Consider the following 288,358-nt stretch of genomic DNA (forward strand, 5'->3'; position numbering starts at 1 on the left):
GGTTTAGTCGCCCTCTTAATTTATCTCAAATCAATAAAAAAAAAAAATAAAACAATAAGTTATTTTTAAGCAATTTTTTTGTACATTTGTCAAATCAGTTTGTCGGTAGGGAAACAATATAATATGAAAAGTTCTACGCAAAGTTGCTGATTTTCAGTGACTGTGCGAATTTTATTCGCGCAATATTTTTTTAAAGGTGAGCCAGCGAATAACGGCGAGGCTTTTCCGCTCAGCTGAGTAGATAAGCGATTTCAAATTTTTATTATGAAATTTCACAGGCCATGAAAACAGCATGTTTCGTTATGAATGTGCTTTTTATAACCGCAGCCCGCAGTGTCACCGAAGTACTTAGTCATGTTGCATTCGCTAGTTTTGATAGTAAAGTAAGAATAAAAATATGCTTTTTGCAAGCGATTGTATCTTCACGCCCATACCGCTGAAAAATTTTTGCCAAAATTTGGGGATACTTTGAGTTCCTTGACATAGGATAATTTTATCCTAGAAAAATTTATGGTTCCCGCGCGATGAATGAATTTTGGGACAAAATATTATTTTCATTAAAATAATATTTTGTTAGTGTCATTGATCCATAAAATATTATAGTAAACTAGCTGTCTCGGCAAACGTTGTTTTAAACATGTAAGCTTTATGTTTAGTTTATATAATACTTTACGTTAAACCTTATTGATATATTTAATTATCATCGGTATCAATAAATATTTCTTGATTACAAAATGTAAAATGTAATGGTAAACGTTTTGATTTCCGGGAGATTGATTCTAGTGAAACAATTGTATAGAATACATCCGGTCGGGAAAAATGAAGGCAGATGCCGTTGACGTACGGGAAAAGATGGCAGGCTGAATCAATCTTCAAGAAACACAAAAGTCTTAAATGCATGATTATGAAATATTAAGAGCATTTTGTACGTAATATAGAATAACAAAGAGTTTGAAACATAAGTATTGAATTCATTGTTAATAAACATAACATAAAGTATTTCGCCCAGAAGTGGCTAAATAAGTATGGCACCATGGCAACGTCCATCGCTATCCCGTCACACAAATGATGGTCGCCGTCAGTCTCGAGTTGTAATAATTTACTATTATTTATTCAACAAATGCACTTATCAATATATATATCAAAAGTAGCCAGTAGCCGATTCTCAGACCTACTTCGTGTCACTTCAAAACCTTCCCTGGACTTCTACGAATATTTTAAGACTAAATTTAGCCCAATCCGTTCAGCCGTTTTCGAGTTTTACCGTTACTAACACAATTGCAAATCCATTTTTATATATATAGATATACTGCAGATATATTGGTACAAAAACTGGACCTTGCATGGACTCAACTTATTATTATGGTCAAACAAACTTCCTATATTGTAAGCTTATCTACTATACAGAGTGTTTGGAAGTCGTAAACTACGTGACCATGTACAAAGCGGCGCCCCCGGCTACACCCTGTATTATTGCAACTCTACCTTTTATTTGTAATGTTTTCCCCTTACAAATAAAAAAGTAACATTGGTTCAAAATGTTTTGTCAAGCAGATTCGAGAGTTATCCAATATTCGAAACTGATGGACTGATTTTTATGTAATTTTTTCTTGTGTGTTGTGGGTTCAAGTGTATTTCAGATAAAAAATTCAGGAAACTGTGAGTAGATACGTTTTTCTATTTTTTTTTTATTTTTATTTATTTATTTAAATTATTAAAAGTACATAATTGTTTATAGTTACTCTCCATAAACCACTAAGGTTTGTCCGGAGTGTACTGTTGTTTTATAATACTACAATACTTGGGAAACTTAGTTAAATATTCTTTTACATAAAATTAAACATGTAACACTTAATCATAACATAAGAAAGCAAAATATTTAAAAAAATATTGTATACTTATTTATTATAATATGGCCCAGATTGTTATTTGTAACAGCTTATTTCGATAATATAATATCTAATTAATATTACTAGATGATGCCGGCAACTCCGTTGCGCCAAAATTCGTTTATTGCGCGGGGACCATACATTTTTCCGGGATAAAAAGTATCATATTATGATGTCCTTTCCTGGGACTCAAAGTATCTCCATACCAAATTTCAGCAAAATCGGTTCAGCGGTTCGGGCGTGAAGAGGTAACAGACAGACAGACAGACAGACATACGGACAGACAGACAGACGAACAGACAAACAGACACACTTTCGCATATTAGTATGGAAGTATGGATTATTACCGATAAATCGATAAAACTACAATGACAGATGTGCAGCCTATATTTCGGCTTAATTCGCGGTTACACCGCGAGATCTATCTATAATTGGACGAACGTATATAAGTCTAGCCTTGGAAAAAGAATGTACAAACGCTGTATTTTTGAGTAAGTTCTTAATATAATATAGACGTGGTTCACCTGTGCCAGTTATTATATTGGAAATATATTGACGTAACATTGAGAGAATGTATTATTGGGAAAACCTTTTTAATGTACGTAATTTATACATTATTATTGTATTTCCGCAAAATAAACATCTGAGGCAATTAATCCCTTTAAAATATGGCCTTCACATTCTCCTGTAGGTATTCGTATAATTGGAATGATTACCTTTTATGTTTAAATTATCTCTTTTATCTTTTAACCGGGTTTTTTGCTTATTGGCCTGAGGCTTTTTGAATATTCCAATCCCTTAATACGTATTATGATACCTCCCACACCGGTTTCGGTGACGGTGGCCAGTTTCATTGAAACGGGGCCAGCTACGCAGGACTAATTTTATAGTGCCCATAGTACAACAGATCTAGTAGATAAGTGGCAAGCGATTATCGTAAACGCTAATAAAATGTATGCTATTTGACATAAGTCATCGCTTCGCTAGCAAATACTAATGTCAAATCCCATACGTTTTGTGGCGTTGGCGTTCGGGTTTACGATAATCGCTTGCCGCTTGTCTAGGCCCTAAGGACACTCACTATTCCTTCACTCTCATAACCCAGTGGAACGGATGACGGACACGACGGCCAAAGAAAAAATCGATACATATATTAAGATTTAAGGCTAATTTTTAATCTCACGCTGACCAAAATGTATGAAATATCAGCGCAGAGTGCAGACCGCTACGCGTTCAAAAAAGCTTCCTAAACTTTTATGCATCTCGGGCATTCTCGGGTCATCAGCGCCGACGGTGCGCGTATGGTCAGCATGGAACTAATATCAGTCTTTAAATAAATTACATAAGGCTTCGTCCACATTTGTATCATTTGCGCGATCAGATCTCCGATCAGACATCCGTCGCGTATCATCGAAGCGTATCAAAATGATGATACGCGTATCATGATACGCCCCAATCGCTATTAACCGCGTATCTGATACGTGTCATATCACATACGCGCATGATCGGCAGAATGATCTAATAGGCGTCCACACTATGATATGCATACTTGATACGGCGCGATGATCGCGACGGAAATCTGATCGCGCAAATGATACAAATGTGGACGCACCTTTACGTCGTAAAAGACAAGCAGAAAAAATACGAAAATGTTTTTCTGAGAATTATCACTGGACTAAAAGCAAAGAGCGCTAGCAAAGCCTGAGTACCGTAACAAGTATTTAATAACATTACCTACGCACTTTTTACCTTTCCTTTATGCAAATGTAAGGCTAAAGGGCTTATTCCACCTTACTAAATTTAGATAACTAAATCGATTCAGTAACTAAATTTAGTCAAGTGAAATGACATTTAGAAAGTTACGATCCTAATTAGCGTACTAAATCGGAAGAAGTGTGGCTTATGATTAGTGGAATCAGAGCTTCTAATTTTAGTCTTCTTTTTAGGATCCTTTATAGTTCTTTAGGCCCACTTACACAGATCTAAGCTATAGTTAGCACTAGATTTAATATTACCATCTCTTTCCTTCTTCGTACTTATAAAAGAGATACATTATATTCCGCCCGAGGATTAGTTTAACATAGATCGGTATAAGTAAGCCTAAGAGAAGATACATGCTCAGCATCTTAGCACTTAGTAAATAAAAATAAAATATTGTGATATATTTTACTTAAGTGCTCTGTTATTCTTCGGCTATTTTTGTAACTCAAGAAGCAATACAGAAATAACTTTTATATCTAAAGACAATTAGTATTAAGATTCGTAAAGATTATATTCACGTTGCAAAAGCAAGCACTAGCGTAGTCGATCCAGGCACGGTCGCAGCCTGACATTTGGGGGGGGGGGGTCACTCACTAGTCACTACACTAATATTTTTTTATCTGCGCCCTCGGACGGTTCTGGGTTGACAGCTTTCTAAGGTCAGACGCAGTGGTGGTTAGGGGATAGCTAGAAATTTCCTTTTATTATTTGGCAAGATTTTGAGATTTTTTAATTTGACCTTAGATTTTGGGGGGGTCATGTCCCTTGCGACCCCCCCCCCCCCCCCCTTCGGACCATTTTGGGGAGGTCATGTCCCCTGTGACATCCCCCCCCCCCCTTTCGGACCGCGCCTGAGTCCCTACGATATTCCTCTCTACGAGTACAGTACGTTAGTTTTAGTTAACTATATTCGTCCATCAATGGCCAACATGGATTTAGGTGCAGAGCCTATCTACGCGAGAATTTAACAATCCCGAGCTGATATTAATGACCTCGCCTTTTCACTTAATCGTCCACTTTGCACGTTTCCGCCTGCGCTTAGCGGGAGCGATTGTTTAGAGTGCCGTGACACGACACGGTATATCGATCTGACACACGCATGCACCTCGCTTCATGCCGTACCTTTTGAGTAAGTTCTTTATTTAAAAAAAATATATTATGTGTTACTACAAAAAACCTAAATAACAATGTTTTAAAAATATTTTTTATGATAAAGAAAAATATACACGTGGGAGAGCCATGCTTCGGCACGAATGGGCCGGCTCGGCCGGAAAAATACCTCGTTCTGACAGAGAACCGGCGTGAAACAGCGCTTGCGCTGTGTTTCGCCGAGTGAGTGAGTTTACCGGAGGCCCAATCCCCTACCATATTCCCTTCCCTACCCTCCCCTATTACCCTATTCCCTCTTAAAAGGCCGGCAACGCACCTGCAGCTCTTCTGATGCTGCGAGTGTCCATGGGCGACGGAAGTTGCTTTCCATCAGGTGATCCGTTTGCTCGTTTGCCCCCTTATTTCATTAAAAAAATAATAATAATAGCAAATGCATGGTTACCTGCTTTCATGTAAGACGGCATAAGTAGACAGTGGTTTTCCTAGAAACACATCCGTTACCGAGAAATAATTTATAAATATGCATTTCTCACGTTTGTAGAGGACAAATACTAAAACATACTAATAATATTAAGAGTTACAAGCTTCGTAACAAGCTTAGTACAATTTGCATCATGTATTTCCATCTTGGAAATGTTTCTACTGACATACAACTGACATACTCTATTTAAACGAATCCTCGTTCCAATAATATTCAGTTTTCACATTGCAGAGGGAAAATCTTTGTAGCCTCTCCCATATTGACGAGCGTGCGTCTAGCTGCCTTTTTACCTCCATTCACTAAAACTAGTGAAATATGCATTTAGAGCTCTCCAGTCTCATCCTTTTGATTCATCGCTGATTGATTGTGAATTTGTATGCAATCGTTTTAATATTAGTGTAGAGTTGTTATCATGTTCTTGTGCTTGAAGCTCGTTTGTCTTCTGTAACAAAAGTTTTAAATCCCACATGAATATCACTAGGATTACAAACATTACTGTACTAGGTATACTAACGACTCAATTTATATATTAATATATTTTTATTAAATAAGTAAAGGGGCAAACGAGCAAACGGGTCACCTGATGTAAAGCAACTTCAATCGCCTATGGACACTCGCAGCATCAGAAGAGCTGCAGGTGCGTTGCCGGCCTTTTAAGAGGGAATAACGTAATAGGAGAGGGTAAGGAAGGGAATAGGGTAGGGTAGGGAAGGAAATAGGAGAGGGTAGGAAAGGGAAAAGGTTAAGGGATTGGGCTTCCGGTAAGCTCACTCACTCGGCAAAGCACAGCACAAGAGCTGTTTCACGCCGGTTTTCTATGAGCCCGTGGTATTTCTCCGGTCGAGCCGGACTATTCGTGCCGAAGCTGGCTCTCCTACGTCAAAACGCTGTTTTGCCGTTGCACCACGATATTATAAGCACTAAGCAATAATTGTATGTAAATTAGCGACATAGACGCGCCGCTAATTAAATATATCGTTTTTTACTTCTAAAATCTGTGGTTTTATACTATTGATTGCGGGCTCCTGGTGTAGCAGCCAAACCGCTCGTTCGCGCGGACGCGTGAACAAATCCAGTCTTAATTACCGTTCAATAGGAAACTGAATGATACCCCCCACACCGGCTTCGGTGACGGTGGCCGGTTTCATTGAAACCAGGCCAGGTACGCAGGAGTAATTTTATAGTGCCCAAGTGTGTGCGCAGTACACAAGAGCACTCTCTACTCCTTTACTCTCATAACCCAGTGAGACGGAAGACCGACACGACTGACGAGAGATCAGGAGCAGGACCGACTTTTTACATGCCCATGCGACGCATGGATCATCTTACTTGTCAGACAATCAGGTGATCAGCCTGCATTGTCCTAACCAAACTTGGAAATAACATTTTTTTTAATGAAATAAGGGGGCAAACGAGCAAAGGGGTCGCCTGATGGAAAGCAACTACCGTCGCCCATGGACACTCGCAACATCAGAAGAGCTGCAGGTGCGTTGCCGGCCTTTTAAGAGGGAATACGCTCTTTTCTTGAAGGTTTGCAGGTTTCCAACGCGGAAATCGAACCCACGACGTCCGAGTCAAGAGCCACGCTCTTAACCACTGGACCACGGAGGCAGGAGGAGGAGGAAGCTGAATAAACTGAACAAGGAACGTATCTGCATTAATGTTCAACCAAAATAATAGAATCGAGGTGCTGGCTGATATTCCTGAACTTAGCCATTAGTGTAACTTATCAGCGCTAGTCGCCAGAAGAACATTAGCCCTCTAACCTTTTCTGATGGACCCCGTACTTTACCCGTCCGCTATGGGACAGTATTTTTAGCCCTCGTTACACGGGTGAAGAAACATAACAGCCCAAATAATCCCCTATTTTAGTTTATTTCAAGGGCGAACCTAATGGTTCTCCCTCGTACATCGTACGTATGAGTAGCATATCTTATTATAATTAATAAGATATGCTACTCATACGTACGATGTGCTTTAATGCTTTAAAACTACTTTAAAATTCATATAAATCTTTTGCATTCACAGTCAATTAATGTCACGTATTTAATTTTAATTTTATGAAGACTTTACCTGAATTTTCTGACAAACTCTTCGTTACAATATGTCTGTGACTACAGCCGTAAAGAGTTAAGAAGACAGAAATCTCTGTATACAGTATATGATTACTCAATTCAAACAAGTTACTTTAAAATGCCGCTTCTAAGTCCCATTTTCAAATGTAAATAATGTATGATAGTTACGCGGTATTTACGTCGTATACAAAGGCAATATTTGCAGTTTCGACTCGATGTAATGCGGTAACTCCAAAATTCCAGTTTCATCCCAAAATCTGCATTAGGCTCCATTCACGTGTTGATTCGGGATATTCGTAATTCATTTATGCGGTTATTAACCGGTTTAAATTACCAATGACAACCTAATTCCTAGGGTTGAAAATATTTAAGCAACAACAACGCGTTGCAGGTTTTAAAATGAATCACTTTTGCCCAGTTTCTGATTTCTTTTAACCGGAGTTTATCTTGTTATCTTGCTTTTGATTGGCGAGTGTCAAAAAATTAACCAATCAACATCGCTAGTGAATAGATAAGCTCCTGTCAAAAGAACTTGAGAGGTGTCAAGGGACACCCGAATGGAACTAAGTTATTTCTTATTGAAACCATCAAATGAGCCCGTCAAAATCAACAACTTTTTCTATGAGAACAATGCTGGGAACTCAAAAAAATCCGTCTTCATACCGTCTCTGGGTAAATAGATGGCATTTTTTTGAGTTCACAGCATTGTTCTCATAGAAAAAGTTGTTCATTTTGACGGGTTCATTTGATGGTTTCAAAGATAACGGTGTTTACACTAACACACTGTACATATACTCAAAAAATTTATTTAAAAAACCCCATCTTGACGCCCAGGAATACTAACAACGCCCTCTGACCCTACCATGCAGGTACTAATAAAAAAGTGTCGAGGTCAAATATCGTTCTGTCAACTGTCTAGCCTTCTTTACACCGAACGCGCGATAAGGAACTTCGTTCCATAACCTCAGAAACCGGGCATTTATGAGCGAATCGTATTGATCTGAATTTCATTCTTTAGACTTGAAGCTAATGATAATTTAAATATTCCTTATTATCATTTTGTTTTTCTAATGTGAAATAACATACTTTTTCATATTCGAGCAGTGCATGCTTGCGTACGTACGAGCATTCTATTCTTAGTATTTTATTCAGAAATTTAAAAATATAATGAAAATATTGTATATCTCACAGAATAAATAATTGTCTGAATGTCTTTTTGCTGAAAAAAAAGAATCAATTAAAAAAACAATAAATTTAGGTCATTTGCCTCTGCTCAACAGGGTTTTTAATTGTATTAAAACAATATCATTATTATCAAACAGTAGAGTGATCCGCTTCCGTAAATAAATAGCTTAACTCGTAGACAAGTTTTAAGTGCGCGACATGATATTATAATATTTTGAAATTTGTTATTTCTGTGGACGTTAAGCGTGCGCCGAATGCCGATTCGGGCAGTGTACTGTGCAGTCACTTACATAGCACGATCCAGGATCGTGCGCCGTTTGGTTTGCTACAGTCTTTTCTACATTATTATACAGTATTGCTGCTAATGCTGAGCTGGGTCCATCTTTGGCATCACACAATATAATGTTAATTTAATTATACTTTGTCCTTGTTCTTGCGTCTGTTTGTAAATATTGTGTTGTGTGATGTGCAAAATAAATCTTTCTTATTATTATTATTATCCCAATACTCCACTAAAATTATCTATATACCATTATTTACATCACAGTAGGAAGATAAGCATTTGACAAGTCGGATGGCCGCTTATTTCCCGGGGGCCTGGTCCGTTATAAATCACGAGTCAAGCCGACACGTCTGACAGAGGCCGTAATAACGTGCATGTCTTCCGACGACTTCATTAGCTGACCATGTCTTTGTACGCTGAGGTCGAGTGGATTATGGAAAAATAATAGCAGAAATTAACTTCCGTCACTGATTATTAATAAAATCAGCAAAGTGCTAGTCGGATTCACTCACGAAGTGTACCGGAATAAAACAAGTCATAGCGGCAACAGAAATACATAATCTGTCACATATAGCTATTTCAGACAGCTTGAAATACAGATTGGAGATAGGTAGATAAACAGACAGACGGACAGACAGAAAGACATCGAAGTTTTAGTAATAGGGTTCCGTTTTTACCCGTTGGATACGAAACTCTAAAAATGCATACCGTTTGATTTTGTTTTAAATATAGTCTACATAATATAAGGTGTCGGTATGTGGTGTTATTGTTTACTGGATGTAAAGGTTATGCGTAATACAAACAGACAGAAAAACAAAGCTATTTCATTTCTAACATGCCTCGGATTTTAGAGCATTTTCCCATGTAAAAACTTTTAACATACATACGTACAGTTTAATTATAATAATAATAATAATAATAATAGCTCCCACACCGGTTTCGGTGACGGTGGCCGGTTTCATTGAAACCAGGCCAGCTACGCAGGAGTAATTTTATAGTGCACAAGTGTGTGCGCAGTACACGAGGGCACTCTCTATTCCTTTACTCTCATAACCCAGTGGGACGGAAGACCGACACGACCGGCGAGAGATCAGGCGCAGGACCGACTTTTTACATGCCCATCCGACGCATGGATCATCTTACTTGTCAGACAATCAGGTGATCAGCCTGCATTGTCCTAACCAAACTTGGAAATAACATGTTTCCAACGCGGGAATCGAACCCACGACCTCCGAGTCAAGAGCCGCGCTCTATACCACTAGACCACGGAGGCGTTTTTTATTTTAATAATATATTATTATTAAGTATAGATCAATATCTACACATTATACCTAGTAAAATATAGAGTTGTAATTTTAATACGTATCATAGGAAAGATGACAAAAGTTAATTTATTGATGGAAAACTGTCTGGCGATATAAATCTTTATGTCTCCGTATGCCCGTAAAACAAAACGTAAAACAAAGGGAAATTACGCCATGGGTCCCATACATAATGGCTATGACCTTCCTTAAAAACAACTTTGAGGGTCAAAGTTTTCGAGGACTTTTTGTTTCCCGACCTTGAGGTAAACTAAGGTACGAGTTGGAAGCCGGCTACATGAAGCGGCTGCAGACGACGTGTCGTCGCGACACTACTGGTTTCTATGTATTTCTAATGCCGCGGCCGCACATGCGTCCATCGTATGAAGCTTCTATGAGACGATACTATTGGACGACACACGCAGATCGTCCAATGGTATCGCTTTAAGGCGAGGATAAACCCCAATTTGTTATTCCGTGACTCCCGGTTTACCTAGTTCCAATATAATAACGAAGTGTTAAATAATATGAGATATAAAGCACAATATTCAAAATACCTTAAACCATAAACATTTTAATAAAACGTAATACTTTGGCTGTAATTAATTTACAAACTTACCTCCGAAAAAACTCTATTTCATCGAAATATAAGTATTAACTAGGATAATTGTACATTTTATTTGAATAAATTGTTACTAAATCTATATTAAAAATTCTTTAACCGAACAATTTTGTTTCTTAATATTTATTTCCAAAGATATTTAAAAAAAACATGAAAAATAGAGAAGATCCGCCCGAGAACCTGTAGTTTTATGCTAAGCTAAAATGAATCTTATTGCGATGCGTATACGCTTGGTCTTTGGTTGTGTGCAAGGTTATCGTTTTTGATTGAGATTAATCCCCGCCTTAAGCACGAAGCTCTACGCAGGTGCGGCCCGGACATATGAATAAGTGTCGCTAGCTTCGTGTCGCTAGCTGCGGAGGGTATTTCATATAACCTCCTCGTTTTTTGGAAGTCGGTTAAAAATACATACAAACCAGTAGTGTCGCTGCGACACGTCGTCTGCGGTTACTTCATGTCGCCCGCTGCCAACGGGCACCTTTATACGCCTGATGTCCCCTTTGCAAAAAGGTGAAAAGTTACTGCTCTGAATGAGCAGCAGACAGCAAACCAAGTTTATTAAGATCGCGATCAGATAGATAAAATTGGTATTTGGTATTGTGATACTGCAACACCGTTAAGAACAAAGTATATTTTTTATAGAAAGAGGTTGAAAGAAGAATTATGTATGAATGAAGTTACGGCAATATACGAGTTATCTAGTTAGTAATGGAACTTGTAGTCTAAACAAAACTATCAAGATTCAAGACGTCTGCAACTCCGTTGCGCCAAAATGTAGATTTTTCCGGGACTCAAGGTATCTCCATACCAAATTTCAGCAAAATAAATTCAGCTGTTTGGACGTAAAGAGGTTATAGGCAGACACAATTTAGCATTATATATCTATATATTATTAATACGCGAGCGAAAAACTTGGACCCCATTTTACGAAAAATGCGGAAATGTAGGAGCTCATGCCCCTACGTTTCCGCATTTTTGACCATACATTTGCCAAGGGAAATTTCGTACAGTTGTAGTTTATACGGAGAAGGAGTGCATCGAGCCAATATTATTTTAAAATTATGCTTTTATCATATTATATTATAATTTTAATAAATAAAACATTACACACACTACAACGCGCACACTACCATGTATTGACTTACAAGCTTATACATACGAATTATACTGCTTTTTTATGGTTGAAGTCTGTTGTCAAATAAAAAATGAATTGTTATTTTTTATTAAATCTGAAATAGTCAATTCAAAGGCAAGAAATTGGCTCCCCGTTTAAAGAAACGGGGAGCCAAAAGAAGAAGATAATTAAATTTAAGGTCAAATTTCGATCATTGGGCGATCTCTAGTAATATTAAATATGCATAATATAATATCACATACTTTGATGCCGTCTTACGTAAACAGAAAATTTGTCAGTAAATATATTCGTTAAGTACATAAATGTTGATATAAAATTTTATGTGTAATGAATTTCTCCCTCGAATATTAAACAAACATGTGTGCTTTGAATAATAAAATTTCTATTATCTATGGTAGGGTTGCGGTCTGCGAGAGTTGGGTACGTTTTATCAATCCTCATTCAGTGGCTCTACCATGAGTTTAGCTGTAGTATTTATCGATACTCGATACCGACTACGTAAATATTTAGTATGGCGATTTTAGTTCCGCAAGTAACCGCTGGAGGCGCTGTAAAATTTGCTATACTTACTAAAAATTTACTCGGTATCGAGTATCGAAAAATACTATAGCTTTAAACTTATGGTAGAGCTAGTAGATTGTAGAGGTAGAAGTGTTATTTAATAATAACTATAATTGACGCTCATAACTCCGTTGCTCCAAAATTCCAGAACCGTACATTTTTCCGGAAAAAAATTACCCGCCTTTCCCGGTACTTACTCAAAGTATCTCCATGCTAAATTTCAGCGTGAAGAGGTAACAGGCAGACAGACAGACAGATAGACACATTTATAGTATGGATAATGGATAGTCAAAATATTATTATTGCCAATTACGTCAAGTTTTGTTTCAGTCAAGACGTTTTCTTTATCGCTTTTTTATGCAATCGCCGATCAAAATGTATGAAATAGACATAATATAAGTCGACTTTATTTTATCGAACACTTGTACCGTATTTTTGAACGTCGCGTGGTTCTATTTAAAAGAAGCGCTATAGTAAAGATAACGTCTTCGATAGAGGTATCCAAACTGCTAAATATTGTGTTTTCAAAAATTAATGGTTCGCATAATACATGTTGCTTGGAGTGTATCCAAAATGTTTGTTGTCTTGCGGCGCTCGGCGGAGGTAAACAGCTTATTATAATATTAAACGAAGCCTGCACCGGACTATATACGGAAGTTCTTTACCAGAAATTTCATGAACAAGCTCTGCTGTGTTGTATTTTATCATAATTAACATGTTTACGAGTAAGTTATTTGATTTTTTTAAGCAATTTTACTTGCAGCACTTTAACTTGTGACGAAAAATAACTATTCAAATTATTTAGTTTAAAAAATAAATATTACGTTTATTTATTTAAATTATTCCTATCCCAATGCCGATGGAATTGAAATAAGCTAAATAAATAAAATAGGTAATAAAAACCTGGACACTATTTTGTCAGATTAACTCTTGCTAGGACACGAAATAAGAACTAAAATTATAGGTTTGTATAAAAATAGGTATCTTGAATTGTGTGTAAATAAGTAGGTATGTAAAGTATGTCTGTAAGAGATATTGATAACCTACTAAATATGACATCGTGAATAAACTGTTACGTATGCAGTTCCTTTGTACATCAGCAAAGAATATGACATTGCATTGTTTAAGTCGGCTGAGTTTTTATTACAAAACTTTATACACACGACACAACTTCTTGTTGTTGTTCTTGTTGAAAAATTACAGTCTTTTATGATAAATATAAGTAACACAAAATAAAGGGGTTACAGTAATATTGGTTTATGTCGTATTTTTTTACATATCGAAATAACGTTATAAATGCAAACTTTTTTATAATAAATGAATTGCAATAAGTACTTTGAGTCGGGAGTCGTCCCGAGAAAGGACCAAGGTTAGTTTTTTAATTATCGACATCTCAATCGACGTCGGCCATGGGCAATTTAATACGAAATTGTCCTTCTTAACGTTCGTGATAACTGATAACTTGCATTTGATCATCTTGGGCCAACGTGTAGGGGCCGCATAGTATTAATAGAACTAAGATGTAAACACCAATACAAACAATTCTTTTGAACTTTGGAAGTTTGGACATTCTCCAGATACGCGAAATTTACTATAACAGCTCCGGTACAAATAATTTATTTAACTTTATTCGTTCTCAAACCTAGACTTGGCAGTCGAAAAATCCTAAGCTGTAAAAGCCACATATTTTAAGACACACTCATACATTTAAGAAATATTTCGTTGCTCATATTTAATTTATAATTACTTATATGAAATTTTTTCGAACCTTTATTATCGCGTGTAGGGTGCCCCTTCTTTGGTGAAAAACTACGCTGTGGTACCCCTTTCCTGGGATATTTAAGGCCCAGTGCCGTAAATAGGGCGGTGCTACCGGTGCCCAGGCACAGGGCGTACACTCTGGCGCAAGAATGGCCAGGTAGACTCTTATTTTTTCCCGCTGCGCCCCAGAGACGTTTTTCAATGCAATGTAGTAAAAAAATATATCCACAGCCGTACATATTATAATTTATAACCTTCTCCTTTTTGGAAGTCAGTTAAAAAACAAAGGTGTAGTTATATAAGCTCGCACAGGGCGCAAAAAAGGCTATTTACGGCACTGTTAAGGCCGTCTTCCGAGCAAACGACCTTGGCCATACATTTGTCGCGTTAAGGAGATCTCACCAAAACCCCCTTTTTTACTTATCTTACTTCAAAATAGACCCAAAAAAATTTAAAACGGGGAATATGTAGTTTATGATATTGTCGATCTATTGACGTGTGTTTCAAATAAAAGTAATTTGTAAATACTAATGAGATGCTGAATGTATGCTTGAATTTTAATAAATTTTTTACTTTGGAAGCTGATATCATGAGTATAATTAAACGAAAATAGAAAATTTAAAACGTGGAAAGGAATTTTAAGATACTGAAGATTATTGCTGTATTTTTATTATAACTCTGTATCTTTCAAATTATGAGTTTATAAGGCTCTAAATACGGTAAAATACGGATTCTCCGTAGGGAACGCCCTTAAAGTGTCTTCTCAAAAAACTTCATCTGAATCGATTCATGGAAGGTATAAAAAGGTAATAGACATAATATTTTCTTATGTATAAAATTTAATTTTATTCTTAATATTAATTAGACTTTTTTATAACCAGAATATAAATAGATCTTTAAATGTTAATTATAAAATTATACTTTGAAAGATCAGATACATTTTCCGTGAAATATACACAACTGTGTTCTGAATCCTCTGTTGACCAAAGTTGTAAGAAATTAACAGAGTAAATAGTAGGAACTGCAAAGTTTATAAACTTATCAAATGAGTTCAAACACATCACGAGGGAGGCTTTTCAGTCAAATTTTTATTAAATTTTAATACACTGAAGTCGACAAGTATTTTATGAAAGGCTTAATAATAATAAGAAATTATTTTTCTTAACAACATTTTAACCTGCAAAATACCCAGTGTCACTTCAGGACTTACACGAATCTAATGCTGCGTTTCCATGATTGCCAAGGCTTGACCAGCGTCCACAAGCACAAGCGTGTAAAGAGAATATCTGGCTTGGCTTGTGTGAGCTTGTGGACGCTTGTATCCGATCCGGTGTAGTGTCGGTTTTTGATCTCAGATCAAAGGGCACTTGCTTGGATGTACGTAATACACTGACGCATTCACAAGCGTGTAAACGACTTCCAAATGCCAAGCGAGATTTGTTGACGCTTGTGCCTTGTGGATATTTGCCAAGCCTTGGCAAGCATGGAAACGCAGCATTAGGGTTAGTTCACATAGTAAATTCCCCTCAATGTGGCGGTGCATGCTTTATAAAATCTGAGGCATTAAAAACATATCTTTACTAACTAACTACACAAGAAGATGCATATTGCACATGCTTTCAAAGTTGGGCTGCTAATTTTAATATTGAATGGCCCAGTTGAATGCACCGTTTTGGAAATTTGACTTTGAAAATCGTTAATTTTGCATTCTACACCCTCTTAAGCAGAACCACGTAAAAAAGCTAGTAATTAATAATTAATAATATAACAAAGTACGTATTTTTTAGCTAACCGGGCGGTTTCGAAACACGGCAAAATAAAAAAATCGTCGCAAACAGAACCGATACAATATAATTTAAAATTCTATTACGACAGCAATGCTGCGGAAATATGCTCTGGGACACTTTTTAATTTTGTTTGGTTTCGTTTTCATTTATTTGTAGAACGTAGGATAAGCGACACATTTTTATGATTTTAATTGAAAAATCTTAGTAGAGTTGTTAAGCGTATGAAGTTGTTTCATAGTTGCGAAGAATATTAATATAGTCTAGACTTACATTTTATACAAAACTTGATCTTTTACGCTAAGTTCTATACATTATCTTGCTGTTTGGACTATAGTACCTATAACATAAAATCTAATCTGATTATACATATAACTTTAAATATGAAAAAAATTACCTCTTCACACTAAAACCGTGTAAACCAATTTCAAAGGAAAGGGATACTTTAAGTCCTGTAAAAGGACATAGGATTCCTATTGAGGAAAATATTCCCAAAAGATAAACGAAGTTGCGGGCACCTGATTATTGTAAAGTTAAAACGACGCGTCACCCATAACCTCTTGGTTGTTTTAACTTCCCCAAAAGTTCCCGCCACACTTCAAACTCACGACATAACTCATTTACGTTTTGTTCGCAGTAGATAATATTTTCACAAAACAAATGTTTTCAACTTTTATTTGACGTGTAAAACTTCTTTTAAAACTCGTTAGCAATTTTACGGTTTCATTGCAAAAGTTAAAAGGTTCCAAAGTCAATAAAGAAAATAATTTTCAAGAACAACCTGTTTCAATAATGAGTTCATAGGCTACGTCGATTTAATACATAATACAAATAACAATACAATTTAGAAATGAACTTTAAAATTAAATATTTTTTTTTTGTCTCGTTAAAATTTGAGAACGGGTTCAACTTTGCTAATTTTAGTCTTGAAATATTGGTGGAAGTTCAGGGAAAGGGTTATCTATTGTTAAAATAAAACCTCTCTTGACTTCTTAAATAATTCTGGCAGTTACTACCAAAATATGATGTCCTGGAACGTATTGAAACTAAACCCATTGTTTTTGCCAAGCCAATTTAAAAAGTATGAAATATTTGCTTTCACACCCAAAACTAGTTCTGCTTGGTACAAAACAAGAGTGTGATGAAGCGCGTGATAAAAGGAAATAAAGTTTATTGGAGTACGGGCAACTATTGTGTTGCCAGAGAACAAATAAAATAGTAGAATATATTTTTAATATTTTTGAATGGTGATGAAATAATTTCGCACGAATCGCTTTATTATAAGGGAGATAATAAATAATAATATAATTTATGTGGATAAATACAATATTTATTGTATTCGTTATCTTACACAAACGTGACCATTTACATAAAAAGAGAGGACCTTCCGTCTTACAAATTTTCGATCAGATGTAGGTCTTGACGCGTGTAAGAGCGGGCTTTAAAATAATGCTGTTTTTTCTAATATACTCTAGTTAACAAGTGCCATTTTCCTCAAAACCTGATCTCATGCACCGAAAATTATGATTTTGGTCTTATTCGATTTGGAATACCATTTAGAACATTCTATCAAAATTCCAACAGGGGCTGAAAAAAATTGCAAAAGTTATAAACAATAAAGTAAACAAAAAAGAAGGGTTTGGTTTTTTTTTAATATTTCATTAACTATGAGATAGTCAAAATATATCCTTAAAGAGCAGGAAATTTCCTAAAACAAATCCTAAGTTTTGGAACTTTATCAATAATCTTTATAACTTTAATTGAGCGGCGAAAGTAACGACAAAACCGCATAGTTCGCGTTTCGCGTGATTTGCTGCAATCTGCCACGTGAACTAAAACATATTTTATCTGATTAAATATTAATATTAAGGAATAAAAAAAAATGGTACTAACTAGACATATCAATAAACCAGAATCCGTCAACAAAAATAAATTATCACCATTTGTTAATTGTTATGCTTTTCTTAATTTGTTAATAGTCACCATTTCAATGTTAACATAAAAACGCAGATTTTTTTCAAAACAAGAAATGTATTTTTTTTTATTCTTTCGAGCTAATCTTAAAAGGGCTTAGAAGGGATCCTCGTTGGAAAAATTGAAAAACTTTGATTTTTTATTTTTTTATGAACAATCAAAGGCATTCAAGAATTTTTCATGTAAATAAAGTAATAAGAGTTTTTTCATCAATAAAAATTATTATTTAAATTTTATTAGTTATAAATAAAAATATAAATATTGTTATCTGGCTTCTAATAATAACAAAACAAAATAGAAACAATATGAATACCGCTTTATTTACATGAATAATTTTTGAATGCCTTTGAATGTTAATAAAAAAGTGAAAACTTAAAATTCTTGAATTTTTTCGGCGGAGATCTCTTCTCAGCCCTTTTGAGATTAGCTCAAAAGAATAAAAAGAAACTTAGATTTCTGGTTTTGAAAAAAATCTGCGTTTTTATGTTAACATTAAAATGGTGACTATTAACAAACTAAGAAAAGCATAACAATTAAACAAATGGTGATAATTTATTTTTGTTTACGGATTCTTGTTTATTGATATGTCTACTTAGTACCAATTTTTTTTATTCCTTAATATTAATATGTAATCAGTTAAGATATGTTTTTAGTTCACGTGGCAGATTGCGGCAAATCACGCGAAACGCGAACTATGCGTTTTTACCGTTACTTTCGCCGCTCAATTAAAGTTATAAGGAATATTGATAAAGTTCCAAAAGTTAGGATTTGTTTTAGGAAATTTCCTGCTCTTTAAGGATCTATTTTCAAATTTTGACTATCTCAAATAGTCTATGAAATATTAAAAAAAAACCAAACCTTTATTTTTTTGTTCACTTTATTGTTTAAATAACTTTTGCATTTTTTTCAGCCCCTCTTGGAATTTTGATAGAATGTTCTAAATGGTATTCCGAATCGAATGAGACCAAAATCATAATTTTCGGTGCATGAGATCAGGTTTCGAGGAAAATAGCACTTGTTTACTAGTGTAATAGGTAATAACTAATAAGTGTTACGATCCCGGAAGACTTAAATGAAATTGAGATATTTTATTTAATCATTGTATATTTATCTGAAATTTGCCTAACGGAAAACACGATTCACTTACTTTGACTCGATAGTTTTATTTTTGGAAATTATGAATCTTTTTGGGATTTTCAACAAATATCTGTAACTGATTGAGTTACTATCATTAAATAATTTGCACTACTAAAATCACACACTTTATAAAATAATGGCAAAAGGAAATATTAGTATTGTATTTAATTTTTAAGTAATCATCAAAAACATTTTCGGGACTCACGACCATTACTTTCGTGCTATAATGCGGGAACCTTTGTTACGCGATATTGTTCACTATTAGCTGCAGCGCAAAGTACAATTCATGCAGGCACGATTCATGGAAATTGGAATCATTATAGCACGATTGGAGGATAGCGGGGTGTGTAGACGGGGCTAGCGTGGTTTGAAATTTTTTCCAGTCCGGTCTTAATATTTTTTACTTCTCCCCAAAAAGTGCACGAAAGAAGAGAGGAAGTGCACAACGCCGCTAAAGAAGTTTTCAGTTCAAAAACTCCAAACTTCCTGTCGCATAGAAGCTTACTATTGGTTTTCAACGCGTTACCGAATAGTTGTGCTATTTGCATACATTTTCACCCACGAGCGCGTACTTTCCAGTTTATATTTTGTAGTTTGGTTAACATTAAATTTTAACCACTTTTTTTCTAAGGGTGGGTTGCACCAGAGGCGTTGTTATAGTTAAGGTTAAGATCTTCGTCAAATATGGCGACTTTTACTAGAGATTTGACAGTTCATTTGAAATTTTGTTATAATTAAAGTTATGGTTAAAGTACAGTATTCATTTGGGAGTACCAAATTAATAATGCGCATGGAAATCTTCGCTAATTGTCGTAATCACAAAAACACTCGAATCTATGAAACTTGCATTTTGCACCTAGTTCAAAGGAAATAGAAGTAAATATCATATAGCCGGTGGCTGTCCGCTGTCGCCGGTCCGTCAATAAGTGCTATAACTCATAGGGAAGCCATCGCGGCGTTACCATGGTAACGTCCAAGCAACGTCAGGCGCCTCTACGCAGGCGCGGTCGCAGCCTGAAGTTTTGGAGGGGGTCACTCAGTAGTCACTAGTCACTACCTACACAAAAAATTTATCGCTGTTATAGGATGACTAGAAAATATGTTCTTTTATTATTTGGCAAGATTTTGAGATTTTTCAATTTGACCTTAGATTTTGGGGGGGTCATGTCTCCTGTGACCGGGGCACCTGCCTGACAGCGCAGCAGCATTCGGACAGCGCCTGCCTTACGTCGCTGCAAAGCGCTGTTTTTCTTAGAGTTAAGTTTAAAATAGCGCTTGCAGCGACGTCTTTCGATGCTCGGGAAATACGACCGTTGCCGAAAAATTACAAAAATTCCTATGCGCATTATCACTTTGGGAGCACTGTAAGTTGGTGCAACCCACCCTAAGGTGTATACATTTTTGCTAAATAGCAGAGTTTTACCTACCAATAAAACTCTTATTATGTCCGGAACCTTATTCAAGGCCTTTAAACAAAATTGAGATGGTAGTCTTCCGTTTCCTGCCGTAATATTGATCGTTGTAGTTCCTTTCCGGTCTTTTTGGCGCCAAGATGGCGCTACGATGGCGGTAAGATGGCGGTTTCCGGTGTTCACCAGGGCAGGCGCGCGCGCTTTCTTCCTCATTGCAGTCTCAATTTTTTAGCACCAGGCAGACCTTACTGTAAGGCCTTGAATAAGGTTCCGGACATAATAAGAGTTTTATTGGTAGGTAAAACTCTGCTATTATGTCCTATCACCGTTATTCAAGGCCTTTAAACAAAATTGAGATATTGTTTGTTGTCGCCTGGTGAACATATATTCATATTCATATTTCTTTATTTGCTTCAAAAGTGGTACATTTTGGTGTTACAGTTAATAGTCTTTCTTAGATCACACTTTTCACTAATAATATAGCATGCAAATTCTTAGGTACTTAATACTTATTCTTATACATCAATTTTCGTTTAAATACATTTTCTATTATAAATAATTCGATATAATAAACAATTCAATACAAAACAACATTCAAAATATTAATAAACCCTTCCTACAATATGTCCTAATCTTACGAGCTAATATTACAATTTAATTGATTCAAAACAATAATTTAATGTCAATAGTATAATAATTATAATAGAATGTTTTTATAGTAATTCAATGTCAACAGTTTAATAAGAAAATGTTATTTCTCATTTAGGAACTCTGTGACGGAATAATAATTTTTTAGTTTTAGCCATTTAATCATTTCTTTCTTAAATTTATTATAAGGTAGGGATTTTATGGTTGTTGGGGTAGCATTATACGCCTTTATACACATGGCATAATAATGTTTTTGATATATATTCGTTCTGGGAATGATATCTAATACTAGACGTTTGGGTTTTCTTTTAGTTCTCGGGTAAATCTCACTTGCCTCTGTAAAATAATTATAGTGAATTTTTACGAAGTTTACTAGTTCGTATATATAAAGGCTAGGAAGCGTCATAATACTTAATTTTTTAAAAAGAGGCTTACAAGACTCATATGAGGGCTTACCACATATGGCCCGTACACATTTTTTCTGCGCTATAAATGCTTTGTTAATGTCAGTTGAGTTCCCCCATAGTAATAGTCCGTATCTGAGTACTGAGGCCACATATCCATGGTATGCCGAAAGTATAGTTGGTAAGGTTGATATTTGCCTCAGTCTATGTAGAACATATACGTAACTATTTAATTTCTTACATATATACTCTATGTGAGCCTTCCAGTTAAGATTTTCGTCAATATAAATACCTAAGAACTTAGTGCTGTGCACCTTTTGAATGCATTCATCTTTGTAATTAATATTCAGATCATTTAGTCTAGTGCCATAGTTATGAAATTGTATATAATTTGTCTTGGTCAAGTTTATATTTAAGTTATTTTTATCAAGCCATTCTACTACTTTATTAATTGTATTATTAGTTTCAATGTCAATATTTTCCTTACTATTTATTATTATCGATATGTCATCTACAAATAGAGTATTTTCATAATTTGTAATGTCAGGTAGATCATTTATGTATAATAAAAATAACAGTGGACCAAGTACACTGCCTTGTGGAACTCCTGTATCGTTGACTTTATATTGTGATTTAGATGATTTTAGTACATTTTTCTCATTTATAGATTTTATTTCCACATACTGTCTTCTATTAGAGAGGTAGGATTTTATCCAGTTTAGAGCTGGGCCTCGTATACCTAAATCTTCTAATTTATTTAATAGGATTTTGTGAGATACAAAATCGAATGCCCTGCTCATATCAAAGAAGATACCTACGACCGATTTATTTTTATTTAGATCAGAAACTACGGTATGCACCAGAGTTGACGCTGCTAATACCGTTCCCTTGTCATTCTGAAATCCAAACTGGTTGTGTTTAATTATATTCATCTTTTTTATGAAAGTCATTAGTCGCTTATACATAACTTTTTCAAAAATTTTTGCAAATATTGGTATAAGAGTTATTGGACGATAATTCTCAACTTTTGATTTATCTCCTTTTTTGTGCAACGGTTTTACAATAGATATTTTTAATAATTCTGGAAAACTGCCAGTTTCAAATGATAAGTTGATAAGATGTAAAATAATTGGGACTAACTCTTTTTTACAATACTTAATGATTTTCGTGGATACACCATCATAACCTTCAGCATTAGTATTTTTTAATGAACGAATTACATTATCAATTTCAGTTAAACTACATGGGAATAAAAAAATTGAGCTGAATATACGTTCACTATTTGTGTTTGATAATGTCACGTTATTATTATTATTATTAGTCAGATTAGTCAGATAGTTATTAAATTCGTTAGCTATGTCAGTTGGATTAGTCAGTATAGTACCATTTAATTCATTTTTTATGTACTTTATAATATCATAATTATTTTTGTCATTTTTTTCATTATTTATTAATTTCCAAGAGGCTTTACATTTATTTTTAGCAGTACGTAGATAATTGTCATTAAATATTCTTTGTGAGACATACAGGCATTTGCGTAATATTTTCGAATATTTTATGTATTTATTTTTATTCTTATTAGTTTTGTGTTTATAAAACATGTAGCGAAGTGATCTTTTAGTTCTACAGCTCGTTTTTATTCCTTTCGTTATCCATTTTATTTTTTTATATTTATTCGTCATTTTGATTCTTTTTAACGGAAAACACAATTTGTAAAAAAGTAGGAAATCACCGTAAAAGACATCCATTGCATTATTTATGTCCGTTTTAGCAAAAACATCGCTAAACGACAGCTGACTGAGATAATAACGAAACTTCTCTATGTTTTCTTGACTGTAGTCATTTTTATAAATAAAGTATGTTGTTGGAATGTAAGGCACATTCTTTACAGGTATATGTAACATTTGAGATGTATTATGATCCGAAAGAGCAAGTTCTAACAATGAACTTGAAGCGTCATTAACGTTGCTTATTATGTGATCAATGCACGATTGATGCCTCGTTGGTTTATTAATGTGAAGCGAGAGGTTGTAGTTTAGTAAAAGAGATTTCAAATCGTATGTAGCTCTACTTTGTTTTAATGTGTCGATATTTAAGTCTCCAGCTAATATTATTCTTTTTTTTGTACATTTTAGCAGTTCAAATAACATAGAATCTAATTTGCTTAGGAATAAGTTCACATCAGAGTTAGGAGTTCTGTATAAACAAATGACAATTATACCACATGGAATAAGCTCAATCCCACAGCACTCAAAATGTTTGTCCTCAGCATATTTGTTTTTAATAAAAGGTAAGTCTTTATATGTCATACCATTTTTTATAAAGATGCAGACACCACCTCTTTTACTATTATTTGTTCTACAAAATTTTGATACCAATCTATATCCATGTAATCTTACATTTGCATTTTCATTATTTAAAAAACTTTCTGAGAAACAACATATATGAGGAATTAAATTTTGAGACAATAACTCTGTAATTGTAACATTTAGAATATCTTGTTTTGAGTTTAGTCCAGCAATGTTCTGGTGTAGTAACCTATAGTTTATCGTATTGTCTACTGTATTTGAATTTACCTTATTTTTAGGACTGAAAAAACAACTGATCATTACTCTTTTTTTCTTTTATCTTTGTAGGAAAGTAATATGGTATTGTACCCCTTTTTGGTTTATCTAAGATATTTACAGTTGAGACATTCAAATGGCCTAAGCTAGAAGTTTTAGAGGTATGATATTTTTTCCACTTATAGATTAAAGATTTATCACACAAATATTTTTCATTATAGTCTAATTTATCAATGGCAAAATTAAGTTTCAAGCAATAATCATCAGTAGCATTGTAATGTAAAAATAAAGCATTTGGGAAATATTTACAAGTTAGTTTCAACATATTGTTAAGCTTAAATTCATTAAGTGAAATATTGTTACTAATCCCTAATACAAGTACTGGACAAGGTAAGATTTTAAGAGTCGTACTTAACTCTACCATAACCTCAGTAGGATTTTTATCATGCTGTCCCAGTGATACAATAATGCGGTCCTCTTTCGAGTATTGATATAGTTCACATGATTTAATAATTTGGCTTGATGTTGCTCCCGGCTTTATAAACGATGTTATCTCGTATTTCTCATAATTAGAATTTTCTCTTGATTTTTTCATTTTCAATGCTAAGTTTCTACATTGTTCTCCTCCAAAAATATACAAAGTTTTTTGTTTAAGTTGTCTTGTGTTAACCAATTCCTCCGTTGATTCTTTTTGGAAGGGTTCTGCCGATAAAGTTGACTGCGGAATAGGGAAATCATCATCAGATTGGTTTTGATTGTTGGGTAATATGGTGTTAAATATATTGTGAGACGCTTGGACTTGGGTATTTTGAGTCGATGAGTTTTGATCCATTTGTTTTGAGGTGTTCACGCCTTGTCTTGAGTGCTCATTCTGAATAGTATCCGTTAAAAGGTTACGATTACTGTCTTGTATCGAGGACCGTCTCTTCTTTTTAGCCGATTGTAGTTGCTTTTTGTGTAATTTCTTGGGACTATTACATATTTCTCTGAGCGTATTAATTTGTTGGCTTTGTTGAGAAATTATCCGTTTTAATTCATTGTTTTCAAGAATGATATTGTCCAATTCGTCCCGTGTACTGCTCAATTGATTCTTTAGTTCATTAATTTCATTTTTCATTTCATCCATTATATTGTAATAGTTATGTATACCTGTAGATAAGTCTAGGCTTCTTGTATCAAACTCATTGTCGGTAGTGTTTAACGATGAATTAGAGATTTCTGACTCCATTGATTTTGATTTAGGAACTGTTTTTTTCCTAAAGGTAATGTTAGTGGAAAGATCCTCAAGAGACATGTTAACAATGATATTCTATGTTACTAACGTAACTAGATTGGAAGTTTACGGTAGCAACGCGTTGCCACTTCGAAGATGCCTGCAGGCATATCTCACATACATAATGACATAACGAATATATGACTTGACATTGTCTTTTGAACAAAAAAGTGGTTACGCATTTCTGAGAATCTTTTGTAAGACATTGCTACTCTAGTATTTTAGAAACTCATTGCATGTTAATATCAGTTTAACTCTTTTTACCGACACACAACGCCCTCTCTTGTGCTCTTTAATTAATATTAATATTAGATTAAGTCACTAGTCAACTCAACTAGCGCCCTCTATTTGTAAGGATCTAATTTTATGCGGCATCCTTTATATTTTGGACAAGTGTTATTGGCCGCTCTCGTTATGACTTTAGCCTACAACGTTTTGTCTTGTTGGTACAAAAAGTTTTTGGTGCTAGGATTCGAACCATGTATCTCTAGAGTTCAGTCTTGCTTCATTGCAATATGCCACGAGTGTTGTGACGTCTTCAGTTGAAATTTATGTTCGGATGTAGAGTAGAGTTGCAGATTGTTCGTTGCTATAGTCCAATATTGCACCTTTGAATTTATTAAATTACTGACGGTACCCACTTTTTTTTGTTTACTTACAATTAATTTATTATTATCGTTTTTATGCACTTTTTTTCAACAAGAGCCAATGTGAAGAATCAAAATGATTATGAGACAGGAGTTTGTTATATTATATTTTTAAATGATTTACTTAGTATTTTAAGTTGTGCATGGTTTTAATAATTACAATTTGTTCAAAATTACATTAAAGTACATATTTTAAATTTTATCAAAACTAGTAACGGGTTCAAAAAGATTAGTTAAGAATTACTGGTAAAAGAAATCGGCTTATAAGCTTCTTCTTTTGTATAGTATTTTTAAAAGGCAACGGAGACCGTACGCTTCCCGGAGTTGCCTCGATACCGGCTTCTTTTAAAATCAACTTAACCCATCCAGAAATTGCTGTTCTAGAAGCAGTTTTTGGTACTCCCCGATCTGATACAAATAAATGTTTGATGCCGGCTTCTTTCCGTCTATCGCTACCTAGAACAACTAATTTTATACGGGATCAGTATTTGGATTTTCACTGTTCGAAAAGAATTTCCAACCTAATAGATTGTGGGATTCTGAATCGGTTTTAAAACCGTACATTGGTCAGAAAGTCACAGTATCAATTTTATTATCATCTACAACACTGCCCTGTGACAGGCACACGATTAATAAAGTCAAGTCGTGCACTCTACGATCCGAATGTAAATATTATAATCTTATATATATATATAATATATATATATATATATATATATATATATATATATATATATATATATAGAATCTCGGAATCGGCTCCAACGATTTTCATGAAATTTAGTATAGAGGGGGTTTCGGGGGCGATAAATCGATCTAGCTAGGAATCATTTCTATAAAATGTCATTTTCATCGGATACCGAGCAAAGCTCGGTCAAACAGCTAGTAATATTAAAATGGCGCATCGCCTGAAATCTGTAAATAAATTTGCACAATTTACGCTACTCGTAGATACATTAATGGCACAAACTGTACTCGGCTTATTACATTTTTGAACATTATTTGTTGAAAATATGGTGTTCAAATTTTTCTTTTCCAAAACATGAGAGGCAAGACTTATATTATATTATGATATGATATATTATATTTTGTACTGCAAAGTGTAGAAACAATTGACTTGTGAACTAGGATTGTTTTGCTAGATTAGGTTTTAAATGTAAATCAGCTAAAAAGTACACTAATTGGGACCCCGAGGAGTTAGTAGGCTGGACCCCCAAAACTTTGCACCAATTTAACCATCTTATCCAAATCTCCATCGTCAGGTTTTGTACTCGTGGAGGAGAAAAGGCCGTTGATAGATAAGTACAGAAAATTCGACTCCACGTCCCGAACCGTGAACGGCGGTGACTCGAGACTTTAGATCCACTTTCCATAAAGCCTGGGGTCACGAGAACACGCCTTTCGCACGATTGAGATGCATCAATACTCTGGGCATCAAATTCGGAGGTGGGAATACCCAAGCCAGACTGAAGGTCTATTCCCATGAAAACGCGTTGTGTCTACGTCCTTTGAACCCTCTGGTCTAAGGTGACATACTTTGCTCGGGTTGATGCAAATAAGTCGATCTCGGGCATGCCCCACTTCCGAAAAGATGATGTCGGTCACCGCAGGGGCTAGATGCCATTCGGGGAGAAAAGATTTTCTCGACAATCGATCTGCTGTATTGTTGTACCGGCCTGGAATGTGACGCGGTATAATATATCGAATGGATCTAAAAAATAATAATTATTATAAGTTAGATTCATTAGAGAATTTGATTTGTTCCCCCCCTTTATTTCTTAAGTATGCCACTACAGATTTGTTATCGCACTGCAGAAGCAGACAAGACTTACTTAGCGTAGGACCGTATTCGCGTAAACATTTTAAAATTGTTAACATTTCTTTTTTATTTATTTAATAATTTGAATGAAGATTTTCTTCATCATTAGGCCAATCTCACGTTAAACATACATCATTTAAATCCGGTCCCCAACCAGAGTCGGAAGCGTCCGTAGTTAGATTTGGGGAGGTGAAGTCGAGAAGACTTTTTACAATTAGCTAAACACCATTCTAATTCAATAGCGTGAAAAGGTAGAGACCGCTTTTCATAGGGGCTACATCCAAGTACACTGTTGCAATGGGTTGCAAAAAATTTTGATAATTTAAGCGACCTTGTGGAAATGCTAGTCGAGCGAAATTTAGACGACCGACAATGCTCTATATTTCTCTGAGAGTTGCTTTTCTAGAACTTAACTTCTGAACTTTTGAATCTGGAATGGATTTTCGATTGTTCCATGTGTCCCAAAAAATACCTAAATATTCTAAAGCCTTTTGTGGCTGAAGTATGGGATTTAATCTTATTAATTACAACCTTACCTAGCTTGAGCATCGTATCAAGCTCGTGTGATACAAGTCTGTTCTAATATTTTCGTTTTATCCTGGCATGCAATTACGAAATTGTGTAAGAAAGCGACTATACGCATACCTTGTTCTAGTAGTAATTCTGCTGTCCAATTTGTCAGGGACGCGAAAACTTTGGGGGCAGTGGCCAGCCCAAATGGCAAACAGGTCATTTGTAAGAGTTGACCTCTGTACATTAACCTCAAACAACGATGGTGTAGAGACACCGGTGTGTGATAATAATACGCCTGCGTTAGGTCTATCTTTACTAACCATTAGCCAATCGTTGGGCTGCAGAAATTCTGGTATTCGATGCGTAGCTATCAGTTGAAATTTGCTTATCTTTAGAAACTCGTTCAATTTCTTTTTTTTTTTTTTTGAAATAGAAAATAGGGCGCATAGTTACTTCGCTTTTTGGGGTTAAAACATTTTTGATAAAAAACTCTTGAGTTTCGCGGGCATATTCTAAAAGGCTGTGCTTATTCCTTAAGCAACGTTTGAATAATCTGATCCATTTCTGGGGACGAAGTCCGTGAATTAACGTGACTATAAGAGTCGAGGACGGTTTTCGTAAAAATTGAATTTTATAACCGGTTATTATTTTTTAAAAGGGAAGAAGGAACACCCCACATTTTCCCAAACATAGTTAATAGCCTCCCCTCTCGAAACTCCTGTTGAAAGTCAAAATTTTCTGTCACCTCTTCCTCTCGGGGCATTGGATTGATTAAAAGACTTATTCGTATTTCGTACCCAGGGCCTGTTGTCTTGGAGTAAGAGACGTTGTTGGCTTATATGAGGACCGAAAAAAAAAAAACCCTCATTACATTGGCATGGGAGCCAAAATTATAATTAAAAACATAGGGGTGGAAAGGTCGCACCGCCTGTGCTTCAGAATATGCATAACTTTGATTATTACGTATAGCCAAACGGTGCTTGGAAGCGACCGGTTTGTTTGTAATAACTGGGGCCTGGTTGCGCAGCCAGAGCACCCGAAGCAGGCCGCCTCTCTTGCGCAGAGAAGGCTGGCTTTTTATTCTTTATATTAGTATCAAACAAATGAAAATTTTATTTAAGTACACCTCCATTATTTTTAATAAAATCGGACAACAGCTGGGCTAAAATGGTCGCTTTGGAGAGTCATATTATGAATCTTATGGTCACTCTGCTTGCAATTTATGTCTAGTAATACGTATTTCATATTCGTCAGTTTCACAAATGAAATGAAATGAAATGTGACCATTTTAGCCCGGCTGGTCTTTATTAAATAGAATATATTCGTATGTTGGAGGAATTTTTAAATTTCAAAAACGATTCCTTTACTTATTTTTTATGATTTATGAAAGTTCCTGACGTTCAATAATATCAGCATGCCTAACGCAAACTAATTGTAAACAGTCCAAAGATCAAATATCTTTAATTTTTGTTCAAAGATTTGTTGTTTTGTTCAAAGATCTTTAATTTTGGATAATAACGATATTTTACTATCTTAAATCCATTGTAATAAATCAGAAACACCCTTTTTTAACGCATTATTTTGCATTATTAATGAACTCGTAATAGCACCAAAAGACTTATCACTCGTATTCAAATTAAAATTATTTGCTTTCTCAAATTGCCCAGGGCCTTTCAATTCTTCGTTAATCGTTAACCTCCAATTATTATTCGACAAAACCATATATGGTTTTGTCGAATTTAAGGCCGGGCGTATATTTTTTGAATATCCGATTAACGGATATTTGACCAATTGTCAGAGTTAGATAAAGTGTTGCAAGCTACGTTGCAAGTAAATAATTGAGTGTCTGTAAATGCTCCGCAGAGGCATTCTGAATAGACGGTTCTTTGAGGTTGGTCGTCAAATCAAAATTAAAAATAGTTCGACGTATTAGAAACAGCGTCATGATCAATATTTTCGTACTAGCACAATTTTCCTTCGCAATCGTATCCAAAGGTGGATAGACAAGCTAAGAAATTTTGGATCTGACTGACCTGCTTGACAAGGTTTTGCAATACCTCGTCATCCCATTTTCGCTTCCGTTGTACGACTGGTTCTTCATCTGACGATGACGATGTAGAAGAAACACACTCGCAAACACTTTTATCAACATTATATTTCAACCAATGTAATTTAAAACTTTAATTAAAAAATTTTGAAACCACAAACGATCTAGAATAAATTATTAACTATTTAAGAAAAAGAATATTATAGTTATTAGCAAAGAAACAAAATTTCTTATAATTTTAATAACTTTAACGAACGCTAACAGCGTTATACGTCTTTACGGCACAAAACTCAAGACGCCAATGAGGAAGAAAGCGCGCGCGCCTGCCCTGGTGAACACCGGAAACCGCCATCTTACCGCCATCGTAGCGCCATCTTGGCGCCAAAAAGACCGGAAAGGAACTACAACGATCAATATTACGGCAGGAAACGGAAGACTACCATCTCAATTTTGTTTAAAGGCCTTGAATAACGGTGATAGGACATAATTCAGCATTATGGCACAGATTAGTTAGTAGTAGTGGTGAAATTGTTATAAAAATAATTTTTTAAATAAATCCTGACTTTTTTTACGCCTTGGCTTCTGAACTGATTTTGCTGAAATTTGGTATTTAAAGTACTTTTGGATTTTATTTCCAACACTAAAAAGTCTTAGCATCCTTCTTCGTCCTTTTGGGCGTTGGATAATTTTTATCACGGCAATAGATTTTTTAGTTCATAATAAAAAAATATTATTTAATAAATAATTTTCTAATTCTAATCAGAATATGGGCCGTAGCAAAATGTGGCAATAATGATATAATATTCTGTAATAGTTTTAGCTTAGGGTAACGAGTCCAATAGCCGAAATAGCGACGTCGACCACAAATACCTAGGCGATGGAAAATAGGACTTGCATGTTCAGGCCTCTCTACTCTCATGATTAACAACCATGATCGTCACCATGATATCGAAGGTGTTTATGCACAATTAACGTTGATTCTTGGCAATCATAGACGAATATGCCCGTCTACACTTTTGTGTTTTGTCTATAGTTGCTTGGAGAATGAAGATCATACAGAAAAAAAAAAACATTTTTAATGACACAACAAAAAGTACCACTTAGTTAACGCATACTTCTCATGAGTAAAGTTGAAGGCAACATCAAGTCATTAATAACATGCATAAATTCAAGAATTATGTAGTTATTCTTTAATATCTGGGACAGAGATCGTAAAAAGTTATGTTTTTAAGTCTTTATTTTGATTCTGCCATTCAACCCAAACATACAAATGCTAGATAGCGCCCCGGGTAACTCCGTTGCGTCAAGATTCATTTATCGCACGAGAACCGTACATTTTTCCGGGATAAAAGTGTTTGTTCTTCTACCAAACAGCAAAATCGGTGCCGCAGTTAAGGCGTGAAGAGGTAACAGACAGACACACTTTCGCATATTTTACATTATTAGTAGATATCTTAACACATACAAACATACCCGTATAACATTAACGATAAGGCGTGTCTTCGTGGGTAATATTAATGTGCGATCCACACTGTGAGGAACGGCTAACACTTATCATTAATCAGCGACTGGATTTCTCACCCTAATTGTCAGCTGGTGCCCGACGTTTGAATGCTTTATATGAAACTAGATGTATGAAGCCCTGCTATAATATACGTCTCTTATCTATCGAATCGAAAGTACAGTAAATAAACGGACTGTCGAAGATGTTGATTGACAGGTAGATAGCGGACCTATTTAATTTGGTCGCGGTATGTCAAACCCATAAAGTGAATATACCTAGCGGAATAGAGCAATAATCTCGAGCAACAGATAAAAACCAATTTTGGTTACGTGTCAAACGTAACCAAAATTGGTTTCTGTGTGAAAAATATGTGTACGTATACACTTACACAAGCATGATTGAACGAGAATTCTATGAGATTAAATTGTCAACGTGCGGCACGTGCCGACTGGACGTCAAAAAAAGAGTGCTGCTGTCATGTATCACACGTCTCTTTTTACCACGCAGTGTTAAAAAGAGACGTGAGAGATAGAGACATCTCTCTAGCTCAGGCCTTTGTCTCTCTATTCCGCTAGGTATATTAACTTTATGGTCAAACCTTGCCGACAGATCACAATTTACACTGAATTGACATAACCCGACAAAATGACATAGGTTTGCCTTCTGCCTATGAATCCATTTCTTCGATGGTACAAAACTTAACTTTGTTAACATGTACTACTGTACTATTACTCTTATAATAATTAGGAATGGCGTATGATATCTTTTTAAAATATTAAATACCTGCATTCAGAGCCAGGGACCACGAAAGTTTTCTATTCTGGATAAGTTTTTCCTCGCTTTTTCATTACAATGTCGACTATTGGGGACAAAAGTCATAACTCGAACCAACTTTCTACCTTTTAATAAAACTTGCTGCGTTGGTGAGGGTGTCACAGCTAAGTTTCTTATTTTGTTGTTATTTTAGGAACCGAGTCTATTTCTGTGCAGAAGTAATTCATTTAATTGTGCGATGGGAAAGTTACGAACGCCAACGAGTCATTGAGAAATGAGATATTATGTGAAGTATTCACTACTTTTGGTGCTTGGGTCTGCCTTGTGTTAAGGTGACGCCGCGTTAAAGTAAAAAACCATGTTGGATAAGTTTTAGATTTTTTGTTTTCTATGAGAGGAGAAATGGAACAGTAAAAAATGAAAAGGGCGTTTTTAAATTACGCGACAAAATCGTTTTTGTCGCGTAATTTAAAAACCATAAATACATTTCATATAAGCTATGGGAAAATTAAAGTGTATGCTTGAACCAATTTATGTACAAATTTTGGAAGCTTAAATCACTCTCCTCTGTTGGCAAAATAGGAATCTCTTTTTTTTCAGAGGTCTTTTTGATTAATTATTCTGTGTTATAAAAGTTAACAAATCGAGCTATACTATGGGTAATTCAAAGACAAAGAAATGATGAATACTGACAATGAACTTTAATTTCTTAGCTTTAGTCATTGCTGAGAAAAATCGATATCGCTACAGCCAAACTATCAAGGCGTCGCCTTAAAGCGAATAACATCAAAACCGATATAGTTGAATTTTTCTGCTTTCTGAAATGTTTGCTCAGGCACTATAATTCTTATGTTTATAGTTATCATTTTCTATTTTTAAATATCGAAATCTAGTTTAAAACAAAGGACAATTGAGCCTGAGAGAGACCATTGAAGCTCTAATAAGACCATCGTTATGCACTATTTCTACAATGGCAAAGGCTTTTCTTCAAAGGATGCAATAGCCTGTATCATAGAGATTTGAATGACAATCTTTTAAATGAAGGAACTAAGAAGCCGGTAGGAATTGAGTTTTAAGCCCTCGTAGCTGTATTTCTAGCTTTGTGTTGTTTTTATTTTCGTGGTATCTTATAATGGTTTTATTTTTCCATATAAAGATATATTTTGTAATCGAGAAATAATTTCTATAAAATACTAGCTGTCCCGGTAAACGTTGTTGCCATAAAATGATTTTCCCGGTTTTCCTGCTTTTCTCTTGAAGTTTTTTCTGATTTTTTTTCTATAGACCTCACGGAGCCCGATACCTTTCCAACGAATGCAAAACCGTGAAAATCGGTTCGTGCGTTCTGGAGTTATAGCGTCAGGAAGGAAAACCCGACTTGTTTTTATATATTAGACATATTTTAATAAGCAAGTCGAGAGACAACGAATAGTATATTATTCTGTCAGATACAGGCCCCACACAGCAAATCCTTTGATTCATTAGCGTCTATATTAGTGGTGGGCATAATTAGTGGCGCCTTATTGATGAACCAACACGACTATTAACTACGCCACTGTCAAAGGTACCCACTTAGTTTAATCTCGTATTAATTAATTAGTGTCTACGTTTACTCCTTATTAATAGTATAATAATAATAGCTCCCACACCGGTTTTCGGTGACGGTGGCCGGTTTCATTGAAACCAGGCCAGCTACGCAGGAGTAATTTTATAGTGCCCAAGTGTGTGCGCAGTACACAAGAGCACTCTATTCCTTTACTCTCATAACCCAGTGGGACGGAAGACCGACACGACTGGCGAGAGATCAGGCGCAGGACCGACTTTTTTACATGCCCATCCGACGCATGGATCATCTTACTTGTCAGACAATCAGGTGATCAGCCTGCATTGTCCTAACCAAACTTGGAAATAACATGTTTCCAACGCGGGAATCGAACCCACGACCTCCGAGTCAAGAGCCGCGCTTTATACCACTAGACCACGGAGGCGTTATTAATAGTATTAGTAGTACTTCCAATTAAACATTTTTAAATCAAGTCTGCAGTAATTTAAATATTATAATATAATATTATATGTACTGTATATACTTACGTGTATATACTTGTATATACTTACGTTTAACTGAAAGTCGAAACAAAAGTTATTAGGACAAATTAGGAATTATTTTTGAGAGTTATTATATTTCACAGTGATATATTTATTTTAAGAGCTCAATTAAAGTATAGTCTGTGCGGCAAGCTTTCGTCTAATAGGTAATACAGTAATTTCCAAAGCGATCTTGGTGGACCCCAGGGTTCCACGAGGTACTCGACGGGGGTCTACATTGGGTGTGATGAAAAGGTGAGACCACAATCGTAAGCGGGGGGTGCATGTACAAGTAAAGGCCTAAAAATTGGCCTGACTTCTGCTATCAATGTCATCAAATATTTTAAAAAGCTTAGCAATTATACAGAATGTAACCAAACTAAGTGACAATACTTTAGTATTTCAGCGCTGCTACTTTCACAGTAAACTCTCTACAAGGAACACATACACACCCTAAAGTATTATCGCTTAGTTTTGTTACACCTTGTATATTATGTATCTACAGGCGTGGCATGGTCACCATCGAAACGGTTTCTTTCTACGAAAGAATAGACAAAGTGACAGACAAGACAAAGTGGCAGTTAGACAATGGAAATCCCATGTCTACTGTTGTTACTTGTTGGTGTTACTGTTGTTACGGCTGCAGGGGATCTACCGGATCCAGCAAAATTTTGAAAGTGGTACTAAAACGTTTGGGAACCTCTGGTCTAATAACTCACATAATACGTGTATTATAACTTGTATTATGTTCGTAAAGTATGTAAATGAAGTTATTTCGAGAGCTCCGAGATTTACATCTTGTACATTACAAATTACGTTTGTTTCGGAATAAACTTTTGTCAAGTTATGTAATATGTATATGGCTGCGAGCACGTAGATAATAATGATCAATAATAGTTTTTATAAGATGTTACAATACATATAATAACAACCCTCACACCGGTTTCGATGACGGTGGCCAATTTCATTAAAACCTACTACTACGCAGGAGTAATTTTATAGTGCCCAAATGTGTGCACAGTACATAAGAGCACTCTCTATTCCTTTACTGTTGTAAGTTGTAACCCAGTGGGTCGGAAGACCGACACGACTTTTGAGAGATCAAGCACAGGACCGACTTTTTACATGCCCATCCGACGCCTGGATCATCTTACTTGTCAGACTATCAGGTGATCAGTCTTCATCACGGACGTGGTCTGCATTGTCCTAACAAACTTGAAAAAAAACATGTTTTGGTATTATTATCGCTTTGTTTTGTTAAGTATACCCTGTATAGTACTAAGCAGAAAAAATATTCAAAATTCGCCTAATAATTTAAATATATTTTCTATAAAATCTTTAAAATATACTTTTTATTTGGAATGGAGCCTAAGTTAAAGTCTTTATTTAGTCAACAGGTCATCAATAAATATGTGTCTAAGTACGGCCGTCAAAGAAACAAAATCATCTAACAAGACGTAACAATGAACGAAAACGTTTTAGCCCAGTGGCCCAAAGGCCAAAGCCTATACTAATTAGAATTCCTTTTCTAGTCCTTTTCCTTCAAATAACGCACTAGTAACATGAAAAATCGTGTGACCACTAACAGCGTTTTAGCTTTGGGCCTGTACCTAAGCTGAATTTCTTCAAGTCACGCACAATAGTCACATGCAAAATCGTGTAACGTTTTAGCTTCGCGCCCATATCCAGACATATCTAAGCATTCCCTGAAATCACGCACTATGGCTTGTCGGCTTTTCACCTGGTTTCAGTATTGAGGGCGAGTGATCCGCGAGGGAAATGAGGACGATCCCCGCTCCCGTCGCATTGTCTCCACAACGATTGTTGATCGACAAAACTGGGAATGAAATTATCCGAAGCACGTATTGTGATTAAACCTCTAAGTATAGGGGTTTTACCTAAAGGTGCTCTAGCAGCTTTTAAATTTTATAGTATTCTTTTTTATATAAGGTGTAACAAAACTAAGTGATAATACTTAAGGGTGTGTATGTGTTCCTTGTAGGAGAGTTCACTGTGAAAGTAGCAGCGCTGAAAGACCAAAAATTTTTTTCACTTTTGTATGCAACTAAAGCAAGCGCCCCAGTGCAGCGTCACGAGTTTCCCACTCGTGACGCTGGGGCGCTTGCTTTAGTTTTGTTACACCTTGTATATAAGTAAGATATTTTTTTTGCTTGTCGGCTTGTAGGCTTTATACGTGGGAGAGCCATACTTCGGCACGAATGGGCCGGCTCGACCGGAGAAATACCACGTTCTCACAGAAAACCGGCGTGAAACAGCGCTTGCGCTGGGTTTCGCCGAGTGAGTGAGTTTACCGGAGGCCCAATCCCCTAGGTACCCTATTCCCTTCCCTGTCCTCCCCTATTCCCTTCCATTCCCATCAGGGTAGGCTCTCCTATTACCCTATTCCCTCTTAAAAGGCCGGCAACGCACTTGCAGCTCTTCTGATGCTGCGAGTGTCCATGGGCGACGGAAGTTGCTTTCCATCAGGTGACCTGTTTGCTCGTTTGCCCCCTTATTTAATTAAAAAAAGGCTCTGAAATTATTAGGATAATTTTGAATATATTTATAGTGAAGGACTCATGTGGACTATTGTATAAAATCAATATTATCTAATCCAAACCAAGGTTACTGATATTATTATGATCAGTGATAAGGTAAAATCAATTTCCATATTCATCGTCTTAATATGGCCCTTGAATTGGGGTTTTACAGGGCGTAGTCATGCACTGGAATCCAGCGATGTCATTTGCATTCTAAAATGGCGACCCGGTGACACCGTTCTGTTAACTTTAAATATAGGTTATGGCTGCTATAGAGATCATACCGTGATCTATAAGATGATCTATAGGAAAAAGTGTATACGAATATCTAATAGCTTCCACGCAGAATGCGTTGTCAGTTGCTAATTTCACTGAAACCAAGCCAGATATGCAGTAGTAATTTTTAGAGTGCCCAAGAGTGTACGCATTCAGGGACACTATCTGTTCCTTTAGTCTTAGGCTGGCCTCACACAGCCGGAATTTCAGAATGGGAAATTATTTTTTTTATTTCTTTCAGATTATAAATTTCATAGATCGATCTGTAAGAATATGAATTTCCGATTATGAAATTCCGGCTGTGTGAGGCCAGCCTTAAAAAGCTCATAATTTCTGTAGCATAATATTAAAGAGACGAAATATAATAATATGACATAATATAAAATTATATTGTTTTTTTCCAAAATAATATACATACTATACAGTCTATGGTAATAGTTTATGTTTTAGGTGACTTTTTATTCCGAAAAAGTGATGTTTCCAATGTTTACTGTTACATAACGGACAGAGCCAATGTAAAGCTAGTAAATTAATAAAACCATATTGTCCATTGCGCTTTATAAAAGCAGTATTCAGCTCCACGCAACATTTAAAATAAAAGCAGTACATTGTTTTAATATAAAAATCTAGTAAATTAATAAAACTATACGGCCATTAGGCCAAAGCAGTATTCAGCTCCACGCAAAATTTTTAAACAAAAGCACATTGTTTTAAATAAAATGTCGAAATGTATTTGAAACAAGCAGCCCGTGCGTTTTTTTGTTATTACATGTTATTAGGAACCTGGAGCTCATTTAATATTTTCAAAGTAATAACCCACCGTGTTCTTTGATCAAGAGGTCTCTTATTGACGTTACATTATTATTAATATTATAATTTTATGACAAAGAAAATTTTACGAAAATATCGAATGCGTGTGCTTTATCTTTTTCTCAAATTAATGTTTTGTGCCTTCTATAATTAAAATTTAATGGTAAAAGGCACAATACTAGGCCTAGAATTTAGGTATGTAATACCAGAGACCAGCCATAGTAATACTTACAAAATTATTTTGATATTAACTATGAACTTTTACTTCCCGCCCAGTGGTATGACTAAAGACAAATCTAAAAACACCAACGCGGTATTGAACTCCATATTATCCTAGTAACTGCAATTATATTATCTATCTTACTTATTTACTATCTCATATTCTGACATTTAATGATTACTAGCTATTTGACCGAGCTTTGCTCGGTATTCGATAAAACACGAATAAAATGACATTTTCTTAAAAATTATTCCTAGTTAGATCGATTTATCACCCCCGAAACGCCCTATATACTAAATATCATGAAAATCGTTGGAGCCGATTCCGAGATTCCAATTATATATATATACAAGAATTGCTCATTTAAAGATATAAGATTAACTTTAATTTAAAGTTGGCAACGAATATTTGGAGCTTATGTGAAATTTTAATTAAATTAAAGTGTTAATAATTAAATCTCGCTATGAATGGACTATGTTTCCTATAACTTTCCATTAAAAAAGAACCAACTTTCTTTACTACTTACACAAAACCATTATAAAATGAATTTCATTCTCCAGATCTTTCGTCACAGTTTAGAAAACATGTTAACAAAAGAATAATTGTGGAATTTTCAAAGTATATTTTGCATGGCGGGAAGTAACCGACATTGACAGGCGAGTTATGCCCGAGTTGGATCTCAAGCCGGAAATCTTGTGCCTTAGGAATAATGTTCACAAAAGAATCATCCTTTGAAAATATGCCAGATAATATGATTTGCGTTATTTCAATCTTTGTTTAGTTCATAATTATTAGTATGTAGCCTTTAATTTAGCCTTTGTAGTTTAAATGACGTTAAACAAGATTTGAGTGTGCTATCTAATATCTATAATTATCACAAAAATGAAGGTTTTGTGTGCATGGAATAGACTAAGGACTAAGCTGATTTTGGAAAAAAAAAACAAATAAAATTTCATAACTGTGGAGCGCAAAATTATTGCAACTATTGCTTCCATTACCAGCTAACGGGAATACCAATGTCGAATTACAAATAACTCTCTATATTTATATAAGGACTCTGTATTTAGATAATATTATTGTAATTTAATTATTTATGAAATTTCATCAAATCCGATAATTCGGAAAAGCTACACCAAATTACATTGACATTACACTTGAACTATTGTAGCACGCGGATCTTAAGACGAGCACTTACCTCAATTTAAAAACGATAACCTTGCATACAACCGAAGTCGTATACGCATCGCAATAAGATTAATTTTAGCTTAGCATAAAATTGTAGTTTCGAGGGGCGGATCTTCTCTATGCTAATTTTTATGTGTTTTTTAAATATCTTTGGAAATAAATATTGAGAAACAAAATTGTTCGGTTTAGATCTTTTTAATATAGATTCACTAACAATTTATTTAAATAAAATGTATGTTATCCTAGTTAATACTTATATTTCGATGATAAAAATTTTTGTCGGAATTGAGTTTGTAAATTAATTACAGCCAAAGTATTACGTTTTATTAAAATGTGTGAGGTAGTCAATAAATAACAAAATGGGGTTTGTCCTCGCCTTAATTGTTAATTGAATTAACAAAATTGATGGTCCTTTGAATCTACAAAATTGTTGAAATACAGTTAATAACAGACAAGTTCACTCTAAAATTTGTTATTTGTTCAATCAGTGCGGCTGTTCGAAAGAGTTCATCTCTGTTTGCAGTGTCACATGTATTGGGTTGTATTTTTTTTGTATATGACACTGTTAAAATATTATGTGTTTTTGGAACACAACCAATTTTTGCCAGTATTACAACGACATAGACAAGACAGACGTCTTGTCTATGTCGTTGTCATTATTGTCTGTCATACTTTATGGTCTCTTCCTCTGTGTTCTCTGTAATGGCTCGTTACTTGCAATAATTTTTTTATGTAAAATTTTCAAATCTTGCTTTTTATTTCTACATCCACGCAAAATTCTTCAGACACCATTCCTTTTATTTCTATTTCCAGTTACTAATATTTCATCATAATTGACATAGCAACTCGCAAAAAGCGCTCAGAAGCTTAGGATATATAAGAAAAGAAGCTATTTGTTAAAGATAATTAAAAAAAGTTGTGACTTACCTAAATCCCTCTCATAAATTACTGTCGCCGAAAATTTGTTTGCATATTTCGTAAATACAAAGTTTTTTAATATTTTTTATTAGATTCCGACCGTATTGTTTTCCTTATTTCTTACAGGGAAATTTTATGTTCGTTTTACGACCACAAGCACTAAGAGTTTCAGCTATAAAACCAAATTCCTATTTGTGTTTTAGGAGCTGGCTAGAATTTCCTAGTGATAGTATCTGGTAGCCATGCATTAATGCACATCTATTATTAAGTCAATGGCTAATACGTTTAGCTCGTGCACTAAACTCTGGGTAGTAGAGCTAGAGCATTAATAGACTTATTAATAACCTGTTTGCCCGCAACTCCGTTGTGCCAAAATTTGTGTTTTACGCGAGAACTTTACACTTTTTCGGAATAAAAAGTATCCTATGTCCTTTTCCGGGACTCAAAGTATGCAAGTAAAATATTATGTATGTACTATATGAGACACGTAATGCTGTTTGAGTTCTGACCACAGAAATGGATATAGTTAGAACTGCCATGTGTATGTACTTCGCGTGCCATCGCGTTCCCAAACGTTGTACAATGTCAAAATTTCGAAAGTCTGTTCTTTAGTCTGCGCTCCACCGTTATCGGAATCGGACGTCAATCGGAATTCTAAAAATGTCTAATTGTGCGTATTGGGCTGTGGAAATTCGACTAGAAACGTTGGTCTAAATAGTGGATACATTTGTTTTCATCGGTAAGTAATTTTATTATTAAATCATGTGTCCTTTATTTTAAAATCAATTATTTAATGTTAATCGTGGGTGGTTGTAGTTTTTACCATGAAATTTACGTAACTGCGTGTGTACCGCATGATTCATAATACATTGCCGCTTTAGTTAGAAAATTATAGAGTCCGTTCTGTTTGTCCGCTATTGAGCGCTCAATGGAAATAAAACAATAGATACTTTCACTCATCGCTTAGTTTCGAGGTACAGTCAATATTCTCAGTATTCTGTCAAATGAAGCAAATAGTGTTGTACATATTCTCGATTCTAATTAATCGATTTTCGAAACAGACATGAAACAGAGGAATGATAATGTTCGCTTTGGGATATTTTGTGACTCGATAATTATATTTTATGTAACACTAGCTGTTGCCCGCCACTTCATCCGCGTCAGCAAAATGCGATAAAAAAAGAAAATGAAATATCTACCTTAAAATTGACTTCCAAAATTCCACTGTAACATACATACTTACATATATACAGAGCAAGTTAAATAAAAGCTTTTAAAAAGAGACAAATTTTCCCTTCCTTACCCAAATAGTAAAAACCGGTTAAGTGCGAGTTGGACTCGCCCATGAAGGGTTTCGCAGCAGCTATAAGGTTTATTTCTATGAAATTAAAAGGTTTTTGAAATATTTTTATATTTCAGTTGATTTAATGAAAGAAAAGTTAAGGTTTACCATTTACCATTTATATTGACGTATAACAAACTACCTGCTAGATCTCGTTCAAACCAATTTTCGTTGGTAGTTTTTATATATTTTTTTTAGAATTATCATGCCCTACTTTAGAAGTTAGAGGGGGGGGGGGGGGACACATTTTACCACTTTGGAAGAATCTCCCTCGCAAACTATTCAGGTTAGAAAAAAATGATACTAAAAACCTCAATATTATGATTTTTTAAAACCTATCCATAGACACACGCATAGATTAGATGAAAAAAAAGTTTTTTTTTCAGTTGTACCAATGGGGACCCCTAACATTTTTATTAATTTTTGCATTTTTGTATCAAAATCTTAATGCAGTTCACACATTACATCTACTTACCAAGTTTCAATAGTATAGCTCTTATAGTTTCGGAGAAAAGTGGCTGTGACATACGGACGGACAGACAGACAGACAGACAGACATGACGAATCTATAAGGGTTCCGACTTCCATTTAAGCAATGATAGGCAAAAATGTGTGCTTTCAGCTATGTGCAAAAAAAATCCCGTCAAAATCGCTCCAGCCATTTCAGAGATTAGCCGGAACAAACAGACAGACAGACAGACAGACAGACAGACAGACAGACAGACATACAGACAAAAATTGTAAAAAATGTTGTTTTGGTGTATATACATTCGTATACATTCGTATATAGGGTATATACACCAAAACAACATTTTTTACAATTTTTGTCTGTCTGTCTGTTCCGGCTAATCTCTGAAATGGCTGATATGCATCTAGTAAAAAACGGTTATTTCAATATTACAAACAGACACTTCAATTTTATTTACATGTATAGATTACTAGCTGTCCTGGCAAACACGTATCTTTAGATTTATCATTCCTCTGTATATTAACTCAAATAATAATCGATAAAAAAATCGATATACCTATTAAAGTGGCAAAAGAGACGGGGCGCGGCGATGCCTTCGAATCGATTCCGCGCGTACGGGTATTTCCATCACTAAAGCGCTCTTGTGACGTCACAGTAGGTATGAAAAAAGTGACACGCTCGTGTTCATACAAATTGGAGCGACATGGCGGTTCTAACTAGATCCATTTTCTGTGGTTCTGACTGTATTCAAACTATACTTTTGTTGAATATTTTAATACACAATAAGTATCTTAAATATTTAATTGAACGTGGTTTTGAACGCCGCGGCCGTGGCAGTACGTTATGCGAGGTACGTTTTATTTAGATATTTTTTTTTTAAATACGGTCAAGACAGAATACATAGTATTTACTGTACGTAGTTACCTAAGGGTACCCGCATAGCCGTGAACAAGGTTTATAAAGATTAATCTTAGTCCGTAATCGAATAAGCGTTTGGCTTTCTGATTTATCCCTACTGAACAACTTACTTTCTTGATCGACACTTTGAATGAGCAAAATATATTTAATTTATTCTGGTTATAGAAAAACGGAGTTGCAGATAACGTAGGTCCCTATATTTTCTCACCCAGTACGTTTATATTATACGAGCTTTTGCCCGCGGCTTCGCTCGCGTTAAGAAGTATTATTATATACAAACTTTCATCCCCTATTTTAATCCCTTGGGGTTGGAATTTATCAAAATCCTTTCTTAGCGGATGCCTACGTCATAACATCTATCTGCATGCCAAATTTCAGCCCGATCCGTCCAGTGGTATGGGCTGCGCGTTGATAGATCACCATGTCAGTCAGTCACCTTTGAGTTTTATATATAAGTATAACACTAGAATTTACTAGATGACGCCCGCAACTCCGTTGCGCCAAAATTCGTTTATTTCGCTGGAAATGTACATTTTTCTGGGTTACAAAGTATCCTATGTCCTTTCCTGGGACTCAAAGTACCTATCTTCATACCAAATTTCAGAAAAATCGGTTAAGCGGTTTAGGCGTGAAGAGGTAACAGACATACATACAGACAAATAGACAGACAGTCAGACACTTTCGCATTTATAATATTAGTATCTTAGTAGCTATAAAGGTTGATATATTCCACACTACCATGTTATGGTTAAGTACTAATATTCCACTGGTATAAATTATTTTATGGTTAATCGAAATCACTGATAGCAATCACCGAATGTGAATGGACGAAAGCTGAAGCAAATTGAAAAATCATTTGAAAACAAAATGGAAAACAAATAACCGACGGTTTAATAGTGGGAGATAATCGCGGTCCAGTCGCAGTCCCTATTCTCATGGCTCGAATGTCATTTCGATCGTTGTCACACTCAAGCGTGAGGTCCCTACCTCACGCTTGAGTGTGACAACGTTTACGTTGTCACACTCAACGGGGTAAGTTCCGAAATTTAATCCAGTTTAATGGCCAGTACTTATGACCTCTAAACTCTAAAATCGGCGCCATACTGATGATTCCCAGAGAAGAACATTTAGGGCGTGTTTCACTACTTCCTGATAAGGTGCCGGATAGGCTTATTTGACAGATTTTCCATACTCCATCTGTCAAGTTAAGTGGTGGATAGCCTTATCAGGAAGTGGTGAAACAGGCCCTAATTAATTTAAAATTTTGACATATTAAGCCTCATATACATTACCTATCTGTCAAACTCTTCATTCAATTGAAGGATAATCATAATATTTTTTTTCTGTGAGCGGTAGTTAGTTTTTCGGAACCCAGGCCTAATGTGCGTGCGAGCGAGACAGCCTGAAACGTCATTCGTGGCAAAAGAATAAGCCCCTGAGCCGAACATCAAACAAACTCCGAAGTCGGGCTTCGGACTCTCTCCGGTATCAGATCGCAATGGCTTCAATAAGCATTGATATTATTACGAGCCGCTGTGTATTTCGTTTTAATTTGTGTTTATTCGTTTCCGACCTCGATTTTTGTGTACAAAGTAAATTAAAATCGAGTTGGCTTCGAAAATTAAAAGTTCAATTTCGAATTGTGTATTTTCATGTTTTCATGTCACCAGTATTTGCGAGATGATTGGGAATTTTCTGTGGAAATTAGAAGCTGTAACTGTAACAGCATTTTCGTTTACTTTTTAGAGTCTCTCTATCTCTAGTCTGTAGAGACTAGAGATAGAGAGACTAGATTTATTAACATAGCGTAGTAGTAGTAGTACGCTATGTTAATAAATTCAGCATTCAATATAGTACGTAAAAATACAAAAATTTAAATAAAAAGTACAGCAGCTTTTTTTGCGTCAACATTACTATTCTTTTGACATCTCATTTGTTTAAAACGTAACGGACTGATGTTACGAGGGCACATACATAGTACATAGATTACTGAATTCTAATATACTTTACCCTTCCTTTTAACTTCGCCGTAGTCGAATAAAAATGTTGCCCTCCCTTCATCTTAAGAATTTTTGATTACGATCCTGACTCGATTTTAACATTTTTTACCCATACCAATAAAATGTGCACCCTAAAGGTAGCTTTGGCCTTTGGCCGCAGCAAAGATCCGAATGCCATCTTAAGTGTCAACTGTCACCTTAAGTAGACATGCATTTCTAAATTTGTATGGATTTGACAGATTAGCAAGACGCAATTGAAAACTTTCAATTCAGCACTGTAGAAAAGCATCTGCTCGTCACTTTGCAGTCTGAATTGACCCTTAAGAGTAAAAACTCTTAAAAATCAAATGATCACTATCCTGACTCGATTTTAATTTTTTTTACTCATCCCAAAAAAGTGCACTAGTTTTCACGGCAAAAACATGATGCCCATGCAGTCTGAATGGTTCTTAATTCGTGAGTAACAAATTGGCGCGCTGATCGATGTTGGAGCGACAATGGGCGGTGACCGGTGGAGTGCTCAGCTCGAGCACTCTGTACTTAAGCACTTTAAGCCTTCGAGTTGCTACCGATTAAGTGTTTCGCTAGCTTTGAATAAACTATGGAATTCCCTTTAAAATTCTCTTGTAATAGGTAGGCACATATTATAAGACTTTTAGGGAGGTGACTATCATCAAATTACTTACAAAATAACGACTTCACTTAGATATTACTTATCTTTAATTTGATGATGAGTTTGACAGATAATTATATGTAGAAAATGTACAAGTGCAAGTTGGAGATGGAACACTATACGCCAATGATGCGTAAAGTGAAAATTTTAAAGGAATAATATATGTGAAAGTGTGACTGTCTATCTGTTACCTCTTCACGCACAAACTGCCGAATAGATTTTGCTGAAATTTGGTATGGAGATAAAAAGTATCCTATGTCCTTTACGGGACTCAAAGGTTCCGGTAAAATATAAAGGATACTTTTAATCCTGGAAAAATTTACGGTTTTCGCGCAATAAACTAATTTTATACTATTTATACGTGGGAGAGCCATGCTTCGGCACGAATGGGCCAGCTCGACCGGAGAAATACCACGTTCTCACAGAAAAACGGCGTGAAACAGCGCTTGCGCTGTGTTTCGCCGAATGAGTAAGTTTACCGGAGGCCCAATCCCCTACCCTATTCCCTTTCCTACCCTCCCCTATTCCCTTCCCTACCCTCCCCTATTACCCTATTCCCTCTTAAAAGGCCGGCAACGCACATGCAGCTCTTCTGATGCTGCGAGTGTCCATGGGCGACGGAAGTTGCTTTCCATCAGGTGACCCGTTTGCTCGTTTGCCCCCTTATTTCATAAAAAAAATTGACGCAACGGAGTTGCGGGCGTCATCTAGTATGATTAATAATATTATTATATTTAAAAGTTTGTACGTATCCCTCGATTTTTACGATGCTCTCATTTTCGACACGCATTTTGCGAAGTCGTAAATTTTATCGCCGAGAAAAACCGACATTAAATTCTAAATTATCAACCAATTTTTCCTTAAATAAATACGAGGAAAGCTTTACATAATTTTCTTCAGATATTCCAGCAATAAACGGTGGCGTAGCTAGGTAACCGAGAACCCCGGGGGGGAAATAAAATAGGACACTAAACCAGCGACGATTGAGACATATTTTGATGGACCTTGCCAATTGACTTTTGTTAAAATCTTTTACATATTTTCGCTAGTCTCTATTGATAAGAAACTGCATGATGACTTTCAAATACATTTATTCTACAATATTATACAGTGGTACACTTTCGGGCAGAGATTCCTCTTACAATTGTTCTTCCGTCAAAATTCGCATCATACTGCGCTCTTGGGGTATTTATACACAATTTTTACCCGTCAACCCCCACTCCAAGTGAAGCGAACGTAGCCTTGGGATTGCACGTTGTCAGTGTGGCCAGATTTAAATATTAAAACTACCATCTAATTTAGTCTAAAATAGTTAAGTGACAATAATTTAGTATTCTAAAAACAATAAACTAAGTACTGAATTACGTAAATCATAACACGCCCCTTAGTACCTATATCGTTTATCGGCTGATACACTTTTCGCTGACACATCGTAGGGGACACGAGATTGGGGGCGATACCGGTTCCTCCTAGTTGGTGTCCCTGGGCCCCTGGATACGCCACTCCGCCCCTTACACGGAGCGAGGTACCCAGGGTGGCTGATCGCCGGTCTGTCTCTATCTTTCACTCTTTTTGGTAGTTTACACTTCTTTTGTCATTTTATTATTCGTTATTCTATCTTTTCCCCACCTTTCTTCTCTATCTTTCCTGTTAATTTAACTCTTCTATACAATAGTGTGTGTTTGTGTGTGCAAATCAGTGAGTGTTTGTGAGACGGATGGGCCTGTGGGCCCCCAACCCTAAACTGGTGACGTCCGGTGACGGGGTGCATGGCGGGTGGGTGACCACGCAATGAGGATGTGGGGCAGAATCACCCCTTAACTGATCTAATATGGAAGGCAATACGGAGAAAAATATTCCCCGGGTGGGTCTCCGAAAGGGGGAATCCCACACTCCGGCTTCGGCCGGGGGTCGCTCCACGTATACGGGGGGAGCACCTATTGCTGTGGAGGAGGAGGAGAGGAGAAAGGAGAGGATAAACGACGACTTTGGCTTGATTACGGAAAAGGATTTGCAAAACGACTTGATTGCTTTGACGACGTCGCGCGTTACTCCGGAGCCGGTGCCCCTTACCGCACCGGTAGCGGAGCGAACGGCGACATGGAATGAAGATTCTCTTCGCGCACTGCAAACACCGGTGGTGCAGCTCGAGAGAATAGATTTGACAGACGGCTCTCGGGCAGCAACGCCCGCGCCGCTACAAAGTAAGTTCTTCAATCTTGGAGGAAGAACTTCGGATGACTTCGAGAGTGGAAACGAGACCGCCGTCTCTCGAAGTCACGACGAGGACAAAGAGCGGACAAAAAGGCATTTCCGCAAAAGGCGCGGCAGTAATGTGGATGAGTCCGACTCTGAGAGCAGAAAGGGCACGACCTCCTCGAAGAGCGCAAAGCGCGGAAGTAAGCGTGGTAGGGGCAGGCCCCCAACCACCGGCCATTACGTAGGTTTGGCCAAAGCCCGACAGGATCAGATCACCCTTGAGCGGGAGATAGTGAAGGTGGAGGCCAAAGGCGCCGTTCCTAAAGAGACTGTAAGGACTCAACAAACGCGCTCGTTCCGTTTGTCTGAGTCCTCCATCTTATCGGATACGACAATGGCAGAGGAGGATGCGGTCACGAGGGCTAAACTGGGCTCCAAAATAACACAGAGCCTGGAAGTCATCACCAAAGTGGCCAAGACCTCTAAAAACTTGAGTGGGATTAAGACTCTGAAGATGGCGGTGTCCGACATCCAAGAGTCCTGCGCGGCACTCCTAAGACACTCAACGTCGGAGGAAACAAGAGCTCTGGAGGCGGCTAATACGCGCCTCTCCAGGGAACTTTCAGAGATGAAGACCGAGCTTGCGACTGTAAAACGCGAGCTCCAGAATATGAGACCTCAGGCTGCCCCTGCAGCCCCCCCAGACATCGAAGAGATGTTAAAGAGGGCGGTTCAAGAGGCAGTCTCTTTATCAAGCGCAAGGCTTAATGCACGACTGGAGGGGTTGGAAGCCCGGCTACTGCCGGAGCCTCGCCTGCGCCCCCCACTCGCCGCTGATAAGAGAAAGGAGCGTGAGGCCCCTGCTACAACACCTGCAGGCCCCTCACAAAAAGAAAAGAGGACGCCGCCGCCGGAGCCATCGGTCTCGACTCTGATGCCTCCGACGAACCCCGGCCCGGCGCCGAAGAAGGCGAAGAAGAAAAAGAAGTCTGCCGCTGCCATCGAAGCGGCAGCCTCGAGGCACGACACGGCAACAACAGCAGCGGTGTCGCAGCCCGCCACCACCTCAGAGTGGGCGCAGGTGGTAAAGAAAGGAAAGGCGGACAAGAAAGCTGAGCGAAAAGCGCCGCCTAAAAAGAAGAAAAAGAAGAGCGGAAATAAGCTACGCGTTCCTAAAACAGCAGCCGTAGTCCTAACGCTGCTACCGGACGCGGCGGAACGAGGTGTCTCCTATGGGGACATCCTCGAAAAGGCCAAACAAGAGCTGGACCTGACGGCACTGGACATTCCACCAGTGAGATTTAAGCGGGCCGTGACCGGGGCCCGTATGTACGAAGTTTCTGGTCCAGCCTGTAAGGAAAAGGCCGATGCCCTTGCAGGAAAATTGAAGGAGATCATCGGGGAGGACGTCGTTCGTGTTTCTCGGCCACAAAAGTGCGCCGAGCTACGCATAGTTGGCCTCGATGATTCTGCCTCTGCGCAGGAGATTGCCGCCGCCATCGCGAGATCTGGAGGATGCGCAACGGATGACGTCAGGGTCGGCGAGATCCGAATTGATAGAAGCGGCCGCGGCACTACCTGGGTCAAGTGCCCGATCGAGGCGGCGAAGCAGGTGACGACACCGAACACCAAGATGTACATCGGGTGGACCTCAGTGCGTGTGACGCTCTTGTCCTCACGACCTATGAGGTGCTACTTCTGCCACGAGATTGGACACACACGGGCCACTTGCCCCAAAGGTGACGACCGCAGCGTGTTATGCTTCCGCTGCGGCCGAATTGGCCACATGAATGCGCAGTGCAGTAATGCACCCCACTGTGCGTTGTGCGACGGCCACGGCAAACCAGCGGACCACGTTGTGGGGACAAAGGGCAAACCCTGTAGTGAACCCGAGACCAAGAAGAGGAACGGCCCCAAGAAGAGCCAAGCGACCAGGAGGAACGCCAAAACATCTAAGGCGGCCTCCGGCGCCAGAGAGGTACCTATGGAAGCCCAATAACGGACAACCTCAGGTTCCTGCAGGGAAACCTGAATCACTGTGCCCGGGCACAGGACTTGTGGATTCAGGAGATACTTGAGTCGAAGATCGATGTCGCCGTCGCCGCTGAACCGTACCGCGTCCTAAACAGAGACGACTGGCTGGGGGATGCGGACTCACGGGTCGCGCTCGTTTTTGGTCCCAAGGTTGCGCCACTGACCTCCCGTGGCATAACAAGAGGCAATGGGTTCGTGTCTGCCAAACTAAGGGCACTCACTGTGGTGGGGGTATATTTCTCCCCCAACAGGGCCCTTGCCGATTTTGAGTCGTTCCTGTTGAGGCTGACCACGTTCGTCGAAGGGACATCCGGTCCGGTGATCATCGCCGGGGACTTCAATGCGAAGTCGACGCTATGGGGTTCCCCGGCGACGGATGCCAGAGGCCGCGTCGTCGCTGACTGGCTGGCGTCCAAAGGCTTTGTGTTGGCAAATCGCGGTACCACTAGCACCTGCGTTCGGTGGCAGGGCGAGTCGATAGTGGACCTGACGTTGTCCAGCCCAACTGTCGCTCGCCGGATCACCAATTGGAGAGTACTGAGCGACAAAGAGACCCTATCGGACCACCGATATATACGCTTTGACGTTTCTGCTTGCACGTCAGAGCTGGGTCGCCGAACTCCTTCTCATGGTGGTCCAAGGTGGTCCTTGAGGAGGCTCGACCGAGAAATGCTCAAGGAAGCAGCGATAGTCGCAGCATGGAACCCCCTCCCTCCCGAAGGAGGAGTTGAGGAATTGGCCGATTGGCTAAATGACGCGGCGCATAATATTTGCGATGCATCAATGCCCCGATTAGGTCCTGCCAAGCCTCGTGGCCAGACATATTGGTGGTCCCTGGATCTCAAGCGTCTCAGACAAGTGTGCGTGGCTGCTCGGCGCCGATACACGAGATACCGTAGAAGACGCAACCGGACTGAGGAAGAGGAGGCGGTCATTTATGACGCATACCGTACGGCGCGCCACAACCTACGCGATGCCATACGTGCAGCAAAGAAAGAGGCCTGGGATGAGTGGCTTGAGTCGTTGGAGCAGGATCCTTGGGGCAAGCCTTACAAGTTGGTGAGGCAGAAGCTCCGACCTGCTGCCCCACCGCTCACACAGACCCTACAACCGGAGTTCCGCAGCACCATAATCTCGGCCCTGTTTCCATCTAGGGCCGAGTGGTCCCCGCCCCCAATGGCATCACCCACTACGGAACCCGAAGAGGAAGTAGAAGTGCCCCCGGTGACAGCAGCAGAGCTGGCAGCTGCGATCCATAAAATGGGCAAGAACAAAGCCCCCGGTCTTGACGGAGTCCCCGGAAAAGTCTGGGAGCTTTCGATGGAACAGCTGGAGTCCCACGTACTCTCGGTATTGACCAGTTGCGTGGTCCAGGGACAAGTGCCGAGGCGCTGGAAAACCGGCAAGCTAGTTCTGTTGAGGAAGAATGGAAAGCCCGAAGACCAGCCGTCGGCCTACCGCCCTATCGTCCTGATAGACGAAATCGGCAAGATCTTGGAAAGAATAATCGTGGCGCGTCTCAACCAACATCTCGAGAACGTCGGCCCGAACCTTAGTGAGGCTCAACACGGTTTCCGATCTTGCCGATCGACAATAGACGCGGTGGCCCGGCTGAAGGCCATCACGGAGGAGGAAGTCGCCCGGGGCGGGGTGGTTCTAGCTGTGTCCCTAGACATTAGCAACGCTTTCAACTCCCTACCCTGGGCAACCATCGAAGAGGCCCTGAAGTACCACCGCGTTCCGAGGTATATGCGGAAGCTCATCCGCAATTACTTATCGGAACGATCGGTGCAGTACCCCACAGAGGACGGCTGGGAGGAGTACGAGGTCGATTGCGGAGTTCCACAGGGTTCTGCACTCGGTCCGACCCTGTGGAACATAGGCTTTGACTACGTTCTGCGTTGTAGGATGCTTTCTGGAGCTGAGGAAATAGCCTACGCAGACGACACACTTGCCGTTTGTCGCGGCAAGACGATACGAGAGGCCAAGATTCTGGCGACGGCGACGGTCGCTCAGATTGTCCGGCGAATACAGTCGCTGGGTCTGACGGTGGCTCTCAACAAGTCCGAAGCCTTGTTATTTCACGGGCCAAGGAAATCGCCTCCGCCGGGCCTAGCTGTAACAGTAAGCGGCATTAATATTGAGGTGAAGTCATCAATGACATATCTTGGCCTGGTCCTCGACAGCCGATGGACTTTTAAGGACCATTTCCGTCGCTTATCCGAGAGGGTCAGTAGGTCAGCGGGGGCCCTGGCATCCCTCCTGCCCAACCTCGGAGGGCCGAGCTTAACGTGCCGACGACTATATATGGGAGTCATTCGCTCCATGATAATGTATGGGGCGCCGATATGGGCCAAAGATCTGTCGCCTTCAAATCGGCTTGTCCTCGGGAGAGTACAAAGGACCATGGCGACGCGAGTAGTTCGTGGGTATCGCACCATCTCAAAAGATGCTGCGTGCCTGCTCGCCGGTAGTGTCCCATGGGACCTTGAAGCTAGAGCCCTCGCCGACGTCTACTGGCGTGGCGCAGCGACTCGCGCGGGGGGCAGCAACCCCCTACCGGATGCCGTACGTCGGTGGAGGGACCAAGCCAGAGAACGGACCATCGAGCTGTGGGAGGAAAGGCTGCAAGAGCCTCAAGTCAGCGTAAATCTGGTGCAGGCCATTCGACCAGTGCTGAAACAGTGGTTGACGAGGAAGACCGGCGCGCTCTCCTTCCGACTCACACAGGTGCTGACCGGGCATGGCTGCTTCGGTCGGTACCTGTGCGAGATCGTAAGTCGAGAAGAAACCACGCGATGTCACCACTGTGACTGTGACAGGGACACGACCGAACATACCGTCACGGCGTGTCCCTCCTGGATAGTTCAACGTGCGGCACTCAGTGCTACTATCGGACCGGACCTTTCGCTGCCGGCACTATTTCGTGCAATGCTGAGTAGTGAACAAGAGTGGAAAGCGGTGGAGGATTTCGCTCACGACGTCATCTCCGCAAAAGAGGAGGCCGAGCGCATAAGGGAGAGGGAGGCGCTCGACCCTCGTCGCAGAAGTAGGCCAAGGCGAAGACGGGTCAATCTGAATGACCAAAGCGTCCCACCTTAGCCAGGGAGCTCGGGGCGGCGGTATGGGGATGCCGTCGCCCATTGCACCGAGTCCCCGAGAGGGTCGCGATGCGCTGCGTACTCTTCGCGCATCGCGACACCAAAGTGGAAGGGCCTCTGTTCGGCCACGGAGCCTGTATGGGCTCGAGGAGGGCCTGCTGATGATAAGCAGGCACACGCACGCAGAACTGCGGAAAGAAAGCTCGCGCGTTCTCGCAATCCTGCGTGCGAAAAGTGGAAGAGTATAGACGGGTTTTAGTGGGTAGGGCTGCGGTCAATTCACCATCTTTACGGCCGCAGCGAGTCCTACATACCCGGAGGAGTTGTCTCCAAACCCTCCGGCATGCGTAACAGCCATTCCCCGTCTCAAAAAAAAAAAAAAAAAAAAAAAAAAAAAAAAAAAAAAAAAAAAAAAAAAAAAAAGGGGACACGAGATTAATCGGTAGGAAACAATCAACAGTACTATGGATCTAGTAGTTACTATGGATCTTTGTTTTTCTAATAGCGAATATTGGAAAAATTAAGACCACCGATAATCACCATGAAGTGAGAACATACTTTGAAACTCATTTATATCAATACATAAAATGCCCGACAATAATTAATGTATTGCAATTCGCATTGTATTGCATCGACGCGTCACAAAGCAATCTAAGCTGACCCTATTTTTACATAGGGAAATGCTTTACGCATCCCCGGTGAAAGGAATATCGGCCGGGGCACAGAAATAAATCAAGATAGAACGGCGACGCGCGTGCGTTGCTAAGGAATCGCTCGTGTCAATTTTTGCTGCGTGCGCGCTGACTGAATGAACGTTCAACGAATCTTGCACGACAGAGCAAGATTGAAACACGCGTACTCCACCCGCTTAGCCGTTCTATCTTGATTTATTTCTGTAAGCCATGGTATGTGGGACTCCCTTAGGCCTTAGGCTGGTTTTATCGTTAAGCGTTTCGCGCGCCGTTGGAGCACGCGCGTTCGAAGCTGTAACAAACGTATGGATGAACGGCGCTGCTCCAGCGCGCGACTTTAAAACGCTACTACTACCCCCATACATCTTCAAACGCGCGGCGCTCCAAACGGCGCTGCCGAAACGCGATAAAACCAGCCTAAGTATTACCCACTCAAATCCCATGGTGCTCCACTCCTCGCTTAAGGCAGAGTTGCGGATACGATGTAGGTAACCTACCGAAACTACCAGAATCTGCGGGGTTAAAATGGTCACATTTAGCAATTCCTCTCAATCAATTCAGCAAATGAATTGTCAAAACTGTCAAACTGACAAATGTCAAATCAGTACAAAAATAAAGAAATGAATTGCAAGCAGAGTTGCATTTTGCGATTTTAGAAAAATGAATCATATTATTGTGATTCATATCATGATTCTTCAAAGCGACCATTTTAGCCCCGCTGAACTGACCCGACGATGTAAATAATAGAGTTTTTGCGACCCGACGACGATGTAAGAAATAGCGAACCCGACGATGTAAGAAATAGCGAACGACTATATAGAAGTAATTGTACAATGTACTAATCGTCTTTCACGTGGACAATATTCGGAGAATGTCGAGGATAGATGGCCTTCAGTAGCTCGCTGCGAGTGACAATGTAAGATATTAATAAAATGAACCGGCCATATTGTCCTCGCTTCTCTTAATCGTCAACGATTTATAATTGAGAAAATGTAGCTTTGTCTCAGCGGCGCAGCTAGGAGCAAGAGGCGGTGCCCTGGGGGTGCCACGGCCTTCGTCTCTGACTTACAAAGTATACAAACTGTTGTTTTGCCGGTTCTTAATTTTTTTCTAAAATAAATTTTATTGAAGAGAACATAGTGTTATGATTTACGTAATTCAGTACTTAGTTTATTGTTTTTAGAATACTAAATTATTGTAACTTAACTATTTTAGACTAAATTAGATGGTAGTTTTAATATTTAAATCTGGCCACACTGACAACATGCAATCCCAAGGCTACGTTCGCTTCACTTGGAGTGGGGGTTGACGGGTAAAAATTGTGTATAAATACCCCAAGAGCGCAGTATGATGCGAATTTTGACGGAAGAACAATTGTAAGAGGAATCTCTGCCCGAAAGTGTACCACTGTATAATATTGTAGAATAAATGTATTTGAAAGTCATCATGCAGTTTCTTATCATCTCAGAAGAGGGAGAAAAATCCAGGTACGCTCACTTTATATTCACTTATTATTAAATTTCATAACTGGGATTAAATATCTTTATTTCTCATAAGTGTAACGATGCTCCCAGATAAGAAATCTGAAAAGTAATAGTAGTAAAAGAGTTATCTAATGATAGCATACAATGATTTGAAATATTCACATACAATTAATATGAAAAGAATGTAGGGTACTTTTAAAATATTTTTCAAAAGTATGTTAACAGCTGAAAGTATCATGAAGGTGCAATCGCCATACAAATATATATTATTAGCTGTGTTCTGAAAGTCGATGTAGATGTTGCGTACATTGAGGTAAATCGTTTTAAAGTGCAGCATCTTCGTATAACAAACTTCTTTAACAATAGTAATTAGTACGCGGTGAGTATAATTGGTATGTCCTATCTATTTTTCTTTTGTGTAGTTGATGTTTCTTTGTAAAGTGTGTTTATTTAAATTGAGCCGACAGTTATTATGAAATGATTTTTACTGTAACGAAATAATTTTGTTTTCGATAATTTTAGATTATCAAATGTGAAATTTTTATATGAAAAATTAATTTGTGCATTCGAGAGTTATATCTTATAATGAAGATGAGATGTTTTAATTTACTTGAGTATTAGAGTATCTGAGATTTTTACAAGTAATATAAAATTATTTAATTCAGTCATTATTACTTTGCAACAAGAGGTATTTGAAAAATACGTTTGCAACAAGAGGTAGTAGAAAGAACTCTATACACGTAACAATCACGCACCACACACATAATACCTTCCACTTGGTCGAGGCTACTCTTCGACAGTGAATTTAACATTACACATTTCACTTGGTCGAGGCAACTCTTCGACAGTGAATTTAACATAACATTTTGACATCATTACACATTTCACTTGGTCGAGGCAACTCTTCGACAGTGAGTTAAGATTACATTTTAACATGCATCATTACACATTTCACTTGGTCGAGGCAACTCTTCGACAGTGAATTTAACATAACATTTTGACATCATTACACATTTCACTTGGTCGAGGCAACTCTTCGACAGTGAGTTAAGATTACATTTTAACATGCATCATTACACATTTCACTTGGTCGAGGCAACTCTTCGACAGTGAATTTAACATTACATTTTAACATCACTATAAATTTCACTTGGTCGAGGCAACTCTTCGACAGTGAGTTAAGATTACATTTTAACATGCATCATTCATTATACATGTCACTTGGTCGAGGCTACTCTTCGACAGTGCACACCACATGTAGTTCACATTTGGACTGCTTATAGCTGCAATTATACACAATTCGCATTACACTACTCCAATATAACTTTTATTTTTATGAATAGCAAAGAGCCTACATAATATGGAAGTTGATAAAATATCCTTTTTATTACAAGATTTCAAAACGCCAAAAAGAATATTCATAACTAGTATTTTTTTTAGTGATGTGCAAGATTTTAGCTAATAGATTTTATCTATGATGTATTATGTAAATGTTTGGTATAGAATTACTTAACTAATTGTTTGTTCAATAAAACCCAAAGGTATGTGCACTGAAAATTTTAAACCCAATTTCAACAGTATCATTTTCTTATTAAGAACTGTGGAGTGAACCACTGATTAAAGTAATAAAGTTTCTATTAAAAGTTTTGAATTAAATGGATTTTGGATTAAATGAAATTTGGATTAAATGAAATTTGGATTAAATGAAATTTATTTTAAATGAAATTTGGATTAAATGAAATTTGGATTAAATGAAATTTGGATTAAATGAAATTTGGATTAAATGAAATTTGGATTAAATGAAATTTGGATTAAATGAAATTTGGATTAAATGAAATTTGGATTATTTGAAATTTGGATTAAATGAAATTTGGATTAAATGAAATTTGGATTAAATGAAATTTGGATTAAATGAAATTTGGATTAAATGAAATTTGGATTAAATGAAATTTGGATTAAATGAAATTTGGATTAAATGAAATTTGGATTAAATGAAATTTGGATTAAATGAAATTTGGATTAAATGAAATTTGGATTAAATGAAATTTGGATTAAATGAAATATGGATTAAATGAAATATGGATTAAATGAAATATGGATTAAATGAAATTTGAATCAAATGAAATTTGGAATAAATGAAATTTGGAATAAATGAAATTTGGAATAAATGAAATTTGGAATAAATGAAATTGGAATAAATGAAATTTGGATGAAATGAAATTTGGATGAAATGAAATTTGGATTAAATAAAATTTGGATTAAATAAAATTTGGATAAAATGAAATTTAAATTAAACGAAATTTGAATTAAATGAAATTTGAATTAAATGAAATTTGAATTAAACGAAATTTGAATTAAACGAAATTTGAATTAAACGAAATTTGAATTAAACGAAATTTGAATTAAACGAAATTTGAATTAAACGAAATTTTAATTAAACGAAATTTGAATTAAACGAAATTTGAATAAAACGAAATTTGAATTAAACGAAATTTGAATTAAACGAAATTTGAATTAAATGAAATTTGAATTAAATGAAATTTGAATTAAATGAAATTTGAAATAAATGAAATTTGAATTAAATGAAATTTGAATTAAATGAAATTTGAATTAAATGAAATTTGAATTAAATGAAATTTGAATTAAATGAAATTTGAATTAAATGAAATTTGAATTAAATGAAATTTGAATTAAATGAAATTTGAATTAAATGAAATTTGAATTAAATGAAATTTGAATTAAATGAAATTTGAATTAAATGAAATTTGAATTAAATGAAATTTGAATTAAATGAAATTTGAATTAAATGAAATTTGAATTAAATGAAATTTGAATTAAAATAATATAAATTTGGAATGAATAAAATTTGGATTTAGATGGGTTAAACAAAATTTAGTGAATTAGATTAAATGAAATTTATTGAATTATTAATGAAATTTATTGAATTAATGAAATTTATTGAATTATTATTGAAATTTATTGAATTATTAAATGAAATTTATTGAATTATTAAATGAAATTTATTGAATTAATGAAATCTATTGAATTAATGAAATTTATTGAATTATTAATGAAATTTATTGAATTATTAAATGAAATTTATTGAATTATTAAATGAAATTTATTGAATTATTAAATGAAATCTATTGAATTAATGAAATTTATTGAATTATTAATGAAATTTATTGAATTATTAAATGAAATTTATTGAATTATTAAATGAAATTTATTGAATTAATGAAATCTATTGAATTAATGAAATTTATTGAATTATTAATGAAATTTATTGAATTATTAAATGAAATTTATTGAATTATTAAATGAAATTTATTGAATTATTAAATGAAATTTATTGAATTCATGAAATTTATTGAATTCATGAAATTTATTGAATTAATGAAATTTATTGAATTAATGAAATTTATTGAATTAATGAAATTTATTGAATAAATGAAATTTATTGAATTAATGAAATTTATTGAATTCATGAAATTTATTGAATTGTTAAATGAAATTTATTGAATTGTTAAATGAAATTTATTGAATTGTTAAATGAAATTTATTGAATTGTTAAATGAAATTTATTGAATTGTTAAATGAAATTTATTGAATTGTTAAATGAAATTTATTGAATTGTTAAATGAAATTTATTGAATTGTTAAATGAAATTTATTGAATTGTTAAATGAAATTTATTGAATTGTTAAATGAAATTTATTGAATTGTAAGTGAAATTTATTGAATTGTAAGTGAAATTTATTGAATTTGATTAAGTGAAATCAATTAAGTGAAATTGAGTGAAATGGATTGAATTGAGATTTTAGACTGGAGTTGACTGAAATGGAAAAAAGAGGCGTACAAAACTTTCGAAGCGGTGATAGTTTTTGAAATTCGACACGTGTTTCTTAACATTCTTGGCTGTTGGACCATGTTAAGGTTCTTAAATTCGTTTTAAATAGATGTCAAGTCTTTACTGGGGCTTAAATAATTTGAATTTATTTCCTGAAAGAATGGTTCGTGCATATTTGCTCCTACTAAAAATTAGTATTCAGAATGTTTTTGTTAGAAATTAAGAAACGCTGCAGTGAATATCCAATATTATTAATCCTGAAAGTTCAACATTCACCATGTCAATATTCGTGTCGCATCGTCACTCCTTGACTAGACTAGATAATAATGCATCTAGGTGCATAGGTATAAATAAAAATTACTATGTTAAAGCACTTATCATGTTAAACATACAAAGCAATGGGCGTGACAGTTTTTCCATGTATCACAAAATGTAAAGATTGTAGAATATAGGTGTTAGGTACTATTATAGGGCTCGCTTCGCTCGCCCCGATTATAATTGCCAAAGTTATGTCAACTGCAAATAACACTGCTTTGTGATTGATAGCGTTAGGAGTGAGTGAATCTAATATATTATTATTAATTATTATGTGAAACTTTCTCGTGTCGGTGTTTGCTCGCAAGCTCCTCCAGAGCGCCTCAACCGATTTTAATGAAATTTTGTATGTACATTCGTTGGACCTGAGAATAGGTTTTTATCTGCTTTTTAAATATTGATACTAGAAATAATTTATACGGCAAAACGTTCGCCGGGTCAGCTAGTAGTTATATAAAGTAAAAGCTGAAAGAGACTAAGAAACTTCTTTGAGGTAAGCTAAACTTATTAAGCTATAACGATTAAGAATTATAATGTAACTCTACTGGAACATTTTTGTGTTTTAGATATTTATTATTTTTACATAATATTGTAATTTGTAGACAATTGGATGAACAATTTTTAAGCGAACTTTTTGCTTTACCTCGTAAACGGTAGTGTCATTGAAAGCAATCAGTTTTGCGATCTACAAAATCAAACGTTTTTTTGTCATATCCAGAAAAATGGCTACCACAAGATTCCTATCATCGATAGATCAAAGCACTGTAATGTAGTATTTCTGTTCTTATAAAACAAACTGTTCGCTTCTATTCGGTGGTATATAAAAATCGTATACCTAGTCAATAATTTTAAGATACCTATTTAAAAAAAAAAAAACTTCAAATTGTTACGATTACGAATAATACGGTAACAAAGAGATGAGACAATTCTACTGTTACTGATGTAAACAATTACTAAGTGAAGATTCGATCCGTTTAATTATATTTCCTTAAATCTACTTCGGACTATAAGTACATATTGAGAAGTTTAAAGGGGTTGGCTTATATTTCTGGTCCACACTTTTAGTATTTTACTTTTAAAATTGTCAAATTCTACTGCATTAGTATTTTACTTTTAAAATTGTCAAATTCTACTGCATTTATGTTTGATTAAATATAGATTTTCTATAACAGTCTGTCGTATAGTATTTTGGTTATTATTCGTTGAAATAGAATTAGCAAAGCTGCTATCGAAGTAGAATTTAATATGATTTGTCAATGGGATGTTTTTCTTTTAATTCGTCAAGTTAAAGTTCCACGTGGTCGCTAGATTGAGTATTTGGTAGACAACAATCGATGATCCCAAATGTAAAACTAGACGCATTTATATTTTAAATTTTTAATGAATATGTAGAAAATAGTTAAGGTCAACTTGGGGAAGACCGGCAATCAGCATACTTTATTTGAATTGTATTAAACGTTCATTCGACACTCGGACGCTTTTCAAAATTTGGTTATGGCAAAATTTTGCCTACACATCAGGACGATATCTATTTTTAACCGACTTCCTTCATGTTAAATGGTTAATATTCTACTAATGTTACAAAATAAAAACGATAGCGATAGGTATCACAATTCTAAAAGTAAAAAATACTTTTAAGTTTAAGGTCAAAACTCCTTTACTTAATTATTATTATTATTGTTGGTATTGTAGTTTTCTATTCTCCTTTGTAAGAGTTTGTTCCAAAGTTGCGGGCTTGTGGCCAAACAACTATTATTATTATTATTTCTGACAAGTTACTTATTTAAACTACTTAGTATTACTAAACTGGCCTAAAGTATTTAAGGGTCATGTGAGATTTAGATTAAAGACGAAGCAAAAACATAGAAATGACTCAACATTATAGTTTTATGCCTGATCTGGAGCTCGTGGAATCTAGATTTAAAACTATATGTTTAGAAATATAACCAAGTTAGTCCCGAATTATTCGAGAACCGATAGAAAATCAGGCATGTGTCACACTATCTCTGGTTTAGATGATTAGAAGAAAGTCATTTAAAATGATAATTAAATTACTCATTAATAATTCCGGTAATTTCTTGGTATTATTTAAAAATGTATCAATGCAGTCTGTGTTTTTATGATTATTAATAGTTAAGTTATATTTTTGCAGTGAATCTTAGTATTTGCCCTTGAACCTTTGCCTTTTGATTACCATAAGTTTATGTTGAACAAGATTTTATTTTAGAAAGAAGCATAGTTTATAAAATGCTGTACTATAACAATTGTTTCGAAAAATGTGATAAAGGCATTACATAAATAAGTATGCTCTTTACTGCAGAAAAGCTTAACATGAAGATGTCATGGTTTAAACAAATTTGTTAATTTTGGGTAGTCTTGTAAGTTAATAAAGTGTATAAAATATATTCCCATCTCCACATAAAATAAATTTTAAATTACTTGATATTTAAAAATGTAATTCAGTATATACTTTCCTGGGAATATGATGATTACTATTTGAAGTTCTATATAGATAATTTATTATACAGTTAGTTTTTTTCTGGGAATATCAGATGATCACAGATCTATACAGATGCAAATGATAAATAAAATTAGAATCGGCTGAAGTGAAGTTCCATACTAGTAGCTTTAAAAGTAAAATTGGAAGACCAATAATTGTTAAAACTTCCAGAGGTTTATATCACCAGCGATATTTGATAAAGTACCTAAGATAGGTAATTTTATTTTGTTTTGTTTCTTGTGTGAGATGTTATTAAGTATTTAAGCTTATTTTTAATATTGCCGTTTGTTTCTATTAAGTTTTTTGTGATATATAATTTTATTTTCTTGACACTCGAGTTATGTAATTTCTATTAAATGAATCGCAAAGATAATTATTCTAATGCGCTTTTGTGTAGTTCACAAATTCAGCATAAGTAACTAAAATTTTAGATAGTTGTACTTCTATAATACTGTAATTACCACATTTGTGTTTTTATTGTTTCAACAATGTTGGTTGATATAATTGCAAAGCAATTATTGTTCAAAAATCTTATAAGTTATATTAGTTTTATTAATGTTTGTATATTGTAATATTAATTATTATATTATATTTTATCATTCTACACGGTTTGTAACAAAACAAATGAATTGTTTTTCTAAATGTAAAATTTAATTTGATATAAATAACAATAGGTTAGTTTATAGTGAAAATGTATAGATAACTAAAAATATGTTATATGTATTGCACCATTGATGATTGTTTTAAGAGTGCATCGGGACGCTGCACGTTGTCGGATGGCCGAATGTTATGATTTACGTAATTCAGTACTTAGTTTATTGTTTTTAGAATACTAAATTATTGTAACTTAACTATTTTAGACTAAATTAGATGGTAGTTTTAATATTTAAATCTGGCCACACTGACAACGTGCAATCCCAAGGCTACGTTCGCTTCACTTGGAGTGGGGGTTGACGGGTAAAAATTGTGTATAAATACCCCAAGAGCGCAGTATGATGCGAATTTTGACGGAAGAACAATTGTAAGAGGAATCTCTGCCCGAAAGTGTACCACTGTATAATATTGTAGAATAAATGTATTTGAAAGTCATCATGCAGTTTCTTATCAGGCGAGTCGAGGAAAATGAATATCATCTACCTCATTTGTTCGTATATTATGTTCCACAGTATAAGCAAACACAGTAATGTAATTTAGCCTTGCAGTTCTTAAATGACTTTGTGTTTGTGATATGTTTCATTTAATGAATCGTAAAATGGCTACATGTCTACAAGCTTTTTATAGGATGAAATATTAATTAAGTGAGTTTTTGGAAGTTACTATGAAGTTACATAGCAGATATTATAGTCCTGATCTTCTTGAAATTGAACCTTCATAAAAACACAAGTTCATCACACATCGTTCTGCTGCTTAAAAAAGTTTTAATAAATCTATATATTAATACGTGAGCCAAAAACTTTGTATCCCTTTTGACGAAAAATGGGGAAACGTATAACGTAGTTGAGTCCCAGAGACAAGAGTTGAAAAAAGTATGATAAAGTCAATATTTTTTATACAAAATATATGTAGTAGTCCTAATGTCTTGAAATTAAGGTCAAATTTCGACCATTGGGCGATCTCTAGTCTTGCTAAAATGTCCTTGCGCCCTATTCAGACCATCCATGGTCTACTGAATAATGTTTATATTGTGCCTCTAAACTTATATTGTACAGAAGGAATATAATATTAATATTATATTACCTTACTTGTACCTTTTTTGTTTGTTTTGAACTCTCCCTGACTTCAAGTGGTTAATAAACTGTAGTAAGAGTGTCATAATATAATACAGATAACATTTTTGTAATATTTATACTTTGATTTAAATTACTGTAATTATTTTTCTTGTGGTCGCTGATAATTTTGTTCTAAGCGACCTTAAATAAATGTGAAAAAAAATATTTTATTTTATTTTATTTTCCTCAACACCCTCCCAATCTTCGTCCTTAGAAACTATGTAACGTAGAAACAAGATACTAAAGTAGTACTTAATTTAATTGTATTGTAGAAATGTACCGTAATGTTGCCCGGTGGAGTTCCAAATGGTGCTATAATTGTTTCCACTGACGCCAGTAATTCTCCTCAGTGTTACTAGTTCTTAGATTTTGGTATTTCGTCCTTGTAAAACTTTATTATTTGAAACTAGATAACGCCCTCGACTCCATGGCGCAGATATTTATTTTTGCGCAGTTGATCATGCGGGAACCGTACATTTTCCCAGCATAAAAAGTATCCTATATCCTTCCCGAGACTCAACCTATCTCCATACCAAATTTTTATCATAATCGGTTCAGCAGTTTAATCTTAAAGAGGTAACAGACAGACAGACACACTTTCGCCTTTATAATATTAGTATGGATTTTGATATTGAAGGTTTGAATAACTTTTTGCTGCCTCTTCAAGTTGGATTGAATGACAAATTTAACGCGTTTGAAGCATAAAGTTAATAAATATTCCTAACGAAAAGGCACGGTCTATATTAACTTTATGGTTTGAAGCGAATATAGATCTTTGACAAATATCAACATCTCTATATGATGCATAGAGATGTTGATATTTGCCGGTGATCGACGATTGTGTAATGTGTATGTTGCAATTTTGGCGGTACCCACAATTCGCCTAACATTCCTGCATCGCGCTATCGAAGTTATCTGAGCGCGTCGGTATATATACGACAGCTGACATGTATCACGTGGGCTTCGGCCTGACCGGGCATAACACCTCGCTCGGTCGGAAGATCTTCCTTTGGCCGCCACGCACATATCCCACATTGGTGACCCTCGACAGAATACGCCTCCTTCATCATCATCACTCCCCGCCCCTCCGCACCGCGCCAGCCAGCATCGCCTCATCGGGTACATCGTCCACTAGCCGCAATGTACCGCGGCCTGGGCGACTCCGCATCGGCATCATCGGGCTTTCTCACTACACCGACCGGTCAGCAAGCAGAGCACATCTCACCTGGTCAGCACGTAGCATCGGCCCCGCACGGCAGCTTATCCGATTCACTGGATCCCGTGCAGCAACATACAGTTCCGACTCACTGGGACTCACTGCAACAGTTCCGACTCACTGGAACTCACTGGCACTGGCGACTCAAGCGACAAAACTTCAAGATTCGACCTCCGGTCTTCGGGGGGGAGTGATGTGGCGGTACCCACAATTAGCCTAACATTCCTGCATCGCGCTATCGAAGTTTTCTGAGCGCGTCGGTATATATACGACAGCTGACATATATCACGTGGACTTCGGCCTGACCGGGCATAACACCTCGCTCGGTCGGAAGATCTTCCTTTGGCCGCCACGCACATATCCCACACAATCATCATTGCCCCAACTCCCAACGCGCGTGGAAAAGAGGGCTTTAGAAATAGAAAACTGTAATAACGCTAGTCAACTAGACTTTTCTCACAAATAAGTTACGAATTTGAAAAGAAGTATGAAAAATTAAGAGATCTTTCAGCAAGAGATATTTTTTTTGACGGGCTTTGGCCCACCACACATTCCCATCACTGTATCTCATGTGTCGACAGCGGTAACCAACCACGAAAACCCTTTGATATGATCTCAGGGAGCCCGAGGGACATTCAGCAAGAGATAGTCTACTATACCTATCTACATACAAACGTAGATCGGGTCAAAATATAATTATTATTGAAAAGTAATTAAACCTCTCGGTAATTTTCCGTTCCCACACAAAAGATAAAATGGTTTCCGATGCCAGCTGCAGGGTTATTACTTCTCAACTTTAAAACGAAACTTAACTGACAAAGTCCAAAGTTAAATTGACTAATGAATAATTATTATTATTGTTACTTTTGAATAATGAATACTTTATGATTGCCCGCGAATGTATTTTTGTTTACATATATTATATGCACATACATCCATACTCATATTGTTATGAATGGGAAAGTGTGTCTGTCTGTTACCTCTTTACCCCCAAACCACTGAACCGCTCTCGCTGAAATTAGGTATGGAGATACTTGGAGTCCCGAGAAAGGACATAGGATCAAAAGAAATCAAAAATCAAAAAATATTTATTTTACATGTACAGTATAGACTTAACAAAATAAGCAGTTTTGGACCACCACAAGATTGGGACCACCTGGTAAGCATTATTACTTGTATTAGGCAGCCCCGCTCTTCCATAAACTATAGCATACTTAACAACATTTAACTATAAAATATAACAGGTAAGTAACGTAAAATTTTTGTTTACAATTTTTGTTTATAAAAACTAATACCTAGAAACTGCATGCCAGTATACATGTAAACTATTTTGTGTTTGTGAGTATGTGTATGTATGTGTGCACACACATACACGTGCACACATAGTGCACGTGTACGTGTGTGTGTGATTAGAACAGATATTTTTATGATTTTAAAGGGAAGTAAAAGTTTGTATATTTAGGTGATATAGTGCAATATTGATTCTGTCTCCTCGTACGACAGACATAATAGCCAAACGGACGGACGGACAGACAGACAGACAGACAGACAGACACACTTTCGCATTTATAATATTAGTATGGAAGTATGGATAATATTAGTATGGATATTAGTGATAATGATATCGAAATGTCACTGCAAAGATAATATTATGTTCTCCTCTAATTTCTTCATATGAAATTTAGATTGATAAGGGCTCCTAAATTATGTAATCTGTCAAAATGTTCAACCCCACAGAGGTCAAATTTACAGCCTCCCACGACGAGCTTGTTGACGGGGCCTCAGGGACCGGTGTGATTATCCCCTCGAAGGCCAAATAATCCTGGGATGAATAATGATTTCATTATTGCAGATACCTATATCGGTTTCACGCCGTGTTTATATGATTAGGTTTCATTGTAGAACTAAATAAATTAACACCTAAATAAAGCCACTTTAATAAAAGTACGTAGTAAAGAACGACCTATAATCTATATGTACAATTAGCATTTCTAGTATTTTCGAACTAAAATCTGAGGTAACAATAATAGAATGATATAAATTGTCGGTGATGAGTTAGTTTAAACTATTATCTGTTTGTATGATTACATAGAATAACATACACGGTATTCGGTAAAGCTGTATGTACAAACATTGGCCAAACATGCATGGGCTTAGGGCGCGTTCAGACGTGTGCGTGTTCTACAGTGTATGGGAAAACACGCGCGCAGACTGCGCGTTTTCCCATACGCTAGTAGAACACGCGCACGTCTGAACGCGCTCTTAGCCAGGATTCTATGTAGGGGGGGGGGGGGGGGGTTTATTCTTTTTGGGGGGGTGGCAGATTAAGAAAATCCTGGACTTTGAATTCGTGACTTTTTACATAATATGAGTATCTCACAATAGTATTGAAGGTGAGGTAAAAATTAAAAACAAGATATTAGCGAGCGCACTCTCCGCTCTACGTTTCTACGTTTAGGTAACGACCGATCGCTCCTGTAGGGGAGTTAGGTTAGTGCCCCCCCTGCACGTACCTCGCTACGCCCATGCAAACATGAGTTTCGGTACCTACAAGCAGACTCCCTGGTAGTGATGAGCAAAATCGGTATTGCAGCCTTAGTCTTGGTCTTGCAAAAAAACCAAGACTATCCTAAAACTAAAAAAAAAAACAAATCCAAGATCGACATCAGGCAGATTTGACCAAGTCCAAGACCAATATTGTACTAGAAATACCAAAACCAAGACTTTCTGAGTATTGTTTTACTCATCACTACTCCCTGGAATAAATTGCTACTAACAAAATCTTTTAAGCCCTTGTTACACACTAAAATAAAGTGTCATAAAGTGTCAGATGAGCGTGCCGAAACAAATTTTCAGAAGGGTAAGTTGTACGCAAGGCCACCGCTGTAGTGCAGGTTGGCCGGGCTAGTCGCTGCCGGGTTAGTACCGCGCCAGACGTCGCCGCGACCGCGTTGACGTTTCGTGCCCGTTTCCCGCGCTTAATTAAATTCGAGTGTCAGTGTTGTGTCAAATTGCCGTTCGATTTTTGAAAAGTGTTTTTTTTATCGTGCGAGAATAAAAAGCTTGAACATACTGGATAAAGTAAGTAAATAAATTATTTTGTATTAAACACACGTGCAGTAGCCAGTACCTAATTACTAAATAATTATGTTGTGATAGTAAATAAGATACGCAGTTTCAAATCTATTATTTATTAATAATTATCATGATTTGCTTAGAAATACGATGAAAAATTATACCCCTATTTTAAGTAACTAGGTAAAGTAGTTGAGTAGCGAATTATAATAGTGACCTATCATGTACTTTTTTTATTAGGAATCAAAAACTCAAAGCGTTCTATCAGGTAATTATTGACTTAAACTTAATTATACTATTACCACAGTCTATAGAATCAAATGCAATAAAAAATTAAATAATTCCCCCAATTTGAATTATTTTTGCTATTTTGTCAATTTTTGAGGGGGAAAAGTTCATACCTATTTCTTTTTCAGTAAATTATAACATCTAAACTGACACAAAATTTTGTGCGTTACCAATATGAAATGAGGCATAAAATTAAATTTCCCCTGGGAGTTGGGACACGTAAGATATGACCCGTATTTCATGGACAATTTCTGACAAATGAAACCTGTACCAAATCTCGTCATAACGATTATTATTGCCATGATTCTAAAATACAAAATAATAAAAGATAAAACCGACTTTGCCAATTTGTCAATTGTGCCAACTCTAGACAATGTTACCAATCATAATATATCATGTTTTTTTAACGGGTTTTTGCAGACTAAAAATTTTTGTTTTATTTTGGCCCACCAGATCGTTGTATCTCCTATGTCACCAGAATAATATTCTTTGATATCCAACCACAAAAATTCTTTGATATTATGATCTAAAGGAGCCCGAGGGATATGCTAAAGCTGTCTTGGGACCCGCAACGAAATTAATCAGGAGAAGATAGGAGGAGGAGTATTCAGTTTTCCCTCCCCATAAAAAGGCGGAAGACCCCATCAAGCTGCAATGACCGAAAGTCAAATAACTAAGGGGAAAGCACCACGGAAATAAATGTTAATTATGACTACTAAGATAGATCTAAGTTAATGTTGATAATCATAGCTGTTGTCAAACATGGTTCAACGTAGGAAGGTCTCGATAGGTTTGTTGGCAGTTGGCACGCTTATAACTTGGCTAGAAAGACTCAAAAACCGTAAGCGCCAGCGCCTCGTTACTGGGATCTTTTTGTATTAGGAATCTCCACAATTTATGTATTTGCGACATTCTCTTATTAAATATCATATGCAGATTACAGCTATATTTCTTGGTAAGTTATGTATTTGGCATATAAGCTTCTATCCTTATTATATTATGTGATTATTATGAGCTACAGTTAGCTGACTGTCTGCGTTACTGTCTGCGTTCATAATATTATTTTGTATTTTTAGGGTTCCGTACCCAAAGGATAAAAACGGGACCCTATTACTTTGTTGTCTGTCCGTCTGTCCGTTTGTCCGTCTGTTTGTCTGTCACCAGGCTGTATCTCAAGAGCCGCAATAGCTAGACTTCTGAAATTTTCACAGATTATGTATATCTGTTGCCGATATAACAACAATTACTAAAAACAAAATAATATTAATATTTAAGGGGGGCTCCCACAACAAACATGATTTTCTTAGCCTTTTTTGCTAGATATCAATAATGGCAACAGGTAGGCACTTGAAATTTTCACAAAGTTCGTAAATATATGTGTACTTTAATAATCAATAGTAATATTTAAATAAAATAAAAACTTAAAAACTCCCATACAAAAACACAATTTTTGGCCTATTTTTTCTCTATAACGGTACGGAACCCTTCGTGTGCGAGTCCGACTCGCACTTGGCCGATTATTTTTATTGTCTGCACATTTCATAATATGATTTATAGTGTTTCTACTGAAAAGGCGTAAAAGGTTTAATTTGAAAAAAAAAATGCCTTTGGAAAAAAAAAAACCTTTGCAATTTAGGGCCGATTTTTCATTCGTCAGATAACTTTAACCTAAGGAATAAATATGACACTTTGACATTTTTTCCATATTATAAAATCTGTCAAAACGCCAAATTTATTCCATTGGTAAATCTTATCTGACGATTGAAAAATCAGCCGTATTACTTTGTCCTGTTGTTTGCGATTAATATTATTAATATCATTTCATTATTATGATTGTTTTATTATTAAACGCACAATGTATGTATGATGTTTAAATATTAGGTTATGTTTTATTTAAAAGTTATAATATATTGGTCCCAATAGAATGCCTAATTAAACATGGGAGTGACATGAGTGTGATTAAAACAATGATCGAGAGTATGAAGCTAAATTATGGATTTGTTTAAAATTTGAGTCTGTTTTAGCATATTTTATTATCCGTGTTTTAATCATACTCTACTAAATCTCTAGTAATACTTACCTTTATTACTTAATTACTACCTCTTACTAAAAATTATCACATCGTATACTTAATTTAACTTTGTCTCTCATGTGTCGTTTCTAAAATGAAACATAACTAAAGGTAAACAATTATCGAGCCTTGTTCACTGTGTTAATTATTTGAACCATTATATATTAAGTCTATGATTTGAACCATAAACCTATAATGCTAAATATATTAAGTCTATGATTTGAACTTATTAAAACACAAATGGAACAATATTAATTAGCTTAAGTAGTAGTATTATTTAAAAAAAAACCGGCCAAGTGCGAGTCGGACTCGCGCACCGAGGGTTCCGTACAAACCTGCAAGGTTTACAAAGTTCGTTCATTACGATAATCGAGTCATAACTATGGTATTTTTATTGCAAAATGAAATTCATAACAAAATTTAAGGTTTTCGGAATTTTTCCTTTATGTGTGCTATAAAACGTTGCTTCATGCCAAATTTCAAGATTCTAGGTCGACTGGAAGTACCCTTTAGGTTTTGATTCCCTTGCGAGTACTTGCGAGTTTCAAAATATGCAGCTTAAATTGCTGTTTCTTTTGATTGCGTTGACATAGAAGTTTGATTTTGTTACAGCTTAAAGGTATTATAGACCTGAGTATTTGGTATGAATTTCAATTTAATACCTCTACGCGTTTATGAGGAAATGGGTAGTAAGTTTAAAATTATTAAAAAAAAATATATTATGTGATGTAACTAAAAATTTATGGTTTTCGTAATTTTTCCTTTATCTATGCTATAAGACGTTGCTTCGTACCAAATTTCAAGATTCTGAGTTCACGGGAAGCACCCTGTAGGTTTTGATTCCCTTGCAAGTGTCGAAAATTTGCGGCATAAACGGCTGTATCTTTTGATTGCGTTGGCTTAGAAGTTTGATTTTTTCACAGCTTCAAGGGACAGTAGACCTGAGTAATTGATATAAATTTCAGCTTCATACCTCCACGCGTTCCTGAGAAAAAGGGTCTTGACAGACGGACGGACGGACAGACGGACAACAAAGTGATCCTATAAGGGTTCCGTTTTTTCCTTTTGAGGTACGGAACCCTAAAAATACATTTTTGTAATTAAATGTGTTCGAATTAAAGGCAATAATATACAACGTGCTTTACGACAATGGGGTGAAATGAAATCAAATATTGAATTCATTGCTGATAAATATAGTCTGTCAAAAAAGTGTTAGGTATTATTTTTTAAAAAGTGGCAACATCGTAGTGTCATCCCTTTTTCTTAGATTGATTTGAAAGGGATGACATTATGTTGCCACATTTTAATTTTTTTTGTGTTATTTAATACTTTTGTGACAGAGTATACTGGTATAAGCAAGAAAAATAACTTTTCTAATAACCATCACTACAGGTTTTAATGAGGGGGTCTCAAATTCTATTTGCCACGTGTCATTTGCACCGTGTCAAATTGACATAATATTATCGTAACACATAACAGCTATACCGTGACACATGACAACTATATTGTGATATGACAGCATTTTGACACGATAGACCTAAGGCTACATAGCGGCACCCAGTGGCAAATATTAGGTTGGGGAAAAAGTTTCTTCGCATTTCATATAAAAATTCAAAAGGTTTTTTTTATAAAGTTTATTTACAATTGACTAAAGTATATAGGTAGTATTGTCTCCTGTAAAATTAAAACTTTTTAATGATACCAAAATCAGCCAGATACAATTATTGGTATAATATATATTTTATGACAAGTTCATACATACTGTAATGTGAAAAGACTTTTTCCCCAACCTATTAGAATTTCAAACACCCTCAATGGATTAGAATTAACCTACAATTTATCCAGATTATAATTTATCTAAATAATGTCTAATTCGTGCGTTCGCCATTACCAGTGATCGTGAACGCACGGTCCATTAGACCCATCGTGTTATAGGCCGGGGTTGCCATTTTATTCCATTTCCGCTTTATAGAGGTAAATCGCCTACACTATTACTATTAATTAAACACATTTTTTACGTGACTTTATGTTGCCATACTGGACAAAGTTAGCACACGTATATTTAAACATTTACCTCTTTATTCTTCGTCCCATACTTACAAATATAATCCTTCCCTGGACCTCCACGAATATTTCAAGATGAAAATAAACCAAATCGGTTCATGTGTAACAAAACTCAGTGATAATACATCACGGTGTGTATGTGTTACGTCTTGCAGAGAGTTCATTGTAAAAGTAGCAATGCTGGAAGAGCAATTTTTTGCGATATACAAAAGTAAAAAAAATAATGTTTCAACGCCGCTACTCTCAAAGGGAACTGTATCTATCTAGAGTTCGCTCTGAAAGATTTTTTTACACGCATGATACGCCGACTGGATTGATTGTAGACTAAATTATAATAAAGTCATGATATTTTAACAATCGATTAGAAACATCCCAACCTGAATCTCGGCGAGTCAAGCGCTACTTGAATCGTCTCTCGTTTCTACTTGGTTAAATTATAAGGTCATGTCAGCATAAGCTTGGAAACCTGAGTTTAATAATACGCTAAACTTTTCTTATAGTGTCCTCACGTGATGAGCCATGCTTCGGCACGAATGGGCCGGCTCGACCGGGGAAATACCATGGGCTCACAGAAAACCGGCGTGAAACAGCGCTTGCACTGTGTTTCGCCGAGTGAGTGAGTTTACCGGAGGCCCAATACCCTACCCTCCCCTTTTAGCCTATTCCCTCTTAAAAAGCCGGCAACGCACCTGCAGCTCTTCTGATGCTGCGAGTGTCCATGGGCGACGGAAGTTGCTTTCCATCAGGTGACCCGTTTGCTTGTTTGCCCCCTTATTTCATAAAAAAAACTATCTGTAGATATCAGCTATATCAAGTATAGTAGAGATGTGCTTTTTATATCAAGCCCGCTACAGTAACAAGTTAAACGTACAACAATAATATTATGATACTGCATGATTTTACAACTTTTAGCTACTTATAATATGACTGTGTTAAAGTTTGCGTGTGCCCATGAAGGTCATCTTAAATTTATTATTTTAATTTGTGATAATATGATTTACAAGCTGGATGGTACCTTGCCATAAATTATATTATAGTTACTACGTAACCTTTGCTAGGTCTTTAAAATACATTGTAGTGATGTCATATTTGAAAAGGATAATCCCACCAAAAACATTACATGTAAAATGTTGCCGAGACGACCACATAAGGCTTACTCTGTGAAAAAGATATAGAGCCAAGCTTATGTAGAGCCAAGCTTCTGAATATACACGGCGTATAAACTCTACCGACACTTACATCAACAAATCGCACATATCATGTCATCTGGGGGCACGGTAGTGCCCCTAGATGTAGAATGCTTAAAAAATTTGAATTTAAAGATTATTTTTAATAACTGGTAACACAGGTATTTGTATTTTCGCTTTTCTAAATAGTATAAGAATTTTCGTCATTACAATCAACTCGTTTCATTGTTATGTTCTTTATTGCTATAATTTAGGATAACGATTATGAAGGCCCTGCAGTTAAATATAAAGACAAGAACCAGCACCCCAGATGCGTTAATTGGAAATTATTAAAAAAAAAATCAGACGAAATTTTCCTTGACTGAGACATTTATTAAGAACAAGATGACGCCAGCAACACCGTTGCACCAAAATTTGTTTATCGTGCGGGAACCGTGCATGTTTCGGGATAAAAAGTATCCTATGTCCTTTTGCCATGAAACCTGCTAAAAATCCATAAACTAAACTGAAAACTTATGGAGTGCCTAGCTCACATGACTTTTATTCTGACGGAATAAGAGTCAGTCGCATAGAAACTGCAGCAAAATGTGAACGCACTCTCGACGTTATAATTTCGGACTTAGCCTATGTTGACGATGTGAAGTGGGGACAGTTATTAACTTGGCTGAAATTAATTAAGCTAAAAGGGTAAATATCCTAACTTTATCAACGAAATTACTTGATTATTTCATTAATGAATATTTCACTAAAGCGTCGTTACCTTTCAGGAAATAATATAATAAATGAATTTAGTCAACTTTTCCCTCAAATTTCATATACGAAATATTTTATGTTGCTTATAATAAATGTTGACTTTTACGTTTATTTGATGTTTAAGTTTAATATCTAAGGATAACGATTATGACGACTATTTTATTTTAATTATTAAAATTAGCCACTCAAGGTATTTCAATTGAAAGGAGGAAGAAGATGTAGTATGAACTATGAAACTTCATGTAGTTTAGTAGTAGAGAAGCCTTCATATCTTATATCTTTAAACGAGCAATTCTTGTATATATATATATATATATATATATATATATATATATATATATATATATATATATATATATATATATATATATATATATATATATATAGGTATATATAATTGGAATCTCGGAATCGGCTCCAACGATTTTTATGCCGAGCAGGCAGGGCCGGCGGAATCGATACGCAAATAGCTGAACAAAACCGGTGATCCACGAAGCACCTAGACTTAGTACTATCACAGAATACATATTAGTGGTACTATTACAATTTACAATACGTAGCATAAGTACATACTTAGCAATTTAAACTTCGGCTACTTTCGCATCCATTCGGCCTGCCCTGCCCCGGAGCAAATCTAGATATTTAACAAATATAAAACGATTTATTCCAAACTAAAAACACGTTCCAAATTGAATGACACTGTTAAAATTCTAACAACGCAACTTGAAAATGTTTCGTTATAACCCGTATTTAGATTACCCAAAATCTATACTAATATTATAAAGCGGAAGAGTTTGTTTGTTTGTTTGTTTGTTTGAACGCGCTAATCTCAGGAACTACTGGTCCGATTTGAAAAATTTTTTCAGTGTTAGATAGCCCATTTATCGAGAAAGGCTATAGGCTATATTTTATCGCGCTAAGACTAATAGGAGCGAAGAAATAGAGGAAAATGTGGAAAAATCTATACTAATATTATAATGCGGAAGAGTTTGTTTGTTTGAACGCGCTAATCTCAGGAACTACTGGTCCGATTTGAAAAATTCTTTCAGTGTTACATAGTCCATTTATCGAGAAAGGCTACAGGCTATATTTTATCACGCTATAACTAATAGGAGCTAAAAATAGAGGAAAATGTGGAAAAAACGGGGGGAAATTATTTGAAAGGGCTTATTTGAACGCGCTAATCTCAGGAACTACTGGTCCGATTTGAAAAATTCTTTCAGTGCTAGATAGCCCATTTATTGAGAAAGGCTATAGGCTATATTTTATCATGCCAGTATTAATAGGAGCTAAGAAATAGAGAAAAGAGTGGAAAAAACGAGGGAAATTATTTGGAAGGCCTTATTTGAACGAGCTAATCTGAAGAACTACTGGTCCGATTTGAAAAATTCTAAAACATCTAAATATTATAAGGAAGGTCAATTCTGTATATTGAATATTTTTGTACAATAATACTTGGGACGTGGTCTATGCTAACGCGGACGAAGTCGCGGGCAACAGCTAGTAGAACATAAAGTTAAACCTTATGTTTTATAACTTTTATATTGTATGTCACCAACTAGTGGCGTCAAATAATATTTCTTCGTACTTATTAAGATTTTAATGTAGATTTCTTTGAGATTTAAGCTTGGTAGAATATCAAGAACAAAATTAATTTAAAGCTAAGTCCCTCGTCCCGACCCGAAGGCGGACGACGCAACCGTGGCCGGCCAAGAAAGAGATGGCGCGATGAGCTGGAGGCATACCAGCCGGGCTGGCCGACGGTGGCGCAGGAGCGAGAAAAATGGAAGACCCTGGGGGAGGCCTTTGCCCAGCAGTGGCACAAAATAGGCTAATATTAAAAAAAAAGTTCCTCTTAGTTTAAATAGCCACATCTTTCACTCTAAATACTAATTATATAATATATTCGTACTTATTTGCGACAAACGGAATTTTACGAAATTTAAAAGATCTGAGGAAAGAAATGAATAATAATATATTTAGACTAGCTGCCCCGGCAAACGTTTCTTTGCCATATAAAGTATTTCGCCCGCATTATTTTATTGAAGTGACTAAATAAATATGTCACCATGGCAACGTCCATCGCTATCCTGTCGCACAAATAATGGTCGTCGTCAGTCTCGAGTTGTAATAATTTACTATTATTTATTCAACAAATGCACTTATCAATATAATAAGTACCCAGTAGCCGATTCTCAGACCCACTAACGGTTAAAATCAGTAAAGCCGTTTCAGAGGAATATGCGGCCTAACATTGTGACACGAGAATTTTATTTATAAGATGTCTCATAGAATTTTTATTGTAAAATCATATTATATACCGCAGGCGAAACACTCGTTGTGAATGGAAATAGCGGAATATTGGATTTATCAGTACAAGATATCTTGAACAAATCAGTCGTTACGTCTTGTAAGGAAAACTTTTGTTGGAATATCTGCATTCGCGTTTCCTTCTAACTAACCTTGCAGAATTTTATATTATGCCGTTTTCTGAAAGTACATTATATCTTTACAGTATAATCATCACTGTTTAAAACCTACAGGATAGAGGAAATTAATTATAGTGTAAAGTAAATTGTCCTTTATCTGTTTTTGTGTATTATTATTTGACATTTAATATCTAGGTATAAGGCGCGTTCAGACGTCTGCATTTTTTGCGCGTACGCGGTTTGTGGAAATGTATGAAAATAAGCTATAATAATATTATATAATTAAGCATAGAAATTAGAACCTCAAAAAGCTAAAACGTTTGAGAAAACGCACAACGCGCTTTGAATCCATCCACGCAGAAAACGCGCATGTTAGAACGCGCCCTTACACAAATAAGGTTTGGAGAATCAATATACGTGTAATAAAGGGAGTAGAAAATATTTCTAATTTTAGAAAAGTCACAGGAAAAAGACAAAAACTCCGTTTTAACCATGTTTTTCAGTTATAATTATTTAAAAATATCTTTTGATTAAAAAAACAACCAAAACGAAAATCTGGGCTAAAAAACAAAACGTGGATGAGTTGTTGGGACCTCTGGCTCACTGAAATTATCCCTTCATGTGTAAGTTGACCGCGTCAACCCATTTATCTCACGAAACACGCTGAATGCGAACATTAATCACATAAACAACATTTTTTACTTGGTCTGTTTTGAGCGCCTGATTTTATGTAATATGTTTTAGCGCCCGCGCCAGTACAAAAAGGGTGTAACTGATTTGTTACGCAAATCAGTTACACCCTTAGCAGGCCGATGTCTGTCAGTACGAAAATCAACGTTAAAGATATTAAAATAACATTCTTATCAGCACGCCTTGTAAAGTAGCGGTTACGACGCTCGCCGCGTCCTTGATAGGTCGAAGTAGGAGAAAATTGTACTTTTCACATACCATTCCCATGGACGTGACTGTTCGATTAAAAATTCCTCGTGAGGGACAGTAGTTTAACTGATAATGTATTAAATAAAATATTTTCAAAGCTCTAAGCCAACAGGTTACGAAGTTAATAGAATATTTGCAGAAAAATCGATGTGGTCATCGATTTTTCTGCAAAAATTAAATTACATTTTTTTCTGAAAACCTATTGAATTTCGAAAAAAAATCCTCGTGATCAATTGAAGATTAAGGACCAGTCTCAATATTTTTTTCGGTATTGTGCTTTAAGTTCTACCAGACTTTATAGAGGTCAAACTTATAATTGCCAGAATTTCGTTTATCCATGTTACGCTTTACTTAGTAGTAAGTATGAAATTGCATCTGTCTTTTACCTGTTCATGGTTAAATTGATTAACCAGTTTAAATTACATCTAAACCAGTTTATCGATTAAGCCTGGGCCTCATTATTTAAGAATATAAAGGAATTTACGAAGTTACGTTATGTTCACGAATTAAGTTGTGGGCAAAGACAAGGTTTTGTTAAAATAATCGGCCCTTAGCTACTTTCTGTAAGTAGAACGTAAAGCTGAAACTAGAGCGAACCCTTTAGTTATTTTAGGTATCCACAAAACTTTCTGTAGCTTCCAAAGTTTAAATATGTTCGATTTAAAATCATGTGGACTTAAATAAAACCAGTATTGGACTGGGAAAGGCGATATCAATATTTTTATAAGTAAAATAATTTAAACAAGGACTTTTCGAGCAAACCAAAAATTTTGTAGACTGACGACATCATGACTTTCTCTTCGCAGGACTATGAGATCGCCGAGGGAAAATAGAAGGGGAAGACATAATTTTCGATTTTTAGGTCCCTTTGAAGACACGCTATTGGTTGATGGTGATCAGACGGATGGCTATTGGTAGATTGCGATCCGAATTTGTTATTATTAAGGCGGGGATTAATCTCAATCCAAAACGATAACTTTGCACACAACCAAAGACCAAGAGTATACGCATCGCAATAAGATTCATTTTAGCTTAGCATAAAACTGTAGTCACCGCGAGCGAATCTTCTCTATTTTTCATGTTTTTTTTTTTAATATCTTTGGAAATAGACATTAAGAAACAAAATTGTTCGGTTAAAGAGTTTTTAATATAGATTTACTAACAATTTATTCAAATAAAATGTATAATTATCCTAGTTAATACTTATATTTCGATGGAATAGATTTTTATCGGAGGTGAGTTTGTAAATTAATTACAGCCAAAGTATTACGTTTTATTAAAATGTTTATGGTTTAAGGTATTTTAAATATTGTGCTTTATACCTCATATTTTTTAAAACTTCGTGATTATATTGGAACTAGGTAAACCGGAAGTCGCGGAATAACAAATTGGGGTTTATCCTCGCCTTAAGTAATTGTACTATCGAAGAAATTATTGATTAATTAACAGATGTTTCAATGTTAGTCGTTTTTTTATCCATAGCGGGGTTTAACAAAACGCGGCCAAAATATATCGTAAGTTATACAAACGCACCGGTTGCCGACTTTAGTTTTCGCAAACAGTCTAAAAACTGTGTGCGGCCTTTAAGTTTGAATATTTCATTATTTGAATTGCCCCAGATGTGTCAAGCGAATATCTTTAAGCTCCTCTCCCATTATTTTCACGTAATACAATCATTTAGAGAAGAAATGTGTAAGAAAAACAAACGCCCGGCCATTTTAAACAACATTCTATTACGCAAAGTGACAACCGGAAAAGTTATTCGTGAGATAAATTATTCTACTGAAAATGACGGCGCAAAAGGATGTAAGTACAGATTAGAAGGAAAATTTCATTGTGATGATCAATATATTCAAAGAAGATTCTCGAATTTTTTCTCAAGGATACTTTTGATCTTTAATAAGATTTGAATGCTTTGTACCTAAAGGGCCTTATTAGGGAAAATGACAAAATATTTTTGTAAAAAGAAAATAAGTAATCACAATTTCATATTTTAGAACCCTTTTAATAATTTTTTTTTGGTTGGTCATGAAATAAGGCAATTAAATATAAGTACATTACAATTCAGCATAAAAAGCCATAGAATTAGAAGCCATTTTCTAAAAGCTTTTAAACTTTACTCAGATATAAATAAATATAAATTTAACCAACAACTTTAACGATACTATGACATACCAGTAAACTTTAGGTTATATTTTCATATAGTGCACACTTTAGTCATAATATTTTCCAGTCAGGTTGATATAAAATTATGCGAGTTGTTGGTAATTCATTATATCCCGGGGTGCAAAAAGTCGCTGGCATGTGTGCCATTTATTATCTGTGGAGCCCCGTTTATACGAGTCTAGTGAAAAGGGAGCGCGGCGGTATGATGATTTGACAAAATGTGGTAAAAATTAAATTGATTGTGGTAATAAATTATATGGGTGTAAGGATTAGGTACTGTTCACTGACCTCTATAATACACTGGACAAGCGATCGCTATCAATAAAATATTCCTATTTGAATGTCGCCATATTGGCGCTGATTGCTATGTGAAAGCAGTAGTGAGTGTACTTGGAACTACTATTTTGCAAATGGCGGTTGTCATTTTCTATATAAATTAGTTCAAAGTAAGCTCATTGCGGCACTTCAAATCGGCATAAGAAATAGCTGTCATTTTGTACGGCATAGCCTGTCCAGTGTATTATAGAGGTCAGTGGTACTGTTGAATATTTGTATCATGTGACTTCAAAATGTAAGTAGTATAGGTATTAGTAACTTATTTTAAGAAGAAAGAACAGCTTCAATAAAATAAAGTGCAAAACATCTTTTTCCTAGTGGCATTTACTTGTTTTTAACCCCCGACAAAAAAGAGGGGTGTTAGAAGTTTGACGTGTCTGTCTGTGTGTGTATGTCTGTGGCATCGTAGCACCCAAACGGGTGGACCGATTTTGATCTAGTTTTTTTGTTCGAAAGCTGACATGATCGAGAGTGTTCATCATCATCAACCTGCTTAGTGCTGGAAAATCAGGTTTTATCTGGTTCATGAAAGGCCGTTAGCAACTCGCGGTGGTTGATGGGTTTAATATTTTATTCTAGTTCGTGACAATTGTGAATATACAATATACATATACACATTAATGGAAAGTTGACCTTGTGCAGCATCACCTGGTAATCAATATGTTACCCAACTCCTCACTAGCTAAGAGCAAGGTTTTGTGTTTGGGCTCATTTTAATTGCGACAACCAGTAAGACGTTGATAAACAGTCAATATAATATTTTGCATTCCGTGGCCTGTGGCTGCAGCATCACCTGCATTAAATTTATACGTGGGGAAACCATGCTTCGGCACGAATGGGCCGGCTCGACCGGAGAAATACCACGTTCTCACAGAAAACCGGCGTGAAACAGCGCTTGCGCTGTGTTTCGCCGAGTGAGTGAGTTTACCGGAGGCCCAATCCCCTACCCTATTCCCTTCCCTACCCTCCCCTATTCCCTCCCCTATTTCCTTCCCTTCCCTTCCTTACCCCCCCACTATTAACCTATTCCTCTTAAAAGGCCGGCAACGCACCTGCAGCTCTTCTGGTGCTGCGAGTGTCCATGGGCGAAGGAAGTTGCTTTCCATCAGGTGACCCGTTTGCTCGTTTGCCCCCTTATTTCATAAAAAAAAAATAGGAGCCGAGCTCCGTATGAACCCGAAGTTGTGCCAAAGTGGAGGTTTCATGTTTGGGCTTATATTATTAACGGCCTCATCGAAAAGGACATTTAAAAGTAATTATGGGGATATGATCCTGCTAATAGGAATTATTCTGTACTATAACCAACACATGTTTAAAAAGCATGGAATTAAATTAAAGAAATTAAGAAAAACCCTGCCAAAAAACTCCGAATCGAGGTAATCAGGAACTTGACGGTTGCCCGGTTGTAACTTGTAGGTTAGTTTACTTGGCTATAGGGGGGTTTTGGGGGCGATAAATCGATCTAGCTAGGAATCATTTTTAGAAAATGTCATTCTCGGTGAAATAGTTACTTTGAACTTAAAGTCAGTAAATATTATTTCATTACTTTTTAAACTTTTTTTGGTGTCTTTATTTTATTTTAAATATCAGCCCTTTCGAATCCACCGTCCCCCCCCCATGCCAATATATTATCTACGTAAGTACCTAACTATCCTAACAGGACGTTAGACCACTGGATATATCCGTTATAATAATATTATGTTATGTGTGTAATATTTATATTCTTCGTTTTCATACACATAACACAATTATTAATATAACATTTAGCAGATGTTGTTATTTACGGTACTGAGCCAAAACAATGTGCAGTTTACAGATCTTCCATAACTTGGCTAACACAGCTAAACGGCTCCTATCAAGCAGAAAGCGATGTGCACGGCCCTAGAAGACTATTCCAAGTAGTATGTGGGTTAGAATAGAAATCGTTTATTTGCTAAAATAAGGTACAATATTATGATGTCAGTCGGGTAAACAGTCCTCTTATTTTGCCTTTGGATGGCGTGCAAATTTTACAAGTCACTTAGGTACAATTAAATAATTAAGAGTTATAATTATTTACTACAATTCATTTTCTTATCTTCAATTATTATTTTGCTAATTTAATGTCTTAATAATATTATTAGTAACATCTTCAATTTGTCCTATCGTCAGGCAACCGATATTCTGTGTACGAATGCAAATGTAACAACTTATTGCAATATAAAAAATCATTTGTTAGCAATTATTGTATAATATCAGCTAGTTTTCTGTTCAAACAGTCCCAAAACTTTGCCTTCATACAGTACGGCGAGAATATTTAAATTAAATAAAATATTATTAGCCAGGGAGCCCTAGAACATTTTTTTTATTACTATCAAGCTAATTTTTTGTGAGTAGCTTCATTTTGATTAGACAAACATCATTTTTATCTGCGAAAAATCTTGAAAGTGGTAGCTAACAGCCTAACAGGGATAGAAAGGATTTCATATTTTAATTTGATGGTCCTAAAATATGGATAGTTCTATTTGTAGAACAATGTTACTTTTTAGCTGGTTAGGGTTCCGTTATAAGATACCGTAGACATGGTTGTCATTTTGTTGATTACAGAACCCTAAAACGGAACCCTAACAGATTTTTTGTATATTGGTAGGTTTATAGTTTTACAATTTAAGAGTAACTTTGTCCTACAAATAGAACAATCCATATTTTAGGACCATCAAATCAAAGTATGAAATCCTTTCTATCTCTGTTAGCTACCACTTTCAAGATTTTTCGCAAATAAAAATGTTGATTTTCTTATCAAAATGAAGCTGCTCTTTATACGTGGGAGAGCCATGCTTCGGCATGAATGGACCGGCTCGACCGGAGAAATAGCACGTTCTCACAGAAAACCGACGTGAAACAGCGCTTGCGCTGTGTTTCGCCGAGTAAGTTTACCGGAGGCCCAATCCCCTACCCTATTCCCTTCCCTACCCTCCCCTATTCCCTTCCCTTCCCTACCCTCCCCTATTAAGAATCAATAGAAGAATCTTAAAGAATCAACCACAAACATAAAAAACCTAATTTACACCGCTGAAAATACCTTTGATTTGTTGTAAAACAATTTTAATTAAAACTTGTATCGCTGTTATTTGGTCACCCTGCAGCTTTCCAACTTCTTCCAAATTTTCGTTCACCATGTTTTAATACCTCGATCGTGGGAATTGCAGACACAATATATTTTCAATTGTTATGCAACAGCCTTAACAGCCCAGCATAAAAATATAACTGACTTCAAAATTCCCTATATCAAAAACTACGCGACCAATTTTGACTAAACTTACAATTTTTTTTATGAAATAAGGGGGCAAACGAGCAAACGGGTCACCTGATGGAAAGCAACTTCCGTCGCCCATGGACATTCGCAGCATCAGAAGAGCTGCGGGTGCGTTGCCGGCCTTTTAAGAGGGAATAGGGTAGGGAATAGGGGAGGGTAGGGATGGGAACGGAAGGGAATAGGGGAGGGTAGGGAAGGAAATAGGGTAGGGGATTGAGCCTCCGGTAAACTCACTCACTCGGCGAAACACAGCGCAAGCGCTGTTTCACGCCGGTTTTCTGTGAGAACGTGGTATTTCTCCGGTCGAGCCGGCCCATTCGTGCCAAAGCATGGCTCTCCCACGTATATATAACTAGTTTAAAATTAGACTAGTAGCACCTCCTTTTACTATTACAGAGTTATGCGACTACAAGCTTAGTTTCCAGGAAACGACTAAAGATAGTTTTTATCATGGAAAACGTACGGTTCCACGGGATAAACGAGCTTCTGCGTTAAAAAGTCTGCGACAAACATCAGTCTCCTTTCAAGTAGATTTATTGTAATAGAATGCACATACTTAATGCAGGCTTTGTTTAGGAAATCTACAAGTTTAAGCGGAAGAATAAAAACTTACAAATGGAGGTGAGGATTACATAATCAAATTAATGCTGGACTTAAAGAAGGTCTTCACGAAGAGTCCTCTGTCCCTGAGGCCTCGTCGAGGATACCTGTTAGGTAACTTCACCTATTTCCACTATAAGGAAGTTCGTTTGTTATGTGGTAATTACGTATTTTTGTCTAAAGAGGTGTACTCTCTTCGGACTAAACTCAATATCGTTCTTTTTGCGAGCCCTATAATATGTGTACTTGAGATTTTCGTTATATTTTCATTTCATTATTACTATTATCTGGATTCAAAATATTGAAATAAAAAAAATGATAATTGATATTAAAAAAATTAAACTGACTTCAAAATTTCCTTTCTCAAAAACCACTGAACTGATTTTGATTAAACTTGCATTATTCTTGCATGTCATCAAACACCAGCATGAAGACAATACATTCAGAGACAAAACCTTTTTTTTTTGGGTTCCGTCAAAAACTTCACATCAGCTTAAATATATATATAAAAGTTCCATCACCAAAAAAGTAAGAGAACCGCTGCCTTAGTGAATATTTTAGTTCGATAGCGAGAAAAGCCGCAGGTAGCTTAGTGCTATTGCCATATAAATCCTGATCTGTTCCGGGAAACTCTGGACAACTTTCCCAATTCAGTTTAAACATGCAGCATGTATTTTCAGTTAAAAACAACTGTTGCGAGATGGTCAGTAAGTGAACTGTTCTTGTTCGCTTTGTACGTTGTCGATTTTGAGTTTAGGAGTTTGGTATTCCTGATTTTATATATCTATTGTGACGTAAGCTGTGGCAAAAAATAGTTACGCAAATTGCTAAATACTCTAGTTTTGAATAGTTATTATCATTTCAAATAGTAATAGTACAGAGCTCTAAAGATGACTTCCCGATCTCCGCGGCAGGTTACCGCGACCGAAAAAAAACTTGAGAGGTGTCAAGGGACACCCGAATGGAACGAAGTTATTTCTTATTTTCAAAAAACCTGTATACATAATAATTATACACTCAAATTAGTAAAAAATGCCATCTATAGACGCTAGACGCCAGGACCCTAAACGCCAAGTACAATTTGACCGTACAGAATATTATAAATCCTTTTAAAACTTAAGAAACTTACCAAATAATAATTATAATGTGTATTGAAGCTGATAATAATATACCCATATTGACTTTAGATAATTAATATCCTTATAAGCTTACATTAGTCCTGTCCCATAGGACGAAGCGCGTAATTATCCCTTGTTAAGATTATAAGTAAGCGTGATAAATATATTTTGCCTTAGCATAATAATACAATTATAAATAATATCCATAAGTATAAAATATTATGACATGAATCCGCAGCTATTTTTCTCGAAAATTATAAATTCTTTTATGATATTTTTTTAGATTTTTACAAATACTTATTATAAACAAAATTTAAGAAAAATAATAAAAAATGCTACTTAGTTTCCCTGTTATGACATCACAATAATCATCATTAATGATAGTATAGCCCGGCCTCCGAAAACATAGAAAATCGGTCATTGACTTAATATTAGACATGTGCCGATCATGATTTTGGCCGATTAGCCGACTAGCCGATTAGTCGGTTGCAAAAAAGCCGACTAATTGGCTGACAAGTCGGCCAACTAGTCGCACAAGCCGATCATTGTTTCGAATGTTTCCGTAACTCTTCGTTTACTACTGATTCACATGCAAGTCGCATACGCCGCCAACGAACGTGTAGGATCGTGTTTTTGGTATGTTAACGTCATGATACAGTTGATGGTTTTCAGGGTATACTTTTTACTGCATCATGTGTAACATAATTACCTACCTTATTTGTTAATACTAAATCCGAGTATTTTATTTTAAAATAAGAATAAATTTTAAGCTATGGCATAGCTTTTATCGCGGGTTTTGAGCGCGGCCATCAAATCTAATTAATTTCAAAATGATCATGGTTTTTCTTAAATGTAATATCAATAATATTTTTAAATAATAAAAGGCGCTTTTTGCCGACTATTCGCCGACTAGTCGCCGACTACGAATGTGGCCGGATAGTCGGCTTTACCGACTAGTTGGCACATCTCTACTTAATATAGCAGTAGGAAATATCCTCGGCCGCCACAAAGGAAGATCTTCCGATCGAGCGAGGTGTTATGCTCAGTCAGGCCGGAGCCCACATGATACATTTCAGCTGTCGTATGTATACCAACGCACTTAGAAAACTTCGATAGCGCGATGCAGGAATGTGGCGCTAATTGTGGGTACGGCCACATCACTATACGTGGTAGATATTATGCACACACGCTAAAATGTCACTAATACTAGTGAGTAGTGACAATGAGAAGGCTGTATTTACTCGTAATTCGTATATATGCGGGCTACACACTCGCGGCGCGAATTGCGGCCGTGATTCACGGATGCTACGTGCCGTGAACACGACGCGAACAAATACGGCCCTCTACACTCGCAATCTTCGCATTTACCTTCGCGCATTTGAGTCAAATGGACGTTGAAGTCACTGATGCTGCTGCTCTGACATTGTGTACGACAGCGAATAAAAGCGAGTGTGGATGATGTTCACGTTCGCGCTTCGCGAGCCCTTTGTCGCGGGCCAAAAAACCGACACTGGACGGGGAAAGCCGCGAAGCGCGAACGCGAAACCCTCCACACTCGCGGTTCGCTGCCTTCGCGGGCTTTCGCGCCGCGAGTGTGGAGCCCGCATATGAGGAAGCGCGAAAGTGCGGTTTGACGGCTACACCGCGAGATCACACGCAAATATAGTATAACGATTTATTTAAATAGCGGTGCGGTCGCGTCGCTTGTGATCTCGCGACTTAGCCGCCAAACAGCATATAATCCAGCCTCAATATTCATACGCTAGTGAGATCGACAAATCATGATGGACCATAATGGCCGTTTTATTCAGCGACCAGACTATAATAATTGTAAAGGATCCACGAAATATGTCATCGTTATGTGCTTTCCATGGGTACAATAGCTATCCAATATCCATTTGGGTAAATTAATTATTATACGATACACGCTTGGTCGGTATTGGGTACATGAGGAATAGTGACCGACCGTACCAATTTTTTGCCGAAGTTTCAGCTACCGATCGACCAATTGGTTATTTACCTTTCATTGAAGCCAACAATTTAAAATCTCTAAGAAATTACATTTTATATTGACTACAAGCTAAAAGGTTTTATTCGGATAGTTAAAAAAAAATCGAAACTGTCTTATTTATTGAATTTGAACTTGTAATGTTTAGAGTAACGTAGAAAGATAATAATAGAATTTTATTTAAAAAGGATATAAAACCGACTTCAAAATTGTACGTAATTGAGAATTAAAATTCCCTATCTCCAAAACTACTGGACCGATTTTGATGAAGCTTGTAGTGTTCCCAAAGTTCAACAATACCAAGTACAACAAAAAAAAAGAATAACCTAAATCGGACTAATAGTTTCCGAGATATGCGAACACAAACATAAAAACATACATAATAGAAATACATACACTTTTGGGCACATTTGTTCAGACGCTGATATAGACAAACATACACGAAAACTGGTCAATTCTGGTAATATTACATACATACGGGTCGAACTGATGACCTCCTTTTTTGAAGTCGATTAAAAATATAGAGTACATGACGCCAAAATTTCAGGTTACAGTTTTGACTTTATACTTCCAGGACATTAGTCCTGGGCCGGTATTTTAGCTCTAGCCGCAGATTTTAGCCGAAGTTGGCCAAGCCGAAAATTCGGTCGGACACTATTGAGGATCATAGTGACATAAGGAATGTGAATTGACAAATTAGGGGATTTCTAGTGAGAAAATGAGTAGGTTTTATAGTCAACCAAAGTTAAATGTATGAGAGCCATGCTTCTGTATCAATGGGTCGGCTTGATTCACGACCTTATAAAAAACTCACAAATAACGTATTTTAAATAATAGTCAGCGTGTATTTTGCGGACATTTCAAATTTGATCGTAACATTTTCGCTACTTAACTGGTCTAAAAAGTTGTACATGTTGAAAAAGGTGAAATGTACAAGTTGGACGTTGCCGTAGGTAAAAATTCGTAATTACCTTTCAACATTGTTTCACGTACTCTATCTGCGCTCGAGGACCCTTTTAAACCTTGTCCAATTTGCCTGCTAATTCAGTTCAGTAATAGTAATAGTAATATCTAGTAATATCTATGGACGCTTCACACCACGTCAGCCTGGCCCCGTGGTAAGTACCTGAAGGACTTGTGTTACGGGTACCAGACAACGGAAATATATTTAATACTTTTATACTATACATATATTTAAGATTTTTATTACATGATACACATATTTAATACACATCCAGACCCGGGAACATTGAAAACCTTTTGTTCCTTCGGCGGGATTCGAACCCGCGACCCCCGGCTTGAGCTACCAACAGCCCACCAACTGAGCCACAGAGGTCGTCATATTCAGTTTGAAGACATTTTTGTCTGAATTTTGTATTAATTAAACTGCGATATAAGCACTGGATGATACAATGCTTTAGAAAGTGTTTTACCTAGTATAATTTTGATTGAAGATAATTTAGATACGGTACCTGTTTAATAAGAATCAGAAGTTCATCAAAGATACAGTGTACACTTTACTCTTATATGCAAAAATAACTTTATATCAAACGATAATTATTCACTTTCATGTGCTAGAGAATAATTGATTACCTATTTTTTGGTCGGATTATGTCAAGTTTAAGTTAGATTTGATCGTTCGGCTAGCCTGAACAAAACACGTCCAAATTACATGAGACCACTATCTGCGTATGAATAGATTTCCCTGATAGCACGAAATCAATTGATTTATTTAAAAACGAAATCTAAACGATAACCAATATTCATTAGTTTACTTCGCTTACTCGTAATCATTGTGAGTATTACATAGATTTATTTTCCGATGGTCATCGACTAAAATTGATCGTAAAATTATTGATGAATAGCGACTTAGACAAATAAACCATTGTCCAAAGCAAACTAATACATTTGAAACGAATTAACTAATTTATGTTAGGGAGGGGAAAAATGTATCGGTAGAATGCTTAAAATAGTTTCCAATTTTCTTCGGGCGCTCCCCGTGGAATGGAAAAGTATTTTAAATATTCAGATTCTTTTTGCATTTGTATAAATATTTAAATAGGTTTCAGGTAAGTGATTTTTTATACTTTTATCAATATTAAACTTGATATTCAACATCGTCGAGGGAATTTCATCGTTAGTTATTTTGAGAATAATATCATTCTACTATTTATAAAGCAGCGTGCCTATTTCGATCCAGTCCAAGTCACTTACGAGAAAAAACGTCAGTCCATATTTTTGACCGAATAAATAGCTATTCCGTCTAGGAACGCAGCTTCATCTTGTAGAATCAAACTACTGGTAAAAGAGATTATTAATATCTGCTATTGGTGAGAAGAATATGTACATATATTTTCGTATTACAAAGGGGAAAGAAAAAAAACCGGAAAAATTAAAAGCTACTAATGGATTCAGCAAACAATATAAACATGCAAATCACCGATAGAAACACCATACCGAAACAAATGTACCAAATAGATCCCTTGAACACGTCCTGAAATATTGCCTTCGAGATAATATTTGGTGAGATATGTGTGTGTTGTCAATTTGTGGGCCCGTAACCTGCAATAGCAATAAAAATGCAAATCCCGCTGATACAGAATTACATTGTGATCGATTGAAGTTTATCGATACTTTTTTTGTCATCTCTATTGAAAGAATATTCAATTTAGATTTTTTGTGTCTAACCAACCAGTTAAATATGCTGTTGGCAAGTCTACTTGCGCTAAATCCGAGTTAGTTAAAAATGTGTTAAAATGTGTCTCCTGTTTCATAACGAACAGTAGCGTACATGCTTCGGCACGAATGGGCCGGCTCGACCGGTGAAATACCACGTTCTCACAGAAAACCGGCGTGAAAAAGCGCTTGCGCTGTGTCTCGCTGAGTGAGTGAGTTTACCGGAGGCCCAATCCTACCCTATTCTCTTCCCTACCCTCCCCTATTCCCTTCCCTTCCCTTCTCTACTCTCCCCTATTCCCTTCCCTTTCCTTCCTTACCCTCCCCTATTGCCCTGTTCCCTCTTAAAAGGCCGGCAACGCACTTGCAGCTCTTTTGATGCTGCGAGTGTCCATGGGCGACGGAAGTTGCTTACCGTTTGCTCGTTTGCCCCCTTTATTTCATAAAAAAACAAACAAACATGTGTTGTATAATATGTGACTTATATGTTGTATGTTATATAGATGTTGTATAATAGTATGTCTCGTTGATCTCAAAAACTATGATAGCGCGATTGAGAATCGTGTGCTGTTAGTCCACTACACATTACATGATTTAACTAAAGGCTACCTTTCTTACATGTTCTCAAGTAAGCCTTACTAAAATTAGAGCGAGGTTCAAGTCTTAATATTAAATTAAACAGCTCTAAATATATTTTATTTTAGTAATGAAAATACATGCTTTGACCAGAGCTCTTTTAAAACATGGAGTGTACTTGGAACTAATGGGTCAGCCCGAAAGGTCGCTCTTGAAACATTAGTCGTCAAGAGCTGGCTCAGCCGTGGTATGCTCAAATGGATAATGTATTGTCGATAATTTCAAGAGTAGGCTGTACTCTGAACACTGTAGGGACAAGATAGGGATATAAAAAGTATGTTATACAAGTCAACTTATCCAAGTTGAAACTGCAATATGTACTTGTCAATTTTCGTTTAAAAAAATATAAGACTTATTGTCGCCTAATTTGTCTTACACATACCGTCAATCAATGATATTCTACTTAAACAGATCTGTTACGTTCATACTATTTTCCGGTTTAAATCTCTTCCGAACCACATTGACAAATTTGACAGATAAGTGATACAAAAGATACGAAATGCCATTTACATAAAAGAGACAGACTAAATAAAAGACGACCCAATTGGGTCGTATTTGAAGTTTCACAACGCGCGCGGTAGTAACATATCTGCTTAGAGTTTTTTATATAATATATCATTGCCGTTAATCAAAAAATACATATATTATGTACACGTAAAAATATCTCCATCGATATCCCACGTATTTCCTTTCACATTTCTTCCGTAACTTGGTAAAACATCTCATCTTTTTATTAAAATTACTGGCAACATAGATGTTGAAACTATGCGATAATTATGAAAGTTACGGCTTCAATAAAGTCGGGCGACGTGGGTGACGACGGCTGCAGGCTATTCATTATACAGCTTCTTTTGTTCTCAAACGTTACCTACTGTATATAATGTTGTATTATGGGTATATACAAAGGTTTTACATAATACATCCCGTTATGTCCGTCTGTCGCTGTGGCACAGTCGATTCTGCTAAGTAATTCAAACTAATGCAGCCTCTATAAATTTAATTTTAATTAACGTTGAAGTGTTTTGGTTATTAATTAATCCGTTCGTGATATAAAAACAATTCGTTAATATTTTAATGACAGTAGTAATTTGAAAGACAAAATAATTACGACTACTGTGATTGAAACATGGCTGATAGTAGGTACGAGATGTACATATGGTAGATGTTATATTATATTTTAAATTATTTAAAACTGTCCATAGACAACAGAGCGACAATCTTGTAATGCGAAACATAATGTTACAGAACAAAAGGCCTTTTTCTTCCACAGTTCAAATTGACTGTAAAATGAAGAAAAACGTCTTTTCCATCTCAATACACCATTAAACACAAATCCGATTCGCGCGTATATTTCATACGGATTGTTCCAGACTCTTGTCTCCTCATGCGAATATATTCCGTAACATACTTAGGTACAGTGCAAACGAGCAACAAGATTCCGTAACGTAAGTGGGTGTAGACTAGCAACAGGCTACCGCGACCGGTCCGCTCTTGAAACAGTCAATTTGGTTACGACAATCCTAATTGTCATAAAGGCCCGTAAGAAATAAATTAAAATAAATTCCAGCGAAAACTGTTGCTCTTAATAAAAATTAGCTAACGTGCCAAATCTAAGTACAATGAAACCAAACTAGATGATGTCCGCAACTCCGTTGCGCCAAAAATGATTATCGCGCGGGAACCGTACATTTTCCGAGATAAAAAGTATCCTATGTCCTTTCCCGGGACTCAAAGTATCTCCATGCCAAATTTCAGCAAAATCGGTTCAGTGGTTTGAGCGTGAAGAGGTAACAGACAGACAGACATGAGACACACTTTCGCATTTATAATATTAGTATGGATAGGTTAGGCTATTTGAGTATTAACCCCTATAATACAAGGTCTTTGTTCGACTCGTTGGAAAAGTGATTTTAAGCTTTTGGACAGTTAAATGCTGTATATTTTCTTTATAATTATTGTCAATTAGTAAAGTGTGTCAGCGAGTTATCGCGACTTGCGACTCGGTCGCTCGTCTGCTGCCTTGTTTTGTCGCCTGACTGTCCGCAGCAACATGTTACACGCATGGGCTATTTTGGACCCTTCATATAAGATTAACGTCAAAATTCATACCTCAAATTACTGTCGCATCGAGTTTGGGGCTTACTCCAGATTTAATTCGTTTGAAAATTAGTTTCGAGTATAACACTTGAAACTACGATACGACAGTACTGCCTCTTTCCAACGATGTACTTATAGCTATGTCCACACTGTGCCTTTCAAGGGCATGCGTTATAGCGCAGTTAACAGCGCACGTGAGGCATGCCCGCGACGCATGCGCTCTGACCGTATCTAAAACATTCACTTTGTTCTTTTTTTTCTGGAATTTCTTATGACCAAATAAGCCGCACATATTCCACCCAGTAAAATGTTCTCGTCGCACAAGTTACAATAAGCTGACAGACACTGCAACTGAACAAAAATGACAATGTTGGCGTTGCGTTCGTTGACGCATTCAATTATTGAATGCGCCAAAACGATAGTTGAATGAAAGTAGATGACGAAAATTGAAGATGAAAGTGCATATTGTGGACAAAGCTAATGTACGATATTAAATAAGTTCATTGATGGGTAGTGCGCAAAATTCTAATTATACCTATCGACTTTGTTAAATGTTAAAAATGTAAGAAGTTAAAAAAACTTTTACTCTAAACTAAAACAAAACTAACATTTAAACACCTACGTTTGAAGAATCTTAAAATAGCCAACTTAGCTTTTATATTTAGTAATTAACATAACGCTACCATCTTACTTTAATTAGAATACGAGAGCTTGCATTTACTTCAACTTTTTGAATAAACCAACTTTATGGCAAGTCTTAACACTTCATTAAGTTATTATAAACTTCGTTGCGCTGAAGTTCGTTTATTACAATTTACGGGTAACCGTACGTTTTTGCTGGATAAAAACTATTACCGGCCGAAGAGTAAAGAGTTAACAGACAGACAGTCAAGACGACATGATTATTATAATATTATTATAAAGGATAATAGAATATAAAGGATTTTATCATAACAAGCAGTAATTGTTCTGTTTGACTTAGATACCAGTTATTACTAGCAGACAATATAGCTGTTGTATTTAGTTGAACATAACCTCATTCTCTGTGGTCTAATGCAGTCGAGATGTAACTATCTCCCTGTGGTATTACATCAATCCTCCGCTTAATAACCATCTGACAAGTTGAAGATAATATTATTTTGTTTTAATAATTAACTTCTTTCTTGCAAATCACATTGTCTAAAGCAAAATTCCACGATATTTTTTAAGAGTTTATTAATTTATTAATATACTTCTAATTACTGCTTAACTAAGTAAATTTAAAAGTTCCTACTGGTGATTATGTCTCAATGAAGAAAATTTTTGTTTGCATCAAATAAACTCTGAAACTATAACTGGGCCGATATAAAGTAGACCACGGTACTCGGATATAGGCTACTTTTAATACTGGAATATTATACAGTTTCCACGACTACTTTGTACGTCCAAAATAGAAGATTTTACATGTCCAAACTAACAAGAAATATCTAAAAATATTTAACTTGTATTGTACTTTTACCGACCAAAATTTAACAAAGTACTTTTCTCTTTAAAAGCAAAGGAAGTAGCCAAAGAAACATGTTTGTTGTAGCTGAAAAAGCTCTAGAATGAAACCTTTCTTGTTTGAGAACAATAGCTAGACCAAGGCAACAGACGATTTGATACAGACGAGGGAGGATTTTAACAGCTTTAAGTAAGGTAAACATTTACTTTGGTTAATTGGTACAATGCTTCCGTGGTCTAGTGTACAGAATGGCAGGTTTGAGGTATTATTCTACTAGATATAGACAATTTAACAGCTGTCTGACACGAGTAGCTAGAGATCAAGACCTTATATATCATCTTTCTTGTCGAAAAAATTAGGCAATCAGCCAGTATTGTGAATTTGAGGTATTTTCTAGTTTGAGTAACAAAACTTGAAAATACTTTTGTTGACAAAACTAGAAAATACTTCAAAACGACAATACAAGCTGATTGCCTGATTTTTTCGACAAGAAAGATGATCCAGGCTCTTGATCTCTAGTCACTTGTGTCAAATAGCTGTTCAATCGTCTTTAACGAGTAGAATAATACAAGTCATTACGGAAGTGTAGAGAGAAATTCGTCTTTATTTGCCCACGGTCGACGTTGATTACGCAATACGCATATCGTGGACAGCTAATGCAATCTTAATAAGTATCAAACATGGTTCAACATGAAAAGGGACAAAATAAAAGGTTAATTAAAAGCATACTAATTATAAGTACACTAGATGACGCCCGTTGTTCACAACTCCGTTGCGCCAAAATTCTTTTATCGCACAATAACCGTACATTTTCCGGGATAAAAATATTCTATGTACTTTTCTGCTACTCAAAGTATCTCCATACAAATTTCAGTGAAATCGGTACAGCGGTTTGGACGTGAAGAGGTAAGACACAGACACACTTCCGCATTTATAATATATTACTAGATTACTAGATGACGCCCGGAACTCCGTTGCGCCAAAATTAGTTTATCGCGCGGGAACCGTACATTTTTCCGGGATAAAAACTATCCTATGTCCTTTCCCGGGACTCAAGGTATCTCCATGCCAAATTTCAGCAAAATTGGTTCAGCGATTTAAGCGTGAAGAGGTAACAGACAGACAGACAGACACACTTTCGCATTTATAATATTAGTATGGATTATATATATAAATAAAACTGTCCCGAGCACTGTGCGTAATTACTCAGTATTCCTAGCTACAGTCGGACTTGTGGTCGGACTAGTGAAAATCCAACACAAAACGTGTCACATTCCATCAAAATTTCAGGTCCTAACCGATTTTATCAAGCCTATCCCACAACAATCCCGCCTACCAGCCTTTGAACAAAAAATAGCTTGAATATTCCACATGTTTGCCACAGATGAAAAATGTTTCTGACCTCAATTTTTTACGTTTTTTGCGTGTATTCAATTTGCGTTGCGAAGATAGTCTAGGCTTAAATAAAAGAAATTGTATTTTCGTCGTGAAGTTAAGTATTAAAGATGAAGGCTTTTGTTTTTTGGTTCGAGTGCAATATTATTGTATTTCTGATCAAATGCTATAGAGGTATAGTACTGCAATGTTACAATATAATATCATATTTTGTACATCTTTTAAAATACCATCTACTTTGGGTCAAAATAATTTTTCATCACCATACTTAATTACACTATCTCCCTTATTTTTCGTATTTTAGAAAGAGAAGGCATGTAATAGTAACAGCTCGATCACAAGAAGCCTAATGTAACTAGACATGAGTGAATGTTACACAAATGCCGAACCAATTTGCCTGTCTTGTTGAAGTTCAGGGCAACCGGTAGCTGGATCGCATTCCTCGCAGTACGCACTCGATATACGCTGGCCTTTTCACTTGCAAATACCTACGTGCTCTTTTGATTAAGCAATAATAAATGGGTTCCAATTTCCAATATTATAAATAGAAAAGTGTATTTTTCTGTCTGAATGTCTCTCTGTCTGTCTTTAGTCTCTTACTTTTTAATTTTTGGCATGGAGTACTTAATATGTCCCCGTAAAGGTAAAGATTTTGTTTAAAAAATGGTTCCACGAGATGCATATTATCATACGAAAGTTTCATAATTACAGTTGTGTTGTATTATATTTTAATAGTCACAGCAGAGTTTTTACGTCCAAAAATGTACAGTTTCGTATAAAAAACTATTTTCTGCACTAGGAAGTGTCAAGCAAAATCGAGTCATCGATATTCCGGAGATACTGCAGGTGTTGCGCTGATCGACAGTTAAATTGACAACATTTTATTGCATCTATAAAATTCAAAAACAGGTCACCCGGATCTTGTACTCGACACACCAAAGCGATACTTTAAGGCCTCTCTTCACGTTGGACTATAATGGATAACGATGATTGCGAAAAATCTAAAAATTCTAGATGACGTCCGCAACTCCGTAGCGCCAAAAGTCGTTTACCACGCGGGAAAATATTTTTTACCCCGGAAAAAAAACGGTAATTTTTACGGGATTAAAACTATCGTAATATGTTCTTTTACCGGAACTTGAAGTGTCTAAATACTAAACTTTTATCTAAAGAGGTAACAGATAGACATATTTTGCATTACAATATCATAGTATGGATATTCACAACGACAGTAAGTCATGGCCAAATATTACGTTATATGCCCCTCAAGTCTCAACACATTCGTTATCGCTTGTATTCATCGTTGGCCAACGTGGATAGAGGGCATTATATTAAAGTTTTATTGGTACCACATACGATACTAACAAAATTCAATTTCACCAAACGTTATGTCTAGTCGTAAACGTAAATATGTTACTTAGGCTACATAATTTCAATTTATAGTGGAAATCATATTACTGGCATGCTTCCAGACTTCTGTTCTACTGGCGACGGATTCTTCAGCACATTTGCCAGGAACATTAAACAACTGATTAAGGACGCTTCCTATCAATAGAGATAATAAAGGATAATTTATGTTTCAACTAGATGTAACACATAGAGTACGTCTTTTTTAGTTTTTAATGAAAACTTTTCCAGTATTTTCTCAAAACTCAAGGTGTTTGTCACTATCCACTTTAAGTAAGTGTATAATATTAAAATATCAAATTCCAATGTTACAGTAGCGTAAAAAGTCTTACTATACTATAATAAAACCAAATTGTCCAACCAAACTTCTTCTTTATTTTCTTCTACCATAGACCGGACTCCAACCTGAAGGCACCAATGCTGAGAGTGTTGACCCGAAGCCCGTTCCCCAAAAAGTGCCGGCTCACGATTCCCCCCGCCGGACCTCCCTTTTCTTGCCACCACCACTCTCATTATTGCCAACTTCAAGTTATTATAAGTATAGTATATTAATTATTACTCTATGGTATTGCAAACATAAAATGTCCATAACTATTTGAAATATCTATCCTTACAATACGAATACATTTGAAGAGATGAGTGGATGAAATGAATAACTAATATTTTATAACATAAGGGCAAGTACTCATTTTTCCCCTAAACATTTTAACAAACCTGGCGATTTAGCCGAAACTTTTTCGTTTTCGCTTCGTTATAGAATCGCCGATCAAAATGTATGGAATTGACATCGAACGTCAACGTCATATTATTAACGAACGCTTATGTCAATTCAATACATTTTCATCGGCGATTCTATAATGAAGCGAAAACGAAAATATTTTGGATCACCCCCCTTGTAAATTACCTTCAGCTTAGCCAGATCTGGCTATACATAATGTTCACATTCTTTTGATTTCAAGTCATATTCCCGGTCCTAAACCCTCCATTTATGCGAAAAAATGAACAATTTAAAATTGTTAGTTACCCACACACGTCTTTATTTTAGAAACAAGTGTGCTAGAAATATATCTGTATTATAATTATATTAGACACAAAAAGAAACATTGCTGCTGGAATCTAGACTTAACCCCGATCTGTCTTTCAGTTTTAGTCTGTGGACAAGCAAGATGGATAGATGGACTAATTTATTGGTAGAAATTCTGTACCTATTACATTAACATGGGATGATTTCACGTTTTCTTACTTTATGTAGACAACGATAAGGCATGATTGGCCAATAATTCACATTATTGGCCAATATGCATAACAATTTTTAGATGTTCTACTTAAGATTTTTTTTGACTTGCTTTCAACTTTATTGCGTAAAAGTATTTTCGTATTGCGAACACGGTAAAGTGTAGGATAAAATTATGTCTTTCATCTAGACTAAAGTATTCTTCACATCAGACTTCATTTCAAATTCAAATAAGTAAAACTGATCGCACGCACGCGCCGAACACTGTATTTATCCCATGCAAATGTATAGTTTAAAGTTGAAAGTTTTCTAGTGTATTAAAAATTTTGTAGCTATCGTAGTTAAAATACATCGGGATTTCAATAAATTCTATTCATATTACAATCGATCGCAGTTGGTCAGACAGTAATAAAATATTCGTCTACATATTTCTCGACGATGGATGGCCGTCATCCGCGGCCGTAACGACGCCCATCAATCCCACTCCCCGGGAATTCCCCGCAAAATGTACGCATAATTCTGTACTTTCATCCCACCTGCGTTCATTTGTTTCGACCCTTTTGATTTTTCATAATTTGAGATGATTTTGTGAGTAATGATAAAGATTTTTTTATGATTATGAATGATGGTGCCTGTAACATCGTAGCGCTGAAACTCATTTACCGCCGGGAAAGCGAAATTTTCGGAAAAAATACGTGAAGCACTCGGAGACTGCCGCGATAAAGCATTTTTCTAGCAACTCATGCAATTGTAATTCGCATACCATGCCAAAGTCTGGTGACGCTGCACCGTGTGGAGTGGGATGTGTTAGGTATTTTTCGTTACGGGATTTCTTGATTCGGTCGTCGCGCTCCTTTGTCCTTTCCCGGAATTCGAAGCATCTATGTACTTATCGAGGTTAAAAGACTGTTTTTTCTTTTCGTCTGTTTCTCGGTCTGGACAGAAAAACAGACGAATAGACTTAATTTATTGGAAGACTCTCACAAAATAACGATTGTCGAAGTCGCTTTGGAGAGTTATAATATTATGAATTTTTTAGTTAAAATTTTAATAATATGATTCATTTTTATAAAATCGCAAAATGGTCACTCTGCTTGCAATTTATGTTTAGTAATTCGTACCTACTAATTTGACATCCGTCAGTTTGACAGTTTTGACAATCCATTTGCTGAATTGATTGAGAGGAATTGCTAAATGTAACCATTTTAGCCCCGCAGCTCATAAAATATAGGCAGCATTCTCGCACCTAAAACTATATTAGGTATATAAACGCTATATCAACCACCATAAATACCAATATTAAGCCAAACAAACAATAAAACTTAAGTGGATTTAATCATAATATCGTAGAAAGCGAGAGCCTAATTTATTTATGGCTGGTATGACAAGCCTCTTACGGCAAGAACTACACAAAGGAATGATCAATCAACGCCTGTGTTCCCGGACTGGTGCCGAAATGAATAACTTTGGCGTATATTACGTGTATACGACGTATAACACACATTTGATTCAGATATAAGGGTTGAAGCAGGAAAATATTTCCCATTGTGATTTATAACGCTTATTGTCATGCGAGATTATCGGGGGAGCAAAAAAGATTGTTTTTATCAATATCACACCATTCTTTCCTTTTTGCAAACAAATAATCACACTTCTTCACGCAAAAACTACTTGTTTACAATTTGGATTAACACACAGGCTACTTGTTACCTCTAAAATGTAGTCTTCCCATGGGATACTATATTAACCAGATTTTAGTACTGGTAGTGCCGTTACCAAAAGATTATGTGATTTTATAGAAGTTTAAAGCAATAACTCCTTTTTTTTTTAATGAGGTAACCGTAACACTTAACAGGAAACAAATCGACATTAAAGCAAGTCAAGCGTGATCATACCGGCTCATTAAGGAGTGTAAGGCCTTTGACAAGCACGGAGTCGCCATGTTTCATTCAAGAGCATTCAGGTGTTAGAGCTTAATTGAGTTACAAATGAACAAAAACCATACCGACTCTCGGGGGCTAAAAAACTGAACCTCCATTTGAAATAGAAATGTTATGAATGGACTCGCAAAAATATGAGGTGAAATTACTAGGTTACTTTTTCAAATTGTGTGTTACTGTGCTAGCATAGTTTTTGCTGTTGGAAATAGGTACTTACGGGAATAAGGTATATTTATTTTTTTATTAAGCTAATGCATAGCTTTTATCGCTGATTTGAGCCGAATCAAGAAATTCCGTAACGAAAATAAACTTAACACCTCCCACTCCGACCGGTGGGGGGTGTTAAGTTTCGGTCGGTGCGGCGTTGCCGTGCATCGTATGAAGTCGTTTCAGTTCGGCAGACTTTGGCACGGTGTTTGTGCACGGGCGACTGGACGTATGCGAATTGTAATAATTGCTGTTGATAAATAATGCTTTACAATAGCCTCAGTCCTCGAGTGCACGCATATTTTTTATTTATTTCGGATATCATAATAATTATGTCCATATTATAAATATCTTAATTATACTAACTGCATATTATTTTATAATATGCTTATAACCTACATACCGACTAATATTATAAAGGCGAAAATTTGTTTGGATGTATGGATGTATGGATGTGTGGATGTATGGATGTTTGTTACTCTTTCACGCAAAAACTACTGAACGGATTTTAATGAAACTTTACAATAATGTAGCTTATACATCAGAATAACACATAGGCTACAATTTTAACCGACTTTCAAAATGGGGGAGGTGTTATCTTCGTTTTTTTATGTTCAAAGATTACTCCGCCGTTTATTAACCGATTTTCAAAATTTTTCTTTTGGCATATGGGGTATCATCCCAATTTGGTATTATATTCACAAAAGTGGTGATCTGATGAAGGATCCATAAGTAATCGAGGGAACTCCTCAAAATTTATAGGGAAACATGTGGTGACTTCGGTTTCGTGAGAAGTATTCTAAGCATATGCTAAAAATAAGTAAGATTTTGCACCGAAATATACCTGGTATACCGATTACCGTGATTCGGAAGGTGCTGAGAGAACTCCAGATTCTTTATAGATACAAGTTTGGGAGTTTCGGCGTTGTTTTAAGAATGGAAAGCATATGCTACTATGCAAATTAAATTCATCATCATCATCATCACTACCATATTATACCATCCATCGTCCCATGATTATGAATCTTTTATGACCCTGTTATTGTTACTTTTCATAGTCTTTTAGATCGAGACTTGAGTTTGTCAAGTGATAATTTAACTAACAAAAAAATTTACACTTAATATTATAAACCTGAATAGTATGTTTACTTGAACGCGCTAATCTCAGGAACTAAAGGTCCGATTTTAAAACTTATATACGTGTTAGATAGCTCATTTATCGAGTAAGGCTATAGGCTATATATTATCACGCTAAGACTAATACGACCGAAGAAACTCAGGAAAATGTGGGAAAAACGGGGGAAATATTAGAAAGGGTTTATCTCACGAACCACTGGAGCAATTTTTATGGCAATATTTGGCACAGATATAGAGTAGACCACGTGAAGGAAGTATAGCTATTTTTATAGGAAAATGTACGGTTTCCGTATATGTATATATATTTTTTAATGAAATAAGGGGGCAAACGAGCAAACGGGTCACCTGATGGAAAGCAACTTCCGTCGCCCATGGACACTCGCAGCATCAGAAGAGCTGCAGGTGCGTTGCCGACCTTTTAAGAGGGAATAGGGTAATAGGGGATGGTAGGGATGGGAAGGGAAGGGAATAGGGGAGGGTAGGGAAGGGAATAGGGTAGGGGATTGGGCCTCCGGTAAACTCACTCACTCGGCGAAACACAGCGCAAGCGCAGTTTCACGCCGGTTTTCTGTGAGAACGTGGTATTTCTCCGGTCGAGCCGGCCCATTCGTGCCGAAGCATGGCTCTCCCACGTATAATTCGTAATTTACGCGGGCGAAGCCGCGCGGGACTTCTAGTAATATTAATATAATGTGTTAAGTATTAATTTGTTTCATTTAATTCTTCAAAGTCTAGCTGCAGTGAGGACACCAATATCTCAGATAACTGCTGTCGTGGGTTTGATAGCCACGATAGCCAGGTTTAGATTGTTCTCGGCATCCCTGAGATCATAATATTAGTATCAGAGGGTTTTTGTGGTTGGTTACTGCTTATTCGAGCTACACAGACCATAAAGTTAATATACCTAGCGGAATAGAGAAACAAAGGCCTGAGCAAGAGAGATGTCACTTTCAGTAACACTGCGTGGTAAAAAGAGACGTCTGATACATGACAGCAGCACTCTTTTTTTGACGTTCAGTCGGCACGTGCCGCACGTTGACAATTTAATCTCATAGAAATCATGTTCAATCATGCTTGTGTAAGTGTATACGTACACATATTTTTACACACAGATGAAACGCTTCCGCTAGGTATATTAACTTTATGACACAGACCAATTGCATATTATATGCAGACCATTTGCATGCTGATGCGGTAGTGAGATTGGCTTTGCTCATGAAAGACTTCTACAATCGACACATTTAGATTAATACCAACGATAAATAAATACTACAAAGTATGACACTCAGAAATAAAAATGTTAAGAAACATACAAATGTCATTTAAAAGTTTTCCATAACTATTATTTACTTCGACTAACGGCCGTTCCCAATATTCAATCTATCTCTGGTTTGACATACAACCGATCGCAGCTAACACTGAATTGACATAAAATATATGTCTCTAATGTCATAATGTAAGCTATTCCTATCTCTAGTAGGGCAAAACCAGAGATAGATCAAATATTGGGAACGGCCGTAACGCGCTACACCGGAATGACCGCGGCGAGACGAGCACTTTCAGTGTCATATGATTTTAAACATAAAGTTTAAAATCATATTATGACTTGAGAAATCTACGGCCGCCCATGGCAGCTCGTGGCCGCTCGTGGCCGCTCGTGGCCGCGATGTCTCAGGCGATACCATGTATTACAATAATGAAGATAAAGTTTAAAATCATAATATGACTAATAACACTTTTTATTTATTGAATTGAAAGTGCTCGCCTCGCCGCTGCCATTCCGGTGTAGCGCGGCCCTAACTGGCGCAAAGTTTAACTCCAGTTTGCCGTTTATTTTAAAACTCTATTCAATTTCTGCGATGCTCAATTTGGCTTAGTAGGAAGATAGTATCAAAGTTTTTTGTTCTTTACAAGTGGGAATTGGGAGGAGCGAAATCGAATTTGAAGTTGTCAGGGTTGCGTATCCAAATAGATTTTTTTAAATAAAAAGCTAAGAAGCATTAAATATTAAATTTATACGTAGAGCGAAAATTGATTTAAACGAAAATATCTAACTAGTGGGTTTTTTGTACGTCGTAAATCGTATACCACAATCACATAAAATCTTACTTATTCCTCGATGTCAATATAATTAATTGACATCGAGGAATAAGTGGGATTATGGTACGGAACCTACGAATAATAAGAACTAAGGAAACGTAACTCCCATATTAATACATAACCGTTTTGGTTCCTTTCAAACTGGCATGTAATTTCAACCTCTCAAGGTCACCTAAATATTGCAAATGTATTCAAATGTGTACCTTAGGTAGGTACAATTTTTGACAAGTACTTATGAATAGAGTTACTTTTCCTTAGTTTTTATTATTCGTAGTACGGAACCCTTCGTGCGAGAGTCCGACTCGCACTTGGCCGGTTTTATTATTGCGCCAGCTCTATTGCATTATATTCTAGAAGTGGCAGTACAAAATGAAAACATTGTGGATTGTTGCTGTTTGGGCTGCTTCTTGCGAGAAATAAAATGAAAGTTTTCAGGTGCGATCTTTTAAAGCTAATCGGTCACGGCTTTCAATAGGCTACTAGACATATATTCAATTTCATTGAACAAATGCATAATTCTAGTAGAACTTGGCCTACGAAACCGTATTTCACCCTTATCATCCAATAAAATAAAAATAAAAGCTTATGATTGATAAATAAAGTCGATTTGAAAATATGATTTGTACTGACGAAAACGCTTTTGCGGTACTTCCGATTTGGATGTGACGTCATCAGACTCGTAATATAATAACTTTTATTTATCGCGCTCGTTATATGTAAGTTTTTTTGTACAGAAATAATAAGAATAAGCCTAGAGAGATTTGTAAAATATATTTTCTTGAATAATTCAAATAAAACATCAGTTTTAAATATTTTCTCCATTTATTGTAGACGGGAAATGAAATGGCCAAAACTTTTCTCGAAAAGTTTTCAACATTACAAATGATTTCTAATTTCTTATTTAATTTTTTTATAATTTTTGGGCACTTTTTGACTCGTACATTTAGCACATAATTTTTTTTTCAATAAAGAAAGTAACAAAAATGTAACAAAAAATATGACATCACACTATGGCGGACAGTGTTGTGGACGGACAGTGTTTTCGGCGCCATTTAAAAGGCATATTTTTCAATCAAGATTTTAATGGGTTTCTACTGTTTAAAATATTAAAATATTAGTTTTTTTGGTGAAAATTGATGATTATGGAGCGATTAGCATGAAGAAAAAAAAAATAGGTCAAGTAGCCTATTTTGAAACAAGGAAAGTGGAATGTGGGTTCAAATAGCCGAATATTTTTTTATATTCTTCTTTTTCACTATTAGAATTATCTATCTATAGGGCAGTGAAAAACATAGAATATAGTAATATTATATTATATGCAGTAATATTAAAATATTACTGCACAAGATATAATAATAGATGCTCTTTCCTCACTCAATTTTTTTCGATTGTGGTTGTGTAAATATGGCAGATTTTTAAAATTTCTTTAAAACTATCTATTACTGTAACTGTACATTATGACAACTAATAAACTGTTTGAACATTCTAGAACTTGTGTTTACTTTGTACTTGATTCCACCGCAATATACACATGGTAGTTGTACAAATGTGCTAAACAAATATGTACAGCTATTTATTCTAACACGTTCAGTGTTCACACATTCTCAGATATCGCATAAAGACCTACAATTATGTTTTGGTGCGTAGATGACTACGAAACGCGTAACAGTTGTCCTAGTACATAAAGGTTTAAACTTTACAAAAACCGTTGTACCATCGAAGAAATAGCTTAAATCAATTCAATGTTAGCTGTGATCGGTCGGATGAGCTTAACTCAACGCGACCAAATTACGGTCCGCCGTCCGCCATCTGCTTAGGAATCAACTTTTCTGATAGTACCTTAGAAATTTTAAAAAGTAATTGCAATAATATAAAGCCCTTTCAAAATAAAACCTATATTCATTAAAAATCCGATTACATTATCATTTTTCTTTGCGAATAATTTACTTTGTCATCGAAACTTAACTATAGCTAAGAACCCTTTTTAAGCAAAGTACGAGTAACAATTTTGACTGAGTTTTTAAATTAAATAGTTACTCAACTTGGGTAAGTGAATGTTAAAAACTTGGCGGTTAAGCCAAAGTAAAGCTTGTTAGTGGATTAGTGCTAGCGGTAGCCTTTTTGTTAGAAAAATAAAGGTGATACCTAGAAGCTATCCCTCTTTTCCTGTTGCACGCACGCGGATTTGCTCCGCATGCGGGTGACAACATGCTCTTGGCAGCGCGTGTTTTGACCGAATGACAGGAAAAACATCAATGAAATGATAATATGATGCGGGCAACTTTCATGTGGACCAGCAGGCTAAAGAATCATATTATGAATCATAATAATATGATTAATTTTTTTTAAATCGCAAAATAGTCACTCTGCTTGCAATTCATGTCTAGTAATTCATACTAATTTGACATTCGTCAGTTCGACAATTCATTTGCTGAATTGATTGAGAGGGATTGCTAAATGTGACCATTTTAGCCCCGATCCATGCGCGGGTGATGACACGAATGACATGGAAAGCGCTCTACAGCTCGACAAGGCTTTAAATTAACGCGGCAAGAAAAGGAAGTAACGCTGCCATCATACAAAAACGTCATTTTTGACAGTTCTCCTTTACCAGCAGCGCTCCCGCCCACGTTCATATTATAAAGCCTTGGAGAACTTTACAGCTGAAGGCGCGACGTAAAAAAAAAAAACGTGATATCCCCCTCTATTCTAAGTATATCTACTGTGCCGTGTGCGCAATTCGTTGTTTTTTTTAAGTTCGTGTCAATTAGTCCAACCGTTTATGCTCAAAAGCATTAAACACACACTTACTATAAAATCACCTTATGCTATCTACCTATATAAGTTTAATAATCTATATAGCACACTAATATTGTAAATACGATGTCGTGTATGGTGTGTCTATCTGTAACCCCAAAGTGCTGAACAGATTTTGCTGAAATTTAGTATGAAGATACGTTGAGTCTGGGAAACATGTCATTGACACTTTTTAGTGTGTGGAAATACTTTGAGTTCCGGGAAAGGACATAGGATACTTTTATCCTGAAAAATGTACGGTTGCCTCGCGGTAAACGAATTTTGACGCAATTGGGTGTTTGAACAACATTTTTTTTGTGATAAATGGAAAGATTATAATTGTATAAGTTTTATAACAAAACACTTTTTTAAGGTTTTTGCATCAAAATATCAATATTATTTTTAATAACTTTTTAAAATAAGTACATTAAAAAAATAAATATTTTTTTTTCAAATACCCAAGACGACCTCGGTGGCTCAGTGGTGAGCGCGTTGGTAGCTCAAGCCGGGGTCGCGGGTTCGAATCCCGCCGACGGAACAAAAAGTTTTCAAAGTTCCTGGGTCATGGATGTGTACTAAGTATTTGTAAGTATAATAAAAATCTTAAATATATGCATAGTATAAAAGTATTAAATATATTTCCGTTGTCTGGTACCTGTAACACAAGTCCTTCAGGTACTTACCACGGGGCCAGACTGACGTGGTGTGAAGCGTCCATAGATATTATTATTATTATTATAATTGCGTAATCTGGTAGGCAATATTAGCCCATATTTCAAGCTGCGGGTGGTAGAATAGCCCGTGTGCCCCAACACCACCAGATCGATACTGATTATGATAATGGCGAGGAACTGCCAGCTTTCTCAATATTGACAATCAGCGTGTAGTGTGATCGACATACATATATAACTTTAGTACCCTGATTCTTGGTGCGACAATTTCTTATACTTACTCGTATGTTAGTATCTCGTATAAGAAATTGTCGCGTCGTCGCGGTGTTCGTTATTTTTTCCCGAAACAATGTTATGGCGTACTTAAGAAGGCACAGTTTACGTAGTAACTATTTAGTACAGTTTTGGATCGCGTTTTTGAAGTTTGTCTGAAAAGCAGACGTTCCGCAAGGAGTTATCATTACAACGTCTGAAATGCCAACTCCTCGCTCAGTCGGAAGATCTTCCTGTGATACCTACAACGTCAATGGCAAAATAATGATGATCTGGGGCCGTAGCCAAAGTCCCTTTCCTTAAAAACGATGACGATATTCGTTTTCAAAATGTATGGGATTTGACATTAGTCTTCGCAAGCGAAATGTCATTTAGCGATGACTTATGTCAAACCGCATACATTTTGATAACGAATTTCATCATCGTTTTTAACGAAAGATACTTTGTCTAAGGGGGCAGATCAGCTAACAAAACTGTAAAAAATATAATATGTCTATATAAACAGACAAACATTTACAACCTACTCCTTTTTGGAAGTCGGTTAATAAATAATTAATTTATACCGTTCTCTTAAATTGTGCGACAATGGTATTGTGTTTTGCGGGTGCTATATTCGTTTCACGTTTGAGGTATACAGAAAGATTATTTTGCTTCTTACTGTATCAATGCCGCATTAAAATACTACAATCGGGGCTCGGGGTTGAGGCTCTGAGGGTACTCGATACCCGTTGCCTAGCAACCGCCTGAAGATTCAAGGCTATTAGGCGAAAGCCTGCATAATCACTCACTAAGTACTCTTTTAAAATAAGGTCGCCCCAAACTCCAAATCTGCTTCTTTAATTAATTTGAATGGTGAGATGAAAGAGGTTTGAAGATTGTTAAATCGTAATGTGATACTGCTAATGCGTGCTTTTTAGAGTAAAATAATTAAAGTTTATTATTATGCTCTTTTGACTCACTAAGAAATTCGAGAATTAGTGTTATTGAGTTTGTTTGTGTTGTACTGTGTGCGTTTCGTCTTAGCATCGAAACGGGTAGGGTGGGCTGATTTTGATCTAAGTAATTATTTTTTTTAAAGCTGACATAATAGGTAATGTTCTATTATTGTTAGAATTGCTTCCCTACTTTTTTTTTTAATTTCTTAAAATTATCTTTTTTTTTAACAGAATTTTACTCTGATTTCATAATATATTGTTTTTATTTTTGATGTGAAAACTTCTTTAGCAGCGTTGGGCACTTTTGTAGGATGGGTAAAAACTGTGAAACTCGCGTCAGATTCTCGTGCTGATCGAAAAACTGTAAGACGGTAATTGGAGAGTAGTGTTGTAATATCGAAATCGATTAATCGAACAATCGATTGTTTTTTTCGATTGTCAATATTTTTTAATCGATTGTAAGGGTTTCGAATAATTAAAAAATCGATTTTCTTAAAAAATATCAATTTTTATAAAATTGAAAAAAAAAATGCACAACGTTAATAATCAAGTTTTCACTTCTGCCGGCACTCTCGGAGTGCAACCCGTCTTTTTTTATGCTTTATTTTGTTGTTGCTGCTAAATAATACAGTGGCTGCGAATGATGGATCCCTGATGGATCATTTGTTTGTTGTCAAATTAAAGTGTCAAATTTAAAAATTACGTGGAATATTAATTTATTGCTGCGCTATCCAGTCACGTTGTCACTGTGTTGTCAGTAATAATAATAATTATGGCACGATCGAATTATATTAAAATTATTAAATTATTAATTAGTTTCATACATACAGGCATTAAGACGACGTATACTATTATTTTTTACATGATGTACCATCGAATTACCAACTATTTAGCCATCTGTGACTCTACAGTATAGAAAGATAATTATAATACTTTGAACTGCTCAAATATAACAATATGGACCCAGTTAAAGTCACAGGGCAACGAACATTAATATATGGCAATCAAAAGTACGCTTTAGGGTGAAGCCAAACGAGAGTCAGTCAGTCGAGTTGTTAGTCGCAGAATTTCGGCGGGTAGAAATTCTGCTGCATTCAGTTTCATATTTAAAAAGTCCTGTTTGATTCACACGAGCGTAATTTTGTGAGTCACGATTTGTATGAAAAGATATTTACGCGACCGAAATTCTGCGACTCACAACTCACAAATTACACTCGTTTGGCTTCACCCTTAATATTGTCCATTATTTTCATGGAACTACTTATTTTATTGTCTCAGTTACCCTTTCATATACTTTTTCGATGCACTTTATCTTGAAGAAAACAGCCTTACAATACCCATACTTTGCGACGTTGTACACACAATAGTAACCAATAAATTTCCCCGCTTTTCTATCCAGTTCCCAGCGATTACATCTTGTTCTCCGGCGAAGTGTTAACACCCCCTTACCCCCACCCCCAGTTCCTACCCCCGGCTGTCGGATTCCATCAATTATCCCGGTAGACTGTGCCCGCAATAACAAAGTTGCCCGCGAGGTGCGAATGTTTACCGAGCCGTGGGAAACGGCGACTACGCTTGTTACTAAGATATTGATACAATCGTCGTTTAACTGGATATTGATAACCGATTTATATTATTTCAGGCCGTTTTCTTCTAGTTAAGTTCTTGCGGAGTATGTTTTGTAGTGAATGTATTTTCAATGCTCACTGCAATTATCCAAATGATGATATTGTAAGTTTTACTATATTTTGGTATCATATTAGGTTAGATCCATGAAGTTAATATACCTAGCGGAATAGAGAAATAAAGGCCTGAGCCAGAGAGATGTCACTATCAGTAACACTGCGTGGTGAAAAGAGACGTGTGATACATGACAGCACCACTCTTTTATTTGACGTCCAGCCGGCACGTGCCGCACGTTGACAATTTAATCTCATAGAATTCATGTTCAATCATGCTCGTGTAAGTGTATACGTACACATATTTTTCACACAGATGAAAACCATTTTGGTTTCGTTTGACAGCTCGAGATTGTTGCTCTATTCCGCTAGGTATATTAACTTTATGGTTAGATCATATTCTGTCTTTCACATTGTCACCGTCGGTAATTTAGGTCTCAGAAAGCAACATACGATAGTTTTATAGCGTAATAATATACGGCTCAGGTACAATGACGAATTTCAGCAAAACGACGGTCAACGTCCGGTAGATTTTTTTATATGAATGACACTATCAATGTTACGTTAGATGTTTTCGGTTCTAAATTTTAATTCACCTCCTATCGCAAAATCTTCATGGACTCTTGTACTGTAAACTCAGAGGATCTAAATAAAAGTTTTTTTTCATTATTATTTAGGCATTACACTACAGGATACGCAGTATATTACAGGAACCCTTAGTAAAATTTAAATTATTATTTTATATTAGGTGGGACTTAGGAACCTAAAATGCTATAGCTCTTCCTCTATCAAGTCCAGTATCCGAATATCCAGAATAGTAGGAAAGCGATCGTGCATGGAGAGGTCGTCAGAATCAAGACAGGCAATTTAATGCACATCGATTCCAAATGCATTTCTAATATCATTCCGACTGGCATTGGTGGCTGTCTGCACTCTCAGCTATTTTGTGATAGGCTACTTTGTGATAGCCTATTATTTGTAATTGTACCTTTTTAGGGTTCCGTACCCAAAGGGTAAAAACGGGACCCTATTACTGTCTGTCTGTCTGTCTGTCTCCAGGCTCTAACTCAAGAACGGTAATAGCTAGAGAGTTGAAATTTTCACCGATTATGTATATCTTTTGCCGCTATAACAAACAAATACTAAAAACAAAATAAAATTAATAGTTAAGGGGGGCTCCCATACAACAAACGTGATTTTTATACCATTTTTTGCTCTATATCAATAATGGCAACAGGTAGGTAGGTTCTTGGTTTTTACCTAAAGTCCTTAGTAAATAATAAATATGTATACTTTAATATTTAATAATAATATTAAAATAAAATAAAAAAAGAGGGGGCTACCATACTAAAAACACAATTTTTGGCCTGATTTTGCTCTATAATAGTACGGAACCCTTCGCGCGCGAGTCCGCCTCGCACTTGGCCGATTATCATGATTGTTCTTACAATCATTACATTATTACAGTGACATTGTTGTTATGTTATTTGATATTAGTATCTAGCTACTAAACAAGTCACCTAACTTTTTAAATGATATGAAGTTCTGTGCCTCGTTAGGGAGCATACCCATACTACGTGACCCACTTTTTAAGAATTTTTGACCCCCCCCCTCCCCCTTCAATTGTTCACGTGGTATTGACAAGAATAATTTTTGGCTACAAATTACCATAATACATGCCAGTGTCAAGTATTAAATGTCAAGAAAATTTTTTTCGTTTGACGTTTATCTTGGCGAAATTGACTACGTGACAAAAGTCTAGACCCCTTCCCCCCCTCTTCTCGGTCACGTAGTATGGGTATGTTCCCTTATTATGTTTTATATAAAAATAATGTTTTATAACATTTTTTCTACTTTTAGGTCTTAATTATTTAAGTATAATATAGTAATTATTAAAATAATTTAAAATCCATAATTATTGATCTAAATATTAACCTGCGTGGGGTAAGATTATGTATGAGCTACTATTACCAATTTAAATGTCGTTGCATTAGTCGCTTTGTGAAAAAATGGCACATTTATTTGGTTGAATTTAAATAATTCTTATTTAGATTTCAACCAAAAACGAAACGGTACCGTACCTACATAGAGCTATATATCTCTGTCCCGCGGGCGATCTTCCAATCTGTCCGACAGATATAATCGCAATTTTATATCAACGTTGCGACTATAAAACGTCCCTACGTGCATTAGATACCCACTGATATATTTAGACGGACGCCGCAAGTGGTTTATGTTTGTATTTGAATATCTTTTCGTTAATTTTTGTGTTTACTACATTCTAATACAGAAAAGTTATTTTTTAATTATGTTGTGTTCAAAATGTAATCCTGCAGGTACCATTCACATTTCTGTGACAAAATGTAGTTTAGGACCTTTTTCGCGGTCGGTCGTGCCTATTTAAATTTTGTGACAAACTACATCGAAATCATTGTAGTGTCATAGTTTCAAAGCCTTTGGATGGAAAGATGCAAAGAAACATTTCCGCTTACTGCATTTAGCATTAGTATTCCTCGTAATAATAATAAATTAATAGTAACTAGAGATCGCCCAATGGTCGAAATTCGACCTTACTTGCAACGACATTAGGACTACTAAGTACCTACCTATATTTTGTAAAAAAAAATATTGACTTCATCATAGTTTTTTTTAATTCATGTCTCTGGGACTCAGCTGATCTCAGACTGGCCGTTTAAGCATTGTCTAATAGTATCTAAAATTAAATAAAAAAACAATAATCCATTTTTAATTTGTCAACTTGTTGTCAACAGATTTCAACTTTATATAACTTCCTTATTCATTGAATAAAAGAGTATAATTCGTATGTATAGGCTTGTCACTCAAAAATCTGTCATCTTTTTTAGTAGTAGTGTCGTAGTATGTGTAACGTTTTATTTGTTTAAAATATATATGATAAAAGCATAATTTTAAAATAATATTGGCTCGATGCACTCCTTCACCATATAAACTATAACTGTGCGAAATTTCATGCACCTACGTTTCCCCATTTTTCGTAAAAAGGGTTACAAAGTTTTTCTCTCACGTATTAATATAAATATAATATTTACCCAGCGTATAACTATGAAGAGTAAACTGTCTTGCCTATCAAGTATCATGTGACTTTTCTATAGAGTCAGACAAAGACAAGCAGATCTTGTACGATGACATATCATCCATACGAATATTATAAATGCGAAAGTGTGTTTGTCTGTCTGTTACCTCTTCACGCCCAAACCGCTAAAATGAATTTGCATGGCATGGAGATACTTTGAGTCCCGGGAAAGGACAGGATACTTTTTATCCCGGAAAAATGTACGGTTCCTGCGCGATAAACGTATTTTGGCGCAACGGAGTTGCGGGCGTCATCTAGTCACTTTATAATCTATATATATAAAACTCAAAGGTGACTGACTGATTGACATAGTGATCTATCAACGCACAGCCCAAACCACTGGACGGATCGGGTTGAAATTTGGCATGCAGGTAGATGTTATGACGTAGGCATCCGCTAAGAAAGGATTTTGATAAATTCCAACCCCAAGGGGTACAAATAGGGGATGAAAGTTTGTATATAATAATACTTCTTAACGCGAGCGAAGCCGCGGGCAAAAGCTCGTTAATTATATTACTAGTAATATTTCGATAATTATTGTAATGGATTTCCATTAAATATTTTAGCTCGCTCGCTATGATATTTACCACGCTCTTGTTAAGAGGTCGATTAAAATGACACATGTCAGCTCATCGAGTGGTCTGTGGCGGTCTACTTAAATATGTCTATGGGAGCTATAAAATAGTCCCTACGTGAATTGGGATGATATTTCTATTTATTTCAGCAATTCCTCTCGTTTTATTGCTGTGTGTAGGTTATTCCATTTTTGACGGATTTAAGCTGAGCCCACATTGTGATGAGACGCAACCTAGCGGGTTTTTTTCAGAACTGCGCCCATTCCGTCATAAAAGTTTTATTATACTCTAGCCTACACTCTAGCATTTCCGTTGCGCCAAAATGCGTTTGTCGCGCGGTTGCCGCACATTTTCCCGGGACTCCATACCAGTATCCCCATACCAAATTTCAACTAAATCGGTTCAGCGGTTTGGGCGTGAGTACACAAACCTTTCATCAGTGTTCCGCACGTTCTATTTTGTTTGTGTTATTATTTATCTAATCGTTATGCGCAATGTGCGTAGTGAGAACAAAATGTCCCAGTTTCCCAACTATTCGCATCTATTTTTGTTTATTGTAGAGGCTATTACAGTATATCTTTCATTTTAATACGCATAAACAAATACGCTTGTATTTTATTCAGCCGCAGAATTCAGCAAGCAAAATATTAAGTCCGAAATAATCATTTTTGTCTCTATATTAATAATTATTAACCCCCAATGATATTCTACTTATACAGATATGTTACGTCCATACTATTTTCCTGCTTAAATCTCTTTCGAACAATTTTCAAATTCAAAATTGCATACATTGACAGATAAGTGAAACAAAAGATACGAAAAACCATTTACATAAAAGAGACAGTTCTATTTTTAAACGTCGAATCGTATCGCTGTCTCTTTCTTCGCCTGAGCTATGACGAAAATTCTGTTTTTTCCAGATTGTTCGAAAAAATAATTGAAAATGTAAATAATCGAGGTATTTATTGCGTACAAGACATGTGGTAAGAGATTCCATGTGTTGTGTTTACTTTCGAGTCATAATTGGTACATTTGCGATACACGCACGACGTCATTTTAAATTTATTTAGGACAAGACGCAGCACGTTCGTGACTGCGCTCGATGCAGACTCAACAACAGCCGGCCCAATTGGGCCGTATTTGAATCTTCACAACGCGCGCGGTAGTAACATATCTGCTTTGAGTTTTTCATCATTGTTAACCCCAAAAAATACCTATACTTTGTATTAACACTAAAGTTATAGCAAACAATATTTCATCCTAGTCTGATATTATGTTACAAAAGTAGCTTGAAGCAAAAAAACTATAACGTTTGTAAGCGTAATGTAAAGTCATTTGACCGTCTGTTTAATGTTTATACGAGAGAGGGTTAACATGAACTTAGTTTATTTCTATTTTCGCTTTCGGCTTTTTCGCTACTTTTCACAGTGACAACAGCTAATTGGGACTTTCTAGAATATATCCTAGTTTAGTACAAAGAGATAATAAAAATCGGCCAAGTGCGAGTTGAACTTGCGCACCAAGGAATCCGTACCACAATAGAGCAAAAAAATACTGAAAATTGTGTTTTTTGTATGGGAGCCCCCCTTAATTATTTCATTTACGTAAATTTTATTATAAATGATTAAAGTGCAAATAAAATAGAGTATTTCGTGAATATTTCAAGTGCCTATGTATTGCCGTTATTGATTACGAGCAAAAAATAGCTAAAAATCACGTTTGTTGTATGGGAGCCCCCTTAAATATTTAATTTATTTTGTTTTTAGTATGTGTTGCCTGGAGATACAGAGATAGACAGACGGACAGACGGACATACATTGAAGTCTTAGTAATAGGGTCTCGTTTTTACCCTTTGGGTACGGAACCCTAAAAACAGAGCGTAATTGAGCGTTTCATAACAGATAAAAAATGTTTAATTCTGAAAATTGTAAACACACAATTTTCATAAAACTATATTATTATTGTTAAGGCCCAGTAGTCTCGAAAATAAGCAGGTCGATGTCTGTCAGTACGAATATCGACGTTAAGTACATTAAAATAACATTCATATCAGCGCGCCTTGTACAGTGGCTGTTACGCGCTCGCCGCGTGCCTTGATAATAGAAAATATGAGTAAAAAACTTTTGTTTTTAGTATTACACAAATCAAATATATCAAATCATTTACGTTAGGTTACGACACATATACTACATTTTTTGTTTTTTCTAGAAAGTGTGTAATTTAGCCATAAAATGATTTAATTATGAAAAATAGCGTTATAACAGACAACAGTCATCTTTGAGATTTTTTTCTATCGAGCAGAATGTTTCAAATTGTGTACTGATATACCTTTGCGTATAGGAAATTTTCTCAATTTTAAAACGGTACTTATTTTATACTAAAATAATGACATTTCCTTTACTAAAAACGTGTTTTAAAAAACCCATTTTACGTAGGTGCAACAACCACAGCGCCTTAAGAATAAGTTATTATCCTTAACAATAACGAAGCAATAGAAGATAAAGGATATATATTATATAATGTACCTTAGCAGCAGTCATATTAATAATATTAGCAGCTGTGTTTGAATCTATATCTACCAGCGTTGCCAGATTTTTTTTGTGTCAAGTCGGGACTTTGGAACTTTTTGAGTGAAAAGCGGAACTCTTCAGTCAAAAGCGGGACAAAGTAAAAAACATTAAATATAAAATCTAAAGTTTTTTTAAAACTTTTTAATATTTTTTTTGCATTAAAATAACGTTTACGTGACAATAGAAAGCAAAATAAAGCTACTTTAGTAGCAAAATCCACCCCTTACCTCCCACACTCTTATCTTCATTACTCACCTTTCTTTCCCGTTCCGTCAAAATCGGGACGTCTGGCAACGCGCTGGTCTATACCTACAATACAATACTATTTAGAAAAAAAGCCTAAATCATTGATTTCACACGTGCCCTTTCTGAAGGCTTTAAAAATGTAACAGTACACCTGACCGATACCAATGGTACTATTTTAAATATTTAAAACACTGTTGTAAAGTATCCAGGTAAAGCTTTAATCCATTGAAAGCTTTTAATAATAATACAGGCTACATCAAAAAGTACAGCCAGTAAGCTCTAAATGTTTTTTTGACAATATTTATTATTCGCGAGATAAGGCCTTTCAAATAATTTCCCCCGTTAAAATATTATAGCTTATAACCTTCCTCATAGATGGGCAATCTAACTCTGAAAGAATTTTTCAAATCGGACCAGTAGTTCCTGAGATTAGCGCGTTCAAGTTAGCCCTTTTAAATAATTTCCCCCGTTTTTTCCACATTTTCCTCTATTTCTTCGCTCCTATTATATATATCCTTATAGCCTTCCTCGATAAATGGGCTATCTAACACTGCAAGAATCATCAAAATCCGTTGCGTAGTTTCAAAGATTAAAGGGAACAAAGGGACATGAGGAAAAAAAGCGACTTTGTTTTATAATAATATGTATAGATATAATTGATATTATTATCTACTAATAATAAAAAGAGGAAGTCTATCGACCTATCAGCTAGTCTCTTACTACGTATCTGTCTTTAAAACCCGGAAAATAATATTTTTTTTGTTACGGAAAGTGTACAATAATATAATTATCTTCCTGCAAGATAATTTACAAATGAAATATAAGTTGCGGGCAACGTCTACTAACAATATAAGTAACTAACCCCATTTTCAATAGATAAAGGGACATGGAACAAAATTTATGTGTCATGAAACTAAATTCACATTTCCAACTGCCTCCCGTTATTAACCCTAATCTGTATATTGTGGAATTGATAATCTCCAAATCTGCAGTGATTTGGGTTTTTGCTCAACAATATAATATCACTCGGAGCAACCGGATCCTACATACGCAGTATTTCCGGACCTATGCGACCTGCAAACCTTCAAGCAGAGTATTTCATCTTAAAAAGCCGGCAACGCACCTGCAGCTCGTCTGATGTTGCGAGTGTCTGTGACGTTAGTTCGTTGGTCACGGAAGACCAGGGACAGCGGCGCCTGTCGCTGTCAAAACCTGAGTGATCACCTTTTTTTTTTCGTAGCAATGCACTGCTATTTTTGTGCATATTATTTTTTTTTTTTCACAACACATGTTTTGTTTCTTTTAAAATATTTTTTTTATTTCTAAGTTCTTTTTTTGTTATTCTTCTGTGTATTTTATAATGGTGGTGTTTTTGTTACGATAAATTATTATTATTCTTATTCTTATATTATTCTTATTTAATTTTGTCCAAGGTTTATATTCTAACCAGTTGATGCCCGCAACTCCGTTGCGCGGTAACCGTACATTTTTTCAGGATAATAAATAGGTATCCTTTGTCCTTTCCCAGGATTCAAAACTCAATCGCTGATCTTTCTCATTTATATATTTGCATGGAAATAATTATATTCCATTTAAATCATTCAAAGTAATCATAACACGGCTACAATAATTAATTGAACTTTTAATCATGTCATCAAAAACATATCACATTTAAACATTATTTTACTGCATTTTAATTATCGCTTTAATAGTTTTTGTAGTCCAATTTAATTTATTTCAACTTAATAATGTCAGAATATTACTTTGAAATAATAATATTAATTAGGTGCGAGAGTAAATAAGCTGGTTATGAATAATATAAGATAAAACTATTATTTAAGGCTGATACCGCCCTGAAATTAGCAGGTCGATGTCTGTCAGTACGAATATCGACGTAAAGGACATTAAAATAACATTGATATCAGCGCGTCTTGTAGAGTGGCGGTTACGACGCTCGCCGCCTCCTTGATAGGGCGAAATAGAAGAAAATTATACTTTTCACATGGACGTTATTGTTCGATTAAAAATTCCTCGTGAGGAACTGTAGTGTCACTGATAATGTATTAAATATAAAATTTTCAATGCTCTAAGCCAACAGGTTAGAAAGTTTATAGAATATTTGCAGAAAAATCGACGACCACGGTACATTTCTTTTCTGAAAACCTATTATTGTGTTTGGAAAAAAATCCTCGTGAGCAATTGAAGATTAATGACTAGTCTACAACATAATATATTTTTTTCGGTATTGTGCTTTAAGTTGCACCAGACTTTATAGAGGTTGAACTTAGACGAAATTGCCAGGTAATTAATTTATATTGAATACACTATTTTATGAACAATACATTGAGCTATTGTTAGCGCTATTCCAGCGAACAGTTCGATTATGTAATAGATAATAAGCTTCCTCAAATAATTGGTTTTCAATGAGTGCATTTCATATAAATAAGCTTAGTTAAACTATTGAATTTTAAGGCGCCGTCGATTTATAGTCAGGGTAAAAAGGATTTAATATGATTTGGCATATTATATCCTTTTTTAGTGTAAGAAATCTTAATTCTCTAAATCGTGGTTAAGATCGAATTCATCGAAGGCACATAGCTCTATTGCATTGTGTTGCGCTGCAACATTAGTCCCTCATCAATGGTTGCACTCTACGTGATATTGATGGGATAGCACTTTTTTTTTTTTTTTTTTTTAATCTTTATTTAAGGGTTTAATCGCAAAGCGATTATGACACCCGAATTCACATACATGTTACAATAAAAATATATATATAGCACTTTGAATTATGCTCCCACAGTAAGATTAAGAGGGCGACTAACCCAAAAAATCAAACATCGTCCCTCTCTCTTCACACCCACGCCCGTCTTTCATATATTGACGTAGGAGAGTCATGCTTCGGCACGAATGGGCCGGCTCGACCGGAGAAATACCACGGGCTCACAGAAAACCGGCGTGAAACAGCGCTTGCGCTGTGTTTCCCCCTACCTTTCCCTATTCCCGTCCCTTCCCTACCCTCCCCTATTAACCTATTCCTTCTTAAAAGGCCGGCAACGCACTTGCAGCTCTTCTGATGCTGCGAGTGTCCATGGGCGATGGATGTTGCTTTCCATCAGGTGAGCCGTTTGCTCGTTTGCCCCCATATGTATATAACAACATTTTAAAAATCCGCCTGACACTGTCTCAATAACAGAATTTTATACAATGTGTTATAATATTATTAACTTAGTTTAATGCACGGTAATGGCAATAGATATAGAAATATTCGTAAAAATTGGATGCATCTCTGTGATTTTTTACTATCGAGAAAATTTTAAGATATCGTGTTTTCGCTCAGATCAAATTCTCGGAAATATCATGTAGTATCTCTGTTTAGAAAATAAAACAGACGTTCGGGGGGTTATTTTCAAGTATAAAAATGAATTATAAAATCGTCAATTTTGGGGTCGCCCCCTTAATAGCTTAACTAAATAGGGCTGCACTGTAACGTTTACGTGAAATTTCAAAAGCCGCTTAAGTTTTGCTTGAATCAAACAAATGTATTATCAATACACATAACAATAGCGCAACTGTACCAAAAATTATTGTATGATTGAAAATTGATTAATTTGTAACAAGTTGAATAAAGCAATAACATCAGTCGCGGACGCCATGTTCAAATAAATGGAGATCTCGTTAAACACGACCGATTAAATTATGAAATGAATCATGAAAATACGAGCCATGAAACAATTAATTATATTTCACTTAATCTAATAATAATGTGCTCACTTTGTTCAATGTTGTTTTTGTGAATACTTTTTATGCATCTTAAATGAAGATAATATGAGACATGGATAATAATAATAATAATATCTATGGACGCTTCACGCCACGTCAGTCTGGCCCCGTGGCGTGGTAAGTATCTGAAGGTCTTGTGTTACGGGTACCAGACAGCGGAAATATATTTAATACTCTTATACTACTTATACATAATATATTTAAGATTTTTATTATATTATTATATACATATTTAATACACATCCATGACCCAGGATTTTAGAAAAACTTTTGTTTCGTCGGCGCGATTCGAACCCGCGATCCCCGGCTTACCAACCAAGCCCACCAACTGAGCCACAAAAGTCAAAGACCCGGGAAAATGATTTGAAATTAAAAAAATGTGGATTATAATTAATATTATACAAAATTGTATACTTACCTAGATGATAAGTAAGTTACAAGGTTTGTTTTAATGATAAAGGAATATTCAGTAAGTAATTACTCTTATGTTGAAAAATGTTAGTTGCAACTTACATCACAGAATATAATTATATTATTAGTTGTACCAACAGAATTCCCACTTGCGAAACCTGTCTAAAGAAATAACGACTCATGCTACGATACTATAAAGTTCAAATTCCGACCGCGCAGTGCTAGGTGCCGTCAGGTACGCATACTAACGAAAATGTGTGTTTACAATTACAACTACAAATAAAGACTACGCGCGCTCGTGGATTTCAAGAACTGAATTGCCTTGTTATTAGCCTAATTGCTAATGTGGGTTAAGAAAATAATATAGATTTTTTATTGCTACGGGTATATAAATAAAACCAAAATTTTATTTTTGTTGCTCGTCATAATGTTAAACTTCATTGTTAATTTATCCTTGTATATCATCTTCGTTAACATTTCAATTACTTTAACTTAAATCAAAAAGTGTCCTGTGTTTGTAATTGGCACAAAATTGAATGAGTTTCGACTTTCGAGGAAAAAGGAAATTATTAATACGTTTCGTTAGGCGCGGCGGAGATCAGCGACAGTCAGCGATTTCAATCCAGAGAAATTTTATTTTCCCCCGAAAGATCTCTCGCTAAATTACTTTTAAACTAAGGAATATTTTAAAAGTCTTATCCCCTCCCATTCGTCATTAAATATGAGTAAATCCGAAGGCTTTTTTCGGTTCCTCTAATGAATAATAAATTCTTAAAGTTTACTTAGCACCGCAAGACCTTTTCATTTTTCATTTCTGTATTGAAATCAGGTTAAGGCTTAATTACTATGAGGCAAAGCTTTTTATATTTTTGAGGAAGCAATTCACTATATTATTTTGGATACTTAAAAAAATAAAAACTAACATTCGATAAAATGTCTGCAATATGATGTGACATGTGACATGTGAGGCGTTGTTAGCGCTTTGTCAATTAGAAAACCTATTAACTTTTTCCAAAAATTTCACTGTCAAAATTAATGAAATCAAATTGTTTTTGAACACATTTGCATATAATAAAAATAATTGGCAGAATTTGTATTCTGTTTTGACATAACATTTGTATTCTGTTTTGACATAACATGATGTCAAAACAGAATACAAATTCTGCCAATTGTTTTTATTTTATGCAAATTCTTACAGCTACTAGGGCCTTTACGATTTTCGAAACACCGAAGATCCTTTTAGGGGAACAAAATACCTTAATAGAATACCTCGCTGTCATCCCAATTGTTTTCAAAATAATATACTGCCCATTGCGCATAAATATATAATAAATTGGAGACAATATATTGCCTTACCTTTCTAAGGACTAAAATGTGGAGCCCAGTAAATATTATATAATGTACTTTACCTCCACGCCTCTGTTATTATGTTTTACGATTGATGAAAATTTGATATAATCCATACTTATTAATATATTTACAAATGTTTTTACTCTACTAACACTCTGTTTGTGTGCTTGTCATGAAAGCAGTACTTTTCTAGTTTTTGATTTAATTTTGTATATAATTTTGCCTATAATCTTTGATCTATAATTTTCTTATTTATTTATTTATTATTAAAGTTAATTACAACGGGTTGCCCCAATTATAATAATTAACTACTACAATCTTGAATGAAAATTAAAACTTAAAATTAATTATGACATTGTTACAATATATAAAATCTTATATATTTTCTTATATATAAGTTTTCCTTTTGTATATGTGTTGGATTAATAAACTGAGCAACTACTATGTACGCGTACGAGTTGTCCTGGATTTTTCTAAAGCACTTTATTTATTCGTCGCAGTGCAGACAAAAGAAAAATGTCTGGTAAGCACTGATAAGCATAAAATGTTACTTTGCTGCTTTAAAAATCCATCCGACCTGCGACATGGTAACTATAAATTCTCCTACAACGGTTACATTTTAAAGCAACAGACTTTGTCGTAGAGAAACTACAAATAATAGGTTTGAATACTACATATTTTTTTTAATGAAATAAAGGGGCAAACGAGCAAACGGGTCACCTGATGGAAAGCAACTTCCGTCGCCCATGGACACTCGCAGCATCAGAAGAGCTGCAGGTGCGTTGCCGGCCCTTTTAGAGGGAATAGGGTAATGGGGGGGGGGGGTGGGGTAGGGATAGGAAGGGAGGGGAATAGGGGAGGGTAGAGAAGGGAATAGGGTAGGGGATTGGGCCTCCGGTAAACTCATTCACTCGGCGAAACACGGCGCAAACGCTGTTTCACGCCGGTTTTCTGTGCGAACGTGGTAGTTCTCCGGTCGAGCCGGCCCATTCGTGCCGAAGCATGGCTCTCCTACGTAAAGATATTAAGAAAATTAAAATTATGAATATAAGCTTATGACTATGGACCTGCATCGATTCTTTATTTTATAATTTAAAGTGATAATTTGGTACTTAGATGTCTTGGGCCCATTAATTACTTATCTACTGCTGTAGGTTGTGATAAAACTAAGTGATCATATTTTGTTGCGTATTATACACAACAAAATATTATCAGTTGTATATTATTATTCCTCCGATCGCGGATTCTTGGAAATGCTATTGTATTCTATTGTGGTCGCGATCACCGGTGCTCTTATAGGGCTTGAAGGATAATATTAAGCATTAAATTAAGGTAATATTAAGCATAATATTTTATGTAAGTACCACGTATTGAGTTCACTGTGAAAGCATCAGTGCTTAAAAAGTAACTTTAAAGGAGTGAGCACACTGAGACGGGCCGTGCTGGGGCTCAGCGTGCCGGGGCTCATCGCAAAAATCCGCCTCCATACAATTTGTATGGAAGCTGATGCGCGTATCGCACACTGTGTCGGGGCGCAGCGGATTTCCGCTTCCATACAAATTGTATGGAGGCGGATTTTTGCGATGAGCCCCGGCACGGCCCGTCTCAGTGTGCTCACTCCTTATATCGACATGACACTTAAAAATTAAAATATTATCACTTTTTTTCCTACACCTTGTACAACGCAAAGTTCTGAAAAAACCTGCACACTCTATCTACAAATAGATTTTAACAATAAACAACAGACTTGTTAACTTCGAGCCATTAGAAGTTAATTAATATAAAAGAAGGCTAGTTTATTGAATGAACAACCTTCTACCCTTTTTAAATTAGTTGGGGTCGAGTGAACTTACGTGCATTTGGAATTCACTCGAGCGGAGTGATCCCAATAGATAATTGCAAAGACATGAGTGAATAAAGTGGGTAACTAACATTTTACAATATAAGAGCAATGACTCATTTCTTCCCTTATAATTCGAACAAACCTTGTAACTTACCGATTTCATCATCAAGCGCTGTTTCACGCCGGTTTTCTGTGAGAGCGTGGTATTTCTCCGGTCGAGCCGGCCCGTTCGTGCCGAAGCATGGCTCTCCCACGTAATAATTTTGTATTGAATGACTAACTATATCTAAGCTGGATGAAGAAAGGCTTTACAAAGCTACGGAACTCCGAAATTCGCGCTTGCCCAGTTCAGGTAATTGTGTAGATGTTTTGTCCTGAATAATTTAACATTTGTTAGTCTAACGAATTATGTTATTAAACAGCTTAGGAGGGGCCGAATACAAACATCGTACAATTTTAATGCGCTAAATAATGAGGGATTTTTAAATAAATGCTGCTGTGGAATCAATGAATAATAATAATTATTAAAGGTGGGTCGTTAAATTTCACCTAACAAAACAAAATTATTATTCTTCGTTGTTAGATATTAGTAAAAATCAACGATTGAAAAGAAAACGTTTAGATGCAATAGTTATGGCCATTTAAAAATTCATACTTTTGACGATATGTAAAGTTTAAGACTTTCGTAATGTGGATTATTTATTACTACCAATTTTTGTTATATTATGCTATCATAAAAAAAATCATAGGAAAATGGCGGACCGCGTTACTCGGTCGCGCTAATTCAAATCAATATTATCAGTCGTTATATTTTATCTGGGATTGATATAACCCGTCCAAGTATCGTAAACCGCCTATGAATAAAATTTATTAACAGTATATTAGCAGTAAGCCTAATAATAATACTGTACAGCTAAAATAATTTTCAATAACAATTTCAGAGCGATTTATCAGTTGATGATTCAGTGAACTAATGGGCATTCAGTTCCGAGACTTGATAATGGACCATAACTCAATGGTTTTATCAGCACAGCTGTTGATTTACAATTATTCATTATTCTATTAGATGTAGGTAATAAATGAACTCGGAGTTAGCAATCAATCTTAAAATAATGCTAGTTGCGCAATTATCGTTGAAGGTAAAAGGTTTGATTTTTGTACGGCTTATGATAATTTTTAAATGTTGTAAAGAAACATAGTAAAAGATTTCAGTAATTCCACTAAGCTGTTGACTGCCATAGTGTTTCAAACAGCTTGGACCCCCTGGAATTACGCCGAGATGTAGCTTCACTCTGCATCCTCTATCGGTTGTATCACGGGGAGTGCTCTGAGGAATTGTTCGGAATCATACCACCTGCAACTTTTCGCTAGCAGTATTTCCGGACCGATACGACCTGCAAACCTTCAAGAAAAGAGCGTATTCCCTCTTAAAAGCCCGGCAACGCACCTGCAGCTGATGTTGCGAGTGTCCATGGGCGACGGTAGTTGCTTACCATCAGGTGACCCGTTTGCTCGTTTGCCCCCTTATTTAATAAAAAAAAAACTAAGTACATTTATTATGATGAATAGTGTATCTATATGAATAGAAGAAAATGTTATAATGTTAACTAGCTGTCCCGGCAAAAGTTTCTTTGCCATATAAAATATTTCAACCATATTATTTTATTTAAGTGATTAAATAAGTTCTTTTGTCACCATGGCAATATCGATCGCTATCCCGTCGCACAAACATTGATCGCCGTCAGTCTCGAGTTGTAATAATTTACTATTATTGATTCAACAAATGCAGTTTATCAATATAATAAGTACCCAGTAGCCGATTCTTAGACCTACTGAATATGCATACAAAATTTGGTTAAAATCAGTAAAGCCGTTTCGGAGGAGTACGCGGCCTAACATTGTGACACGAGAATTCTATATATAAGATAATCAATATCCATAACATAATAAATTATATATTTTCGTGTTACTATACTCCACTCGGGCTAACTTGTCGCTAGCTGTCATTGACTCTCTGTCAAAAACTTGTCATTTTCTATATTAAACTACGATAAACAATATCTGACACTTCATTGTCAATCGCGGTTTATTATATGGAAAATAACAAGTTTTTGACAGGGAGTCAATGACCACTAACGACAAGTTAGCCCGAGTGAAGTATAGTTCCGCGATCAACAAAAAAAAATTCTTCCACCTTTGGCTATATTTTTCTCTTTAAGCATCTGCACATAATAAGGTCACATGCCAAAAAATCTTTAATTGACTTCACCAAAACTTGTATTATGTTCCATTACTATTAATGTTCCATTAAGGAAAAAGGCCAACAATGAAAATATATTCATTACATAGTAGCGACGGCATTAATATAGTGAACGTTACGAGCGATGGAGGAGTTAATGACAAAATACGTTCCCGGAGATTAGCCCATAATATACCCAAATCCTGATCGTATAACTGTTCATTATTTCGCAGTTGCTTTATTACCTAATATGGGTAATATCTATATATATAGCTTATAGCCTTTCTCGATAAATGGGCTATGTAACACTGAAATAATTTTTCAAATCGGACCAGTAGTTCCTGAGATTAGCGCGTTCAAACAAACAAACAAACAAACTCTTCCACTTTATAATATTAGTATAGATAGATTATTTTCAATTATTGCTTGACAAACTCGAGTCTCGATCTAAAAGACTATGAAAAATACCAATAACAGGGTCATTATAGGCTCATAAGTCATAACCATGGGACGATGTATTCTAAGTATAAAATGGTAGTGATGATGATGATGAATGTAATTTGCATAGTGGCATATGCTTTCCGTTCTTAAAACAACGCCGAAACTCCCAAACTTGTATCTATAAAGAATCAGGTGTTCTCTTAGCACCTTCCGAACCACGGTATACCAGGTATACCTCGGTGCAAAATCTTACTTGTTGGTAGCATATGCTTAGAATACTTCTCACGAAACCGAAGTCACCACATGTTTCCATATAAATTTTGAGGAGTTCCCTTGATTACGTTGACTCGGACGAAGTCGCGAGCATAGACTAGAAGTAGATAAAGTAAGCATACACTATACTGTCATTAGGAAGACTTAAGATATAAACTGACCGCAACAAATGGTGATATCAATAAAAAGACAAAAGAGGCTAATTTGTTTTTAAACATAAAAGTCTCCGACGCGATAGCGGGCTTTTAAAACGACGTCCTATGTTAGCAATTTCCTTACATTTTCATAAAAATAATTTAATCCACGTCGGAGCCCTAATGCCACCGACTAAGGTCTATTTTCCCACAAAAACGACGGGAATATCGATTTAATCTCTCATCAAGTGCCTATTAAACGTCAGAGGGCTTATTTCAAGATAAATATTCTGCAAAGCGCGGCTTAAAATTCGAAGAATAAATTTGTATTACATCGTCCGGTGTTCGAGAGCATCGAAAAACAATTTGATGGCGAAAATCCATTTATGAACTTGGATTCTTCAATCTTATCTCACTTTTGTGAGATAAGATTGAAGAATAATGAACATTTAAATACGGCGGAAATCCCTATAGGCTTTTAAAGGTCATTAGATCAAAAGGAAATGCCGATATGGTATAATTGACTTTTTCTGGTTCTCTTTATTGATGACACCCTCTCGCCTACTTGCGATTGACATTTTGACATAATATACAAGGGAAAGTGTAACATATAAATTCATGTCATCCAAGGTGGACCTAATGAAGTGCTGTAAGTTTACTGTACTTGTAGGTTATAAAACAATTTTGGCTCGTGGCTAAAATTACAATAAAAACGCTATGTTAAAATGTAACGACTACAGGGCATCAACACGCAAAACAATTTAAACAAGTTTACTAAAGTACTGCTCAAATTATGTAAAATAGGTCTAATTATTCATTCACATTTTTAAAGGGGCTTTAGCCCACTACACGTTCCCACCACTGCATCTTCTGTGTCGCCAGAATCGACAGCGGTATCCAACCACGAAAACCCTTTGATGTGATCTCATGGAGCCCGAGGGACATGCTAAAGCTGTCTTGGGACCCGCAACGAACTTAATCAGAAGAAGATAGGAGGAGTAGGAAGTATACAGTTATCCCTCCACATAAAAAAGCGGTAGACAGCATAAAGTTGCAATGACCGAAAGTCAGAGAACTAAAGGGAAAGCACCACGGGAATCATTAATGTTAATTATGACTACTAAGCTAGATCGTTCACATAGTATCATAGCTGTTGGATTACCCGAGTAGTTCCGGCTAATCAAATCGTGCTAGAACCAGCTCACCGGACACATCGAGTTAAGCCGAGCTACATCTGCGGTTATCTAGGCGATGATAAACCTGTCAAGACGGTTTGATATTCTTACGTGTGTAATACGTGGTAATACTGGGGATATTAGATAGAATATCATAATATTAAAATACATAATGGGTCTACGAATAATAAAAACTAAGGAAGAGTAACCACTGTGTAAAAAATTTGTCTTGCGAGTCTACAAAATGAGATCCGAATACATGATTTATGCATGCACTTTATGCATGTGTTCGGTACACAATTTTGTGTATTTATAGAAGTGACAATTATTGTCAATGGCTTTATTTCGTAAAGAGTGTTATGTAAAATATCGGTAGTACTAAATCATAATAATTCATTTACTTTTCTTATTGATTAAATGGCGCTTTTAGTTTGTACCATATTTGTCATTGCTTACCGACTTTTGAGAAATTTCAGAAGGCTTTAAAATGGGTAATTTTTGTGCGAAAATTAGGTTTTTGTTGGCACATGTCATACATAATGAATTAATATATTTTTTTATTTATTAATCGTATTTTTCATGGTTTTGCGATTTGGTGACTAGTAGCCGCAATAAAGCCAGACTTTCTTGGCATTTTGCTATTAAGCAGGTAAGCAACAAACATAAAGATTTACTCAAATTATGTAAAAGTGACATAATTCCCAAAAATAATATCTTAAATTCTATTTAAAATACCACAATGGATCAGAGAAAATCTCGGATGAAGAAGACTGCTTTTGAATAATTAATCTAATAAATACTAATCTCAATTTTTCATGTAAACAAAATATGCTGTGATGGTACGTAAGTGTCCTAAAATGTAGAAATTTTTAAGAACTACTTGACTCCGCGAACTTTGTTTCATGGACCTGCCAAACCAGTCAGTATTTCGTCAGTACTTTCTGTATTCCCCACACTATATTTTCCATTACACATTGGTGATAGCCGCCGCCGTTGCCGCGTCGGCGCGGAGGCCTTATTTTGAGCTATAATCAAACTGTCCTTACTTCTAAAATATTTGGCAAATGGTTATAATTTAAAAGACAATTCTATTTTTCACATAATTCCGATTAATATTTTGATATTTATGTAGGTAAGGATTAATAACGAATATGCAAAAATAGTCACGCTAGAAGGAGATGATTTGAAGTATTTTTTTTAATGAAAGTAATGGTTATTATTCGTTAACCTTAAAAGATAGACATAAGCTGTCCTGGCTTTTTTTGTAGATAACGATGAGTACTATAAACATGTATAACATTTTCTTGATGTATCATCAATATTTTTCGTAGCGGAAGCGAAATAATGAATCCCTAATATTTTTCAGAATAATACATGGCCTGTGTTCTTTGCAAATGATGTAGCTTTCCAAAAGTAAAAGAATTTTTAAAATTAGTTCAGTTGTTATTGAGCCCATTCAATACAAACAAACATACGAATAAAACAAACTTTTTCCCTTTATAATTAATTTATATTTTTTTGTTTTTTATTTTGTTTAGCCCATCGATCGTGGAATAACGAGACACAATAGCTTATCTATTGTTATCGCGGGCGGATGCGGCCGCTTAGGTCTTCATGAATTAATTTAAGTTATGCTATAAAAAATTCAACAAAATAGTGTTGGTAATAATTTTTTATTTCAATGTTTTAAGTAAGTTTTCATTCGGATGAAAATTTGATTTTCCGAATTATTTAAATCATAAGATATTTTCATACGTCCATTGTTTTTACGTTTTATTTGACAGAAGTCCATAAAACTATTTTTTTTTCTTTAGATTGATGTCGTTTTTGTTGGTAATTTCTGCATGTGACATACTTTTAAATTTTCAGTTATCACTTAACAATGACGTGAAATGCCACTTCTGACAAGCAATCATCGATTTTCTACAAGCAACAATGTCGGTTCTGGCACTTCCGACAAATCAGCATTACTCGTACTCCGTTAAAAAGGTCAGAAGTGACTTTTTTCATATTTAGGCATAAAATACGAGATACTCATAATAGCATATCAAACGTAAATAACTTTTATAGTATTACCCTGAGATTTCATGATCCTACTTGAAATAGGTAAAAAGTTATGCACAATTTAGACTTTGAATCGCTCTCCTGTAAAGTTGTCGTTTTTCACATCCGACATTGTTAATAGTCATGGGCGGTTTGTATGTTTGCAATGTAATCCGTAGTGTTATATATTGAAAGCGGGCTACATATTGAAAGTAGCATTATTTTGTTTCGTAATATTTTCTCACTTATATGATTATTAAGAGAAAATAACCACAAGCTATATTCAAATGTGTATGTGCAAGATACATATTATGCAAACACCACCATACAAGCAAGTATGTTAGCAAGATGGTTTCAAGCCTAACACCATGCACATTAAAAAGTAGACTCGCGTTTCGCCCCAACCCCTGAGCATCCTCAGGATATTGACTTGATCTAGTTTTTGGTGAAATAATGTGTTCTTCAAGTCAACACATTATTTCACCAAAAACCTAATAAAATCCACTTTTATTAAAATTTCAGCCTCCATAGCTTCTTTAACAAACAAAATCAATATCCCTGGCGGCCCGTCTCAGGAAATATGGCCGGAACATAACTCACCGATGAATTTAATTCCTCGGGAATTTCAATTAACTCTTAATGTCTCTCGTTCTCTTGACTTTGTAAGGAGTGTAAAAATATGGCGTAAAAGGTGAGATTGCAAGTATGAAATAGTTTAATTAAGCAACATTTAAAGTAGCAGTTTTATAAATATATTTTACACCTATAAGGTAATTTCTTGTCGAATTATTTAGTTTAAAATGTTAATAAAGTAAAGGAGGCCGAGGGAAAGAAAAATAGAAATTATTATTAGGCAGTACACGATAATATAATTAGTAGTGACTAGTGATGTAAAATTGATGATACTTTAAGTGTGAGAGAGCTGAGAAACATTCACAATACCATAATTTTTCGTAGCCTAATATCTATTTAGATATTTTTGACACTCTTCCCAGTATGTAATAGATTTGGAAGTCCAAATCTATTACATACTGGGAAGAGTGGCATTCAACAACAAAAAGACATCAAATGCGTTTATTTTTTAAGCATGAAATCTTTCGATTCTTCTGGCGTTGTGGATATTCTGGCTTATATGCTAAGTTGTTATTATAATTTCGATCACTTAAAGTATAAGCGATTGAAATTATAATAATAACTTGGTCATCTATAATAAAACCATTTTTATTTTTTCATTAATAAAAATATAACCTCAAAAGTCCAGATAAGCACATATTTGACGACCGCGTGTCCAATTGTTGGTAACACCTGCTTGTACCACGCTGGCATCTGGCCAATATCACTAACGAACTTCTTCCATCGACGGAAACTCCAAACTGAAAGTATTTTAATAATTCCCATATTGAAAGTTTCGGGATCTAATCGTTTCTAAACAAACTTCCATTGATACAATCAACTTCTTTATTGTTTTAGGTTAAAGTTTTATATTTGAATTGTTAATTTAATTATGTTAGTCTTCTCTACTTTATGTATATGTATGTATACATTATACGCTTACATATTATTATCTTATATTATGTAGATTTTTTGCGTAGGTTGTAAATATACCATACCATAATTGAAAAAATCAGCATAATAAGGAATAATTATTATTTTATAACTATATGCGAAGTAGTTAGTAATAAGAAGTGATATTTATTATTATTATTAATTCATGGCAAATGTGAAAATAAACTAGCTTTTCTATACCAACATTAATAATAGTATATTAAATAGTGGTAAGGTTTATCTCATTGATTGCATAGGAAAAGTTTCCCAACTAATAAAACCTATTTCTCGTGAAATTCTCAGTTATCACTTATCACCATATAGTTTAAATCACAGAAAATGACAAAAAATTAAAGCGACTAAAACATTGTCATTTTACGCGTACGGAGATACAAAAAACCGTTATAAAATTATAAAGTTTCAGATCATATCCACAAACCAAATCTTGAAAAGTAAATAAGTACTTCATTCATATATAAGTAAATAAAGAAATATTATTTAGGAGTTTTTTCATTAAATCAGTTATTGTAGGTCATAACTATTTTATTTACTGGAGGTAACAAAGCGAGAATGACGAAAACTCACTTCAGCGCGCCTAATGGATATTTAATGACTAAATCTACGAATACTTAGCCAAGATAGAAAAATAGTCGTTAAAACGCCTACTAATATGTGTTTTTATTGCGTTATAAAAATATATTCTTGTTTTTCAGTAATAACGAAGGCCAGCTTACATTGTAAGTGATGTATCATCAGGTAGATGTTGGATCTACTTTATTTGTTCAGATGGTAACTTAATGTTAGGACTTAGGTACTATACCTCAAACAGACCAGATTCTTATATATTATCAGAGATTTTAATGATAAAAAATTACAAGTCTAAATTATTGTTAGTACTGGAAAGTGTTGCCCGCAACTTTATCCTTTCCTGGGACTCAAAGGTTCTTCAAACCAAATTTTATCAAAATTGGTTCAGTGGTTTATAAGCATTCACGACTGAGCTGAACGGTGGTAACTTGTCGGTGTGACACTTTTACATTTAAAATAATACTACGAGTATGTATATTAAACTTATAACCAAATTCCACAATCTTCAAAATACAAAAATACCGCGAGGCAACTATTGAATACGCCCACATAAAGCTTCACCCACATTATTTGTAATCCGGGTCGCACGTAGGGATTTCCTTCGTATAAATAAACGTTTATACTTTATATACTTTATACTGGCAATCGGCAAGGAAATGACGATTTGGGAATCGACTGTCATTTCCGTTTGGAGGAAGGGAGACGCATAATTTTACTTCCTTTTTATCGCTCGGCCCTTGTACTTTTATAGACTAGCTGATATTTATTACGCTATCTGTTGGCCGCAGCTTCGTTTGAAATTGGGGATTTGTTACCCGAATTTGTATTATTGTAGTAAGGATTGAGTACATTTGAAAAAACTGGGGACATGGAAGCATTTTCTTACGTGGTCACTATAAAATTACCAGTTCTCAAAATGTTATGTTGATTTTCAGCCCTCTTAACTGAAGTATTCGGATTTATATTTTTTAATGCTCGTTATTAAAAACATTTCAAATAATTTTAAATATTGTTACGGACTTACGACATATAGTGCCATCTAACGTCAAACCAGCGAAACTTATCGAGTGAACACAGACAACATGAATTCCCTACTCGATACTAGATGGCGTTAGGTGCGCGAGTACATGCTCGAACTTTGTAGAAACATTCCACACTTGTTTACTTATGTATTAACGCGAATCAGGTAAGGAACTTTCTGGAACTCGTCTTACCCATAAAATAGTTGCAGGTAGACGGGCCAGTAATTCAGTTTAGTCTGAGAGATCTTCAAGGCGACTTCGGAGTGAAAACAAGTGATCAATAGTGAGTGAAGCAGTGAAACCTACGACTTGGCAACGACCTAGGACAGTGATAGTGCTTAGTGTTTGGACCTAATGCTTAGTGTTGGACTTAGTGCTTGTGAATAAAGTCTTCAAGAGAGTCAGCAGGTCTTTCTCTCCAAATCCTTTGAACCCTAGCACGTAACGATATCTATCCTCCAGACATGGACATAAAATAAAAAAGTAGCAGTGATTTCTTTCCTCGAATATCAATAAAATCATCTTAGAAAGTAGGTTCATTATATAGCTAACAATACCATCATTACCTTATTCAATAGAAACTTATTCAATCTGGATAAGAATATAAATATCAGTTCGCAGACCGTACAGCGGGCGCTGGCCACTCGCCAGCTCCAGATCTAGTTCTTTTGTTGACATATTTCGTTTAAGAAGAGTTTAAGATGAATTGGTTCTCCAGTTCACCTACTTGTCAACTGCAACATCACTAAATCAAAAAGTACTTACTATCTTCATTGAAATCGAGTTTGAGTTTCCGTAAAAAGTGTATATATTTGGATTAGAGATTAAGTTTTATTTTGTTTAATGGTTATGTTACGCTATTTTACTAAATTATCATGTCTTAGATATTGCAATATGTATGCACTGACTAAACTGTAATAAATTTTTATTTAATTAGTTCCTTTTGCGGCATTTCAATTCATATTATAAGCGTCCTCGCACTGAAAATTCGAGTATTTTTTGATCATTTTGCATTCAGAATGGAACAGAAATAGGCAAAATAATCCTATAATCACTGCTCGTCACACATTTCGACTTTTCGAGAGGGCCATGGCGAGTGGCATTTCTCAAAGCAATACGTGCTTTGAGTGCCTCGGGCTATGAACAGAAAGCTTACCTAGCTACTTTTAGAAGTCTCACAATTCGACTGAATCTCAATCGCCATTTTTACTACTACTTGTTAAATAGTATCATCGATTGATACTATTTAACTAGTACTTGCGTCTGCAAACTTAAAGGACCACCATCTTGGAGTTTGGACCATGCTGGTTAATCATAATTTTCACTACAAATTCGAAGTTCATAACACGCACAATACACGTCAATTATAAGTATATGTTATCTGCATAACAAGTTACTAATCGCTTGTTTGGTCCATGATGAGCCAACAACACAATAGTTTTCAGTACTATTACTATTCAGATAAACAATAGTTTGATTTCAATTATTATAAATACACTGATAGTTTACTGATAGGTACTAATCTACGCGATGTATTTAAGCCGTTTATATTAATATATCGGAATGTACCGCGGAACAACAGGCCAATTAGTTATCTCAGGGCATTTACATACGTAATCACAGAGGGCGCCATTTTAAGATTGTTCTACTTCAAATTTATGCAAATTCGATTATACAATACTAGATGACTGCCACAACTCCGTTGCGCCAAAATTAACCGTACATTTTTCCGGGATAAAAGTATCCTATGTCCTATCTCGGGTCTCAAAGTATCCCTATACCAAATTTCATCAAAATCGGTTTAGCAGTTTGGGCGTGAAGAGGTAACAGACAGACAGACAGACAGACACTTTTGCATTTATAATATGTACTAGATGATGCCCGCAACTCCGTTGCGCCAAAATTCGTTTATCGCGCAGGAACCGTACATTTTTCGGGACAAAAAGTATCCTATGTGCTTTCCCGGCTCTCAAAGTATCTCCATGCCAAATTTCAGCAAAATCGGTTTAGCGGTTTGAGCGTGAAGAGGTAACAGACAGACAGACAGACACACTTTCGCACTTTCGCAATATTAGTATGGAAGTATGGATTAGTATGGATCTAGATTTAAGTTAAAATCATGAAATTTAATTATAAAGGCTAGCAACGCACCTGCAACTCTTCTGATGTTTAGAGTGCCATTTGTATTCAAAATTAGAGTGTAAAATAACTTGATACTTTTTGACTTTAAATTTTGTTTCACCACAAAATCACACTACAGCGTCTACTCTTAACTCTGGTCGTAAGTGTCTGTGTTTTTACACATGCTTAATAAGCATGTGTAAAAACACAGCATATCACCACTTTGATCACCACAGCATATATCACTGTAATGAACAATTTTGTACCTTAATTTGCATATCGATTGGATGTAGTCTATAAAACAAAATGGCGCAGCGACATCCCGGCGTCAGCGCCGTCTTGAATAATTATGGCGATAAATAATATACAGTAACGGCACAGACTCGACCTACTGACAAAGAGTGCAATTAATTTCAAATGGCATTTTACTTAATTGAGTATCAGTCAAGTGTTGCAGTGAAGTACTTTATTTTGTAAATAAAAAATGTGTTATTCTTTGTACATATTTTTTGTCATTCTAATTATAGCAGGTCTACGACATGGTCTCGTAGCAGGTCTACGACATGGTCTCGTAGCAGGTCTACGACATGGTCTCGTAGCAGGTCTACGACATGGTCTCGTAGCAGTACTACAACTAGGTCTCGTAGCAGGTCTACGACATGGTCTCGTAGCAGTACTACAACTAGGTCTCGTAGCAGGTCTACGACATGGTCTCGTAGCAGTACTACAACTAGGTCTCGTAGCAGGTCTACGACATGGTCTCGTAGCAGTACTACTACTAGGTCTCGTAGCAGGTCTACGACATGGTCTCGTAGCAGTACTACAACTAGGTCTCGTAGCAGGTCTACGACATGGTCTCGTAGCAGTACTACAACTAGGTCTCGTAGCAGTACTACAATTAAGTCTCGTAGCAGGTCTACGACATGGTCTCGTACCAGTGCTACAACTAGGTCTCGTAGCAGGTCTACGACATGGTCTACGACATAGTCTCGTAGCAGGTCTACGACATAGTCTCGTAGCAGGTCTACGACATGGTCTCGTAGCAGGTCTACGACATGGTCTACGACATAGTCTCGTAACAGGTCTACGACATAGTCTCGTAGCAGGTCTACGACATGGTCTCGTAGCAGGTCTACGACATGGTCTCGTAGCAGGTCTACGACATGGTCTCATCTCGTAGACATATTTCTATTACCAAAATTGTGACACTTGATCAATTAAATATATTTTATATTACTCTTTAAATAGTTCAAAACAAATAGAAGTATTCGCCCTGTATAAAAGTTAAAGTAAGTTGATAAAAATACTTTTCTCTGGTGTAATACATATTATATTGTGTCTTAGTCTTACCAACATTACACAATCTGTTATTCTGAACACTCTGGGCATACCACTGAGCACTAAAGTGCACAATTGCAGTGTAACACTGCTTGAAACTATATGAAGCTACACAAGGCTAATTGTAAATGCGTAATTATTGTGGCTTAATAATAAAACTTTATGTGTGTATACTCGTATTACATGATAAATTGTTTTTATATTATCAAATCATTCTCAAATATATTGTTGTTTATTGGTTCGCCTTGTTCGATAACTCAACAGCAAAGTAAGACTTTAAAAATGTATGGGAATTGACATACAACGATCACTTTTTAAGTACTTTATAATTTGTAATTTGTGGAGATGAACAATTAACTTAGTTTGTGAAATCTAACTCGAATTGGTAGAATTCAATGTAGGTATAAAGTGCGTCTTTACCTAAATATTACAATCGACCCTTAAAGATATAAAACATAACTGCAGAGTAAAAAGTAATACTAACTTTATACTGAGCGTCGTAAAACGGAACGCCTCAAACAGGTGTTCGTTGAGCGATATTTGTCAAATAACAGTATTATTTTTGCCATTGAGTCAGTGCAGACGGGAGACACAATTTAAGAGATGAGTAACTAATAATTTAAAAACTGCAGTTTTTTTAACTGGAGGCTTAGCGCTAAAAAAAGATTTGAAAAAAAAAGATAACTTATATGACTAGATAGTAGATATTTTGGCCAGATGATGAAGTAGGTAAGTTACAAGGTTTGTTCTAATTATAATGGAAATAATTAGTAATTACTCTTATGTTGTAAAATGTTAGTTACCTATCATCCACTCATGTATACAATTGTTTCTGCCGACATATAATTGTTATTTTAAATTACCATGGCCGGTTAAGCCACACCACCAATCTTTCTTTAAAAATATATGCTGAATTTGCAGTCACTGCATCCTGTCGCTGTCGCAGTCAATTGCTCGTCTGCGCCTACCGAACATCGTACACGGTACAGATCGTTTCGCGTTATGTTCCCACTTAAAAGGGTTCTTTATTAAATTATCCGGTCGCGTCGTTTAATAATATTATCAACTCGTGTCGAATTTTACGGTTCTTTCGCGTGTTATTTACATATAAGATTATTGTAAAAACGTTATATTTGTAACTTTGTATGTAGCGTTTTTTTGGATATAGCTGTTTTGCTACAGGAAGGATAACTTTTAAATACGTGTTGTAGGGTTTTACTACAACTTTTTATAAATAATTTTTAAGATATAATGTACTTTGCATTTTAAATTTATATCACGTTTCTAAAAAAATCACACGATTTTATGAATAATGTGATAATATAAATAATAATAATTATTAATATGATTTTTTATTATTTCTTATAATAATTAAAGAATATACAAACGATTATATAAATAGAGAATTTATATAACGTTTCTAAAAAATCGCACATTTTTTTATGAATAATTAAAAATCCATTTTAAAAAGCTTATAATGCTGTTTTTTAAAATGATTTTTACGCTTTCTCATAATCAAAAGAATATAATTTACAAATGATTATTATTATATTATTAATATGCCAGTTAAAAACTTTGAATCCCGTTTTGACAGCCCCGGATCTTCAATTTTTTTCAGGCGGGGCAAAAACTGAAAAATGCCCCCCCCCCCCCTCCCTACTTATGTTTATTTTCACCTTTATCATCCATACAATTTCAGCTATCAATATTATGTAGGATATATAATATAATTAACAGGGTAGGGTTTAAAAGCGAGCGGGAGCCGGGCGCGTATTTTGAACGCGCAGTCCGCGATCAGGGTATCGGTCAAGTTGATATGGCCATGAAATTGCTGTACTTTTGCTATTATATATTTTATTACGTGGTCAATGATGAGTTGTTCATTGGTCCGTGAAGTATGAATTTGGCCGCCCCCTGAATTTGCCGCCCGGGGCACAGACCCCGGCTTGCCCCCCCCCCTAGATTCGGGGCTGCCTTTTGACGAAAAATGCAGAAACGTAGGTATTTATGTATGTAGGTAGGTATATAGTTTCTATGGTGAAGGAGTGCATCGAGCTAATACTATTTTGAAATTATGCTTTTATCATACATTTTTTTAAGAAATAAAACATTACACACACTGCAATGTGCACACTACCATCTTTTTGAATGACAAGCCTACACATACGAATATACTCTTTTGTTTATGGTATAAGTCTCTTGTCAAATTAAAAATGGACCGTTGTTCTTTTTTATTAAATCTGAAATAGTCAATACTTTAAACGTGGAGCCAAAAGAAGAAGATAATTAAAAAGGTCAAATTTCGGCCATTAGGCGATCTCTAGTAATCATAAAATCTCAAACACACTTCTTATAATCAGATTCTCACATAAAACAAGTACTTGCTGACAATATCTTGTATTGAGGGCGTCCAAGTGACCTGGATTACAGTCGTATGGGAGTTGCGGGAGACATTACAATAATGAATCGAGTTATTGTCTATATTTAACTGACTTCAAAAAAAGGAGGTTATCAATTCGACGCGTATGTATGTAATATTTTCAGAACTGTCCAGTTTGGTATATGTTAATCTATAGCAGCTTCTGAACAAATGTGCCAAATTTCAAAAGTGTATGTATGTATGTTTTTATGTTTGTGCACGCATATCTCCGGAACTACAAGTCTGATTTAAGTGATTTTTATGTTGTACTAGGTATTGTTTAACTTAGGGAATACTGCAAGTTTCATTAAAATCGGTTCAGTAGTTTTTCATTGTCAAAAGTGATTTTGATTGGATAACATCAAAATATTATCCAATGAACAACGCTGTTAAATAGATAAACTCTAATTTAAAAAACTAACTGTATATAATATTATATACTCCACATAATAAGTACACCACAAGTATTCCAAAACTAACTTCTATAATACCAAGAAATTATAAAGAAACTAAACACTAACGGTGATGATCATAGGCGATAATATTATCACCCAGTGTAATTATCACAAGAGTTTTTATTTAACAAAGCTCTGGAACATAAAAAGAAGCAGTAATGCAGGTTATATTGTTTTGCAGATGATAAAAAAGTATATCGCGTTTAATTGTCGTTTGAGGTTTCAAATGTTTGCAATAAAAAACTGTTACAAATTGCTGAGCGCTGAAATTCAATTTTAAACTTTACCATGTTAAACATAGCGTTGTTTTCCGTTCAATTTACCTTTGCGTCATTAAGCTTAAACTGTTTTAAAAGTGAAACAATTATTATTTTTGCTACACCTTGCACACAAATTAAATTATCAAGAGATTTTTATCAATGTTGTCAGGATAAGCGTTGTATTGACTATAATTATTATGAATGCTTGGGAAAACTAATTTAAGTTGCAATATTATGCGTTTGTAACCTAATTAATGCATATTGAAAACTTATTGATCTACTACTCTAGTCTACTTATTTAATGAATCTTTAGCTTTATTTACGACGAAACAAACTGTATTTATTTTCTCAAAACATGCTTTGAGAAATATTATCAACGCCCTCTGCCCCTACCATAGTAATAAAAAGTGTCGTTACAACTTTTTCAGGCTAGCCCAAGGCGCAACGCACGATAAGGAACTACGTTCCAAAAACTTAAAGACTTCATGAGGCCACTACCACTCAGATGTTTGTGTCATACTAAAAGTATTTTTCTTCTTTTCCAGATATCACAATGAGAACCGAGTGAGCCAGTGGTTGTGTAGGATGCGGTGGCGCGCGTGACTGTCGGCCGGATGCGGAGAGCGAGCGTCTACAGCGTCAGTGAAGGCGTGGAGCGTTGCGCCTGCACGAGGTACTACCACGTAATCATGCTTCATACTATCATACTACACTATATACTATATACACTATACAGACTGTTTCAAGTAAAGTATACTAAGCCGAAAGGGCATTTCGCATATTTCCAAAAGTCGTAGGACAAAAATTGTTCAAAATGTCAGCGGCTGACTCAGGGTCATTTTGAACAATTTCAGCCCCTTTTGGGCTTTGTAGGTACACCTTATTTGAAACAACCTGTATAATAATATTTTAAAGGCGAAAGTTTGTAACGACTATAAACAGTCAACTCAATAATCGGTTGAACCCTAAATGGACCCAACCCGTTGAAACCTTATTTCACAATGTTAATGGACTACAATACTTTTTGCTTGATATTTGTTTAAATAATCCCTAGTTATAGATTAATCGATAATCTGTTTATCCAAACAGTAACTTACTAAAGATCTAACTATTTTATCAAGAAAATAATCAGTGTAATCTATTGAATAGTATATTTGTAGTAGCTCCGAGTAATATTAGAATGGTCCAAAACTACTTTATAAGTTTTAATCCACACAAGAAATAAAGATTGTAAGTTATGTAGCATGTGCGGCGGGGGTGTATGTAATCCTTAATATTCGTCTTATTGGTATTCATTCCGCGTCCCGACCGTACGATAGTCAAGTGCTTACAAACTCCAATCCCCAATATGTGAAAGTTTGATCATAGATTTTACTTGAAATCATGTGGTAGTTTTCAGAAACCTGCAATTTGTGTTTTCCAGCTGTTTGTAATATTTCTTCTTCGTAAATATCGGATTAATACACTACACTCGCCTAAGAGAGATATTTTGGCAGTATATAACTATTTAAGAATAGTCTATCTTTGTCTATCTTGTGACTTTTCTTATGTATCAGACGTAGGTGCTATTAGAATGGGATGCGTCTGACACGCGCGTGACAGCTGGCCAGCCGTAGTCGGCTAACAAAATAACGTTTTTTCGCGTACATTTCTTTTAAGTTTTGTTATTTTTTTTGTGGAAACAATAGGTAATATATTACATTATTATAGTAATTGGTTAATATTAGTGAGTGGAAAAAGGGGTAAGATTCTGAATGGTAAATCACGTTTCACGCCAAATGATTCTGCCAATTGATAAATATTTCGATGAAGAATGAAGCTTATAAAAAATAATAACAAGAAATATTTTTCATGAAAATTTTGTGTTTGCTCAAAAATAAGAAAATAAACCACAGGGTTGACCAAAAACACAGTAATATCTTTAATGTACAGAATAGGTCGATTACGTATTTTATTATTTACTATTATGTATTTATAAACCTATAAATTAATGTTCAGAATATTTTTGCTAATGCTACTTCATTAGCAAACAAAACTGTCATTCCTATGTCAATCTGATCCCATTCTGATCGCGCGCGGATTATGAATATAAAATTAGTAAGGGGTAATATCAGATATCATTTGTTAAAACAAATCAAAGAAAAAAGGTAAACTTACAATGTTGTGGACTTCTTTTGAAATATTTCGTGGATACGTAGCTTCAGTGTACACGTGTCTATTATATTTTTTTCTGAGAGAGCTAAAAATAAATGGACTGAGCATTCAAAGAAAAAATATATAGATAACAAAGAACCGTTCGCGTATTATCAGGTCCGCTTCCCGTAATAAAAGATGCTTATCAATTGATTCTTTCAGAATCACAAAGACTTCCAAATAAGGATCAAAGTGAGGAAATCAGATAGCTCATGTCGTCATGACTGACAATACAAAGTATTCAATCGTGCGAGATTTGAGAGCAAAGAGGCCTTAGTCAAACAATGTTCATTTCTGAAGGTAAGGCTACTGTAATATTTCATTGCATAAAACGTTACTTTTAATAAGTTGCCTTAGATACAATTGATTCGAGAATTTAGTAAGCCGAGGCTAACTAGGCCGGCAACGTTCCGGCAGCTCTTCTGATGTTGCGAGTGTCCATGGGCGACGGTAGTTGCTTACCATCAGGTGACCCGTTTGCTCGTTTGCCCCCTTATTTTATAAAAAAAAGCTTTTTTTCCAAATTTTTCCTATGACAAAGAAGAAGCTGGTGCTTTTAACTTTGATGAAATTATTTTAATAAAGATGCTAATAAAAGATAAGATTATTTATGCGGTTATGAGAGGACACAAATAATATCGAATAAAATTTGTCTTTTTCAATTGAAAATGTACAATTGAAGCCAAAAAACTATCCGTTACAAAAGGATATTGTTCAGAAATGCTCCTTAGAGATATATTTTGCTTCTGTAAAAGGAAACGAACCTGTGCTATAGCTTCAAAGTTACCAATTTTTTTTAACTTTATGAAGATCAAAATATCATTATATTAGAATGAGTTCACATTCGGTTTCTGCACTGGAAACGCTCGGTCTTTCTCGCTTCGTCTGAACTAGCACTAACACGTCGCTCGGCTGGAAGATCTTCCTTTCCTTTACGACCACCACTCCTATACCTATATCTACACCTACAGCAAGATTATAATACTCGTACTATGGTTTCAGATTGATACTTTTGATTCAATATTGTAATCCTAAAGTGTTCGCTAAATATCTTGCTGTTTGAGCCACCTAAAAAAAGAAAAAAAAAGACGGGTTGCACTCCGGGAGTGCCGGCAGAAGTGAAAACTTGATTATTAACGTTGTACATTATTTTTTTTTAACCCATTGTTTATGAAAATCGATTTTTAAAAAATCTATTTTTTTAATTAATCGAAACCCTTACAGTCGATTAAATTTTAACTCATTTTTTATGAAAATTGATTATTTAATTAATCGAAACCCTTACAATTTTTTAACCCAATTTTTATAAAAATTGATTTAAAAAAATCGATTTTTATAATTAATCGAAACCCTTACAATCGATTAAATTTATAACCCATTTTTTATGAAAATCGATTTTTTAAATTAATCGAAACCCTTATATCGATTAAAAAATATCGACAATCGAAAAAAAAAACAATCGATTGTTCGATTAATCGATTTCGATGTTACAACACTACACTCCAACCGTCTTACGGTTTTTCGATCAGCACAAGAATCTGACGCTAGTTTCACAGTTTTTACCCATCCCACATAAGTGTTCAACGCCGCTAAAGAAGTTTTAACTTCAAAAAGATGGTAATAACGGAATGTATGTTCGCAGGTAGCGCGGGCGCGGGTGCGGGTGCGACGGCAGCCATGGCCGGCTGATGGATGGCTGGTGGTCACCGTCGCCGACCGCGTCCCCGCCGCCGCCGCCCCGCGCCCCGCGCTGCCGCTGCCGCCGACCCATCTCCACCAGCTACAACTGCCTACCTCACTATGGTGAGTATACCTTGCGTCAGCCGTACGTGTTCCCAAACTTTATTATGCCGTGGCCTGATAATTTCTACACTGTGCCTTCGTGACCCATTGAACCCTTTTAAAACAAGCCGGATTTGTTGATGTTAATTAATAATATACATATTTTAATAATGTTTTATTAATACTAAGCACAATGTACCTACATAGTATTATAATGTTTTGGTATGAAATGTTGCGACCCGGTATTTTATTTTGATGGCCCGGTACCGGGTCGTGACCCAGTGATTGTAAGACGCTGCCTTACGTCAATAGGTAACGGTGGGTTACCGAAATATGAAGCTGCCCGTCCCGTTGAGGGGACTGTGTTTTTAAGATCTAATAGAATCGCTGTGCTTGGCAAGCTCAAGGTGAGGCAAATGTATTTATTATATTGGTTCTCATAAACACTATTCTCGCAACGCGACTCTGATAAAAACGCATCCTAAAAGGGCTTATCAATAATATCATCAGACATCAGAGTTGTAATACTCTGGGTCCAACTACTACTATTGTGGACTGACAACCAGGTGCAGGTTTTATAATGGTTATTAATTACCTAGGTAACACTGAAATTTTTTAGAAAATGAAAAACGGCTTAATGTAGAAAGTTGACAATACTTTTATTGTTTTTAGAAGTAATTTCCTTTCCTCTACACATCGTCGCATTCGATGGAACCACCGAAAAAAGCAGTGGGCCCAGTCTTCTTTAGGGGTCTCTTCTGTGGCATTTTCGTACGCTTTCATCGCATCTTCACGGCTCGTAAAGCGAGTACCTCGAATTTTTTCTTTATTTCTTGAGAATAAATTAAAGCCGCAGGGCGGCAGGCCAGGACTATATGCCGTATGACTCAATATCTCAACACGTGCCATAGTCAAATATTCAACAGTCCGTCTCGCGGAGTGCGCTGAAGCATTGTTGTGGTGAAGGAGTGTCCTGCTTCGAGGGCGCTGCTGTCGAAATTTTTCCAAGACGACAGGCATACAGCGATTGACATACCATTCTGCAGTAATTGTCCTTTCATCTTCTAGCACAACTGTCGCAATTTTCGATTAAATTTACATTTCCGACCAATGAATGAGGCAATCATCTTTTTGCCTTGACTTCTTCCTTTCTTTACCTTAGTTAGCCAAACCTCGAAAGGAAACCCTTAAGCTGATTGTCTTTTGGTTTCGGGTTCGTAGCAATATATCCAGCTTTCACCACCTGTGAGGTTGTCAAATACAGCATTTGAGTCACGTTGAACTTATCTAACATTTGGCGACATCAGTCCATGCGAAGGCGTTTCTTGTCGTCGATTTAAGTATGGGGAATGCATCTGGTACAAAGCTTCCTGACGCCTAAATATTCATGTAATATTTTTTTAACTTAACTCATAGCAATGCCTAGGCTTACTTGTATCTGCTGGTAGGTCACTCTTTTATCTCCCTCTATCATGCGTCGCACAACACTAATGTTAACTTCAGTAGTCGCTGTTAAAGGACGTCCCGCACGCGGATCATCAGTGAGATTGCTACGTCCACGTTTAAACTCGTTAAACCAATTGTAAATAGTCACACGAGATGGGGCTTCATTATGAAATGGTAATAGCAGCCTATCAAAGCTTTGTTATTGAGTAAGCCCACAACGAAAGTCATAAAAAATCATTAACTGAAAATTTTCTCGCGTTAAGTTCATTTTCACGTGTAACAAAAGTTTTATATTTGCCGCCAATTCACCAAAACAAACGACAAATAAATGTAATATACCAGATTATGTTACCAAAGAGTTCTAAAATTATAATTAAAAAAAAGTTTTCATTAGTAATGTTTCTAACTGGCTAGTTCTAAACACTTTCAGTGTGACCCACGTATGTCAAGTTTTTTTACGTGTTCAATTAGTTTGAAACAAGCTTACACTGCTATACAACGTCCGAAAATACTGAGTTCTAAATTCAAAGTTCCCAAGATCTTGATCAAAATGAAGTAAAAGCATATATCTTCACGGTAAATAGCGCTGTGCAATAATAGTGCTCGAACATCGGGCAAGCGAAATATTTATATTTGCGTTCACTCCAGCCAACGAGTGCAAAACTTGATCTCTGAGTAAGGCTTAGCTCATACTGAATTGCGAGTTTTTTTTTAACGTACTCGTAGCCAGTTGAAATTAATATACTCCATAATATAAAAAAGAGCCGTAATACATTTAGGCAGCGCGAAATTCGAAATCATACAATAAAACGTGGACCTTCTTGTGTAGTAAACTACGGTAGGTAGTAAATAAATATTAAGTATTCATAATATGTCATTTTTTATATTTTTCAAATTATGATAATAATATTATAATGATGAATATCTTAAAACGTCGTGCCTTGTCACGTCGTCGCTTGTGTGACCAGATCCTAGGTAAGGAACACAATATTATTTGTTCCCGTGTTTGGTACATTTACATCCAAGATTGAATTTCGCATATTCATAATGTAATATTCAATTGAATATATTATTATTTATGTGCTATGGAGAAATATTTTTATGTCGTTTCTTTTTTGGCTCATGGGCTTTATAATATAAAGCCTTTTACTATATTATAATATGAGTATCATTAGACTATTACTGAATTGAAATGTTTTGTGATAATATCACACTATAACGGGCAAAAGTTAACTACACTTCGTTTTAAAAAAAAAAAGAAGTTTAAAAAACCAAAACCCGACTACTCAAACACGCTCTAAAGCTCTAGGTGGCGCTACAGTCAATTTGGCATGATGGTAGCCTATAACCAGCGGACAACCAAGATGCTTCTAACGACACCTCATTTGTCCAAATACGATAAGTAGTTTTAAAGTTACGAGGGAACAGATGAATATCCATACCCATATACATACATACATACAGGCCAAAATCATAACCCTCATTTTTGCTTCGCCGTAGTCGGGTAAAAAACTATAGAAGCAAGTGCTTGTGTAGTGTAGCTCATTACCGATGGACTCACTGTCGTAAAAAACTTTAAAAGAATTGACCATATTTAAGTACGCCACCTAGAAACTACGTAATATTATGTTTTGTACAAAAAATACATAAAAACTGTAATAAAGTATTTTGCGAACTATCTGTCGTTTATTTATAAGTTGCTTCTTGAATCAAGTGAGTAGACGGCGTGGAGGAACTGCATTACTGTTTTGCAATTACGGAAATACGCCTTGCCAACTACTTGCCAAGTCTTGGCTTTGTTAAAAACCACAAAAACTAAAAAGTCAACAGAAAACAAGTTTGTTGGCTACCAAAATACTGGAATCTAAAGCAATTGAATTAGTCAAAATGTTTATATTACATACCTATATATTTTATATTTATTTTGCTGTTTAATTTTTTATCAATCTGAATCAAATCATGGCACTGCAAAGGTTGTAATTTGTAGTTTATTGGGAATAAAATGTTGTCCATTAAGGGCTGATTTCTAATTCGTCGGATAATTAATTTTACCACAGAAATAAATTTGGCGTTTTCACAGATTTTATATGAAAAAAAATTATTATGCTTTGGGTAAAAGTTACGTCTGACGATTGAAAAATCGGCCCTTTAAGTACCATACTCGGATTCGTAAGATAGTTGCACAAAAACTCTATATAACAAGGTGGAAGGAACTTTGATATTATTTTGATCAAATGTTTATCTTAGATCGATCCATTGGGGGAGAAGCTATGAAAACAATAATTATTATGATTACATTTATACTAACTCATACTAATATTGTAAGTGCGAAAGTATGTCTATCTGTCTGTCTGTCACCTCTTCATGCCTAAACCGCTAAACCGATTTTGCTGAAATTTGGTATGGAGATACTTTGAATCTCGGGAAAGGACATAAGATACTTTTTATCCCGGAAAAATATACGGTTTCCGCGCGATAAACGTCATTTGGCGAAATGGTATTGCAGGCGTCATCTAGTCATAAAAAAATTAGTAAAAAACAGTATAATACCTATTATTTTGTATGCAATAGAAAGGTGGTAGGCATCGTAGTTTAGACGTTCCTCCTCCGACGTTTAAAAAGTGTATGCATATTACCTATTTTGAACAAAAATATATTTTTTTTCTTTCACTACTTACTACTTCTGTTCTCCCACAGATGGCTGGGGCGACATGGAGGAGGACTCAACAGGCGGCGCGCTGCGAGAACGCGAGTTGCGGTCGCTGCACCGCACCGTGCCCGCGTTGCGCCGCCGGGAGCTCGACACCAGGCCCATCAAGCACCACTACTACCCCGAGGGGGGGTGGGGGTGAGTTTACAGGGTTTTTTGATATCTCACAATTGGGCAGGGCTCTCACACATAACTGCGCATCGAATCGCAAATGAAGACGGGAGTGGAAGAACCATGTAAGTAGCTGCAGTTAAAATTGCCGTTTTTTTCATAAATTGAACTTTAGGGCCAGAAAATGATTTTAAATAAAAAAACTGTAGAGTTTATGTGTAGCCAGATGATGAATTAGATAAGTTACAAGGGTTCTTCAAATTATAAGGAAAAAAAAATGAGCAATAATTGTTGTAAAAAAATGTTAGTAATGTTGTTCTTCCTCACGTCTTCAAATATCTGCAGCAAAACCCACGCAAAACTCGTTATAAAAATGACATTTCAATGCGATACGATTTCGCAGATATATATGGAAGCCAAGGCCTCCCCTAGGGTCTTTCAGTTATATCGTCGTTGGCTATCCCGGCAGGAACGCCTCGAACTCATCGCACCATCTTTTGCTTGGCTGGCTATCGTTGCATCTTCCATATTCCGGTACCCAGTCTGTCCAATTTAATTATAAAGGCCTAATAAACCTTTAATGGCTAGTTTCTGAGGGTTTTAACAAGAGTTTATCTTTTTAAAAACGGTGTTGATTGGTTAGCCGTTTTATGTAAGGTTATCGAATGCCATACAATTAAAATTATTTTGCACGCCACTTATTAGGCAGAATGTTGGATCCATTTAAGTAATATTGTAAGACTTTTTTGTGCCACATTTATGCAATATAATTCATTCATTCATTTAGGTATTCATTAAAAAAAGTGAATAGTCCAGGTTCCCTAGAACATTTTTTTTATTACTATCAAGCTAATTTTTCGTTTGTAGCTTCATTTTGATAATAAGAACAACAATTTTTCTGTGAATAAAACGTTTAGCTTGATATTAATAAAAAAGTCGTTCTAGGGAGGGAGAGAATAAGAGTTCTTGTACTACCTGTGTACCTTTAAAAAATCTAGGGGTTTTTGGTTTTTGACCGAGTAAATATATATACGTGGGAGAGCCATGCTTCGGCACGAATGGGCCGGCTCGACCGGAGAAATACCACGTTCTCACAAAAAAAGTGTTTCGCCGAGTGAGTGAGTTTACCGGAGGCCCAATCCCCTACCCTTACTACCTTCCCTACCCTCCCCTATTCCCTTCCCTTCCCATCCCTACCCTCCCCTATTACCCTATTCCCTCTTAAAAGGCCGGCAACGCACCTGCAGCTCTTCTGATGCTGCGAGTGTCCATGGGCGACGGAAGTTGCTTTCCATCCCGTGTGCTCGTTTGCCCCCTTATTTCATAAAAAAAAAAAATAGATCGCTAAGCAAAATTTCGCTGTGTTCAGCAAGGATTCGTAGCCAAAGCTCTACGCAGGTGCTACGCGATTCGTAGCTGAGCGTAGACCCAACTAGTTATTGTGACTGTAATTTACTCTATGTGCTTGGAATGGACAGTGGACACAATACATAATTTTTTTTGTATTAGGTACACTTCTGTTTATTTTCGAATAAAAAATATAAAAATACAAAATATAGCGTATAAAAATATACAAAATATTAAACTAACAGTTTACTGTAGACGGATAATATAACGTCAAGGTTTTATTAAGAATTGCTATATTTTTCATTTTATTCATAATGTCAGAAACTTGCTGTTAATTGTACTGCTATACTAGTTTATTATTTTAAAATCCTATTAAGGAGATAATTAAAATGTAGCCTTAGTAATCCAGCGGTTATAAAAGAATATTCATTTAAAAGTTTCAGTGGGATTATTAATGGCAGTGAAGTCAGAATTTAATAAACTCATACCTGCAGCGCGGCGGGGATTCCCCACCGCACTCGGTGTTGCCAGCACTAAATTCATTAAGCTAATAGAAATATATCGACGTGTTGCCAGTTTAAATAATATGCAATTCAAAATTCATTACAATTTTTATAACCAAAATTGATGACATGATTTAGGTTTCGCTTAAGTAAATAAACATAGGCAAAAAAGTATCAAAATAATATATTTTTTTAAGCCAGCTAGGAAAAAGGATTTGATTATTCACTTTAGTTCAAAAAATGTTTGTTAAGTTAGAAATAATAAAATAGAGTCCAGTAGGTCCTATTCATCATCATTATCTCTACATGAATAAAGATGAAAAGGAAACAAAGTAATGTAAATTAAACTAAACAGCATAATCTAGTTTAAATCTATGTAGAATTTAATTTGTAGCTTATCCTGTTGGAATAACGAACATTTTCGGTTGCCAAATCGAGATGTTACTTGCTGTGTGTTTCATTAATGCTCAAGGCGAGAGCTCTTCGCTGTAGTTGAATTATATCCGGCGCTTCCAAATGGGATTGAAAAATTAAATGAATTAAAACTCACACGTGACAAATAATCTCAGTAATTATTTTGTACTATCAGATAAGTTAATTCATAGACGAGCCTACGTTATTTGGTTGCTTTATATCAAACCCAGCCGACAGATCACGACTTACATTGACATAGCTCGACCCGAGCTTCGATGACGAAGTTCTTATCTTATATGTCCTTTCCTAAGACTCAAATTGTCTTTGCGCCAAATTTTATCAAAATCGGTTTAGTAGAAAGCGTGAAAGGAAACAGACAGACATAATTACGCATTTAAAATATTTTTAAAAATCTTGCTTAGAAGGGTTATTAGCTAACGATAAAAAAACTTAGTAAAATTATCCCTTTTTCAGAATTTAATATACACAAAGAAAATTCTAGAATATACGAGAGTAAGATGTCTTATTTAGCGCTGCGAATTTGACAAGTTGATGGGCTCACATTAGTGATGTGAGTATTTTGATGATAAGATAAGAAATATATTTTTCAAGGCCAGGACACAATACTGCAATGCATTGTAAAACATTTTTGGTCTTGATTTTTACAAAAAAAAAATGGTAAAAGCAAAGTAATGTTTGTAGCCAATACTAAAGACTTACAATATTAACAAAAACAGCATCAGAGATAGGTAATTATCAGGTAATTAACTAAATACTTACATGCAGGTTTAGAAGTGTCTCTTATTCTAAATCGGTCTGATTTTGGACTGTAAATTTGAGACATTAAACACAAATGCCAGTCATTTAACAATAGTAATTCCTATTGTGTTTGTAGGCACTCGTGTCAGAGTAGACAGATTTATAATATCTATTGTGCTCGTGTGGTTCGAATTTCAAAACATTTTCTATAACATTATCCTGCCTGTTTGAAGAAGTAAAGACAAATAGCAGAGCCTCACAATTTCCACATAAGGGTGTTTGGTAATCCCATACCTCCGTTACGGTGTCGGATTTTATGTTACGATTATGGTTTCCTTAACTTGATGTGGGGAACGATTTGTGAGTTTGAAGTAAATCGAATTATATAATTATTATTTCTTTGTTATGAAGTAGGAAAAGGCGATGTTTAGTGTTTATATTTTCGGAACTTGCTTCGGTACATCTTATTTAAATTTTCCAGTTACAAAAGTTTCTTTTTAATTTCCTAATAATTTACAAAGTATGTAAGTACTTAATTTCTGGTGATTAAAAACTAAGTAAATATTTCAATGTAACGTTAAGAGGACGAAAGAAAAAGTGCTTAAGTAAAAGAATTGTATAATTCGGCAAGTTATCTCGTATAACCGAATTGTTCGTAGAATGAAATAATTAAGGGCCTCTGAATATTTAAACGGTTTTTAATTCCGCTGGCTGAATATTTAATAGATTACGCCGGCGAACAGAACATCTCGGGTCTGTTGTTTTCGTCCGCAACCGCAACCGAATATCATGTAAAAGTTTTCTATAGGTTATTCAAGGTGAATAAGAAGTATAAGTCATGATTGTGACTATTAAATTGATCAACGTGTATCCGCAACATTGATTTACTTCAGTTTGTGAACATAACCGCATATTTGATCAATTTTTAATGACTATAGGCACTGTTCTGATACATTCCCTTCCCAATTCCCTTCCTTACCTCCCCTACCCTGTAATCCTATTCCCTTTTAAAAGGCCGGCAACGCACCTGCAGCTCTTCTGATATCGCGTGTATCCATGTGCGACGGAAGTTGCTTTCCATCAGGTGACCTGTTTGCTCGTTTGCCCTCTTATTTCATAAAAAATATATACTTATAGGAAGTCATGACATAGCAAAACCTTTGGTAGATCTCATTCAGCAGTATCATATTTTGTTACTCATCAGAACACATTCCGAATCTAAGTTTGTAATCATATAATTATCATGTGTGTAAATTGAAAATGCATGTAAACAATAGTTTTGCTTAACCAATATTGTCCTTAGTTACATCCATAACCGTATCCGAAAAGTAGAGCTTATAACTTCACTATACTCCGACGTAATGACAATATTTAAAACACAACGAAGAAAATAATTATTCAACCGTTTTGATTGTTATCAGATAACAATAAACTTCGAACAGCTTGTACCACCGCATAAATAAATTTATATTTGGACGTTCATCGGTTATTTTATTGTCCATTCAATTCGAAATTTAATTTCGATTTTTACTTTTTTGCATATATTTTATAGCTATTGTTAATAGATTTCGATATGGTTATGCGAATGTAATAATTTATTAGTAACTATATTATTATGATGTCCGCAACTGCGATGTTCAAAATTCGTTTATCGTGCAGGAACAGTAGGGTTAAAATGGTCATATTTAGCAATTCCTCTCAATCAATTCAGCAAATGAATTGTCAAAACTGTCAAACTGACAATATATGTCAAATCAGTACAAAAATACAGAAATGAATTGCAAGCAGAGTTGCATTTTCCGATTTTAGAAAAGTGAATCATATTATGATTCATATCATGATTCTTCAAAGCGACCATTTTAGCCCCGCTGTTCATTTTTCCGGGATAACAGACAGACAGATATAGACATATACACTTTCGTATATTATGAGTATGGATTGTATATTTGTATAGCTCTAACATTTTCGTATAGTATATAATAAATTATATTTAACATAGACTCCTTACCTAACGTAACAAAGATAAACGATTTGTTTACTTGTAATTACTCGTAACACAGAACTAGAGTACACCTAGAAAAGGAAACGTCGGAGCAAAATGTACGGTTCTCGTAGGATTTTCTTTCATTTTGTTTTTTGCAACGTTGATAATATATTTTTGCCTCGATTTTTCTCACCTCAGGCTATTTCCTTACTAAGCGGAGTTGCAGACTTGCAGATTATTGAAATCGCAGTCGTGTATGTCCTTTCCCTGTTATTTTAGTACAGAATATAAAATCCTTCGCCCGAGGTCAGGGCAGCGGGTTTTTTACCTCATTTTATTATGTTTAATTGAAGACGTAAGTGAATGAAGTGGATAACTATAACATTTTGTAACATAAGGGCAATTACAAAAATGTTTTCCTAATATTATATTGTACTTTGAATAAACCTTTATTACTACCCTACTTCATAAACAGCTCATATGTGTAGCTTATAGACAATAGATATTTTTGAGGTTTCAAATAATTTTCCCGATCCTAAAGCCTCAATGTATGCCAAAAAAGGGATTTTCAAATCATAGTTACTGACCTTATTCACTTACGTCTTTAATTATAATATTATCTAAATTACCAAAGTTTTTTTTAGTTTTCCGTAGCTCCTGTGGGTTCTTTTAACATAAATTTTTAAGCGTTTTCTCATTATAGCTCAAACAAAATGTGCAGCTAGAGTTTTAAGGAGTATTTTCTCTATTTTCTCCTCGTATTATAGCTAGCTTTCATCTGAATTTTCATTACAACCATAATAGGGAATTGACTATGTTATTAAATAAAGTTAGTGTTTAAAAGTTATTGGAGAGGTTATAACAATATTTCATTAATAATAATTATTATTTTAAGCCAACATTATTTACTAGAGGATTTACAGATATGAAGTTAAAAATGTTTTTATAAAATTAGGTAAGTATGTCTAGTATTGTGATAATTTGGTAGAGAAAAAAAAGTTAATGTGCAAAGTGTATTTTTTTAAAAATATCTATGGACGCTTTACATCACGTCAGTCTGCCCCCGTGCTAAGTACCTGAAGGACTTGTGTTACAGGTTACCAGACAACGAAAATATATTTAATACTTTTATACTATATATATTTAAGATTTTTTTATATGATACACATATTCACATATGAAAACTTTTTGTTCCGTCGGTGGGATTCGAACCCACGACCCCCGGCTTGAGCGCTGGCCGCTGACCAAGCCCTCAAACACTGAGCCACAGAGGTCGTCTAAATGATATGCAGTACAATAATAACTGGCGAAAAATATATTAGCATTAAACATAATAACAATTAAATTGACCATAGACGGACCGCAAGTTGCAGTCGGGACTGACTAGTCGCTAGTCGACTAGAGCGTTCGCGTTGACACCGATCGCTCAAGAACTTCTCGAGCGGTCCGTGTATTGCGGATATGAATTTTGTATGAAAACTGCAGATCGCCATGCGGCGCCTGTCTATGATGATTGATGTCTGACCTTAAGTGTATCCTTTTTACTTTATCGAGCAAATTATTATTTTCTGTGTTTGTAATAATTTATCCTTAGAAATAGTATGTTTATAATAATAACTCCTCTTGTGTGTCCAGGTGGATCGTATGCGGAGCGGCGTTTCTGGCGCACCTGGTGTCGACGGGGTTACAGCTGGCGTACGGCGCGCTGCACGTGTACGCGCTGCGCCACCTGGGCCAGGCCGCCGACCATGCCGGTAACACCTCACTACCACACACTTTGACTAGTCAAATAATATAAATCTGTGCACCGCGTGGCCGCCGTGCACAGCGTGCGCCACGGTGGAATCGCGCCTTTACACAAATTCACACAGATGCAGCTCTGGCGTACGGTGCGCTGCACGTGTACGCGCTGCTCTACCTGGGCCAGGCCGTCGATCACGCCGGTAACACCACACTACCACATACACACACACATAGCTGCAGCTGGTGTACGGCGTGGTGCACATGTACGCGCTGCGCCACCTAGGCCAGGCCACCGATCACGCCGGTAATACCAAACTACTACGTACACACACACACAGCTGGCGCCAACAGCCAAGCTCGTGTACGCGCTGCACCACCTGGGCCAGGATGCCGACCACGCCGGTAATACCTTACTGTCACTTACCACCACACTCGTGTACTACCGCACTTTACCACACCACAAATTATACTAGAGTATAATACCACAGAATGTAGAAGGCGCCAGGCCAGTGGATGTACACGCGCTGCGCCATCTGGGCCAGACCGCTATCTACATCACTCGTTACGTGGCATATTTATTAATACCACACTACTAGCGATAATACGTCATTATGATTATGTAGATTGTAGATGCTGAAAAGGTCCAACAAATAACAAAAAGGGTGAGAGTCGAAAATAGTTCGATAGTTCTTTGATCCGCGCGACTCGACATACAAAATGCAGTACCGAAAAACACTAATAATTGTTTTGTCACACACTAGATAGTAAGCTGATATAAAAATATTTATAATCTATATCTATATCTACAGTGTGTAACAAAAATAAGTGATAATACTTTAGGGTGTGTACGTGTTCCTTGTAGAGAGTTCACTGTGAAAGTAGCAGCTCTGAAAGACGAAATTTTTTTTTCACTTTTGTATGGGCAATGGCCCGAGCGTCACGAGTTTCCCCATACAAAAGTGAAAAAAATTTTGGTATTTCAGCGCTGTTACTTTCACAGTGAACTCGCTACAAGGAACACGTACACACCCTAAAGTATTATCACTTATTTTTGTTACACCCTGTATACATATAATAAAACTGTAGAAATGACAATTCTGTACATTAAAGATATCCAAAAAATAATAAGCGGGGGCTGTTACTACATCGCTATAGAGGCCAAAACTGTGGTTAGTTTTTTTTCTGTCTGTCTGTCTGTATGTTTGTTCCAGCATCACACGAAAACTACTGATCCGATTTGAATGCGGTTTTCGCAGATATATTTGTCTTCTTCCAACTTAACATCGGGTGTATACAATTTTTCCCCCACCCCTTTAAGGGGGCCGAAGAGGGGGTCAGATATTGTATCAAACTTTTTTTTTAACATGAAAACTACTGATCCGATTTGAATATGGTTTTCGCAGATATATTTGTCTTCTTCCAACTTCATATCTGGTTTATAAAATTTTTCCCCCCCCACCCCTCAAAGGGGACCAAAGAGGGGGCAGATTTTGTATCAAACTTTTTTCTTTAATAAACTTACATCTAATTATTGTACTGTATTTTCCAATTTAATATCTGGTTTATAAATTGTTCCTCTCACCCCTCTAAGGGGACAAAAGAGGGGGCAAGATTTTGTATAAAACTTTTTTCTTTAACACGAAAACTACTGATCCGATTTGAATACGGTTTTAACAGATATATATGCCTTATTCAAACATAGCATCTGCACTGCCTCAAAGTTTTAGTTCTTCTTCTTACTAACTAAGTTATTTATTAAACATGAAATTAATCTAACCAATGCTAAACATGCAGATTTTGCGTGTCGTTTGATTTATATGCGGGAGGCTTTGCCCCTGCCCTTACTTGTAATGTTGCTAAGCAAAATGGTGTTGCGTCGTTAGTGTTAAGTTTTACTTCTTATTCTTTAGGAACAAACTAAGTTATTAATTAATAGTGAAACATACAGATTTCGAGTGTCATTTGATTAATATGAGGGCTTTGCCTGGATATGGACAGACGGATAGGCTGATATTCTATCTTTGTAATCGGGTTCCGTTTTTAGGGTTCCGTAGCCAAATGTCAAAAAACGGAACCCTTATAGATTCGTCATGTCTGTCTGTCTGTCCGTCCGTATGTCACAGCCACTTTTCTCCGAAACTATAACAGCTATACTTTTGAAACTTGGTAAGTAGATGTAATCTGTGAACCGCCTTAAGATTTTGATATAAACATGGAAAAATTATAAAAAATGTTAGGGGTCCCTATTGCTACAACTGAAACAAAAAAAAATTTTTTCATCTAACCTATGCGTGTGGGGTATCTATGAATAGGTCTCTGAAAATCATATTGAGGTTTCAAGTATCATTTTTTTCTAACCTGAATAGTTTCCGAGAGAGACTCTTCCAAAGTGGTAAAATGTGTCCCCCCCCCCCCCCCCCCGCCATCTAACTTCTAAATAAACCTGAAACCAAAAAAAAAATTTTTTTTCGATCTAACCTATGCGTGTGGGGTATCTATGGGTAGGTCTTTAAAAATCATACTGAAATTTTTTATATAATGTTTTTGTTTGTAACCTGAATAGTTTGCGAGAGAGACTCTTCCAAAGTGGAAAAATTTGTGTCCCCCCCCCCTGTAACTTCTAAAGTAGGGGCATGATAAGTCTAAAAAAAAAATGTACATTACTATAAAAACTACCAACGAAAATTGGTTTGAACGAGATCTACCAAGTAGTTTTTTTTTTACGTCATAAATGGTAAACCTTAAATTAACTTTCATTAAATCAATTGAAATATAAAAATAAATCAAAAACCTTTTAATTTATTAAAAATAAACCTTATTGGTGCTGCGGAACCGTTCATGGGCGAGTCCAACTCGCACTTGGCCGGTTTTTTACCATTTGAGTAACGGACCATAAAAAGGAGAGAATATCCATTTCCGTTATTATACTATGCTAACGCCTATGAACTCGCGGGAAACAGCTATCCATACTAATATTATAAATGCGAAAGTGTGTTTGTTTGTTTGTCCTTTCTTTGCAGCCTAACGAAGCAACCAATTGACTTGATTTTTGGCATCGATTTAGTTGAAAGGATAGAGAGTAACATAGGCTACTTTTGGTCTTGGAAAAACATCATGTTACTAAAGGAGATTTGCAAGAATATTCGTATTGTACACGATTTTCGAATTCCACACGAGCGAAGCCGCGGACAAAAGCCAGTACTCTAATATACTATAGAGAAAGAGGATTTTAAAATATGACAAAGTAAATGTAATTAACAAAGAGCAAATTAAGTAAATGCAAATATTAACATGACGTCGAGCTGATCCTGAACGACCCAAATCTTCATTGAATATTAAGTAATGCGTGAGAATCCGTATGATAATGAGAATTATAAATTATAATTTTAGCCATTTTGCATGTCTAATTATATAGCTTCCATACTGATTTCAGTTTCTGTGACACGTTTAATTGAAACAATTCTGTATTTTTTTCTACTTTGTTTGAAACAAAGTAGAAAAAAAAACAAAATTGTGCTCAAACTTCAACTGGACCTAGAATACTTAATATGACGCATTCCCATGCGTCAAAACGTCATGGATTTTTTCTAATGGTGCCCCGGGTTCGAGGTGTTCCTCAGTTAAGCTGAAGCACTCCGGGGGAATGTGGGACTCCCGACGAGAAGCGCCAGGCTTACCCACTAAAACCTGCGGTTTGCCTTCAGCCGTATACGGAAGGATGTCCTGGAGCTGTCTAATACAGGACTCCCTCCACGACCGGCCGGTCTACCTCATAAGGGACCGGACTTCCACCAAGTTAGGGAACGCTTCGGCAAACAGAAGCGTTCCCCTTGGCGCCGGGACTAGCTAAGCCGGGCAGGTTACCATCCTTGCCCGGAGCCCCGATTAGACAGAAGTTTGGAGGTTCGCATAGCGACGCCTTCGCACTCTCGTCCTACGCCGGCGGAGCGGAACGGAGGATGTGTCCTTCTCGCTATTCCGCTCTGCGGCCTCTTTCTGCGAAAGTACGGTTTCACAGAAAGAGACCGCCGCCTGCCAGGCCTCATCACTCTTGAGCATGCAGCGAACCATGACCCGTACCACCAAACCGTTTTGAGACTCAAAGAATCGAACGAGAATGCTGCATCCTGCTCTAAAAAACGTGAAACGACGTTTTTGGAGCAGGACGCGGCATTCTCGTTCGATTGTTTGAGTCTCAAAACGGTTTCATGGTAGGCCTCCGTGCGAGAGATCCCGCTCAAGCACCGCCATGAGATCATGGCGCTGCACAGCCCAACGATCGCACACCTCCTCCTCACCTCGAGGGTATTTATTTATTTCTTGTATGTGTAAGGCGGAACTATGTCATGTTATATTAATTTTATCTAACGTCTAAACTCTAAACTATTCACATTTTGACGAAACACCCCGTATACAAACGCTACAATCAACGAACGACGCGAAATTCGAATTCGAATGAGCTTACAAATGGACTCAGTGAACTCGTGGTTTGTCATCCACATTAATTTGTGGTCGCGCGTAGGGGATTTGAAATATTACCGTCGGAGCCCCTGTCTACACACGACCTGGCCCTTTAGTCAAGACTTTTTCTTTATCACTCCTTAATAGAATCGCTGATCAAAATGTAGGTATGGAATTGACATAAGCGTTCATCAAGCATTTTTATCGTCGATTCTATAAAGAGACGATAAAGAAAATATCTTGGCTAAAGGGCCTGATCTTCACGTCAAAGAGATTAACTAAAATTAATAGTCTTGTAACTTATTGTAAAGACGAGAGACGAAATGTCGCGTCACAGTCACATTTCCACATTAAATAATCACCCTGTGGGTAAATAATTAATCACGCTTAGGCGTCTTAAAATAAATTATTCTTCTTTTGAGATGAAAACTTTAAAGCTGCGTGGGCGTTGTGCACTTTTTGGGATGGGAATGGAATGGACCTTGCTTGAATTTGCTTACATTATTGATTGTATGGTGTTGGTGTTTGCACTTTGCACGTTCTTGCATGCGAGTGTACACATAGGCAGTGTGGGAAAGGAGGTGCTGTAACACATGTCTATGCGACTCACTCATTTACTTACAGTTTGAGGTTTTTTTGTAAAATATTGCTAACAATAATAATATTATACTAAGTTTTTTACATAAATTCTTTCTAAAATACCTTATATTCTCTAAAAAGTATTGAGAAGCAACAGTTAGAATATCTATTTCTTTAAAGCATCAATCCCCAACCAACCGGCTGCCGCTTAGCAATTGAAGATCTACTGTGTCTGCGATACCCACGATGGAGGTGTTAAATTTACCTCTCAGACATTCAAAAGCAGACATTTTATAGTTGCGTATGGCTCGCTTTTTCGTATCAATCTCTATTCCATTTTGTCTGTAAGCGTATTATAAATGTAAAGCTGGCTGAAACACACAGAGTTAATTGATTTAGCTATGCAGAAATACGTTTCCGTTATGCATCGTACGAAGGGTGTCTAGAAATTAATTTGTAAAGTAACAATATCTTGTATTAACAGTAACAAGTAAACGAACATACTGGTACCTACCAAAAATTGTGTAAGTAATTAAAACGTCTGCAAACTATCTGCAAATAATGAATAATATTGTATAATGCCTTTTTTTTAAGTGAAAACATCTTTAGGGGCGTTGAGCACTTTAATTTGTGGGATGGGTATGGGAAATACTGTGGAACTCGCGTCAGATTCTCATGCTGATCGAAAAACCGTAAGACGGTTGGAGAGTAGTGTTGTAACATCGAAATTGATTAATCGAACAATCGATTGTTTTTTTTTCGATATTTTTTAATCGATTGTAAGGGTTTCGATTGATTAAAAAAATCGATTTTTCAAAAATCGCTTTTCATAAAAAATGGGTTAAAATTTAATCGATTGTTAGGGTTTCGATTAATTTAAAAAATAAATTTTTTAAAAATCGATTTTCATAAAAAATGGGTTAAAAAATTTTGTAAGGGTTTCGATTAATTAAAAAAATCTTTTTTTTTTAAATCGATTATTTTGAATAATTTATTTATTTCAAATCATATACATTGAAAAGATTATAAATAGGGCATATTTAATTTCACCGTTACCATCCCAATGCCTCCCACACTGGTTTCGGTAACGGTGGCCGATTTCAGGGAATTGGTTTCTATTATGTGAAACGGCCGGCTATGCAGTAGTAATTTCATAGTGCCCAAGTGTGTAAGCAATACACAGGAGAACTCTCTCTTTCTTTGATCTCATAAACGTCTGTATTCACGGTTTGCAGCGTAAATATTTTTATCAGTAGGTAAGAGAATAAAATATGTAGAATTATAACTAATATTTTTTCGAAACTCCAAAGTCTAAACAAACCAATAAAGCCAAAATCCAGACATGGACAAAAACAATATCAAAGTTAACACTACGCTTGAGAGTTTTTAAGCTCTTGTGAATAGTCTACATACAACATACCCGCACGTAAATAAAAGCGGGGTACACACTACCTATTCCCGGACTAATCCGAAACTCTGTTGACAGTTTAAACTTCGTCATGTCTATTCGAATTTCGAATTCAAAAAGTGATTTTTCCAGGAAAGTATGCTGTCAATAGGATTTCTGGTACGGCATTCTGGTATTGGGCTCGTATCGATATATATGCGTCGGCGCGACAGAGTACGGCGGAATTGTTATAATTATGCAATTGCTTGTGAGCAATTGCATAATTATAACAATTCCTTCCTTTAGAGGTACTTACATATATTATAAAACGAGCGGCTTCACTCGCGATAACAAGTATCATACAAAGTTTCATCCCCTATTTCAACCCCTTGGGGGTAGAATTGATCAAAATGCTTTCGTAGCGGAATCCTGTAAGGCACCTGCCAAATTTCAGCGCGATCCGTCCAGTGGTTTGGGCTGTGCGTTGATAGATCACTATATCAGACACTCAGTCACCTTTGAGTTTTATATATTATTTAGATCGCTTGTGATTTCGCTGTGTGGCGGCCGGATCGCTCTGTCGCGTAGAGAATAAAGATCGCCCAATGGTCGAAATTCGACCTAAGTTTCAACGACATTAGGACTAATACCTATATTTTGTAAAAAATATTGACTTTATCATTTTTTTCAACTCTTGTCTCTGGGACTTAACTGAGCTTAGACTGGCCATGTAAGCATTGTCTAATAGTATCTTAGATTCAATAAAAAAACTATAATCCATTTTCAATTTGTCAACTTATACCATAAAGAAAAGAGTATAATTCGTATGTATAGGTTTGTCACTCAAAAATCTGTCATTTTTCATGTGTGTGTGTAGTAGTGTGTGTAATGTTTTATTTGCTAAAAAAATGTATGATAAAAGCATAATTTCAAAATATTATTAGCTCGATGCACTCCTTCACCGTGTAAACTATAACTGTGCAAAATTTCATTCACCTACGTTTCCCCGTTTTTCGTCAAAAGGGATACAAAGTTTTTGGCTCACGTATTAATATATAGATTGTGATATAATTGGTCGCTGTTAAGCATTTGCGTATAACCTTACAAAAAAAATAAATGAAGTGATAAATGCAGTCTTATTGACTAATGATCCTCCGCCTCTTAAGAGGGCGACTAACCCCAAAAATCAAACATCGTCCTTCTCTCTTCACACTCACGCCCGTCTTTCATATGCCAGGTGAAAAAGAACGACGCGGATTCATCGCCAAATTAGTTTTTTCTCAATAGCTCGATGAATATACAACATTTTAAAAATCCGCCAGGTCGATCTCTCAATAATAGAATTTTATACAATGTGTTAAAATATTAACTTAGTTCAATGCACGGCTATGGCAATAAATGACAAATTCGTGAAAATTAGATGCATCTTTGTGATTTTGTTCTATCAAGAACATTTTAAGATATCGTGTTTTTGCTCAGATCGAATTCTCGGAAATATAATGTAGTATCTAATTTTAGAAAATAAAACAACTCGGGGCTTATTTTCAAGTATAAAAATGAATTATAAAAGCGACACTTTAGGGTTAGTCGCCCCCTTAAAGAACATGACTGCATTCATAACTTAGGTTTTTATTTTGTGGTATGAAGATAATACACAAATGCTTAACAGCGTCTAATTGTGGCAGTCTTCCACAGTGCGTTTTTCGCGTAACTTTCTGCCGCGCACTGTAGAACTCTGGAACGAACTGTCACCAGCAGTATTTCCGGACCTATACGACCTGCAAACCTTCAAGAAAAGAGCGTATTCCCTCTTAAAAGGCCGGCAACGCACCTGCAGCTCTTCTGATGTTGCGAGTGTCCATGGGCGACGGTAGTTGCTTACCATCAGGTGACCCGTTTGCTCGTTTGCCCCCTTATTTAATTAAAAAAAAATATATGTCAAAGTTTAAATGAAATATTGAGACTCGTCTCGTGGTTTACTTTATAGAAGCTAGAAGAATATTAGGACCCTATTACGCGTAATGAGGCAAAATGTAGCAACCCTCTTAAGAGGATACCACAGCGGCTAGAGAAATGAAAAAAAAGTACGTGTAATATCTATAGCTGTCTCCCTTACCTCAAGCTTATACCGCAGAACGCGATAGAGACAACTGCAGAAAATCCAGAAAATCAACGATTCGTTGTCCCCTGATTCCTTCTCCAAAACTTAACCGATTTAAGTACTTTTTTCATTAAAGATTAAAAAAAGGCTTGAGCTGTGTTCCTATGTTTTGCTTTTTTTGTATAATCTATCCAAATCTGTTTTCTGGACGTTTGAACACAGTGGAAAATCTGGCCATTTTTTTGGGTTTTTGAACGTTCATATCTTATTTAATAATTAAATTATGAAAAAAAAGAAAACATAGGGACATTGTATTAGTGGCCGTAGATATTCAGGAAAAAAATTATAACTCTACTAGCATTATCCAGGGAGGAAACAGGGGACAACGTTTGTATGGAAAAAATGGCGGTGTGGAATCCTCTTAAGGTTTATTGTAACTTCATTTCAATAATGGAAAATCAATTTTCGAATCACAAAAAATCCGCACAATCACAAGAATCCTTTGTGCCACTCGCTCCTTAGATCTTTTCAAATACAAAAAGCCCCGAATTTAAGTGATAAAATATCTCTTTCAAGAAAAGAGGATTCTATTTTCATACCCAGTCAATTTTACCAAATAGAGTTAAATAAAGTACCTGAAAATTATTTTATTAAAATACAATTAATGGAATATTTTATGAATGTAGAAATTTTGGTAGGAATGAAGCGTAGATACAGTACTTCCAAATTAATAATGGGCATGAAAATCTTCGCTAATTGTCGTAATCACGAAAACACCCGAATCTATGAAACGTAAGAGCCCCAAACAATGGACTTGCATTTTGCACCTTGTTCAAAGGAAATAGAAGTATATTATATTATAGCCGGTGGCTGTCCGCTGACGCCGGTGCGTCAATAAGTGCTATAACGAGGCTAAGCGACGGCATCGCGACGCGACGTGGCCAGAGACGTTACCATGGTAACGTCCAGCAAAGTCAGGCGCCTGTACGTCGCCACAAAGCGGTGTTTTTCTTAAAGTTAAGTTTAAAAACAGCGCTTGCAGCGACGTCTCCCGACGCTCGGGAAAACGACCGTTGCCGAAAAATTACGATCTATGCGCATTATTATCAGTTTGGGACACTGACCTTCATTATACATTGTATAATTGTATAATGGAGATCAGTGGTTTGGGAGCACTGTAGCTGACATAAAAAAGTTTACGCTAAATTACAATAATTATCAATGCAAATTGTCAGTTGCGAAGAGTACATCATGATGAATAGGAAACATTACGCATTATTAGGCGCTACTAGCACATACAGTAAATAATCTAGACGGTCAATAATAATTTATCTTATATCTTTAAAAAACGAGCAATTCCTGTATATATACAGGGTGTAACAAAAATAAGTGATAATACTTTAGGGTATGTACGTGTTCCTTGTAGAGAGTTCACTGTGAAAGTAGCAGCGCTGAAAGACCAAATTTTTTTTTCACTTTTGTATGGGGAAACTCGTGCCGCTCGGGCCCTTGCACATAGAAAAGTGAAAAAAAAAATTCGTCTTTCAGAGCTGCTACTTTCACAGTGAACTCTCTACAAGGAACACGTACACACCCTAAAGTATTATCACTTATTTTTGTTACACCCTGTATATATATAATTGGAATCTCGGAATCGGCTCCAACGATTCTCATGAAATTTAGTATATAGGGGGTTTCGGGGGCGATAAATCGATCTAGCTAGAAATCATTCTCAGAAAATGTCTTTTTATTCGTGTTTTATCGATAAACTGAAAAATATGACTTCCTGACATCTATTGCCGAATAATAATACTATTATGTGAGCAACTAATTGTTTTAACGACCAGCAGATGGCGTTATTAAGTAACACGAAGTCAATGAGCGTTTGCTATACCGAGCAAAGCTCGGTCATCCAGGTACTATTACGTAATACGATATTGCGCAATAAAATTGCTTGTCTAGGGGCCCGCTTAGTTGTGATCTGTCTTTGGCGGCTGGGTTTTGACATATCGCGACCAAATTACGCTGGTCCGCCATCTGTCTACAGAATCAACTTTTCTGATAGTACTATCAGTCCATCATGGGCCAGTATGGATACTGGATAGGATATTTAAAATAGTTTACAATAATCTCATTTTAAAACATGTAAAAGTTCAAAAGTTGGACGTTAGAATACAGGTTTGTGTATAAATAAACAGTGCCCCAGAATAACTTCCACACAAACAATAAGCTGACAAAGTTTTACAGCAACCGGAAGCCTCTACGCCCATAAATACGAGAAAACGAAGAAATATATCACATAAACCGCACTCAATATAAACTTCGATAACAATAAATTTATCCGAAGAAATAAAACAACTAATTTATTATAAATGCGGTAGGCCATTTGGTGTAATGGCCGCTATCCGGCTATGGTTATATATTGCTGATAAATTAAGCTCGAAACCAGAGCAGATGGTCGTTAAAACATATAATTATTTAATGAGATTGCTAGGAGTTTAAATGTCTTTGGGACGAAGAGTTCCTGTGAAAGAACTTTAGGAGCTGATAAGTTATGTTTTTGGAGTAAACTGTACTGCTGTAAAACTCTAAATTTTAGAGTTGTAGTGTACAGATTTCTAGTTTATAGTATAGTTTCTAGTATAGTTTTCGTAGATCGATTAGCTTCGTATGTTTATTTTTTGTAGAGATCTGTATGACAGTTCTAGTAGATACCTCAGCAGTTCGCGTAGACTTTTTTCATTTATCGTACACACTTTTTTAGAAGTCACAATTTACAGTAACCTACATCCATGATATATTTATTTCCTCTTTCGGTATTAACCCTTAACGACTTTAATAAGTAGTGTTGGGGTTACCCTCACTCCTATTGACAGTTGACTTGAAATGGGTAAATGGGTAAAAGCTTCAGTGATAGTCGAAAGTAGTGTAAATATAAAACAGCCGATAATTCGAAAAAGGGCCTCGCCCTTTTTGGTAAGGAAAAAGCGTCCTCGTAGTAAAATTTAAGTGTTGAGATACAAAATATGAAGCTACAATCTATTTTAAGATGAGTAAGATAATTTTAAAGTACAAATAATAACATCTATAATACATAGTTGTTTTGATAAAATTGCAATTTGTTCTTTTTTATTCCTTTTCACATCTATTCTTTTTAAAATTGCTTAGTATAGAACAAAATAGCTTCAGAATAGAACTTTTCTTATTTTTTTTTTTATGAAATAAGGAGGCAATCGAGCAAACGGGTCACCTGATGGAAAGCAACTTCCGTCGCCCATGGACACTCGCAGCATCAGAAGAGCTGCAGGTGCGTTGCCGGCCTTTTAAGAGGGAATAATAAGGGAATAGGGGAGGGTAGGGAAGGGAAAAGGGTAGGGGGATCGGGCCTCCGGTAAACTCACTCACTCGGCGAAACACGGCGCAAGCGCTGTTTCACGCCGGTTTTCTATGAGCCCATGGTATTTCTCCGGTCGAGCCGGGCCCATCCGTGCCGAAGCATGACTCTCCCACGTCACGTTTTCACGCTTAAACCACCTATAAGCTATGTAGCAAGTATGAAAATACGATTAATTTCGTGTAACTAATTTTGCACTGAAAATAATATTATGCAAAGCTGCTTAACCGATAATGACACGGTATAAACGTGATATGAAATTACTTCTTAAATCATCTTCTATGGGGAATTTCGTTGATTTATGATATTCATTTGGTAAGATCCGGTGACCGGGTGGGGCGAAATGGTTGGAGCAATTTTAGCTCTTTGTAGTTTGTGACGCGCTCGGGACAAAGGTATGTTCTGTAGTTAAATTAGACTCATCCTGATTAAATTAATTTTCTGTATTTTGTATAGCATTAATTCATACAGATACTGCACTAATGAAACTGAATTGTTTATAGTTTGAAAATTTTACTTATTTCAGCATATAGAAGATAATTTCCGGCTTACCAAATAAGAATCTACACTATAAAAATAAAAATAATAACAATATTTATTATATTAAATTATAAATAAAAATTCGAGTGCGAGTCGGGCTCGCACACGAAGGGTTCCGTACCGTCATAGAGCAAAAATTAGCAAAAAATATTTTTTTTTATGGGAGCCCCCTTAAATATTTATTTTATTTTCTAATTAATTAATAAAATACAATTAATTACTTTGTGAGATTTCATGTGCCTATCTGTGGTTATTATTGATTACGAGCAAAAAAGGTAACAAAAATCACATTTGTTGTATGGGAGCCCCCCTAAATATTAATTTTATTTTATTTTTGGTATTTTTTGTTCTAGTGGCAACAGAAATACACAATCTGTGAAAATTTCAGAATTCTAGCTGTAGCTGTTCTTGAGATACAGCCTGAAGACAAACAGACGGACATAAAGTCTCAGTAACATAGTCCCGTTTTTACCCTTTAGGTACGGATTGTAGGGTACAAATGAATCTGAAGTTTTGCCAGTCTCGCAAACGGCTGAACCGATTTGGCTGATTTTAGTTTTGAAATATTTGTGGAAGTCCAAGGAAGTTTTAAATTTCACCGGGTTATCTAGTCTCAGATATTATTACACTATACTCAAAGAGTATAAAGCTGCGTTTTAACCAGAGATGTGTTGTAAGGAATTTATTTTTGAGAACCAATAGAATCGCTTCATTGACGTGAGCTTGCCATGATATTGCTCAGCGCGGCGATGCTATTGGATCTTAAAAACACATTCCTCGCTACACATCTCTGATGGAAACGCAGCCTAACTAAGGATTTTTAAGAGACGGATCTTTGTATTCCTCACTCTAAAACATAAATCTGTGTTTTCTTTGGTCTAAGGTCGTTATACTAAAAAAAGTTTATATAAATTAATGTTGCGTGGACGAAGTTGGCCGCCGCCCGTCATGTTTAAATTAAACCTTGTCACCTCCACGTGCTTTTGTTGCAAATTAATGATTTCGGTAAATTATTGTTATTGTTTATGGTGCTACATTGTTTTGTTATTTTGTGATCAAAAAGTGTCGAATATTTTGTCGCAATATAATTGAAAGCAAATAATTTTGCCATAAACGCATGTGTATTGTTTACTAGATAATTATTATATTTCATAAAAGATATATTATGTAGATTGTAGGCAATAATTAAAAAAGTAGATATATTTTAAGAAACAGAAAAATAAGGCTCTGATGTAGCGTTATTCTATACCGAAAATTCGCAAAAAGCGATCGCAACTCTATCACTCGAAATCCGAACACAATACATCATTTTATATAAAAAATGTTTCTCTTCATCTGTACAATTGTGCACGACAATGCTTTCTAAATGGAGACATACGTGGATGAAGTGGATAACTAACATATTTTTATAACATTCTAGCTGTCCCGGCAAACGTTGTTTTGCCATATAAAGTATTTCGCCCATATTATTTTATTGAAGTGACTGCGTTCATCTTGCGTTTGTATCGATACAAACGCGCGTTTCATTTGCGTCAAAAAGACGTGTAATATCTGCCAAAACGCGATGAAAACGTGCAGACGACGCGCGCATCAGAAACTCGCGTCGATAGCGCGCAAAAAAAACCTACCTACCTTATTACCTGGCTAATATATCTAGCAGTCTGGCTGTACATAAAATCCACATTTTTTTATATTTAAACATCTTCCTGATCCTACAGCCTCCATTAAAACAAAAAAAAAGAATATTTTCAAATCGTTACTTACCTGCGCCATCCGTTTACGTCTTCAATTCTTAACAATAATGCTCGCTAAATGGGACCTAACGAGTTCTCGGCGCTTTGTTGAGCCGCAAGAAATACACCTAAATTACCGATGTCTAGAGCTGGATCTATCCTTTTTGTTCTAACGTCTCGGTCTGCGAAGCCAATTAGCACTGTTCTAGTTATGTGAAGGACTCGATCTCGATAGAGATTAGGACGGGAATTAGACAATTATCATCTTGAGGCCAGTTTTTAATCTAGATAATAATTAATTGTATATATTATCTACTTGTATACTTTGCAATCTCAATCATTCAAAATCAACAAAACTTGGTTGAATACGGACCCCTAAAATGGAACCTTGACCAGCTGTTTTTTTGTATATTGATAGATCCACTGTCAAGATTTTTTGCAGATAAAAATGTTGTTCGCCTTATCAAAATGAAGCTACTTACAAAAAATTTGCTTGATAGTAATCAAAAAAAATTGTTCTAGGGAACCCTGACTATTAATCGTGTCAGAAATCTAATTTTAAAACTACTTCCAGTGTGGGCGGGCGCTCTCTGCTTGGGCGTATCCCGGGCGGCGGGCGCGCTGGTGTCGGCGCGTCGTTCCCCGCGGCTGGCGGCGCTGCTGGGCGGCTTGCTGCTGCCGCTCGCCTGCCTCTTCACGTCCTTCGCCACGCAGCTGCACCAGACGCTGCTGAGCTACGGTACGAACATACACACACCTTCCAGCATGGGCGTATCCCGGGCGGCGGGCGCGCTGGTGTCGGCGCGTCGTTCCCCGCGGCTGGCGGCGCTGCTGGGCGGCTTGCTGCTGCCGCTCGCCTGCCTCTTCACGTCCTTCGCCACGCAGCTGCACCAGACGCTGCTGAGCTACGGTACGAACATACACACACCTTCCAGCATGGGCGTATCCCGGGCGGCGGGCGCGCTGGTGTCGGCGCGTCGTTCCCCGCGGCTAGGGGCGGCTGGGCGGCTTGCTGCTGCTGCTCGCCTGCCTCTTCACGTCCTTCGCCACGCAGCTGCACCAGACGCTGCTGAGCTACGGTACGAACATACACACACCTTCCAGCATGGGCATATCCCGGGCGGCGGGCGCGCTGGTGTCGGCACGTCGCTCCCCGCGGCTGGCGGCGCTGCTGGGCGGCCTGCTGCTGCCGCTCGCCTGCCTCTTCAGGTCCTTCGCCACGCAGCTGCACCAGACTCTGCTGAGCTACGGTAAGGATAAGAGAAAGCTTGACATAGTGCAGTACATATGACGGCAGGGAAACCCCGTTATCTATTTGATCCAAAATTGAAACTATCTTCGTGATGAGATCCTAAAGTCTTGCTCTCAATCTAGAAGACTTCCATGCACGCACATTGAAAAACTCGCTTTGATTTAACCTATTAAAGATATATCTGGCTAAAGAAGTAACAGCAAGGTTCTTTCTAGTACTCCTCAGTAACTAACTATTTCAAGTTACCTTATGGCGCATTTTCACTGGTCGATAGGGCCCGCATGCGGGGTGCGGAAGATCATGCCACGACCAATAGACATGCGCCATTCGTTGTCATAGACTCCCCGTATGCTGTATACCGTACGAGTTAACGACTAATGAAAATGCGCCCTTAATATACTTCATCATTTTCCGAAATTTTAACGTGTAACAGGTACAGATATAAATGGATATATTTCTTTGAATCACTTTTGTGCCCATAAATCTATTCCCGCGGGACAGTAATACTAGTTTTATATGCCCATCCGTCATATAAGTTTATTGAAGTCTTTACGACAAAACGAAAGCCAAAGTAGAGAAATGAGAGAATTTATTGCATTAAAAATGTATGAAATAGTGATATTTTGTTATACTTTAACGTACATTTGAATAAGATTGCACCACTCGCTAATCCACTTTACTTTCAAGAGTTATTGAAAGTCTGTCAAATGGCGATTAAGAAATAAGGCTGCCTTCACATTATAACATTTTAAACTTTCGCGTAGCATTATAATTAAACTTTTTAATCGGGACTTAACGCGACTTATTTAAGTAGTAATGCTACTACGAGTACATACTTTTTCTCGACGTTTCGGCCGTGTTGCAACGGCCGTGGTCACGAGGGGACTGCAGGAGCGCGACGTCTTCGCTTACACCGGGCGGTTGGTTCTACGACTACCCACGAGTTATCCAATATTTGTGTTCCAATACACTGAAAGTCAGTAGGTTCACTGCGACACACAACACTAACTGTATCCGGGTTTACACTTATAGACAGAGGTGACACAAGCGGTTTGCACTTATTGATCACTGGATTCCAGGCGGGCGACAATTTAAATCCGTCCTCACGATTGAAATTTTTGTACTTTTTAATTTCAATTGCTTCACGTATTACTCTCGTGTGGTAATGACGATCCGTAGAGAGGATTTTAGGGTCGTGTAGCTCCATCCAGTGATTAGTCCCCATATCAAGCAGATGTTCTGCTACCGCGGATTTATTTGTCTGGCGATTTTTCACTGCGGCTATGTGCTCTTTCACTCTTTCGCCAATAGTCCGTTTCGTTTGGCCAATGTACGAACTACCACAGCTACAATCTATTTTATAAACCCCAGGAGTTTGGAAAGGTAAGGGATCCTTTGGTGACCGAAGTACTTGTGATATTTTACGTAACGGAGTATACACAGTCTTAATGGAGTATTTCCTCAGCTCTGTTCCAATTTTGTCCGTTACGCCTTTGACGTATGGTAAAAATGCTGCTTGACGGTTCACCTCTGGATACCTCGTTTTCTCCTTCTGTCTTCTCAATCCCCTCGACACCTTATACCCGTTACGTCTAAGTACCTCCTGAACATGTGTTAGCTCCTTGGGCAAATGTTCAGGGTCACAAAGGTTATGAGCTCTGTTTGTTAATGATGATATAACAGATTGAAGATGCCGAGGATGATGATGAGAAGATTTGCTGTCTGACACAAATGTATACAAGCCAGTGTCATACAATCCAATGGCCAGAGTTACTCGGCGCATTCGAACTTTGATCCACGAAAACAAAGATGTCTTCACGGAGGACGAGTACAATTTTCTACACAAACCCAAACCTGTGCAACCCCCTAAGCTATATGGTCTGCCTAAAATTCACAAAAGGAACATTCCTCTGAGGCCCATTGTGAGTCAAATTGACTCTCTGACATACAACTTGGCTAAACATGTTGCTGGAATGCTGCGACCATTAGTTAGGAAAACACCGTCTTTCGTGAAGGATTCGATAAATTGGAACAGAGCTAAGGAAATACTCCATTAAGACTGTGTATACTCCGTTACGTAAAATATCACAAGTACTTCGGTCACCAAAGGATCCCTTACCTTTCCAAACTCCTGGGGTTTATAAAATAGATTGTAGCTGTGGTAGTTCGTACATTGGCCAAACGAAACGGACTATTGGCGAAAGAGTGAAAGAGCACATAGCCGCAGTGAAAAATCGCCAGAGAAATAAATCCGCGGTAGCAGAACATCTGCTTGATATGGGGACTAATCACTGGATGGAGCTACACGACCCTAAAATCCTCTCTACGGATCGTCATTACCACACGAGAGTAATACGTGAAGCAATTGAAATTAAAAAGTACAAAAATTTCAATCGTGAGGACGGATTTAAATTGTCGCCCGCCTGGAATCCAGTGATCAATAAGTGCAAACCGCTTGTGTCACCTCTGTCTATAGGTGTAAACCCGGATACAGTTAGTGTTGTGTGTCGCAGTAAACCTACTGACTTTCAGTGTATTGGAACACAAATATTGGACAACTCGAGGGTAGTCGTAGAACCAACCGCCCGGTGCAAACGAAGACGTCGCGCTCCTGCAGTCCCCTCGTGACCACGGCCGTTGCAACACGGCCGAAACGTCGAGAAAAAGAATGTACTCGTAGTAGCATTACTACTTAAATAAGTCGCGTTAAGTCCCGATTAAAAAGTTTGCCTTCACATTAAGTCGCGATCCGCGCGGCTCCATACTAAAATATTTAGTATAGCAGTCGCGCGGCTGCCGCACTACTGTGAAGGCAGCCTTAAGTAGCGTAAGCGAAATAATGTTTCATATTAAGGTTCGGGCAGCACCTTTCGTTGCACGAAAACCATACATTTTGCCACAGCAAAAATATTCTTTGCCCCACCCGGATCTTAAAGTCATAATAATAATACGTTTATTGATATCCCAAAAACTTACATCTTGTTTACAGGCAATGAATATTGTACACAAATTAGGATTTAAACTCGGATGGCACAGGTTGGTTGATCTCTGACTTCGAAACTATTATAATGTGATATCGGAGTCAGTGATTCTCACAGTTGAGGCGGTTGTAAAAGAAGTACAATCCAATGTTCATGTTATTATAATTTTATAATCTATCATGTTTTTGGGTTTAGTAAACAAATACTTTTAGATATAATATATTAAATATAATAATGCGCCCATACCAAAATTCATCGATATTATTTGTTCAGCGGTTTGAGATATCAGATAGAAAGACACACTTTCACATAATTTATAATATTATATACATATAACACGGGTTAAGTGCTGAGGTAATACATCGAGTTAAGTGTGAAATCACTGGCAATTTGTAGTTGACTTTCATAATTTTCCGCAAGAGTAAGAAGTTGCGACGCCCGAGTTATTAATCACAGGAACGTCACAAGTTGGCTCATGTGTTGAACGAGCTTAAAGTCTTTCACATCACTTACCTGCAGAGTGTGAAGTTTTGCATAATGTGTGAAATTCAAATGTTTAATAACCCGGTAGGCACTTCTGTATAGAGTAGACTGTAGAGCCACCATTTATTGTTGCATTGCGGCACGCTGCTTCGTTGGAATAACGCAATGTAAGCTACACCTGCGTTGTCACGCGCACACAACACACAATGATAGGATGACTAATTTCATGACAATATGCAACATTAATACGTTGTGACATGGGCGCAGCGAGGTACGGTCGGGGGGGGGGGGGGGGGGGGGGGGGGGGGTAGCTGCCCCCCTACAATAGCGATTGGTCGCTAATGCTCACGAGTTTCATACCTAAGCGTGCAGCGAAGAGAGTTGCGGGGTACAGGAGAGGCATTCAATCCCAGTTCACTCGCTCATATTTTGTTTTTAATTTTTACTAAAAATTATACTCTTATGTTAAAAATCACGAATTCAATGTCTAGGATTTTCTTAATTTTCGCTTCTTAAGAAGCGGAATCAGCGCCCCCAATGCGGGGGAAGTGAACTAAATCTGACCTAACTTGCCGCTTGGCCGCTTAATCGTTATTGTTTGTCATCACTAGTATTAGTTCCAAGTAATCTTACTACTGCTATCAGCGCCAATATGGCGACTTTCAAATGTCATTTTTACGTCAGATTTAGTTATCTTCCCCCGCATTGGGGGCGCTGATTCCGCTTCAAATAGGCACAAAAAATAGCTGTCATTTCAAAGGGTATCATAAGTCCAGCCTACTTGTATAATTGAGGTCAGTAGTCAAAGCACATGCGAGGATTGAAATACATAATATTATAATAAATTATGTATCTGAAACGTTGGAACATTGCCGTTGCTCCTACGCACCGCAACGCAATATGGCCTCGCTTTTAGCCAATGACTTTTTCTATTGCATTAAAGCACGGATAGTACAAATAAAAATAAAATTCACAACTTTAGCCGGAAAAAGAAGTAAATTAATGAGAGTGTTTAATTTAGCGCACGAGTAAAGAGACTGACGAGGCTTTATTAAACGGAGAGGGTTAAAATGTGGTTAAGTTATGAGGCGAGTACTGAATGCTGAGATCGCAATATTATTATATTCTTTTAATATGAAATATCCATTAATTTACATTAAATGTGAGAAAATAGAGTGAAAAGTATAATTATGAGCGTCTTTCCGTCTGTTACCTCTTCACCTTAGAAAAGCTAAACTGAATTTTATAAAATTTTCACTTTAAGTGCCAGGAAAACAAAAAGCACAATTTTCATCCTGGAAAATTTTATGTTTCATCACACGTAGAACCAATTGATTTAACCGCCGTTGTTGAAAAAGAGAAAATATTATAAGTTTGACGTATCTGTCTGTAGGCCGGGACACAAAAACACGATACGACGTCGTGTCGTACCTCGTACCACGACACGGCATCGTTTCACGATGCGACGTCGTAAAAAACTACGGCACGACGTCGCGTCGTAGAAATTCATCGTGAATTTCTACGACGCAGCGTCGTGCCGTAGTTTCCGTAGCTGACCGAGAACTTTTAAAGATGATTTCTCAATCATCTTTAAAAGTTCTCGGTCAGCTTTCAAACAAAGAAAACCGGATCAAAATCGGTAGATAGGATTGAATGAGTAAACTAGATGAAAATAATAAACTATTGCTAAAAGCCTCAAACACTCTCGTGTTTGAGCAATAGTTTATTATCATCAGCCTGCTCAGTATTACCAATTTGGGTGTATGCATTTTATGAAAGGTTTTAAGTAACTTAAAGTGATTTAATCGGTTTAACATCTTCATTCTGATTCCTGACCTGTTGTTTTTAAAAAAAATTTATGAAATAAGGGGGCAAACGAGCAAACGGGTCACCTGATAGAAAGCAACTTCCGTCGCCCATGGACACTCGCAGCATCAGAAGAGCTGCAGGTGCGTTACCGGCCTTTTTTTAAGAGGGAATAGGGTAATAGGGGAGGGTAGGGAAGGAAAGGGAATAGGGGAGGGTAGGGAAGGGAATAGGGTAGGGGATTGGGCCTCCGGTAAACTCACTCACTCGGCGAAACACAGTGGTATTTCTCCGGTCGAACCGGCCCATTCGTGCCGAAGCATAATTCTCCCACGTTAATTTAATTTAAGTTAATTAAGTAAATTTAATTAAAGTTAATTTCTTAACTTAATATTAAGCTATTGTACGGCTTTGATCCAATCAAGAAATTCCGTAACGAAAATAAACCTAACACGTTGCGGTGTTGAAAGCCGTTCATCGTTTTTCGTCGTTGCAGTTCGGCAGACTTCGGGTACGGTGTTTGTGTGCGTGCGACTAGACGTATGCGAATAATTGCTTAAGTTTATAAAAAACGCAATAGTTTTACTGCGGCAGTCACCGAGTGCATCACGTACGGTATTTCATTTTTTACTAGATGACGCCCGCAACTCCGATAAGCCAAAACTCGTTTATCGCGCGGAAACCATACATGGTTCCAGGATAAAAGTATCCTATGTCCTTTCCCGGGATTCAAGGAATCTCCATACCTCAGTAAGATCGGTTCAGCGGTTTGGACGTGAAGAGGCAACAGACACAGACAAACAGACAGAATATAGACACTTTCGCATTTTATTACATTAAGGGCCAGTTTCACCGCTTCCTGATAAGTGACGAATAGGCTATTCACCAATAATTATTAACTTGACAGATCAAGTATGGAGAATCTGTCAAAAAAGTTGTGAATAGCCTATTCGGCACTTTATCAGAAAGTGGTGAAACAGGCCCTAAGTATGATTTGATTGGTTCAACATCTTCTATTCTGCTTCCAAACCTTTACTTTCTTAACTTAATACCTCATTTTCCTCACTAGGTGTAGTGCTCGGCGTGGGGTGTGGGCTGGTGCGGGAGGCAGCGGGGTTGGTGCTGGGCACGTACTTCCGCAAACGCCGGCAGTTCGTGGAGCTGGTCGCGCACGCTGGCGGCGGCGTCGGCATCGCGCTCTTCAGCGTCGCTTATAAGGAAGCTGTTGGGTATGTATTAACCAAGGCTGGTATACTGGTGGTAACCTCTCGCTTACCACGACGTGTTATGCTAAGCGAGGTAGCGAATGCTAAAAGAAATGTGGGAAGGCCGTTACTTTGCTTTAAAGATTGTGCAAAGCGCGACATGATGGCTTTCGGAATTGACCACCGCAACTGGGAGAGGCTCGCGGAAAACAGAGCAGATTGGCGCAAACGGATAATGGAGGGTAGTAAGCTTTGCGATGATGCCTGGTTCCAAGCTCTCAAAGATAAAAAACACAAAAATCAAAGTTCTGTACCATCAACCTCTAATTTCTCCTGTCGTTACTGTGGTCGTCTATGTCGTCCACGTATTGGTTTGCACAGCCATGAAAAGAGGCGTTACACAGACCAATACGCCGTAAATCGTCTGACACAGACGTAAAGGCCAATGATATACTGGTACAGAGTCAAATCGATGCGACGTGTCATTATATTTCTTCGCCTACCATGTGTATTGCGTACGTCGTATAAAAGAGCGCATGAGCGGCGAAAAACATCACAACAACAACAACATATTTTTATAGCACTAATTTGTACCTAAATAATGGAACAACAGAGATGAATATATGCTTTAAGACCCTGCGCCAGTGTGAGTTCAGCCTAAGTGTTTATTAAAAGAAAATTATAATATTATCTTATATCTTTAAACGAGCAATTCTTGTATATATATATATATATATATATATATATATATATATATATATATATATATATATATATATATATATATATATATATATATATATATATATATATATATATATATATAATTGGAATCTCGGAATCGGCTCCAACGATTTTCATGAAATTTAGTATATAGGGGGTTTCGGGGGCGATAAATCGATCTAGCTAGGAATCATTTCTAGAAAATATCATTTTCATCGGATACGAAGCTCGGTCAAACAGCTAGTTATAGATTATATTACACAGGATGATATACTTACCCCTTATGTAGATTTGCAAACTACTGTTATGACTACCAATTGTATTTTGGTACCTAAAAGATTTTTTCGGCATATTAGTGTAAAAAGAAATTCTGGCTTAGTTTCCCTTTTGCGCATACTATGCCGAAAAATAAAAAATCCACCAACACTTGCTCGTGTAAATCCAAAATGTAAACAACTACTCAGGGCCCTCGCTACCATGCACATGGGCGCCATCCTCTAGGGGCGCCAAAACGCCATCTTTAGGGGCGCCAAAACCAAGGACTCAAAAAATTTGCCTAAAGGGGCGCCAATATCCTTTTTTTGCACACCAGTACCACCACCAGCACCAGTAGCCCTTACGGGGGCCCTGCAAATACCTATAAAATCTATTTAGAAGGTTTTTATGCAGTAGTGCCATCAAACCATCCTCACAATATTTCATTCAACATAGCGCTATCTCGCGCTACGCCCTGTTGATATTCAAATTCTAATGGCGTCGCTAATGTGCCAAAAAACCTAACAAAAATCATTTAGAAAGGAGACAGTACATAAGAAATTAAGTTTCATATAAAACTTTTAACGTTTATTTGAAGTGGGATATTGTGTGATAATGAAGTGTATTTATTAGTAGTTCGGCATCGTGAAAGTTTGGACTAGTTCGGGTTCCCAAACATTTCAGACCCTCAACTTAAACAAATAACAGGACCATGTTATACGTACTTCTATTATAAAATATGCTTAGTTACTAGAACGTTAGGAATCGTACAGTATATTAAGGTGGGTAGCAAGTTATTCGTTTCAAGAAGACAATGAAACATGTATCAAAATTGTTTAATTATACAGTCTGAACACTTTTGGAAAACATATTTATATACAGGGTGTAGCAAAACAAAGTGACTTGAGTGTGTGTGTGTGAGTCCCCTGTATAACACTGTGAATGTCGTAGCGCTGAAAAAGTGGGCAAAGCATATCTTTGCAATTTTTGTATGGACAAGCGTCATGACGCTAGGGCGCTTGCCCATATAAAAATTGCTCTTGCAGTGCTGCTACTTTCACAGTGAACGCTATACAATATTAAGGGACTCATACACACCCTAGAGTATTATCAGTTTGCTTTGCTACACCCTGTATTCGAAATACCAACTCAAATACTTAGCTTATACAAAATGTTAGTGTAAACACCGTTATCCTTGAAACCATCAAATGAGCCCGTCAAAATGAACAACTTTTTCTATTAGAACAATGCTGGGAACTCAAAAAAATTGCCGATCCGGGCATCCGTAGGGTATGAAAACGGTATTTTTTTTAACATGTTTTTTTTTAACGTTTTATACAAGATTTATACGTGGGAGAGCCATTCTTCGGCACGAATGGGCTGGCTCGACCGGAGAAATACCACGTTCTCACAGAAAACCGGCGTGAAACAGCGCTTGCGCTGTGTTTTGCCAAGTGAGTGAGTTTACCGGAGGGCCAATCTCCTACCCTATTCCCTTCCCTACCCTTCCCTATGCCCTTCCCTTCCCTTCCATTCCCATCCCTACCCTCCCCTATAACCCTATTCCCTCTTAAGTGACCGGCAACGCACCTGCATCTCTTCTGATTCTGCGAGTGTCCATGGGCAACGGAAGTTGCTTTCCATCAGGTCACCCGTTTGTTCGTTTGCCCCCTTATTTCATTTAAAAAAAGTTGTTCATTTTGATAAGCTCATTTGATGGTTTCAAGGATAACGGTGTTTACACTAACACACTGTATAATTTAATTAAAATATCAGATTACTCAATCAAATTAAATGTTATCCTCATAAAAACTCACTGAAGTCTAGACCGGGGGATTGTCATGATTTAAAGCATTTAGGACACATGGCTGAGTCCCACTTTAGTCCGGTTTTCCACCGCCATCACCGAGACGTCACCGACAAAAATTCAAATCACTACACATATTATAAAACAGTCACATTTTTTCCCTCATGTCCCTTTGTTCCCTTTAATCTTTAAAACTACGCAACGGATTTTGATGCGGTTTTCTTTAATAGATAGAGTGATTAAAGAGGAAGGTTTATAAGTATAAAAACATAAAACATTCATTAAATACTGGAGAAATACTGTTAATTTTGGGGTTTCTAATGTGATATCGTAAATAATTACATTTTTTCCGCTTACATTGCAAACGCAGGCTGAACCCTACGGGATTTATCTAAATAATGTACTAAGTATTGTACACTATGAAAAGGTCTACAGAAAACTCCGCAATGGTATATGTCTATCTCTTAAGGATATCCCACAATAAAATTTTTTTGTCATTTACTTTTAGCTTCAAATAATGATTTTAACCAATACGGGAATAATCATTATTCAACTAAATACATTGTTGATTTGATATAGATCTATATTATGTCCCTTTACAGCATATAATTTATATAAATATTTTCGAAGATATTACATATTTCAAATTTCAAAATTGCGGGACGTAGCTTTTGCGGCGGCACCGACCAATGCGGGCCACGGGTACTAATGAATATAATTAATAACTACTGAATCGATTTTAATCATTCTTCAGTGAGTGATATTATAGGCCATAATATTATATTTTAGACCCGTGCGAAGCCGGGACGGGTCGCTAGTTTCAAATAAAATGCCCCTTTATGACCTAGATTTCATTTTCTACCGACATTGGTCTAGAGACCTGAATGAAAGCTGTAACTTAGGTCATAAAGTGGCATTTTATTAAGCTATTGCATATTTTACCGTGAGCCTTGAACGCGGTAACCGAATCAAGAAAATCCGTTCGTATTTTTTATTTATTTATTATTATTTTTTTACACGTCGTCTGCTGCAACTTCATGTAGGCCGCTTCCAACTTGTATTTAGGTTGTTAACCCTTCCCACTCCGGCTTTGTCGTTTTTTTTATGAAATAAGGGGGCAAACGAGCAAACGGGTCACCTGATGGGAAGCAACTTCCGTCGCCTATGGACACTCGCAGCATCAGAAGAGCTGCAGGTGCGTTTACCTTTTAAGAGGTAATAGGGGAGGGTAGGGAAGGGAAGGGAATAGGGGAGGGTATTGAAGGGAATAGGGCAGAGGATTAAGCCTCCGGTAAACTCACTCATTTGGCGAAACACAGCGCAAGCGCTGTTTCACGCCGGTTTTCTGTGAGCCCGTGGTATTTCTCCGGTCGAACCGGCCCATTCCTGCCGAAGCATGGCTCTCCCACGTGTAAAATGTCGTGCATCGTTTAACGTGTTTGTGCGCGATAGACTAGACGTATGTGAATTATAATTGCACTAGATGTCCCGCGCGGCTTCGCCCGCGTAAATTAGGAATTTTACAGAAACCGTACATTTTCCCATAAAAAATATCTTATGTCCCTACTCCCTTCACTTGGTCTACTCTATATCTGTGCTTAATATTGCCATAAAAATTGCTCCAGTAGTTGGTAATTTCTTATATTTCCTCCGTTTTTCCCACATTTTCCTGAGTTTCTTCGGTAGTATTAGACTTAGCGTGATAATATTTAGCCTATAGTCTTACTCGATAAATGAGCTATCGAACACTGAAATAAATGTTTTTTAAATCGGACCTGTAGTTTCTGAGATTAACGCGTTCAAGCAAACATACTCTTCAGGTTTATAAAATATTAGGTAGGTATAGATTTTTTTTAATTATCGCTTGACAAACTCGAGTCTCGATCTAAAAGACTATGAAAAGTACACAACAGGGTCATTATAGGCTCATAAGAGTCATAAGTCATAACCATGGGACGATGCATGGTATAATATGGTAGTGATGATGATGATGATGATGATGATGAATGTAATTTGCATAGTAGCATATGCTTTCCATTCTTAAAATAACGCCGAAACACCCATACTTGTATCTATAAAGAATCAGGAGTTCTCTCAGCACCTTCCGAACCACGGTATACCAGGTAACTCGGTGCAAAATCTTACTTGTTGGTAGCATATGCTTAGAATACTTTTCACGAAACTGAAGTCACCTCATGTTTCCCTATAAATTTTGAGGAATTCCCTCGATTACTTATGGATCCTTCATCAGATCACCACTTTTGTAAATATAATACCAAATTGGGATGATACCCTATATACTAAAAGAAAAATTTTGAAAATCGGTTAACAAACGGCGGAGTAATCGTTGAACATAAGAAAACGAACATAACACCTCCCCCATTTTGAAAGTCGGTTAAAATTGTAGCCTATGTGTTATTCTGATGTATAAGCTATATTATTGTAAAGTTTCATTAAAATCCGTTCAGTAGTTTTTGCGTGAAAGAGTAACAAACATCCATACATCCACACATCCATACATCCAAACAAACTTTCGCCTTTATAATATTAGTAGGATAGGATAGTAGGAAGTAGGATAACTTGATAAAAAATGCAATGCAATAGCTTTACCGCGGCACGAATTTATTATTATTATTTATTTTTTTCGATGATGTCCCGGGGGCTGTGGACAAACGGCCTTAGTCTGTATCGTAATTTGCGTGGTGAATATGAATGAACATTATACGAGTCGCGTCGGCTTCGTATATTAAAATATTGTGAGTAATAGGGATGTGCCTTGCAGTACCCCGATTCTCTGCCCGATAAACTTTAGCGGAAAGGGACTGTTATAGTGTACGATGAAATATTTTTATAGGTCTCGTTGCAGAAATAACGATCAGATGGTCAGAAAATTATGGTTTACATACACATCAATTATTATTATTTTTCAGTTCTGTCATACCTTCGTACGTTCTCGTATTTTATACGTTCAAACTGTGTGGTTGTCGTTCACTTGCACAATATCCGATAGGAATATAAGTGCTGTGGTGTGCATTTCAAGCAATTTAGTGTATTTTTTCTTTCTTCCTATAAGTATTTGCTTCTTTTTTAAACAATCTTCAAAAGTATGTAATTATAATGCCTGGAAGATGGTTTAGATCGAATTTAAAAAATAATAGATCGATTTCTAGACGTGTCAACTGCAGTTTGCTTCTTGTTTGTTACAATGCCAAAAATCGTCGTTTGCCTATTGCGCATCACTACATTCGAGCTTATAAAGGACTCGAAAAAGCCTATTCATAGTCGCCGGCTTATTGTGCCCAAACCTTTGAAAATAGCACACTTTCCCGAGTACAATGATATAAAAGCCGAAATAACTTTTTTCGTATATTTTCTTTAATTATCTCCTCTATGTTGGAACCTCAAATCCAATTTTGGCTAATGGGAGCGGTTTCATTCGAATCTGTAATAGAACCAGCTGCTATCGTCGGCAGAAATTATTGCTAATTTTATAGGCCCTTTTAATTGCTTGTTTACCTATACTACCTGGAAGACCGAGTTTTGCTCGGACTGCAAAGAAAATAAGCAACATAAAGCTGAATTTACACCGGCGCGGAATGGAAGCGTCAAGAGGACATCCCATTGTTTAGTATGACATATCTTTTACTTGACTAGTTCGCGCCAATCCCGCGGATTCCACAGATGGCACCGACGAATTCTCGAGAATTCCGTGGAAGACGCTTGGCCAATTTTTTGGCTGTTTATATTAAATTCATTATGCTATGTACAGTTTCGTTGCAAAAAGTCGATTTCGTTCCATTCCGCGGTGGAATTAGGCTAATGAGGGTTGTATGGCGCTATGTGGCCGTCAGGTCTATCGTGTCAGACAGATATAAGACAGCTATATCGTGACATGTGGAAGCTATTTCGTGTCATATGACAGCTCACAGCTGTTGTACACGACAATTGATACGATAGACCTGACGGCTACATAGCGCCATACAACCCTCATTGCGCGATTTTTTTGAGGATAAGGTGGTCACGCTAGGGGAGGTGGGTCTCACAAATTTGATCACGTGTGACAATTCTAAAAATCATGAAATTCGTGTGACGTACTTTATGGACGGTCATTGGTCCCTCATTTGACATTTAATTAAATAGGACGATATTTCACGAGTAAATAAGTTATTTGTTTTTAAACATTATTTATGAATTTTCAATACTTAATAGGAAACTAGGCTGGAGGCTGGGACTACAAGCCATAACTGGGATCCTGGTGCTAGCGTTTTTTCTAAGCGCAGTATATCGAAGTGCTTCCCTCTACCACCCTCAAAGAAGAGCAATTTTACATCTTAAGAATCAACGTCGTAAGGTAAGCTGTAACAATTTATCATCGAGTTCCTTAGCTGAGTTTTAAAGGTTTCATATTTTAATATTCACTCTAACTTGGCATCGGCAGATAAAATTTAAAACCCGATGACTACAGCAAAAGCTTCGCAGACTCATAATATAAATCTATATTATTATATACCTCCTGTATAAAAATACATCTGGTTTTTTTAGTTTTCCTGGTCAGCCGTCAGATAACGTTAAAACATTTTGTACCTCGACTTTATAACCGCTACATTTGTGATTTGCTTATTGTTCTCATTGTACAGGGTGTAACAAAAATAAGTGATAATACTTTAGGGTGTGTACGTATTCCTTGTAGAGAGTTCACTGTGAAAGTAGCAGCGCTGAAAGACCAACATTTTTTTTCACTTTTGTATGGGGAAACTCGTGACGCTCGGGCCCTTGCCCATACAAAAGTGAAAATTTTTTTTCGTCTTTCAGAGCTGCTACTTTTACAGTGAGCTCTCTACAAGGAACACATACCCACCCTAAAGTATTATCACTTATTTTTGTTACACACTGTATATGCACATCACAATTTTCCCATTTGCACATGTTGTGCTTTGCAGATTGTACTAAAATTGTGGTCTATTTTACCTTTACGAATATCTCTAATTAATATCTACGATGAAGATTATTCTGCCAGGCTAAAGAAAAGAAGAATATGCTTAGTTTTTTTAAAATATGATTATCTTACCAGGTTAAAGAAAAGAAGGGTATGCGGTCTTCCCCTCTAGTGGACCTTAGTCCGGTACGCTCGCGTCCTGCCAGAGTGCTGCTCTGCGCGGCGGGCGTCGCGGCCTTTGGGCTGTATACGCCAGTGTTTTTTCTGGTCAGTAAACCCTATACATAATGGAGGCACTTCACATGGCTATTTGTATTAGCGTATTTGATGTATTCGCCAAACAATCACCATGTGTAGACGGTATGTTTGACAAATATTGACCTTATTTGCCTATTTGACAAAATATCCAATACCAAATACACGTATCCGTACCTTTATCGGTTTTTGACGCACATCAAAGGAGTCAAATAGGCAAGTAAAGAAAATCAAGTAAAAGTTTGGTATTTGACGTCCATGTGTGGAAGGCCGTATTTGCCTTTATTTGATTGTTTGTGTATACGTCAATAATTTTGCCAAATACAACAAATAGCCAATAGCAAATACAAATAGCCATGTGAAGTGCCTCCATAACAAATTGTAAATAAGTTTGTAAAAGGCCATGATGCATGTTAGCAAAGGGTCAAGCAAGTCTATTGTCGAAGAAAGCAATGACCAATGACGTTTCTCCTATGCTTGTATTCACCGATTGTAGTTTGCCATTCAATCGGTACGGACGCCTCATTGATCAATTTTGATAGTTCACTGATATAAATCACTTTAGCCTTAAACCGACAAGACAGTGTTTATTTTGTGACTGAAATTATGAATGTTGCACATTTAAATAGCGTTGTTAACTTATGTCAAAGTTTAGGATGACGTGTACTATGATCAATATTACATATAGCAAAATGATATAATAACTTTAAGAAAGTAATGTCATGTCAAAGTCATGATTGTCATTTCTACAAAGTGTTACATTTGGAAAATATATTTCGACTGACCGTATTGGTCATTGGTATAACAATTAAAAATTAAGAGATAAAAAAAACAACAGACTTGACTTTGACGACCCCTGTGGCTCAGTGGTGAGCGCGTCGGTAGCTCAAGCCGGAGGTCGCGGGTTCGAATCCCGCCGACGGAACAAAGAGTTTTCAAAGTTCCCGGGTCTGGATGTGTATTAAATATGTGTATGATATAATAAAAATCTTAAATATATGTATAGTATAAAAGTATTAAATATATTTCCGTTGTCTGGTACCTGTAACACAAGTCCTTTAGGTACTTAGCACGGGGCCAGACTGACGTGGTGTGAAGCGTCCATAGATATTATTATTATATTATATAGGTTAATACTGTTCACAGGCTCTCCAAGGTTTCCACGAAGGTCTAGAGGAAAGTGCCCTGGTGCTGCTGCAGACGTTCCTGGGCTTCGCCGTGGTGCTGGGCTGTGCTGGCTTCGGACTGGTGCTGGTACGGCCCTCGGCACAGTGCCTCGTATCCAAGCAGTACCTGTGCCAGACGGCCATGTTGGGAATAGGTAGGTGTCATTTGGATTTTCAAGTGACGTAGCCTCGAAACGTCTGTCAACGCTCCTAAGGGTCAATTCAAACCGCAACGCAACGCGTAGATGCATTACTAAATTAGTATGGATATGACAGATTCGCAAGACGTCTCACGCTGACGACATTTGTCAAATCCATACAAATTTAGGTCGCGTCGCGTCGCGCCTCGCCTCGTCACGTTGCGGTCTGAATTGACCCTAAGGCTACATACAGACGAGCGGCACTTGTCGACGGCAGTCGCTGGATTTTTTTCATTGATTTTTTTGACACTTGTCAACGGCTGCCGTCGATTGCCGTCGAAGCGTGCCAGGTTCCGATCGTCTGCAAGCGCTCTTATTTATTCAATTTAGTATAATGTAGATATTAAGTGTCCCAGTAAGATATTCACGTGACGCGAAAAAATTGCTTTTCAATTATAGTTTTGAAGGCTTCGTAACTTTTTTCTATATTTTTGAGCACTCGCATATTGGGTTATGCAGCTCTTACTGTTATATTTTAAGTTAAAGTTATTTTTGTTTTCGAAATATTATATTATCTACTTTATTTCAGTCCGACAGTATCCAATTTATCAGCAGTGTCAAATTGTAGGTATCACAATACCTATTTTTTTATCCTAAATCGATTTCCCATAATATTTTAAGTTAGCGTATTAAAAAAAACACAATGACCATCACCAACCCCTTTCTGTCACGAAATCATATTTGAGCTGCAACTCACCTGCGCAGACTTCCAAATATTTCATCAATATTTTCGTCACGTCTGCTTATATTTTGTAACATAACAAAAATGTTATATTTGACACTTACTTCCTAAACAGACGCGCGGAATTAACGAGTTTATACACGTACATCTGAGACAATAATCTTCGCAATTTGAGGATAATTATAGAACATGTTTCAGCAACCGTTAAACGCGCTTACAGTAAACTTTTACAATAGGGTATAATTATTTCATATCAATTTATATCAACGTGGGAAAGCCATGCTTCGGCACGAATGGGCCGGCTCGACCGGAGAAATACCACGTTCTCACAGAAAACCGGCTTGAAACCTTCCCGTCCCTTCTCATCCCTACCCTCCCCTATTACCCTATTCCCTCTTAAAAGGCCGGCAACGCACCTGCAGCTCTTCTGATGCTGCGAGTGTCCATGGGCGACGGAAGTTGCTTTCCATCAGGTGACCCGTTTGCTCGTTTGCCCCCTTAATTCAATAAAAAAAAATACTAGGTATATACATTCTGCTTAAACGTCTTTACTTAATATAAGTAAGTATATAAAAAGTGTCCAAAAAATCCGTAAATTTTACTACACCTTCATAAATACAAGAACATTAGGTTCTTTAGTGACTGGCAAAAGGGTGTAAAATTTGCCAACTCAACGATCCCTCGAAAACCCTATTACTTGGAAGCCGCGGTTAACAAAGAAAGGTTAAGATTTTCCTACAGAAAATAATATTTTTGCAACGTTCCTTAGTAAACGCCTTTCTCGTTTCATATTCTGTTATTATAAATTCCGTTATGTTATTATAGAACCGAAGTGGTTTTCATTCAGCTGAATTTTGTTGTTAATTTTTTCTATTTCCGTTTTGCCTTATTTGAATTCATTAATATTAGTATTAGTATTAACTATTAAGGTATTAATCCATACGTCCATACTAATATTATAAATGCGAAAGTGTGTCTGTCTGTCTGTCTTTAACCTCTTCACGCTCAAACTGCTGAACCGATTTTGCTGAAATTTGGCATGGAGATACTTTGAGTCCCGGCAAAGGACATAGGATATTTTTTATCCCGGAAAAATGTACGGTTCCCGTGCGATGAACGATTTTAGGCAAAACGGAGTTGCGGGCGTCATCTACTTAGTTCATAACACAACAGGCGTGCCAGTATTCTGTGACTATATTTTAACAAGATGGAAAAATGTTCAATAATTCTTTTTTTTTCATATTGTAATTAAATAATGTTGAACTATGTTAAGTTGTTGTTTGCTATGTTTTATTATCTTAAGTATATTTACTGAGTGTAAAATATACAGGGTGTAACAAAAATAAGTGATAATACTTTAGGGTGTGTACGTGTACCTTATAGAGAGTTTACTGTGAAAGCAGCAGCGCTGAAAGACCAAAAAAAATTTCACTTCTGTATGGAAAAACTCGTGACGCTCGGGCCCTTGTCCATACAAAAGTGAAAAATTTTTTTCGTCTTTCAGAGCTGCTACTTTCACAGTGAACTCTCTACAAGGAACACGTACACAGTTCGGAAAACGGATGAGAATTTGGAAAAACTGTATAGAATATTTATAGAGAAATTAATAAGCTCTAATGTCGTGATAGAATATTTTTTGCTACAACGCATAGTTTTTTTAGTTATTGACGAAAAACTAAAAATTGAGACCTTTGTCGCCCTCCCCTCCCTCCGGCTCACCTCCTAGACGTCAGGACTTTTAATATGTTTTGTCCTTAATCACCCTGAATGAAAAACGAAAAACCCTGCAAAAACTGCTTAGGTTCCCGTTCACGCATTCTACAAATACCTACTGTGTTGACTGAGCTACTAGTTTAATTATTGGTAATTTATGCAAAGGCTGTTGTTATTTTAATTGTTTTTTTTTTTCTATTTGATACGATCTGTTATATTTTATTAGTGGATTAACATTTAACTTAAAATTCAATAATTTCTTTCTTTGTTTATGTCCAAATAATACAGGCTGTAACAAAAATAAGTGATAATACTTTAGTGTGTGTACGTGTTCCTTGTAGAGAGTTCACTGTGAAAGTAGCAGCGCTGAAAGACCAAAAATTTTTTTTACTTTTGTATGGGGAAACTCGTGACGCTCGGGCCCTTGTCCAAACAAAAGTGAAAAAAAAAATCTCGTCTTTCAGAGCTGCTACTTTCACAGTGAACTCTCTACAAGGAACGCGTACACATCCTAAAGTATTATCACTTATTTTTGTTACACACTGTATATTAAATAATTCTTTACAGCTAAATAACATGATTTATTCAAACAAAACCAGTTTTACAAAATTTAATGATAATAGAATAAACCTTTGCACTTTAACTGACTCACCCAGATAATCTGCAGAATACCTTTTTAGTCTGCAATCTAACTGGTTTACGCACATTAACAGTAACATATTATTTACTTTTTATTCTTATAATAGATTCTTACGGCGAAGTCAATAGACAAGAATTATGTTTGTATGAAACTTGGCTCTCCATTTTTACCCGACTACGGCGAAGCAAAAAGGAGGGTTATGATTTTGGCCTGTATGTATGTATGTGGATATGAATATTCATCTGTTCCCTCATAACTTTAAAACTACTTAACGCATTTGGATGAAGAAGCCTCTTGACTGTCCGCTGGTTATAGGCTACATGACATCACATTAAATTGACTGTAGCACCATCTAGGGGACTGAAAGTAAAGAACGAAAAAATATATTTTTCCTGACAATGTCGTGTGGACTATCAAAAGAAAGAGCTTTATTAGCACATTTCAAATATGTGAACATTATTAGCAATTTCTCACGGGTTTACGAGCAATCACCTGATAATTGCAAGATTTAATAAATCACTAATTCAATACAATATCTATACAAATACATATAATAATAAAATCGGGATCGGAGGGGGGGATGGGAATAGGAAGGGGAGGATTGAGAGGGGGGGAGTAGGAGAGGGGGGGGAGGTCGGATGTGAATGTTGCTTATATCAAAATAGTGTGGGGGGGCTTCGCCTCTGGCCTTTTTTAAGAACAAAGTTATAAATTATTAAAAGAGCAATAACTGTACCCTAAACTGAACATACACTTGATGACTGTCATTTAATTACCCATATGGAGGGCTTGGCCATCAGCTGGAACTTGGGGGGCTGCGCCCCCCAAACCCCCTCCCCCTTCTTGCTGGAAGTGTTATCGCGTCGTTATTGTTGAGTTTTGATTCTCCTTTTTTAAGAACAAAGTTAAAAATTATTAAAAGTGAAATAACTGTACCCCAAACTAAACGTACACTTTTTGACTATCATTTAATTACCTGTATGGAGGGCTTAGCTTTCAGCTGGAACTTGGGGGGGGCTGCGCCCCCCCCCCCCCCCTCCTGGGAGTGGTATCGCGTCGTTATTGTTGAGTTTTGATTCTCCTTTTTTAAGAACAAAGTTAAAAATTATTAAAAGTGAAATAACTGTACCCCAAACTAAACGTACACTTTTTGACTATCATTTAATTACCTGTATGGAGGGCTTGGCTTTCAGCCCCCCCCAAACCCCCGCAAAATATCCATCTCCTTTAAAATTATTATACTATACTTGGTACTACTAATATATACTCTGTGACTATGCTAACGCGGACTAAGTCGCGGGCAACAGGTAGTGAAACAGAACCAAATAAATTGTAAAACATCCTCGATCATTTGAGGAGTTGGATAGTTTAAGATCGAGTGAATCTTAGCCCCAAAATAATTGAAATAAAAAACTAAAACCCGACTACTAAAACACGCTCTAAAAAGTACGACGGCTATCCTTTAAACATTTCCATATACCTATAAACTGTTTTCTTGTTTCGTACTTTTTAGGGCGTGTTTTAGTAGTCGGGTTTTAGTTTTTTAAACTTTATTTTTTAAATTTATGTTTTGGTGGGATTTCACTTATCAAAAAATATGAAAAGTAATGTGTTTTAATGTGTTGGCAATTACTTAATGTGTTTTTTATTAATTAATGTGACGTAGGTATATCGATGCTGGCGCTGAGCAGCGTGGAGGGGTACCACGGCTACGTGCTGTTCGCGTGGATGTACGGGCTGTGCCTGGGCGGGTTCCTCTACTCCATCAAGATGCTCACCATGGAGCGGGTGCGGGGGCGACACTTCACCAAAGTTTGGAGTGAGTAAAACTTCCGCCGTAACGTTAAAAAGCACTCAAACTTTACCAAACGCGATCGAACTTTTAACAGGTTTCGTTCAGGGCGCCGAGGCGATCCCCGCGATCGTCGGGGTTCCCGTGACGGGGTACATAAACCAGCAGGTTCCGCGCGCCGGCTTCTACTTCTCGTCGGCGGCGACGCTGACGGGGGCGCTGCTGCTGTTCTTCGTGGGGTTCTCGAAGCGTGAGCCGGAACCGCCAATGACGGTGCCGGCGCCGGCGATCTCGGAGCCGTGTCTGTGCGTGACGCCGCCGCGCTGCGAGCCGGCGTGGTGCGCGTGCGGCGCGGGCGGCGCGACGGCGTACTGCGCCTGGCCGCGCCCGTGCAGCGTGCGCCTCCACAAGTCGCTGTCGTACGCGGCGCCGCTGGACCGGCCGTGCTGCGCCGCGCCGCCCTGCCCCGAGTGCTGCCGGCGGGCGGCGCCGCTACGGCCCACTCGCAGCGTGCCGGAGGGCCTGGCGCGCCGCAGCAGTATGTACAGCCGGGCCGGGGGCTCCTGCCGGATGCCCTGCCACCGCCGGGAACACCACCTCGTGGAGCAGATCACGACCTCCGTATGATGTTTGGCGCGCTCGGTCGCTGGACGTTCCAAGCGACGCTGCTGCACTGCCAGTGAGTTCATTTTCCTACACATTTTAATAATATTTACACTATTAGGATGGAATATACCTGTCTCTTTATACCGATTCGGAACCCATGTACCTCACAAACTAAGTATTCCGAAAATAAAATTTGTTATATTATGTATAGTATTGAAACCGACGCGAACTTAGAGGATATAAATTAAGATATTATATAATATTAATATATGATTTAATAGATTCTATTAAAGTGGATGTAAAATAGAAAAAACATTATACTAATAAAGTGTAACTAAAATTACTTCCTAGCGTTTTAGACCTAGCAATAAATTTGAACTATTCTAAAGTACTGTACATACTGTGTAATTTTTAAAATCCTCTAATTCTTCGAATACTTGTGGGACCTTCCGTAGCGTTAGTTGTTTTTAACGACGAAAATCTTTTCTCTTACCTTTCTGTACTTCTAAATTTCTCTTATTATGTAGTAGTACATAATAGATAGTATAATATTGTCATAGAATCCCTATAGTACTAGAGAACGTTCACTAAGTCAATTTTAGAGTATAATATTTTGTTGTAAAGGTGACGTACACATGGGAAGATAAAAATAAGGTATAAAACTAAAAGTACTATACTAAAGTATAGTATAAAAATACTATACTATATATATATATAACGAGCTTTTGCCCGCGGTTTCGCCCGCGTTAAGTATTATTTTATACAAACTTTCATCCCCTATTTGAACCCCTTGGAGTTGGAATTTATCAAAATCCTTTCTTAGCGGATGCCTACGCCATAATATCTACCTGCATGACAAATTTCAGCCCGATCGGTCCAGTGGTTTAGGCTGTGCGTTGATAGATCACTATGTCAATCAGTCAGTCACCTTTGAGTTTTATATAATATATAGATATTATACTTTGTACGTTTTGTTCAAAACAGGCTACCATGTTTTATTATAATTTGCTAAGGTGTAAAAGTGACATCAATGACGAGTTATAATTTGCAACAATAATATGCTTGTATAGCTATCATTCTATTATATATTTAACGATATTTTGGTTTACATTTGTTGCGAGCATAAGCCATGTTGAATACATATTATAGGCCTATATTATTAATAAAATACTTCCATGTGTATACGGCCTTATTTAAAATTATTTATGAAGATTATATTCCGTTACTATAGATAAAGTTTATGTACGTTAGGTGTGTGATGTTACGTGGTTTGTTGTGTTGTTTTTTACAGGAGAACAAATTACACTTGAAAAAAATAAAGGATTATAATAAAAACATGTGTTTTTATAATATTATTATTTCTATTGATTTACCATCCTTGTAAACAGACAGAATATCAACTTATTTTCTCGACGATCTTAATCGCCTGTGTGTCAGCAAAGAGTCGCGAGCCGCGACCCTGGGGGCATGGTTATCCAGTGTGAGCGATTCTCGTGTGTCACCGACGCGTGCCTAGAAAGTTCGCAAACTACAAACCCGCGTACTTTGAGTTCGTACGTCACTTATCAGGCACTTTATGCTGTCTCTCTCCATTGGCACTATAATATGGCCTGTGCCCTCTATCAATACGAGCGTTCACGTATGTGTAGAGCAGTTTTTTCAACCTTCTTTTAGGATGCGACCCCGTGGTATGAAAAAATGATTCGCATGTTTTAACAAGTTCTATTTCTTTTTATCAAATAAAGTTTATGAATATAATATTATTATACTTTTGTTAAAATTCTCTTACTTAAATTATAAGAAAAGTACGGTATTTAATATCTTACTCTCTGTTTTATTTTACACAAGTGACGATAGATAAAGTATTTTTTATCAGGCTAGTGGCGTTAGAAATAAATGTACTAAATCACGGTTGTTAAACTAGAGCGCATCTTTTTATTACTGTTTGGTTAAAATTTATTCTCGTTATTAATGAATAATGAAACTAATAAAACCTTTCTTGACGTATTATCATTTATAGCTTAAACATTTTTAATGACGATTTCAGTTTTACGATAATACTAAAATACATGTTGCATAGATGAATTAGACTTTTAGAGGAGTTCCCATTGCGGCATAATGGAAAAAAAAACTTTTAAGGGGAGTTTCCTTTTATGACATAATCTGCGGTATTCATAGGTTTATTGGCACTAAAGCTTAATTAATGGCGTCTCTAGATTTGTGGTCTTCGCTTTTCCGATGTGTCAAGAGGCTTGGAAACTTTTTTCAATTATTTGCTCGACTTTATTTTTTTAAATTAATAACTAATCAATGTTTAAATATTAAAAGTCATTTTAACTACTGCTAATAAGTAATACTATTTCAGTAACTCATCATTAATTGCGTGATGTAATAAAATAACATTCAAAATAGCCTCTGCTAGCCTTTACAAAACTGCACTTTGAGGTACGTTTCACTGTCCAATTACTCACTATAATTACTCAATTCCGTTTAACATTTCCATCACATTAAAGGAAATAGAATTTCAAAGTTCGCTCTTTGGCTATATTTCAAACGCCATGATAGAAATGCTGCCAATAGACCTGTATTGGCAGCATTTCTATCATGGCGAACCGACAACCTTGTCGTTTTGGTGGCTGGTTTTGGCATGAACTGGACACGCCAATATAGATTTATTAATCTACGAGCTTTTGCCCGCGGCTTCGCTCGCGTTAAGAAGTATTATTATATACAAACTTTCATCCCCTATTTGAACCCCTTTGGGTTGGAATTTATCAAAATCCTTTCTTAGCGGATGCCTACGTTATAACATCTACCTGCATGCAAAATTTCCGCCCGATCCGTCCAGTGGTTTGGGCTGTGCGTTGATAGATCACTATGTCAATCAGTCAGTGACCTTTGAGTTTTATATATTATATAGATATTGGCGTGTCAGTGCCCTATTGGCGTCTCCTCAATTTATATGCAGGCCATTTGGAGTGTCACCTCTTGGAATCTCCTTAAGTCTTATTATAGAACATAGATTGGTACTAAGATTTGCTGGCATGGCTGTAATGTGTCGTCTGTAAGCCAATAAAAATAAATTCGATTTCTATTATAAATTACGATACTTAAAAAAAAAAAGAAACGAGACGTTTTTTCTAGTGCTGCATAACAAAATTCAAATAGTGTGTTCGTAGTTCAAACTTCAAATATCTTCAAATATATATATATATATATATATATATATATATATATATATATATATATATATATATATATATATATATATATATATATATTTGAAGATATTTGAAGTTTGAACTACGAACACACTATTTGAATTTTGTTATGCAGCACTAGAAAAAACGTCTCGTTTCAGCAAGCTATTGACTTCTCAAGCTTCTAATTTCAATTACAAAACTTTGGCTTCCTAACATAGGTACTTTCAAAACAAACACAGCAAACGCATTTTTTTTTATGAAATAAGGGGGCAAACGAGCAAACGGGTCACCTGATGGAAAGCAACTTCCGTCGCCCATGGACACTCGCAGCATCAGAAGAGCTGCAAGTGCGTTGCCGGCCTTTTAAGAGGGAATAGGGTAATAGGGGAGGGTAGGGAAGGGGAGGGAAGGGAATAGTTGAGGGTAGGGAAGGGAATAGGGTAGGGGTTAGAGGATTGGGCCTCCGGTAAACTCACTCACTCGGCGAAACACAGCGCAAGCGCTTTTTCACGCCGGTTTTCTGTGAGAACGTGGTATTTATCCGGTCGAGCCGGCCCATTCGTGCCGAAGCATGGCTCTCCCACGTATAAAAATCTTAATAGCACGCTCTTGGTTTTTTCTAACATATTTTCAAACACACCACGGATCTCATTGAAAGTTTTAATAACGTTTCCTTGAAAGTTGAATGATTATAAAGAGCTCTCGGCTACGACTTGTTTGTGCGCCATTTTGTATTGTGTACAATCCGGCCGAGGTTAATAACGTACGTGTATTAAAACGCTTAATGTACCATTTCAGTTCGATCTTGGAGTTAAGAATTTCAAACTTGAATACAACAACCATTATGAAGTAAAACAATTATTGTCGAAAGCAGTTACGTGGTAACTTTGTGTAGAATTTTTCTTAATGATTTTAGCACTTTTCTTTCAAATCAGTATCTTTAGATTATTTCATAGAGAGTAACGGTAGATAGATATTTTAAAAGCGTAATATTATAATTATTTATTCAAATTCGAAATGAACTTGAAATACTGAAATACTGCCTACGTATTTAGTTTTAGAAATTATAGGTCTACCAGGATCTGATGGCAAAAATTGAGAAAATTGGAATAAAACATTTAAATCCTTTTTTTCCTTATAACGGCCGATTCTGTGTGTGCAGAATGCAAATATAAACATTTATCCAATGATATTTTTTGAAATTTTCCATCAGATTCTGGTATTTTTGTTACCATTTAACGCACACATCAGCTGTAGGCGTTGACACGTTGACAGATTCTAAAGCTGGTGTGTCGTTGGCTCACTAGAACATTTTCAAAGTGTTCCAGGTGAACCCCCAGGGATCCACGTGAGAGGGCGACATTCTACGTCGAGCATGACAGGGGTCCACAATCACACAACATATCGAGCGAAGTCCAGTTCCGATATCATCTAGAGGGTAAGGCTTCAGTCCGGACCAACGGCTACAACTCTACAAGGCGCAGGTTCGGCCTCATATGGAATATTGTTCTCACCTCTGGGCAGGGGCGCCAAAATAACAACTGCTCCCTCTGGATCGTATCCAACGAAGGGCCGCTCGAATTGTTGACTGCCATAGTGTTTGAAACAGCTGGGACCCCTTGGAATTACGCCGAGATGTAGCTTCACTCTGCATCCTCGATCGGTTGTATCACGGGGAGTGCTCTGAGGAATTGTTCAGAATCAAACCACCTGCAACTTTTCGCCATCGTCCCACGGGAAATCATACCATCCTCATCACCTTGATGAGTGGCAGTCTTCCACAGTGCGTTTTTCGCGTAACTTTCTGCCGCGCACTGTAAAACTCTGGAACGAACTGTCACTAGCAGTATTTCCGGACCTATACGACCTGCAAACCTTCAAGAAAAGAGCGTATTCCCTCTTAAAAGGCCGGCAACGCACCTGCAGCTCTTCTGACGTTGCTCGAGTGTCCAAGGGCGACGGCAGTTGCTTACCATCAGGTGACCCGTTTGCTCGTTTGCCCCCTTATTTAACAAAAAAAACGTAAATTATAATATTATGTCGGCTTGACTTCTTTTTTAAGACAACAGATGTGAAGAAGTTTCATAGATTAATATTCTGGAGGAGACCTGTAGGGGATCTGCCGGATCCAGCAAATTAAAAAAAACCGGCCAAGTGCGTGCCCACGCGCAATATAGGATTCCGTAGTACCGCTAGTTTTTGAAAATTTTTGTACGGTGAATGTCCGGGATCGAACCTGCACCCTCTCGAGTGCGAACCAACGGTCTTACCACTAGACTATGCGGACGCTTTTTTAAATTTCGAAAGTGGTTTATAAAACGAAAGGGTTTGGGAACCTCTGCGCTAGAACGTGTTCCGTGTTGGGAAGATAACTGCAAATCGATATCGTGCTTCGCCGAGCTCAGCCGCTCTCTGGAATTTTCTTCTCGAATCTTCGTCTGAAGGTGGAAATGTTTATTTTATTAAGCGACAAACTTTCTTATCGTTATTAACGTTTTCGGTTTCGAATCTTTTTATCTTTTCACAACTCTTTAGAGCTTTGAGGTAATAGTTTTTATCGGATGTTGTATTTTTGTTGATGTTTATTACTGAGAATAAAATCTACGCGCAAAAATAGCTATGGCACTAATGTAACATAAAACAGTATAATATGCCTACTCGGAATCGGCTCCAACGATTTTCATGAAATTTAGTATATATGGGGTTTCGGGGGCGATAAATCGATCTAGCAAGGAATCATTTTTAGAAAATGTCATTATAATCGTGTTTTATCGAATACCGAGCAAAGCTCGTTCAAATAGCTAGTAATATTTAAATAGTTTTATCTATAATATAAAAATGAGTCGCTGAATGTGTTGCTAAGCGCTCGTGAACGGCTGAACGGATTGGGCTAATCTACGAATATTTCAAGACTAATCTTGAAATATTCGTAGAAGTCCAGGGCAGGTTTCTAAGTGACACGAAGTTCACCGGGACAGCTAGTCTAATATAATATTTATTTTTATTTGCGATAGAAGGTACTTCAAGTGTATTTATTTGAGTATAATATTATAATATAATATTTTATTTGGTACGCTCTAGGTACCTACTTACAAATCGCAATAGTGACACAGGATTTATCGATTTTTAGGATTCCGTACCCAAAGGGCAAAAACGGGACCCTATTATTAAGATTTCGCTATCTATCTGTCCGTCTGTTGTCTCCAGGCTGTATCTTCTGTTTTTCCAAAATTTTCACAGATTGTGTATTTCTGTTGCCGCTATAATAACAAATACTTACTGAAAACGATAAATAATTAAAATAATTAACTATCCCATACAACAAACGTGATTTTTTTGGCCTTTTTTGCTCGATATTAATAATGGTAACAAGTAGGCACTTGAAATTTTCACAAAATCCTCAAATATTTATGTGTACTTTATTAATTAATTATAAAATAAAAATAAAATAAATATTTAACTCCCTCCCTGGGGCTCCCATACAAAAACATAATTTTTCGCCTATTTTTGCTCTTTAACCGTACGGCAGTGTTGCCAGACGGCCAACTCGGTTTCTCCCCAAGTGTTCCCCGAAATCCCCCCAAAATTCGGGATTTCAAGAAAAATCCCCCCACAAATTATAAAAGAAATTTTTTGTTCATTATGAATGGGAATTTCACAAATGGATACGATGAATGTACACTATTTCGGCAATAGCGTCCAATCTTTACAGAATGAGCATCTTCGCGAGCTCCTTGATCATTTTTATGGTTCCGTAAGTCGTGACCTAAGGGTAAAAACGGGACCGGGACGGGAATAGTACTTAGATTTCGCCGTCTGTTCCCAGATTTTTTCCTCCAACAATCCCCCCAAAAAATTGTTCCCCCCAATTTTCCCCCCATCACCTAAAAAAACCCCCAAATTTGGGGGGATTCCCCCCAATCTGGCATCACTGCCGTACGGGACCCTTCGTGCGCGAGTCCGACTTGCACTTGGCCGATTATTGTTATTTAAGGAAATAGTTACACAATTAATTTATAATTATTTAAAAAGACTAATAGAGGTAAAAAACATCGGATACTACTACGGTATTTTTTTTTATGAAATTAGGGGGCAAATGAGCAAACGGGTCACCTGATGGAAAGCAACTTCCGTCGCCCATGGACACTCGCAGCATCAGAAGAGCTGCAACGCACCTGGCGTTGCCGGCTACGAGTAACATAGTGCACCGCAATTAGGCGCCATGATTTTTATCGTAGCTTTAGTGACGTGAAAGATTTTAAAATTGGTATCGGTATAATCCTACGTATAATATATACTAATATTATAAATACGAAAGTGTGTCTATTTGTCTGTCTGTCTGTAATCTGTTATCTCTTCACGCCCAAACCGCTGAACCGATATTGCTGAAATTAAATTTGGTATGCAGATAATAATAATACTCCCCACACCGGTTTCGGTGACGGTGGCCGGTTTCATTGAAACCAGACCAGGTACGCAGGAGTAATTTTATAGTGCCCAAGTGTGTGCGCAGTACACAAGAGCACTCTCTATTCCTTTACTCTCATAACCCAGTGGGACGGAAGACCGACACGACCGGCGAGAGATCAGGCGCAGGACCGACTTTTTACATGCCCATCCGACGCATGGATCATCTTACTTGTCAGACAATCAGGTGATCAGCCTGCATTGTCCTAACCAAACTTGGAAATAACATGTTTCCAACGCGGGATTCGAACCCACGACCTCCGGAGTCGAGAGCGACGCTCTAACCACTAGACCACGGAGGCGTTATGCAGATACTTAATTAGTATCCCGGGAAAGGACATAGGAATTTTTTTTTCCAGAAAAATGTACGGTTCCCGCGCGATAAAAGAATTTTAGCGAAGTAGTAGTTTCGGGCGTCATCTAGTTCAGTATAATAATATTTTATACGAGAAATATGTATTTGTTGTTATGTTTGCAAGATATACTTATAAGTTATAAGAGAGTGCCGTTTGTGGGATCACAGTCTGACAGGGGGCCACGGAAGATCAGGCGCCACGGCTTGCCGCGGTCGATGCCTGAGTGGATTACCCCTTTAAACATGCGGTGTGTGCATTGCACAGCCATAACCGAGTTTAATTTTAAGTAGGTAGTTAAATGTTGTATGCGTCATGTCAATTTACTTGAATTCCTTGTTTTATTGTTATTTAACTCTGGCTGTGTTCTGTCCCTTTCACATGTTTAATAAAGTTTTTTTTTTTTTTTTTAATATAAATATAAGTTACTCCCATAGGACAGGCCTCGCCTAGTTTGGGGACCGTTATTTGTTAAAATGTGTAAAATATCATGGTGAATAAAGACTTTTGTATTTGTATTTGTAGGTATTTTAAAATTATTTTCATCTCCTCGTAAATTAACAGACGTAACTTTTTTTTAAGCTTTCAAGTAAAAAACATTAGCAAAATTTAGTAAACACCCACGATTCACACCGTTTCTTACCTCTTTAATATTGCATCGTTATACTGTAGAGTTCGATTTAAAGAGTGTACTGAAAGATTATTGTTCAAGTTTCATTCAAGCTCTCAATAAAGTGTTTTCAATAGTCATGTAGCTGTCATCTATACATACAGTGTGTAACAAAAATAAGTGATAATACTTTAGGGTGTGTACGTGTTCCTTGTAGAGAGTTCACTGTGAAAGTAGCAGCGCTGAAAGACGAAAAAAATTTTTCACTTTTGTATGGGGAAGGGCCCGAGCGTCACGAGTTTCCCCATACAAAAGTGAAAAAAAAAAAATTGGTCTTTCAGCGCTGCTACTTTCACAGTGAACTCTCTAAGAGGAAGACGTACACACCCTAAAGTATTATCACTTATTTTTGTTACACCCTGTATAAATAAAATTGGAGTGTCTGTTTGCAATATTGAAAGAACCGTTTTTTACTACATGCATACGAATTACGAATGTATATACGCTACATACACCAAAACAACATTTTTTACAATTTTTGTCTGTATGTCTATCTGTCTGTTTGTTCCGGCTAATCTCTGAAACGGCTGGAGCGATTTTGACGGGACTTTTTTTGGCAGATAGCTGACGTAGTAAGGAATAACTTAGGCTACTTTTTAACCGACTTCCAAAAAGGAGGAGGGTATATTTATGTTTGTTTGAATTTTTTCTTGGACAACTACGCCATTTGTGGACCGATTTTCAAAATTATTTTGTTATGTATAAGATATAGCTCTATTTTAGTTGACGCGGACGAAGTCGCGGGCAACAGCTAGTGTTCAATATAAAAATGCACCTCTAGCTACGTGCGAAATGGCCTTTTTATATATAAAATTAGGGGTAAAACGAGCAAACGGTTTACCTGATGGAAAGCAACTACCGTTGCCCATGGATAACCGCAACATCAGAAGAATTTCAGGTACGTTGCCAGCCTTTTAAGAGAGAATGCGCTCCTAAGGTTTGCAGGTGTATTGGTCCGGAAATACTGCTGCCGACAGTTTGTTTGTCGACTATCGATAGTTTGTGTAGTGCATCACTTAAGTTGCTTCCATAATCTCATTGCAGTTCCATTGTGTGTGGATTAACATTTAAATTACAGTGTATGACAACGGTCGCTCGATTTTTTCTTTTAAAATTGAGACTGATATTTATGGCTTGCGTTATATTGCTGTTTCAAAGTAAAAAATAAACAGATAACTACTGGCGCTATCATCACATATCTATATGAGCATTGGTTTCACATGTTGAGACATACATAAATTACCATGATTACCACCATGATGGCATAGTTGTGTTTTTCGAAAGTCGACGTCGATTGTGCACGCTATAGCTTCTTATATTAATTTTAAAAAGTAGGCACCGTAGTCATGATCAAAAAGTGTATCTATAATACCTATTTTGAATAAAAATATATTTTATTTTATTTATTTTATTGCTCACCATGGCAATCATGGTTTTCCATCATAGCCTAACTTTGCGCCCTTTTTAACAGAACATAAATCAAATATTGTAACTAAGTAAACTAAAAACAACGATAAACATTCAATATGTATTCACAGAAAATTATAATAAAACACCCTATACCTACACGTACGGCGCGGCGTACCCTTTCACTTCGTACATTATTAACGTGCACGTATTTACAATTTTGATAAAAAAACAATACAAAATATTATCATTTCATAATTTCGCTGCAACATCGGGAAGATATTTTCTGATAAGAATACTCGTGAGATACGGTAATGTCACGTACTTTTTGCTTTTATTTTCATATTATGTTTATGTAAACGGGAAACGAGTCGGCGTGTCTCGATACTTCGATTTTCTTTTGCTAATGATATGTTTTTTAGGGTTCCGTAGCAAAATAGCAAAAAACGGAACCCTTATAGATTCGTCATGTCTGTCTGTCTGTCTGTCTTTCTGTCTGTCCGTATGTTAGAGCCACTTTTCTCCGAAACTATAAGTGATATAAGATTGAAACTTGGTAAGTAGATGAAGTTTTAACCGCTTTAAGATTTTGATACAAAAATGGAAAAAATATTAAAAATTTGAGGGGTCCCTATAGATACAACTGAAACAAAAAAAAAATTCATCTAACCTATGCGTATGGGGTATTTATGGATAGGTCTTCAAAAATGACATTCAGGTTTCTAATATCATTTTTTTCGAACCTAAACGGTTTGGGAGAGACTCTTCCAAAGTGGTAAAATGTGTGTCCCCTCCCTCTAACTTCTAAAGTAGGGGCATGATAAGTAATGATCATGCCAAAAATTTAAATGCCATACTGGTACAAATCGCTTGGCGAAAAAAAAATTACACCTTTGCAGTGGTATGGCGGCCATTGGGCGCTGTTTATAACACTAAGACTAATAGGAAATAGGGGAAAATGTGGAAAAAAACGGAGGAAATTATTTAAAATTGCTTATTATCTTATGAAACTACTTGAGCAAATTTAAGTTATTTGGCACACATGAAGAATAGACCACGTGAAAAGACATAGGTTTCTTTTTTGCGGATAAATGTATGGTTCCCGTGACAATAGCTTCGAAAGTCGAAATACTACATAGTGCAGCACGAGTCGGCGCATGAGTGCCGGAAACTATTCCACTTCAATTTTTTTATGCCATCCTCTTCAAATTGCCCTCCTGATGATATAAATGCATGTTGCCGTGGCGCACAATTGCAAGGGATTGTTATTTTTCAACCCGACAATTTTTTTTTAATATTCTTTATTGAAATACCAATAAAAAGGTCCTATGACTTTTCACGATAAAATTAATATTTTTAAAGATATGAAATTTTAAAGGTTTGAAAAATTTTAAATTTGGGTACTTTCGACCCATGAAAATATAAAAAAATGTCTTAGTAATATATTTTTTTAAATTATCTTTACAATAGTTAATAATACTGATAATAGAGATTTTAAAAAATGACATTCTTTATATCTTTTTTTTACCTTAGCAAAAGTAGCCAATTTTTTTTTTTTATGGGAGCCCCCCTAAACATTTACTTTATTAATTTATTATTAATTATTGGAGTTCAAATATAATTAAGGATTTTGTGAAAATTTCAAGTGCCTCGCTGTTACTATTTATTAATTACGAGCAAAACAGGCCAAAAAAGTCACGTTTCTTGTGTATTAACTTTATTTTATTTTCAGTATTTGTTCTTATAGCGGCAACAGATATACACATTCTGTGAAAGTTTCAGAAGTCTAGCTATAGCGGTTCTTGCGATACAGCCTGGAGACATATAGACACACAGAGAGACGGACAGACAACAAAGTCTTAGTAAACCCTATTACTAAGACTTCTTCCATGTTTTTAAATTGTTTAATAATCTTTTTTCTACTCTCAGTTCTCACTTCTCACACTATGGCCGCGATCCCGCGAATGAATGACCAAAAAAATAAAAATAATAGTTTTTGTTATATCGATCGAGGAAATGGCAAAAACCGGTTAAAACCGTTTTAAGGATCAAAAACGAAAAAATAATAATGTTCTCAAATAGTGTTCCGAATAGCGTTCCGTTCCGAACGAAACCGAAATATAATGTTCTTTAGGTATTTAAGGCGATAACGTTTCGAAAAATATAACGTTTTTCGAGCCCTGTTTAAAAAGGCGCGCACATCCGCGCATACTCGCGTTGATGCGCGCGACCAACGCTGATTGGCCTCGCAGAAGTAATGTATTACGATCTAGAGTTAAGGTTGAATTTTTAAGGTTGTGTTCGGTTTTTGGAAATTCGCTTCGCTTCGACTCTGCGTTAATATAAATTGACCCTAACTTCTAAATCATTTTAATTTGGCATATTTGTTCAGACGCTGATACAGATTACAGACTAACATATACGAAAATAGGACAGTTCTGGAAATATTACATCCATACGCGTCGAATTGATGACCTCCTTTTTTTTAAGTCAGTTAAAAATTAATAACTGAGAGTCGAGCGATTAAGATTACAAACCTTCGGCTTCGGCCGAAGTTTGTAGCGATTGCCGATTAATCGGCTTCGGCTACGGCTTCGGTCAAAAATAGACCTTCGGTCGGACACTACTGGCATGCCTCACGTTCGCTGTTGACACCGCTATAAGGCATGCCCTTGATGAACAGAAAAAGGCACAATGTGGACAAAGCTATTGATTAATACATAATTACTACAACCATTTGGCCACTATCCAAACGTTATCTTGAATTTTATCAGAGCACACAAATAACTTTTAAAAAACGATCAATAAATCAATTATTTATTTATGACTACATTAGCTGAACGAAGGGTATGAAATTAGCGATTGATAATTAATTCAATAGAAATGTTTTCTACCTTTACTTTATTTGCATTTTGATCTAATAATACGGTTATTATAGGCACCTTATTTTTAAAAATTTAGTAAATTCTATATATAAGTTGCTTATTTAAGGCCTTATTAATAAATCGCTCTCATACAAATCTATGCTGATAAACTGATAAGCTCTCAGCGTCTTAAGATTTTCTTAATTTTTTATTTGAAGAGATTGAATAGATATAGAATACATATTTTTTTTATATGAAAATATTGTGTGTTAGTGTAAATACCATTATCCTCGAAACCATCAAATGAGCCCGTCAAAATGAACAACTTTTTCTATGAGAACAATGCTGGGAACTCAGAATAAAAATGCCGTCTACATAGCCATACGGATGCCCGGATCGGCAATTTGTATGGGTATAACGATGGATTTTTTTGAGTTCCCAGCATTGTTCTCACAGAAAAAGTTGTTAATTTTGACGGGCTCATATTTTGATGGTTTCAAGGATAACGGTGTTTACACTGACATCTTATATTATACAAAGAAATATTAGGTGAGTCACTTAAGTCAAAGTTTGACCACACAATATGGTAAACAGATTCTCAAATAACAGATAAAAGCACAGTAGCAGAATTGTATTATTAGCCGTCAGCGTTGGAGCCGTCGATTGCCGTCGACGTGTGGTTTCGTGTGTAAAGATGTGACATTCGTCTGTAAGAAGCCTTAGCGGTAAGAGCACGTTTTTCTATTTTTTGTTTGTATTCACATCAAAATTAACGGAGTATTCCTACTTCAGACCAAATTATTATCGTCAATTCTATATACTTAATATATTCCGTTTCTGAGGTAAACGCTTAGAGCAAGAGTAATTAGTGGGTCGACGGTTAAACTAGTTGCTTGTCAAACTCGACACGACGTGGGAACACATCACATGTTATAGCTTTGTTTGTAAGCCCTCATCCATACTTCCATACTAATATTATAAATGAGAAAGTGTGTGTCTGTCTGTCTGTCTGTTACCTCGTCACGCTCAAACCGCTGAACCGATTTTGTTGAAATTTGGCATAGAGATACTTTGAGTCCCGAGAAAGGACATAGGATACTTTTTATCTTGGAAAAATGTACGGTTCCGTTGGTGCGATAAACGAGTTTTGGCGCAACGGAGTTGCGGGCGTCATCTTGTTTGCAAATAAATGTGGACCCCATACCATTAACAAAATGGAGAAGAAGAAATAGCTTTTTAATTTCTTATAATTAACGAAACTACAACTACATATTTTGTCCACGTTGTCGATATACCTAACTTCTGTTAATAAATCAAAATCGAAATATTAATTATTAATTCTAAGGTTAACAAAGTTAACACTTTTAGGAGGTCTACATGAGGCCTACCATCTACATAATATGTAGGTGGTAGGCCTCATTTTATAATATACATTATACTAATGTATGTCTATCTCACACACACAAATTAACCATGCCTTTGTAATATTGTACTATGAAATCGATTCGTCCTTAATATCTTCAGACTCACACTTTTCCATTTATAAAATGAGTAAGGATGATTGCAATCAGACTAGATTAAAGGTCCTTATGTTATGAAACTAATTACTTGCTATAGAGAAAGCTTAGGATGAATATTGCTTTGTGTTGATAGTCGGGTATTTGTTCACGTTGATTGTGTTTACATTGCATAATCTATATTATTCTATATTAATCTCAATATATAACAAAAGAGCTTCTGGTTTATCACAAGGATCTGGTGACAATACAATAATATGGGTTTGACCAGTTGACTAACTAAATATTAATTGTTACATTAGTAGAAAATAGCCTTACTTAGGAGAAAAATTCTACCAAATTGTATAAAAATTCTACAAAGCTGACAACCCTAATATTTGTTTTGAAGATACTTATTAAGTTAAAACTACCTACACCTGACGATGAAGTTTCGAAACCGGTCGTGTATTTCGTTAAAATATTTTATAATCTATACTAATATTATAATATAAGAGCGGTAGCGGTAGAGTTTTTTTGTTTGTTTGAACGCGCTAATCTCCGGAACTACTGGTCTGATTGAAAAATTTTTTCAGTGTTAGATAGCACATTTATCGAGGAAGGCTATAGGCTATATTTTATCACGCTAAGACTGATAGGAGCGAAGAAATATAAGAAAATGAGGAAAAAAAAATGGGGGAAATTATTTGAAATTGCTTATTATTTTAAAAACTACTGGAGCAATTTTTATGTTATTTGGCACACATCACTGACCTCTATAATACACTGGACAAGCGATCGCTATCAATAAAATGTTTCTATTTGAAAGTCGCCATATTGGCGCTGATTGCTATGTAAAAGCAGTAGTGAGTGTACTTGGAACTACTATTTTGCAAATGGCGGTTGTAATTTTCTATGTAATTAGTTCACAGTAAGCTCATCGCGGCACTTCAAATCGGCACAAAAAATAGCTGTCATTTTGTACGGCATAGCCTTTTTTTTTTTTTTTTGCGCAGGGGAAACCCATCATGGGTGCCCGGGGCACCCATGATGGGGATGTGCCTCAGTTAGCTGAAGCACCCTGGGGTATGTGAGACTCTTACTCACTAAAACCACCTGCGGTTCGCCTTCAGCCGCAAAAAGGAGGGATGTCCCGGATCTAACAAACACAGGACTCCCTCCACGACCGGCCGGTCTACCTCAGAAGGGACCGGACTTCCACCAAAGTTAGGGAACGCTTCGGCAAACTGAAGCGTTCCCCTCGGCGCCGAGACTGGTTAAGCCGGGGAGGTTCCCATCCTCTCCCGGAGCCCCGTTAGACGAGACTTAGGAGGTTCGCATAGCGTTGCCTCCGCACTCCCGTCCTACGTGTACGGCATAGCCTGTCCAGTTTATTATAGAGGTCAGTAGCACACATGAAGAATAGACCACTTTTCATGAAAGCAGCCGACAGTATATATTATAAGTCTATGGGGGTCAGACAGTAGCGGAGGGGAGACAGTAGCGGTCATTGTCTCCCTGTCAAAAACTTGCCATTTTCTATAGAAAGTAGAAACCGCGATTGACAATGAAGTGTCAGATGTTTCTAGTCTAAGGGCGATATGATATTTTGCATACTCGATGTGAACTGAATATGAAGCATATCACTTCGAACTCAATGACCGCTACCGCCTCGTTTCGCCGAGTACAGTAATTTAGTAACTACACTAAAAAATAAAAATTTGTTGCTGCTATGGGGTAGATTGAATTTCCTTTTAATATTTGGTAAGATTTTGAGATTTATCCATTTGTCCCAGATTTTGGGAGGGTCATGTCCCCTGTGACCCCCCCTTACCCCCCTTCGGACCGCGCCTGCCAAAATGATAATGCACATAGAAATTTTCGTAATTTTTCGGCAACGGTCGTATTTCCCAAGCATCGGAAGACGTCGCTGCAAGCGCTGTTTTACAGTCAATTTTTTACTATAGTTTCATTATAATGCTGGTTTCTAGACATTCCTAGGTTCTGATTCGCTTAAACACTAAGCTACATATAGTATGCTACGGCCATCTCGTTTCAGAAATTGTTAGACAGTAGTTAAATATTAATTACGAGTATTGACCGTGATATTATTTGCCGTGGTAATTATTAGCAAAATAACAAATTTTGCTAATAATTACCACGGCTCAAGTAGTTTTATTTACTGTATATTGTATAAGGATGATATTAAGTACAATGAAATCGAGTATTTTACGCGCTACTTAAGAATATTGTTTCTCGAAAGTAGCTGAATAATTCATTTACATTTTTTCTCGCATCCCTTCAGAGTTCCACTCTCTTCAAAAGCAAAGTTACACAAAACGGCAACTTTTGCTTTACGATTCAACTCAAAAATATAAAAATGTGGCGAGAGAAAGCCGAAAAGGACGAATGTATTTTAAAAACACGCGGAAAACTGTTTTATAAAGACTTTTGAAAGTTATTCTTGTGTAACAATACGTACGTACGTTTATATTCGGCTATAGTTGAAACTGCGGCGGCATATTTTGTCCATTATGGTCCGTCCCTAGTTACTTTCCAAAGACCTTTTTTTTTTTTAATTTAAGGACCCTATACTAAGGATGTAGTACTGACAATTCTAAATAAGAAACGAAAACAATTATTATAAGTTTCATGTTCTATGATTCCTGAGTACCGTGTTTTAAATCCAATCACATCCTCACGTCTTATTCTCATATTTTTTCACGCTTAGAAAAAATCGTGATCCTCTGATCAGCGGAATTTAATTTTTTAATAAAAATACTTTGGTCTTGGGAAAACACCTTTTATGATTAAAACAATGCTAATGGTAGAATTTCTAAACTAATTTTAGTATACTTGTGAACTATATTTATATTGAAAACTTGAATGTTGCGGTTAAATTAAAAATATGAGAGTGTTCACAAGAAGACTTCAACGTGTAAGATGTAGAGATAGCCGTCCTCTTTAACCGTAATATATATTTTAAATACGACCATTTCATTTTAATTGCCTCTTCTATATTAAAAGCATCTACCAAGACTTAATTTAAAATAACTTGGCTGAAAATAAAACTAAGGATTACTCCACATTTTTCCAGAGCCCGCCAGTAAGGGGGGCTCCCCTTGCTGGCGGGCTCTGAAAAATCCATGCGAGCCTTTCTCACCAAATCAATTATAAAGCAATTCTATTGGTCCTTTGCAACACATCTCTGACAGAAACGCACTTTAAGAGCCCTACGCACTGACTTTTTGTAGCAATACAAACGTGCGATTAGGGAACGCGCGATTGTATTGACAGATTTCAATTGCGTGAGAGGTCTTGCAAATCTATCAAATCCATACAAATTTAGAAATGCATCTACGACAGAACGCTGACGCAACCATATAGTTAATAAACCTAGCGGAATAGAGCAACAATCTCGAGCTGTCAAACAAACCAAAATTGGTTTTCATCTGTGTAAAAAATATGTATACGTATACGCTTACACAAGCATGATTGAACATAGAAATAGAAATCATTCTATGAGATTAAATTGTCAACGTGCGGCACGTGCCGACTGGACGTCAAAAAAGAGTGCTGCTGTCATGTATCACACGTCTCTTTTTAACACGCAGTGTTACTGATAGTGACATCTCTCTTGCTCAGGCCTTTGTTTCTCTATTCCGCTAGGTATATTAACTTTATGGACGCAACGCGCCGTGTGGGCTGCCTGGCCGTAACGCGCGACCGTGTTAGGTGACAGCGGTAAGAAAATGGAGGGGGTTCTCAGGTATTTTTATGCCGTTTCTGAATCGCGTTTGTATCGCGTTTGCATCGCAACTGAATAAGCGCCCCGTGTGCTAGGAATAATTAGAAAATAGCGTTGCGTAGCGAGATAGTATCGCTATTGCATCGTTACAAAAAGTCGCCGTGGTGGGCTGGAGCCTGGAGCCCAAAACTCTAACGGCCGTTCCCAATATTTGATCTATCTCTGGTTTTGCCCCACTAGAGATAGGAATAGCTCACATTAGACATTAGAGACATATATTTTATGCCAATTGTGAGCTATTTCTATCTCTAGTAGGGCAAAACCAGAGATAGATTAAATATTGGGAACGGCCGTAAAACCCCAACCGAATTAACTTTGACATAACATACATATTTAACAAACTACTTGTACATTATAAACCTGGCAACACCACAGTAGAAGTTGGACGTGATTGATGTTGTTGTGTGCGGCTGAGTTATCAGGACGGTGTTGCCCGTTTAAACAAACGATCGCCATTTTCACGTCAGAACTTCTGTGTTTATTGCTTTTAATCCTTTGGTGATTGGTGAAATGTATTCTCCAAACATAACCTATAATTTTACTTATTATTATATATTTCAAAAAAGTTACTTTAAAATCGGAAACCAATTTAAAACGATTAAAACACTTTCAACAATTATTATTAAACATTTAGGAATAGTACAATATATCAGTGTTTCCAATTTATCAGTAACATAATATCCATTATCCATACATCCATCCATTCTGATATTATAAGTGTGAAAGGTTATCTGTATGTTACCTTTTCAGTCCCAAACCGCTGACTCGGTTTTTCCTGAAATTTGGTATGCAGATACTTTGAATCCCGGGATAAATATAGGATACTTTTTATCCCGGACAAATTACGGTTCCCGCGCGATGAACTAATTTCTGCGCAACAGAGTTGCTGGCATCATCTAGTTTAATTATAAATTAAAGAAACGAAGCGATAAAAACACTCCCTTTACCAACATTTTATGAAAATATAATAAATAACTAGGCCTTTACATCCGTTGTGGATGATTTATACAGTATTTTTCAGAGCAAAGTAACCACTCGTCAAATACTGTAGTGCCTGGGACAAGATTTTTAAATGTCCGTATGGTTTGCCCAAGCGCATACGGCATTCTCGCATCATAGTCGGCCTAGGCCAGAAGAAAGAACTAGTTACGTCTGGGACCAACTATGTGCGGGTTTCCTCACGATGTTTTTCCTTCACCGTACGAGCGTCCGTATTATCTACTTGAGATCAGAAAATGTCTCATAGGTACACGCCGCTCCACCTGGGTTCGAACCTGCACCCTCTAGGAGTGCGAACCGAAGGTCTGCTCATTAGGCCACGGACGCTCTATGCGATATATGAAAATATAGGTACCAGATAATTTGACCATCGTACCAGCAATACCCACTTACAACATGGGTTTCGACTTTCGAAAATGTGAAAATTGCAGTCCCCACTAACTAGGCTGCGAATATACTACAAAATGATTTGCCTGCTCGTTCGAAACTCAATACGGGAGAAACTAAGCGAGGCTGAAGTAGTGTTGTTAAAATAGCATTAGCAATAATAATTAATTGTTAAATGCTCATTAGCAATAATTAAATTAATCGTACTTGCTAAAAAATGCGATTGCTAATATTATCGTACGTAGCAATATAATCTGCGATCATGATAAAAATCACGTCCGCGTTGTTTCGCACCGCGGTGCTAACTATTATTTTTCACTCGATGCGAAATAATACTCGACGCTCGAGCGGTGCGATGCGAACCGATAATTAACGATGCCGCGTTTTGAGCAAATAGCAAAGCAATAATACTTAGCATGCTGTGACATCAAAATTAGCATGTTAATGAAATTAATAGAAAATAGCATTAATTCCCATTACTAGGCTGAAGCAAACCTAGTTAGATTACCTAACGTTACCTATCTACCCAATCAGGCTTTACGTCTAAACGCCTAGATCTGAGGATAATAAACCTATTTTTCCTTTAGAAAAATCTGTAAAAAAATTAACTAATTATAAAATATTTTTAATTCTTTTACAATTAATTAAATTCTTGTGTTTATGTTTAAATATATATACCTACCTGTTAAGAATGAATATTTATAACAATTTATCTAGCTTTTAATATCAATAACTTTGATGTGCTAACAAAATATAAAATTATTTCTGCTCACTTTCTGCTATTATTAATGTATGGATTACGTACCTTACGCAAAAGCTATAGAACAGATTTTGATGAAAGGCAGACACGAATAAGGAATTAGTAAATTGAGGTAAAGGAAAAATTAAAAAAAAAATATTAGGATTTTGTACTGAAATAGTACAAAATCTGACGAGACATTTAGCTATCGAGCGTGCCAAAGAAATATATAGTCGAAATATACAGGGTGTAGCAAATCTCAGTGTCTAAACACACTAGGCTGAATTACGCCGGCGTAATTTCCGCCGCAAATGTCAAACGCATACAAAACGCGACGTAATAGTGTGTCACCCCTCGTATTCGGCCCGTATTTTATATGCAATTTAAACGCGGCGGAATTTACGCCAGCGTAATTCAGCCTAGTGTGTTTAGAGCCTAAGTGATAACACTTTAGGGTGTGTATGTGTCACCCATATTTATACGTGGGAGAGCCATGCTTCGGCACGAATGGGCCGGCTCGACCGGAGAAATACCACGTTCTCACAGAAAACCGGCGTGAAACAGCGCTTGCGTTGTGTTTCGCCGAGTGAGTTTACCGGAGGCCCAATCCCCTACCCTATTCCCTTCCCTACCCTCCCCTATTCCTTTCCCTTCCCTAAACTCCCCCATTACCCTATTCCCTCTTAAAACGCCGGCAACGCTCTTCTGATGCTGCGAGTGTCCATGGGTGACGGAAGTTGCTTTCCATCAGGTGACCCGTTTGCTCGTTTGTCCCCTTATTTCATAAAAAAAAGTTAATATACCTAGCGGAATAGAGCGACAATCTCGAGCTGTCAAACGAAACCGAAATTGGTTTCATCTGTGTGTAAAAATATGTGTACGTATACACTTACACAAGCATGATTGAACATGAATTCTATGAGATTAAGTCCAAATTTCACTAACGACTGTTAAAGTTAATGCTCGAATTAGTATCACGTTAGCTCTTCCGTTTTTCATATGACTGAAAGAGAAGACAGGACATTTTAACAAGCTGTTAACACTGACAGACGTTGGTGAAATTGGGGCTAAATTGTCAACGTGCGGCACGTGCCGAGTGCAGACTGGACGTCAAAAAATGAGTGCTGCTGTCATGTGTCACACGTCTCTTTTTACCACGCAGTGTTACTGATACTGACATCTCTCTTGCTCAGGCCTTTATTTCTCTATTCCGCTAGGTATATTAACTTTGTGGTGTCACCTGTATTGAGTAAACTGTCAAACTGTAACTATAACTTTTGTATATACATTATACAATTCATGACGCTGCCGCGCTGGGACAAATCACAAAAAATAGCTCATTCAGCGCTGCTTCTTTCACATTAAATTCTATACACAGTGTAACAAAACTAAGTGATTATACTTTACGGTTTGTACGTGTTCCTTGTAAAGAGGTTCACTGTGAAAGTAGCAGCGCTGAAAGCTTAACATTTTTTTGTGAGCCCACGTGATACATCTCAGCTGTCGTATATATACCGACGCGCTCAGAAAACTTCGATAGCGCGATGCAGGAATATTAGGCGAATTGTGGGTACCGCCACATCACTCCCCCCCGGAGGTTGAATCTTGAAGTCTTGTCGCTTGAGTCGCCAGTGCCAGTGAATTCCAGTGAGTCGGAACTGTTGCAGTGAGTCCCAGTGAGTCAGAACTGTTAGCTGCTGCAAGGGATCCAGTGAGTCGGATAAGCTGCCGTGCGGCGCCGATGCTACGTGCTGACCAGGAGTTCTCTGCTTGCTGACCGGTCGGTGTAGTGACAAAGCCCGATGATGCCGATGCGGAGTCGCCCAGGCCGCGGTACATTGCGGCTAGTGGACGAGGTACCCGATGAGGCGATGCAGGCTAGCGCGGTGCGGTGCGGCGGGGAGTGATGATGATGAAGGAGGCGTGATCTGTCGAGGGTCACTAATGTGGGATATATGCGTGGCGACGCTAAAGGAAGATCTTCCGACCGAGCGAGGTGTTATGCTCGGTCAGGCCGGAGCCAACAAAACCGCATGGAGTAAAAAAAATACAACTATTTTATTACTCCATGCGGTCAACCTCTATAAAAGATTAAAACTCTAAAAGCTAGTGGAATACAAAATACATAAGATCTATAAATATATAGCTAGTGAAATACAAAATACATAAAATCTAAAAATAGATACTGTGTCGGCGAAGACGGAAGGAAGGAAAACTGACACATTTTGGCAAAGACGCTGCGCGGTACGAAATTGATATCTTTGCTCTAAAGAAACCTTTTGTACCTGGTATATTATGTTTTAAAAATAGCAGAAAAGTCTATTTCCTGTGGTTGGGTGGCTGACTTATTTGGCTCTTTACTACTTTTTTACCTGGAAAAGAACACTTTAATTTTATTTTTTTTTCCTTTAAATAAGTAATGCTTTCTGAACTGTTTTATGGACGAATTGCTACTTTCTGTGGCAGTGTTGAAAGAGAAACTTTCGATGAATGTCAGTAAACTATAGAGTTTGTTATATGTGTCCTTTTATAAAGAGGCACATACACACCCTAGAGTATGATTACTCATTTATGTTACACCCTGTACACTAATCATTCAACTAAAGTTCACATTAACTTGTGAAGCCTACTTACGTATCTAATATTATTAACCATCTTAGTAATTTTATCTTACAAAGCTGGTGGGGTAAAATGTTTATGTAGCCAAAAATCATTAACAAACTATGTACAGTGCTCCCAAATTAATAATGCGCATGAATGACCGTGAATAATGACTGTGTTACAAAAGCTACAGGAATATCACGACGATCTTTGACTAAAACATGTATCTTAAACGCGATGCAATTAGAAAATATAATATCGTAGACGATATTATATTTTCTAATTGCATCGCGCGACACGACAATGGTCGTATTTCCCGAGCGATGGTAGACCATAGCTCGGGAAATACGACCGTTGTCGTAAAATTTCGAAAATGTCTATGCGCATTGTCACTTTGTGGGCACTGTAAAGATTATTATTACAATCTCTGGAAGAAAGATAGCACTTATTATAGTTTGTAAGAATACAGCGGCAACGCACCTGCAGCTCTTCTGATGCTGCGAGTGTCCATGGGCGACGGAAATTGCTTTCCATCAGGTGATCCTTTTGCTCGTTTGCATTAAAAAAAAACGACAGTTAAGGGTTAATTCAGTATCTACCTGGTCGGGGGACGTGTAGGCGGTACGTAGGTGGAGGGATACTCGACTCAATCAAATATACTGCTTTAGTGGAATATCTCGCAAAGGAAATTTGCTTTACATTTAAAATCTCTTTTGCCAGTAATAATAATAATAATAAATTCTTTATTGCATTAAATATTACAAACAATAACTTATTACTAGACTCTTTTGACAGTGTCCGCCTACAATCTGAAAATGCGCCATGATTAAAATGCTACACTTAAGTACCTTTGTACCCTAAGGTGGCTTTCGGATCTTTGCCGCTTTTTTTATATCTATGGACGCTTCACACCACGTCAGTCTGGCCCCGTGCTAAGTACCAGAAGGACTTGTGTTACTACCAGACAACGGAAATATATTTAATACTTTTATACTATAATACATATATTTAAGATTTTTATTATATGATACACATATTTAATACATATCCACGACCCAAGAACTTTGAAAACTTTATGTTCCGTCGGCGGAATTCAAACCTGTGACCCCCGGCTTGAGCTACCAACGCGCTCACCACTGAGCCACAGAGGTCGCCATTACTATACTAGATGACGCCCGCAACCCCGTTGCGGCAGAATTTCAAAAACCGTAATATTTTTCCGGAATAAAAGTATCCTATGTCCATACCCGGGACTCAAAGAATCTCCATACGCAGCAAAATCGGTTCAGCGGTTTGGGCGTGTAGAGGTAACAGACAGACACATAGACGAACTGCAAAGACATACAGACAGACACACTTTCGCATTCTAGTTTGTTCAGGAGTAAGGACGATGCAGGTTTTTCTGATCACAAAAATGTCACAAAAATGTTTCGTGTAAGTACGCACATTCTTGAGCACTACAAAACTAGGCCTTTACATCCGTTGTGGATGATTTATACAGTATTTTCAGAGCGAAGTAACCACTCCTAAGATACTGTAGTGCCTGGGACATGATTTAAATGTCCGTATGGTTGCCCAAGCACATACGACATTCTCGCAACATAGTCGGCCTAGCCCAGAGGAAAGAACTAGTCAATACGTCTGGGACCAACTATGTGTGGGTTTCCGATGTTTTCCTTCACATGTCTCAATGGTACACGCCTCCACCCGGGATCGAACCTGCACCCTTTACGAGTGCGAACCAAAGGTCTACCCATTAGGCCACGGACGCTCTTACATATTATATGGGCACATAATATAATATATGGACACACATATGGGCACTACAACATGCTTTTATCCTATGTTTTCAGCCCACGATAATTCTGCAAGCAACCTTGGTTCAGAAAACTCCACTCCCTCACGAACCCTTATAGTTTTTGTCAAGCGAAACTCAACTCAACTGACAAAACAATATCCCAAAAACAGGGGATTAAATATATTCATCCCACGAAAGTTTACGATGATAAAAACGTTGACACCCACATTTGAACGCCATGGATTTACGTGACAGAAATCGCCGAACAAAGCAGTTAACCTACCGCGTGACGACGTGACACTAATGTATAAAATTCAGTTAAAACTTTCCGCACGTAGATCGAAAGTGTGGAGTAGGTTGCTTGCAGAATTTTCCGGAAAGTGTTGGTTTCGGTGTTATAGATTTAGGGTTGCTTGGAAGAGGTCGCTTATAAGGCCGCCCTTACCCTCATTGACGTCTTAGTTTTGAAGTAATTATTTAAGTAACTTTTTGCATACCCATTTTTAATTAAGCAATAAAGATGTGTTTATCTATCTATCTATGTAGCATCGAGGAAGTTGATTCCTATGCAATTGACAGACCAACGTTATTTGGTCGAATATGTCAATTCAATGTTAATTGTGATCTGTCAGCTGGGTTTGACGTAACGCGACCAAACTACTTATTGTAGGTCCCCAATTTGCATAGGAATCAACTTCTCTGATAGTACATGGGCGTAGCCAGTTTTCTATATATTAAGGCACTAAGGCATATGTCTTTAGGAGGGGGGGGGGGGGGCAGATTAAGAAATTCCTGGGATTGCAACTCTCCTGGAATTTAATAAAACTCGTGAGCATTAGCAACCGGTCGCTCTTGTAGGGGGAGTCTATGTATGTTGATAAACTATAATATTATATCATTCGCGCACTGTAGAACTCTGGAACGAACGATTTTAAGAAGTAAACAATTAAGATTTACTCAATGCAAAAAACTAAACAGGAGACAAAATCATGTCTGTAAGTTGTCTAGTAGAAGCTGTTGAATGTTTACAAGTCATCTTTAATGAACCAGGAAACGAGCAGACGGTTCACCCGATGGTAAGCGATAGCAGCACAATAAGTGGTTCTAAAGCATGCCTCAGTTACATCGGTAAGCAGCGAGTTATTGCACATTCAATGCATAATATGCAACATACGATCAGATGCAACGTTGCATGTGCAATGAAAATGCATATAGATTTCAATTATTCACGAACCACATGGAGCGTGCAATGTAAACAAGCTGTCTGGAAAATATAGATGCGCCTGAGAGTAACGAAACATCATTTACCGTAACGTTAAAGTAAAAAACCGTGTTGGATATGTTTTAGATTGCTTGTTTTCTATGCATATCATAAAATAGAGGACATGGAACAGCAAAAAATGGAAAGGGCGTAAGCGACAAAATGGTTTTGTCGCTTAATTTAAAAACCATAAATACATTTCATATAATCTATGGGCAAATTAAAGTGTATGTTTGAACCAATTTATGCACAAATTTTGGAAGCTTAAATCACCATCCTCTGTTGGCAAAATAGGAATCCCTTTTTTTTACACAGGTCTTTTTGATTGATTATTCTGTGTTATAAACCAAATTGACCAATTGTGTTATGCAATGGGTAAATCAAAGACGAATACATGATGAATACTGACAATAAACTTTAATTTCTTAGCTCTAGTCATTGCTGAGAAAATCGATATCGCTACAACCAAATTATCAAGGCGTCGCCTTAAGTACCCATTCCTATGGTCAGTTTTGGATTCTCAATTCTCATACATATAGAATATTTATTTAAAATACAACATAATCCAACTGCGATGTATTCAGTATTAGATTGAAGCATTGAAGATTATCTAGCATTTGAGTAACATAATAAAATTGTTTTTCGGTACTAAATGTACCTGTTACTCAATACATATTATATACATACAATCCACGGCTCTACACACTGAGAAATGGGGCAAGAGTGCGCTGGAAAAGCCACGTGTGTAATCTCCGAGACCGAGGAATTGAGCATTTGCCTACTTGAGTCCGTATTACCATAGTATAAATACAGTAGACCACCTTCATGCTGGATAGAGCAGGGCGCTCGCACACATTAATATGATTTTAGATAACTTTAGAGTTTAGAGAGCAGAACATCATATGGCGCGTGCGCATAATATACCTAGGCCTGAGCCACTCAGTGCGGTGCGGCACCGCATTACTCCGCACCGCACTGGGAACTGCAAGCCTTGCGGCGACGCAATGTTGTTACAGCGTCACTGCGTCATCACAACAAATACAAATTTTGCGGTATCGCCGCTGCAGCGCTGCTTGCCCCCAGTAGTTTGTTTTATTTCAAGTTACTCAACTGTATATATTGTAGTATAAGGTATTACTGTATTAATTCTTCACGTAGAACAATTATTGTTTCTTCACGTAGAACAATTATTGTTTGTTTAGAATCGGTTTTTAATGCCTTGTTATTTGTATTACTTATGGCTGATTCTCCAAACCGCAAAATTTAGTTGTCCGGACGTATAAACTACCCGCAGAGTTACATATGTAGACCTTTGTATTTTTTTTATAGTAATATAAGGTGTGCTCTAACTGGGCCACTTAGGTTCTGTAGAAAAACTTAATTGTAAATATAATTAAAATTAATTTAAAGGTCGAAAAATTTATTCCCTGGACGTGTCCTGTCCCAAGAATTCACTATAAATTCTCAAAAAAATCCCACAAATACGATGAAATTCTAATATCAAAGTAAATAAATCGTAAGAGTATAAACAAAATATTTATCAAACAATTATATATAAACGTAAATATCGTAATATAAATAGAAAAAGTCATTTTAAGATTTGTCCTGGCTCACATAGTGATTCCCTATACGCTTCACTTGGAGGCTCGTACCTCCCTAGTTATAAGAAGCACGTGGTTGCGGATGCGCAGGGCGGGAGGTTCGGTAGCCCTCTAAACATCATGGAAGGAGGTCACACAATTCGTTGCTCCGAGTTACAAAGGAAAATATCTGATTCCCTCAACCTTGGTTCCTTACACAATTGATTCCCTATTCGCTAATTACAATGTCATTTCCAAAGTAAAGTTTGCTTAGACACGATGTAGACGACGATAATGAGTATGGTTTTTAATTAGACTATTATTTATTGTTTAACCTACATGCACAGTTTTTGTACACCTCAGGAAAAACTAACTTTTTATTGATTCCCTCTACATACATTTTGATGATTCCCTGGGTATTTTAAGTAGGGAATCAAAATATTTTACATTTATTTATCTAATTAGTACATATCTGTTTATTTTTATTAAAATAAATTACATTATCTTCATATACTGATACAAATAAATGACACCAATAAGTAAAATATATTAAAAAAAAAATTCTTAAAGTCAAAATATTTCAAATAAATTCATTTTCCATTCATTGTATTTGATTTTAACGAACAAGTTTAGTTTAGTAGACAATTTTATACATGTTTATATTTAAATTGAACATGTTTATTTAGCTGAAAAAGCTTTTTTCTATTAGCTTTGTTGATTCCCTAGGTTAGAAAAATTTAAATCAAAATATCTTCTAAAATTGTGAAGTGAAAAAGGGGCCAAATAGATAATTATTCTATAATTCACTTAAGAATAATATGCGATTATTGATTTTCAAAAATATGCAGAAATAAAAATGTACCAGGGAATCAACTAAATAATCCAAATCCGGAGAAATGCCCTTATGCTAAAAGATTCGTTGTAAATTGATTTTAGTTTGCAATTGACGTTTTTAACACGCCCCGCGTCATAAAAAGTCACAAAAAACATGAAAAATAATTGAGATTAATATGTTGTTTAGCAATTTTTGTTTTTCTTTATATTGGTAAGTGTCACCGCCACATTAGGGCCCCCGCGCATTAGGCGACCAGGATGCGCGGCCTGTGGCCACGTCGCTACGGCCACCCCGCGCACTTTGCGGCCACGGCTGCGATAGTCGTATGAGTAGTGATTTGATGAGTAAATTTTGAATATTATTTTGTTATAAAAATAAAAGGCTACTCGTATGTAGTAAAGTTGTTCAATGAATAGGTAAACTAGGTACTAAAACAATAAACCAACTAGGATTGCTGAGGATTCCTCTTCCGCTTCCTCATAATGAGGAAGTTCAATATTTTGGGTTCCTGAACCGTTACCGCATCCTCATAAATAAAATAAAAAAATCCTCTTCCGCTATCGCTTCCTCAAAATTTATGAGGAATTTCACTGCGCATGCGCGTCGCGTATCCAATCATGGCAACGCACACGCCAGAGCCAGAGAATTATATCATTCACAGTAAATCGGCGTAACGTAGTCAGTCCCCAGATTCCTCCTTCAAAATAGAGTCTATTATATATATATTTATATATATCTAATTTTATTTATTTATTATTATTTTCAGAAAGAGCCTTCCCCCTCCTCCCCCACTGCCGGCTCTTGTCCCACCCTCGGGGACTTTTAGTATATATTCATCTGGACACCATTAGGAACAACTGTACCAACTTTCAAAAGTACACGAATTATTCGGTCTGATCGTCGATTTTGAAACTAATTTTCTTAGACTAGTTACTGAACTCCTCCTTAATTGCTGGACCGATTTTGATGATTCTTTATTGTGTATGTTTTGAGAATGGTTTAGATTCATAGTTTGGTCCACTGGAAAATGCCCTTTTAATTATTTTTTGTGTAATGTATATTGTATATAAATAGTATGTACCTAGTTATGTACAGACAGGACAAAGACTTTTGGGTTGGGTCCGCTAGTATTTATAATTTCCTATCATCCTCTTCCTCATCCGCTTCCTCTTCCGCTTCCTCATCCGCATCCTCTTCCTCAAAAAATATCCTCTTCTTCATCCGCATCCTCTAAATTTGCGCGTGAAAATTCCTCTTCCTCCTCCTCTTCCTCGTAATCACTTTCTCAACAACCCTAAAACCAACCATAAAATTTGCCTTTTTTAATTTTTTATCTGAATAATCATCCGATGACTGGTCTTATAACGCTATTCTGTTTTGAATTTCTAAAATCAAACGTTCAGGATAAAACGCCATCCTGTACACAAAAAACGTGTGGCCGCGGCGACCAGTGCGCGCACACTGAGTAATTTCATACATAATATATCATAAAAGAAGAAAATCAAGGCGTTTTTAATTGTCAATATACATTTGTATTTCGTATTTTTCGTATATATATTCATTTCGTATCCAAGACCACGTTTTTATAAAAAAATTACTAATCATCTTAAAGTCTTAAAGTGGCTTCATAAAACATGTATTTTAAGAAAGTATTCAATATAATATTACTGTTTTTTCCTCAAATCTATAGTAAAAATGATTATTAACTAGCAGTCTTAATTAAAATTGTCAAAAGCTCATGGCTTTTTAATTTTCTAGTTAATCGCATACTTTTTTCTACCCGCATGAACAGCGCATGAAGTACTCATCCTCGTACTTCAAGGAATACTCTAGAAAAATAATTAACGAAATCGGTTCTTCCGTTCTCAATAAGAGTTCTCCGATTAGCCCTTACCAAGACATTTAGCGATTCATTTTCATATTGAAGAGAGATAGAGAAAGATGAATAGTCAGAAACTTAGCAGATTGATTTTCTTTGGAAGTAACTAGGAGACGTGATATCGTGCATCATAAAAGTTTATAGGAAAACTAGCTGTTACCCGCGACTTCGTCCGCCTCAACAAAATGTAAAATACACAGGTAAAAAATAAAAAAGTAAAAATATGTCCTCCTCCTTTTTGGAAGTCGGTTAAAAAGTAGCCTAAGTTACTCCTTATTACATCAGCTATCTGCCAATAAAAGTCCTGTCAAAATCGGTCCAGCCATTTCGGAGATTAGCCGGAACAAACAGACAGACATACAGACAGACAAAAATTCTAAAAACTGTTATTTTGGTACACCAAATGAATATTTATAATATGAATATTTAGACGGTACTTACAAGTACCGTCTAAATATTCATATGCATGTAGTAAAAAATGGTTATTTTAATATTACAAACAGACACTCCAATTTTATTTATATGTGTGTATAGATGTATAGATTATCTATACATCTATACATATAAATAAAATTGGAGTGTCTGTTTGTAATATTGAAAGAACCGCTTTTTACTACATGCATATGAATCTATATACGCTACATACACCAAAACAACATTTTTTACAATTTTTGTCTGTATGTCTGTCTGTCTGTTTGTTCCGGCTAATCTCTGAAACGGCTGGAGCTATTTTGCCGGGACTTTTTTTGGTAGATAGCTGATGTAGTAAGGTGTAACTTAGACTACTTTTTAACTGACTTCTAAAAAGGAGGAGGTTATATTTTACTTTTTTCATATTTGTTAGCGGACTATCCATCCTTGTTATTATACTATGTTGATTGTTGACGCGGACGAAGTCGCGGGCAACAGCTAGTAATTTATAAAAATACTAAAAGTATTTCCACAGATTTTCAAACTGTTACTACGAAAATATGATTTAAAATTTATGTTACATGCAGATAAAACCCTGCCTGATATGATACGTTTAGCTCGCTTTTAAAAAGCTAATTTGGAGAAGATTTACCTGCTTTAATGTAAAGCCGAGCGTAAAAATTTTCTTTTGCTGTGTCATGAAAGGAAGTTAAACGATAATTTTAATATTTGATTCATATTCCGAAGATGAGTGAAGCTCTATTTCCAAGTTTAAGGCTTCTTGCGAATTTTTTGGGCCAAAGTTTTAAGCGATGTAGGTATTAGTCAGTATGCTTTACTACATAATTATAAATTGTGTAAGTTATGTGTTAAGTTTTGTCCAGATGACACCTGCAACATTTACTCCGCTGTGCCAAAATTGACTTATAGTACGGGAACCGGGATAAGACATCTTCTTTGTCGTTTTCGTCATTACTGATTGTCGCGCCTGGAAAAGTTCTCCTCTACTTTAGTGATTAAGCTCTTTCATTTTGTTAGGTCTTCAGCTGCTTCTCTAAGGGCGGCTGTTATTTTCAGTCCAGTGAGTGTCGTAATTTGGTCACACCATCGGGTAGGTGATCGACCCCTGGGTCGCTTGCCTTCAATTTTTCCTGTGACTTTTTGTTTGTCTGGTTGCCGACGAACGATGTGACCAAAATAGGATAAAATTCTATTATGTAGATAGTCTGACTTTAACGCTGAGCTGGTCGAGAATAGATTTGTTAGTCCTTTTGGCTGTCCACGGTATGCGAAGCATTCTTCCCCAATACCATCCTGTATTTTTTTCGCGATACAAAGTATTCTATGTCCTTTCCCGGTTCTCAAAGTATTTCTGTACAAATTTTCAGCAAAATCAGTTCAGCATGAAGAGGTGACTGACGTCTCTTTGTCTAGACAGATAGACAGTAGGTATGGATTTATAAACAATTAAACATGCTTACGCTTGTATTATCAAGAAATAATTCAAGTTCGAAATTTCAGTGTTCTTAATTTATAACATATTTTTGTTTTTGTTAACATAATAATATAACAAGCAGTATTTGTACTAAGTACACAAAATATCTCTCATCAAAACTCCTAACAACAATTTACATTCAAGATACACATTGTTAGCAGATTTCAATTTTGCTGCGTGTTTGATAATTTTGTTTAGTACTCCTATTCTTTAATAATAATATACACAATTAATAGTAATGCAGCTTCAATCCATCCTATCAAAGTATTATACTTTAATATCTTATACATAAAATTCTCGTGTCACAATGTTAGGCCCCGTACTCCTCCGAAACGGCTTTACTGATTTTAACCAAATTTTATATGCATATTCTGTGGGTCTGAGAATCGGCTACTGGGTACCTATTATATTGATAAGTGCATTTGTGGAATAAATAATAGTAAATTATTACAACTCGAGACTGATGGCGACCATTGTTTGTGCGGCGGGATAGCGATGGACATTGCCATGGTGACATACTTGTTTAGTCACTTCAATAAAATAATACGGGCGAAATCCATACTAATATTATAATAGTCTAAAGCCTGAGAAAGGACATAGGCTACTTCTTACTGGAAAAAGGGGTTGTAAGGGGGTGTTTATGCGTAAATTTGTTCAAATTAAGTTAGTTCCAAAAACTGGAACAGATGGCGCCAAGAGTCGCCTAGATCGCGCTATCGCTTGCTCATATGTATTTCTATAAGAGGTGGTACCATGTTGAGTTGATATTTCGATTGTTATACATGTTATTAATAAACTCACGTACCAACATAGATAAGTATGAGAAACAACAGTCTACCAATAATAAATACTAAATAGTTTATGGGTATTGGGCAAAGCTAAAGTTGTGTAATGCATTATGCAGCTAAGTTGTGTAACGCTAAATAAGCTTTAGGTATAAAAAAGTTTAATAAAAAAAAAACATTATGTGGATACTACACGGCTGTTTTGGGTATTTTGATTTAAGGGGTACCAGGGTTTTAAAAAGCTTTTGACACCAATTTTATTGACACCGCGCGCTATAAACTGAAGTCGGCCATTACCTGCATCGCACGGCTAGAGAACCGACAACGCAGTGCCACCACTGCGATCACGGAGACGACACAGCGCAGCACACGCTCGAGAACTGCCCAGCATGGGCGGAGCAACGAGCGGTGCTCTGCGCAACCATCGGATACGACCTCAGTCTCCCGGCCATAGTGACAGCTATGGTTCGGTCGAGCTAAGGATATGACGCTATAGCCGACTTCTGCGAGGCCGTCATCTTGCAGAAAGAGGCTGCCGAACGGGAAAGAGAAGCGGACGTGGCCGCAGATCCCGTTCAAAGACGGCGCGGAGGGCGCAGGCGCGCTATACACGAACGCCAGCTCCCGCCGTAAACGGGGATTGGGCGGTGGATTGGGGAATCCGCTGCCCATTGCACGAGCCCTGCCCGGTAGAAGAGCGCCCGGTGCCTCGGGCTGCTCCCCGGAGGTTTCAGCAGCTATTAGCTTGCAGCAGAGGAATCTGTACAAGCAGACACCGCTAACTGGGCTGCCGCAGATATCGCCCCTGTAGGCGGGTCCGGTGGCCTAGCAGCGTAGCGGAGGAAGGAGGCACCGGTGGGTTTTAGTGGGTAAACCCGGGTGTTCCTCTTTACCGAAGCACCTGGGGAGCCCCACATATCCCGGCGGCCTTTCCCCCGGGTTGCCGGGGATGCGTAATGCATTTCCCACCGTGAAAAAAATAAATAAATAGGGATCTCAAACCATTTAAAACGCGTTTGACGTGGGTGTGCATTTTATGAGACTACCAATAGCTATACCGAGCGTAAAAACCATATCAAATATTAATAATGAATATATGAGAATCAGGGTACAGTTGTGAATAATTTGTAATGGAACGTATTATGTAAACTTTGTCTCGAAACTGGGGTCTGTTAATCAAAACGGACTTCCTTCATAAGTCCTGACTTACATCTTCGGCGATTCCCATTGTAGTAATTAGCATAAATTCCCAATTAAAATTTTCACTTTATTCAGTTATCCTCCGACCTTAATGCGGACCTTGCGGTTGTTGCCGTCGTTGCGGTCCCTCCGCGTATGTTTTATTATTAATTGCTTGGCCCAAGATTTATGTACTAGGCCAATGATATTCTATTTATACAGATATGTTACGTCCATACTATTTTCCGGCTTAAATCTCTTCCGAACAATTTTCAAATTCAAAATTGCAAACATTGACAAATTTGACAGATAAGTGAAACAAAAGATACGAAAAACCATTTACATAAAAGAGACAGTTCTATTTTTAAACGTCAAATCGTATCGCTGTCTCTTTCTTCGCCTGGGCTATGACGAAAATTCGATTTTTTCCAGATTGTTCGAAAAAATAATTGAAAATGTAAATAATCGAGGTATTTATTGCAATCAAGACATGTGGTAAGAGATTCCATGTGTTTTGTTTACTTTCGAGTCATAATTGGTACATTTTGGATACACGCACGACGTCATTTTCAATTTAATTAGGTAAGACAAGATGCAGCACGTTCGTGACTGCGCTCGATGCAGACTAAACAACAGACGGCCCAATTGGGCCGTATTTGAATCTTCACAACGCGCTCGGTAGTAACATATTTGCTTTGAGATTTTCATCACTGCCTGCAATCTTTTACATAACACTAGAGGCAGCTGCAGCACAGACAGTAAACAAAAAATTTTTCTTGACGTGCGACAATGTTTCTGTCAATATAATTCTTATAATATTATGACGTGTCGGATTTCGGTCTGTCGATTGGTCTGTCGTGTGTTAAGGTGACGCCGCGTTAAAGTAAAAAATCGTTTTGAATATGTTTTAGATCGTTTGTTTTCTATAAACAAGAAATGGAAAGGGCGTAAGCAACAAAATGGTTTTTGTCGCGTAATTAGAAACCATAAATATATTTCACTAGATGCAGCCTGCAACTCCGTTGCGCCAAAATTCATTTATCACACGGAACCGTGTACCCGAGAAAGGACATAGGATAGGATAGTTTTACCCTAAAAAAATGTATTTTTTTAGGGTAAAACTATCCTATCCTATGTCCTTTCTCGGGACTAAAAATATTACCATGTCAAATTTCAGCAAAATCGGTTCAGCGGTTTGAGCGTGAAGAGGTAACAGACAGACAGACAGACACACTTTCCCATTTATAATATTATAGTATGGATATAAGATATAGGCAAATTATAGTGTATGCTTAAACTAATCTATGTGCAAATTTTGGAAGCTTAAATCACTCTCCTCTGTTGACAAAATTAGAATCCCTGTTTTTATAGAGGTATTTTTGATTAATTATTCTGTGTTACAAAAGTTGACCAATCATGTTATGATAAGAGTAATTCAAGTATAAAGACATGATGAATACTGACAATGAACTTTAATTTCTTAGCTTTAGTCATTGTTGAGAAAAATCGATATCGCTGCAGCCAAATGATCGAGGCGTCACCTTAACGAACTTCTTTAGCAGCGTTGTTTACTTACTTTTTTGCTTTTTATCAATATAAAAAGTACCCAGTACCCGATTCTCAGACCCAATGACTATGCATATAAAATTTGGTTAAAATCAGTAAAGCCGTTTCGGAGGAGTAAGCAGCCTAACATTGTGAGACGAGAATTTTATATATTAGATGATATTATTGAATGTACTGAAAGTTCTTGAAGGATAATATTATTCATTACAAAATGAATGTTTTACACGACTGATTCATGTCGTGTTGGGCCCCAACACGACCCCAACAGTTGGGGTCAAAGCCTAGTTAGCTTAGCGGTTGTTGGCAGCAATTTAGAATTAAGTATTTAGTAAAAATCTATACATATAATAAAACTGTAAAAATGAAAATTCTGTACATTAAAGATATCCAAAAAATAATAAGCGGGGGCTGTCACTACATGGCTATAGAAGCCTAAAATGTGGTTGGTTTTTTTCTCTGCCTGTCTGTGTGTATGTTTGTTCCAGCATCACACGAAAATTCGCAGATATATTTGTCTTCTTCCAACTTAACATCTGGTGTATAAATTCCTCTTTGGAGAGGGGGTCAGATTTTGTATCAAACTTTTCTCTTTAATGGACTTACTTCATATTATTTACTGTATTTTCCAATTGTTAAATCTGGTGTATAAAATTTTTCCCCCCAGCCCTCTAAGGGGACAAAAGAGGGGGTAAGACTTTGTATCAAACTTTTTTCTTTAAAACGAAAACTACTGATCCGATTTGAATACGGTTTTGGCAAATATATTTGGCTTCTACGAACTTAACATCTGGTGTATAGATTTTTCCTCCACGCCTCTATGGGGACCAAAGAGGGGGTCAGATTTTGTATCAAACTTTTTTCTTTCATTGGCTTGAGCTATCCTTAACTACTAATTATTATTAGATATGCAAAAGTGTGTTTGTTGGTTTGTTATTTCTTCACGCCATAACGAAGCAACGAGTTAGTTGAAAGCATGGAGAGTAACATAGGCTACTTTTGGTCGACGATTTTCGAATTCCACGCGAGCGAAGCCGCGGGCAAAAGCTAGTACATTACTATTTATAGTACAGATAAACGCACTTGACATTTCCCTCTGGACCTAACTACAAACCGCAAGCAAGTTTGTTATCTCAGCGAAATTGTGCGGCTTATTAAGTTTCTAAGCGTGACGTTTCTATTAATTTGTGGTTATACTGATAACGTTTCAATAATAACAAGGGTGCCTACTTTTTATTAAACTATTATCAAAATATTAATGCAACATTTATAGATTTCTTTCTATTGATTCGCATAGATTAGTCTGACTTAACTTTATGTAAAAACCGATACGTGCCAACCGAAATCTACCTATGCGACTGCAAACGCAGAACTAGAGTGCGTGCACGATAACTGCCAGCGTGACAGCTTAGGGATTCATTAAAAAACTCCTTGCCAAGTCATATACGCGATTGCAAAACACTCGCACTATTTAAAAAAAGACTGCACGAGCACTATTTATGGTTATCCTGACCATGTCACCTATTTTAACAAGCCCTAATATATTGAATTTATGTATAATTTTATTATTATTTGTATTTTATGCTATTATAATATAAGTATATTAATTAGCATTTAGCATTAGCAGTATTAGCATATATAAGTTAGCAATTAGCACTGTGTTAACAATATTATATTTTAATTCATATAATATTTATTCTATGTACTTATGTTATATATATATATGTATATATACAGGGTGTGACAAAAACAAGTGATAATAATTTAGGGTGTGTATATATCTTTTTTTTTTTTTTGTTACATATACTAAATTGTCGTGTGCACTAATATTATTGTTACCTCTTTTATAATGTTTCCTGTAACAGGTCTACTGGAAGAGATTCCAATTTGGAATAAGTAGTACCTTTGTACTAAAATGTATATCTCTAGTTTTAAGTTTTCTATGTAAACTGGTTATATTGTGTACATAAATTGTTAAATGAATAAAAAAATGGGTAATCCCAATGTTAGTTTATTGGTAGTTTTACTTTAATATCTTTATTTACTCATTTCAATTATGTATAGGAATAGGCCGCGTATCGATTAATAAGTAAATATGGCGGCCCGACGAAAAGTTATCGTTCAGCCGCGCGCAAAGTTATCGTGCGCGCACTTAGACTAGCACGAGTCGGCGCATGAGTACCGAAAACTATTCAACCTCAATTTTTTTTATACGATCCTCTTCAAATTGCCCTCCCGATGATATAAAATATGCATGTTGCCATGGCGCAACCCGGTGCCATATTGTTTAAACAATTGCAAGGAATTGTTATTTCTCATCCGGACGACTCGTGCTAGTCTAACTTTAACGCCACGATAATATTTTTTGCAATTTAAAATGTCATGTTTTTTTATTATTAAATAAGGGGGCAAACGAGCAAACGGGTCACCTGATGGAAAGCAACTTCCGTCGCCCATGGACACTCGCAGCATCAGAAGAGCTGCAAGTGTGTTGCCGGCCTTTTAATTTTATTTATTTATTTATTTAATTCAGGCATCTTGGCCCATATTATAAATACCCTAAAGACTAACATACATACAATAGTTATACTAAAATCTAACACTAACACACTACACACGCATTGTCTGCGACGTGGGGCGCGACGTGTTCGGAAGTCGTCCTCGGAACCTCCTGTAGACAACTCCAATCGGCCAGAGCTCTTCCTTCTCGAAGGTCGGTAGATGATGCGTCGGGACTCTCACCACAAAGGAGCTAAAATTCACTTTGTGGCGGGACTCCAAGCGCTCGACCCTCAAGACGAAGTGGGTCTTACTCCTGATGTAGTCCACGACCTGCTCGACCGTCGTGGACCAGTGCAGCCTGGACACGTACAGCGGCGTCGCGGGAGTCTCACGCCGCAACAGCTGCTTGGATCCTTCGGGTGCGGTGCCGCGATGGTTGCGGACGACGGGTTTCTTCTTCTTCTTCTCCACTCTTATAAACCCTTCATCATCGCAATTTCGATCCTTTTCGGAGGAAGGACACTCCTTTGCAGGGGCCTCCTTTTTCCCTTTGTTTTTGGAACGCTGGGCAAGCGGCGACACTTGCGTAGTTCGGCCGCGGCTCCGTTGCAGGCGGGGCGCGGGTGGCGGGGGCAGCGGCGGCAGCGGCGATGACGTGCTCGTGCGTTGACCCGTCTGAAAGTGCTGACGGGCTGAACGTGATCGCTTGCGCACCACGTCGGCGAGTGACGAACGCGGCATCAGGTGACCTACATATTAAATTACCACTCTTTAATTGTGATATTTTATACGTAATGAACGTAGATCGCTGATCGTAGATTCCGATGCCTGCAGTCTACCTCGAACTTCGGCCAACTCTTCTTTCAGGAATCTGATATCCTTTAAGAGGGTGACGACGTCGACGTTGTCCAGCGTCAGGGCCCACGGGCGGCAGCTTGTGCAGTTTTTTCGCCATAAAAGCCGGCACCTCATCCGGATCCGTCTGCTTCAGCAAGGATATAATATCCTGCACGCTTCTTTCAGTTCCATCCCTCCGTCGCGATGGCATATTTTAAGAGGGAACACGGTAATAGGGGAGGGTAGGGAAGGGAATAGGATAGGGGATTGGGCCTCCGGTAAACTCACTCACTCGGCGAAACACAGCGCAAGCGCTGGTTCACGCCGGTTTTCTGTGAGAACGTGGTATTTCTTCGGTCGGGCCGGCCCATTCGTGCCGAAGCATGGCTCTCCCACGTATAAATGTACCGTTCAGATTCCGACAAAAATTAATTTAATTTCTTAATAAGGTCCTTGTCACAAAATACCGAGGGGCCATGCTTCGTAGGAATAGGCCGGCTTGACCCTAACATACATACCGTGGAAAAGAGGTTACAATAATAAAACACTTACCATCAGGACATCCGCCTGCTTGTTTCCTGCATGCTTAGCAGAACCAGTATACAGGGTGTACCTGTAGGAAATGTTTTCCTCTGAAAAATATACAGTTATTAAAATTTGTCAGTATTTCTATTCTTTTGCATTTCTACTGCCACTACGCTTACCTTGATGGTCCAGAATATAATCATATTCAATTGGAAGAATAATAATATTCTGTAACATCAGCATTGAATTTAGCTATGGCCTATATGCGATTCTGCGAGGAGGAGGACGAGACACCTATACACCTCCTCCTTGACTGTCCTGCTCTACTACAGAGCAGACACAAGCACCTTGATCGCCACAAATACTGAACCATAGAGGAAATTCGTGGCACCAACCAGGTGCGGTCGCAGCCTGAAGTTTTGGGGGGCGTCACTCAGTACTCACTTCACAATTTTTTTTATCTGCGCCCTCGGACGGTTCTGGGTTCACAGCAGCTGTCTAAGATCGGACGAATTGGTGGTTAGGGGATATCTAGAAATGTCCTTTTATTATTTAGCAAGATTTTGAGATTATCCAATTTTACCTTAGATTTTGGGGGGGGGTCATGTCCCCTGTGACCCCCCCTTCGGACCGCGCCTGGGACCAACCCCAATCACATCGTTCAATTCGGGTTCGGTTCGGGACGGTACTATAACGCGAAGGAGTCATAACACAGGGTCGCAGTGACATCAGGGCTATAATGACCTGCCTTCAGGGAAAAAGATGGCCTATGAGTGAATTTATATTAAACATATCTACTTCTTATCATAGCGGTACGAATCAGAAATTTTATACAGATTCGGTGTTTGACTGAAGTAAATCACGTAGTGATTTAAATGTTCTCCTTGAGTAAATCGATCATAAAGTAAAGGTGCCCTCACAATATAGTTAATCTAGGTTTAAAAATCAATTTTAATAATTTTGACATTTACTTTTTACTTGTCGTAAATATAATATAACTTTTTTAAATTTTCAATATAGGGTGAAAAGTTATATAAATATATTTGTAGGCAAAATAATTTGCAACAAATTATATACTGATTTTTTTTGTAAGACGTAACATTTCAAAGGACTTAAAAGGCACTTATGTCAAACATAAAACTTGAAAGTTCTAAAATTAATAATAAAATTTTTTATTATTATTTTTAACAAAAAATTAAAACCGACTTCCAAGGTAGCAACAATAATAACATCTAAACTAAAACGTATTGTTGTTTTGATCGCGGTACCGAACGGTCGCGCACCGCACAGCAGCACACGTAGCAAATATTAATAAAATTAATTAATATTTCGCGAGTCGCGCGGCTCACAGCCGCTGCACCGACACCATGGCGCTCGTATCCAACGAGCTGCTGGCGTTCGTACAACACGTCGTCAACACCATGGACGAAGACGGCATCGTGCAGCTATGCAGGTCCACCTACACCAACGAGGAGATCTGCAAGGGCAGGCTCGTGCTGTACGAAGCACTCGGCAAGTCAGCGCAGATGACGTCCTGGAGGAGAGACGGAAGCGAACGAAGCTTGCAGGACATCATCTCCCTGCTCAAGCAGACTAATCCTGCGGAATTGCCGGTGTTTGTGGCCAAGCAGCTCCACAAACTGCCGGCGGTGTCAACGTCTCCAGCCTGCTCCAGAAGTTCAACATCATGAGGGCAGAGCTGGACGAGATGCGAGGTAGGTTGGATGCCTCGGAATCCACCATCAGTGAGTTACGTAGTGAATTATTACAATTAAAAAGTAATAATTCATTATGTAGGTCACCCGAGCATCCGATCGACTCGATAAATATGCATCGCGGAGCTCAGCGTGACTCGCCGTTTTGCACGTCAGCGAAATCGAGTGGGTCAGCAACAGCCGCCGCCGTCAGCTCGCCGTCCGCGTCACCGCGTGACGTCGACACGAAATTGAGGCCATCGACTCAAGCAAAAAATTATGCAAGCGTTGCTGCTTGCCCCGCACCGCCCCCGCGGGCAAAGGCGAGGGGTGCAAAGGAGGGCCGCAAGGCTAAAAATCTTCGACTCGACAGGGACGAGAGCAAGAGGTGCGACGAGGAGGGCTTCGTTCTGGTGGAGAGGAGGAAGAAGAGGAAGCCCACCGTCCGCAACCACCGCGGCACCGCACCTTATATGCCCGAGCTGCGCCTGCGGAGCAAGGTGCCCGCGACGTCGCTCTACATATCGCGCCTGCACTGGTCCATGACGGTCGAAGACGTCGTAAACTACATCCGCGAGAAGACCTTGCAGGTGGAGCGTCTGCACTCTCACTGCCACAAAGTGAATTTCAGTTCCTTTGTGGTGAGAGTGCCGACTCAAGTTTTATCCATCTTTGAGGTGGAGGAGTTCTGGCCCGCCGGTGTAGTTTACCGGAGGTTCCGGGGGAGGCTCCCGAACGAAGCGCGCAACACGTCGCCGAAAGAGACTTTACGTGATAATGTGTATGTATGTCTGATTGCCATAACACAAGTTTTTACTTAGCATGGGATTAGACGTCGTGATGTACGCTATAGGTAGCGTACATCACGACGTCTAATCCCGCTCCGTTTCGCTTTTATACTATTGTATATTATTGTATGCTTGATAAAGAATTTGAATTTAATAAAGAATTTGAATTTGAATTAAATATTTTTTCCTATCTAATAGTGCCTTTTTCCGCATTCGGCTAAAACTCAACTATTTGTGTACTCAATCTTCATCATTTTGAAGTCGGTACCAGATTTAGCTGAATCTTCAGTCTGCCAGAATATTTGAAACTTTTGTAACTGGCACCGACTTCAAAATTATGAAGATTAAGTACAGAAATAGTTGAGTTTTAGCCGAATACGGAAAAAGACACTATTAGATAGGAAAAATTATTTAATACTTTTTAGTTCATATTATAAGGATGTTATTATTGATTTAACCTTGGAAGTCGGTTCTAATTTTTTGTTAAAAATAATAATTTCACTCTTTTTAGTTACCTAGTAAACTATCGCGTACTATACGTAGAATAATTAATACACTATATTATTCTACGTATCTTATTACAAGCTCACCGGTGAGCGAGACACAAAAAAATAACAATAGATTTCCAAGAATCCATGATCGAAGGATTAATAGCAGTATAATCAGTAAAACTGTTTCGAAGGAGTAAGGACACGGGAATTTTAAATAATTTATGAAGATAAGAAGATGTACTTATTTTTTGTATTAAATATTAATATTATAAGGCACTTATTTAAAGGGGCAGTTGTAAATTGCAGTTTTGGTAAGTTAAAAATTATAAATGGCACGTGTAATAACTAGTTTAGCAGTTAAAACTAAGCAGTAAAGTAAATAAAAATGAGTTGTAAAAAATAATTAAATGGATCATTGAAAACATATTGAACAGTAAAATAATTAAATGAGCGGTAAAAATTAATGAAAGAGCGGTTACGTGTGGGCAGTAACGAATCGGAATTTGTCAGTAAGAAATCTCAATCTAAGCAGTTTTTTTAAACAATGAGGTGGTAAAATATAATAGAATCGGCCAAGTGCAAGTCGAACTCGCCCATGGAGGGTTCCGTACCGTTATAAAGCGAAAGTAAGACGGTCGCCGGCTGCAGCCGCAGCACGCTCGCTGCGCTCGCTCGGCTCTCTCTGTATTGTGGTCTAAGTTCTAACCTAACCTAACCTACTCTTGGACTTTCTGGATTGTGTTTGTTTTTGTTTTGGCGGGGGACTGCGCCCCCCCAAAGTCCCCCCGCTACGGTATCCGTGGTTAAGTAGGCCTTCTGTTAAGTCGTTATCGAACCGCTCACTTTATCATTTTTATATCTCAATCAGTTATTGGACTGCTTAATTATTTTTTTATTACTGTCCATATTTTACAGTCGCAATAATTAATCAACCGCCATAAAATTAAATAACTGCTCAATATTTTTTTAAACTGATCATAATAACATCTCAAATATTTAAATAACTGCTCAAAAAATTAGTTTCCATATTATAATAAACGTAATTATCCTAAAACGTATATAAACTACATAATAGAATAAAAGTTCTGATAAAATTTTAATAGTCTAATTCAGCAACTCCACAGAGTATACATATTTTGTACAAGCTACTCTAATTTAACGAAATTATAAATAGTTTCTTTTAAACACATTAACTTCAAAGTAGGGAATTATATCGTAAAAGAAATACAAGCACGAATAATTGTTCGTAATTTATTTATTTGACAACTACTTTGCTACATATCCACCAATAAGAGGGTGAATTTGTGTACGAATTCGGACATCTACCGGTCCCTAGCACTAGTAAGTTGTATGACTCGAGCGATTTTTACACGAAATATTTCGAGTGTTTTGAGAATACACAAACTATTAGCGTCAAATTATATCGTGCAGGAAACCGGTCTAACTCCCAAGCGGCCACATGTGGTGTACGAATTCGGACATCTATAACCGGTCCCACTCGTTCGACTCGAGCGATCTTTGCACGAAATATTTTGAATGTGAAGTTTTGAGAATACACAAACTGTGTTACGCTCGTAAAAATCTGATAATTCGGTATTTTATCCGAAGATGAACTTTTCTCACATCTATATATTTCTTATTTTTGTATCCCTTTTGACGAAAAATGAGGAAACGTAGGAGAATGAAATTTTGCACAGTTATAGTTTACATGGTAAAAGAGTGCGTTGAGCTAATATTATTTTGAAATTATATCATACCTACATTTTTTTAACAAATAAAACATTACCCACACTACAACACACACACTAGGAAAAATGACAGATTTTTGAGTGACAAGCCTATACATACGAATTATACTCTTTTATTTATGGTTGAAGTCTGTTGACAACAAGATGACAAATTGAAGATGGATTATAGTTTTTTTTTATTGAATCTTAGATACCTACTATTAGACAATGCTTACACGGCCAGTCTGAGATCAGCTGAGTCCCAGAGACAAGAATTGAAAAAAAATGATAAAGTCAATATTTTTTTACAAAATATAGGTAATTATAGTTCTAATGTCGTTGAAACTAAGGTCAAATTTCGACCATTGGGCGATCTCTAGTCCTGAGAATTGTGCCCCAGGTGCGCGTGGTCTATGGCGCGGGCGGTTGCATACTAAGGTAGCTATGACTCCTCCGTGAACGCCTCCGTGGTCTAGTGGTAAGTGGTGGGTTCAATTCCCGCGTCGGAAACATGTTATTTCCAAGTTTGGTTAGGACAATGCAGGTTGATCACCTGATTGTCTGACAAGTAAGATGATCCATGCGTCGGATGGGCATGTAAAAAGTCGGTCCTGCGCCTAATCTCTCGCCGGTCGTGTCGGTCTTCCGTCCCACTGGGTTATGAGAGTAAAGGAATAGAGGGTGCTCTTGTGTACTGTGCACACACTTGGGAACTATAAAATTACTCCTGCGTAGCTGGCCTGGTTTCAATGAAACCGGCCACCGTCACCGAAACCGGTGTGGGAGCTATTATATTATATCTATGACTATCTCGATGGCCGCCGCGCCTGGCCGCTGCGGCTCGGCCGCTAGTGCGCGCCCGGCCCCGCGCCGCGCGCCGCCGCGCCGCTCGCTTGACAGATTGAAGCAAGACGGCAGACAGTTATTTTACTAATGAAAGCTAAACGCAATGCATAAGGTTGAAATTAGGTTGTTTTCCAGAATAGTAGGTAAATAATATCTCGGCGATTTCGCGCCGTTTGTATTACTTTGTATGGAAGTGAGACTTGCATGTTACTTGTATTATCGAAGCAGCTTACTTCTCAGAAGTAATGTCAAATGTGTGCCTAACGCTCTGGAGTTAAGGCTGAATTTGTTATGTTTAATTTTGGTGATATTGGTGACCCTGACGTGGTAATGATGATAATGATGAATGTAATTTGCATAGTAGCATATGCTTTCAGTTCTTGAAACAGCGCCTGAACCCCCAAACTTGTATTTATAAGGAATCCGGAGTTCTCTTAGTATCTTCGGAACCATAGTATAGCTCGGTGCAAAATCTTGCATTTTGGTAGCATATGCTTAGGATGCTTCTTATAAAACCAAAATCACTATATGTTTCCATATAAATTTCGAGGAGTTTCCTCGATTACTCATGGATCCCATCATCAGGTCACCACTTTTGTGAACATAGTACCAAATTGGAGTGAAACCTAATAAACACACAAACGGCGGAGTAATCATTGAACATACAAAAAAAAAAGCGGCCAAGTGTGAGTTGGACTCGCCCATGAAGGGTTCCGCAGCAGTAATAAGGTTTATTTTAATAAAATTAAAAGGTTTTTAATTTATTTTTATATTTCAGTTGATTTAATGAAAATTAATTTAAGGTTTACCGTATTTTATGACGTATAAAAAAACTACTTGCTAGATATCGTTCAAACCAAATTTCGTTGGTAGTTTTATAGCAATATACATCAAATATTATTTTTAGATTTATCATGTTTAGATTTATCACTTTAGAAGTTATATTTTTTCCATTTTTGTATCAAAATCTTACTGCGGCTTACAGACTACATCTACTTGCCAATTTTCAATAGTATAGCTATTATAGTTTCGGAGAAAAGTGGCTGTGACATACGGACGCACAGACAGGCAGACAGACAGACATGACGAATCTATAAGGGATCCGTTTTTGCAAGTTGGTTAAAAAGTAGTGTGTGCTACTGCCCTTAAACTTTTTTAAGGGCAGTAGCACACACTACTTTTTAACCAACGATTTTACCATGGTGAAATTTGTTCACCATGGTAAAATCGATAATACTTATCTAAATAAAATTCAATTATATCAATTTTGCTATGGTAAATGAAATGGAGGTTGTATATTGTATATAAAGAAAAAAATAAAGCATAAAATAATATTAAATACAATATTGCCAAGATGGTACGAGTACTAAGGAGTGTATTGCTAGTTGTTGTTATACTGGGTTTCATCGCGTCAAGTAAGTAAATGTCTGTACGTTACAACCACGGAATTGATTTGTGTTATTTGATCTACCTATATTATAATAATTATTTTTAACTTCTAGTTATTTCAATTGAATTTTGGTGACTAGCAGGTTAAGACCCAATTTCACCAACCTCTGTTTGTTAAATCCTAACAAGGCATTACTTAACGGACCTTGGAAAATTAAACAGACTGTTAAAATACTTATGTCCCACAGTAAAAATTTAACAGCGGATTAGTAAATGCAATGTTAAGTGAACAACGAGTGAACAACTATCAATTCGTTCATTCTTGTTATAAGGCGACGAAATTGCAATGTACAAGATTAATACGACATGTTTGCTGCAATGTGTCACTTTCTTCCTTATTAGTATAATAGTAGATAATGCGACCAAATTAAAATATCACTCACATACATTTGTTACGCTATAATAGTTCTTCTTAATTTACCAGGTTAATAATTATTATCTGTCAAAGCTGGAAACATGAATCATAATACAAACTTTTATTTACATATTTCGGTTTGGTAATTTTGATACAAGTTAGTATATTTGCAATGTCAAGGTAAATCCGATGGCTGAATTTTTGGCAAAGTGAAAATAAATAATTATTCATAACTATGAAAATAATTAATAATAAGGACGTAGCGGAAACATGGCGGAAAGTCTCAAAAGTCAAAACAGATTCTTTTATTGATATTGCATATTATTGTCTTTGAAAGTTGTTATTTTGACTCATATAACAGCCTGTTATATATTTAACGGACCTCCATAGCAGGAATTAAATATAACACCGTGTTAGGTGATTTAACATGACATTAGGGCATGGTGGAACGCTCGATAGCTCTAACAGGCCATTAACTGATTTAACAAGCCATTATTTATTTAACATTGCTTGATGAAACTGGGTCTTAGTGTTGCTAGTGCAGGCACCAAAGCCTCCCAAGACGTTTCAATGTTTAGCTGTAGTTTTATAGGTTACGCAAATGGAAGGGAAAGGCGCAGAGTTCATTTTTTAGACCAAAACAGACCAATAGCGTCCTCCTCCTGACATTGCTGGCTCGTGGCAGATATGTCGCCTGCACCCGTAGCATGGCTACAGTAGAAATACGAAAGTATAGACAAACAGCGGAGATAAACTGAAGGTGCCGTTCCGATCTTTACCGCGGCTAGCCGCGATCGACAAGAAATCAAATATAATGCCACTTTATGACATAGACTATAATAGTCCTAAAAATTCAAATAAAATCCTACTTTATGACGTATACTATAAATGGCCGCGGTAAAGATCGGAACGGCGCCTTCAGTTTACCTCCGCTATTTGTCTTAGATACTTTCGTATTACTACTGTAGCGGCTACAGTAGAAATACGAACGGGTGCAGCTGACGCCATTTTGGCAAGCGATCTCAAAGTTTTGCGTGGCCTATAACAGATGCAATTTGAATAAAATGAAAGTTATTATTATAAAACTTGATGACGCCCGAAACTTTGTTATGCCGATATTCGTTTATCCTGTGAGAACCGTACATTTTTCCTCAATAAAAGTATTCTAAATCCTTTCCCGGGACTAGCTAATATTTAAAATGTTAAATAAATAATTAAAATATGCAAAAAAAATCATTGTTATAATATTTTCTTGTAACTATTAAGTAATAAATGAGTCTAAATAAATAAATATGGATGATAAGCTATTATTATTGCAGGTAATGCTGATGCCACTAAGCCCAGCCAGCAAAATGAGCCCGCAGGTAAGGATAATAATATACGTAGACCTTTGTAATATAAGTCTGTAGGAAATAAGACAAGTAGGATTATGTAAGTTGTAATGAAAGTTTGGCTTTTCAATTTTGTAAGTAATAAAGTCATGTAAAGTGTGTATTTATGTAATAGCTTTGTCTTGTCTTTGCCCTCGTGAAGATTTTTGTTTAGATCATAGTCAAATTACCGTAGATCATAGTCAAGTTACATAGTAAACCTGATCAAATATACTTGTACTACTTTACTTTTTTATTTTAACTTAAGTAATTTTTTTAGGCAAAACAGGAGAGCTGGGAAAAAATGAAGACATGAGCGACGGAGACGTAGGCGGAAACCTTCCACCTGAGATCGTAAAGATTTTGCTCGGTGGTGGAAAATAATATTTATTTAACAAAAATATATTAATCACATATTAAAAGGCATGTTTGTATTTCCCGTTTGACGAAACACGTCTCGCAGGACCACTTGAAATGACAGTGGCAGCTCTAGGGCTCGCGCATCGTGGACTGTGTGAAGCCTCTCCTACAACAGAGCTGATCACAGCCATCCGTCCCGGCGGAGCCTACGTCGCACTGTTCCCAAGTTTTGTTGATTACAGAACCCTAAAGCGGAACCCCAACGAGCTGATTTTTTGTATATTGATAGGTTAATAGTTATTTGGGAGCACGGCAGTGCTCCAGCCAAGCTTTTTAGCAAAGGCACGGCCGTACCATACTTTTCTCGAAGTGGTTCGCGGCTATTTCACACCCCCTTTATCTTCGATGTTAACAAAACTAGGGATTTAGAATTTCGGTGACTAAGAGCAAGTATTAAAACTAGCTTAACCTCCAAATTACATAACATTTCGATAAATAGTTTAATAGTTACGGATGATCAAAGTTACTACATATTGTCACTCACTGACTGACAGATCATCAAAATTCTAAGGTACTTCTAGCAGACTTAGAACCTTGAAATTTGGCAACAAGGTAGGTCGTTATCCACAATGAAAGTAAAAATTATGAAACTGGCCAAATGCGAGTCGGACTGGCGTACATAGGGTTCCGTACCGTAAATTTGTATGGGAGCCCCCCTTAAATCACAAGTTTACGTACTTTTTATTACTTATTATTAAAGTTGAAATACAATTAAGTATTTTCTGAAATTTTCAAAAACCTTACTTTTACCATTATGGGTATAGGGCGAAAAAGGGCAAAAAAACGTGTTTGTTGTATAAGACCCCAGATTAATCATTTATTTTATTTTAGTTGGACTATTAGCTTTTATAGCGACAACAAATGTACATAATTTGTAAAAAAATAAAATATCTAGCTATTGCGGTACTCGAGATCTAGCCTCGTGACACACGGACGGACGACAGACAGACAGCGAAGTCTAGACTCCTTAGTCCTTAGGAATAGGCTCCCGTTTCTATCCTTTGGGCAAGGAAGCCTAAAAACTGAAAAGTATAATATAAAAGAAAAGATTTTTATGTTTGTGGCTTTGCAAGAACGTTAAAAATGAGTTTCGACTTCATAATAATTATTTTACGTACAAGAGGAAAAATAGTGTTAACAAAGTTAACAATGAAACTATGATAATTAAATTCGATTAAAATATAAATGAAATCAGAACTGCGAATTACGATGTACACTCCATACTCGCTCGATAGATGGTGTAGCACTCCCTTTATATCGCGGTATCGCTTGTTTGCGGAGTATAATTTTATCCCACCAAAACATTAAATGTAAAAAGGAGCCAAGCAAAATATTGCACAGCCATGCAATATATCTATCGTAAAAAGTTTTCAGATCTACTTTTTACGATAGATATATTGCATTGCTATGCAAAATATCTATCGTAAAAAGTTTTCAGATCACATTCAAGCCAAGCCTTCAACTTATTTTGAATTTATCAATAGTTTTCTTTATTTGATAATTATTATAGTGGCTCGGCAATGAGCACAAGAAAAACAAATATTTGGGGTAGTTCGTACTTACACAAACGGCAAGCGTAAAATGTTTTTAGTATGTAACGGCGCATGTGGACGATGGTACTCAATAAATCCAATCAGTCGCTGATTAAAAAAATATGTATTGCAAATAAATGATTTCTGATATCTGATTTCTTATTTCTCTAGTGCTCATTGCCAAGCCACTATAATAATTATAAAATAAAGAAAACTATTGATAAATTCACTGAATGTTGATTTAAATTACAAAATAAGTTGAAGGCTTGGCTTGAATGTGATCTTAAAACTTTTTACGATAGATATATTGCATAGCTATGCAATATTTTGCTTGGCTCCTTTTTACATTTAATGTTTTGGTGGAATTTCATTTCTTTTTTTAGGCTTCCTTTTCTTTTCAGGTCACGTTAAAACTTTTCTGTACTTAGCTTAGCACCCATTCTCTATCTCTAGGTATATATTCTAGGTCGTAAAATTAATTGATAATAACAGGTAGGTACTTCTACAAAGTACAAATTCTATTCTTCGCCAGCGTAAATTAGACATTTCACAGACAAATTAGTCCATAAAAAATAGCCTATGATCCTTCACGTGGTCTACTTCTTATCTGACCCATATAACAGAAAAATTGCTCTAGTAGTTCGGGAGATAAACCCTTTCAAATAATTTCCCCCGTTTTTTTCCACATTTTCCTCTATTTCTTCGCCCCTATTAGTCTTAGCGTGATAGAATATAGCTTATAGCCTTCCTCGATAAATGGGCTATCTAACACTGAAAGAATTTTTCAAATCGGACCAGTAGTTCCTTAGATTAACGCGTTCAAATAAGCCCTTTAAATAATTTCCACCCGTTTTTTTCCACATTTTCCTCTATTTCTTCATACCTTGATGCACAATCTTACTTTTGGTAGTATATGCTTAGTACCTATTACTTTACTTATTACACCAATATAAATTTTGAGGAGTTCCCTCGATTACTCATGGATTCCATCATCAGGTTTTTGTAAACATGGTACCAAATTCAAGTCCACTTTTGTAAACATGGTACCAAATTCGAGTCAGACCCTATACAACAAAAAAAGAATTTTGACAATTGGACCACAAACAGCGAAGTCAACATAAAGTCCTCCTTTTTTGGAAGTCGGTTAGTTTTTTTTTATTTAAGATGTTAACCGGGGATGTAAGGTATCATCATGCCAAATTTCATTGAAATCGGTTAAGCAGATTCAGAGTTTAGCCTGAACAAACAGACAAACAGACAGAGAAACAAAAATTTCAAAAACAGTTAAAAGTTAACAGTTGTTGACGTGGGAGAGCCATGCTTCGGCACGAATGGGCCAGCTCGACCGGAGAAATACCAGAAAACCGGCGTGAAACAGCGCTTGCGCTATGTTTCGCTGAGTGAGTGAGTTTACCGGAGGCCCAATCCCCTACCTTTTTCCCTTCCCTACCCTCCCTTATTACCCTATTCCCTCTTAAAAGGCCGGAAACGTACCTCTCAGCTCTTCTGATGCTGCGAGTGTCCATGGGCTACGGAAGTTGCTTTCCACAGGTGACCTGTTTGCTCGTTTGCCCCCTTATGTCATAAAAAAAATTTAAGATGACTGTTCTATTCATAAACTTATAATATACTATGGTTCTATTACTCTCTTAATCAATGACATTAGAAACAGCTTCTAATAAACTTGTACTTCCAACTTGTTTTTTTTTTAAGTTTTTATATTCTACGATTTTATTATATTGTATAGATTATAATGAGAATCGAGTACAGACTACTCTCCTTAAAGTATTGAACATGTCTCACGGCCCGCCAGTCATGACGTTGTACAGGGTATAACAAAAATAAGTGATAATACTTTAGGGTGTGTATGTGTTCCTTGTAAAGAGTTCACTGTGAAAGTAGCAGCGCTGAAAGACCAAAATTTTTTTCACTTTTGTACGGGGAAACTCGTGACGCTCGGGCCCTTGCTCATACAAAAGTGAAAAAAAAATTTCGTCTTTCAGCGCTGCTACTTTCACAGTGAACACTCTACAAGGAACACGTACACACCCTAAAGTATTATCACTTATTTTTGTTACACATTGTATATTTTATTTTCCACCATCTTTTACTATCTTATGTGCAGAACAAAAACTCTCCTCCAGGGATAGTGTCCTAATACATTTGCAGCTTATGCTTGTACGCAATAAAATAGAGCTTTAAAAGCTATGTTATATTATGTAGTAGATTTTAGCGACCTTCAGATAGTTTAGATGTTATAGGGCTTAACTATAGAGATAAAAAAAGACATGAATTATTATTTATTAAGTTAAAATACTGCTATGGTACAATATTATAGTTTTTTACAATACAAAATTTAGATGAAAAATATTTTTTTATTGAATTTAGATTTAAAAACTGAACTCTGCGTGAATATTTTATTATCAAAGGCACAACTTTATATTAAAGATCACTTACAAAACGTATTTTATTTAATTGGTTTGGCTTTTAATAGGTTCTAATTTTATTAACCTAATTTTGACGCGTTTTCACGACGCGTCGACGACGTTCACTGTATAATATGAAATTATATAGTAAACAACAGGATATAACTACTTTTTACACGGAAAACATTTACCTTGAAATCCAGCAACACGTAGTTACTAGTTACTTATACAAGACAAACCAAAACATGGAACAGGAACATCGGTCACGTGTACGATCCGTCTTCGTTAGGCCGCCGTGTTCAAACATTCATCAAGACGTCTGCTCAGGAGCGTAGCTACCGCCGTATTATACGGGGCCCCGGGGCCATAGGCCCATACGCAAAAATTAATAAAAACTTTCCTAATATTAATTTTTGAATTCACAAATGTCACAGATAAAAAAAGCAATTCTTTTTTTGCCTCTGTAAAGCATGAGTTAAAAAGTAATTGGCAACACAATATGCGATTTTTTTCTTTTGTGAGAAGTTTTACTTTCGTAAGGGCCTCCGAATTTTTCTATACGGGGCCCCGCCAAGGCACGTTACGCTTCTGGGTTTGCTCATCAGGTGCAGAATAATGATCGTCTCGAAACAAAGTGAGGGATCTATTTACCAGTGTTTTTCAATCTTTCTTATGATGCGACTCCTAGTATGAAAAAATATTTCCCGATTAATTAATATTTCCCGTTTTGCTTTGCTTTTTTATCATGTTAGTTTTTATGTCGCAGTCAACTAGTTAAAATAGCCGTTCAATCAATTATCAAACATCTAGCCCTTCTTATTGAACAACGCCATTCAATCACAATATGTCTCGCTTTTAATTCAATGTTTGCGTCGCTCAAAACGTTCAACACTACAGCTGATTCAAAATCTGCCGTTTGATTGTACTAGTTCAGCGCTCACCACCACGGCGCTAGGTGCGTTTTGTTTACAATATGGCGTCAACTAGCCGGTGTTTTGTGGTTGTAATATGGTATTTTTCGTAAATATACGTTACAACTGTTATTTAAGAGACAGAAATCATAGGTACACATATAGGGCACATACGAGTGAATCAAAATTTAAACAAATATATTTATTGCTATTGTGTTGAGAATGAGTTATAATATAATTTATTCTGCTTGTTATCATAACGCTTTTGTAATAATAGCATGAAACTAATGGTCATTTGTCATTTAACCAGTTAGATGAGCGTCGTCTAGCTGCAGTGTTGAACGTTGCAATCAACAAGTCGGCTAAACGACGTATAGCCGTGTGATTGAATGGCGTTGTTCAGTCAAAGGGCTAGCTAGCTGTTTGATTGAACGGTGATATTTTAACCAGTCGACTGCGACATAATACATATACCTAATATATTATGTTTATAAATGAGTCTTTAGGGGGGTGCGGTTTTGTAAGGGGTTGAAAAACACTGCTCTATAATGATCTATTGTAAAAATTCATCTTCGTTATTTTTCAACATTAATTTTGATGACGAAAACGTGATAAACTTTTTATGATAAGCGTAGGAGGCCTTTGCTGTTTTTTTATTCGAACAACCTGTACATATCCTGTAACACTGTACTAACCGTAATTTTGTGATACTTATATACAGGTTGTAACAAATATAAGTGATAATACTTTAGGGTGTGTACGTGTTTCTTGTAGAGAGTATACTGTAAAAGTAGCAGCGCTGAAAGAGCAAAATTATTTTTCACTTTTGTATGGGAAAACTCGTGACGCTCGGGCATTTGCCCATACAAAAGTGAAAAAAAAATCGTTTATCAGAGCTGCTACTTTCACAGTGAACTCTCTATAAGGAACACGTATACACCCTAAAGTGTTATCACTTATTTTTGTTACACACTGTATATACTTATTATAAAATACTCTGGTTTCTGCAGTTTCAAAACAATCTTTGTATTGTAAATTTTTATCATAAACCTACCTAAGCCCATACCTTCTGTTTAGCCCTGATGAGGTTGAGACTTGAGATAAAAGCAGGCTGTATAAATTAATAGGCCGGGTTTCCACTGACGCGGAGCGGGGCGGAGATGAGCTTAGCGGTTCCCGAATTGACAAATCACTATGCTCGAAATCTCCGCTCCGCTTCAATGGAAACAGCACGAGCGGGGTAGAGCAGAGCTGAGGGGATATTCATAATAAAAATACAGCGAGGCGATGGGGTGCGGAGGACAACGAGCATTGGGTTGCAGAGCGGAGGACAGCGGTGCGGTTCCATTTTCCTTTGTCCACTCCACTCCGCTCCGCTTCAGTGAAAACACTGACCACTTTTCAACGCACTTCACCGCTCCTCTCCGCCCAGCTCCACGTAAGTGGAAACGCTGCCATAATATATTATTCGTAATTACAATAAGTATAAGGTGTAGTGAGAAGCGGTGGTGACGCGACGGGCCGCGGTCGTCGCAAGCCTCGAGGCGCGAGCGCAGCCGACGTCACCCGATGTTGACCGCTCCGGTGCACTCGTTCCGACGACTAAAGATGAGAGAGAGCGCCGACACCTACTGTAAAACTTGACGGCCTCTGTGGCTCAGTTGGTGGGCTGTTGGTAGCTCAAGCCGGGGGTCACGGCTTTGAATCCCGCCGACGCAACGGAACAAAAAGTTTTTCAAAAGTTCCTGGGTTTTGGATGTGTATTAAATATGTGTATCATATAATAAAAATCGTAAATATAGGTGTATATAGTATAAAAGTATTAAATATAATATTTCCGTTGTCTGACCTGTAACACGAGTCCTTCAGGTACTTAGCACGGGGCCAGACTGACGTGGTGTGATCCGTGTGAAGCGTCCATAGATATTATTATTATTATTATTATTCTCTTGTTCAGTGTTCACGCACACGAGCTCCAAAACATAATCGAAAATGTTGCCGTGGCCCGTGGGGGAATATTCGACCGTGTCATTGCTTACGAGTACCTTTGCCGTTGTAACGCAATATAAAAGTCTCAATAATGGCTGTTGCCAAGTCATGCGCGGACCGTTAATCACAAACTATTGCCATAATCGAAGCGTTAATATTAGCACGTTATGAATGAGAGAAACCAGAACACGTCAACATCAGGTCCTTTAGCCAAAATATTTTCTTTAAAGCAAAAAAGAAAAAGTCTTGGCTACAGACTCAGATTAATATTACGTTACCGGCTGAATCGATTTTGTTAAAATTGCATGTGCTTAGTAGGTCTGACAATCAACACACAATACTAATTTATCTCGCCTTTAAGTTTTTAAGACAGCATCAATTAAGCATTTAAGTTTCAGATATAGGCATGACATATAATAATTCCCACACCGGTTTCGGTGACGGTTGTCGGTTTCATTGAAACCAGGCCAGTTACGCAGGAGTAATTTTTATCATGCTCGAGTGTGTGCGCTGTACACAAAAGCACTCTCTATTCCTTTTACTCTCATAACCCAATGAGGCGAAAAGATCGACACGACTGGTGAAAGATCAGGCGCAGGACCGATTTTTTACATGCCCATCCGACGCATGGATCATCTTACAGACAATCGGATGATCAGCCTGCATTGTCCTAACCTAACTTGAAAATAACATGTTTCCAACGTGGGAATCGACCCCCACGACCTCCGAGTTGAGAGCTGCGCTCTATACGACTGGTCAACGGAAGTGTTTAAAAAAATTGACATAATATAATATATTATACAACTATTCCCACTACGTAGTACGTATACATGGTAAAATAATGTTTGCCGGGTCAGCTTACTGGAAGAATATTAAATGAAACTTTCAATATTATAATATAATAGATATATAATATAATAGATATTACTTTTTTTGAAATTACTTGATACTTTTAAAAATAGTAAACGAGCATTAAATACATTATAAATAATTGCAGAATAAAACAACATGTAAAATGGACGTTGACCGCCATTTTGAGCATTTCAAAATTGACGGGCAGCGTCTGTAATTAAGTAACCCTTGTGTATGCCGACCTCTAACCACTCTAAAGTGGCTGGAACACGGAGACAGAAAATTTTCCCTTAAGTTTAACATCATCAGTTTATTTGACATTTATTTATTTAAATAATAGCTCTAACATTGCATTCATCTAGATTGCTTATGACCGGCTTCTGGGTTTTTTTTTAATTTTATCTATTCAGTAGCTCTTTCAATTGGCTTACCTGCGGGGCTAAAATGGTCGCTTTGGAGAAACATATTATGAATCATGGTCACTCTGCTTGCAATTCATGTCTAGTAATTCGTGCTAATTTGACATTCGTCAGTTTGACAGTTTTGACAATTAATTTGCTGAATTGATTGAGAGGAATTGCTAAATGTGACCATTTTAGCCCCGCTGAAAATATTAAGTACTAATCAACAACGCGGCTGTTCAAAAGATAAACTATAATCAAGAAAATGGGCATTAGTCAAATTGCTAGATTTTATTTTCAGCATGTTTTTTTTAGAAAAAACACCACAAGCCATCATCATCATCATAATATTGTTACGGTACATGGTATACGGACACGTGGTGCGCAAGTACATACTCGAACCTTCTAAAAAGGTCCAATGTTTGTTTACGTGTTTACCCTTTATTTGTTAGCGTGTTTGAATTTAGACCTTATGACTGAGTACATAAGGTCTAAATTAAATTCAACTTACTGCACTTATCGCAAGGACGGCAGTTTTATTGTGGTACATGCCCGAGCCGCCTAGAAATTTCCCACGGTTGTTTACTTGTTTACGTGAATCGGGAAATTTCTGGAATTCGTCTCGCCATATAAAAAGAGCCGCAGGCAGGCACGGCAAGTCAGTTCCTTTCGAGCTATCATCAAGGCGATTTCGGAGTGATCAATAGTGAGTGAACCAGTGAAACCTGCGACTTGGCTACGACCTAGGACAGTGATAGTGCTTAGTGATTGGACCTAGTGATTAGTGTTTGGACTTAGTGCTAAGTGTTGTGACCTAGTGTTTAGTGCAGAGTTAATAAAGTCATCAAGAGAGTCACCAGGTCTTTCTCTCCAAATCCTCGAACTCTAGCACGTAACAACTGGTGTCAGAAGTGCGATTTGGAGATGCCATTGACTCCGAGAGAGGACTTCAAGGGGAGTGTCAGGACAAGGGCGCAGCGAGCTGCTGCCATTGACTCCGAGAGAGGAGTTGCGGAGGCCACACCCACTGGGGACCAAGCTCCGCCCACTGGCTCCGCCCACCGGGACACGCCCACTGGCCACGCCCCTCAGGCTCCGCCCAATTTGGGCGTGGCCACGCCCACTAGCTCCGCCCACCGGGACGCGCCCACTGACCACGCCCCTCAGGCCGTGGCCACGCCCACTCAGGCCACGCCCACTGGCTCCGCCCACCAGGCCACTCCCACTGGCTCCGCCCACTGGGCCCCGCCTGCTCAGGCTCCGTCGACCACCTCCATCCATCCTGCCACGCCCGTTGTTTCTGCAACCCCTCAAATGGCTCCTCAATTGGAAAGCATAATTGAGTTAATCCAGGCTTTGCAAGATTCTCAAAGGGCAATGATGGAGGCACAAGACCGCAGGTTCGGCGCTTTGCAAGAGTCACAAGAGCAACAAAAGGACCTCCAAGAGAAAGCGCTTCTGGCTATAAAGGATGTCAGTGACACAGTGACTACGCTTCGTAAAGATGTCGACGTAATCGACGAACGAGTTACCGGGCTAGGATTGGATATGGAAAATGTGAAAACCAACATCACCGAACTACAGAAGAAAGTAGTGCGCCTGGAAACCACAGGAGTCGCGACGTGTAGTGGAAATTCTGGAGTGGCACATGGGCCAAGAGTAAAAGTGCCACCATACGACGGTACTACTTCCTGGAACGCTTATCGTCAGCAATTCCAGACGGTTGCTTCTGCCAACGGATGGACTGACGAACAATGCCTGACCGCTCTTACTGTCGCGCTCAGAGGGCAAGCCTTGTCAGTCCTGGAAGCACATACAGGAAATGGGTTCAAAGACCTAATGGAGGCCCTTGAATCCAGATACGGGGAGCGACACCTGGAGCACGTGTTCCGTGCTCAACTTCGTGACAGAGTCCAACGCTCAGTAGAGGGACTACAACAATGGGCGTTGGAAATTGAAAAACTGGTCAAGAAGGCACACCCAGGAGCCGATTCCAAGATGATCGACACGAATATTGTATAAGCATTTGTCGACGGAATCAGGGACCTAGAGGTCAGAGCTGCAGTGAGGCTACGTCATCACACCTCGCTAAAGGAAGCATTGGCGCATGCTTTAGAGGTCGAGGCTGTTCGGCGTGATATACGGCAGACCCATAAGATTCACGAGGTGTCTGAGGAAGTCAAGGAGGTTAAGGCTCCTACGAAGAAGAATTTTGGAGTCATGTGCTACAAGTGTGGCGAGAGGGGCCATCTTCAGCTCAACTGCCCGCAGAAGGAGACTCAGATGGCAAGAATGAAAAGACTCGAAGAACGCATTGAACAAATAGAGCAGCGGAAAGAAACTTCGTCCCCTGTCCGGGATCAGGGAAACGAATAAAAGCCAGGACTGAGGGGCGAGTACTGGCTGACGCGGAGGAAGCCCCGATAACTGTTATCTCCCAAGCATGCAGCGGGAATAGTCTTGTGATTCAGGGGACTATTAACAGGACGGATTGCAAAATGACTCTAGACACAGGAGCCTCTAGAACGATAGTGAACCCAAATCTGGTAAAAACCGCAAGAAGGCACAAGAGGAGAATTAACTGTCGGCTCCTTACTGCCTCCGGTCAGCCAATACCCGTCCTGGGAGAAATGTCAGTTACGATTAATGTAGGGGGATCCTCATACCCTCATGACGTTATCGTGGCTGAGATTATGGATGATTGCATCTTGGGTTTGGATTTCATGAAGAAGCACAACTGTAGAATTAATGTCGCTGACGGAGTTTTCAAGTGTGGTGAAGAAGAAATTTTCATCCTTGGAGGCACCTGCGGGAAAGTTGAATGTGTAAAGAAAGTCATAATACCTGGACGTGCGGAAGCTCGGGTGCTGGTGAAACTACCGCCAGCTGGAAAGAAGAAGTCAAACAGATGCGTGTTAATCGAAGACACACCTACCAAGACATCAGCGCAAAAATTGATGACGGCAAGAACCCTTGTTAGTGGAAGCAGTAACGCTGTGGTCAGAGTTTTGAATCTTGGTGATCGCGAGATCTGCTTGAACAAAGGTGACGTCATTGGAAAGTGCGAGGAAGTTGTCTGGATGAGAAAGTGTAATTCGATCACAGGCTCAGACTCAGCAAACACCAGCAACTATGGAATAGTGACTGAGCTATTCGATGACTGCAAGAGTAATCTGACTTATTCGCAGAGCATGAAAGCTAAGAAGTTTTTACAACGCCACGCGAATATCTTCTCCAGTCAGGAAGGCGACCTTGGAAGAACGTCGATGGTTCAGCACAGGATAGATACCGGAAGCGAGAACCCAATTCGTCAACGAGCAAGACGGATACCCATTGCAAAGGAAAAAGAAGTTGAAGGCCTTTTGGAGGAGATGAGAAGGCATAAGATTATTGAACCGTCTGCAAGTCCGTGGTGCTCACCAGTTGTATTAGTGAAGAAGAAAGATGGCAGCACAAGATTTTGTGTGGACTACAGACGTCTCAATGATGTCACTAAGAAGGACAGCTATCCATTACCTCGAATCGACGACACTCTGGATACCTTGAGTGGCATGAAATGGTTCTCGACCCTGGACCTGAAATCTGGATACTGGCAGGTGGAAATTCATCCAAAAGACAAGGAGAAGACAGCGTTCTCCACCGGTAAAGGTCTATGGCAGTTTAACGTCATGCCCTTTGGATTGTGCAACGCACCTGCCACATTTGAGCGACTCATGGAGTGTGTACTGGCAGGCTTAGTTGGAGAGGCTTGCTTAGTCTACTTGGACGACGTCATCATTGTTGGCCGCGACTTCGAGGACCATTTGCGAAACTTAGAACGAGTTTTCGCCAAAATAGAGGGGGCCAAGTTAAAGTTGAATCCGAAAAAGTGTCGTTTATTCAGGAGTAAGGTGAACTATCTCGGCCATGTTATCTCCAGTGATGGAATTCAGACGGACCCGGAGAAACTAGAAGCAGTCCAAAATTGGCCAACCCCTAAGAACAAAACCGAAGTGCGGGCATTTCTCGGCCTATGCTCCTACTACAGGCGTTTTGTTAAGGGATTCTCAGAGATAGCCAAGCCATTACATCGGCTGACAGAAGATAAACGACAGTTTATTTGGGACGAGACTTCCGAAGATTCTTTTCAAGAACTAAAGAAACATCTGTGTGAAACACCAATCCTGGGGTATCCACAACCTGAAGGTCAGTTTATAGTCGACACGGACGCAAGCAACACGGCCATTGGAGGGGTGTTATCTCAAAAACAGGGTGAAAGAGAAGTTGTAATTGCATATTTCAGCAAATCTTTATCTAAGCCAGAGAGAAACTACTGTGTGACAAGAAGAGAACTCTTGGCTGTCGTAAAGACGCTACAACATTTCAGCAAGTATCTCATCGGCAGACAGTTTCTACTGCGAACTGATCACGCAGCCTTGAAGTGGCTACTACAATTCAAGAACCCAGAAGGCCAAGTAGCTCGATGGATAGAACAACTCCAGGAGTATGACTTCAAGACGGAACACCGCAGCGGAAAGTCGCATGGGAATGCCGACGCACTCTCACGAAGGCCGTGTTCAGAAGACTGCAAACATTGTGTTAAGCAGGAATCTAATGAAGTAACATTAAAGTTAACGAAAACAAGTCCTTTGGGTCCATGGGAGAATGATGGTATGAGAGAGGCTCAAGAAAGAGATGACGACCTTCGACACATCATCACATGGAAGAAACGGGATGACGTAAAGCCAATCTGGAGTGAGGTTGCACCCACTGGCGCTGTCACTAAGGCGTACTGGGCGCAATGGGACAGTCTGATTCTTCAAAACGGAATACTTTACCGGAAATGGGAGAAGACCAACGGCAGAGAGTTCCATCTTCAGATAGTTGTCCCAAGAACGAGAGTACCGGATGTTCTCCGTGAAATGCATGATGGCGTATCAGGAGGTCATCTAGGAGTAAAGAGGACGTTAACGAAAGTGCGAGAACGATTCTACTGGTTGCATTGTCGAGATGATGTACAGGATTGGTGCCGCAAATGCACTACTTGCGCTGCAGTGAAGGGACCACAGACAAGGAGCCGTGGGAGCCTGCGCTTGTATAACGTTGGCGCACCGTGGGAACGAATCGCAGTTGACGTAGCTGGGCCATTTCCTGTAACGGAATCAGGAAACAAGTATTTCATGGTTGTCATGGATTACTTCACCAAATGGCCCGAAGTGTTCGCCATACCAAACCAGGAAGCTACAACAGTTGCTTCTAAGCTAGTCGAAGAAGTAATATCTCGCTTTGGTGTGCCTCTAGAAATCCATTCCGATCAGGGCAGGAATTTCGAATCGCAGGTCTTCCAGGAAGTGTGCAGAATTTTGGGAATGCATAAAACGAGGACCACCGCGTACCATCCACAGTCTGATGGAATGGTTGAGAGATTTAACCAGACCCTTGAGGGGAATTTGGCGAAATTGGTAGATGACAAACAAAAGGACTGGGACAAGTATATACCACTCTTCCTTCTGTCGTACCGTACCGCCGAGCATGAGAGCATAAAAGCTACCCCGGCGTATGTCAATTACGGTAGAGAACTACGAGTACCAGTAGACCTTTTGACAGGAGGATCACCGGAAGAACCAAAGACCGTACCAGATTATGTCTGCGATTTAAGGGAAAAGATGCGTTATATACACGCCATGGTTCGGGAAAATGGGTTACAGTCAAGTGAGAACATGAAGACCAGATACGACCGGAAATCGAATACAAGCGGCTTCGAAGAAGGGTCACTGGTGTGGCTGCATAACCCAACTCGCCGAAAAGGCAAATCTCCAAAGTTGCAGACCAAGTGGGACGGCCCATACAAAGTGGTTACCCGATTGAATGACGTGACTTACAGGATTCAAAAGCAACCAAGAGGGACATTCAAAGTGGTACACATAGACCGTCTGGCGCGTTACCATGGCAGTAACAATGATGCTCGGGACGAGCATCTCTAAGAGGGGAGTAGTGTTACGGTACATGGTATACGGACACGTGGTGCGCAAGTACATACTCGAACCTTCTAAAAAGGTCCAATGTTTGTTTACGTGTTTACCCTTTATTTGTTAGCGTGTTTGAATTTAGACCTTATGACTGAGTACATAAGGTCTAAATTAAATTCAACTTACTGCACTTATCGCAAGGACGGCAGTTTTATTGTGGTACATGCCCGAGCCGCCTAGAAATTTCCCACGGTTGTTTACTTGTTTACGTGAATCGGGAAATTTCTGGAATTCGTCTCGCCATATAAAAAGAGCCGCAGGCAGGCACGGCAAGTCAGTTCCTTTCGAGCTATCATCAAGGCGATTTCGGAGTGATCAATAGTGAGTGAACCAGTGAAACCTGCGACTTGGCTACGACCTAGGACAGTGATAGTGCTTAGTGATTGGACCTAGTGATTAGTGTTTGGACTTAGTGCTAAGTGTTGTGACCTAGTGTTTAGTGCAGAGTTAATAAAGTCATCAAGAGAGTCACCAGGTCTTTCTCTCCAAATCCTCGAACTCTAGCACGTAACAATATTAATACGCGAACGAAAAACTTTGTAACCCTTTTTACGAAAAAAGGGGAAACGTAGGTGCATGAAATTTTGCACAGTTATAGTTTATATGGTGAAGGAGTGCATCGAACTAATATTATTTTGAAATTATGCTTTTATCATACATTTTTTTTATGAAATAAGGGGGCAAACGAGTAAACGGGTCACCTGATGGAAAGCAACTTCCGTCGCACATGGACACTCGCAGCATCAGAAGAGCTGCAGGTGCGTTGCCGGCCTTTTAAGAGAGAATAGGGTAATAGGGGAGTTTAGGGAAGGGAAGGGAATAGGGGAGGGTAGGGAAGGGAATAGGGTAGGGGATTGGGCATCCGGTAAACTCACTCACTCGGCGAAACACAGCGCAAGCGCTGTTTCACGCCGGTTTTCTGTGAGAAGTGGTATTTCTCCGGTCGAGCCGGCCCATTCGTGCCGAAGCATGGCTCTCCCACGTATAAAACATTACAGACACTACAACACACACACATGAGAAATGACAGATTTTTGAGTGACAAGCCTATACATACGAATTATACTCTTTTTATTTATGGTTGAACTGAACTCTGTTGACAACAAGTTGACAAATGGAAAATGGATTAAGTATAGTTTTTTTTATTGAATCTTAGATACTATTAAACAATGCTTACACGGCCAGTCTGAGATCAGGTAAGTCCCAGAGACAAGAGTTGAAAAAAAAATGTCAATGTTTTTTACAAAATATAGGTAGGTAGCAGTCCTAATATCGTTGAAATTAAGGTCGAATTTCGACCATTGGGCGATCTCTAGTTTAAACAAATCGTCATTAGTACCTTATAAATAAATAAAATAAAATATTTTTTTATTCAAAATGGGTATTACGATACACTTTTTGAAAGTCGAAGTCTTAGTACTATGACAATGTTTTATTTACCACATGGTAAATGAAAGTCAGTTTCAAACCTCTTACGTTATATCTCATAGGTCTGATTTCTAAAATGGAGTTGTGTTAAATATTTAGCTGCATGAAATTTAACGTTGCAGGCAGCTGTTGCATTCACTACGCAGTCTAGTTTAGTTCTAGGAATGTGACTTTGATATATCCAAACGGAATTTGCTATGTAATATACGTAGAGACCAATTTCGCTATTTTAATGTTGCAGTAATACAGTTTCTAACCTGCTGGGACTCAATCATTAACAAAATAATATAATCAAATATTATAAAAATAAGTCGGGTTTTCCTTCCTGACGCTATAACACCAGAACGCACGAACCGATTTCCACGGTTTTACATTCGTTGGAAAGGTCTCGGGCTCCGGGGTCGGGTCGGGTCTATAGAAAAGAAATCAGAAAAAACTTTAAGAGAAAAGCAGGAAAACAGGGTAAATCATTTTATGGCAAAACAACGTTTGAGGGACAGCTAGTATTTAATAAAACTACAAACTGGTATTCTTATGACTGTCAAATCACTAGCTTAACGTCAAAACTCCGTTAAATCGTTAGAATATGTAAAAACATAATATATATATATATATATTTAAAAACTCCGTTAAATCGTTAGAATATGTTCTAACGATTTATCGGAGTTTTGTCGTTAAGCTAGTATGATTTAACAGTCATAAGAATGCCACTTTGTAGTTTTATTAAATTAAAACTGCATTAAAACCAAAACGAAGCTGTGTTGCTATTGAATTGAGGGTATGTCAGATGAAGCTATGGCGCTCAATGCGCCTTTTGATAACGCGCCTTTAGTACTACTTTACTAGCGAAAACCTTTGTTATTAACTTATATTGTGTAATTGTAAATATTTTGGTAAAGAATAATAAATAAAGAAAGATGATAACGCGAGTTGAGCTCTATAGAGTATGAGCCAGCGACGGCTAGACTTACCTCATTTTATAAAAGCTGAAAGTTTACCTGCTTGTGACCTTTACAGATGTAAAAACGACCAGCAATTATGGAGTTTTAGTCACGGTTACTTTAGTAGGAGGTATCCAGTTCTGAAGGGCTACCTGACCTTCGAGTGAGAGTAAAGCTCAATTTTAAGGAATCTCGTCCTCCAGTGCCGAGCCCTCAAACTTTCTTAAAGAATTAGACTTTGAGGGTGTCCGGCAGTGGGAAGCACCTCCTCCACACACAGTGGGAAGTTCCTCCGAAACTATAAGAGCTATACTATTGAAAATTGGGAAGTAGATGTAGTCTGTAAACCGCATTAAGATTTTGATACAAAAATGGAAAAAATATAAAAAAATTTAGGGGTCCCCATAGGTACAACTGAAACAAAAAAAAAATTTTTCATCTAACCTATACGTGTGAGGTATCTATGGATAGGTTTTCAAAAATCATATTGAGGTTTCGCATGTCATTTTTATCTAACTTGAATAGTTTGCGAGAGAGACTCTTCCAAAGTGGTAAAATGTGTGTCCCCCCCCTCTAACTTCTAAAGTAGGGGCATGATAAGTCTAAAAATAACATATGATGTACATTACTATAAAAACTATATATATTTATACGTGGGAGAGTCATGCTTCGGCACGAATGGGCCGGCTCGACCGGATAAATACCACGTTCTCACAGAAAACCGGCGTGAGTGAGTTTACCGGAGGCCCAATCCCCTAACCCCTACCCTATTCCCTTCCCTACCCTCAACTATTCCCTTCCCTTCCCTTCCCTACCCTCCCCTTTTACCCTATTCCCTCTTAAAAGGCCGGCAACGCACTTGCAGCTCTTCTGATGCTGCGAGTGTCCATGGGCGACGGAAGTTGCTTTCCATCAGGTGACCCGTTTGCTCGTTTGCCCCCTTATTTCATAAAAAAAAAACTACCAATGAAAATTGATTTGAACGATATCTAGCAAGTAGTTTTTTTTAATCGTCATAAATGGTAAATCCTAAACCAATAAAAAAATATATTTTTCATCTAACCTATGCGTGTGGGGTATCTATAGATAGGTCTTTAAAAATCATATTGAAGTTTCTTCTATAATGTTTTGTAACCTGAATAGTTTGCGAGAGAGACTCTTCCAAAGTGGAAAAATTTGTGTCGCCCCTCTAGTTTAGAGTTAGAATTTGGCCGCTTTTTTGTTATTATTTCCAGACATGAGGGCCTCCTCAAAATATAAGTGTAGATATTTTAGCTCAGAAATCAACTGGGTTTTACAAGATAACTTTGTATGTTTTCGTCATACAAGGCGCAAGATAAAGTACGGAATGAGATGTCTCAGATACCGGTCCCTTCTTGAGGGCTACACTTAGTTCCGTAATAAAGTACTCGTATTTTTCACAGCTTTACTACGTCACGCATGAGGCTAGCCATTTGTAAAACAGGCCAAGTGCGAGCCGGTATCGCGAAAGGTTCCGTATAAAACTAAAAACGTGTTGTAGCCTCCTTAATTAGGGTTCCGTAGCCAAATGGCAAAAAACGGAACCCTTATAGATTCGTCATGTCTGTCTGTCTATATGTCTGTCTGTCCGTCCGTATGTCACAGCCACTTTTCTCCGAAACTATAAGAGCTATACTTTTGAAGCTTGGTAAGTAGATGTAATCTGTGAACCGCCTTAAGATTTTGATACAAACATGGAAAAATTATAAAAAATTTTAGGGGTCCCCATAGGTACAACTGAAACAAAAAAAAATTTTTTTCATCTAACCTATGCGTGTGGGGTATCTATGAATAGGTCTCTGTAAATTATATTGAGGTTTCAAGTATCATTTTTTTTCTAACCTGAATAGTTTCCTAGAGAGACTCTTCCAAAGTGGTAAAATGTGTCCCCCCCCCCTCCCCCCTTCTAACTTCTAAAGTAGGGACATGATAAGTCTAAACAAAATATATGATGTACATTACTATAAAAACTACCAACGAAAATTAGTTTGAACAAGATCTAGCTAGTAGTTTTTTTTTATACGTCATAAATAGTAAACCTGAAACCAAAAAAAATTTTTTTTCGATCTAACCTATGCGTGTGGGGTATATGTTTTTGTAACCTGAATAGTTTGCGAGAGAGACTCTTCCAAAGTGGAAAAATTTGTGTCGTCTCCCCCCCCCCCCCCCCCCGAAATTAAAAGGTTTATGATTTATTTTTAATAAATCATAAACCTTTTAATTTCATAAAAATAAACCTTATTGTTGTTGCGGAACTCTTCATGGGCGAGTCCAACTCGCACTTGGCCGGTTTTTTTTATTTAGTTTAAAATGAAATTTTGAAAAATCTAGACATCTCGAGTTATAAAAAGATGTTCTTATCACTATATAAAATGTGACTATAAAATTAGATCAGAATGTTAAGGTTATATAATAAGCTATGTTTCAGTTAGAGGACATGAAATAATCAGGAAACACCTGTAGAAAATATTACAATACATCTGTGAAAATATAAGATGGTATGGAAATTATGGCTCACTTTGGTACTTACTTGAGGGTGCAGTTGGGGCGTCAATACAGATAGACAGATAGACAGACACACACAAAGACAGACAGCGAAATCTCAGATTTTTTCCCGGCACGGAACTCTAAAAAGTACAGAGATCCAAGGGTATATTAATTCATGTATTCAGCTTAGAAAATAGTTTATGAAAACGCGTTCTGCCTTTGTTACACGAAATAATCATAAAACTGTTACACTAGTAGTGTAGCCAAAATATGATGAGAGCAAGGTATATTTTGTCTCATTTAAACACGGAGCTCATACAAATTAGTATTAGCTCCGTGCATTTAAATGATTTTGTGTTGAGTAAAAGAAAGATTATATGGCATACGTGGGAGAGCCATGCTTCGGCACGAATGGGCCGGCTCGACCGGATAAATACCACGTTCTCACAGAAAACCGGCGTGAAACAGCGCTTGCGCTGTGTTTCGCCGAGTGAGTGAGTTTACCGGAGGCCCAATCCCCTAACCCCTACCCTATACCCTCCCCTATTCCCTCTTAAAAGGCCGGCAACGCACTTGAAGCTCTTCTGATGCTGCGAGTGTCCGTGGGCGACGGAAGTTGCTTTCCATCAGGTGACACGTTTGCTCGTTTGCCCCCTTATTACATAAAAAAAAATATGGGCATCTTTGAATGGCTGAGTCAGATTGTTTTTTTTTAATTGCCCAAAACGATAATAACACTACTGCTAGCTCTTTTCAAATGTGCCAAAATGAATACGACTAATGATAAAAAGTTATGAAAATAACGTTTTTAATTTATGAATGGAAGGCAGAATTTATAGATATCTAGATCTAGCATAAGCTATGTCCACACTATGCGCTTTCGTCTTTAATTTTCGTCATCTTCTCTCATTCAACTTTCGTTTTGGCGCATTCAATAATAGAATGCGTCAACGAACGCAACTCCAACATTGTCATTTTTGTTTTTTGAATATGGTCAGAGGGCAGGCCTCACGTCCGCTGTTGAATGCGCTATAACGCATGCCCTTGACGAACAGAAAAAGGCACAGTGTGGACAAAGCTATAGCTCTTTCTATATGAAACACAAACAAAACAAACGTGAAAATAACTTTATATATGTCATAGGATGATTTGATAAATCCGTGTTTTCGCGAAATCCCTAGAATTTTCGCGAAAATTCGATTTATCAAATCATCCTACAATGTCGTAGGATGATTTGATAAATCGAATTTTCGCGAAATTTCTAGGGATTTCGCGAAAACACGGATTTATCAAATCATCCTACGACATATACATAAAACTAGCTGTTGCTTGTGAATTTGTCTGCATTAACATAGTATGATAACTAAGACAGTTTTCCCCTTTTTGTGGTTCCTTATACAAAGAGTAAAAACGGGACCCTATTGCAATGACTTCACTGTTAGTCTGTCTCCACTCTCCAGGCTGTATCTCAAGAACTATATAGCTAGCGGACTAGCTAAATAGTTGTAGATATAGCCTATATCACTAAGAACACACCAGCTATCTATCGGTGTTAAAGTGTTTGTAATCGGACCAGTAGTTTCGGAGATTACCTCCTACAAACGAAAAAACAAAATATACCTTTATTATATTAGTGTAAACTAGCTATTTGACCGAGCGTTGCTCGGTATTCGATAAAACACGAATAAAATGACATTTTCTGAAAATGATTCCTAGCTAGATCGATTTATCGCCCCCGAAACCCCATATATACTAAATTTCATGAAAATCGTTGGAGCCGATTCCGAGATTCCAATTATATATTTATATATACAGTCGTGGTCAACTAATTAGGGACAGTTAAGGCACCAAGCAATATTAACTATTCAAGTCCTTTTATTATCACCTATATTCGATATTAGTGTCTGTTACTTTATAAACATATTAACTGATAGTATTCTAGTTCTTAGCATAAAATAAAAATTAAATAAATACATACTACTCGTACTCGTATATAACCTCATCAAAACACGTCAACAAATAAATATGATACAAAAGATCTGGCCACCTAATTAGGGACACTTAGTTTTTGCCTTCTAAATTAAAAATAAATAAAAAGTCATAGCTTTTCTTTCGCGTTTTCTTAATTCTGGCGCTAATTTCAAAAGCGTGATCGTTATTGTGTATCTTATAAACTCATTAAATAATTAAAATGTTTGGTCGAAAGTAGAGTTGTGACGCAACAATGTTCAATTTTTACCAACGTGGGTGGCCATACAAGAAAATAGCAGTAGATCATTTGGAATGTTCCAAAAACATGGTTTACAATGCCGTGGCATATTATTTTCAAAACGCATAACACCACTGAAAGTGTACCTAGAAAGAAGAGACCAAGAAAAACCACCCCACAAGATGATCGTCGAATGATTGTTCTCGCGAAAAGAGACCCCTTTAAGGGTTCCGTTCATATCAAGAGCAAAGTTTTTGGGCCAGCATCGAATGCTGGAGTATCAGCGAGGACTGTCAGAAGGCGGCTAGTGGAGGAAAAACTTGTAGGAAGAGTTACACGGAAAGTTCCGTTGCTGAAGAAAGAACACAAACAAGCAAAATTGGCGTTCGCAAGGAGATAATATGGACATTGGACTGTTGCTCAATGGAAAAATGTGCTACTTTCTGACGAGACCAAGATAAATTTGATTTCATCAGATGGCAGACAATATGTGCGACGGCCGAAAAAGTCGGCCATTAATCCAAAATATACAAAGAAGCAGGTGATAAAACATGGAGGAGGAAATATTCAAATCTGGGGCTGTTTTTCAGGACATGGAGTAGGGCTTATAAAAAAATTGAAGGAAAACTAGACTTGTTTCAATATAAACAAATATTAGAATACTGTATGCTAAAAAAGTGTTGCTAGGATTGTGGACGTTCCAACACGATAAAGACCCAAAACATAAGGCGCAGTCCGTCAAATCGTTCCTAGCGCAGCAGTCAGTGACGGTACTAGATTGGCCCGTAAACAGGCCAGATCTACCCAATCGAACACTTATGGTACGAAGCCAGAAAAAAATTGCAACTCAACGTACTACTACTAAAAATAAGCTTTACGAGCAATTCCAAGCTGTTTGGAATAATATTCCTTTAGAAACTATGCCACGCCGATATCAAATGGTTTTAACCAACAAATGCAACCATACTGGTAATTAGAATGTCAGTTATTAATTTTGTTTTTTGTTAAAATTTTGTTAATTAACATTTTAATATAATAAACATTTAAATACTTCCCAGCATATTAAATTTTGTAGTCAAAATTGGACATGCCCCTAATTAGTTGTCCACGTATTAGTCAATAATGAGAAAATAGCAGTAACGTAATTTACCTACAAATAGCGATGTCAAGTAGCTATTTCCTTATCTGACCACAAAATATTAAGAGTGCTAGTCAATTTACTTGTTGTCAATGGTAAAATCTTCAAAGCTACTTTGAGAAAGGGTTTCTCGGCCTTTTGAGAAACACGTGCGTTTTCGTGATATAGCGTCCCTAATTAGTTGGCCACGACTGTATATACAAGAATTGCTCGTTTAAAGATATAAGATAGATGATTAAATAAGTAAAACGTAAAACGAATTATTATATCATTTAATAACATGGGAAAGTGGGAACAACGTTAACCCGGTCGTGCTAAATTCGGCTCTCGCCAATTTACATATAAATTGATTTAGACAAAAACTATTAAATCACTCCGAGAAAATTACCATAAACGTTGCTTACTAAACATGTAAATTTATGATATAAAATATAACAGAGAATTAAATCTCGTGCTTATATTGTGAAAACGTGGGTCAAACTTCTCTACTAATTTCAGCTGGTAAAATCGCGTACCATATTATGTACTATAGTACACTAGCTGTTACCCGCGACTTCGTCCGCGTCAACAAAATGTAAAATACATAGGTAAAAAATAAAAAAGTAAAAATATATCATCCTCCTTTTTGGAAGTCGGTTAAAAAGTAGCCTATAAAAGTATCTGCCAATAAAAGTCCCGTCTAAATCGGTCCAGCCATTTCGGAGATTAGCCGGAACAAACAGACAAACATACAGACAGACAAAAATTCTAAAAATTGTTATTTTGCTGTAAGTACCGTCTAAATATTCATACGCATGTACTAAGAAACGGTTATTTTAATATTACAAACAGACACTCCAATTTTATTTATATGTATAGATATAATATAATGGTACCCTGGTTACCCTGTGATGTATATTTTCCCAGAACGTACAGTTAATGCATACCTTTCACCCAAATCGGTTCAGTGGTTTGTGAGAAAAAAAGTTACAATCAGACAGACAGACAGACACATGGACAACAGTTTTTACACACAGTCCCAAGCCCACCTTTAACAATTACCAATTTGTGAAAGCATATTATTATACCCTCATAATAATTGTAAAAAACATGTGCGGTTCACGTGCAAACTATATTAATAGTTTAGACGCAACCATATTTTGAGTAACAGAGCAGAGAATATTTTTCACATAAAGCAAAAACATAAAAAGGAAATAAAGTTATGTTAGTAACAGGATGTGCTGAGGTTAAATATTTGTGGAGTTCTGTTATTTCGTAGTAGGGGCAGATTGTTTGTTTTGTTTATTCCCTTACCTTACCCTTCTAATGATCACACAACGGGTGTTCTTTTTGAATTATGGCTGTATTTTTGAAATATAACATATTATTTTAATGGAGAGTAACGTGGAGAAAAGCTGCTCATAACTTTTTATTAAGATATCTAAAATAAGTTGAACTAGCGACTTACCCTGGCTTCGCACAGATGCAATACAACCTAAACCTAAAAATTATCAGTATTTTTCTAATATGCATATTATTATGTATATGTATTACACGTTTGTGAATCGTGTTCGATTGGAAACTTTACTTTATGTAAAGTTACACATAAAGACAGACAGCATGAAGGTACTTTGCTTATTACTATGTAGTAATTGTATTTTAGATACCTCATTAAGCCCGGCCGTACATTGTCCGAATTTTGATCAGAAACATTTGAATTCTGCCGGATCTCCACCCCGCACACTATCCGAAATATCCTTCCGGCGAATTCGAGCTCACTCGGCTCAGTACAAAATGTAGGAGACAGCGCGGACGTTCAACTGTTTCTGATCAGAAATGTCGTACAATGTGCGGCCGGGCTAAACAGGAACAAAAAAAAATTAAAAGGTGTTAAGGGACACCCGAATGGAACGAAGTTATTTCTTGTGTTCAAAAAACCTGTATACATATACACTCAAAAAATTTATTAAAAATACAAACTATCAACGCCCTCTGCCCCTAACATGCAAGTACTAATAAAAAGGTGTCGAGGTCAAATCAAGGTCAAATATCGTTCTGTCTAGCCTTCAGATTTACGCCGGACGCGCGATAAGGAACTTCTTTCCAAAACTACATTATATATCTATGGACGCTTCACACCACGTCAGTCTGGCCCCGTGGTAAGTACCTGAAGGACTTGTGTTACAGGTACCAGACAACGGAAATATATTTAATACTTTTATACTATACATATATTTAAGATTTTTTATTATATGATACACATATTTAATACACATCCATGACCCAGGAACTTTGAAAGCTTTTTGTTCCGTCGGCGGGATTCGAACCCGCGACCCCCGGCTTGAGCTACCAACGCGCTCACCACTGAGCCACAGAGGTCGTCATTGTGTACGCAGACGTTACAGTTGTAAAATGTTTTGGCCTTATCTGTCAGGCGATTTTCTAACGCATCAAACAAGGCCGTAACATTTTAAAATTGCTATAATTAGATGATGCCCGCAACTCCGTTGCGCCAAAATTAGTGGGAACCATAATTTTTTTTGGGATAAAAAGATCCTATACATACAGACAGACGGACAAACGGACAGACAGACAGACAGACACACTTTCGCATCCATAATATTAAGTATGGATACACAGTGTGGTTCAGTTTGGTATCAGCAAAGTGTAACTTTTGGCTTAAAATAATTTTAAATTGAAAGTCCTTCCAGAATCCTCGGCTCTATAAATTTGCCGTTTAGCCAATTAGCGGTGTACGATTGGACGCCTGAGATTAATCACAGGAAAGTTTTAGCTCTGGTCTCCGGGCTAGCGTGGTTGAAAGTTGCACGAGGTCAGAGCTGGCTCTTTTATAACTCAAGCAAAGACTCTTTAGTAAAATTGGGACGAAAATTGGGCCTCGCGGTTTTGGGGTGCGGAAAGTACAGAAAAGAGGCATGGTGCGCGCCTACTTCATAGAGTATGTTATTTGAGCAGACAAAAAAGATTAATTATTATAATATCATTATTATAATTTATTGTCAATTGAAAGTCTTAGTATTACCAATTACAGGTATTAATATTGTATTTTGAAAGGCCATAAAATAGCTGGAAAAACTCACCCTAAGGGCCAACCCACACGTACCACAACCACACCACAACCACACCACTTGGTTGGGCGTATATTTCGTGAGAAATGAATTTTACCTTTTTTCTTGAATTTTCAAGGGGTGGAAAAAAGAATCGAAAAAAAAATATCCACAGCCGAACATATAACCTCCTCGTTTTTTGGAAGTCGGTTAAAAATGACTGACGCTACTTCTGGCCCCTCGGTTCTCCCTATTATCTTATAACCTTGTTTCCGTAATTTTATTGTCGCAATTCATACTTCAATAAAAGTTTATGACAGTTCAAAACAAATAAAAGGCATCCGAAGATTCATTAACTCAACAACCATCCTCACTTCACGCTTTGTTTCCATTATTATTCATTAATAAGAACAACCTTTTCAACAACGCATCTGCCTTCCATTAATTTCTCATAAGATGAATATTTTATTGACTTCCACTGAAAATTTTATTCACATTTACTTCTGGAATTACCTTATCAACTCAACTGGTACAATTGCCTGTAATTATTGAAATTGCAAGAAAAGATTACAGAATATCAAGTAATGAGAATTACATTTTTTTTAATTTACCTTTATTGCTTTTCATTTTTATGCAGTATTGTATCATTCAGTGCAAAGTAGTCTTTTTTATGTAATAACAATCAACAAACTAAAGTTTGGTCAAGACTTGGGTCGACGCCAGTAGCTTTTAGAAAAAGTTAATTAATCATCTTGAAGCGCTCTCAGAAAATGAATTTTATTCGCAACTTCTTCAGTCGTCAATATCCGCAAATAACAATTTTGTAAAGAGGTTAACTTACCTCATTAGAGAAATGAAATTAAGATTACTAAGCAGAAATTCGCCTACGGGGATTAAGTTTTACCTTTCAATAAGTATTAACATTTCTGAATGTTTCTGAATATTTAAATTTGTAAGTACTTGAATGAACATAGCTATTCCTTTATAGATTCTTAGGACTTAGTACAAAATATTATTTGTGAACAGCCTTAGCGTTGTAGTTCATTAGTCTGATGTTTCTCTGCAAACTTAACACGTCCCTTATATTACGAAGACTTGACTTTGTGACGTGGGAGAGCCATGCTTCGGCACAAATGGGCCGGCTCGACCGGAGATATACCACGGGCTCACAGAAAACCGGCATGAAACAGTGCTTGCGCTGTGTTTCGCCGAGTGAGTGAGTTTACCGGAGGCCCAATCCCCTACCCTTTTCCCTTCCCTAGAAGAGGGAATAGGATAATAGGGGAGGGCCCTATTATCCTATTCCCTCTTAAAAGGCCGGCGACGCACTGCAGCTCTTCTGATGCTGCGAGCGTCCATGGGCGACGGAAGTTGCTGTACATCAGGTGACCCGTTTGCTCGTTTGCCACCTTATTTCAGAAAAAGGAGGCTGCATCATAACTGTTTTGTAAATTCTTATCTATAATAAATAGTTTATTTTCCTAGTGTACCCTAAAAACACCTTCCGTTCGCGTAAGAAACTGGCGCGCACCTTTATTATAAATATTTCCCAATACGAGTTTGAGCACAGCGGACGCGCGGTTCCGCAGGAAATTGAAACCTATTGAATAACCGCACGTAGCTCGCAAATAATATTTAATACACCTACTTATTTATCATTATAAGAACCTGCCCTAGTAGACAAGTGGCAAGCGATTATCGTAAACGCTATGAAAATGTATGCGATTTGACATAAGTCATCGCTTCGCTAGCGAATACTAATGTCAAATCATACATTTTGTTCCATTGGCGTTGGCGTTTACGATAATCGCTTGCCGCTTGTCTAGGCCCTCAGGTAGACTGTACTTTGCTTTGAGTTCAAAGAAGAACACAATTTATCTCAAAAATATGACGTTTCTTAGGATTAAGAGTAAAACCTGTAGATAGTTCTTTTCTCCTTTAAAATCCCTTTATTATGTAACTAAACATCATAAAGAAACAGACATGAGATAAATTTAAAGATTCAATAAGATTCTAAGACTTTATTTGCAAAAATCAAGTAGTACATCTAATCTTATAAATAAAATTCTCGTGTCACAATGTTCGTTCCCGTACTCCTCCGAAACAGCTTGACCGATTCTCATGAAATTTTGTGAGCAGGTGTATTGAGTAGGTCTGAGTATCGGCCAACATCTATTTTTCAGACTAAAAATTATTTAAATGGCAAAACAACATTTGCGGGGACAGCTAGTATTTATATAAAATTCTCGTGTCACCGTGTCACAGTGTTTGTGCGCGAACTCCTCCAAAACGGCTCAACCCATTTTAAATTCATTTTGTATGTAAATTCGTTAAGCCTGAGAATAGGTTTTTATCTACTTTTTATATTGATTTAAGAAATAATTTATATGGAAAAACATTTGCCGGGTCAGCTATAAAAGCTCGAACTACGACAAATCCCAATCTGCTGTCCCTCAAGTGACACTTTAAAAGATCTCTGTGTCTATTGGGATTGAACTGGAATGAAGCATTTTAATTATGGCAGACAATTTAAATTCACACCTTAAAAATATTGTGCAAAAACCAAACCTGGCCTTGTAGCATGAAACTGTTTTGAGACTCTAACTGGACGAGAATGCTGCGTCCTACTCTAACAAACGTGAAATGACGTTGTTAGAGCAGGACGCAGCATTCTCGTCCGATTGTTTGAGTCTCAAAACAGTTTCATGCTACAAGGCCAGGTTTGGTAGGCCTACAGATGCGTGTTTAAGCTGCTGTAGCACTCGGAGATATAACTTTTTGAAACTGCAGTAAGATGATCAGGTAGGTTAGGAGTAGACTGAGGAAGTTGAATGGGAGAGTTATGCCGATGTTGAACATGTTGAAGAGAGAGAAGGAGAGATCCCTAGCCTCCGTCAAACCCAAGAATGCCTGCGCCGCAGTTCGTGTTGTTTTGTCTGTAAATATTGGAATAATTATAAATTTATAAATAATTAATATATTTGAATAATAGAACAATTTATAACGTCAAATAAGAGTTTTAAACTGCACACTTAGGTCACAATAGACATAATTTTGTCTACTCTGCTTAGGTACAGTTGTCGCGATGTGTATGGTAATTTGTAAGTAGAGCTACGCGTAGGGTAGGTCATATTACATACCTAAAAATTGGCCTTATTTTTGCGCTTTGTCCTAACTTTTTTTATTCTGCCTGAGTAAATATTATGTAAAACACAAATAAAATTACATCACAATATCTAATAGTGTTTTTGTGTAATATAATTTTCATTACTTAGAATTAATTTAATTTTCATAATAAGTAATAGTATATAATTATTAGGCTCTAAGCACACTAGGCTGAATTACGCTGGCGTAAATTCCGCCGCGTTTACGCCGCGTTTAAATTGCATACAAAATACGGGCCGAATACGAGGGGTGACACACTATTACGTCGCGTTTTGTATGCGTTTGACATTTGCGGCGGAAATTACGCAATTACGTAATTCAGCCTAGTGTGTTTAGATATAGACATTGTAAGGGAGCATACCCATACTACGTGACCCATTTAGGGGGGGGAGGGGGGTCTTCAAAATACTACGCTCGGTCACGAGAGGGGGGAGGGGGTTTAGAGTTTTGTCACGTAGTCAATTTCGCCGAGAGAAACGTCATACGAAATTTTTTTTTCTCGTGATTTAATACTTAGCACTGGCATTTATTATGGTTACTTATAGCCAACAGCCATTAAAAAAACAGGCACTTTGTCACTTTTCAGGCATTTTGAAGTTTGGTGAAGCTGACAAGCTTGGTGATCATATTTACTTTACTATATATTTTAGTGTTCGATTACAATTTGAACTACAGTCGTGACTAAAATAATAGGTACCATCGAGGAAATTGATTCCTAACTAGTTGAAAGACCAACGTCATGTAGTCGGATCATGTCAATTCAATGTTAATTGTGATCTGACGGTTTTTTTTATGAAATAAGGGGGCAAACGAGCAAACGGGTCACCTGATAGAAAGCAACTTCCATCGCCCATGGACACTCGCAGCATCAGAAGAGCCGCAGGTGCGTTGCCGGCCTTTTAAGAGGGAATAGGGTAATAGGAGAGGGTAGGGAAGGGAAAAGGGTAGGGGATTGGGCCTCCGGTAAGCTCACTCACTCGGCGAAACACAGCGCAAGCGCTGTTTCACGCTTTTTTACTGTGAGAACGTGGTATTTCTCTGGTCGAGCCGGCCCATTCGTGCCAAAGCATGGCTCTCCCACGTATAGTTGGGTTTGACTTTAAACGCGACCAAATTACTTAGGTCCGCCATCTGCCTAGAAATTAATTTCTCTGATTGTTCTATTGTAATTTTAGATTATCACTAAATATTATAAAACAAAGTTTTTCTCCCATGTCCCTTTGTTCCCTTTAATCTTTAAAACAACATTTTCTTTAATAGATAGAGTGATTGAAGAGGAAGGTTTATAAGGATAATAACATTCCTTAAATAGTGGAGAAATACTGTTATTGTTGGGGTTTCTAATGTGATGTCGTAAATAATTACATGTTGCATCCGGTCGAAAACGGAAACGGAACTTAAGCGCGCCATCTTTATGAAACTAGTAGCGCGCTTTGACAGAGTCGCGGCGTGTCAAAATGGGAGAGATGGAGAGGGAAACGTCCCCTCCTGTACTGAAAGTGAGATGAGTCTCGTTTAGGCTTCTAACTAGCCAACACGTTCCGGAACTGTCCCTAGTTTCGTCTAAGTGCTATCTGTGTTAAGTGAAGTAATTAAAGTGTTGCGAAATGATAATTATTGTGAAGTATTTAGTGAAAGAGTAAAGTGTTACTGTGAAGTTTCATTATGAAAGTGTTTGATGAATGATGGAAACTCAATAAGGATTATAATAGAGAGATTATGAGGTGGTACTATTTCGTACTATTCTCTCCTCGCCCGTCTTCCCACGCCACTGTCTTCAAACAGCACTTTACGATGAAGACCTATCCTGATAATAGCGAAGTTCCTTTATCAGAAGCGGGATCGAAGGGCTAGTTCAATCGGAATTCTGAGGAGAATCTACACCAATTGCATTGAGAACAAAACCGTGAGCGAGCGAACGTTGAGGAGGGAGGTTCACTTGTGCGAGCACAAGATGCGAGGTACAATAACGACAGTAACTGGTGAGGCCATTCCATTTTTATTTGGCAACGGTTCGACTTGCCCGTTTATAATTGAAAGTAAAGGGTATACTTAATCTCAGTTTTATTCCATGTATATTCGTAATGCCGTTATCCGGCAGTAGCGATTATTGACCCATGTCAAAAAGAAAGTCATATTCCATCATTTTTTTATTCAGACTGCGATTGACAATGAAGTGACCATAGACTTAAGAAGTGACACATGTTTCTAGTGTTAGAACGCTATCATATTTTGCATACTGTACTCGGTTAGAACTGAGTAAGCAGTAAATTGCTTTGAACTCGTGGAAGGTTGGAGATTATCATTCTAAAAGCTACTAAGAGGTTTTTAGATGAATTTATGATATTATGGTTTGTATCTTTATAAAAGACCAACTATGTCAACTTTAAAAATGTAAATTTTTAAAGCTGACATAGTGTAGTACGAGCATTTTTCACATGGCTCCTAGGGTCGGTAAGGCAGTACAGTAGGTAAGGTAGTGCCAACTTAGTTTATTCTGACTTTAATTATTGTCGAAAGCCTCATACTTTTATTGTTACGGTGCTCGCACTCTTAAGAACGTCAAGGCGTTTGTCTCTTAAGAACGTCAAGGCGTTTGTGTCAAGGTTGTTTGTCAATAGAAGATCCATAAAACGACGAGTAAATTAATCGAATATTCCCAAATGTTAAATGTGCGTGCGGTATAATAAATCAACTTTTATCGATGACAGCGAGTTAATCTAAGGCTATTTTTCGGTCAAGCAACTACGAAGCTATAGCTAAGCAAGCAATACACAAAGAACTTAAGTGAACAGTATGATTTCATATTATACGACGCGAACTACGTTTACGAGTACTTGTGATTTGATTGTCTATTTGGTTTCAGAGTGAATAACATCCCTCAAGCTCAAGTATACATTGATGTTTTACGATGCAACGCTTAGTGCACACACGTTAACCGCTTCTTTACACTTTAGCTTGATATGAAATATCAGATAATAACATTCACGAGGGCCGTGGTGCCTGGTACCTGGCCGTGGTGGATAAAAGTAAGTGAGATTCATACTCAGCTCTTGTTGTTAAAGGTGTGCATGTTGGTGAACCTACTACGCCCCATCCACATTTTGTTATTTGTCGTACTGGTTGAAGTGGCTTCGCGCCCGGGCCAGTTGAGTTTTGGTTTACTGGTTGAAGTGGCTTCGCGCCCAGGCCAGCTGAGTCTTTGTTTACTAGTTGAAGTGGCTTCGCGCCCAGGCCAGTGGAGTTTTGGGTACTCCTGGTTGTAGTGGCTTCGCGCCCGGGCCAGTGGAGTTTTGGTTGCTCCTGATTGTAGTGGCTTCGCGCCCGGGCCAGTGGAGTTTTGGTTACTCCTGGTTGTAGTGGCTTCGCGCCCGGGCCAGCTGAGTTTTGGTTACTCCTGGTTGTAGTGGTTGCGCGCCCGGGCCAGCTGAGTTTTGGTTTCTCCTGGTTGTAGTGGCTTCGCGCCCGAGCTAGCTGAGTCTTAGTTTCTTCTGGTTGTAGTGGCTACGCGCCCGGGCCAGCTGAGTCTTGGTTTCTCCTGGTTATAGTGGCTTCGCGCCCGGGCCAAATGAATCTTGGTTTCTCCTGGTTGTAGTGGCTTCGCGCCCGGGCCAGCTAAGTCTTGGTTTCTCCTGGTTGTAGTGGCTTCGCGCCCAGGCCAGATGAGTCTTAGTTTCTCCTGGTTATAGTGGCTTTGCGCCCGGGCCAGCTAAGTTTTGGTTACTCCTGGTTGAGGAGGCTTCGCGCCTGGGCCAGCTAAGTTTTGTTTCACACATTGGTTACTAGATGAAAGGGCCTGGGCGCTACGCCCGGTCTCCACGATAGGTATGTCATGGTAATGGTGGTTGGATGAAAGGGCCTAGTATGCCCGGTCTACAGCGTATGAGCTAAGGGACTTATGAGTTATGACGTAAGACAAAAGGGCCTAGTGTGTCCAGTCGGCATTTTTGCCTAAAAAAAATGGGTCTACCGTGCTACACTCTTTGTTTCCCTGCTAAAGCTTTCCCCTATTTCGCATAATATGTCAGGAATAATGCCCGAGCGGGTATAAGCAATTGCCATGTCTGTTTTGCTGGTACTGAAAAGTAAAACCATGGGTCACGCAACGCGCGAGGACGCGCGACTGTCAGGGTTGGCCGTGTTGCATCCGGTCGATAACGGAAACGGAACTTAAGTGCGCCATCTTTATGAAACTAGTAGCGCGCTTTGACAGAGTCGCGGCGTGTCAAAATGGGAGAGATGGAGAGGGAAACGTCCCCTCCTGTACTGAAAGTGAGATGAGTCTCGTTTAGGCTTCTAACTAGCCAACACGTTCCGGAACTGTCCCTAGTTTCGTCTAAGTGCTATCTGTGTTAAGTGAAGTAATTAAAGTGTTGCGAAATGATAATTATTGTGAAGTATTTAGTGAAAGAGTAAAGTGTTACTGTGAAGTTTCATTATGAAAGTGTTTGATGAATGATGGAAACTCAATAAGGATTATAATAGAGAGATTATGAGGTGATTCTATTTCGTACTATTCTCTCCTCGCCCGTCTTCCCACGCCACTGTCTTCAAACAGCACTTTACGATGAAGACCTATCCTGATAATAGCGAAGTTCCTTTATACATTTTTTTCCGCTTACATTGCAAACGCAGGCTGAATCCTACGAGATTTATCAAAATAATGTACCAAGTACTGTACACATTGAAAAGGTCTACAGAAAACTCTGCAATGGTATATGTCTACCTCCTATCATGGATATCCCACAATAACAGTTTGTTGTCATTTACTTTTAACGACAATAGGGATGATGACAAGGTCAAAGATTAGCGAATTTTGATAATAAAATCAAGAAATCATGGTAAAAAATAAGTGCTCCCAAAATTTCAGTTCGATAGCATTTGTATTTTTTTTTTGTTATGCGCCTTCAAAGTTGGATAATCAAGTCGAATTTTTTTCAATTAAATTTCTTAATATTTGTATACCATTCGATAACTTATGCAATTAAAAGCTACTTTTGTTAAGAAACCACTTTCATAAACGCAATATTTAATATACCTATCGAAAAAAGTTTTCTCCCGATGCGTACAAACTGCGAAAGAGTGACGTCAGTCTTTCGTAGCACTTAGTATGGAGCGTTTCGGGCAGGTCTATTTTATGAGATGTTTGAATTGTTATATCTTGGTGAATTTTAAAGCAATCAGAGTAATGCTTTCAGCGATGTTTCTATTTTTAAGGGTCTTTCAATTACCAATAAGAAAAAAAATTAGTCATCATGCCTATTATAATGGCTAATTTTCGAAGCGATTTTAACCAATACGGCATTAATCCTTATTCAATAAAACCACTTTAAATACATTGTAAATTGAATATTTATACTAATATTATAAATGCGAAAGTACCTCTATCTGTCTGTCTGTCTGTCTCCCTTGCACGCCAAAACTACTGAACCGATTATAATGACATAGGCTACTTTTTAACTGGAAAAAGGGGTTGTAAAGGGGTGTTTATACGTAAATTTGTTCAAATTAAGTTAGTTCCAAAAATTCATAATTCGCTTACTCAAACGTGTTTCTATAAGAGGTGGTAAGGATAACGAAAGTTTTTCGCGAGTTTATTTGAAGTTATAAGAAGATTTTTGAAGTTTGAAATAATCGTACCGCGGAAGCATTTCTGTAGCCTACATGGAAACGGAAACTACCGCACGCTACAAGCTGAAGTCCACGCGGACGGAGTCGCGGGCAACAGCTAGTAGATTTATATGGCCCTTTACAGCATATGATTTTAATAAATATATTTTCGAAGATATTACAAATTTAAAAATTGCGAGACTTAGATTATGCGGCGGTACCGACCAATGCGGGCCACCGGCCACGGGCAGATATAGTTAGAGTATAAGTAAAGTATATAAATGAAAACTGCTGAATCGATTTTAATCATTTTTTCAGTGGCTATATATTTTATTATACCCGGGCCGTGCGACGCCGGGGCGGATCGCTAGTTATTATACAATATTATACATAAATCTAAGTGATAATACTTCAGGATGTGTATGTGTTCCTAACATAGAGTTCACTGTGAAAATAGCAGCGCTGAAAGACCATTTTTTTCACTTCTGTATGGAGAAAAAAAATTTGCTCATTCAACGCTGCTACTTTCACAGTAAAGTTTTTTTTATTGGTGTCAAGCATTTCTTTTTGGCAATCTATTGGGTATCAATGTATTTTTTGGAGATCGTTATTTTTATTCCCTTATATAATTAAGTAGTAATCTTAATATATATATTTCTTGTGTGCGTGTGTATGTGACTGAACTCCTCCTAAACGACTGGACCAATTTTGATGAAATTTTTTGTGTGTGTTCGTGGAGATTCGAGAATGGTTTAGATTTACAGTTTGGTCTACTGGAAAATGTTTTTTCAATTAATTTCTTATTTATAAGGAGTTGTTGATTTTGGAATGTTTTACATTAGATCCGGCGGACGGCGCTATCATCGCATTCAATATTATTCTATTTCAATTTTAGTTTGTCCTGACAGATGGTGCTACGATTAATTTGAAAAAAATTTTGTTATTCAATTCATGTGCTGATTAAAATATTAAATAAATAACACATAGGCTACAATTTTAACCGACTTTCAAAATGGGGGAGGTGTTATGTTCGTTTTCTTATATTCAACGATTACTCCGCCGTTTATTAACCGATTTTCAAAATTTTTCTTTTGGTATATAGGGTATCATCTCAATTTGGTATTATATTCAGAAAAGTGGTGATCTGATGAAGGATCCATAAGTAATCGAGGGAACTCCTCAAAACTTATAGGGAAACATATGGTGACTTCGGTTTCGTGAGAAGTATTCTAAGCATATGCTACCAACAAGTAAGATTTTGCACCGAGATATACCTGGTATACCGTGGTTCGGAAGGTGCTGAGAGAATTCCTGATTCTTTATAGATACAAGTTTGGGAGTTTCGGCGTTGTTTTAAGAACAGAAAGCATATGCTACTATGCAAATTACATTCTTCATCATCATCATCATCATCATCACTACCATATTATACCATTTCATAGTCTTTTAGATCGAGACTCGAGTTTGTCAAGCGATAATTAAAAAAAATCTATATCTACCTAATATTATAAACCTGAAGAGTATGTTTGCTTGAACGCGTCAATCTCAGAAACTACAGGTCCGATTTAAAAACTTATCTCAGTGTTAGATAGATCATTTATCGAGTAAGACTCATCATTTATCAAGAAGGTTATATTATATTATTACTCTAAGACTAATACGACAGAAGAAACTCAGGAAAATGTGGGAAAAACGGGGGATATATTTTTTATGGGAAAATGTACCTACGGATTCTGTAAAATTTCTAATTTACGCGGGCGAAGCCGCGCGGGACATCTAGTAATTATTATAAACATGCAAAGAGTCTTTTGTAATAAATAACTTAATAAGCTCAAAATATATGAGTCAAATTATTTTCATTTGCTATCTAGTATATCTACTGTTTCAACTTGCAAAATTATTCAAAATTATTCTTGTCAATACCACGTGAACAATTGAAGGGGGCGGGGGGCGATATACCACGCGTGGTCACCAGGGGAAGGGGGGAGGGGGTCAAAAAATCTTAAAAAGTAGGTCACGTAGTATGGGTATGCTCCCTAATTATGGAATTACCGAAATTGTTTTCATAAAGGGTCGAGGCAAGCGTGTCCCTGAGCTTCTTAACCTCCCTGCACACTTGGTCCGCGAAGAAGGAGATCGAGAACATTGGGAATATGATGAGAACTGTGAAGCTCATGTTGGCTAAACAATCCTCCATTACAAACTGAAATAAATGCATTTTTAATAAACTAATCTCTAATCCCCATTAAAATGTACCATCGAGGAAATTGATTCCTAGGCAGTTGACAAACCAACGCCGTTTGGTCGGTAATGTCAATTCAATGTTAATAATTGTGATTTGTTGGCTGGGTTTGACGTAACGTGACCAAACTGCGTAGGTCCCCCATCTGCCTAGGAATCAACTTCTCTGATAGTACCAATAAAAATTTTATTCACACGCAGTCCATGGACCTGTTTTATTTGGTCGGGTAGCATATTTTAACTTACATTTCCAGTAATAAAAGCCCTTGCGATTTCATATGCAGTACCCATGGTAACGAAAAACGCCACCATTAGAAGTATAAGTAACTGAAACAAAAAAAATGCGTTCTTACAGACGAACGGCACGTGTCGGCGGCAAGTGTCAGCGGCAGTCGACGGCAGTCGGCGGCACGTGTCGGCACGTGTCGGCAGCAGTCGACGGCAGTTGACGGCACGTGTCGGCGGCAGTTGACGGCAGTTGACGGCAGTCGACGGCAGCCGACGGCAGCCGTTGACAATTTATGACGCTTGCATATGGGGACCTACCACGACCTTTCCTAAAACGATAATGTTTCCTGAAAGCTTTGTTGTAAGATTACAATAACATTACCGTACTCACTTTTCAAATATAATTTTACAAAAAAACAGTAAAAAATGCAAAATATTGTTAAATCCGCTGTGAAATATCAACTTTTTTAAGAACGATAGCTTGACGTCAAAGTAATTATTGCTTATCTGTCAAACGGTGTCGCTTAGTAGAGGTGGTGGTAGGCCACCAGTTGTGACGTACCGCCTAAAGGTAAGCGGCCACAGGTCAATATCATACGCAACGGACGTCTCGCATCAAACGGATAATTTTTTCACAGTACTTCCGCTGAATCGGCAGCGTATGGATTATCGAATAGTCAAGTAAATGAATGCTCAAAAGGGGGGTGTGGATGGAATAGTCAAAAGCAGAAATTTTGACTTAGAAACTTCTTTTGGACTAATTTGAAAATAAACATACTGTCTAGTCGGTAATCCGTATGCTGCCGATACAGTGGACGTACTGTAAAAAAATATCCGTTTGATGCGAGACGTCCGTTGCGTACGATACCGACCTGTGGACCTTTACCTTTACGCGCTACGTCACAACTCTGCCGTGCAGACACTAAAGCGCAGTAAGTGCCAAATCATGATTCGGAGAAAAACGCATTTAAAGTTTAAAAACGCAAAAAAATATATTAAAATGTATTTGTTTTATTCTTTGTCAACTTTATCTCAAAGTTAATAACGTAAACTTAATCCTAGACGTAAAAAATGCCCTAAAAACCCCATGAATAATTTATTACAGGCATTAATATTTTTGGGGCCCCTTTACTGCACTGAAAAAAAACGAGAATTACATATTAAAACGCAGTAAAAGCACTGCACTTTAGTTAGTTTTGTGTTCTGGAACATAAAAGAAGTAGTGCATACAAATGAAACATCATAATAATTTAATTATGAAAATTTCATTTTTAATAATCAAATAGAATGCGTTTTTCATTTGATCTTCGTTTCTAAGCTAAAAATTTATTAAAAAATCGGAATCATTAATTAATATGGCGTCATTTTAACCATTGTTGATATAGTAAAATCTAATATTGACCTCACCATGCAGTAATTGAAAATCTAAATATGATTTATAATAGGCTGCAAGTACTTATATCTTTTTGTAAAAGATAGTTGTACGAATTACATACAACTCTTTCTAAGAATACTATACAAATACTGCATTTTAGTAAGTAGTATAGATTATATTAATATAGCAATTAACTTTTTAAAATGCAGTATTATACCTGAATTTACTGCATTTTAATTAGTAATCACTAGTACTGATTAAATGCAGTAAAACTATTTGTATGGAGTTAACATATACTGCGTTTTAATTAGGTTTCCACGTGACTGTGTGTTTATACGGAACTATTTAAAAAACAGTATTTTAATCTGAAATTACAAAAAAAATGCTTGTAGCAAGTGATTTTACTGCGATTTATATAGTAATAATGTCTTTTTGGCTGTAAAATGGGATAGATACTGCATTTTCAAAAAACTTTATAGTTAAAAATAAAATATTTTCATTTAACGTAGGATAATGTGAGTAAGCCAGAAAGAAAGAGAAAAAAATGTAGATTTAGAATATATCAAAAACGGAAAATCACAAAAATGCGCCTTACTGCACTTTAGTGTCTGCACGGCAGAACTGCAAGCGTGATAAACTGTCGACGGCTGCCGTCGACTGCCGCTGACTGCCGCCGACACGTGCCGTCGTCTGCCGTCGACTGCCGCCGACGCGTGCCGCTGACACGTGCCGTTCGTCTGTAAGCGCTCTAAAGGGGTTTTACCAATAAAAATCATTTGCTTCTCTGAATAAATCGTATTCAAAAACTACAACAGCCTTGAATCAATTCCTTGAATATGCTATTGTATTATAAGGAGTCACAAACATACCTGCCATTTTACAGCTTCGTTCAAGAAGTCATAGGCCTTGATGATGCTGTAGTACAAGTCCATAAGATCGCCCATTACAATCTTAGTTTTACGCTTCATTTCCTTCTTGAATTTCGTGAACGAGGCATCGCGGAACACGGTACTGTTGTAATCGTTAACAGGGTAGGATAGCTTTATGTGATAGGTAACCAGACGAATCCTCGGCGCGAACATGCCGATAAGATGAGCGAGATAATACATTTCCAGGCAGTGCACCATCGTCAGAGGGGAAAATAGTATCATGTAGTAACATATTTGCACGAATTCCAACGTCAAACGCTTATGTGAGTACGCAAAGGCGAATAATAGACCGGCAACAAAAATTAAACACACTTGAATCAGATTGTAGATTGTATTCTTCGTAATCTTGACGTTGTAACCGATTTTCGTGTCGAAATCATCGAGTTCCGCGTAGAATTTCTGAAGTCTTCCCTTCAAGGTGAAGGTGAGGACAGTGACTAGGGTGTACTTTAAAACGTCAGACAGTAAAAGATAGTGGTAGCTTTGGAAAAAAATAAACATGCTGAAACCAACGACGGCGCCGGTGATGGCAGAGGAGTAAGCAAAGCACAGGTAGAAGAAACTATTTGTTACATTATCTAATACACCGACTCTATTCGGACCAAACAGCAAGGTCAAAAAGATGAACATTTTCGATACATTATCGATTTTCTTTCGATCCATAAACGTGTTAAGTTTCACCATTGGAGCAGACATCTTTAGTTCTTCACGGTCTTTCGGAAAAAGAACACAATTCGTTGGAAATTTCATTAACATAAAAGCCCCTGCTAATAACTTACCGATCCATTTGTTTGTAGACACTCTCATCATATTAAACATATTCAATAATTTGTTGGATCCATATGCTGATTATTTACATCGAACCATATCAAGTTCTATTTTTAGCTTTAATTAAAAAGTTTGTACGTAGAGTTCTGATCAAAGTTGTAATTTTAAAAAGTTTACACGTCAAAGTTTTGCGTGTACTGTATTATTATTCTACTTGAACTATGTAGTTTATAGTTTGCGGGAATTGTGGGCTTAATTAAACTTGGAAAGTTCTCGTAGCCATCACGTAGCCGTCCCGTAGCTACCCCGTAGCTAGCCCGTAGCCATGGCTACGAACGTCGTAGCTCACAGCCGCTACGTGCTCCGCGCTACCAAACGCAAGACCCTTCATGCCCAATGTTCTTGGAATATGATATTTGTTAAAAATACATTTGATTCATCAGAAAAAACTTAATTTTTTTATTTACACGAAGGATAACTTTTATGTTAATTAAAAAAACAGATTTTTTATAACGGTGATTTATGTAACGAGTATTTTATTAGTCCAATTAGAAACAGCCCAATCCTCTACCCTATTACCTTCCCTACCCTCCCCTATTCCCTTCCCTTCCCTACCCTCCCCTATTCCCTTCCCTTCCCTACCCTCCCCTATTACCCTATTCCCTCTTAAAAGGCTGGCAACGCACTTGCAGCTCTTCTGATGCTGCGAGTGTCCATGGGCGACGGAAGTTGCTTTTACATCAGGTGACCCGTTTGCTCGTTTGTTCGTTTGAAATAAGGGTATTTCATTAAAAAAAACAATCAATTTCAATCATCAAGACGGTTCTTGTTTCATCCAAATTAAATCAGGCTGTCTAATTAAAAATAACTACGATATTGCAAAACTTAAAAAGTAAATATAAATACGGACTTGTGAACGCAAGTGGAATTTTCTAAATGAGCAGTATTGGGCCGTTAGCAGTATTTATTTCGGCGTTCGCCAGTAATTCGGATTCCAGCTGAGACTACTATTGATTCCCGCGTGTCTGAATTTCCGGATTCTATCAACCAAAATGTTTTCTTGTCGTATATACAGTATAAAAACAGGTAGATAGTATTTAGAAGAAATATATAAAACTAGATGTTCCGCGCGGCTTCGCCAGCGTAATTTAGGAATGTCACGGAAACCGTACATTTTTCCGCAACAAAAGAAACCTATGTCCTTTCACGTGGTCATATATATATATATATATTTCCCCCGTTATTTGCACACTTTCCTCTATTTCTTCGCTCCTATTAGTCTTAGGGCCTGTTTCACCACTTTCTGATAAAGTGATTAATAGTCTATTCAAAGCTTTTTTTACAGATTCTCCATACTAGATCTGTCAAGTTAATTGGTGGATAGCCTTATCAGAAAGTGGTGAAAAAGGCCTTAAGCGTAATAAAATTTAACCAATAGCCTTCCTCGATAAATAGGCTATAGCTAACACTGAAAGAATTTTTCAAATTGGACCAGTAGTTCTTGAGATTAGCGCGTTCAAATAAGCCCCTTCAAATAATTTCTCCCCGTTTTTTCCACACTTTCCTTTATTTCTTCGCTCCTATTAGTATTAGCGTGATAAAATATAGCCTATAGCCTTCCTCGATAAATGGGCTATCTAACACTGAAATAATTTTTCAAATCGGACTGTAGTTCCTGAGATTGCACGTTAAAACAAACAAACAAACAAACAAATAAACTCTTCCCAATTATAATTAGTATAGATTAGTATAGATATTTTTAAACATAATCAATTTGTGTTTTTATGCTATCTAAAACACTTTAGTACTATAATTTAATAACGAAATACATTACAACTAGACCAAGTAATTTCAAAACATGAAGGAGGTCTGTGTCATGATATAAAACGATCTAGCTAGGTTCCACGTCTAGGAAAGTAGCAACTTTTCAGCTATTAACAATTCTTTTACTTAGCTCTTCCAGGTCAATTAATTGCTTGTTCAAAAATATTATCTTCCGGGTGTAAACATCCATTACGGCGATCCTCTTCAGGGGCAAATTGACGCGAAAATGCTGAACAAATTTTGAGATTTTTTGTGAACAATAGCGGCCGTCAGCGCACAATGGACTCAACTCAATCTCGCGGAAACTCTTCGCTCAAAATAGTCCTGAATAATTGTTTAAATTACGTAAATAAAATACTAATCAATTTCACGTTACGACAACAATAACATTTGCGTTTGTGTTAAGATATTAAACTACAGATAAGTGTATAAGTGATATTACAATGTAGACTTAGAGCCTGTATTACCACTTCCTGATAACGTGCCGGATAGGCTATCCACAACTTTTTTGACAGATTCTCAGGCCCTAAGGGCCTGTTTCACCACTTTCTGATAAAGTACCGGATAGGTTATCCTGTCACTTATCCACCACTTAACTTAACAAGTAGAGTATGGAGAACCTGTCAAAAAGTTGTGGACTATCCGGCACTTCAACCGGAAGTTGTGAAACAGGCCCTTAATGTAATAATGTGTTATTTGTAAGCGATAATAAAGGCTGTTTGCCCTTTCTCTTTCACAATAATATTTTGTTATTAAGTCAAGAAGTAAGAACTTAGTGAACCTATCGAATTTCGTGTGAATGTGAATGTTCGGTGATCAGGCTTAAGACCACCGTCTACCAAACAGTATCTAGAATACGATACATAAACTATTTTAGTACATTTACATCAACAGAAATTAATTGGACTGAAAAATAACGATACTCAGCCACTAAATACATATATACGGTATTCTGAAACGATTGTTACATTTGACTTAGCAGTAAGATTGTACAGCTAACTGTAGATTACATGGCTGTACTCGCCTGTACCTGGTTATACCCGGTTGTACCAAGTTGTACTCATCTGTACCCGGAGACTTACGCCCGCTTTACTTTGATGATCAGCTTAAGGAACTTCGCTGGCTGCTCTTTGTGAATAGTCACTGAGATAACGAAGTTTATCTAAAAATAATTAGACAGAATTTGTATTGTAACTTGTATCTTATGTAACGATTTAAGAGTCCGTATACGAAATTTTGCCGATTTTGCTGATTAACAGACGTGATTTAACAGTTAAAATACAGTATTTCTATATAAGTTCTAATGCAGAACATGTAAGATCATTTCAATTATAATCTAATGTTGGAGCTAGCTATTTTTGTTTTTTTTAAGTATGTTTAAATAATCCAACTCAAACCCTCGACAGTTTTGTGATTTTTGCTGTAAAAGGTTTAGAATATCACCTGTTTATGGATTATATTGACGTCTTAACGGTATGAAAAAAATACAATGTACTGTTGAGAAAGTCGTCTATACAATGTTGGAATTACTTTTTACCACTTTCATATGAAATAGTTGAGTAAAAAAATATGTAACTCGGCAAAATTTTAGAGAAAATGGACAAAGAATTGCTGTTAATTTCGGCTACTTGGAGCTGTAATTCATAAAAAGAAAACGACAGAAATAATCTATAGATAAAATTCTATCCAATTCGAGAAAAAAGAAAAAAAAAGAAAAGCAAATTGTGCCAAAAAACACGATTCAAAACAACCTAAATCTCACATTAGCCTTGCAGCGAGTAATATAATGTGAGAGTTAGGTTGTTTTGAATCGTGTTTTTTGGCACAATTTTTTTTTTTTCTATTTTCTCGAATTGGATAGAATTTTATCCATATAGATTATTTCCGTCGTTTTCTTCAAAATTTCGGCAAAATTTCGTATACGGACTCTTAATAACTCACAGAAAATTGACAACTTACAACACAAAAACTGTTTAGGGTCATAATATTCTTATTATCACAATAAATAAATTATTATTATCCCAATATTCTTACTGTCACAAGAACTTCATAGTTGCTGGTTGTCCTTACCTCTGTAAAGGTCACAAACATATTGTAAACTTTCAGCTTTTCTAAAATGAAGAAAGTCTGGCTGTCGCAGGCTCGTACTCTATTTTTGCAGTCTACATCTATACAAATAAATAAAATTGGAGTGTCTGTTTGTAATATTGAAAGAACCATTTTTTACTAAATGCATATGAATGTATATAGGGTACAGACACCAAAACAACATTTTTTACAATTTTTGTCTGTATGTCTGTCTGTTTGTTCCGGCTAATCTTTGAAATGGCTGGAGCGATTTTGACGGGACTTTTTTAGGCACATAGCTGATGTAGTAAGGAATAACTTAGGCTACTTTTTTACCGACTTCCCAAAAGGAGGAGGATATATTTTACTTTTTTTATAAAGGAACCTTAAAAAGGGGATATTTTCTCTCTTTTTTATTATCTTTGTTATCACATTTTGCCGACGCGGACGAAGTCGCGGGCAACAGCTAGTTTCCAATAAATTTTGAGCTAATGTCTCTCGTTCACTCTTGTATTAGTTTCGACTTTAATTTTATTTACTTCGTCAAGTGGGGCTGAAATCCGTGACCAAGCAAAGCACACCATCAATATTTATGGACACTCCAACTTGAGCACTTTTCAAAACAACGCTCAAGTGGCGCCATCTGTGACAGGTGGCGAATTACCTTCGGATATTGTAAGAGGATCTCAACTTTTATATTGTTTACTTAATGTTTATTGTTTCGGGATAATCTGGGAGCGGTATTAAAATTTCTCCAATATTTAGATTGTAACTTTCGTAGATATTAAACAATGTTGACCTATATCTTGATTCTTGCCCATACGGTAGTTTTTAGGGTTCCGTACCCAAAGGGTAAAAACGGGACCCTATTACTAAGACTTCGTTGTCTGTCCGTCTGTCTGTCTGTATGTCTCCAGGCTGTAACTCAAGAACGGTAATATATAGAGAGTTTAAATTTTCACAGATTGTGTATATCTGTTGCGACTTGCGGCTATAATAACAAATACTAATAAAAACAAAATAAAATTAGGAGGGCTCCCATACAACAAACGTGATTTTTTTGGCCTTTTTTGCTCTATATCAATTACAGCAACAGGTAGGTACTTGAATTTTTCACACAATCCTTAGTTTTATGTGTACTTTAATATTTAATAATAATATTAAGATAAAATAATAATTTAAGAGGGCTCCCATACAAAGAACACAATTTTTGCCTACTTTCGCTCTATAACGGTACGGAACCCTTCGTGCGCGAGTCCGACTCGCACTTGGCCGATTTTATTTTTTATAATTTTCCTCTATTTTGCTGCCCAGAGTTTCTGAAATATCCTATGCCTATTAAAAAATCCTTATCAGTATTGCCGATTGCGGATCATTGACACAACGTACCACAATGAGTGATGATAACCTTACAAAAATCTAAGGGCCTGTTTCACCACTTCCTGATAAGGCTATCCAACAATTAATTTGACAGATCAAATATGAAGAATCTGTCTAAAAAGTGAATAGCCTATAGTCAATTTATCAGAAAGTGGTGAAACAGCGCGTTAATAAGTTCTTAATAATATTAGAAATTACTGTGCACTAAGGGCCTGTTTCATCTCTTTCTGATAAAGTGCCGAATAGGCTATTCACACCTTTTTTAACAGATTCTCCATACTTGTTAAGTGGTGGATAGCCTATTCGGCTCTTATCAGGAAGTGGTGAAACAGGCCCTAAGTCTTATAAAGCTGTGAAAATGCAGACAGACAGGTGACAGATTTTGTAGAAAAAATAACAATGGCTCTTCGTCTGACTATCCATAAGTACGTCACACAATTTCATATTTTTAGACCCCCTCCCCCCTTGTCTCACATGGACACATGGTCACATTTGTGAGACCCGACTCCTCCTAGTGTCACGTAATAAATTTGCAATTTTATATTTAAAAATTTTAAACCACCCCAATATTTAAAATGTCGCGATTTAATTTATTAAATTTTAAATGTAATGTCACAAAACTTAGGAGTTTGGACCCCCACTGCTTGTCACACAATGTCACACTTTATCGACCCCCTCCCTTCCCTCTCTCGTGTGACATGCTTTATAGATGACCCCTTACGGTGGGTATGCTACGTCAGATTTCCAATTTGCCAAATCAGAACGAAATCAAATATTTACCCAACATTAACATACAACCAAATCACGTTTCATTCCCGTTGTATCATGTTTAATGTACGACCTTCTAATTAACCCAAACACACCGCCAAATCAAAAGTAGCCTTAATGAGGACATATGAACGTACCTTAGCTTTTTTTATGAAATAAGGGGGCAAACGAGCAAACGGGCCACCTGATGGAAAGCAACTACCGTCGCTCATGGACACTCGCAACATCAGAAGAGCTGCAGGTGCGTTGCCGGCCTTTTACGAAGGAATACGCTCGCTTCTTGAAGGTTTGCAGGTCGTATAGGTCCGGAAATACTGCTGGTGACAGTTCGTTCCAGAGTTGTACAGTGAGTGGCTGTCCTAGGTAAATAGGTAAATAATTATATTTTATAATATTAATAAAGTATGCAGCATATCGTCAAAGAACTAAAGTCACCGACATAGCGCAGAGAATCAGTACGCTGAAGTGGAACTGGGCTGGTCACGTAGCTCGAAGAACAGACGATCGCTGGAGTAAACTTACTCTGGAATGGAGACCAAGGCTGGGAAATCGGGGTGTAGTTCGACCTCCAACTAGGTGCGAGGACGATGCATGTTGGATACGAGTAGCAGAAGATCGGTCATCTTGGCGTTCATTGAGAGAGGCCAGCAGTGGACGACAATAGGCTGATATGATGATGATGATGCAGCATATCAATAAGGTTTTTACATCCATACTAATATTGATATAGGAAAGTGTGTCTGTCTGTTTAATGTCTTTAAGTTTAAGCCGTTGAATTGATTGTAGTGATTTGGTTTGGAGATATTTTAAGTCTAAGGAATTTAATGGTTTTTAGGGTTCCGTACCTACCCAAAGGGTAATTATTATTTTTTAACAAAAAATTAAAACCGACTTTCAAGGTAAAAACAATAAGAAGATTAACTAAAAAGTATTAAATAATTCTTTCTCTAATAGTGCATTTTCCAGAATTCGTCAAAATCCCAACTATTTCTGTACATATTATAGTATTCACTACATTGAAGTCGGTACCAGCTAATTAAACCATGACTACAGTCAATGTCAGAATATCTGAAAATTTGGGACTGGTACCGACTTCAAAGTAATGAAGACTATAATATGTACAGAAATAGTTGGGATTTTGACGAATTCTGGAAAAGGCACTATTAGAGAAAGAATTATTTAATACTTTTTAGTTAATCTTCTTATTGTTTTTACCGTGGAAGTCGGTTTTAATTTTTTGTTAAAAAATAATAATTTCACTCTTTTTAGTTATGTAATGGTAAATACATAAGTGTCAGTTGTAGATAGATATGATTTAGGTATGAAACTATCACATCCATTAACTGTAAGTACTTAAACTTGAATTACGTTGAATAAAATTTACATAGTAGCATATTATGCTTTCAGTTCTTAAAACAACAATGAAACCAAAGAGTCAGAAGTTCTCAAGCAATTTTGGAACCATGGTATACCCGTGGCAAAATCTTACGTGGTAGCGTATGCTTAGAATACTTCTAACTATATCGAAATCACTATAATATTATGTTTCCTTATAAATTTTGAGGAGCTCCCTATAATATAACACATGGATATCATTATCAAATTGCCAACTTAGTAACCGTAGTACCAAAGTGGTATAATAATATACTTTAAAAAAACAAAATAATTTTGAAAAGCATGTATAATGCTGGGTAATAATGTAGGAACTTAATTTTGCTTTTCAGCCCTGGATACCCTATTTTATGATTTTTTTTAATTAGCCTATACTGTCCCACCGCTGGGCAAAGGCCTTTCACTGATTTTAGTTGTCTACAAGACAAGGCTTTATGGGTAGATAACCACTACGAATATTAACTATCCAAATTATATTACTGTAAGCAAAATTGTGGTAAATGCTTGGAGTTGTCTAAGCGATGCTGCAATTTCCAAATTTTCATCTTTAAAGGTTC

The 288,358-nt window shown here is 37.1% G+C and overlaps 3 protein-coding genes and 2 long non-coding RNA genes across 6 annotated transcripts; 4 read left to right on the forward strand and 1 right to left on the reverse strand.

The window, feature by feature from the left end:
• The first annotated feature begins 18,242 nt into the window (after window positions 1–18,242).
• On the forward strand, window positions 18,243–25,263 carry LOC121735453. Of its 2 annotated transcripts, none has more exons than XR_006036859.1 (3): window positions 18,243–18,956; window positions 23,106–23,109; window positions 25,253–25,263. It is a non-coding gene; the product is annotated as an uncharacterized LOC121735453 (long non-coding RNA). The 2 variants fall into 2 exon arrangements; XR_006036860.1 differs by lacking the exons at window positions 23,106–23,109; window positions 25,253–25,263 and adding exons at window positions 23,551–23,553; window positions 25,034–25,044.
• Window positions 25,264–47,931: 22,668 nt separating this feature from the next.
• Window positions 47,932–53,536, forward strand: LOC121735671. The gene is made up of 2 exons (XM_042126573.1): window positions 47,932–50,277; window positions 50,322–53,536. The coding sequence occupies exons 1-2, from the start codon at window positions 47,932–47,934 to the stop codon at window positions 53,433–53,435; spliced, it is 5,460 nt and encodes a 1,819-aa protein (XP_041982507.1). The 3' UTR covers window positions 53,436–53,536.
• Window positions 53,537–68,176: 14,640 nt separating this feature from the next.
• On the forward strand, window positions 68,177–192,534 carry LOC121735357 (monocarboxylate transporter 4-like). Its single transcript, XM_042126159.1, has 12 exons — window positions 68,177–68,340; window positions 140,740–140,867; window positions 144,030–144,190; window positions 148,313–148,463; window positions 155,079–155,197; window positions 169,956–170,120; window positions 176,973–177,132; window positions 184,103–184,244; window positions 184,965–185,096; window positions 186,231–186,405; window positions 191,152–191,304; window positions 191,375–192,534. Exons 3-12 carry the CDS (start codon window positions 144,076–144,078, stop codon window positions 191,902–191,904), a joined length of 1,842 nt encoding a protein of 613 aa, XP_041982093.1. The 5' UTR covers window positions 68,177–68,340; window positions 140,740–140,867; window positions 144,030–144,075; the 3' UTR covers window positions 191,905–192,534.
• A 32,657-nt stretch (window positions 192,535–225,191) lies between these two features.
• Window positions 225,192–232,273, reverse strand: LOC121735672. Its single transcript, XM_042126574.1, has 4 exons — window positions 232,108–232,273; window positions 231,552–231,612; window positions 230,497–230,837; window positions 225,192–225,678 (listed from the first exon to the last, which is right to left on the reverse strand). Exons 1-4 carry the CDS (start codon window positions 232,251–232,253, stop codon window positions 225,192–225,194), a joined length of 1,035 nt encoding a protein of 344 aa, XP_041982508.1. The 5' UTR covers window positions 232,254–232,273.
• Window positions 232,274–238,356: 6,083 nt separating this feature from the next.
• On the forward strand, window positions 238,357–240,666 carry LOC121735356. The gene is made up of 3 exons (XR_006036841.1): window positions 238,357–238,485; window positions 240,194–240,238; window positions 240,525–240,666. It is a non-coding gene; the product is annotated as an uncharacterized LOC121735356 (long non-coding RNA).
• The last annotated feature ends 47,692 nt before the right edge of the window (window positions 240,667–288,358 follow it).

Source organism: Aricia agestis, chromosome 17, assembly GCF_905147365.1.
Source record: "Aricia agestis chromosome 17, ilAriAges1.1, whole genome shotgun sequence".
Classification (NCBI taxonomy): domain Eukaryota; kingdom Metazoa; phylum Arthropoda; class Insecta; order Lepidoptera; family Lycaenidae; genus Aricia; species Aricia agestis.

Excerpts from the sequence above, each read along its gene's own strand:
- LOC121735672 (XM_042126574.1), bottom strand. The coding sequence starts at position 232,253 with ATGTCACTGCGACCCTGTGTTATGACTCCTTCGCGTTATAGTACCGTC. Across the intron at positions 230,838-231,551 it reads AGCAGGCGGATGTCCTGATG|ACGGGTCAACGCACGAGCAC; the intron begins GTAAGTGTTTTA and ends CAGCACTTTCAG. Across the intron at positions 225,679-230,496 it reads CACTGGTCCACGACGGTCGA|ATTCCTCTGCTGCAAGCTAA; the intron begins GCAGGTCGTGGA and ends CTGCTTGTACAG.
- LOC121735357 (XM_042126159.1), top strand. The coding sequence starts at position 144,076 with ATGGATGGCTGGTGGTCACCGTCGCCGACCGCGTCCCCGCCGCCGCCG. Across the intron at positions 144,191-148,312 it reads CAACTGCCTACCTCACTATG|ATGGCTGGGGCGACATGGAG; the intron begins GTGAGTATACCT and ends GTTCTCCCACAG. Across the intron at positions 186,406-191,151 it reads GACGGCCATGTTGGGAATAG|GTATATCGATGCTGGCGCTG; the intron begins GTAGGTGTCATT and ends AATGTGACGTAG.
- LOC121735671 (XM_042126573.1), top strand. The coding sequence starts at position 47,932 with ATGGAAGGCAATACGGAGAAAAATATTCCCCGGGTGGGTCTCCGAAAG. Across the intron at positions 50,278-50,321 it reads CGGCCTCCGGCGCCAGAGAG|GGAAACCTGAATCACTGTGC; the intron begins GTACCTATGGAA and ends AGGTTCCTGCAG.